General features: G+C 48.3%; 11 protein-coding genes across 14 annotated transcripts; 4 read left to right on the top strand and 7 right to left on the bottom strand.

Annotated features, from left to right (window-relative positions):
* Positions 1-142,175: 142,175 nt before the first annotated feature.
* Positions 142,176-222,111, bottom strand: UVRAG (UV radiation resistance associated). 4 transcript variants are annotated; one of them, XM_065729900.1, is made up of 16 exons: positions 220,868-221,075; positions 209,703-209,820; positions 208,678-208,712; positions 206,682-206,843; positions 205,563-205,637; positions 202,053-202,138; positions 191,139-191,244; positions 189,148-189,274; positions 188,321-188,405; positions 187,778-187,865; positions 187,160-187,220; positions 185,399-185,564; positions 170,362-170,440; positions 153,917-154,008; positions 146,819-146,865; positions 144,223-144,308 (listed from the first exon to the last, which is right to left on the bottom strand). In XM_065729900.1, exons 1-15 carry the CDS (start codon positions 220,946-220,948, stop codon positions 146,835-146,837), a joined length of 1,392 nt encoding a protein of 463 aa, XP_065585972.1. In that variant the 5' UTR covers positions 220,949-221,075; the 3' UTR covers positions 144,223-144,308; positions 146,819-146,834. The 4 variants fall into 4 exon arrangements, with proteins under 4 accessions (XP_065585974.1, XP_065585971.1, XP_065585972.1 ...); XM_065729902.1 differs by lacking the exons at positions 146,819-146,865; positions 220,868-221,075 and adding an exon at positions 221,974-222,111 and having other exon boundaries at positions 142,176-144,308; XM_065729899.1 differs by lacking the exon at positions 146,819-146,865 and having other exon boundaries at positions 142,176-144,308.
* Positions 222,112-227,061: 4,950 nt separating this feature from the next.
* LOC136044792 (erythroblast NAD(P)(+)--arginine ADP-ribosyltransferase-like) lies at positions 227,062-228,230 on the bottom strand. The gene is made up of 3 exons (XM_065730320.1): positions 227,444-228,230; positions 227,260-227,298; positions 227,062-227,144 (listed from the first exon to the last, which is right to left on the bottom strand). The coding sequence occupies exons 1-3, from the start codon at positions 228,228-228,230 to the stop codon at positions 227,062-227,064; spliced, it is 909 nt and encodes a 302-aa protein (XP_065586392.1).
* A 1,488-nt stretch (positions 228,231-229,718) lies between these two features.
* IL18BP (interleukin 18 binding protein) lies at positions 229,719-230,814 on the bottom strand. The gene is made up of 5 exons (XM_065730317.1): positions 230,728-230,814; positions 230,570-230,617; positions 230,395-230,460; positions 230,026-230,149; positions 229,719-229,930 (listed from the first exon to the last, which is right to left on the bottom strand). Exons 1-5 carry the CDS (start codon positions 230,750-230,752, stop codon positions 229,741-229,743), a joined length of 453 nt encoding a protein of 150 aa, XP_065586389.1. The 5' UTR covers positions 230,753-230,814; the 3' UTR covers positions 229,719-229,740.
* A 1,010-nt stretch (positions 230,815-231,824) lies between these two features.
* RNF121 (ring finger protein 121) lies at positions 231,825-237,804 on the bottom strand. The gene is made up of 9 exons (XM_065730319.1): positions 237,741-237,804; positions 236,224-236,261; positions 235,512-235,653; positions 235,102-235,256; positions 234,728-234,835; positions 234,145-234,265; positions 233,204-233,337; positions 232,260-232,361; positions 231,825-231,947 (listed from the first exon to the last, which is right to left on the bottom strand). Exons 1-9 carry the CDS (start codon positions 237,795-237,797, stop codon positions 231,827-231,829), a joined length of 978 nt encoding a protein of 325 aa, XP_065586391.1. The 5' UTR covers positions 237,798-237,804; the 3' UTR covers positions 231,825-231,826.
* An 846-nt stretch (positions 237,805-238,650) lies between these two features.
* XNDC1N (XRCC1 N-terminal domain containing 1, N-terminal like) lies at positions 238,651-240,852 on the top strand. The gene is made up of 9 exons (XM_065730372.1): positions 238,651-238,735; positions 238,840-238,978; positions 239,127-239,282; positions 239,382-239,521; positions 239,593-239,675; positions 239,872-239,982; positions 240,293-240,319; positions 240,465-240,583; positions 240,671-240,852. Exons 1-9 carry the CDS (start codon positions 238,691-238,693, stop codon positions 240,841-240,843), a joined length of 993 nt encoding a protein of 330 aa, XP_065586444.1. The 5' UTR covers positions 238,651-238,690; the 3' UTR covers positions 240,844-240,852.
* Positions 240,853-241,334: 482 nt separating this feature from the next.
* On the bottom strand, positions 241,335-255,161 carry NUMA1 (nuclear mitotic apparatus protein 1). The gene is made up of 25 exons (XM_065729898.1): positions 255,142-255,161; positions 253,120-253,192; positions 252,730-252,818; positions 251,768-251,847; positions 251,515-251,597; positions 251,241-251,321; positions 251,064-251,148; positions 250,728-250,848; positions 250,459-250,616; positions 249,972-250,089; positions 249,268-249,385; positions 248,875-249,015; positions 248,666-248,788; positions 245,067-248,471; positions 244,582-244,623; positions 243,925-243,993; positions 243,744-243,854; positions 243,431-243,649; positions 243,203-243,360; positions 242,895-243,123; positions 242,338-242,820; positions 242,026-242,241; positions 241,758-241,859; positions 241,500-241,667; positions 241,335-241,421 (listed from the first exon to the last, which is right to left on the bottom strand). Exons 2-25 carry the CDS (start codon positions 253,159-253,161, stop codon positions 241,386-241,388), a joined length of 6,477 nt encoding a protein of 2,158 aa, XP_065585970.1. The 5' UTR covers positions 253,162-253,192; positions 255,142-255,161; the 3' UTR covers positions 241,335-241,385.
* Positions 255,162-257,607: 2,446 nt separating this feature from the next.
* Positions 257,608-259,406, bottom strand: LAMTOR1 (late endosomal/lysosomal adaptor, MAPK and MTOR activator 1). The gene is made up of 5 exons (XM_065730316.1): positions 259,356-259,406; positions 258,512-258,657; positions 258,100-258,177; positions 257,847-257,973; positions 257,608-257,756 (listed from the first exon to the last, which is right to left on the bottom strand). Exons 1-5 carry the CDS (start codon positions 259,395-259,397, stop codon positions 257,664-257,666), a joined length of 486 nt encoding a protein of 161 aa, XP_065586388.1. The 5' UTR covers positions 259,398-259,406; the 3' UTR covers positions 257,608-257,663.
* A 1,514-nt stretch (positions 259,407-260,920) lies between these two features.
* LOC136044841 (transmembrane O-methyltransferase homolog) lies at positions 260,921-261,871 on the top strand. The gene is made up of 3 exons (XM_065730371.1): positions 260,921-261,182; positions 261,289-261,485; positions 261,551-261,871. Exons 1-3 carry the CDS (start codon positions 260,921-260,923, stop codon positions 261,869-261,871), a joined length of 780 nt encoding a protein of 259 aa, XP_065586443.1.
* Positions 261,872-262,278: 407 nt separating this feature from the next.
* On the bottom strand, positions 262,279-263,774 carry ANAPC15 (anaphase promoting complex subunit 15). The gene is made up of 4 exons (XM_065729897.1): positions 263,644-263,774; positions 262,855-262,914; positions 262,496-262,633; positions 262,279-262,345 (listed from the first exon to the last, which is right to left on the bottom strand). The coding sequence occupies exons 1-4, from the start codon at positions 263,761-263,763 to the stop codon at positions 262,298-262,300; spliced, it is 366 nt and encodes a 121-aa protein (XP_065585969.1). The 5' UTR covers positions 263,764-263,774; the 3' UTR covers positions 262,279-262,297.
* Positions 263,775-264,949: 1,175 nt separating this feature from the next.
* LOC136044563 (folate receptor alpha-like) lies at positions 264,950-267,168 on the top strand. The gene is made up of 4 exons (XM_065729896.1): positions 264,950-265,078; positions 265,438-265,626; positions 266,548-266,683; positions 266,796-267,168. The coding sequence occupies exons 1-4, from the start codon at positions 264,950-264,952 to the stop codon at positions 267,071-267,073; spliced, it is 732 nt and encodes a 243-aa protein (XP_065585968.1). The 3' UTR covers positions 267,074-267,168.
* INPPL1 (inositol polyphosphate phosphatase like 1) lies at positions 267,168-279,964 on the top strand (the record flags this gene model as incomplete). Its single annotated transcript, XM_065730370.1, is given in 37 exon segments — positions 267,168-267,194; positions 268,532-268,911; positions 271,708-271,771; positions 272,131-272,175; positions 272,177-272,276; positions 272,353-272,464; positions 272,534-272,668; positions 272,859-272,899; positions 272,902-272,948; positions 273,120-273,209; positions 273,295-273,393; positions 273,470-273,620; positions 273,709-273,815; positions 274,288-274,390; positions 274,487-274,623; positions 274,625-274,684; positions 274,887-275,004; positions 275,125-275,221; positions 275,318-275,456; positions 275,528-275,561; positions 275,564-275,626; positions 275,728-275,822; positions 275,906-275,951; positions 275,954-276,002; positions 276,585-276,673; positions 276,783-276,896; positions 276,997-277,085; positions 277,183-277,270; positions 277,378-277,533; positions 277,641-277,733; positions 277,925-278,066; positions 278,196-278,278; positions 278,281-278,581; positions 278,583-278,812; positions 279,423-279,529; positions 279,531-279,580; positions 279,821-279,964. Coding segments are annotated over 37 exon segments (4,025 nt in total), but the record flags the coding sequence as incomplete, so codon positions are not given.
* Between the last annotated feature and the right edge of the window lie 3,990 nt (positions 279,965-283,954).

The following is a 283,954-nucleotide window of genomic DNA, read 5'->3' as shown; positions in this document are numbered from 1 at the left end:
TTCAAGAAGCAGATTTCAAGACTCTGAAACAGGGGTCTAAGTTTCTGAATCAAATGGCTCTAATTAATGTGAATACCTCTGTCAGCTGATGCTATAGTTCCCTCTCTCCTAACATGGCCTGCTAGATCCTAACAGCTGGTGGTGTTTGGCTCAGCTCCACACCCTACCACACAGCTCTGTTGATTTACACTAGCTGGAAAAATACAGCTGATATATTCCTATAAATATTATTATTTCAAAATATTGCAATATTACCCCTGAGGGAAAAGGGCAAGCTATCTTGAAAAGTATTATACTGGTGGCTTTGCAGCATTTATTCATTTGAAGAAATATCCGTGATTTAATAAAACAATTTATATTTAATGCTATTTCCAAATCCGAGGATTTAAACCTTGCACGCATCCAGCTGGCTTTCTATTTTTTGATGAATCCTTCCCACATCCTCACCCTCTTCCATTTTTATATCATTTAGATTGCTCCCCAAAGGTGAGCAAATGGCATTCATTATAGAAAACTTCCACCCAATCCTTTATTTCAGTCTGCATAATGGAAAGTATTTTAGAGTCTTAGGATCATTAAGGTTGGAAAATACCTCTAAGATCATCAAGCCCAACCACCAACTCATCAAAATGTCAGCACTGACCACACTCGGGCAGGCAGCCCATCAGAGTTCCATGTGCTGCTACAAAAGTCCTTGGTGAGAGGAGAGATAGGGGTAAGGAGGGACAAATCTGAATCTAATGAATGGTGCCTTTGTCAGGAAGGTGATACAAGAGCCCTCAAAGGACTGTGATCCCTGAAGGCAACCAGCAGCATCCTCCCAGAGCATGTGCTGCCTGGGCTGGGTACCAGCCTGGGAAATGCTGGGAGGATGCTCTGGAAGTACAAATGGATGAGAGTAGTGGGAGGATAACTCAGCCCTGGGCTTTTCCTTCTCCTTCACCATCTGTTTGCAAAAGCATTTCTAATGGGATCATCTAGTTCATCAAGGAAAATTCAAGCAAGAAGCAGAATTAGAGAATCATAGAATGGTTTGAGTTGGAAGAGGCATTTAAAGTTCATCTGGTCCAGCTCCCCCACAGTGCAAAGCGACCACCACGGCTCCATCATGTGCTCAGAGCCCTTTCCAGTGTGACCTTGGGTGTCTGCAGGGATGGAGCACCCACTACCTTGCTGGGCAACCTGTGCCACTGCCTCACTACTTTTGTTGTAAAATCTTCTTCCTAATATACAATCTAAATCTTTATTCTTTTAGTTTGAAACCATTTCCCCTTGTCTATCAATGAAACCATCCTGCACTGTCTGAAGTCATTTTTTCCCCCAACCAAAATCCTTCTCCTTATTACACACTTTACAACCACCCATGATATCTTATCCCAAATACCCTCACCCCATCATGAAGATTTGCCTTCCTTGTCGTGAAACACTACTGTGTTGCCCCCAAGAGCAGAGCAGACTCAGACTTTGTCGTTTACATGTGTCTGATGGAGTAGAAAACAAGATTTGGGAGAGGGAGAGAAAGAACAGGAAACTTGAAATCCACCTGAGATTAATGATTTTAACATGTACAACATGTTTTGTTTTGCTTTGTTTTCCCCTCAGGAGCAGTTTCTTCAGTCAGACAGTGTTTGATTAAATATCTCAGCAGAGTTATGGTTTATTCATCTAGAACAAAAGTTTCCCCCCTGTTCAGGGACACAGCATTAGCTTTGTTTTCTAATTATAAGAGCAACAATAATAATAAAAATAATAACAACAGTATGCATTGTGGATCATTTTAGCTTGGTTTTGTTTTTCTTTGTTGAAAGTAAGTGAACTGCGTTTTGTCAGTCTTGTAAATATGAAATGAGTAATTTTAAAGATCATTTCTTTGTTGCAGGGAGGTTTTTGCTCCTTTAAGTGGAATTTTTCAATGTTTTCACTCAAACCTCATGGCCTAATAACGTCTCCTAAAAATAATAGAACAGAAGAAGAGAGTGTAACTTAATTGCATGACTCCAGGAGCAAACGCATGAGGGGAAATGCTGCTAATGCTGCGTCCCTCCTGCACGTGGGGAGGAACCTGGAGCATGAAATCTGCCATGGGCTGTGTTCTGAGGAGTCTTTCCATCCACACAACACAGCCACAACCTGAATGAGGACAGCTAAACACGTGCATAAGTGTTCCTCTGGATTGAGGCCAAAGTGCTGAAAACCTCAGAGGATGGAAGGGCAGTTATCGATATCTGAGATCTCTCTAAGTGGTAACTGCTGACAAACATGGGCTTTTTTTAAATGGAGAGATCCATTTCTTCCAGATTTCCTAGGGCTAATGCTGGGCCTCAAATTCACCCAATCTGGAATGGGAGCTGTAGCTTTGCTCAGTGGTGATGAACGGTGAAGATGGACTGGAGTTAAGACAAGAAAATAAAAGCATGCAACATCATCTCCATAGGTCTGAGGGAAGGCAGAATAAACTGAAAGGGAGCGAGAAATATGAAGAATTAGAAAAGCTCTGCAGTTGTGGGAACAGTGATGGGGACATCAGCAGGGTAGGAATCAAGAACTACAAGTGGAAGTTGGCCTCTTCTACCAGGTAACAGGAATGAGATGATGATGAGAGGTAATGGATGAGAGGTAATGGCCTCAGGTTACACCACGGGAGGTTAAGGTTGGATCTGAGGAACAACTTCTTCTCAGAAGGAGTGGTAACACATTGGAACAGGCTGCCCAGTGAGGTGGTAGAGTCACTGCCCCTGGAGGTGTTCAAGAAACATGTAGATGTTGCACTTAAGGCCATGGTTTAGTGGTCAATACTGGTGGCAGATGTACAGATGGACTGGATGATCTTAGTGGACTTTTCCAATCTTAACTACTCTATGATTCACAATTTCTTATCAGTGGTGACAACTCATATTTGCTGTAATCTGCATGCTCTGTGGGTGTGCAAGAGTTCAGCTTCAGCCTCCTCAAGTATCTGCTGCATCCTCTAAATTCATACTGAATTTCAGAGGATAAAGAGGTTTAAATCCACCATTCTATGAAACATCCATTGTAGTGGGCATGGTGGTGATGGTTTGATGGTTGGATTAAAGGACCTTTGAGGTCTTTTCCAAGCTTAATGATTCTATGAACTCTTAGCCTAAATCTAATCTAATAACTTAAAAAGTTGTTTAAGATGAGCTGCCATAATCTGGGTTATTATGGAAGACGTTAATAGCGGCAACTCAATCAAAATAGAAAATCTCTAGGTACATCTCAAAGCAATTTCCCTCAGGTCTGGGAGGCTGAGCGAAAAAAGGAGGACCCAAACCCACTCTGATGCTTGCAGACACCGTAAACATGCACCACCTGTGGCTCCTTTCCACTCCACTACCTGTTCAATATGCAATTAATTTTACAAAGTGCTGCATATGTCAACCAGGGCCAAGGTCAGGAAGGAAAACAGTTTCCTTTTCTAAACTCCAAACAGACCAACTGCTCTGTCCAGAGCTGCTCTCCTCATCTGGCGTGGATAGATTAAAATACCACCTCCCTGCTCACCTCTGCAGGTGCTTCCTTCCTTGCTGCAGGCAGCATGTGAGTTACAGGGAGCACAAGCTGGAAGTATCCCCATGTTTGGAAATGCAAATAAACCCTCCCCCACCCCCCACATATATCCACGCTTGAGGAGTAGCCCTTGGCCTGACATAAAAGCATCAAGCTGACAGCTGCAAAGAATTGCTTGATTTAAGGCAGTCACAACTCCCCAGCTTGCCCTGACCCCTGTGCATAACTCTTCCTCTGCTGAACATAGGGCTCCTCTCAGCAGGCAGCAGGGAAGCATCTGGTACCATTAGAGGCTTTGCAGAGGACTGCAGGAGGCACCTTGACCCCACAGGAGACCTCTGCTCACCTGGGCTGGAGGAGGAAAGCCCAGGGGACACCACAGGGCAATTTGAAAGAGTTTTGATGTCCAGCCAATTGAATTGTACTCCTAAATATGGTGATGTTCAAGTGCAGTTTCAGATAACTCTGATCCCAAGGGCTCTGAGAGGTCCGCTGTGGGCCAACAAACTGAGTGACACTCAAAAATGAGCTCTACAAAGCCATCTGTAAGTAAGCACTCATGCATCAGGATGATTCTGCCTCATACAAGTCAGGCCAGACCTCCAGGACACAGAATATAGAATCATAGAATCATAAAGGTTGGAAAATACCTCTAAGATCCCCAAGTCCAACCCCATCTCATCCTCCATAACCATATAACCCATGCCCTCAAACCATATCCCTCAGTGCCACATCTCGAGAGTTCTTGAACCTCTCTAGGGATGATGACTCCAGTACTTCCCTGAGCAACTTGTGCCAGTGTATTACCACTCTTACAGAGAATAATTTTTTTTCATATCCAAATGGTTGGAGGTACCTCCAGTTCAATCTGGTCCAGCTCCTTCCCCAGCAGGTACACTCAGAGCAGAATGCCCAGCCATCCTCAGCTCTCTGTGCTGTCAATAAAGAGAGATTTTAGAGTGCTATAGATCCGAGTGTGCCTCCAACCAAGGGATCAGGACAAGATGAATGGTGCCCACTGGAAGTTAATGTGACCCTTCTCATACAGACACCCAGAGAGCAGATGTTGGAAGTCAGACGAGATCTATCCTTCTCTTGATGCTCAGGTCCTTTTGTTTTGATATTTGCCTTTATATAAACCAAATAAATTAGATGTTAAGCTTCACTGAACAACTAGAACCAGAGCATGATCCATATGACTCGTGTGCCCAGGATGATTACAGCTAACATCTGTTATTTACATAAATTGCTGGAGTACACTTCCAAATAAAACAACACAATGGACAATACCAAGTGTCATAAACATCTAAACGTAACTGGTTAGATTCACTTTTTCCTCTTCTCTCCATTAGAGGGAACATTTTCATCTTGGGACTTTCAGATAATTCCAAGGAAACAAAATAAGTTATTTTTCACAGAGCACACAAAGAAAACGAAGCCATCCAAGTGCTCTGTCCACTTTGGGGTTAAAACCAAATGTCAGGCTCAGGGCCTCTGAACATGACCCATATTGTTAACTGCTATGGTATGAAGTAACATTTGTTTCGCCCCAGCCATTAAAGAGACTATTTCAGATAATAAAATGTAAACAGAGAAACTTCAAAGGACAAAATGAATGCCATCGAGTAACTGTGTTTTACATGGAACTGAACTGCTAGTAGTGGATTTCTCCCTAAAAAGAGGAAAAAAAAAGCTTTCCATTACTCTATGTAGTCTTGAGAACAGCTTAAGTGTCCTGATTTATCTTTAGGAGACTTAGATAAGCTGAGAGATCTTCCTGCATAGAAATCCACTGATCTTCTCAATGGCATCCTTCTCACAATGATCCCCGTCAGTCTAATGAGGCTGACCTTATTTCTTGCTGCTTACACCTTGGCAATTCTTTTGGAAAATGCTCTGATTGGTGAGTATGTTGGACAAAGTATGTGAGAATAAAGGAATCACAGCAAATAAACTGGAATACTCCAAAGCCAAACATCCAGCACCCAGGGGAAGGCTCTCTGAAATGCCTTTTAGGCACTTAAATTCAATAGTGAGACTCAAGGGCCTTAGTGTCTACTATATCCCCTTGCCTTTTATTCTTTTTCAATCCAGATCAATTTTTTATTCCTAAAACTACAGCTGATACAAGTGCGTGTTCAGGGTAGATGTAAATGAACGTGTCTAGGGGCCAACCAACATTTTCATTAAATAAGAATTTCACCTTCTTCCACTGATCTTGAATTAATAGAATCATTACAGTAGGAAAAGACCTCTAAGATCGCCACGTTCAATTGTCAGCCCACCCCCAACATACCCACTAACCACATCCCTCAGTACCACATCTCTACAAATCCCAGCCAGGTTTTCCTTGCCAGATGCCAAGGTTTACAGGGTGCTCTCCTACAGAGGGAGTTTTGAAAGTCATCTGGTGGAACTTCAGGTGTCTGCAATGAGGACTTCCACATCTGAACCACCCTGGCACCACCTTGCTGGTGGACTGGGGCAAGGAAGAGACAAACTGGTTGCATACCTTCCATTATACTGCTTTGTTACCCTGGTTTTTGGCAGAAATATATGTGCTTTATCTGGTTTGCCTATAGACTAATTCTGGATTATAAATGAATCCAAGACTGGTTCTGTTGGGTTTCATAATAAGGTTGTTCCCATCTCTTCAGCAGAGGTAAGGAAATAGAGCTATGATATGTTAGAAATCCCATGGCGGTGGGTTTATATTTGTCATCAACCTGCAACTAGGATTGACACAGGAAAGAAGATTAAGGAAATAAAACCTGAAAAAGAACATCTTCATGTGGATTTTTGTTAAAAGGTCCAAAGTTTTCAACTAGGATTTTTTATGGCAGGGCGAAGTACATTTTCAGACTCAGCTTCTTAATGGGTTACATCTGCTTAATGTAATTTTGCATCTGAACTGTGTGTCTTGTCAGATTCAAGCACAGTCAGAGCTGCACTCAGCTCTTTATGTATACTCACTTTCCCTGGAATCAGATAAACTCAGCCCAATAAATTAGTTTTACTGCTCTCAGTATCACCCTGTTATCATTGTGAGTGATTTAGTCTGGGCTTCCCAAACTTTGCTGTTCTTTCCCAATGAAAGGAACTGAACTCTCAAAGTCAGAATATCCCTTTCTCTTCCCTTTTCCTTTCCCCTTTCCCTTTCTTTTTCCCTTCTTTTTTTTTTCTTTCTTTTCCCACCTTCTGTCTCTCTTCATTAAAAAACCAAAAAACTTTATATAATAATTCATAGTTAAACTTCTAAAAGTATGGCTTTTTTAGCTCAGAGGGAAATTATGTAATTAGGAAATCATGATCTGGTTCTCAGCTGGTATAGATCAGCAGCAGTGATTTATACCAGCTGAACATATGAATTTTGGTGTTTGGTAGCAGAATTTAGTGGGCTTGCCTTGTAAAGTGCATTGGACTGTGTATTATATTAGCTACAGGAACATTTTGTGAAAATATACTTACATTTGATGCCATCTTTTTTTCATATCCTTTATATCCCCATGCTGTCTTCATGATTAAACAAGAGGAAAGATGGACTTGTCATTGCAGAGTAGGCCAGGAACTGGGTGATAATGATCCGAGCTCCCTCTTACATTGCTGGCAAGCTACTTGAAGCTGAAGGAATATCCTATTTGAGGTACTGACAGCTCAGAGCCCACTGTGCTTTACAGGGCTCTAAGGGACCCTCAGAGGTAACTGGGGTTATGACAGATGCAACATTACAGGTTGGATGCTCAGGGTGGAAGGAGAAAATACTTCTCCACTCCACATTTTTTGTTGGGAAGGACGGTGCAAGGAGAAAAGGGGAAAAGGATTTGCAGTGTTTTTTGTTGGGTTTTTTTTGGAAATGCATTTCATTTTCTCAGGAAGACCAACAGATCTGTTCCTAGGGCAAGTAGTTTGAAGGAGTGGCAACCAATATATGGACCTCTGATTAGAGGGATCTGAGATCCTGGAGAACATCTTCTGCTTCTCTCATAAAGTTAGCTATATCTGACTAAAATACAAGTGGTATTATCTCCTTTTCACAAAGAAAAGGAGATAACATTTGGGAATAGCAATGAGCTAAATTGTTTAATAAGCTTGACCAGAGATTGATGATTGGAGAAGTGGCAAGATCTGGTAAGCTGGAAGGACTACAGTTCAAGCCACTATGTTTAAGAATACAAGTCTTTTGGGACCTCCATTCTTCACAAATGGCTGTAAGTCTGTCTTCTGTTCCTTCTGACACTCCTGATCTCAGTGGCTACTTCAGTGAACTTTAGCAGGGGGATTGAGATGTCAAGAGCTTCAAAGACAGGAGCTATCCCATGGGCTTAGATATGCCATCTCTGTTGCTGATTTAGTTCATCTTGCAGTCCCTCTCTAATCATGATTAGAAATTGTCATTTGTGGACTTCTTTTATCCTTGCCCAAAATTGCCGAAAGATGTTCTAAGACAGCACACTGCCACCCTAAATTATAAATTATTTATGATATACTTAAAGGAAAAACGATGTAACTGTAGTTCTTGCAGAATTAGGTAAATTTATTTTGTAATAGTAAACTCAAACTCTTCAAGCTCTTTTTCTTTTTCAATTTTGGCTGAAGTGTCATTGAAACATGCTAAATTATGAGCATTATGGGTCAAGGAAAGGCATTTGTAAAACACCGATTAATTTTCCTGTTCTCCTTTGAGTTCAGTTATAAGCAGAACTTCTTGAGAACTGCTTGAGAGTGGAAAACTGTATTAACCTTCAAATCTGGAGTCTCAGCTACAGCTGAACTTTCTGTTTGGATTTTGACCAAGCTGCTGGGCTTAGATCCCAGTGCTGGAGCTACCAGATGGACCATGTTATTCTCACTTGCAGAACCCTATCAGACAAACTGTTTCAAGCAGAACAGGTCTGCTGCTTGTGGAAGGTGTGAGGTACTAATGAGACATTGTGTTCCTGCTGTGGGTGCCATGACTCTTATGGTACCTGTCCCAGCTTTCATTGGATTTCTTCCTTACATTCCTTGGATCAGAAGTGTGGGGAAGGGTCTGATGGAGTTGCAACCCTGCTAGTGGATGGGGTAAGGCCAGGTGGACGTGCCTACGTGAGGACAACTAGCTTCTCAGCATCACAGCAGACTGAAAGCTTCATGGAGAAATCTCAGCCCAGCCAACAGGCACTGCCAAAGGGAGAGACGTGTTGGAAATCACACTTCTTTTTTGGACTTAAGCATCTATGCACAGCCCCAAGATACTTGCATCTTTGGCTTTATTTGACAAGTAAATAAAAGAAGCTGGAGCTTGTTCACTTGTCCCCGTGGCCAGTGGCACAGCAGAATTTACAAACAAATGACTTTTATCCCCCTACCAGATGACTTCAATCATTTTGACTTCTGTCAGTGGCTCTCGTCCCCTGCTAAGGCAGCCACACCTGGGTGTTTTACTCCACACTGGTGAAACCTCACCTGGAGTACTGCATCCAGATTTGTAGTACTCAGGACAGGAGAGACATGGATGTGTTGGAGCACATCAAGAGGAGGACCACAAAAATTATATAAGGGATGGAACACCTCTCTGATGAGGACAGGCTGAGAGAGCTGAGACTGTGCATTCTGGAGAAGAGAAGGCTTTGAGGACACCTGAGAGCAGCCTTCCAGTATCTAAAGCAGGGCTGAAAGAAAGAAAGGGACAGACTCTTCAGCGGGGTCTGTTGTGATAGGACAGGGGGAAATGCTTTCAAGCTAAAAGAAGGGAGATTTAGATTGGATATAAGGAAGAAGTTTTTTACAATAAAGGTGGTAAGGCACTGGCACAAGCCACTCTGAGAGGTGGTGGATGCCCCATCCCTGGAGACATTCAAAGTCAGGCTGGATGGGGCTCTGAGCAACCTGATCAAGCTGTGGGTGTCCCCATTCATTGCAGAGAAGTTATACCAGATGGTCTTTAAAGGTCCTTTCCAATTCAAATGATTCTGTGTTTCTGCATTGTCTGGATTTAACAGCTGGTGTGGGCCTCAAATATGATGGGAAGTCGGTCAAGATTTGAGCAGTCTGGAAGAAACCGCTGTAGCCATGCTCTGGTTGTAGCTACATAGACATAGTCTTTAAGGCTTTATGTCTTTTGTAACCCTTTAGTTTCCCTTTCCTGAAGGTGTGCCTTCTTCACTTAAGCTTTTGACACCTTTTCATTTCCACAGCAGAGAGTCCTCAAATTCATTTCTCTGTTAGATGAAGAGTTGCTTCCTTGCTGGTTGTGAGCCTGGCTCATAGCAGCTTCATTTGCTGTCCTCAGTCTTTCTGCAAGAGCAGGTTCTTGTTCTGAAAGAGATACCTCTTCATCCATCCTGAATGTCCACCCAGGACATTCTCTTGTTCTTATGTAGCTACTATAATCCTTGTAATCATCAAGGATGTGTAACAGATGTATAACAGAAGCAGGAGTATATCCTATTATAGCCAACTGTCAAGCAGCACGTAGGTTGTTGGCCTATGTTTTGTCCCTCCTCAGAGACAAGTTCTTCATGAGTGTAATTTCTTCAATGTGAGGAGCAGGAGTCACTTTGATGTCTGTACAGGGATAGCCATTTTAAGACTGTGCCCAATTTGCTTTTTTTTCTTGTCCCAGTGCATTCCAGGGGATTTCATACCTGAAGGAGAAGTGATTCTGGATCACAATGCCTTGAAGTGTCTGTGGAGAGATAAACTTTATTTTTTCAGGTTAAAAAAACCCAACAAAAAACAGTTACAAAGACAGCACGTTTCTGACCACAAAAAATGAATCATATTCATCCTCACTGGTGACACTAGGTCAAATTTTGCTTTACTCATTTATCTTCTTGCTTAGTGAATTAGAGACTGATGGATGAGAGTGAGAAAGAAGTGGGTTCTACAGTACCTTCAGGTTCTCCTGGGCTATTGTTCAGGAGGTGGGAGTTGGCATCTTATCATCATACCAGGTAAGTAGTGATAGAATGAGAGGGAATGGCCTCACGTTACACAAGAGGAGGTTCAGGTTAGTTATTAGGACAAACTTCTTCATAGAAGGAGAGGTAACAAGTTGGAACTGGCTGCCCAGGGAGGTGGTGGAGTCACCATCCCTGGAGGTGTACAAGTAACATGTAGATGTGGTACTTGGTAGTAAATGGACAGCTGGAGTAGATGATCAAGGTCCTTTCCAACCTGAACAATTCTATGAAGATCATCTAGTTCCAACCCCCTGTTATAGCCAGGAACACCTCATTCTAGACCAGGTTGCTCAGAGACCTTAGAGGTCTTTTCCAACTGTAACGATTCTGTGACTGCTTTTCCATTACAGCCCATTGCAGACAAGAAGAGAGGATGCAGGACCTGGCAATCCCTGAAGACCCATGCCAGGCTGGGAACAACGGTTAGGACTCAGCTTGTATGCAGGTGAATCATTTTTCAGGGGTACAAACAGAGGTCAAAAAACCCCCTCCTGCCATAACTCCCAGCAAGACAGAAGAACAAGACACTAACTTGGGAAGACTGCTGTTTTCCCCATTTCTCAGTTATGGCAGTATACCTCCATACCTTCCTTATAGTTATTTCCCCTTTATGAAATCCCTTTATGTGCTGTTAAGATAGAGGAGCATGCAATTAAAACTACAGACCAATCCCAAAATGTCTCAGGAGCTGGTGGCTTCCCTGTCTCCTCAGCTCAGCTAGCTATGAACACTGGTAGTTCAAGCACGTGATGGCATAGACACCCACTTCATCATTGCTTTGCATATGTGAGGAAGAATCTGCAAAGGGGATCAGGAGCACTGGCTGGCTCAGGGCAGAGTTCATTGTATGGCCTGTGTGGGGTTTGTAAGGATATGAAGTCAATGACCTGGGTGTAGAGAGGAGTGGGAAATCAGGAGTCTTATATGACTGCTCCTTTGTGTGCATGAAAAGGCAGGTAGGAGGTTTAAGAGTGGGCTGGAAGGACACTGGGACACTCTGCTGGGAACCACAGAGAAAAGAAAGTGTAACAATCAAGGAAAAGAAGGGAATGAAGTCACTGATTGCTTCTCAAGGCTGTATTTTAAAATGTCACCTGATTGGTTTTCAAGCCAGAAAGGTTTCGGGTCCAGTGGATTTCCAGTAATGATGGTAAAATAAGGAGGAGCATTGAAAGGAATCTGTAAACTTTGTATTTCTTTCCCAGTTTTTTAAAGCTCATGAAAAGGACTTTTGTCCTTCCTGGCTTGAAATCAAACTTGAGAGTAAAACTTGTCTATGTTCATCAAGAGAAAAGATTTATTTTTTTTCTCAGCAAGATTTCCAATACTTGAATTTGTAACATAGGAGGCTTTTTTTAGGAAGAAACGTTTCTCAGAGTCTGTGCAAAAATTCATGTTTCACACATTTTCCCCATGTTGAAACAGTCTTTTTGTGGGCAGAGTCATCATAGCCACAAGTTTCCAGCCCCAGGTTGAATGGGACGTTTACAGTGAAAATACAATGCTATCACATCAGTCATTTGAAGACAGTACTGCAAAATGCATGGCCACCTTCCAGCTGATATGTGCTCCATCAGCTAAAACAACACAACCATAGGCCAAGGGCTCTTCTGGGTCTCCTCTTCTCCAGCCACATCTATCACAACCCATAAGAAGTATAGCAGCATGTTCACTGTTTTCCCATTGAATCATATAATTCTATCAGGAACCATCATGGGACACCCAGTGTAGCCTTTATACCACAACACAGTGCATAGAATGAATTAGGAGTCATCCCAGCTCATCCATAAGTAAAGAGCACCCTGTCCCTACTAGCATTGCAGCAAACGCTGGGACTGCCTACTTAAATTCCTTGTTAAAGAACTTGTAGTCAAGGCTGTGGTTCTTACAAAGGTTTTTCAAAAGAAAGAGACATGACTTCATCATGCTAGCAAGTGTTAGGGAAGGAATCATGCACCAGGATCCCAGAGGCATTCAGGAATCCAAAATGTGCAGAGCCAGTAAGGGACAGGATTGCTGGAATAACAAAAGTTGCATTACTATAGCCTAGCAGTTTGATCCAACACTAGTCCTGAAGGTTCACCTGCAAGACAAGCAGAAAACCACCAGCTCTTACACAGACCAGAAAGCAGATGGAGTCAGCTCTTATGTGCTTAGCACAGAATGGTTGCAAGGGATTTAGTGAATCCAGTTTAATTTCCATGTGTCTTCTGATGACATTTGTATTGAAGTCATTATGATAGCATGGGCTTTTCCAGATGTGACAGTAAACGTGTGCAGGCACACTTTTAATCATCTGCAGGGCTAAAAAGACATTTTATGATCTAGATGGACAAGGCTGTTTAATGTCTGAGGAAAAAAAATAATGGCAAAGAGCTGTCTAACAAGCCTTTTTCTGAGCGATTGCTAGCCAGGCTAATGTGTATATGGTCATAAACCAGCTGGTACATTTGAGATGTATTAGCCAACTTTTGCATAACATATGCAAGAAGATCCTGAAAAGGTATAACTGATATGTGACTATGTTGTACAAAACTATTAAAAGTAACATGGAAGACTTTTTGAGGCTCTGTAAGAAAGTGACCCATGTCACTAGCATGGGCATGGTATAAACCATGAAATGCACAGCTTTTTGGTGTGACATTTGCTGATGACATTTTATCTGTATTTATCTGTATATAAGGTCTTTACTTTTGGACTGGGTATAAGGAAAAGGTTGTATACAATAAGGGTAGGGAAGCACTGGCACAGGTTGGTCAGAGGGGTGGTGGATGCCCCATCCCTGGGGACATTCAAGGTCAGGATGAATGGGGCCTTGAACACCTGATGGAGCTTTGGGTGTCTCTGTTCATTGCAGGGAAGTTGGACTATTCTATTATTTCCAACTCTCACATTTCTACTTCTTTCTCAGCCTAAGGATCATTTCAATACAACAACAACGTGACTGACAGCTCGAAGAGACAGGGCCTAGCCCATTTTTATTGACATGAGACCAGTAGATGTTTTTGTGTAGTCTTAGTAGCACTGAGTCTGCCACTCCTATGTAGAATTACACTTTTGCTTGTAATAATGTTGTTTGGGAACCGTGTTGCCTGCATAAAATGATCTGTGTAAGGGGAAACCAGAAGACACTACGGGCTTCTTAATTGCTTGTCCTTGTACTCAGAGGTGGGCAACATTTCTGCTGTTGCATTTGGTAAAGCCAAACTGGGCAACAATCTATTTTCAGATTGTATGATAATGCCCTAGCAGTTCCTATAAGAAGGTCGAAATTAGAATCGTGTAATCATAAAATGGTCTGAGTTGGAAGGGATCTCAAAGATCGCCTAGTTCCAACCCCTCAAGTTCTCTGAAACGTGTTTCAGAATCTCAAGGAATACCTTCAATGCGAGCGAGGTCCAAGTGTAAGCATGAGCCCTGGCCGGCCACACCACCTCATTGTTAGCTCCCTCCCAAGGACTGCTCTTTGGGAGAGGAGAGCCGAGGTGTTTGGACACAAGCCACGCTGTGACACTTGGCCTCTGGGCCAGCAAACAGGCCCTGGTCGGCTTTATTTAGTAGAGGAGGTGTTGCTGATGAGACTGCACCACTTTTGGCTCCCTCTGCCCTGCACAGTCCTTCATCGCCGTCCCGGCAGGCTTTGCACCTCCAAACACCCTCACAAGTCTTTATGCCACGTCTCAGAGCTCATAACACCTCCCCTCACTTTCTTACTATAAAAACATCGCTCTGGCAGGCTGCAGTGCGGCCCACTTAATATTTCAAACACTTTGAACTGAACCCCCTATCCCTCCTCCAACAATTACTATGAACTAGGACCATGGGGCATCGCATAGGGCCCAGAGTAGGCCCAAGGCCAAATGCCATGTGCTATGGACCCAGCAGTCTGCTGGCAGGCCTGAGTTGTGTGCAGTAATACAAACCAGGCCACGCAAACAGACTTCAAGGTCGGATCTCAGCACAGCCTTCCCTTGTTGCAACAGTACAGGGAAATTCACTGTGGATTTAGGGGAGCCATGCCCTTAAAAGGGAAAAGGATCTTTGTCAATGCGGGTACTGGGAGCACTTTGTCAGACACACATTCTTCCGACTGGATATAAGGAAAAAGATGCCTACAATAACAGAAAAGGTTGCCCAGAGAAGTGATAGAAGTCCCTAGAAACATTCAAGGTCAGGCTGGACAGGACTGACGGAGATGTAGGTGTCCCTGTACGTTGCAGAGGAGTTGGATCAGGTGGCCTTTAAAGGTCCCTTCCAACTCAGACGATTCTATGATGCTGTGACTGGCAACCCTGCTCACCTTCATGAGATGGAAATCGTGCCTCAGTGAAATCTTGCTTTGACAAGACACATGGCAATAGTTAAAACCCAACAGGTCTCCATAAATACTCAGTTATGTCAGCAGCATGACAGAGCCTTTAATAGTTTTATCAAATGCAATTTGAGTCACAATAGCCAAATGTGACGTCATTCATGTCATAGCTTACCATAAAGAAACACTCAACTTCTGCCTGCCTTGCACAAAGAATACACACTGAGATAGTTCCTGTATCTCAGCCAATGTGTGGAAATATGTTCAGCTGCCTCAACTAGATTGCGTGTTTGAGCCCTGGTATTCAGCTGCTCATGGACAAAGAGTTGCATTCCAGTGGACAAGCACTGGAACAGGCTGCCTAGGGAGGTTTTGAAGCCACCATCCCTGGAAGTGCTCAAGAAACGTGTAGATGTGGCACTGAGGGACGTAGTTTAGTGGGCAATATTGGTGGTAGGCAGATGCCTGGACTTGATCTTAGAGGTCTTTTCCAATCTTAATGATTCTGTGCTTCTATGACCTCCACAAAGGGGCAGCAGATGTGGACTGCGCTATGGGAAAGAAAATCCTGCTTGTCCTTAATCCAGAAAGCATGGGTTCAGCATTCCAGGCATATCTTGACATTGCTTCAAATATTACAGCAAACCTCTAGGTCCCCACTCAGCATGAGCACGGATACATTGCTATATGTACAAAAAAGACCTTGTGCCAAAATACTTGTGAACTAAATCTGTTTGATAGCCTGGATGTGTTCTGTGGGAATAGGAGTGGCTTGATCGTGTGGGACTACGTAGATAGGTGCCTCAGGCATAAACTAGTGTGAAATTACAGAATTATTGAGGTTGTAAGGGACCTCTAGATATCATCAAGTCCAACCCACTGCTAAAGCAGGTTCCCTACAGTAGGATGCATAGGTAGGCATCAAGATGGGTCTTGAATCTCATCTAAAGAGAAGAAGACCCCAGAACCCATCAGGGCAGCCTGTTCCAGCAATCTGTCACTCTCACAATAAAGAAGTTCTTCCTTATGTTAGTATTGAACTTCCTGTGTTCCAGTTTTTGCCCGTTGCCCCTTGTTCTATTGCTGCAGAAAAGCATGGACACTGTTTAGACTCTGTGTGATCAATGAGCAAGCGACTGAAGGGTCACTACAGAAAAAAACAAACGGACTTAGACTTGCAGAATTTGCATCTTTTTATGCGATGACCTTGCTATTGGCCTGGAAAAGCTAGTTAATGGAGATGTGAGATCCAGCAGAGCACCTCTCAAGCGGTCAACCTTGTGAGCCCTCACTTCCATTCCTGGGGTTAAGGAGACACTGCTCTCCCTTTTCAGTAGGTGCACAGGGAAGATTCCTGAAACCTTACACCTCTCTCATCTCAAAAGAAATAGCTCTCCCCACATTTCATTTTCATCTACCATTATGAAAAGCTGCTCTGAAGATCTCAAGTCAAGTAGGACAAGGAAGGCAGGCTTGCCAACATAAATACCAGTTCAGATAGCACCCTGCAAAGGATAGAGGTGATGTGCCTCTGTCCAACAATGTGAAGATCTTGTTAGGTCTTCAGAGATGAAATAGAAAGGAAAGCATGCCTCAGTGAGCCTGGAGAAAGGAGAAGCTCCTTCACCACCCACCTCATTGTCGACAAGAAGATTACAGGAGACAGCTATGGCTTCTGTAAGGTGGACATAACTGTATTTTCTGACTCCAGGCAGTGAAGGATTGGCAGTTTTTCATTTCTGTCAAACCAAGCTGGTTTTGAACTAGCAACCAAAACATATCACAGCTGACTCACAGGCCCCTGAATGCCTCTCTTCTGTCAAGCACTCAGCTCTTAGAGGCCACTGGTGTTATTGCTACAATAAACATCAGTGTTAGCTCTGTATATGCCAGGTATGTTGTACTTTACAAGTGCCACACATATTCCCAGCCTTTAGGAATTTCCCCAAATCCTATCCATTCAAAAAAGATCCCACAGCTGCTTCCCCCTGCAAAAATCCAGCTGCATCTTCTATTGTGCTTTTACTGAGATTATCTGAAGATTTTCTTCCAGTTTAACAAAGCTGCAGCTTATATTATCTTGACCTCTGAAGCATGAAGAGAAAGAAAAAAATGACAGGGCGCAATATCTCCTTTAGCAATTATTCCATCAGGACAAGCCAAGCTACTGAAAGGGAAATCCCTGCACAAATTAAGGAATATAAGGATATTTCTTTCATTCTAAGAGGCATTCTCAACAGATCCAGGGCTTGTTTCCAAAATCATGGCTGCATTCCAGCATCAGAGAAACTTTATTATGCAAATATTGACCAGTGTTGAAGGAAACAGCAACGAAAGACTGTCAGAGGTGACAGAAGTTATTGCACTTTGGCTATAACATCTAAAGGCAAATTTGGGGAGTATAGTTTCACTGGTGAGCCAGCTTTTGCAAGTAGAGGGTAGCAGTGGATGGCCTGTGTTTCTTTTTTTTCTTTACTTTGTTCTGCATTTTAATTAGGGAAATTTCAGCCCTGGAAATGATGATGGAAACCTTAGTGAATGCATAGAATCCTGCTATTGTCCAGGACCTAGTTGTGTAACGATCCAAACAATGATCCAACATGCAGACCAAAACTAATAAAGACCTACCTTGCAGGAATATGAGAGGAACATTATGCATTATGGAATGGCCCCAGGAATGAGAGTGCTGGATGGAAGAATATTGGAAAAAGATGGGAACTCCACCTCCAGTGAAGCTGATGGAAAAATCAAAAAGAGGCCCAGGGATGATGGGGCAGGAACTCAGTAATGATATACAAGTTGTAAGGTTTGAGGCAGAAGTCAGGGGTCACACCAATGAGAGTTTAAGTTACACGTTGGTGAGGGAGAGCCAAGAAATCTAAATATTTGCAGCTTATGTGCAGAGGGGTTGCAGGAGACATGAGGATATAGGAGAACCGTGCAGGCTCTGTAAGTGTGAGCCAGGGCAACATCTTGCCCTTACAATGACTTCATCTGCCTCAACAGCAGAACTGAATTAAAACTCCACGAGCTGGGAGAAATAATTAAAAAGTCATCTCCATTCAGAATCCATTTCTTGTCCTTTAAAGTGTGATGGTGTAAGATGAACTGCATCAGACCAGGTCATAGATGCTGTCCCATGCCCAGATGTAATTAGACAGGAGTATTTGTGAAGTGTTTCAAAAGGCAAGCTTTTCATTCATTTGCAGTAGCTTCTTATCTTCTGACAGTAGTCTAAGATGGAATTTTATTGTATTCAAATGCAAATACAGCAGTACCACATTTCATCCTTGGGAATTCTTGAAGAATATAAAGGAGAATTTGGCCCTGATATGGTTATTTTAGCTGATAGTCTTTTTTTCTGCTGTTAGAAATGCCACCTGTAAGCCATGTCTACCCCAGTAGTACATTGACATCCCAATGGCAGTGTACAATATATTTTTGTATTGAAAAATGACTTCTCCCATTTTCATTCATGCTCTTCTCATCTCACATATAGCCAATAGCGTGAACAGTGTGGAAAATGAGCTGGGGCTGTGAGGTCTAGAGAAGAGAAGGCTCCAGGGAGACCTAAGAGTTGTCAGGCTCTCTAGCAGGATCTCCTGTGACAGAACAAGGGGAAATGATTTCAGACTAAAAGAAGGGAGATTTAGATTGGATATAAGGAAGAGGTTTTTTTACAATAGGGGTGGTGAGACACTGGCACAAGCTGCTCCTGGAGACATTCAAAGTCAGGCTGGACGGGGCTCTGAGCAACCTGATCAAGCTGTGGGTGTCCCCGTTCATTGAAGAGAAGTTATACCAGATGGTTTTTAAAGGTCCTTTCCAATTCAAATGATTCTGTGTTTCTGCATTGTCTGGATTTAGCAGCTGGTGTGGGCCTCAAATATGATGGGAAGTCGGTCAAGATTTGAGCAGTCTGGAAGAAACCGCTGTAGCCATATTCTGGTTGTAGCTACGTAGACATAGCCTTTAAGGCTTGATGTCTTTTGAAACCCTTTCATTTCAAGGCTGTGCTGAGATCTGGCCTTGAAGACTGTTTGCATGGCCTGGTTTGTATTACCACATACAGCTCAGGCCTGCCAGCAGACTGCTGGGTCCATAGCACGTGGCATTTGGTCTTGGGGCTCTGAGCAACCTGATCAAGCTGTGGGTGTCTCTGTGCCTTGAAGGAGAGTTAGACCAGAGGTCTGTTCCAACTCAAATGATCCTATGATTCTATGAAAACAGGATATAAATCCCATCTTAGATTTGGCATGTGAGTCAGAGGCTAAGGATGAGCATTGTTTCTGAATTCTGGCATCAAGGCAAAAGTTGCTGTCCTGCACACTCACCTCAGTAGATCATTTTCAGTAACTGGGTATATTGGATGAACTGTCCTCTTTAGTTTAGACTTATTCCATTGTCTATAGAAACTGGATAGATAGATGCTGCTCCAAAAGATTACTAATTTATCATAATAATCATTAAGCTGGTCCAAAAGTTTAGAGTGGTCATGGGCTTTCCATGACCCTCATGCTCGGTGTGTATGCGTGGGATGAAATGAGCATTCAACCACATGATGCCACCTTGATTTACATGTGATATTGCCTGTAGGATTTGACATGTGGGAGTGGCATCATGTTTGTCATCCCTGCCCAAAAGCCCTTTTAAGGTGTGAACAAGTAGTTCGTCCCCATAAACTCCTGGTTCAAGGCTGCTAGACCTCCAGAGCCAGCAAGAGGACACAACATGCCAGTCCATATCCCTATGGCTCTCTTTTTCCTACTCCACGTTATTTATTCAAGATAAACATGGGCTTCTATTTATTTGTTTGTTTAGGCTAATTTGATCTGGCTCTGAGGAGGACTGTATGACCCCATTGCTTCTATGACTCTCTGCAGCCAAAGAAGACAGGATCTAGAGCAGAAAAGAAAAAGGGGATATGGATTGCTTCTTCCTATGTACCAGGCACAGAGTGGTCCTGGGAGGTTTAGGACTAAGAACATCACACACATGTGCTCAAAAAATAAAAAAAGATGAAGAGGAATTTAGACTTGTTACAGCCTTTTCCTTGCTAGTCCTGTCTGGCAGAGCCTGAGTTTGGAAATACCAGTGCCTTTTCTTGTCACTCTCAGCTATAATTTATTATTTTTTTAAATCAATAAATATCCCTCCACTCCTCCATCTGGAGGATTCCTCCTTCATCCCACCACTGCCAAGCTGATCAGAGCCACCTATGCAATGCCATTTGATCCAGAACATATTTCAATCTTGGCCCATTCTCAGCCTCATAAATTCCTGACATGATTCGGGAGGCGTTTCTGTTGGAAATAACTCTCCACTCTGCTGTCGTATTTATAGAGATTGCTGCTGCCTCTGATCTGAGGCCAAACATTAGGAATAATTGCAGCAGGAGGCAGGACAGAGCTCGACATATTGTTTGTCTGGATTGTTTTAATTTTGAGGTCATGGAAGTACCCCCAGTTGCTGATGTTTGGAGCACAAAAAAAATCATTGTTCAGGAATTTTCTATTTTTTTTTTCTTTTTATTGCTTTTCTTAGAGGCAAAGAGGGAATCATTATACTTGCTGCTCAGGACAGGGAGGTGAATGAGATGTTGGTGACTTATTAATTCAGGAATCCTGTCTCTGCAGATTAGAGCAGAGGTTCCCACTTTTTTTCTAAATTATTTTACTTTCTGCTTGTTGAAACAGAGCCACATGGCTCTGCATACACATGTGTGTGTCTATGTGTACATGACAGGAGGGAAGGGGGTGTGGAGCCCTAGGTGGGCCCCAGAAGCATCAGACACAGGGCTGCATCGATCAGGGCTGAAGCTGCACATGGACAAGGTGCTAATGCTGGCAGATTGGAAGGAGCCACACATCCAGCTAAGCAATGGCCAACACTCAAAGCGTGAAGCCTTTGGCCATGTGGCTTAGAGCTGAGCAGGAAAGCAGCAGGGTGTGCATGCCAGGAGCTTTCAGACGTGCTGTGTCTGAGCTGGGGTAGCTGCATTTGGAAGCAAGAGACACATGCACATGCCGGGAGCCTGAGCTGAGGCCTGTTGAAGTTGATGGAAAAATATTTTTCACTTCAGTAGGCTTTGGATGATGCTCGAGGTGCAGCTTAAAGGGAGGATGGGAAAAAGGATAAAGTCTTCACAGCACATCACTTCCTTCAATGAGTCTGCAATGAGGGGGCCCCAAATCTGCAAGCATGTCCCCAGGAAGATGGAATTTATAGGGAAAAGATAAAGGAATAGGGATTGCTTCTTCCTATGTATCAGGCACAAACTGGTCTAGGGAGGTCAAAATTCAGATAATTTAAGATTCAGCTGGAACTAAGACAGTTACAAATACCCTATTCACAAAAAATGTTCAGAGACAATGTGGGTCCATTGGTAGATGAGGGAGAAAACCTAATGATGGATGGATGACATGGAAAAGGCTGAGGAACTCAGTCTTTCCAAAAAAAAAAAAAAAAGGCCACTTCACAGAAAGACTGCAGGACAGGTGAAATTCTTGCTCCTAAAAAGTGATACTCGGCATCCTTTCCTACATTATTATATGGGGAAAACTCATTGAGACACAGTAAGAACTGCAGATCTAACAGCGGGAAAAAAAAGATGGATTCATTGTGTTTGTGCTGGCACAGGAGCTGTCACGGACAAGGCTATAATGGAAAGCTATCACAAAATGAGGAATTACACTACTATTTTCAGTCTCATCATGTCTCTGTCACGGTAGCAGCCCATCTTCAAGGAGCTAACCACCACAGCTGTGGCTAGACGTTGTGTCAACCTGGGCAATTTCTCTCACAAAAACCTCATCACAACAAGACATTTGTACATTTTTTACTTCGTATTTTCCAAGTGCATACAAATTTGTTGAAACAGGATGATGCCTAAGAAATCATTCCAAATCAGTCAGGGCCCAAACTGAAAATGGGGTGAGTTTGGCTCAAGGGGTAGGAGGTTGCAGCTATGGGGCTCCTGGCACTGCGAAACCTCACTTTACATGGTAGACTGAGGGATAAACACCTCCTACCGCTGTCTGACCACCAGTTGATGCCTAATTATCAGCGAAATCACTGAGGTGCAGTGAGCTGGTGAAGTGGGACTTCACTGCAGAGAAGCACCAGGATCATCTTCACCTTCCACTGCTGTGCTTTCCACCTAGCATTACTCACTTGAGGGGTTTTGCTTTGCCCTAAGATTGATGCCTTCATTAGAGTGCTCAAAGACCTGCTTAATTACCCCCTTTTCTCCGTAGATTTGAGAAGATCTACTGCAACCTACTGTAGGGTACCTGTTTGAGGAGGGAGGTTGGATTTCATGATCCCCAGAGGTCCTTTCTGGCCCCTACAATCCTGTGATTCTGTGACAAGGGGAGAACCAACCTGGGCCATGGTGTTTCAAGCCTATTCCCATTTCTATTCAACTGAGCTGGTCTATTACAAAGAAAGGTTGAAAGACCTGAGTTTGTTGATCTTGGAGAAGGATCTGGGGAGACCTCATTGCAGTCTTCCAGTACTTGAAGAGGGATTATAAGCAGGGGGGGATTGACTTCTATATTGTCTAGTAGTGATAGGACAAGAGGGAATGGCTTTAAACTAAAAGAAGGAAAATTTAGGTTAGATGTTTGGAAGAAATTCTTCACTCAGAAAGTAGCAAGGCCCTGGCACAGGCTGCCCAGATATCCTTGGGTGCCCCATATCTGGAGGTGCTCAAGGCTAGGTTGGATGGGGCCCTGGGCAGCCTGAGCTGGTGGGGCCAACCAGCCCATGGCAGGGGTTGGAACTGGATGATGTTTAAGGTCACTTCCAATCCAAGCCATTCTATGATTCTATGATTTTCTCACACAAATGTAAATATGGGCTAAGAGCTGCCACAAGAGGAGAAAATCATCCATGCTTCTAGCAAGAGCTATAATCATATTATCGCAACACAAGGGAATAATAAAGGGCTCTACTCAGAGAAAATACTGTAAGAGCCAACAGCTGGGAGCTGAAGCCAAAAAAACGTTGGTTATGAGCAAGTGAGCCTTGTAAATTGAAGGGGGAGGTTGACAGCCTGGAGCAATCTATCAAGAAATGGTTAAAGGGTTGGCCAATCATTAGGGTGCCTTCAGGAAAAGATACTTTAAACAAATCCAGGTCACTGGGCTCAGTCCAGTTACGAGGTGAAAGTGCCTGGTCTATGCTAGGCAGGAGATCAAATTGAGGGTTCAGTGGATTTTTACCACACTTTAATCTCTGCACAGGGAGATGCCAGGAAGCACACGTACATTTCTCAAGCTGATAGAGAAAATGGAAATGAAGTCACCTCAAATTGCTTCTTGGTTTGTCAGTGATGTGCATTTGTATTTTACATCCAGCAACATGCAAAATAGTTCAGACAAGGTCAGAGGTAGAAAACATATAAGGAAAAAAGTGCAATGGGATCAGCTTGGTAGGGGCAAGAAAGTATCTGCCTGTCTGGATGCTGGCATGGAGGTATCTTTGCCTCCATTATGTTTCTATCAGTCCAGCAGCAACATCCAGCAATGCCATTGCCTCAGATGTTGAGTCTACAGCCTCAATCAAAAGTGCACAGAACCAAAGGTGAATGGAATATAGATGTTTTTTAAGGTCCTGGAACTGAACAAGGACAGAACTGAAACATTCAGGCTTGTTCATTCCTTCCTGGGCTACTGCATCTTTTCAGAGGTGGAACAGAGAGCCTACTAGATCTCTGGGCTAAGCCAGTGCAGCTTTTCTTACACTACTACATGGAGAGAGAAAAAAAGGATGGATTCATTGTGTTTTGCACTCAAGGGGCTGAGACAGACAAGATTGTGAAGTAAGGTTATCACAAAATGGATATTTACACTATTATTTTGAGTCCATGACTCTGTCATTCCAGTAGCACCTTTCTACGGAGCTGACAACCTTAACCCATAGGACATTATGTCAACCTGGAGGTTTTTGCCACAGTTAATTCATAATAAATACTCTCCAAGAGAAGTAACTCTGACATGTTAATAAGCTCAACATTGCCTTGGATCTTTTGAATGACCACTGATGTGTTTCAGCCTCCCTCAAAATCTGACGCCGGTCACATGCATATCTTTTGTTTAAAAGATTAAGAATAATAGCAAAAGAGAGAATGCAAAAATAGACAAAGAAGAAAACTGGGACAGATGCCAGGAGACCTGATGCTAATCAGCTCCAGATAATGTTAAAGCTCAGTATCACACTCCCTGGGGACTGCACCCAAGACACTGCGCCAGGAGGATGTCAGTGCTGGGATTCCTGAACTGACGGGGAAAGGGAATCTGCAAATATTTGGTCTGTTAGAAAGACTAGTCCAATTAGTGAATGGTAGATCAAAGCCTGAATGATTCTGAAGCATGTAAGGGTTTGGGCAGGGCTTACCCAAGTCACCAAAGGGTCGTCATTTACTTAGAACAATTAGTATCTGACAAATGCATGCATCTCTGGGCACTTAAACCAGAAATTTCTAAAGTGAGGCTAACAGTCATGGGATGGATCCCCTTTAATGTGGGTTCCTGCATCCCCAGAAAGCTGAAGGAGCCTGAGCTGAGTTCATTGCTTCTCATCCCCTGGAAAATTGCATATTCATAAACAAAAAGCGCTGCCGTTATCTGAAAAAAAGAAGGAGCCTTTGTCACAGAAGACAAAGTGTCATCACACAGCTGTGTTATTGCTAGTTTCAGGCTGTCTGGTGGTCCTAATATGGTTTTGGTTAATGTTTACACCACTAGTCATTGACAAGCAAGGACTTTTTTGGGAATAAAAGAAAAGGGACAGAAGAGCCCCACATGAACACTGAAGTGAAAAGAGTCATGTCAACAGACATGGTTGTGGGAAGGACATTGTTCTTATCCACCTTCATTTTTCCACACTGCTGCTATTATTTACTCTTTGAACGACAGCAGGAGAAACTCACAGGTCAAAACAGCAGATAACAAAAGAGATGAATAGCAACTGGCAAGGTAGAATTTAAGATACAACATTGGATGTGGATACTCCTAGTGGAGAATAAAAGGATCCAGGGAGACCTCACTGTGGCTTTCTAGTACTCAAGAAGAGCTTATAAACAGTAGGGAGTTTGACTTGTTGTATGGCCTGATAACGATAGGACAAATGGGAATGACTTTAAACTAAAATGATTTAGTTTAGATATTAGAAGAAATTATTTACTCAGTGGGTGGTGTAGCCCTGTCACTGCTGCCCAGAGGAGCTGTGGATGTCCCATTCCTGGAGGCATTCAAGGCAATTGGTGGGGTAGGCTGATCTACTGTGGGGCAAGCAGCCCATGACAGGGGGTTGGAACTATATGATCTTTAAGGTCTCCTCTTGCCTAGGGCATTCTCTGACTTTATTATTCTATTGCAAGAGATGGAGACCGATAGGATGAACCAAGGTTTGGACATGCCCCAGGCTCTCACATAGTCCTATTCTGGTTGCTCTACATAGGTGAGGTGAACCTGTGTTTCTATTACCTTGTGCCTTGTATCCTTCATCTGGATGGATAAGGGATAATAGGAGATGAGGGAGAGCAACTCTTTGTGGTGTAGCTCCAGGAATTAGCTTCAGGACTAGATCTGACAGATCTCTAGGGTGTAACATCCAAAGTGGCAATGCTTTGTATCACCTGGGATTATGGCCTAACTATAGACTTCTGCAGGTGGCCACAGCCAAATTCTCCCATCTTTCAGCTCTCAAAAGGTGTTGTCTTAAACACTGATAGGGGCAAGGAAAGGACAGTAGAAGTAACTTTACTTCTTGTGGCTACATGATGAGTAAAATTTGGGTGCATGTTCTCATGGGTCCTCTCAGAACAACCCTCTGACTTTAAAAGCAGGAAATTCATATGCCTTGTTTCAGAAAAACAGAAACATAGAATGGCTTGGGTTGGAAGGGACCTCAAAGATCATCTAGATCCAATCCCCTGCCATGAGCAAGATTGCCAGCCACTAAATCAGGCTGCCCAGGTCTCCTTCCAACCTGGTCTTGAGCACCTCCAGGGATGGGAAAATCCACAACTTCAATTCACTGGATCACCAGTGGATCCTTTATGTCACATGACGTTTTAAAAACTTGGGCTCCGTATAGTTGCCCAAACAGCACTTGCTCTGCAGAGTTCAACCAGACAAAACCAGCAAGCAAAGGAGGACTATTGAAGCACTCTGTTTTACCCCAAATCAGCAAATAAGCAATAGGCAGAAAATAAGGCTGTCTTCTTTCCATTAATATCAAACTAGGTTTTGCAGCTTATCTGTTTTGTGACCAAGGTTTTATTGGTTCTTGATGCCCTCAGGCACATTTTGTCTGTATGAAGAGAGAAAGTAATTTCTGAAAGCATAATTTAGATTTTGAGTCGTTGGATTATGTGGGTTTAGTCAAATGAGATGGACAGGGCCAAACTGGAAAAACAAAAAGGCTGGTGATTTAGGGTTCTTTGAGTTTCAGAAGTCAAAACTCCTCCTTTACATCTGGTGGAAGCCAAGGTAACTCAAATGAACATTCAGAACAATAACTCTAAGTTTTAAGCCCTTGGCCTCCTTGCCTCCCAGGTAGAGAATGCACATTCCTATAGAGGAGAGCTTTCTGAACATGATGTTTATTCATGGAGTGTAATACTCATGCCAAGCAATGAGCAGTTTCTTCAGGTCTCTTCACCAATGCAGAGTTATGGTGTTTATGAATGAGTGATCTTCTAAAGGGAAAATTTGATGTGAATTATTCAACAGGTAAGCCACAAATATATTTCATGTTCCATTGCTTCGAAACAAGCAGACAGATCTGATTGATTTGACATCCTTTCTGGTCCATGAACATGACAGACCAGAAGGGTAAGAGAAGGGATTTTTTTTCAGTGCCATGCGTCCTTTTAATGCTTTGCAGATGAGCTTTTTCCTAGTGCACCTCATCCTCTGAGTGAATGAGTAAATAAAGTTACGTACCAAGACAGAGACTGACAAAACAGACAAACAAATGCATTTGCTAGTAACAAAAGCTGGTTCAATAGTTGGATTATTTTTCAACACCAGCTTCCAATAATCTGTACTTGGTGCAAAGAAACTCTGTCCTTTCTCTCCAAACTTAAAACACCACCGAGAAATTACTCCCAGACCATACTTCTTTCCTCTGCTTTTGTTCCACAACTCCCTCTATTTACCCTTAAGCAAATCTTCAGAATCAGATGCCAGTGTTGAAGCAGAAATAGAGAGATTCAATACTGAGACCTCAACACTTCCTTTTACATCACAATCCTCCCCTACTGACCATTTCCCAAAATGAGGGATCCTTCCATTCTCTGAAATGCTTTAAACATATCCACATCATCGTATTACCCTCTCTTTTCCGTGTGTTGTGGTTTTGGTTGGTGGGGTTTTTTGGTTTTTTGTTTTGGTTTGGTTTTGCTTTTGTTTTTTGTTTGTTTTTTGTTTTTTTTTTTGAAGCAGAAAATGAAATGTGCAAAGAGTTAATAATAATAAACCTATATAACCCTATTTCAAATTGTCACACCCCTTTAATATCTTCATTTATGCTCTATTATTCTACGATTCTACACTTCTATTGTTTGCCAGCTTCACCTCAGCACTTTTTGGAGGAAGACTGGCTAAATATTGGTTTTGAAGAATTATGGGACTGAATTTTGGGTGGTTTCTTGACCTCATCCTATTGTTTGGCTACCAAATGTGTAGGCAATGTGGGGTCCATAAGCAGCCACAGAGTAATGAATGACCCGGATGAGGTCTATCTGTGGGCTAGTCCAAAGACCTCACTCCCAGACTACTTTTAAACTCCTATGCACATCTTGCAGTGAACTGGAGCTGACCTTTGTTTCAGAACAGGAAAATATCCAGAATGTATTTCTTCTGGGGGTATGTGATGTTTTGCATATATTCCAGTATCTGCTGCTAGCTCATGGCCCATGTTCCTTCTGTGTCCCTCTGGTCAAGTCTCCATGGATAATTAATCTCTTACATCTGTCTCTGTAGTTTGCATTTGCAATGGGCAAATATACTTAGGTCTTCAAAGAAATGCTTTCTTTTATATGTCCTTTACTTTTCAGCACATAGAACACTCATATTTTGTTCCAAGGAAATAGTCCAGTCCTGAAAAAACAAAAAAGAAATAAAAAATAGAAACACCTGGGAAGGTATTTTACAAGATCTCTAGCTTGTTAGAAAGCTAAGATGTGGACTTGGCTGTATTCCTTCCCATCTTGTGTTGTGTTTTGTTTTTCCACTTCTTTTGCTTCTTTCATGCTGTGCAAGTATTTGGACATTGCTCCTTGAATCAGAGCGTCATGCTGGTCTTCAATGGAAGTATTTCTCCCCTAGAGAATAGCTTGCCAAGAGTTGTCTTTGCTTCCTTCAGTCCAGTCTTAGCAAATAAAACTGCTGGTTCAGCTCTGCTGTATGGTCATGGTCAGAGTGCAACATGCTGGGACAGGAACTCTCTTCCTGGGTAAATCATACGAAGTTACAGCAAGTCAAACAGGGTGCCTGCTGAAATGCTTCTTCACTTTATTGCATTTCATCTGACAGTTCATCTGCCTCCCCTTGGTCTGAACACTTGTCTGCAGCGATGAGGTAGTTTGTGTGGTTTGTGATGAAAAGGTCCCTTCCTAGTTTGTTCCAAAATGTACCGGGGATGCTGTATGTTTTCGTTGTCTCTGTTTGTTGCTTGGCCAGAATTTCTTTGTTTGTATAACATCTGCTCACCAGACCTCAGATATCCTTGATCACATTTGGCCAGTGTGAAGCACTTCTAGCTTTTGGGTGTGTCCTCAAGAGTGCATCCATTCCCAAAAATCACGGTGTTGTGATTCAGCTGTATCCAGCCCACCTATCCCATGCGACTGGGCCGTTCCTCTATTTCCAGCTGGTAGAGTGGCTCTCTGTCTTCTTTTTAATTGAATGTGTGCATCCTGTCTATATCTAGTGTACTTTATGTCTGTTCTGAACTTCCTCTGACATAGGTGGGAGTTCACTTCCTTTGTTTACACTCACAGATTTTGGTAGAGAGTTGTGAGAGTATTAAGGTGGATGATTTACAGTTTTGGAAAACTGGAGATGGCTGTGAAGAATTGCTCTCCTCTTTACCCAAGAATTCACTAAAGGAGATGTCTTTACTCCCTCCTTCACTCCCCAACCCCATTACATTCCTACTTCTGACCTCTTATACCCTATCTTCTACTTAGGACCTCCAGTATCCACCTCGACCTTTTTGCTTCACTCCTTCACTATTTTCTTCACACATAGATTTTTATCTCTCTAGATCTTATTTTGCCTAACCCAAGATAGTTAAATGAGGTGCTGAAGATAAGAGCATTCTCAACTCAATGTAACCAGTGGAAACAGATTGAGAAGGCATTATAGTACACTTCTTGGTATGGTGGTGATGAGTTAACTGATGGTTGGAGATGATAATCTTAGTGGACTTTCCAACCTTTATGATTCTGTGCTTCTTTTTTCTGGAAGCACATCTTTCCCATTACCACAAAGGAGAATGTTTGGGGACTCCACTGTTACATGCTTTGCTTAGGTGCTTAGTATTGCCCAGGACCAATCCTGTCCATAGGCTGCATAGAATCATAGAACCACAGAATGGTTTGAGTTGGAAGGACCGTTATAGTCCATGCAGTTCCCACCCCCTGCAATGGAGAGGGACACCTCCCAGAGCCCAGTGCCCAATGCCCCATCCAACTCGGCCTCGGGCACTGCAAGGGATGGAGCACACACAGCCTCTCTGGGCAGCCTGTGCCAAGGCCTCACCACCCTCTGAGTAAAAAGTTTCTTCCTAACACCTAACCTAATTCCCCCTCTTTTTAAAGCTGTTACCCTTTGTTCTGTCACTATATCTGTGACCAGATGTTCCTTTCCACTTTTCCTGCAACCCCTTCAGATATAGGAAGGCTGCAATAAAGTCTCCACAGAACCTTTCTTTCTCCAGGCTGAATACCTCCAGCTCTCAGCCTTTCTCTATAGCACAAGTGCTCCATCCTCCGAGCATCCTCACGGCCTCCTCTGGACCTGCTCCAGCAGCTCCAATTGCAGTGCCTGTAAACCTGACTCTGGATGCAGAGCTCAGGGTAACTTCTTCCAATGTCTCTGGAGCAGTGTCCACAGTTTTTTCATCTGTCATCCATATATCAGATAGCCACTTCTGTCCAAGTACTACCTGCTGGGGAGCAATAATAAAATCTGCACTGGTTAGAGGAAACCCTGACAGCTGCTAAGTCTGGTGAGCCTTCTCATTCAGGCTCCTGCATCTTTCATTTCTATTGCAAATTCTGTATTATTTGGCATTGGTCTGATCTATTGTTTCTCCAGGTTTTTGACCTCTGCCACCCATCTTTCACAGATAACTTTTTCTGCAGGCTGCTAGTGATTTTGGAGAGCAATTAGTGTTTATTTGGGTCTTCCAATGAGTTGTGGATGTGTACAGATGAGGGGTGAGCACATGAAAGCTGCTACCTACTGCAGCTTGTAATGCAGTAGTTTTTGTTTAGCTTCATTTTTTTGAATCATTGCAATGCCAGAGTAAAAAGCATGAAGGGTTTGATCATATCACAGAATCACAGAATGGCTTGTGTTGGAAGGAACCTCAGAGATTATCCAGTTCCAACCCACCTCCACAGGCAGGGTTGCTGTTGCCAACCACTAAATTAGGCACTAAACTGAAGCAAGGAATGACTGTAAATTAGAGCTGAGGAACAATTTCTCTCTGATTTTTGTTCCTCTTCGCAGTTGTCTATGCTTTGAATTTCCTAGTTTCTCTCCTAGGTCACAAAGTAAGTGGAAAAAACTCTGAACCCAAGCACATATGCAGCCTCTTTTTTTACTCCTTATGCCTCAAACACAGACCCATTCCATGAAACACTTCCCCCAAGCCAAGCTGCCTGCACACCCAGACATTGTCTGACCATCAGTGTGCAACAGCAGCCTGACAGGGGAAAACACACACCATAACCCTCCAGCAGTGATTTCCCTTCACTTGCCTTCCTGCATCCATGTGAGTGGAAATCCAACTTACAGACCCACTTGTAGCAGTTTGGAGGGGAGGAGGGGAAGCAGCTGCCCCCCTTGGTCTGGCTCTACCCGAACAGAGACCAAGCTGGTCGCTGAGCTGCACTCACAGGACTGCAGCTCATCGCTTCATCTAAGGCAGAAACAAAAGATGAGAGCAAGAAAATCTCTTCCTCCTTTTTCTTCTCCCCTGCTGTTAGTATGTCTTTTCCATTTAGAGATCATCACTTATTACGTGCATGAGCAGTGCACAAGGGACCTGTGCTCTCCTCTTCTTAAACTTCTTAAATACAAAGGAAATAAAAGGAACCATTACCCAGTGCCTAGGGCTGTGTTTGCATGCCTCATCACCTTCAAAGGTCTGACTGATAGCTTGCATTTGGAGTGGAATCCCTTTCTCCTTTGCAATACTTCTCTTTATGGGATAGTACTTTATTGCTTTCTCTACAAGTGTTTCATTTACAAACTCCATTAATGAACCACTAGGGGTAGCCAAATGTGTTTGGTTGCACGCAGAACCCTGAGAGAGGATTATGGAGCAAGTTCACTGCAAACAGCCTCGGTTTGCTCACTAATAGGGCAGGCTAACTAATCCTCCTTCCTGCTTTGACAGATGGGCTCTCAAGACTGGGACCTCCACGAGTTCAGGTCCTCAGGACCTGGAAGGACATCAGAAGCTCTGGAGCTGAGAAATCTGTGTAACAACATGACCCCATCCAGCCCCAGCACGAGTCTGGCAAGGTAAATCAATGATGCTTGCCTCATGACTGTCACACATTTTGGCACAAAAGCCACCAGTGTATCACTGGGGGATCAAGTATGCACTGGGGAATACTGGGAATGAGAAATATCTCCCAGAGTTTAAGTGAAAGTTCTAGGAGAATGAACTGCAGAAAGCACTGGCGTTGCCAGCTCTCATGTCAGCTTTCCCTCTTGTGAGATGGTGGCGTAGGAAGAAGAGATGGAGCTTTATATAGCTCATTGTTTTCCATCTTTACCCTATTTCAGGCTCTCCTTACTGTACTATTTATGTACAGTCATTAACTGCTGTAAGGAAACAGCACTACCATAACATCAGTGGGGAAACTTCATAAACTTAATGATTTCCCGAGGTCAAGCAAGCAGCCCAAGAGATGTACAAAAGTCCTCCTGCCTTCTGCTTCAGTGCCTTAGGTGGGCTGTTTTCCCCCACATTTCACTCCATGGACAAACATAGAGAAAATGAAGCTATATTAGAAACAAGAATGATACCTTATTTGCCAGAAAACCAGACCCCTTGCAGGTAGCTGTGATGTGATGAGCACACCCAGGGGAAGGCCACAGAAATTATCCTAGGGATGGACCACATCTCCTCTGAGGACAGGATGAGAATGGTGGGGCTGTTTATCCTGGAGAAGAGAAGGGTCCAGGGTGACCTGATAGAGGCCTTCCAGTACCTAAAGTGGGGCTATAAGAAAGAAGGGAACAGACTCTGTAGCAGAATCTGTTGTGACCAGACAAGGGGAAATGGTTTCCAACGAAAAGAGCAGAAATTTAGACTGGATATGAGGAAGATGTTTCTTTCAATAAGGGTAGTGAATCACTGGCACAGATCTCCCAGAGAGATGGTGAATGCTCCTTCACTGGAGACACTTGAGGTCAGGCTGGACAGGGCTCTGAGTACCCGATGGAGCTTTGTGTGTCCCTGTTCACTGCAAGGAAATCGCATTAGGGGACCTTTAACTGTCCTTTCAACTCGAATGATTCTATGATTTTATTCCTGCTACAAACTCAGAGCTGAATACTATCCCTTGATACACCCCTGTTACTTCCAGGTCTGCAGGAACACCACATGGTAGATAATTCTTTCCTAATCTTCCATTTCCAGGCCTTTTATGTTCCTGATGAGTTGTCTTTCCCAATCACTTCAAAACATGACTTTGGCACTTCTGGGTGCTTGATGAACTCTTCATTTAGCTTCTTGGTTTTGAGCCATTACCGTGAGTAGGCCTACCATGAAGATTCTAATGCTTCTTTTGTTTGGATGGTCTTAAAGCTTTATGGTCGCTCTTCCAGCCACAATGGCTTTAGTTGGATGACCAGCCAGAAGTTTCTAAAGCTTTTCTTAGCCACCACAAGGATGGTCATCTCTGGAATAACATAACAGGACTCTATCAGAGTTGTATATCTCTGTGAGAGATGACTATTTCTGAGGTGGTCGTTGCTGGTCATGGAAATAGCTGTGTCATTGGGTCACTTCAGAAGCACGGCACACTGCGCACTGCAAAACTGAACACAGGATTGCACACAGAGCTTTACACTTGGACACACGTATCTCCTCCAGAAACATGTGCTGCTGATCAGTACAGCAAGGGAGCAACACTCTCCTGATTAAGCTGGCTGATGGTAACATGAGCAGTACAACCTGGCTATCGGAATGCTCGTCATTTACCTTTTGACACACTGCCTTTCTCTGTTCCCAGCCTCTGGATATGTGAGACGTGTTTTGGATCCAAGTCTAAGTCCAGACCTTGGAGGAGGTGTGTGACAGTTCAGATTTCAACCTGCGCCTACCTCAAATGCAAACACTTTTTAATAAAACAGAAATCTCCAGATGCATCCAAACAGCTGAAAGCCATCAGTAAGGATAGTGCCATTTCAGCTCTTTCAGAGGAACTTCTACTCTCCTCTTACAATTATTTTCTACCTCCCCAGTCCCCATCTTGCCATCTGCTGTAACCGAATCATTGCTTTGCATCTTGTTCATGCCCTCCACCTGACACAGCCCATTCCCTCTTTCCAATAAAGGTAGAAACAAAGGAGATGTTCTGCACACAGTAATCTCATTTCAAACTCATCCCATGCTGGGGGCCCCGTGCATACCACGCTATCCATCTGATGATGGAGCCCACATGGGAACCTTAGATAATGGATTACAGTGGAAGGCACATATTTTTAAGTGTGTTGAAGATATCTGGTAGTTTTTTAAGAAGCAAGAGAGAGAAAGAATTAAAAAACAAAACTAAACAAGGAATTTAAGGGAGAGAAATAAACCCAAAAGCAGCAAGGTCTTTTTGGACAGAAGATGAGGAAAGTTCTCTGACATACTGTATTGCTTACCCCATCCCAGAAGAAGAGGTGAATGATAAAAGTATCCTTAAAGCTGAATTCCCACAGCTGAGGGCAAGGAGGCCAACAGGTAATATGGTAAATATTGCACATGGTTTAAATTATCATTGGTACTAGAACAATTCATCATCAGCCTCCATGCTGAAGATGGAGATAGCTGTTACTCCTGAGGACTGAGAGACTTAAAGAATGAATCATTTGCTGCTGTCTTTTCTCTGACCTCCACAGCTTAAGGTCTTGCTGCAAAATGACAGGTCAGGTGTTCTGAACTCAGTAACCAAAATAATAGCCTGGGATTCAAAGGTAATCATCATCATTGGTGTGTGATGGCTGATGTAGAGCCCCCTGTGGCATGAGGAGCAACTTATCTGTGCCTTTATTCACATAGTGTCATAGAGGAGAAAGGGATGGAGATGTCCCAGGGATGGAGATGTTTCTGGAGGTGACCTTCCAGAGGCTGGTGGCAATAGTATATCTGACCCTAATGGCTGGTAGTTGAGGATTCTTCACTTGACTCCACTGAAATTCTGCCTTTTATGGTGCTTATCACAGTTGTGGTGTTTAGGAAGTGATATGAGCTTCCCTCCTGGCAATGGACACAGCAGCCTTCTTCACATCCCTGCATAGTCTTCCAGAAGCCCTTAAAACTGAGCAGAATCTGTGGTGCACTCTGCTTAAGGTCACAACTAAACAACAATTTAAACCAGGGCCTTTGAAAGCAGATAGGAATAATCTTCCTCTTGCCCTCCAAATCAATGCATACCTTTCCCTGCTAAAATCAGTAGACTGTTGACTCATTTGGGAATGGTTGTATGAGTCAGGGCAACACTGTCCAGTGCCACAACACTTTCTTTCAGATTAACACCAAGAGTAGGAGCCAGCCTGCTTCTGGTAAACCACTCATTCTCTCTACAGGCCCTGGGTCTATCCTACAAGCCAGGATCATACCTTGCTCAGCCCCTGCCAAGGCACAGCCATTCTCATGGGTCTGGGACCCACCCACCCTCTTCCTGGCAAAACATCTCACTGTACAGATACCCCAGCATTCCTTCCACTGATTTTTTTTCCAAACAAAATCTCCCCACCCATAAATCTGCAGACTCGTTTCTCTTATCCAGCTCCACCAACCTGTGCCTCTTTGCACCCCGAAGTAAAATCCTACTTATTGAATACGAAGTATGTGCGCGTGCAGGTTGGGATTGTCACTGTAATTTCAGTGTATGTTCTCCTCTGGGGCTGCAGAAGTAATAAGTCACTTCCCTCAGTGTGGAGCCTGGCTAGTTGTAGAAATCACTGTTGGCTCCTCATGTTACACCATGCTTTCTTTAGGCATTTTCAAGCTGTGTGAATAACAATAGCAGGTTGCTCTCACAAATACGTTCTTTCCCAGCTAGCAGTGCTGCTCAGGGCCCACTTAGCTCCTTGTCCACAGAAGAGGGACACATCTTTAGCCACACCATGAAAAGACAGATGAAAAATGTGGTATTCTGTCTCTCTTGTGCTGAAGAAATAGAGTTGCAATGATGTTCTGAAGCCAAGCAGGGGCGATCAGCCATCACTCCTTAGCTGACTCACTTTGGCCATGAACGTGGACATCCTTTGGTGGTTACTCCTTGTATTTGTTCCCATTTTGCAATACAAAATGCTGGTTCCACCTGTCTCCCAAGGTGTCAGCTAATACCTTTCTTTGGACAAGAATGTGCACGGAGTTAATTGAGCATGTATCTGCTGCTTGATGGTTACAAGTTTTGACTGCAGAAGCTGGGTGGTCTTTGGCATTTTGGTGGTCAAAACAGCAAAGTCCATTGAATGTTACAGAGAAAGAATCATAGAATGGTTTGAGTTGGTTGACATTTGAAGGTCATCTGATCCAGTTCTCCTGCAATGAACAGAAACACCTACAGCTCCATCAGGTGTTCAGAGCCCCGTCCAGCCTGACCTTGAATGTCTCCAAGGATGGGGCATCCATCACCTCTCTGGGTAAATATATAGCAGAACTACTATTTCTCACGTGGCCTTATTTTCTTTTATTTTATTTCAAATATCTCCATTTTGTTTGCATTAGTTTTATCTCATTTAAATTTTGCCAGGTCTGCTTATGATTTCAGCCAGCATTGGTCACAATCGCTCAGTGTGGAGCATCACAGCCCTTTTGAGGTCGAGGTACTGTCAGCTTTCCTCAGCTGATAATTCAGCCTAAGGACAATAAATCTGCTATGGGAAAGATTGGAAAAAAACCTCATCTCCCAGTGGGGCCCAAGGCCCGGCCCAGCAGCCCAGGCAACCAGACTGGAACCCAGGAGGCATCCTCAGATTAAAGACAGTACTTCTGTGCTGTGAGATATCAGAGCACTGACACCAGGACCAGAGCAGGGCTGGTTCTGAGGGACATGCAAAAACTACCTGGATGGGGTGCTGGGCACCATGCTCTTAGTGTCCCCGCTGGAGCAGTGTTGGACCAGATGGACCCAGAGGTGCCTCCAGCCTCAGACATTCTGTATGCTATAATAAAACCAAGTTCTGTCTGTAAGTAGGCATTAGAGCACATGGTCATATTGTATAAGAAAGAAAGATGGAAGAACAGCCTACCATAGTCTCTTCCATCAACACCAAAATGTGCCACCGGTACCTACTGGAGATCTACCCCATGTTTATCATAGAATCATTAAGGTTAGAAAAGACCTTTATGATCAAGTCCAACCACTGACTCATCTCTGCCCATTATGTCCCCAAGTTCTGCATCTCCACAGTTCTTGAACACCTCCAGCAATGGTGACCAGCTCCTGTCCCCCCCCTCCCTTTACACCATAGAATAATTGAATCATTAACGTTGGAAAAGACCTCTAAGATCATTGATCATCTAGTCCAACAATCGACCCATCATCCATGACCACTGCATCACATCCTTCATCGTCACACTACCTTTCTTCTTGAACGCCTTCAGGGAGGATGACTTCACCACCTCCCTAGAAGAAATTTTTCTGAATATTCAACCTGAACCTCCTCTGCAAGCTGGGGCCATCACCTCTCATCTTATCACTGTTACCCAGGAGAAAAATATTGTATATTGGTTGTAGAGAGTTCTATCAGGTCACCTCTGAGGCAGACAGGGAAAATGGAAGCAAGACAATGCCCACAAGACACCCGGGGTTACAGGGTGGTCACTGGTCTCTGCCTTAGCTTGTTAGCTTCATCCCAAACCCTCCACTTCTCTGCCAGAGTTATCAGGGCCCAGGTTTATGGACATAAAATGAGTAGAAATCAGGTGCCTAAACAAGAAGTTAGGCATAGAAATGCCTCTGTAGATTTGGCCATGTGAGTTTGGACAATAAATATCTGAAAAGTCCCATCCCCTCTTGAGAGCCTTGTCGTGCTTATGTTCTTCAAGTCTTTGGTAAAGTTACCAGCTGAACAGCAGCTCCTGGTTATCAGGGCAAGGAGCATGCCCCATAAATCAGCTGCTTAATGAGATACAGAGAGATTATCTGTCTCCACTTGATGACTAGTGGGATTCTTGCTATTTAACATATCTTTTTAGTCCTGATGCAAAGTCTACAAGGCAAAGAAAGGCTTGCAGTAATTATCTAGAAAGTGAGGAGTAAGCAGGAGGGATAGCAAGTTTTTATGTCCATAGCTGTGAGGTTATTTTTTGCTGTTTTTCTTTTCCCTCATTCTGTGTGCTCTGAAGTCAGAAGGGTAGACTGCGGCCCTGGTAATCTCTGAATGTCAGAATGTTTCAGCAGGGTTTCAATAGGGAATATTTTTCCCTTAAATACATGTGACTGCCAGTAAGGACTGCAGTGTTGCCTTTTGGAGCAGACCCAAAGCTGAGATCTTGTTCTTTGAGGCTGTACAGACCTTGTGCCCTTTTTCTTTTTTGACTTTCAGTGCTTCAAATCTTCTGGTGAATTCCAGCTCTGCAGGTACAGAAGACATGAGCAGATAATCCTGAATAGCTGCATCAAGTAAAGACACCCCTACCCTAAGCTTTCTTTTCTACCTTTCCTCATCACCATATGTATTCCTAATCCATTTCAGTGCAAAGTCAAACCTCTGTTTTTCCTGCCCTACATGTGTAGGGTGCTTTTGCCCAGGAATTTTCATGAAGTACTGGCACCAGAACCAGTGTGGGGCTGGGGAGTGCTCCCTGGGGAGCTTTAAAAGCCACCTGAGCATGGGACTGGGCACCGTGCTCTGGATGTCTCCCTGTTGGGGCAGCATTTGGCCAGGGGGATCCAGAAGTGCCCCCAGCCTCAGCTATTTATCAACCCCTACACATCTTCATCCCTCTCATATTTTCTCATTTCCATGGAAATGCTGAATCCCTGTGCATATTGGTGACCAGGAGCCCAGCTCACCTCTCTAACTTGCATTCCTTGATCCATTCAGCTGGAGAACATGAAATGTGTTACCTTCCCTCTCATTATCCAGCGTTCCAACACCTTCAAAACATGGATCTTGACAAAACAAGATTTCAAGCATAATTTTTACTTAAGTCACTTGGCTTCCTCCATTGCCCTCCAGCTGCATTCCTGAGATTTAATTATTCTTCTTTCTCCTTCCATTTGAATTGTGTGTATTTTGCCAGAGGGTAAGGTACTGGCAGCTTATCACCAGATGATGTTACCTTTCAACTCTCTCCGTTCAGACCTTAGGAAAGAGCACCCCTCCCATGGCCAGCCATGACCTCTCTTGCCCTGTATGGAAATTGCTACCAATCCACCACCAGAACACAAACACACCAGATGTTGTTGCGATCAAGAGGTATTCTGGTCCAAAGCCCCTTTTTATTGCTATTATGATTATATTAGAAACTACCAAAATTTATGGGTTGGAGCTTGGCAGGCCAGCCTATTCTCCAACTTTAACCTCCTCTCCTCTGATGCTTTTATTGTTGGAAAAAAATCAGTGCTGTGTTTGCAGAATGAGGGGAAAACAAAAGAACTAATGAGCAAACCATTTGCCAGCTTGTAGGATTACTTGTCCAAAAGTGTTTCCCTTAGAGTCAACAGCAAAAGTCCCACAAAATCCAATGAGAAGACTGTCTCTGAAGAAGTGGACAAAACAAAGATTTCTGAAAACAAAACAAAACAAAACAGACTTTTTATTTTCCTGAACTAACAGGCTTTTTAAGTCTGAGACCAAACACAGTTCTTTTCAGGGTGGTCATTCTTGTTCCTCTCCATTCTGATGTACTACGTTCATCTACTAGTGAGACCTTGAGGATGGTTTCTTTGTGGCCTCATTACCACCACCGTGGCCTTCTTCTCCCCATCTACTCAAAGTGTTTGCAAACAGATAATTATCCCCTGAGCATCTTGTGGGAGAGCCATCACTTTTGGATGAGAAAATAAGGTTTCCATTCATGTGACGATATTGCTAGTTGCTTAACAAGGAGTCAGAGCTTACTGGACCATAAACTAGTATTCTGCAGGTGCAGATGACCTGGGGTAATTCCTCTGATTAGTAGCCCATCAGTCTCCCCATCCTTGAAGACATTCAAAGCCAAGCTGGACCAGGCTCTGAGCACCCAAGTGAGCTGTGAGTGCCCCTGTTCATTGCAGGGAAGTTGGACCAGATGATCTGTAAGTATCCCTTCCAACTCAAATGATCCTATGATCTGGAAACTCCTGGATCTGGGGAAGAAAGGAATGGATCCAGAGTAGTAGTACTGATAGATCCTTGGGAATTGCTCAGATTTGGCCTACGCCTGTCTAACTGTTTTGGAGTATGCTCTCTCACTGCATGTTGATGTTTTAAAGAGAGGAGAACCAAAGCTTTATGAAATTTGATGTGGATTGGAAAGACACTCTAGTTAATTTAAAAGAGGGACAGACTGTGGGATGTTCACTGCATCTCTAGGGGAAACACTTGTGAAGAGTCATCCTGAACCCAGGTTCCACAGTGATGAATCCCAGCATACCCTGGACCCCAGCTCCTGCTGGCCCTCTGCTTCCACTACTGATAACAACACTGATAACATAATCACCATATAACTTTTAATTTGCCCAGAACTTCTCACTGTACTAAAGGCAGTAATGAGACTTCAGGATAGAGCAATTTAGGTTAGATGTTAGGGGGAAATTCTTCACCCAGAGAGTAGTGAAGCTCAGGCACAGGCTGCCCAGAGAAGCTGTGGATGCCTCATCCCTGGAGATGCTCAAGCCCAGGCTGGATGGGTCCCTGGGCAGCCTGAGCTGGTGGGAGGCAACCAGCCCACAGAAGGGAGATGGAGCAGGGTGAGCATTAAGGTCCCTCCCAAACCAGGTCATTTTATGATGCTATGAGAGCCAAGATGGCTATGACCACATGGTCGCTGCCTGGCATGTTTCAACTCCCTTGATACATCTCCCAAAACAGCACATACGCCCATCCTTTTTCCACCCTTCTTCCCCTGCCTTACCAGACTACAAAGGACTCTCTCGATATAAAAGCTGTTCCACCTTTCGGGGTATTATCTTATTTTTCCTTTAGAAGCCAAACAGGCAAACTCCCAATCACCACCACTTTGCTTTCCACAGCTCTCCTTTGCCTTGCAGTCATTTAGCCAAGCCAGGTATTCCAGGAGAAACCGCTCATCAGAAATGCGACATAAAGTGGAAGTGACCCCTGACACCAGCTTAAAATTAGACTCGATGAGCCTACAATCAGGAAACTACTCCCCCAGCCCCCTTTAAAATGTAACAAATGAAAAACATTTGGTTGCTATTACCGGTGATTATGATAAGCTATGTTAAAATATGAAGTGGGGGAATTTATCTTTATTTCCTGGGATAGCATTGATGAAAAATATGCTGCTCCATCTTGATTTTCAATCACTCGAATGAGCTCTGTCGTGCATTTATCTTTATTTGGCTTGATGTGTGTAAGTGATCTGGGGAGGGAGGGAGGGCAGGGAGAGGGAGGGCAGCATCAGCAATTTAATCTGATGCAGATAAGTTTATTAGTTGCCTTCAGATCTGTTCCTGACTGAACATAAGGAACAAGGCTGCATGTCAGATATCCCACTGTACTCCTTCAGGGAAAAGACACAGCTTCCATTGCGGCGTAACACTCAGCGAATGGTTTACGTCAACATTTGTTAAGGTTAAGGTAATCATCCTCTGCAGAGCCTGGGGTCTGGGTGAGTCCCTGCCCATCAGGACTTTCTGTCTGCAGAATGAAAGCAGACTTGGCCAAGAAGTGGAGTTAAGGCCAGCAAAGAGTCTCTCTGCCTCCCTCTTTCCTGTAGGTGAGATTAAAACAGTTTCTCTTACATATTTTGCATCGAATTCATAGAAACATAGAATCATAAATGTGGGGAAAGACCTCTATGATCATCTAGTACAACTGGCCACCTACAAATAATATTGTCCTCTAGACCATGTCCCTCAGTGCCACATCCCCACAGCTCTTGAACACCTCCAGGGTCAGATACTCCACCAACTCCCCGAGCAGCCTGAGCCAACGTGTTACCACTCCTTCTGAGAAGGTTTTCCTAATATCCAACCTGAACCTCCCCTGGTGCAATTTGAGGCCATTCCCCCTCATTCTATCAAGTTAGAATTAGATGGCTTCAGATTCTGGTAAGATGTGACATGATTTTTTAATTATTGTTTTGTTTGGCAAAGTTTGCTGTTGCACAAAATATTTGTGCTACGCTGAATTGTGATGCCACCTCTCAGTGCTGCACTGGGAAACCAGAGAAGACCTGGTAGAGGTTCACCTATGGAAAAGATGAAACAGTAGAAGTTCACCTATGGATAGCACAAAGTTACTTAAAGCAGAAGGAAGCGAGTTCACACTGCCATCCTGCCCTTGAAATCAGGGGATTGCATAGACTTAATTTATATATATACACATATACATACACACACACACATATATATAGATTTCTGATTCAGAACTGCTCTTTTGAAGCACTCTGGAGTGAGCATTTTTCAGCTGGTGCAAACTACTCGTGCTGTAGTCCTTAGGGCTAGATTGAGTTTCACCAACTGAGAACCTGACCAAGAGCTTTTGGGATTCTGTGGCTGAAAAACCCCAAACCACCAGAAGAATATTGCATCTCAGGGCAATTAGCACTCATTGAGCTGTCCTGAAAAATCAGCTCTTTCTACCAACACTCACTGTCTGTTTTATAAAGAGCTGAACTGAAATGAAGATGTTTCTCCTGGAGGAAAGCATGAGCCAGGGGAAGAACAAATCGGTTGGACATTTCTCACTCTTATGTTTCAGGAATACAAGAAATCTGCTTGGTTTTCTTTAGTGGGTTTCACATATATATATATATATATATATTTTTTTTTTCATTTAAAAGGAAAAAAAACCCACCCTCTCACAGACTACAGCTAGATTTAACAGATGTTTGCTCATTTACGACCAAGTCCTGGTTGCAAGATGGGGCAACTCGTCTGGTTCTTGAATGAAAGCAGCTATATTACTTTGCTGCAAAGGCTGGGGAAGAGGAAACATTAGAAATAACAACAGGTGAGACCTGACAGAAGAGACATAATGGCTTGTTTTGCAGAAAGCGTCAGAAACCATTTACTGCCCGTGTCTCTGAGCAGAAAGGAAACCTCTCTGAAGCAGGAATGATTTCTCTCTTGTTTCTTATTTTTATGGGAGGTGTTTGTGTTTCCCCCGTTGGATGTTTGCCCTGTTTGTGGCAGTGCTGTGCAGAAGCTCTTCCTCATGGGATCTGCTTTGTCTGATGTTTGTGTAGATTCCTGCTCCTGTGTGCAAATGAAGGGATAGCAGGATGCCTTGCATGAGAATACCTTGAGGGAAGGTATCTCTAAGCACTGATGGAGGAGGTGGTGGACCTGGGTTGAAAGTTGCACTTGGTGATCTTAGTGCACTTTTTCAACCATAACGATTCTATGACTCTATGAAGAGGTGTTTTGAAGTCATAAAATAGAGTCATAGACTCATTTGAGTTGGAAGAGACCTTTAAAGATATCTAGTCCAACTCCTCTGGAATGGGCAGCCCAGGGAGGTGGTGGAGTCACTGTCTCTGTAAGTATTCAAGAGCCATGGGTATGTGGCGCTGAGGGACATGGTCTAGTGGGCAGTGTTAGTGGTAGGTGGCCAGTTGGACTAGATGATCTTAGAGGTCTTTTTCACCCCTAATGGTTCTATGATAACAAATGGTCCCATGGCAGGGATGAATGCACGTAGTTGCATTTTAGGGTGAGATGTTAGGAAAGCAGCAATCTGGTATCAAGACTGCTGCTCTTGATTATGTCAGTTGTCCAGTCAAAGCCACTTCAAGAATTAAGTACCTGCACACAATGGGGGAAGGTTTAGGTTTCAGGGAAGAGCACAGAACCTGGAGCCCCAGCCCTGAGGGAGAAGCAGCAGAGGCCAAAGGGGATAAGAGTGGGGATTCATGCACAGCTCTCTGCTCATTTTGAGGTCTCTCCAGTTGAGCTGTTAATATCTCTTACAGCAGTAAAGCCTCCACAGATGGATTAACATGCTGCCTATGCCCTTTTTCTGTAGTTTACTTTTTCTCACCATCTGCACTTGGAGACACACGTGCACATTTGACTGCCTCCTCTAAAAATAACCAAACCCCACCAAACTCAGCACACAGAATTTTTCCCATCCTCTGGTAGATTCAGGGCTCTGGCTGGATGCAGGAATTTACATTTGGCAGCATGTTCTCTCATCTCAGCTATCCTTGCTAATTTCATTGTGATATTTGATGTATAAGTCATGGTGTTCATTTTTTCTTTCTACTTGTTAGAGCATTTTTAAAAGGTTGCACATGTACCAAGTGCTTATCAGCAAGATCTAACCACATGGACACGATCCATGAGGACAGACTGGGATTTAGGTCGGGGTGTTGCAAGCTCTGAGAGCATCATCTCCAGCAACATCTACTTGGCACTAGCTTTGCAGCCCAGTGGCCAGAGCTGGAGCCCAGGTGCATGAAGGATGATGACACTACACATAACAGGATATCACTGAATTGTAGAATATCCCTACTTGAAAGGGACCCATAAGGATCATCCAGTCCAGCACCTTCCCGCCCCGTGCCCAACCCCATGGGGATGGAAGTTGGGAATTTCCCTTTCTGTGCCCATCAGCCATGCATGGGACCTTTCATGGTGGCAATAAAACAGCACTGTGAGGCTTGTGTTTATTTAAAATTCAAAGATTGGTGCTTTGGTATTCCCCACTTCAGGACTGCAGCCTGTTCTGACCACTTATCCTCCTGGAGATAAACTGTTTCCAAAAGTGCCCTCAATCAGTCTGCCCCAGTGGAGCACCTCATAGCTCCCACTCATCCCGCAGAGTTGCACATTTGGGTTCCAATTCTTGTTTTCACTCAGGCTTAAGAAGACTTAAATAAGGTCCTTTAAATAAGGACCCCAAATCCCTTATTCACCCATATACTTTTTCTATTTCAACGTGGATCACCAGAACCAGCTGGAAGCAGAGACCAGATAAATGCAGAAGGCTGATGTGTAAAGGCACGTTTCCTTTTTCACAAGAAGCATAAAATACCCTTCTGACTGTTTATCTAAAGACGTGATGAGTTCTTAATCACATCAAGCCCCTAAATCAAGATTGAATGCCTTTCTAAAAATAAGATCTTAGCTAAAGAACTAGTTGTAGGGTCAGTGCAGGAACTGCTGCTTTAAGTGCCTCTGTCTGCACTAACAACACAACAGATTAGATGGTGGCTGCTATCTCTTCTAGATATTTGATTTTTGAGTATGCAGACATAGCTAGGAGAAAAGATCAAGGCACCACGTGAATATGATTTAGAAAGAGACAAAATGCATTTCTCATGCTCATAGAGTCGTTGTGCTTGGGAAAGACCACTAATATCATCTAGTCCAGCCATCAACCCATCACCACCATGCCCACTAAACCATATCCCTAACCATGCCTAAAGGCAATCTTTGGTAGAAATCCCAAAATGCTTTTTTGTGTGATTTTGTTTGCTTTCCAAAGAGGATTTATGGATGAGAAAGAAAAGTAGACTGCACTTTTAGCACTTTGCACTCTCTAAACAATTATATGTTGCTGCTCTTTGAGTATTACAAACACAGGGACATGTACTTGAGTTATCAACTCAGGGTGGTGAGGCCCTGGCACAGGCTGCCCAAAGAAATTGTGGATGCCTCATCCTTGGAGGTCACCAAGGCTGCAGATGGGGACATGGGCAGCCTGATCTGGTGGGTGGCAACCAATCCATGGTAGGGGGTTGAAACTGGATGTGTTTTAAGGTCCTTTCCATCCCAAACCATCCTATGAGTCTATGATTCTTTGATTCTATTATTCCATGGTAAACAGCATTAACCACATTGTTGTTACCCAAATGTATACCCATTATGGTACCCACTTCATCAGTTTTTGAGATCAGATGCTCAGAGATCAATAAGCTTCAAGACAACTACACCCATCACTCATTGCAGAGATTATAGGTGTAGAGGCACAGATCACCACAATTTGCTATCCAAGAGCAATGGCAGTGCAGACATTGCTATTTCTCACGCATTCTTCAGTCCTTTTCTGTGTGTTGAAAGCATTATGCTCCTCTGCCTTCAGCTATTAGTTGATTAATTGGTCTGTTCGGTGTCTGGTATGGAAGGAAGAGGAGGAAGCCTCAAAGAGCGGTGAAGTGCTGGAACAGGTTGCCCAGAGAAGCTGTGAATGATCCATTCCTAAAGGTATTCAAGGCCAGGTTGGATGGGGCCCTGAGCAACCTGGTCTGGTGGTGAGCAGCCAGTTGATAGCATGGGGTTGGGTCTAGATGATCTTTAAGGTTCCCTCCAACCAGAGCCATTCTGTGATTAAAAGGGAATCCTAAGGGAGCCATTTCAACCTCTGATCTGAATAACTTCACTGTGCTTCATGTGGAGCTGGTAAAGGATAAATATTTGTCCCTGCACACCCTGCTATACTTATGCCATTTGTAGTTGGAAAGGTTTTAATACTGAAGCACCTGTAGAATTGCACCATGAAAGATGAAAATCAGGATCTACTCTGCCTACAGCGCGGCAACCACTTTCTTAAAATAATCAGTAAATGCACCAACCTCCTCCACCTCCACTGAAATCTTGGCATGACTTTCCAGGCGTGTCTGGTCCTCGAGGCAGAGCAGATCTTTCGGATGGCTTTTATCTGGGCAGCACCGAGCCACAGTACAAGGCTGATACAATGCAGGCTTGTGTAATGCTGCCAGCAGCAGGGCCAGATGCCCAAGCCCTCTTCATGAGGACAGAGACACATTTGTATAGTCACCAATCTTGGGCAGCTGTAAACAGAGGAGAATGGTTCACTTCTTGGCTCATCGCTCAGGGAGATGAAAGGAAAATACTGTTTGCTTGCTACAGCATTGCTCTTGAGTATTACTTAAGCAAGGAAAGAGGATTGAAGGGAGGGAGAAATGAGCAAGGCTGAGATTTTCAGCTCTGAGATATTTATACCTTCTCCTGGATGGCTTTTACGGGTTGGATGACTGGTGGGTTCCTCTGGGAGAAACACGTGGTCAAAGAGGAGGAACTGTAGATTAACTGCCTTGGAAGGCTCTACTTGTGATGCAGATGGGCTGAGGAGAAGCTCTGTGATTCTCAATACCCGAAAATCTCCGATATGGGCAGATGCCTATGCCAGTACAAAACAGGAGGCAGATCCAGAGTCCTATTGATATACAAAGAATATCTGGGAAACAGGCACTGAGAGAGACCTATGCCACACATGGAGACCTGTGTCCAATTCTGGTCCCCTCAACTCTGATAAGATTAAAAAAAAAATACTCCAAATGAGGGCCACAAAGATGATCAAAGGGTTGGAGAACCTTCTCTACGAGGAAGGCTCCTCTTGTGATATGATAAGGGGAAAGGGTTCTCAGAGGGAAGAGTTACATTGGATATTTGGGTTTTTTTTTTTATAATTAGAGTAGTGAAGAACAAGCACAGGTTTCCCAGAGTCGTGGTGAGTGTCCCATCCCTGGACTCTGAGTACCCAATCAAATTGTGGGTGTCCCTTTTCATTGTGGGGGAGTTGGACCAGATGACCTTTAAGGGTTCCTTCCAACTCGGGCGTTTCTATGTTTCTATGAAATATGTACGGTTTTATGTCTTTTTACCCTGCAGAAAAATTTGGAGGGACTCATTACTATATTCCAGTACTCAAAGGATGGCTACAAAGAGGTTGGAGTATCTCTGTTTACAATGAATCAGATGGAGAGGACAAGAAGTAGTGGGTACAAGATGCACCAGAAGAGACTTCATCTTGACATAAGTGTCATGAAGGGATGGAGGGACACAGTTACTGGGCATGGTGGGGGTGGGCTGGGGTTAGACTTGGGTATTGTAGTGGTATTTTCCAATCTCAATGACTGTATGATTCCTGCAAGGCACTTAGAAGTGGGTTCACAAAGGGAATTGCCCTTAGCAGTGACTTGGGCCAGAGAACTAAGTTCCTCCATAAGGGAACATAGTTGAGGTCCATCCTGCCTTGTTGGTGACTTACTCCATATGTTACCCCTGAAATAGACAGATTTCCTCTTTCCAGCTCTCCAGAATATACTGGGGCTGTGTAGTGAATTAAGTGACTGAACCCATCCCTCAACCACACCATCAGCACTCAAATTACACAGATATTTAATGCACTGCTTCAGAAGTGACAGTTATCTGTTGTGCCATTGAAGAAGCCACCATAGGTAGTGGAAACCTGATTTCTTTTCATGATTACAGCTCTGTTATGTACATCACACTGATAGAGTAACATCTCAGAAAGAATGATTACCCCGTGTGGGTAATGAACGCGTTATAGCTCTGACCCCATGACTGCCTTTGAAACTTACTGATTGAAGCTAATTCTTTACCAGGCCCAGTCATTATGCTTTTATTTGTCTTTCCTGGAACGTGCAAACTGAACTGTTTGACTTTACATGAGACATGAGTATTTTAATAGGAGAACCTGGTTAATATTATCACATTTTTCAAGTCCTGTGCGCACCTAGGCAAGATCATTTCTAACAGATGACACATGACTCTTTGCAATGAAGATGGATATCTCTTAGGCAGGACGAACCTGAGCAGAAATATCTCATTTGAGTTGATGAGGTAAACAAAATAGAAGAAAATACTGCTTGGAAAAGGCAAAATCAAAAATTAACAAGCGTACAATCACTGAGACCTTCCTGTCATCCATATACAAGCCCAAATCCTGGCATCAGGGAAGACACATACAAGGTAAAGTATGGAGTGGCCTGACTGTAAGGACCTGCATGGAGTTTCCTCTGTGTTAGGGAGTCCACACACCTGGGTTGAGAATCCTCAATTTCTGGGAGAAAATGCAAGATGAATGCTGTGAGGAAGCACAAAAAATAAAGGTGCACTCATGGAAAAGTCATTGAAATGAGACACCCCATCAGCTCTGAGACCTGAAGCATCATACAGAAACATGCAAGTGTCAGCACTATCTTGGCACTATTAGTGCCAAATCTGGTTCAGACTTTGGCACATGATGCTTCCCAGCTCCCAGACTTTGCATCACACAGTATGGACCTGAGGTCTTTGCAAGGACCCTGACTCACAAAAGAAAAAAGGACTCATGCCTAAATGAGAATTAACAATACCATGAAAGTATAATGCTTTCTGCAGTTTGCACTTTGCCTACATAGCACCAGCAGCAGCTAGCTAGGTACATAGTAGTTCTGAATTGTAGACACCAGCTGAGAATCTGGCCCTGAGAATTAAAAAAAAAAGTTTTGTTTTGTTTTGTTTTGTTTTGTTTTGTTTTAAAAAGAGATGCTGGCAAAGCCACTTAATGTTCACAGGCTGAAGGATGGGTTTTGTGAAAGCTTCACACCAACAAATCAGCCCAAGGCATAGAAAATGTCAAGTTGAATTGCTGAAGTGTGACAAAGTCACATGCAACTCAAAAGAGGTTTGTAATAGAAAGGCAGAACTAACTATACACTATGTGTTATGCTTCATTGCCAAGGAACAGTCCCAGAGACCTCTAAATTCAAGTGCTCCAGGGCTGTAGGGAGCTGTCACATGAAGGAGGGCAATGGTCTGGCTCCTCATCTTGAAGCATTGTGTGTGTGATGGATAGGGCAGTGCTTAAAGGTAAAGGATGGTGGATTTTTTCAGACTAAGTGCTCTTGCACTTACTAAAATCTTTTCTGAGACATGCAAACTTCTTGGGGTCCCAAAGCTCTGCTAGAATTCCTTCAAGTGAAGTCTTTCTGATTTCCTTGCATTGCCTCAATTGTAAGTATCTTGGCCCAGCTTATTTTCAGGTTACATTTGAAACCAGAAACATAAAAATCTGTGAAGCTACCAAGATGGTCAAAGACCCAGAGTGTGAGAGCTACAAGGCAAGTTTGAGGGAGCTGGGCTAGTTCACAGGGAATCTAAGAGCAGCTGCCAACTACTGGAGGAGTAATATAGATGGGCAAAGCTGAATCATTTTCTGTAGTGGCAAACAATACATGAAGCAGTAGATTATACACTTTCTAATGTTCATCTGTAGGAGAAATGACAAGTCAGGCACTGCTGTAGCCTTGGAAACCAAGGGCAAGGAGGTCATGGGCTGAGTCATGGACTGGCAGGGTGTTTTGAGCAAGAGGAGATCTGGAAACCAAATGCCTTGACATTTGGTTTTCGTTTTTTGGTGTGTGTGTGAGGATGCAGGATTCCAGAAGGACCTCTGTGATGAAGAAACTTCCTAAGCTCGATGAAACACACTGTTGTTGTAAGAGAGGAGGTGAGAAGTTCTGATGTTCTCTTGCCCAGTTGCGGTGGCAGTATGTCAGGACAGTGCTTTGGTTGGGTGACTTTCACCCAACATAATCACCCCAAGGCAACAACCAGCCAAAAATGCTTCCAGTCCAAACATTCTCAATCTAGACATAGCACAGGATGATTAACAGGACTCCACCAGTAGGACATGGTGTGGGGATGGTCTGAAGCCTTAGACATTACATCATGGAGTCACAGAGTTACCGCGTGCCGTTTCTCCTCCTAGATGACTCCTGCAAAACATCCCAGGTGAAGCTCTCACCACAGCCTTAACATGGAGCTTTGAATATATTTGGCATGAGTCCTCATGCTGCAACACCAGATAAAATAACTGGACTTCTTTTTGTTATTATCTCCCCAATCCAGCCACAATAAATTACTCCAGTGGGCTGGTTCGGTTTTCATTTAATATCCACACAGTTGTTCAGCTTGGCTGATGGACTCAACCCCTCCTGTGATGTTTTGTCAGATTTTCACCCAGATGGGAGCCTCCTTCTCTTAAGAAACCTGTGCAAACAAAAATGAGGTTGCCTTTTATCTCCCACTTCTTTTGTGCTTTTTAATGACTGGGCCTAGAAGTCGTTGCAAAATTTCTGTAGGGCACATGGAAAAGAGATGGGAATCACAGGCTAAATATTATAGTGGAACAATATCTTGATTCCAGATTTTCCAGAAAATGTCTTCAAATTCTTTTAAATCATCCTGGCCTTCATACCTTTGATAGGCAAGCAGGAAAGGCAAGGTAACTTTGAATACCATACTGAGGTGCAGGAGACTTACTGTAAATAATTGCCCAACCCACACAGAGATCCAGGGCACACATCTAGCCTTCCTATTTGGTTCTTCTCAGCTGCTTCTTAGATTCCACCACATTACTGACAATCATGCAGAAATGATGAATCATGAAGCTGTAGGCTCATGAATTCTGAGACTGGGTTAGAAATCACGAGAATTAATTTATTCTGGATTCCTACCTTTTGACTCCTTGCTTTTGGCACAATTAGGCATACACAGGACTTGTGTTCTAGCATTTTCAACATGCATGAAGGCTAAAATAGACTCTTTTTTTCCCTTTTTTTTTTTTTGTTTTTCTTTCCTAGAAGAAGGAGAAATGAATGCTCAGATACTCAGCTTCTGCAACTAGGACTTCAAGAAAAAGAATAAATATCATGATAGACCAGGCTCTGAGCAACCTCCTGAAGCTATAAGTGTTCATTACAGGGGAGTTGGACTAGTTGGCCTTTAACGGTCCCTTCCAACTCAAACAATTCAATGTGCACAACAAAGTGATGAGAGTTGGCAGTGGTCTGGATTTCACGTTTCAAAAGTCCTTGTTCAGCTCTCATTACCTTATACTATCTAACATGACACATGGCTCTGTCAGAAGGGAAAGGAAAGCTAAATATGAAGGTCCTTTCCCTCACCGTAAGCATCTTCTTATTGAGTTACTGGGCAGACTGGTTTTCTAGTGTCTTCTTCTCTTCCTTGGTTTGGGGTGTTGGAGAGCTCTGGATCAGAACCATTTGGAGAACAGTAGATGAGTGATCGTAGCTCACATTCCTACTCGAGTGAGGTGCGCCCAAGTTGCCCTTGCTGCTCCAGATCTCCTAATAATTTGTACCTTTTTGTGGTAGGATTTTCTCATCATTTTGAAAGAACGGATACTGCTGGGCTCTGGGCTGAAGTGCATCATCTGAGTTAAATGAAACAATACTCCACAAATGAACAAGTCATGATCTCATGATAGAGCACAGCGAGATTTCCACCAGATGAGATGACTCTGCTACACCAAAGGCCCAGAGCCACTCAGTATTATCTTGCCTTCACTTCCATGAGTGCATTTGACTTCAGTGGAAATCAAGAGCTGAAATACCTTCCTGGAGATGGGCCAGAATGGCTATTTTATCATTATCCCCTCTGCCTCTCCCTGCAGAACTATAGAATTTCTGGGGGTCCAAGGGGGAAACAACACATTTTTTTGTCACTGATAAAAAAGGAAATTATTTTAACTGGACATAGAGAAGAAGAAAACTCTTTTCTCCCTGTGGTAACAATAAAAAGTCCTCAGCCATTTTTTCACTGATACTGCAATATCAACCAACCAATGTTGGGGCTCCATGGGTTCATAAACAGACACCATTTGGCATCATGCATGTTCCATGGATCTCTTCCAGGCTTTTGCTACCACAAAGAGACGGATCCCAGGTCCAGCTGCAAGAATGGTGATTACAGAAACTATTTCCTAAAAGAGAATATATATTTTACACCTTCTTTGCTATAGCTTAACAGATCAACTATTTCCCCCACCCAGTTCGTTTGCATTGCTGATCATACATGCCTCTTACCAGCTGGTACATGAGTAGCTGATCAATGTACACTCTTGTTACTTGAACTAATGTTTCTTTATGCAGTGAGGGTCCCTAATATGTTGCATGTGGTTTCCATTTGGGGCTTTTTGGGATCTTTTCCAGGAAGTTTCAGGTCATTACCTCAAACCTTCCTCAGCTGAAAAAGGATTGAGGTAATAACCCACAATATCCTGGAGGAGAGAAGAAAAAAAAATAAGAAAGTAAGAAAAGGAGAGAGAGAGAGAAAGAAAAAATTCTATAGAAGCACTGAAGACAAGAGAATGAAAATTGCATGCAGGATGTGTAGAAGGAATGTAGCCTTTGGCCCTCCAGCAAAGGTGCCATAAAATGTGCTGTATTGAAGCAATATGTCAAAATGCAAAATCTTCTGCAGGGAAAGCAAGCCATGCAAAATTGAAACCGTTGAGACTGGTGCAAAGTGGTGGGCCTGATCCCCATCCTCTGATCAACTTTCACCTCACAGAGCTGAGCACTAATTAGTTAAGAGGCTCAATTGGAATAATATCTGGCTTCTTAGGATGAAAGAGAAGCAGAAAGTGCTGCATGCTAAGAAATGCCTGAGGTGGCTCAAAAAGATCATAAGGAATTGCCACCAAGGGAAGGTCATTTTTAACTTTAAGTGCAACTTATCAAACTCTACTCTCTGTCTCAACCAATGCTATACTTCATTCTTCTAATTTTGTCACTCATTTTTCCTCTCCTCTTCTGAAAATTGCCATTTATGCCCACCCTGTGTTTTCTGGTTTGGAGCCAGATATCCACCGACCGAGCTAACTCACCCCAGGTATCTGCCAAGGGTTTTCAGTGCCTACAGCCCTTTTCAAGGAGGAGAAAAGAGAGAGGGGCTGTATTTATAGCCCCAACATGGGTAGATTACTTTAAAAGTAGACTTTAGCAAAGTACTGAGCATTCCCTGCTTCTTCTGTCTTCTCCTGGGACTAGAGATGCTCAGCAGTTTTAATTATCATGGTGGGTGCCTCCAATGCTCTGGGTACTTAGTGAAGCTTTAACTGAAAAACATCTGCACTTTTAAGGGAGTTCTGAAACCATCTATCCAAGATAATAAAGATTGGAGCATCCCCAAATGGGAAATCTTTGGTGGTGCTCTAGGTGAAAAATGAAATTTCAAAGCAGATTTAGAAGCAGCTGGAACTACTGTCTGCCAAATGATGGATGGAGCTATTCTCTTTTGTTGCTTTGTTTTCTAGTTGCTAGCACGCTGCAGTGAAAGTGATTTCCATTACTTTAATGGATGGGCTCAGCTGGCTGGGTACTGAGGGACATGACAGGAGATGTAAATATTCTTCAAGTCATCTACAGTGTTCATTACAGCATTAGAACAACATTGTGCCAATAGGTAGAAGTGGGGAGCAGGTTTTGCCCTGCAGGTCTATGGTTTCCAAAATTTCAAAATGACTCTGGGTAGCTACATCTGGAGAGTTTTCAGAGAACTTATATTCAGGTGTTCAATAACCTCTTATTGCCTACCCCCTCTGTACTCTGCTCCTTCACTTTAGCAACTCATTTAGCCAAAATTTAGCTTGAAACCCTTTTTCTCTGCTCTTGTAAAGCAAAACTTCCTGTGCAGTCCAACATCATTGTCTTTTCTGTGGCTCTGAAGTGACAGGATGGAGTAGTTCAGTTACATGGGACCTACAGAGAACATCAAGTCCAACTGCCTGACCACTTCAGGGCTAACCGTAAGTTAAAACATCCTATTGATGGCATTATCCAAATTCTTCTTTGAACACTGATGGGAGTGGGACACTGGCCAACGTTCTAGAAGCCTGCTCCAGTGTTTGACCAAATTCACGGTGAAGAAATTTCTCCTGTTGTTCTCTGATTCCCCCAGCACAACTTTGTGTTTTTTCTGCATGTCCTGCCATTGGTTCCCAGGGAGAAGAGCCTCACACCTCCCTCTGCACTTCCCCTCCATAGGAAACTGTAGAAGCAATGAGGTTCACTCTGAGCCTCCTATTCTCCAGGCTAGACAACCCAAGTGTCCCCAGTGCTCCAAAACACTAGGGATCTTCACAGTGCTAAGATTTTGCAGAGAATACTTTTTCTTCTGCAATCCTAGTCTAGGCTCCATCTTCACAGCTAACGTGTTTTATTTAAGTCCAGAAATAACTGACACAGTTTTTGTGTACATCAAGGACAATATGTTGGGTGACCTGAGGCGAAAGACGATGTTGTTTATCCAAGGACAGCATGCATTGCATTTCTCTTCCACTTCTCACTCCTTCTCTATTTCAAGACTCTGGTGTCATCACCTGCCAACACTATCCAGCACAGCCATTCCAAAAAACCATGAGCCCATCCTAGGAAGTCATGAAATCAACAGAAGATTCTGGAAGTGTTTCTGAGACAAGACACGTTCTGATTTTCTTTCACCCTCTGGTTTCTACAGAGCATCAACTGACTGCATACTGTGATTTTGTACCTCTGCCTTTATGAACGCTTGGACACTCTGTTCTGTTTGAATGACAAGTGACTCCCACAGGTTGCATCGATGGCACTTCTGGAAAATACATTTACTGACAGAAATCTGTCTTTGCTCCTCATTCTGGGGGTTGGAACTAGATGATCTTTGAGATCCCTCCCAACCGAAGCCATTCTATGATTTTAAGGCTCCTATTCCCAGAAATGAATGTCTGAGTTCTCTTTAAATGCAAGATGATACTGCAGGAAACATCTCCACTTGCTCCTCTTGGACTTAAGAAACAGTACATAAGAGGACTAAATTCACAAAATTAATCTGAAAACAAATAAAATAATGTACTGTACTTTGTAGTTCTGTAAAGAGAATATTTTGGGGGTGTGGAATATTCTGTATTTTGGAGGGAAAAAAAAATTCGGATGTGTGCTGGGCACTTGTAGGAAAAAATAAAAGGAAAGGCCTTTTTTGGATTCAGGATCCTTTCAGCGATCATAATCAAATCCACACATTTGGAATAATATCCCAAACCAGAAATCCACTGAAGAGCCTGCAGACAGGCCAGGTTTACATTAATAAACAGTCTTAGATCATAGTGTAAGTCCAGGAGGGACTATTAGCTCATCTGACCTGTGTATTGCAGGCTATTTTATGATACCCAGTTACCTGTATTTTAAGCTCAGTAACTTGTGTTTGACTGCAGCTCATCCTAAGAAAATAAATTTGTCAGTTTTCAAGGATGTGAGATATCTTCCAGTTCCTTTGGTGTTTTCTTCCCAGAGCTAACCTCACTTACTTCCACACGTCCATGCTTTCTAATTTGAATTTGTCATGCCTTATCTATGAGACATCTGCTCTCATTAGCTTTGCTCTTTCTCCACTGCGTGAGAGCCCCTGGCAACTTGTACTCTGATCCACACATTCCTTACATGGCAACCAAGGCACGTTGGTATTTGCCTCTTGATGGCTGAGCAGATTGAATGTTTAAGTCTATTTTTGTAAGTTCTTTCCCATTATCTTCAGCCATCAGTAAAAGTCAAGCATCCAGCTGATGTGAGTAGTCCAAGCTCATTTTTGGGTAAAGGAATTTCCTCCAGAGGGGTTGATTTTTGTCTGCTGTGTATGTCTATCACTACTTGTGTGGGACAAAGCGTTTGTCTGCTGTGTGACTGTTGAGATAAACCCCACTCCTGAAGACTGAAGAAATGCCCTGCAAGGCTGAAAAGGCAAACAGTGAAGAAAATGTTTCGTAGTGAGAGATTCAAGACATCGGTCTGCTCGATTAACTAGCACAACAAACACTCATGACCCTACAAAATTGGTGATGAAGAAAGAAAAGCTCAAATAAGTACATGCTTTGGGGAGATGACTTGCTCACCAATGCTCTTCACGTTTCTCAGACAGAAAGGAACGAATCTGTACAAGTGTTACACAACCTTTTGCTTTCCTACTGAATACTGTGCCACAAAAGGTACTTCAAAGTGGTTAGGTATCTGAATAATGCCCAAAGAAAGTACCATGAAGATTTGTACTCATTCTGTTGATATTCAGCAGAAAAGGGGAATACATGGGTTTTCCCAATCCAAGATCCTGGAAACCATGCCTGTTAGAGTTTCCCCAGTATGTGATTCTCAAGGACTATCATTTGTTGGTCTTTTCCACCCATACTCAGACCTTTGTGAAGAGGCAACTAAAACCCATTCAGGATCTTCCCACATTGAGAGAACCTGTCCATCTGCCATCTTAAAACATTCTTAAACAATGTGTTTCCCTCTGCGGTCTGTGTAGCACAGTGTTATTTCCTTTTTCATGTATTTCTGCTCTTTCCCTAGTGTATCTCTTTATTTGTTTATTGAATTATCCTTTGAACTTGCTTCTGCTTCTTTTCAGAGACCTTCAAATTACTCTTTCTATGCTAATCTTCACCTTCCTTTCAGGCCCCATATTGGCCTGTGCTGCCCTTCAATCCTACTGAGGTTCAACAACAATGAATTTAAATTGTAGACCTTTCCAACTATTTCTACTTTCCTGCAGTAAAACTCTTGGTACATTCTAAGATCACAATCAAGATTCCTCTGGGCGTTTTACATTCCCTCTGAGTTAGCTGAGCAGAGGTCAAGAACATTTCAGCATTGCCTTTTCCAACATTTCATTCCTCCCATGCCTTGCAAATCCAGTAACATTGTGATTTCTGTTTGCTTGAGATTCATTCCTCCTTTGGATCTTTCCTTTTGCTCTTATCTAAAGCTTTAAAGTACGTCTTGGCTGTTACTCTGGTGGCACCATGCACAATTGCTTCTACTTCTATGCGCACTTGCTAAAAATCAGCACCCTCTCTTGCTCTCTCCTGGGTCTCAGTTGATTTCAGCCATTTAACATACAGTCTTCCCTGATATTTTCTGTCATCCGAGTGCCATTTTCTTTTATGACTACAGACTCAAGGGAGACTAGAAATAGGCCATAAACCATCATTTTTGGCACTTTGGTTGTTCCTTCAGTCCAACTACTTGACAAACAGTAATTTAAGCTTCAGCATGAGTGTCCTGTCCACTTACATCGAGTTTGCTGCTATATGAGGTAACTCTCTTGTGGATATTTCAGCTCCATAACCTATGGACAGGAGCTGGCAAAAGCTATCTATATCTTTGAATACACTGCTGCACTGAGCAGAGGTCCCTGTTAGGAGGACCCTTCCATGAGAATGTTTTGCAAACATGGTCTGATCTGAAGACCACTGAATGCAGGAGTCGTACAGTAACTTATGACACTGATGCAACAGATTCTACACAGCACAATAACGGATGTAAGGTAGGTTGCACAGGTCTCTACCTGCGAATGTTTATTCACTTGCTGGTCCTTAACTTTCATTTCTGCAAGGAGAAGAGCACAACAGATAACAATTCTCCCCCAACCCAGCACTCTGCTCTTGATGGGTACCTGTTTTAAATGTTAGAATCAAATAATTGTTTGAGTTGAAGGGGACCTTTAAAGGCTGTCTGATCCAACACCTCTGCCATGAACGGGTGCATCTACAGCTCCATCAGGTTGCATTTAATTCCTTGTGACCATGTTTTGGATCCAAGTTTCCTCCATTTATCAGTTCATAGAACCCCTGGCTTCAACACAGACCTGATGAGATGTACTCAAAGGAGGACCACAAAAATGATCCAAGGGATGGAACACAGAATCATAGAATCAGCAACACTGGAAAAACCTCCAAGATCACTCAGTCCAACCATCCACTTATCACCAATATTTTCCATTAAACCATGTTTATTGGAAAATATTTCATTATGCTGAGGGTAGTGAAGCACCGGCACAGTGAGGTGGTGGATGCCCCATGGAGGCATTTGAAATCTTGCATGTCTAGCAACTGAATTCACAGCAAATTAAATTTAATTTCTCTGCACAAAATAGGAGTTAATTAAGGCAGAGACCCTCGATGTTCTTTTTTATTATTATTATTATTTTTAAAAATGGCAAGCAAACAAACAAGCCAACAAGACAACAAACCCAAGTAAAGAATTGTCTGGAATATCTAAAATGTGGGACCTTTCTCTACTCTTGAAAATAAAATTTCCAGCATGGAAAAATGAAATAGAAACAGAGGAATTCCTCTAACCTTAGCAAAAATATGTTCCTTTCTGCCAGTAAAAGCCATTCCTTTGCAACACCATTTGGATAATTTGCCTCTACATCTTGTTCATCTGTCACCTCATAGGCCTTAGATTTTTCTGTTTTCTTCACCGGTTTGTATATAAGAAAAAGTGTGGGGGGAGAAAAAAGGAGGCACACATTTTGGCAGGAATCCCTGCCTGGAATGAATATAAAACCTTGTTTTATTTAAGTGATCTGGTTGTGTGTGTGTGAGAGAGAGAGCGAGAGGAAGAAGGGAAACAAATAAAGATAGTTTTGAAAAAAGTGAGTGTGAAAGAAATTCCCCAGAGAGACAAATAAAGGACTTTTTTATTGCTAATAACACATGTTCTGGCATGTGCTTTGCACGTTGTTAACCCACCTTGAAACCGGTGAGTTTGGTTGTTGGTGGTTTCAGAGCTTTTGTTCTTCCATATTTTTATTATTATTAATTAATTTATTTCTAGTTTGGGGTTTGTTGCAGACAGAGGAAAAAATTCATTAAAAAAAGAATTAACCACCATATCAACACAATAGAAAAAAAGATCTTCATTCTTTCTCTTTACTTGGAAACTTTGAAGGACGAGAGATGGTTTCATTCCTTCATCTTGTTATATTACTAAATCTCCCCAATAGACTGGGATGCCTTTATGCTGGCTGGTGCATGTTGTCACCTTGGTGGTGGCTATTTGCTCGACCTGGGTGAGTCTGACTTCAAAGAGCAGAGCAGAAAGGAATTTCATGAAAAAGGGGAGAATTTCATGAAAAAGGAGAATAAAATTGCAAAGGATTTATAAATGAAAGGTCAAATGCATTCTGGCATTCACTATGCTCCCTACTCCTGTCCTCATGTCTACCAACTGATTATGTATAACATGCCAGTTTTAGAAAGGAATCTACATAAACCTATATGCTCCTGACTAAGGAAGGGTGAAAGCATGAAGCTAAATATTTTCCTCTATGTGATTTAAATGCTTGTGATCTATACGTAACATCCAAGCCTCTAACCAATGGTGACCCCAGGTGTAAAACCCAGCTCTCAGCCTGCTCTGACATCTTCTGACCATCTTCTTGTATAGGGTGCTCCTATACAATCTTTAAGGTGTCAGAGTGGGATCTGCATACACCCACCCACAGAGCAGCTCCTGTCCCCCCTCCTCCCTTTACACCAGGAATGAACATATCATAGAATAGTTGAATCATTCCTCTAAGATCATCGATCATCTAGTCCAACCATCAACCCATCATCCATGCCCACCACATCACATCCTTCATTGTCAAACTACCTTTCTTCTTGAACACCTTCAGGGACGATGACTCCACCACCTCCCTGGGCAGCCTGTCCAATGTATTACCTCTCTTTCTCAGAAGAAATTTTTCCTAATATTTAACCTGGACCTCCCATGGTAAAACGTGCAGCCATCGCCTTCCATCCTACCACTGTTACTTGGGAGCAGAGGCCACTCCTCACCTTGCCACAATCTCCTTTCAGGGGTTGTTGGGAGTCATAAAGTCTCTCCTGAGTCTCTTCTTCAGACTGAAATATCTCAGTTCCCCCAGTCCCCACCCAACTTGTGTTCCAGACTCTTCATAACTTCATTGATCTGAAGAAATGAGCCTTACATACTGAAGAAGAAATCTCACCTGGAGAGACCTGGTAGTCTGTTCTACCACATCTTCCCTAGGAATGAAATTCAGCCTAAGTGAGTACTGCAGTTGGTGTGCTCCAGGAGCCTCATATTCATGGCTCAGCATAGGGAGGCTCAGGTAAACATGAAGGAGTTTTCCATGCTTTTCTTACCCATGCCATTCCCCCTCAAGCCATTTTGAGTCTTACCCTATACTGCTTCAAACCCTTCAGCCCTACTTATCCCAGATCCATGGGGGATTTTCCTGTGCAGGAGCTGCCAAACCAGGATGGTGTCTCTGTGATGATGACAAGCATCTGGGAGAGAACTAAGGGAAGAGGGTGCCAAATTCTGTCTCTTGTGATTTGGATGAGAATCTGGCCTTCTCCCTAGCATTACCCAGAAATTTCTCTGGGAAGTGAAAGTAATAACAGAGGTTTAGACATGACCCTGTCCTCCCTTCCCCCAAAGGTGCCCAAGCACTCAACACTTTGCCATCTGATAGAGGTTGAAAACACAGAAATGTTGAACCCAGAGATGTACAGCACTCATATAGACCACTGAAGACATTGGCTGCATGGGGGATACTGACCTGGGTTCAGGTGCTGTATTTCTTATAGGTTCAGAGAAACTCTGTCCCCTAGCTGCGTCCAAGAAGACCCAAGAAATCCCACCATGCCAATGATGTGTGCCAAGGAAGAGCCATAGTGACCAATCCCTTAATGAGGCAGTGAACCAGAAGCATCAACTATATTCACTTCGATGTTCTTCTTTCTTTCATGGTCGCAAGACAGTTCTGCTCTGGGGACATCTCTGTCAGCAAGGGCTTTTGTTTCCTACTGATGGATGCATTTTTGTGAGCATTGTCTTTCACCCTGCTATCAAATACTATTTTGTAAAGCTAAAACAGGTTTAAGATTTTCTTCCCTGTTACCTGACCTACCACTGAAGAAGGGACTTTAGTTCATTGGCTTGTTCCGTGGCCATTCATCTGCAAGGGGATTTCTCACTAATTCCTATACTTTTTTATTCCCCCTAGCCTTTGGGGGCCTGAGTGATTGCTTATGGCATTTTGCCCACCAAGCTTTTTGCAACTGACTTTCTGGAGAGGCAAAATTCAGAGAGAAAATGACTTTTTCTCCATTACTCGGCAAGAAAAGCCAGAAACAATCAGTGGAGGAAGCTCAGCACATCTTGTCAGGCTGACTTTGCAGCCCCAGTGGAAACAGAACAGCTACTGTCTTGCTATGCCTTCATTTTCTCTCTCCAGCCAAAGGCAGACAATACGCAGGGCTTCTCAAGCTGACAAACAGCCAAACTGCTGCTTCTTCGGCTCTTGGAAATGTCTCTTGTTAAATCAAAGCCATAGGTTAGTCTTAAAAACAGTGAAATGATTCAAAAATCCCCATATACTCAGACCTATGGTTTGATGTGGCTTGATAAGAGGTGTGGCCCAGACACTTAATTATCAACCCTGATCTAGATCTGATCTGCCTCAGAACTGTGCTGTTTTGAAGTCTGGAAATCACTGCTTTCTGCCTCCTGCTAGCTCCTCCACACTGAGCAATACTTTTCTAAAATGCCTTGAAAGAAATTCTACTTTCCTATCACACAATCATCAAACCACAGGATAATAGAATGGCTTGGGTTGGGAGGGACCCTAAAGATCATCAAGCTACAGCCCCCTGCCATGGGCTGGTTGCTACCCACTAGATCAGGTTGCCCAGGGTCCAATCTGGCCTTGATCACCTCCAAAAATAGGGCATCCACAGCTTTTTGGGTTCCCGTAGCTTGTGCCAGTGCCTCTTCATCTGCTGCTGCTATAAAATTAAATGTGGTAACTCGAGTTGAGGCAAGACTGAATCAGGCCCTGGCCAACCTGATCTAGCTGTTCACGTCATATGGCAGGGGAGCTGGATTACAGGGCCTTTAAGAATCCAATGAAAAGAAGACTCAGAGGGGATTTGATCCACATCTATAAAACTCTAAGGAGTGGAGTGGGAGGCAAAGGGATGAGGCCGAACTCTTCTCTGCACAAATGTGTGGAGATAGGATGAGGGAAAATGGCCACAAACTGAAGCATAGGAAGTTCTGCACAAATGTGCATGGGAACTTCTTCCCAGTGCAGTGACGGAGCACTGGAGCTGCACACAGAGGTGGTGGAGTCTCCTTCTCTGGAGATGTTCAAGACCCACCTGGACGCCTACCTGTGCAACCTGGGCTGGGAGCTGCTTTGGCAGGGGGATCGGACTTGGTGATCTCTAGAGGTCCCTTCCAACCCCTGCAATTCTGTGATTCTGTGATGCTGTCCCTTCCAACTCGGGACATTCTATGACTCCAACTCCTTCTGCATTGCCATGATGACATTTCAAAATGACATCAGTCTCACAAAGACTTGCATTAGACCAGAGAGAGTTTTTTCTCTTTGTAGTTATGAGCTTTATCTTACAGCTCACTGCCTAAACTGTGTTTCCTTTTTGGCCCATAAATCTAAGCCAAAAATGCAGCCTGTCCATTTCGCATGGAACTCCTCACTATCAACCCATGAGAGAGGCAAACGATCATTTTTTACTAGGTAAGAAACTGAGGCAGAAAAAGTAATGAAAACTTGAAACAAACCCCTGGAAACGCTGTTGGGCAGTTGGTTCCTACACTGTTTCATTACAGAGGTGCCAAAACAAATGAAACCTGCTGGTTGCTCCATTCCTTTGAAGTTCGAGCCATGTCATTTTTGTGGCCCTACTTCTTCAGCTGTTGGCTTTGAACATTTTTGCTTCATTGACACATCCATGGCTGGTCAGGGAATTGCTGAAGCTAGAAGGAGTTCCTGCCTCCTAGCACAGTGGTTTGAAGATCAGAGCATGATGCATCTATACTCCAGTATATTCACACCTCCCTCCCAGCTGTCCCTTCTTGCAAGCCAACAGGAACCGCCTGTAAATCTCAGCTTTGCATCTGGCCACATCCACCTGGCTGACACCCATCAGCCTGGAGCACCGACTCCCACACACAGTGGAAAGACAACTTTCCCAACCATCTTCAGCAAAGACACTGGTGAAAGCGAAATGGAATACGAAGCAGATGCTGATCATAACCTCATTCCCCCAGACAACATTATCTCAGCTCACAGCCAGTAGCTTTTATTTGTTGGTGATGCTCTGGCCCTCTTCTCTTTTCTTTCATTTTCCCTGTAGATCCATAATCGTTTCTTGTCCCTGTTTCTTCTTAGATGGAAGCCAGTTACCTGCCTTCAGAGGCAAAAAATATTTCCACCCTCACCTTTCCCTATTCCTGCTTCTCATCTGCAGTGATCCTCAGGCAGTCTGGCTACTGTGCATTCTTATTTCACTGAGGTAACAGTGGCACTTCTTAGCACAGTCACCATTTAAAATGGACAACATTCTGAAGAACAGAATTGTGGAAATCTAGAAACTCATGTAGAAAATACAGGGGAAAAATTAGAGTGATATGTCAGTACCTTCATTTCTTTGTGATGAACTTGGCAAGTTTATTAGACTCACCTACCTGTGCTCTTGAGCTTTTTTTCCTTCCTTTCTTCATGCCTCCCAGGTATAGATATCACCTCATAAACATCTCACCCTGCTGCAGGTTTTATTTTGATATAGCAAACCCGCTGGAACACACACGTGACCTCACACCTCCGTTTCTGCAGGGATATTCAGGCATTCACATTTCCATGCAGATCGAAGCAGGCATCAGTCTATCACTTAAGGAAGTTCACCAGATACTCTCTCAGCAGTAACCTACCTCATCACCATGTATCTTCCACAGATGAGTTGCTAGCTTCCATTCTTCTGGAAGCAGCTGCTGAGATGTTAAGAGTTTCCTTCTGACGTTTGGTAGATGACAATCCATCAGTTGGGCTTACAGTGCCTCCAGTTCTCTCAGGTCTTGTTCTTTGCCTATGTGGTTTCAAGGCATCGAGGTATCTACCATTCTCTGATCCAAACCCGAGATGGCCCTTCTAATACCAAGAGAAAAAGGATGTCTCTTTGCTGTCCCCGGCCAGTGATTTGGTGAAAGACAAAATGATTTTCCCTAGTCTGGAAAGGTCTTTGAGAGTTATCTGCAAGTTCTGGAGCTCTTCTTTCTAAAGACCATGTACACTTCCATGGAGTATTCTATCCATGAGAGTGTGGCATGGTGAAGAGAGGGAGGTTGACTAGGTAAAATGAAACTCGATATTGTAATATGAAGTTGGATATTAGGAAAAAGAATCTTCAAAAGAGTGGTGAGGCATTGGAACAGGCTGTCCATGGAAGTGATGGAGTCACTGTTCCTGGAGGTGTTCAAGAACCATGGAGATGTGGCACTGAGGGATTTGGTTAGTGGGCATGACGGGATGGGTTTGAGTTGGGCTTGGTAAGCTCAGAGGTCTTTTCCAACCTGAATGATTCTATGACCAATTCTGCCATACAAGTGTCATTCTGGACCAGTTCAAGGTGTAGAGGTGATAGGTTTGTATTATCTGCAGAATGAAGGATGCTGCAGTGCCCACGGACATCACTTTTTACTGACTTCTTCAGGTCACTGTTGGACACCAGGGTCAGGGTTGAAAACTTTTATCTCATCAGGCAGTTATCAGTCAATACCAATACTGAGGGAGTGGTGCTGGAAGGAGGAGTTTTCAGCCTGATGTTCTTGCAGGGAAACTGAGGCCTGAGGTAGAAGGGTACTCCATAGAATCATATAATGTCCTGGGCTAAAAAGAATCTCAAAGATCATCTAATTTCAACCCCCCTGCCGTGGGCAGGGTCACCAACCACCAGAGCAGGCTGCCCAGAGCCACATCCAGCCTTGCCTGGAATGCCTACAGGGATGGGACATCCACAACCTTTCTGGGCAACCTGTTCCAGTGCATTACCACCCTCTGAGTGAAAAACTTCCTCCTAACATGTAATCTAAATCCTCCCTGTCTTAGTTTAAAACTATTCCCCCTTGTCCTATCACTATCAACCCATGTTAACCGTTGTTACCATCTTCTGCCTGTATTATCGTGATACATCTATTGAACAGACAATATTCCTCTTGACACTGGATTTTTTTGTTTTATCTCTAAATTCAGTGTCAAGGGACACTTTGAAGCAGTGGGGTCATGTCTTGCAGGTAACAGCCACAGGCGTTAATTGAGGAAGGACAGCAGTGCTGGGAGGTCACCTGCTGCTGTCCCCTCCAGGCCAACTCTTGTGCTCAGAGCTTCACTTGAGCTACCAGACCTCTTCACCTTCCAAAATTACTGATGACTTGCTATTTCTGCAATTGATTTGCTGATATTTTCTCTTGCTCCAGACAACAAGAACAAATGACAGGAGGAAGCATGTTCAGCCCAGGATATGTGTATGGCTCTGAGTCTGTTTCCACCAGTTTGTCCCTCAGGAATAGAGAAGTGCAGAGAAGGCCACCTGGAAAAAGCTAAAATGCTCCCTGGAGAACTTCTCCTGCCTGACCAAGTTTCTTCATTATTTATTTTTTGCCTTGTTTTTGTCATTAAATGTGCAGTCTCACCGCACACTTGCTCTCCCATAGCTGATCCTTTCCTCCAGAGCCACATTATGCTGCTGTTAGAGAATCCGTCCCAGTGCTCTGTTTATGTTCCTCCTTTCTCAGGCTCTAAAGCAGGAGAGATGCTGGGGGGAGGTTTCCCATCAAAATACCCTCTGTCAGAAGCACTTCGCATGTAACTTCTCTGACAGAAATCAGGGCTGGAGGAATGTCATTGAAGTCAATCCTTTTGTTTGGCAGGGGAAATCCAATAAATTCTCTGGCAGCTGTTTGTTTGAAACACCAGCCACTCTCTCTGCCCTGTTCAAGGCCAATAGCAATTTCTTCATTTTACACCTTGTGTTTCTTCCACATAATGGAGTCTTAGAACTGCAAGGGTTGGAAAGAGTCTCAGATATGGGAGAAAAACTACAGTGAACAAAGCAACAAACAAAAATCCATTGGAATGTACTTAATGGACCCAAATTATTTATTTTCTGAGAAAAAAGAAATGATTTCATGGGACATGGTTTTGTGGGCTTGCTGGTGATGATTGAACTTGACGATCTTAGTGGTCTTTTCCAACCTTCCAATCTACAAAAAGATGTTACCAGTTAAATTGGTGCTGACCCTTGTAAGTAACGAGGTTGATACTTAAAAGCTTAGTTGTAATGAGGGCACATCAGGGTTGGCAGAGACAGGTGCCTCGGTGTTTGCCGAGGGTCTGTGCCACTGATAATGCGTCATTTGTCTTTTGAAAACTACATGAACAGCAGCCACATGGACCAGAAAAGCTGTGGTATAGCAAGGGATTAATTGCAAGCAACAAGCCAGGACTGCAGATTTCCACTGCTCTGAGTACAGAAACACAACACGTGAATGCCAGCCCTAACTGCACTCACGGGCTGTCAGCATGCACAAAACAACCCCCTCCCTTCTGCAGAACGTTTCATTCTTTAATTACATGACAACAGAAGTGACATACGCCTATTGTTTGATGTTAAGATCCCAACCATGCCAAATGCATTTGTTCCAAGATGTTAACTACTTCTGTGCTATAGTCAGTTTTGTTTTGGTTTGGTTTTTTTTTTGCCAGCTCCTCTTTGCACCTGGAGCATTTTTTCATCAGCATTTTGAGACTTTAATTTTGCAGAGTTTTGAAATTTTCCAAAGGGCTGACCTCACAACAAAATTATCTTTAAAACAGATACTTCTTAGACTATTGATTCCAGCACAGAAAAATTAATACATGTTTCAAGTGGAATATTCCCCGTGTCCTTTTCCAATGTTTGTTTTACATTTATCAACAAGGGAAACACTGCCAGTGTTAGAATGCTTGGTTTCTATTTCCTTTCACTTCCATTTACATTCAACTTCCAAGTAGTTTTCTAGTTTCCTGTAGGCTGGTTTACTAAGAGCACAACCATAAGCTCTGAAATTTCTAACAGCGAAGAAAGAGCCACTGAGATGAATTAAAAAATACAATAAGGTTATTTCTATGTGCCTGGTTTTCCTAAGGCCGGGTTGACTTCAGATAGTTCAGAAACCCCTCAGCCATTCAGCAAGAACATGACACCACCACAATGCTGAAAAGCAGCAGTTCTGCACTCCTCCTGCCATGGATGCCTTCCCCATTCCCCTCCTCACCAGTTCCCTGGAGTCAGCACAGCCAATTGTGTAGTTGCATGGAATGAAATTCTTGTAAAATAGCTCAGGAAGAGAAGTTCTCATTTCAGTTCTGCTCAGTTGCCTGACCTGGTGCAACACTCAGAACTGCTTGTTCTGGGGCAGCAGAAAGGAGGTGGCGAGGTGATTATGTGAATCTGAGGTACCTATTTTTCCACGGTGGTGACAGCTCATGATGGTTCATTATGTTCATTGTAAGTGTAGCCTTAGGACCCTCCAGCATAGGAAGGACTCTACAGTCCTTGTTCTTCAGAACAGCCCAGAGACACAAAGTACCAGGTGATGATAGCTCCATGCAGACCTTGTGACAGTTCATAGGTTCATAGGTTCATAAGGTTGGAAAGGACCTACAAGATCATCTAGTCCAACCATCCTCCTATCACTATCCCTACCCAACTACTACTAAATCAAATGCCCAAAGTTATTCCATGGGCAGAGATCAAAGTGAGACACCTTTAAAATCGAAGTATCATTAAGGTTGGAAAAGACCTCCGAGATCCTCAGCTCCAACCCCCCAACCCACCCCCACCGTGCCCACTGACCATGTCCCTCATTGCCACATCCACAGCTCTGGAGCACGTCCAGGAACAGTGACTCCACCACCTCCAAGGGCAGTCTGTGCCAGTGTATTGTCACCCTTTTGGAGAAGAAATCTTTTTAATATCCAACCCGAACCTCCCCTGGTGCAACGTGAAGCCATTCCCTCTCCTCTTATCACTGTTACCTGGGATTAGATTCTGACCCTCACCTCTCCACAGTCTCCTTTCAGGAGGTTGAACCAAAATTCCTTGTATGGGATTCATTCTGCTTTCTTGAGATGCTTGAAGGAGGCAGGCAGCTGCTCAAGGCTTCTTTTGGAGTCACTGGGAAGAGAGATATTTCCAGAATGACATCTGGTCCCAGCTCCTCTTTGCACAGTGACTACAGAGACCAAGAGCTCACAGACTTCCTACAAAGTAGAACTGTAGAATCATTAAGGTTGGAAAAGACCTCTAAAATGATCTTGTCCAATTATTCACCTACCACCCATACTGCCCACTGAACCATGTGCCTCAGTGCCACATCTACACATTTCTTGAACACCTAGAAATGAGTGTGATTTACCTCTAGATATAGTGTAATTATCCTAAGAAGGAGTTGCACCTGCCCAGCCCCAGGAAGGGTCTTCTTCCTCCAAATCATTTATGCTTATGGGTTTGCTACATGAAAGGAAAGACTCATCTGGCACAAAGGTGCTGTAAACAAGTAAATACAAACATAAACACGTACAGGAAAACCACATCAACAGAAAATGGCACACTATGTCTCTGCAGACAGCAAGCTCAGAATGACCCTGTGATGATTCATAGCAGTCACATCCCTCCCTTGCCCCACTGCCCCCACAATTTGCCAGAGCCCCAGTGGTCATTATTCACTGCAAATTACACAGCTGGATAAACTCAGTGATCAGACAGGCCTTTCCTATTTCTAATGGGAATCCCGCCTGAACTCCGGCCTTCCTGGGGAGCCCTGGGAGAAATTAGCTGATTAAAAAAGGTCCAGGGGGAGCTGCAAATGGGAAGAGTTTTATAATTCTGAAATGCACTTGGCAATGCAGCGTGTTAGTGAGTTATCACAAGACACTGCAGTGAACAAAATATTTCCTTAAGGCATCTCCTTCCTCCAGGTCATTGTCTGTCCTGGCTTTTATATACCCTGAGCTCTTCAGGCAGTGTCCCAGGGAAGGTCAGGCTGGGTTAACACAACGTACTTTTGCCTCTGTGTTTGTTTTACTTTGTTTTAATGTGTGCTGCCCCCTCTCTGCTCGGTCTTTTTCCCTTTCAGTGCAAGGAATGCTCTTAACTCCTAATATATTAAAGCTAAGATCTGGCATGTTTCGCCAGCAAACGCGCTCACTGTCACTCTGGGGGAATTCATCATGGTGAAATCCATCTTACTTGTCTTTCCAGCCCCGCGTCTGCAGACATCTCCATCTGAGCTGCAAGCCCTGCACTCCCCAGACATTAGAGTCAAGAGAGGAAAACAGGCACTTCTGAGGAGCCATTCATCTCAGCCTCATGTAGACGTTTCTATTAGCTCAGAATCATGCTCTGTTTCTCTTCACTGACTATAAAGGCAGCCTGGGGTGACTGGCTCCCATGGCGGCCTCCATCATGTAGAGGTAAGATTCATTTTGTTCTGTAGAATTCAGCCACCCAGCTTTAAGTCAGAGCTTTGACTTTGGAGATTCAATTGTTTTGTTTGTTTGTGTTTGAAAATATCAACTACAGAAGGGCTCTAGTAAGGGTGAGCCATCCTGCTGTAGTTTTGATAAACCTTGACAGCATCACATCCCATTGGCTTCTGCTTCGGTCACTCATATCAAGTGCAGAAGTGCTGATGGGCCAAGGAGAAGTCATGTTGCAGGTGACTCCTGCAGAATGCTGCCACATCACTCAAGCAGTTCCAGCCATGCACAGGCACGGGACAGACTCTCCTTCACGACTTGCTCATGCTGGGGACTCAGTGTCCTCTGCTGAGTGTGACCTATCATTAGCTTGGTGATGACAAAAGTGCAAATGCTGGCAACCTAAGCCACAGATCCCGTGGACTATTAACGTATCTCCAGTGGCCAGCACAAACCAAATGGAAGAATGAAAGAAGACACAGGCAGCATGAAATCCGCAGACACGGATCGCTAAACCAAAACACCACCACGCTGCTAACACAGATGTCAAAACAAAGCACGAGCTCTGGGATTCATCTTTTGCCAGTTCAGTGCAAACAACTTGGCTCACAGAAATTAAGCAAGGAAGTCTAGCTTCAAACACAGTCAGAGAATGAGGGGGAATGTGGATGACATCCAGCTCTTTTGAACTTGGTTGATACTGACAGAGAGGGACTGATGGTCACCGATGAGCTGTGGAGGACAGTGGCACTTCTCTGTTCATTGTAGGGGAGCTGGATAACATGGTCTTTAAAAGTCACTTCCAACTCAAGAGCTCTTAGCTTACAGAGTCTCATGCAAGGAGACACAGTTAAACACAAACTTCTAGCTACCAAAGCATAAGGATCATAGAGCAAAATCCAAGTTGATGTATCCAGTGGGATTAATTATTTAGTGTTTGGCTCCATCTTAGCTGGGCTGTTCACTGGGTTACTTTCTGGCTCACAGTTGAGTTGACATCTATCCAAACTTGTCGTTTATCCAGACCTGCTGCACACAGTCACTGCACAGAGATTAAAAAAAAAGGTGCTCTAGGACTGTGTCTTCACCCACTAACTACAGTCAAGTATTGGTCACCCAAAGTTAACCACAAAATCTTTCCTGGAGTGACGCTGAATATCCTGTGCAGACGATGGTCTGCAGGGTGGTGACTGAGGACAATATCAGCTAAAGATATTTTCCAGAACCAGTTTGCATTCAGATGATCCTGCCAAAATCACTGTATGGCAGCTCAGATAACAGACAGCCTCTCTTTCCAATAGAAGAAAGCCCTTTTTCTTTGCCAGTGAAACTGTGAGACAGATATTTCATCAGCTCAGATCTACTGGCTGCAGTTCAGTCAATCTACTCTGGTTCTCCAGGGTAAAATAACAACCCCTCTGGGTAGAGTGTGTTGCTGGTTATTACTTCTTTGTTCCCATTACTTTTGACTATTCGATCTTCCTGTTCTTCCTTCTTCTCCTGACATTCTTCTGGGTCTTCTCACTTATCAGAGATCACAAATGTCCTCTGATATAATCACAACCTCGGTCCAGAAAAGGTTCTTGCTTTGCAAATAGAAAGAAGGAGGAAGGCCCCAGAGGTTGATATCTAACACAGGTGTACAATTGCATGGGTGCCTCCAACCTCAGCCATTAGGTGATTCTGTGGATATGTATTTGGCTGTCTTAGTCACTCCCTCTTAAGCTCTCTTAAGACTCTTTCCATATGGAACTTTGCCTGTCAAGGAATGAAAGGCAAGCCTGGATATATCTAGTTGGAGGGAACTGCAGCACGGATCTTGCTGTGTCCTTCTTGATAATAATTTTTCAATCCTGTTTCTAAAGGTCTAATGTCTTTCCTTCTGCTTGCTAGTGATAGACACAGCTCTGGAGAACCTCAGTAGGATTTCATTCTGTTGGTATGTCAATGATTTCAACTCCGGAGTGATCATGTTGGCTTTTGAAATGATGCAAGCACAGTCCTTTGGTTAAAGAGCTGACCTGGCTCATGCATCAAGCTGATTGTGAGATCCTTGACCCCTTCCTTCACCGTTGCCTCATAAAAACATAGCACAAGATACATTTTCTTTCTTCTAGGTTTTCAGATGCCGTTGGATTTGCAATCATGCTTAGGATCAGTAAGAAAAGCAGATTTTTCTTGGCACTGTGGCACTGCGGGACATGATTTAGTTAGCATGGTGGTGATGGGCTGACAGCTGAACTGGATGATCTTAGTAGTCTTTTCCAACCTTAATGATTGTGTGATTTTCTTTTCATGCTAGTTATAACAGCAGCAAGCTGAATTGAAGTCCAGAATCATTAGCTCAACTCTCCTTGACACTATATAAGAAATCAATACTGCAAAAAGGAGCTGGCTGTTACGGTGCTGAAAGTGCTCAGGCTCCACTGGAACAACCACCAGAGAATTTGGCTCAAGAAAAATTCTTGCACATGAAGGCTTCTGAGCAATCCTTTCTCACTGCACTGTAGGAGTGGTTCATCCATTGAAGCCAATTGTGAGGCAAGCCATCAGTAGGATTCCTTTTTTTACCACAGATTATGCACAAACTCAGTGCCTCATCTAGTCTCAAAACCAGAGAAACAAGATGGACGGTGAGCAGAGACTTCATCCACTCAGTTCTTTGTTCTGGGCTCATCTCCATGCCTTATATCCAACAGATGTTTTCAGACGTGGTATTGCAAGACATGATTCAGAGTTTATATCCTCTGCAGACAAGTCAGTTATTGTTCTCGTAGCAGCAGATGTCTGAATCAGTTCAAGTGAGTTCCTGGGTGACTGTGTCTTTCGTCTCTGTTCACCTGTCTTCTGCTTTTCCTCCCCTCTGCACATCAGCTTGGAATTATCTTATGATGGGGACCGCCTTCAGCAGGAGTCTGTACAGAGCTCGGCCCATTTATAGACAGATCTCTGCTTGGGACTGTTCTGTGCTACTGCGACACACACAGTAAACTCTTTATTAATAAGTAGATAAGAAGCTCCTTAGGTCTTAGGTCACCTGTACTGTATTCCAGTTTGGGAATTATCCCACAGGTGAGCTCCTTTTCCAACCACATATGTTCCCACCAGCAACTCCCGCAGTCACTTACACATGAAAATAATATTAGGAAAACATTTAGTGTAAGCTTTAGCTTAATTTAGTAGAATTTAGCAGCTGGAAATTACAAGGAGGAGCCAGCACCTTGCAAAGAGCCAGCACTCTGCAGACCACCAGCAAGTGCTCCACAGACCTCAGTTTGGAAAGTGATGAGACAGATGGAAGTCATTATTTTGTTTTGAACAAAATACCATCTGGGGCCAACATTTGCTGTCTGTTACTTCTGAGTGAATCCAGAGAAACTCCATCATGTTCCTTAATAATCAGTTCTGGGACCGATCTTATTAAATATTTTCCTTAATGAACTTGGCAGAAAAAAAAGCAGGCGCCTGGTCATGAGATCTGCTGATGACACAAACTTGAGTGACTGTGTTGCTATTGCAGAGAAGGATATGAATATGATATGGGAAGAGCTGGGGATGACCCTTAAGGAAAGCTGAGTGTGAGAAATGGGTGTGTTTTGTCAGTAACAAAGAGTAAGAGACTACACTTAGAGATTAAGGTAGAAAAAAAATCAATTGGAGGTGATGGTAATTAAAAAAAGAGGACTTGAAGCAGTCTATTTCATAGAATCATAGAATGGTGTAGGTTGGAAGGGACCTTAAAGATCATCAGGCTCCAACACCCTACCTTGGGTTAGTTGCTACCCACCAGATTGGGCTGCCCAGGGCTCCATCCAGCCAGGCCTTGAGCACCTCCAGGGAAGGGGCACCCACAGCTTCTCTATTTGAACACAGCATCCTTGAGAAGAACAAGTGTAGATGTCATGTATCTCAGGTAAGATGTTTCCAGTAGAGATAGGGAAGTGTTAATACCATTGCAGAGAGAGTAGCTGAGACATTACCTGAATAACTATAAAGTTTTGGTCACTCTGATTCAAGAAAGATGAACTGAAAGTTGAAGAAGTGCATCTCTAGAAAGGCAGCTAAAGAGCTATTTTTGTGCAGTGGAGGAAAACGAGCAGAATCATAGGCTACATCTGTACTAGTTTATTGAAAATTCCCGGTGGGGTCCACCAGGAAGGAATTAACCATGTCCAGGGTGGTTATCTGTATTCCGCCAACAGAGCAGTCCCTGATCCCTGCTGACTACAGGAACATCCCATTTGGCACCAGCTGAGATTTTGCCATTGTTGTTAGAGGAAATGCTATACTAGAGGAGATTAACTCCACTCCAGAAATTTTTTGAGGAGCAAATTCAGGAGCAAAATTTGAAGGCATTCATGGACCACAGTGGCCAGCATTTCCTTCTAAATGTAGGCTGTCCATCAAAATATATGTCACGTGTTGTCTGACTCACTGGTGAGCTCAAGCCCTTAACAAACATGACAGACAGATATCGAAGAGCCCCTCCCAAAAGAGGGCTTTGTGCATCTCTGCCTTCAACATGATGATATTATCCCAGTATTCCAGCACTGACCATCTTCATGCTCAGTGTTACGCTGGTATAATCATAGAGAACCATTTTCTCAAAGAACTCTGGGTTTATACTGTGCTCAGAATTACTACCTGAAAACTGGTTCTTTAGCTAGCAAGTATGATGCCAGTTCTCATTTGAGGACTTCTGTCCATGCATTTTTCATTGGTCTTTTCCTTTACACATGTATTAAAAGTACAAATCATTTTTGAAGGGTGTGAAATGTAGCAGCTTTACACTGCTCAGAAGAGATACTTCGGTTTTACTGCAAACTTAATATAGAAAGTTTGGAGCAACTGTTGGAGTTACAAGCAGAATAAATAAACCAGTCAAGTGTCTCTGGTTGTCCAAATTTTGAATTACACAGCAAAAACAGCTAAAGCACAGTGCCATGCGAGAGAAGGATCCCCTGACAATGGGAATTGATGTAATCTATGGAGCTACAATAGCAATAATCATCTTCCTCATACTGTTTCAGTGAGCACTAACAATGAAGTGCTGATATTTTTTTTCACGATGCATTGACTTTTACAAAAGAGCATGAATTTCTTCATCAATATTGGGGATATTGCATTGATTTTAGAGAAATGGCTCTTTATACCTATAAAGAACGTGAACCAGAAATTAAAATTGTAATAACTAACTCCAAAACATGTTTTCCTGCTCAGGAATTCCTTGTCAAGTTAATACAAAGACAAAAGGGAAAACTGACTCAAGTTCATAAATATCCTTTGAGAATTACAATGCTTGCACATTGCATATCTGCACAGCTCAGATATATTCCTCCAGTGCATGGCTCTACTCCTGATGAGCAGCTACAGCCAGATGGATGGCCAGAGGAGAAATGTCATTTAGTCCATGGAGATCAACCAGCTCCAATCCAGATCAGACAGCTCAGTTGTCTTCCCAATGGTGAAAAGTGTATTTTTCCTTTGCAACTTCTGGCATGGATCGTCGAGCCGATAGAACCAGAAAGATACTGAATTTCAGTTGGGACACACAAGCTGCTAATTGAATCTCCACTTCCTACTGCTGGCTGTGCAGGGTGTAGTGTTTATTCACAACACAAATTGATGAGACAGAACAGACTTCCATGAGAGGTGATCTTCTAACTCATGACTGACTGCCCTGCAACAGTAATTAAGGGCCCCAGGAAGAACGAGAGCCATCGTAGTAGGTACTGTATGGACAGACACACAACTTCTCCCCCCTGCACATACATTTTATATGGCTGCAGGGGACACAACCCACCTGTACACAGATATGTGTGTGTCCTGAGACCATCCTGGTTGCTTTTCTCAGAGCTATTCTGCCTCAGTTGCACTCATTTTGACTTCACTGATGATGTACATGTTAAAAGTCCTTATAAGACTATGGAAAGAAGGAAAATTGACCACTACATTTCTCTCCAAGTTGTGCAGCACGATTGTCCTTCCTCTTTTGTAGCAGTGAGTCTTCCTCATTTCAACCTTGCAGCATCAGGCAAGTTTTCAGCTTGATCCAATCAATATACTGACTTTTTTTGCAAGTGTTCCCAGTTTATAATTGAGGGAGGGAGAGAAAAGAAGCAATGATGATTAGCATATGCACCATGTGCCCCAGCATGGGAAACAGCTGGGATGGTGTGTTCAGTGGTACAACTTCTCAGTGCAACATGTGCTTCGTCTGTCTCTATATACAAGTTTCTTTCTTCTGTTCAATTCTCTTTGCTTTGATGATTTTGTTTTCTTGTTTTCTTGCCAATATTGCTTGAGATGTAGAGTTTCCAGCTCTACTGCTCCTGGGCAGTCCTGCCATATGAGCTGCTCAGCATTATCAGTGTCTGGGTAATGAAGAAATTTTGCTTTGAGGTTATGCAGCCATATGGGCTGCCTGAAGACAAGAAGCTTTATTTCCAGCTCCAGAGCAGATTCACAGCATGACTTCTGAGAGGCCAAGGGTGCCACAGATAAATTTAGCTCTTTTCTGCATGTCAAGGTTTCTAGTTCCTCCAAGCTTAAGAAACTGAGTCAATGGGACTCTGGAAGATCTGATGGTCTACTGAACGATGGTGACACAAGTCTTAGATTTGCAAATGCACAGAAGGAGGGTTGAAGATCCTATGATGTGAATCTGGAATTACCAAGGTTTGGCTTGGGCCAGTCTTCGTATCACAGAACCATGGAATCACTACAGTTGTAAATGACTACCAAGATTTCCTAGTCTAATCATCAACCCATAACTGCTGTAAGTCTTCCTGAACTCTTAGATTTCCTGTAATGAAACAAAAATACTGCTGCTTCTGCACTTTCATTTTCTGGACAATCAACTACCATGAGATTTCCCAAGCTGCTCTCTCTGTCTTTTTATCTTTGGGAAGCCTATGTGTCACGCTGGGTGAAAGCAATACTGATTCTGGGGCAATCAACATGACTGGATTGGTCACATCTCTGGGATGTGAAAGCTGCAAGAGCTCCTCATAGTTCAGAGCCCTTCCAAAGCACCTGTGAGTGGGAATGACACAGTGATGTTTGAGTATTTAGGTGAGATGTCTTCAGGTCTACTTTGTATGACAAAGAGGAAGGCTCAGCATATACATAATTCCCACTAATTAAAAATATTTCTCATGCTGTGCCAACGTAACCTCTCTGAGAACAAGCTTTGTGACTCTCATTTCCTGGGTCACCATTCTTTTAATTCCACATTCACCACATGGAAACCCAAGTGAGAATTTGTGGTTCTCATTCAACGGAGTTGGGACTACACAGAAATTCTTGATACCTCGATTCTACCTTGCAAAATCTGTCTCCATATTTGGCTGCCCCAGCAATGGAACAAGAAGGCCAGTGCCAAGAGAATACATCATTCCCACAACACATGGAGGCCAACAAGCCTGCAAGGCTGAACTGAAAAGTTCAGAGCTTTAAGCTTGGACCAAGACACCGTGCTGAGGTTGTACAGTGCTGGCTGGATGGCTAGGGATGCAGTAACAAGGAATCATGACGTGAGCCATCATCTAGTGATCTCCAGACAGTCACAGAGATGCAGAATTACCTCCTCCGTACCAAGAATCATTATTTCTGCATGGTATTTTTAGACTGTAAATATCCAGGAGATTGTTAGAAGCAGGTAGACTGTTCTGCATTCCTACAGTCCCACAGAGGTTAGCTAAGAAATGAGTTTGTCAGGCAAGACTGAGTGACCTGGATAGAGTGCAGAGAGTTTGCTTTACATCTATATAGGACATTGCCTTCTTTTCTGTGTTCTCCAATCTCCTGTGCTTTTTAAGTCTTTAAAAAAGATTAACATAAATGAATAAATAAATAAAACTGTGATATCTATACAATTAAACATCAACAATGTCAGTAGCAGCACCTCAGGACCAGTCTGGAAAAGCTTTCCTTCTCCTATGAGATTCATCCTCCTGCTGTATATTACCCAGCATATGTTCCAACAGTTCTTCAGAAGCAGGTTCAGGCTTTCTGGTGCAAGGGCTCCTATCCAAACCAAATATACTGAGTGCAAGAGGCAAGCAGATGAGTGCCAGAGGGCTATGGTCTTTCCCACATGTTCATTTGGGCAGTTCAGACACACTTCTTAAAAAAACACAATCCCCAGAGACATGGCTCTCTCTGCAAGGGAATGTACTTGTTAAGCTGGGGAAACAAATAAGCCTTCTTCTCAGAAATGAAACAGCACTTAGAGGAAGAGGCAGTGGCCACTAAGGTGGTTGAGGTAAAAGCATATCCATAAATATCCATAAATGTCCGTGAATATGCTGGAACCACCACCACGTGGTAGCATGTGACGCATGCATTGTGATTCAGCTGTGAAGGTATTGAAGCATGGATTTCCAGATGAGAAGAGGAGGGGAAATGCTAGGATTTGGGAGGGTTGTTATACTCAGTGGAGAAGAGAAGACAATAGATCATAGAATCATTTGAATTGGAAGGGATCATTAAAGATCATCTAGCCCAGGTCCTCTACAATGAACAGGGACATCTACAACTCTATCAGGTGCTCAGAACTGAACTTTGAATGTCTCTTGTGATGGGGCATCCACTCCCCCTATGGGCATCCTGTGCCAGTGCCTCACAACCCTTACCATAAAGAACTCCAAATATCCCCTCCTTTAGTCTGAAACTATTTTCCCTTGTCCTGTCACCACAGCCCCTGTTAAAGAGTCTGTCTTCTTCTTTCCTATAATCCCCGTTAGATACTAAAAGGCCAATAATAGGACTCTTCTCCAGGCTGCACAGCCCCAGCTCTCTCAGCCTGTCCTCATAGAGGAGGTGTACCATCCCTGAGATCATTTTTGTGGACCTTCTCTGGATGCATTCAAACGGGTCCATGTCTCTCCTGAACTCAGCACTCCACATCTGGATATACTACTCCAGGGGAGTTCTCAAAGTGCAGAGCAGAGGGGCAGAATCACCTCCCTCTCCTTGCTGGCTACGATGCTTTAGATGCAGCCCAGGATACAGTTGGCTTTCTGGGTTGGAAGATAGGGAGGCATTAAGTGTCAGTCATGAATTTGGAAGACAGTAGTACGGATAAAGGGGGATAAAAAAACATAACTGGAGATAGAATGTCAGGCAGGTCATTAGGAAATGAGTTTTTAGGGGTTATGTTAACATATATATATATGTATATCAAAAATTACAGAATCTGCATCAAATTATTTACTGGGGATTGTCACAGCCTAAAGTGCTGCCAATGGCACAGAAACTCTCTAGAAGCATCCCGTATCTGCAGCCCACATGATGCAGGATTTATGGATCCACACTGATAGCCACAGATGTCTGGCTCCATGAAATGAGCTAGTGACCATTTTCCAACCCTGAGTATACTGGCACGTGTCTCATTTACCTGCAGCTGAACTCTCTTGCTTTCTATCTCAGGTAACTAGGCATTGTTTCTCTCCTGAGCCTGAGACTTCCTACTGGCTTGAGAGTCACATCCAGGATCTCTTCAATCTCCTTGCAAAACCACAGATTAATTAGTCTGTCCTAGAGCTTGACACCCTGTTCTCCCACAGGGACATGGCCCTACTGGACTGCAGCTGAACTCCTCCAGGATGCATGACAGACGCCGCACACATGATCCTGCCAAGATAGCCTTTGTGAATGGTCTCTGAAAGCACTATTACTCTGGTTGCCTCCCTGCTGGCTTACAATACTTCACTCACTAGCACAGGACAAACAGACAGCAGCTCCTGTAAGCCAGGAAGACGGAGTCACTCACCAGCCTTTGAGCTGAGCATTAAACATCTGGCTGTTGATGCGAGAATGAATAAGCTAGAGGGCTGATGGGAACCAGATTGTTTGCACTCTGTCCAAAAATTCCTTTGCAAGCTTCCAGTGTCGACTTTTGGCTTATCTTTCACACATAGGCTCTCTGGGCACTTTCTGGGAAACCAGGAGAAATATGGATTCACACCAGTTGAGAAGCAGGATTTGTCACGCTCATTGTGCTAGGCTTCGTCTGAGCAGACAGGTTTGGGCTTGATTAAGGACACACTCCTCCGTGCCATTGAAATGAAGCAAGGCACTCTCCCAAGCTCCAAATCAAGCAGAGCATGAAGAGAAGGGAAAAAAGGGCACATGAAAAGGGCCCTGCTTTCTCCAGGCCTGGGGAGATAGTACAGAGTGGATGGAAGAGAGAGGGAGACAGAGTTTGGCTTGAGTCGTGTTGGAAACTCCTGCACGTTCCTGTCATTGTGCCTTGTTTGCCATGGTCAAAGCCTGGCAATCAGCATTTGCATCCACTCTGTCCACTGTTTGACCAGACCTTGAGGATTAGTGCAGAGCCTGGCCATTAGATTACCACTGAATCTTGTTCCCTCTCTGATTGCAAAGCAGTCTTTTCTTCAAAGCCTTCTTCATCAAAAACAAATGAATAAAATAAGTCCTTGCCAAGCAGGAGGGAATAGCAGGTCTGCCATCATCTCCACCCTCCAGCACCTTGCTCTTGGCCCTGTTGAACCTCATTAGGTTCACATGGGTCTGCTGTTCAGGCCTGTCCATGTCCCTCTGGATGCCATCCCTTCTACTGTGTCAACAGCACCACTCAACTCGGTGTCATCAGCAGACTGCTGAGGATGCACTGAATACCATCATCTATGTCATTGAAAAAGGTGTTGAAAAGCACCAGACCCAAGACAGATTCCTGGGGGACACTGTTCACGACCAGCCCTCACCTGGACATACAACATCCAACCAATTCTTTATCCACCCAGTAGTCCAGCCTTCAAGTCCGTATCTCTCCAAATCAGAGGTAAGGATGTGGTGCAGAACCATGCCAAAGGCCTTGCACAAGTCCAGATAGATGGCATCAGCTACCCTCCCTTTGTCCACCAATGCTATAATTTAAATCCTGAGTAGCCAAGATAAGAAACTGAGAGTTCCTTTGTAGCAAGATCAATTCAAATCAGACATTAAGAAAAACTGAGTCCTGCAGAGAGCAAACTCCAGAATCAGCTGATTGTGGTCTCTGTAGTCTCCAACACTGCAAGCTTTTAAGGAGAATCTCTTTAAGTGTATAGAGTCAATATTAAGCTCTGCTGGGAATGGCAAAGACACAGTTATTTCTTAGACTAGAAAGATAAAGCATGTGGTCCTCCAGGGTGTCTTTCAATTTTATTTCTTGATAGTTTCACAAAATTTCCTTTGGGGATAGCACAAAGTCTTACCAGTCTCCATAAAACAGTGCACTTCTTCCCAGTGCACTTCTGGGAAGTCCAGCTGGATTTGAAGGAATGGGAATTATCTTTGCTGTTTTCTGAGGAGCATCTCTAGGCCACGTTCAGGACCAGATGTACCCTCTGTTCAGGCAGTCCTGACACAAAAGCAACTTTTGTGCATTCAGAGGCCTCAGTGATGAGCTCAAAGAATACAGTCCACAGAGCCCAGCATGACATTAGGAGCACTGCAGGACAACAACAGACATTTTCTGCCTCCCAGTGCTGAGGAAATGGCATGATTCTGCCAATTCTGACCCCTAGCACAGGGAAAGAATTGAGGTCCTATACCACTCCTCGCAGAGTCCTTTTGAAATTGTTAACAGACTAGCCAGGAAGAAAGAAAAATTATTGTGCCATAATTTGAAGCATGAAAGAAGATGATGGAAACAGAGGGACCCCTGAAGTCCTCTGATCAAAATGTTGCTGCCACAGGTACCCTGCCATATGTTCCCATTCACACCTTCAATATTATTAAAACTCTTTTCCAGAACTGCATTCCTCTGATGCCTCAAAGCCATCTGCTGATTTTTCCACTTCAAAAGTAGCCATGGCCCAATTTGCATCCATTTACATTTGTGCCTAAAATATTTCAGAGACCTGAAGCTTAAAGAGCTCCTCTCCCTCCTGTATGTGCACTGTGCACAGCATAGAAAGATCTTCCCTCCTGTCCATCTTCATATGGAGATTTTATTCTCCACTGTACTCAAGAAAGCCAGGTTTGGTGCCTAAAACAAAAGAAGAAATCTAGGTCTGTGCATCTGTAGGTTATTGTTGACAAAACTGGCAGTAGCTAGTAACATGATGTCATTCAAAAATAGCTCATTTTCTTATTAGTACAATTATAAAACTTCCATCTCCTTCCTTCCTGCTCATACACCCTCTCTACTCTAAGCTGAAGGCAAAGATTTTTGTAATTAAACTGCCAAACCCTAACAACTCAAGAGAAATCAAATCTGGCATATGAAGTGTCTTCATTTACCCTGTCTTTCAATGGCCTATTACATGTTGGACATACAAACACACATTGTCGCCAGGAATGCCTTCTTTAGTGTGACTTTGAGTAGAGGAAGCTGGAAAATTCTTTTGGATGGTGAGGTTGAGGAGACACAATGTGAGAAATGTAGATGCTGAAAGGCAGAAAGAACTGTCAAGTCAAACGAAGGTGGCTTCTGGAGACGTCATCTAATAACTTAAATTCATACTACGCTTTATATCCTGAAGTGTTTTAAGATGAGGGCTGTGATTGCTCATTTTCTTTCGTAATTCAGTTGGGGAAGGAGACAGTAGCCAAGCCACATCAGTAACAGCAGTTTTCAGGAAGGAATGTGAGTACGGAGTGAAATTTAGTGAAAGGCAACCCAATCTTGAGAAGGTAAATGGGGTGGGATTTGTCTCACTTGTGTTTGGATGTCTGCAGTGTGTATGTCTCCAGCTAAGCAGGGCGCCCTGAGCTCTCATTTGAGTCGAGAGAAAGAAGGGGTCACATATATCACACAGATCATTTAATCTGTTTTAGCTATCTATTTGAGTTGAGATGAATCACATCCTGCGTGTTTCTGCTTCCCTCCCTTGAATGCAGAGTCCAAATGAATAACTATTTTCAACATAAACATATAGAGTGGGATTTATCTCATGTGTTATGTGTTTACAAAGTGCATATTTTCCTCTGAGACAGAAATGCAGCCTTCCACTCAAGTCAATTGAACCCATGGTACAAAATCTAGTCAATGCAGACAATGGAGTTTGGAGTGCAACACAAACAGATACCGATTATATACACGTTATCTATTATTTCATCGAATCATACGATCACAGAGTCATTTGAGTTGGAAGGGACCCTTAAAGGCCATCTGGTCTCACTTCCCCACAACGAATAGGGACACTCACAGCTCCATCATGTGCTCAGAGCTCCATCCAGCCTGATCTTGGATGTTTCCACTTATTTGGGTGAGGGTGATGGAGCACCGGCACAGGCTGCCCAGAGAGGTGGTGGAGTCTCCTTCTCTGGAGAAGTTCAAGACCTACCTGGATGCCTACCTGTGCAACCTGGTCTAGAGAGGGGTTGCCTTGGCAGGGGGGGTTGGACTGGATGAACTCTAGAAGCCTCTTCCAACCCCTGCACTTCTGTGATTCTGTGATTTACTTAACGCACTTAAATTATTGATGCTCTTCATTCACTGTGCTGACTTGATCTTCACTATCAGAAAAGCCTGAACACTCAGCTGCAGGATGAATATCTATTCTAAGAACACTTGCACTTGAGATTATTCCCATTCCTAAGGTTAGGTGAGATGGGCACGCCAGCACCTCCTACATCTCATACTGTGTTTAATGATCACGGTTGGGCAAATACTCATTTTTCCATCCTAAGGTGAAATTGGTGTCTCATACAACATTGCCAAGTGTCACAGTGGGCTCCCTTTGTTATACTGCAGCTGATGAGAAGTGGTTCCAGGTTCCTGCAGAGTTTCAAATTTCCTTGGAGATTTGATGTACTAACACTGATGTCAGAAAACCTGGCACCAGCAGAGAAAGAGATATTTGGAAAGTGCACAGTTTTGGCAAGAGTTCTGTGAGCCCTGATGGCCAGACAATGGCTTTGAATGATGGCAAAGTGTCTTTATAGTCTTAACTGGTGGGGGTCCCAGCTGAGGTGTGGTAGTTGCGTGTCTGGGGAGTGAATTACCAAGTTATAAAGGTTTGTTTGAGATGCCTTATCTGAATGTGAGGAGCTCAGTGTGGAACATGCATCTCTCCATGCCACAAACACCAAGGGTTTGAATAACAGGTTGGAGGGATTTCAGCACAAACTCCTGGGCCATTCTCTCTTAAGGCACTGCCGTGTTGCTTCGCATCCATATCCTTCCACCAGAAAGCCAGAAAATACCTTCTGCTAATCCAAAACCTCAGGAACAATTCATGGAGCTGACAGATTAGACCTGACAACCTAGCAGGTTTGATTGGATCATGGAAATATCCACTGAAAGCCACATGAGCACATCTGATTTGGCAATAAAAAAAAAAGAAGGAAAAAAAAAAAAGAGCATTTGCTACACATAAACAGAAAAAGGTGCTTTGTTTTATACCCTGAGTGGGGTGTTGCAGTTTATATCAGATAGACAGAAAACATATGTGAATCATCATGTAGATTATATTTATATTGCCTAATACTCAGGTTTGTTTGGTTGGCATTAACAACAACCCGTGGCTTCCTTTCTTATAATGCTGGTTTACTTCAATAAAATCTTGCATTCACATCATCTCAGCAAAGCATTCTCCTGAGGTGGAGTCAAGGGCAGAGAGGGAAACCTCTGTGAAATTCATTTCAAATGTTCTCCCTTACTTGTGCAGTCCCTATGAGTTTCCTTCTCATTTTAAATAGACATTTAAGCCAATTCAAGATACCCACTTATTGCTCTTGCAAAAGAAAAAATAATAATAATAATAAAAATGCAAGGGAGAATCTGAGAAACACTTGCCTTATTTTTTCCAGATCCATTACCAAGATGTACTCGCTATGTCATTGTATTTGTACTGAGAGCTGATAATGAATGCCAGCATGTAGATTTTGGATCCAAAGGTGTTTCAAGGTCACTAAAAAGATTGACTTTGTCCTTGATTGTGGTGATAACTGTAAAACCATAGAATCAAAGAAAGGCTTGGGTTGGAAGAGACCTTGAAGATCATCCAACTCCAGTCTATTGGATTTGCCATCCCCCAGATCAGGTTGCCCATCCAACCTGGCCTTCAGCAACTCCAGGCCTGGGACATCCATGACTTCTGTGGGCAATGCTTGATGCAGTGAGAAGGATGACAACTGGGAGAGAATGAGGAAAAGGAGATAGAAGGGAGGAGGCTTTGGGGACTTGGAAATGATTGAACTTGAGATTGGTTTTAGGTGTTTGAGATGCTTCACATGAGGGTGGTTGCACTCACCTGCCAATCATTGATAAATCATTGGTGACAGCAGAGGTCCCTTAGCTGCAAATACAGGGCTAGTGGGGTGAATTTTCTTGCAAAATGAAAAGAGCCAGGTGAAATGGAGGGCAGGAATCTCCCCTATCACAGACACGGTTAGACTTCATAACACAACATGCAGCTTTTTTGCAGGGCTCAGTCTCAAAAAAAGATTCATTATGCTTATAATAAACAGCTCCTGACTCTGAGCAGTTCCTGAACAATTCAAAGCGTAATGGGCTTTCTGCTGGGAAGGCTGAAGTTCATTCACAGAAAGTGAAAAGAGAACCCGTGGCAATCTTTCAAAGCACTCAAGCACTGCTCTACAAGATGAAGGTCGAATCTTGGGGATGTTACAGTCTTTCACTGCCAGGTATTACCATAAAATCACGAAAGACACGTCTGGAGGATATAAGTTTCATCCAGCCCATTTCCCTGGAGCAGGGCAGGTTCAGCACTCCCTCATACCAGGCTGCTGGTTAGCTAACAGAAAAAAAAATGTGGAGATACGGCACTTAGGAACACATTTAAATGGGCATGGTGGAGATGGTTTGATGGTTGGATTTGAAGACCTTCGAGGTCTATTCAAACTTTAATGTTCCTATGATTCTAATGCCCTGGCAATTGCAGCCTTTCTCTGAGAGTGCTGAAGAACAATCATCCACTTATGGCAGGGGGAGATGGAGGCACAGGAGGATTAAAGAGGTCTTTTCCCAGATAGATTCACTTACCCAAGAGAAGGGATGGAAAGTATGGAGACTGCTGGTAGTTTCAGTGTCTACTTTTATCCGTTCTTCTCTCAGATCAGGAATAACTGTGGTTTTCTTCATTTTCTACCAAAGATATTGTTTGTACTCAACAGTGCAATGGGGTTGTTTCCTAAAGCAAGGCCTGGTCCTTCACCCTCTTGCTCAGAGCCATGGGAAGCAAAAGCAATTACTTTTGATCTCTCAAGCCCAATCAATCCCCATTGCTTCTCTTCAGTTACGCAGATGTCAAAGCATCTGTGACAGGAGCAGAAAATGGACTTTGCATTATGTCCAGCTGTTAGGCAAATCATGGAGCAGAAAGACTACGTTTGGGATCTTTTTCCTTTTCAGTGCTGTCAGTCAGATGGAACAGCAAGTCCCTAAAATAGTTATGGATAACCATTAATAGGAGAAGACTTTGAAAATGTTCCTTGTTTATACATTTGCTGGAGGGTCTAAATCCTGGTAGAGCTTAGAAAAATCCACCGTTTTCACTAAGCTTTCAACTCTGCTTGGGCAAAATCTCTGCAGATCAGGATAATAAATACATGTCATGCCACATGTATACACATTTTCTTCCAAGGCTGTTTTTAATTTCTCCTTTCAGGCATGTGTTGCCCCAATGGTTGCCTTTGTTGGCTCTATAAGAACCAGCTTCAGCACGTCTCTGAACATTTTCCAAACAGAACGCTCATTCATGTCCTCAGCTCTGAGATGAGTAACAGTCTGCAGCCGTGTACCTCAGGAGCCATAAAGCAGAGTGGACTGGATTAGAAAAGTTCCTGTCCCCCTTCCCACAATTTTTTTTTTTTTAATTCATGCTGATGATATTCTGGAGGAACACAGGGTCTGAAAGCAATGCCAACAGTAGGACCCTGGAGAGCCAAGTCCTCACATCTCTGAATTTGGCAGCCTCAGCCTTGTCTGATTGTTACTTCTGCTGCAGAAACTTTTCACTGCCCATATCACAAGCTGAGTCCATAGTGCATTTGAAACACTCCACAAATCACTAAAGCAGTCTCTCAAAAAGAGGGTAGTAGAGTAACCTAGCAGATAGCAGGACTGCTCATCTCATCCATCCTGTCTTCGTTTGTAGGACAACTCTCAGAAATGCTGCATGACCTCCTAGCCATCCCATGCAGGCTGCTGATGATGGATGTTTCCTTTGGCTAACGTTGACTTCCATTCAAATGTCTGGTCCAAAGAATCATTAAGCTTGGGAAAGACCTCCAAGACCATCCAGTCAACCACCTGCCACCAATATTGCCCATTAAACCACGTCCTTCAGTGACACATCTCCACGGTTCTTGAACACCTCCAGGGATGGTAACCCCACCACCTCCCTGGGCAGACCATTCCAGGGCTTGATCACCCTTTTGGAGAAGTTTTTCCTAATATCCAACCTGAACCTCCCCTGGCACAACACGAGGCCATTCCCCCTCATCCCATTACTGTTGCTCATGGGAACAGCACCATCACCACCCCATCACAATCTCCTTTCAGGCATTAAGCAACTCAAAAATGTCCCCAGGTTTGCACGGTGCCCATGCCCTGGAAATCTACTGAAGAAGAAGCTGAGACTACTGAACACTTTGCAATAATTTCCCCTAGCCACCAATTCAAAGCCCTGGAAAAAAAGTTTCTTCTCATGGTACAAGTCAGACAGAAGTGATCCTCTCTTCATAAGGCGAAACACTCATGGACAGCAAGTGTAGCCGTGATGCTTCTGACTTCAGCCAACTTTCTAGAAACACATCTTTACTGTGCGGGTGACTGAGCAACAAGAGACTAAGAGAGGTGCTGGATGGTCCTAATGGAGATCTCCAAAAGATGGTGGATATGGCACAAGGCACCCTGCTCTGTGTGTTTCTGCTTGGGCAGGATTGGGCCGGAAGGACACACAGAGGGGCTCCAACCTCAGCCATTCTGTTACTCTGTGGTCCTGTGACATTTGGACATGTTTTGCCATCAGTTCAAGCAGATAGCTTTGCTGTCACCTCACAGCTTGCTCTGCCAAATCTTTTGGCCACCCCAAAAGTGGCCAAGCTATTTCCTAAACATGTTAGGGAAGCGATCAGAGGAAATCTTATTCACTGTAATTTGTTTTTGCCTTCAGATCTTGGCTGGGTTTTTCCTTACAACAATAAACTGGTGTCCCCTTCTCCCTGTTTTTTTTTGTTTTTGTTTTTTTTTTTGTGTGTGTGTGTGTGCGTTTTTTTGTTTTTTTGGTGTTTTTTTTTTTTTCCTAAATGATATCACAGCAATAAAGCACTCTGGAGTGAATTTTACCAGACCATTCATACACAGCATGAGTGGGTGAAGGCAGAGGCCACACTTCAGTACCACCCCCAGGCACATATTAATGGGGCCCATAAAACACACCCTGTTGCGTCTTCTGGCTTAATTGTCAAATGGTTTCCAGATTTAAAGCCCCTAAGTAGAATCTTTTAGAAGATCTACATTCATTAGGAAACATCAAAAGCAACAGTAAACATAGGAAATGGGGGTTGCCATTTTGAACTCATGGAGACATATATCAGTCAACGGAGTTGCTAACTTTTTCTTTCTTATTGTCCCAACCTGATTAAAAGGAAGAAAAATAAAAAGGAAAGAAAAAAATAAATATATAGTAGCCAGAAACTGAATACATCAAAAATTAATTCTTTTTTTCCCCAGATGATGGTCTGCCTACGCTTTCATGGCCCTCTCATGGCTAGTTCTCTGCCTACTTTTGAGTTACAAGAATGTATAAGAAAGCAGAAAGAAAATGGAATCATGATGATTTAAGAGCGCTGGCCATGACTTGAAAAAAGGAAGGACAACTCTGGGTACCTCAAAGTTTTGGAGTGCCCATCCTGAGGTAATTTGAACTTGTTTCAAACTCTACATCATTAACTCTATCCCTTAATCATGTCTCAAAGGTGCTACAAGTCTTGGCTCCATTTTACGTTGTTTCAGCCTCCTTTTCCTTGAATACAAGCCATGGTGCAGTAACTTTGTACGGATGGCTCTTTGATCATCATTGCCTACTGCAGAGTTTCTTGAAGCTTTTCTCATGGCATCTGGTACTGATCATGGTTCAGACACACAACAGCAAACTCACTGGAGCCCAGATTTGGTGTGGGGTGGTCTGGAATCAGAGATCAGAACTGCTATTTGGTACTAAGCAATCCCACACCCCTGAGAATGACCATCAGACCTCAACCCTGAAAATACCCTCATTTTCTTCTAATTCCTAGCTTGGCAAGAGACACCAGGAGGGAAAGAAGAAAAAAAGAAAGGACAGTTTCCTGCATCATCACTGAGCATGGAATAGCTGGAAATCACATCTACTAGATTGTCTATGTGACCTTCAGTGGAACCGTGAATCCTCTGTGTTTCTTGTTTCCACATTTCTCCTTCATTCTTCCCCTCAGACATTAGGTAAGTCTATGTAGGCAATAAAAGCGTTGTAGGGGTTCCTCAGTCTTGGGAATAGAAACCAAGGGGAAAGAATATCTGTACTTTAACGGTATATACAGTATCTCTACATTCATAGATCACCTGCAGAGGTCCATCATCACATGGAGGTACTTTGATATTATTTGTGTTGTTCTCAAGATGACTAGGTCAGTCTACTATCATTTTGCTAATAGACATGTTTGAAAATAGCCAGAAGACTTGCACTCTGGAATTCACTGTCTCTCCCTGTGGACAATAAAGAGGGTTTACTGTGAGTAGTTCAGACTGCAAACTACCCTCTGCACATTGAAACTTGGACGACAATAACATTATCCTTTTTCTCTGCTCAAGTTCTTCCCACATCCACTGCAATTCCTAAAGAATTATGCATGATATCATTGTATGTAAACAAGGTTGATAACACTTTCTTTCTCCCTCTCTCTGCCTGTTTTATCAGGGTCTGTCAGTGCTGGAGATTCTCCTGGTTGTTTTTCCGAGTGTACCACCTTGCACATCTCAGCCTAAACCTATTCCTCTTCTAAGACAATTCCTTGGCAAATGATGGTGGAACACAGTCCTTATTATGCACATGGGCACCTTAGCCCGCCTTCTTCCATCTTTAAATCACAAAGGAGGTTTGAGATAACAATGAAAATTAAAAATAGAGCACAGTGTCTTCAAGTTCAAGCCTGAGAGCAGCACAGAGCAACTGGGAAGATCCTCAGCTGTTCTCCTAGATCTCAAGGAGGAAAGCTGGAAATATATGCTCCAGCCTTGGCCATAATTTTGTCTTCGAGACGTGTATATCACAACACTACACAACTGGCTTTACCACAGCATCATGCCAGCAATGCCAAAGCACAAAGGCAGTTCTTTTGGGGAACATTGTAAAGGGCATGTGAGTGATGCAGGAACATCTGCAGAAGGCTTTTTTCTGTCCCTCTGCCATCCACCTGAGCTGGGAAAAACTCATCTTTTCAGTCCTGAGAGAGTGGTATCTTTCTCAAGCATGAAATACGGTGCAGATTAACAGGAAAAACCAAGTCACAGACACATAAAAAAAGAGGGCTGGAAGGATGAGGAGAGGTCATCAAGGCCTCTTCTTTCCCTCCAGGCAGGATCAGCTCTTTCTAAGCCATTTCTGACAGATGTTTGTCTAATGTGTTTTTAAAGACCTCAATTGGTTCAAGAATCACAGCCTCCCCAGGCAATCTACCCTAGTGCTTAACTGGCTTTATGGTTAGCAACTTGCCTCTCAAGTTTAGCTGAGCTCTCCCAGGGCTTGGTTTAAGACCATGACTTCATGCCTTGTTCCCTGAGGATACAGAGAAGAGCTTAGTCCCTTCCTCTTTACAGCCTTTTTTTATGTAGTCTAAGACTGCTGCAGGGAACCCTGGATAATCCCTTCTTACTGCCTTTTTGATGTCCAAGCTGTTGGCTAACTTCAGCTGTGAGATGAGCTCCCATGTATTCCTGTAGGTTTCACGCTCACTTATGATGTGGCTAAATTCAGTCTTTCCACTGTCTTGCTCCTGGCCTGTGATGGTGAGACAATAGCTGTTAGGTCTCTACTCAGCACAAAGGTTGCAGGGAAGACCTGTTTTTTGTGGACTTTTGACAGCAGGGCCCTATGCTTGTGGAAGGCTTCTGCAAGTACATCAGTGCAGGTGGTCCCCTTGAGTGGGTGATGTTTGCTCTTGGCTCTACAGTGCCAGTCTATGACAGTAGTAATACCACCCATACCTCTCTAGAGTCTGTGTTGGCTTCAGTGGGGGTTCATGATTCCTGAATCTTGAAGCTTTACTCTAAATTATTCTGAACCAATGCCCTGTAATAAAAGGTCCTTGCTGTATGCAGCCATGACATAAATAAAGATCAAGCTTTAACATGGTCTATTCCTGTACATATCACTGCCCATTGGTTCATAAGGTCACTTTAAGGTCCCACCAGGGACCTCAGCAGCCAAGTGGGTTTCATTTCATACATGCCAGCTATGTACATTATGAGAATGCTGCCCTCCAGCTAGGCTACCAAACCTGTTTAAAGTCTTCTCCACTAGAGAGTTATTAATATGAGGTATGAACATGACGCACCAGAAGGCTGTGCTGACATTCACTGAGACCTGGAGGACAGACTGGAGAGCTAGTGGAGAGGAACATGACGGGGCTTAATAAGAGCAAGTGCTCCAACGAGAGTCCTACACCTGGGCAGGAATAACTGCAAGCATCAGTACAGGTTATATGAAACACCCTAAAAAATGTAAGCTTGTTTGCCCATAGCCAGGTCTCCTATGATGAAAGACTGAGCAAGTAAAAGCTCAAGGAATCCCATTACATTTTATGCTGGAAAAACAGCTAAGCCTTGCTAGCAGGTCCTGAAGACAGATAATAATATATGAGATGGGTTGAGGCCAACAGCTGCTCCCGTTCCTCCTCTGTGAGGGTAGTCAGAAGGAGACATTTCCGACAAATTATAAATGACTTTCTGTAGCTGTCATCTTTCAGAGCAGTCATGGAGTATTGTCTCACAACGAACATAACCCTTTTTTTTCCCCCCCTTCACCCCCACCTCTCTATCAAGTTCTTTATGAGTTTCATAGCCTTCCGTTATCAGCCCACATTGCCAGGCAGGAGGCTTCCCTCCAGCTCCCAGACTGTTTTTTCACTTCAAAAGCCAGCAGGGAGTGGGAAGCACAGCAGAGGCCACATTCCTGCCATTTATTTGCCTCGCAGCCTGGTTGCCTGACTTTGTTTACCCTGCTAGAGGTACTGGCAGCTGCTCCAAGACCTCATCTTGCACTTGTGCATACAAAGTGGCTCAAGAAGAGAAAACAAGAGTGTATTGTACTCAGGAAAGGTCACTATCACTTCCAAGGTGATGTAGGGTTTCACTTGCACCTCTCTGTAGCAGGATTTGAAAGCCTGCCCCAGCTATCCTTGGTTACAGCTGTATTGCTATTCAGTCTGGGCTGATCTGAGGATGAAGGCCAGCGTCCCTGCAAAGTGTGTTGGGAATGGGAAATTCCTGAGGTTCTGACAAAAGAGATCCAGATATAAACCTGTGACAAAGGGACGCTGCTAGGATAACCGATACTGCATTGTTCCATTACAACTACTTTCCAACTGCCATTGGTTTTCTTATGCTTCTTTCTATTTTATAGTGGGTGGATGTTTTGTTCCTGCTCCTACTGAAACCAACCACATTCCAAGATGCCCATTCCATGGGATTGGATTAATAAATATTAAGCAATTACTATCTGTGCTGAGTAGACACATCAGCCTGTATACAAAGACATAGCTCATGTGGGGCTCTGTGAACAGGAGCTCTACCCAGCTAAGGCCAAGAGTCCAGCTGCCCTGGCCCTAAAATAGGACACAATTCACTACAGAGCTTCTGGAGTCAACATCTATTTCTATACTAGTTCATTAAATTGTTATAGATTTTTTCCGGGCATGGAAACATGTTCACCTGTGGCTCAGGATTCAAAAGAAGCCAAGATCCATTCCACATAGATGATTTGAATTAAGCTGCCTAGATTTGGAAGATAGTCAATTTTAAAAGCATGGATGCATGCTCTTCCTTCCAGATGGTCTTAGAGTCACTGAACAGTCTTGGACATACTTTATTTGGGTGGATATAACATTGAGTCCAGTTCTTTTTATTTCTGTCAATACAATCTTTCTCATAAATACATTTGAGCTCGAGAGTTCAAGATTTCCATGAAAAGAGTGGTCAGCTGCTAAGGTCCCTGTAAACTCCTTGATAGTCCTTTGAGTCTTTTAGTAGAAAGAAATTCATATAAGTTAGTTTAGTATAAATTATAAGGAAATGTAGAAGTTAGAGCAAGAAAACTTACATGTAGAGAGATTTTTACTTTTCTGCAGTAAACCTAATGTCAACAGTTTATGCTATTTAGCATTGTTTTAACCTCATTGTGGTGGTCAAAACTGATGTCTGCTTTCTCACTTGTCTGCTTTCTACTAGACTTTAGGTATTTTGGTAAAATAGATCAAAATATACATGGATAAATAAATAAATAAGGGAAACACCGCCAACCCTTAGAAATCCCTTTGACACAGGGCTCATCCCCATTTTGATGTGGGGCTGATGGTTTCACTTTGGAACAACATGAACTCTATCAGAGGTTGGATTTTCAGACTTAGCCCTACATTTTCAAAAGACTTTTGTTAAAGTCTCCTGAGACAGTCATCACTATGTAAATGTCCCAGTCATGACTCAAGGTCACACTGTGCTTGATGAGGCTCCAGATTTACTAAAGCTACAATCTTTACCTTGAAGAGGTTTTACAAAATGTCACTGAAGAGGAGGAGGATACACAGAAAAAAATTAGCAGCCCACTACCATTATTAGTTTCATTACCTAATTCTCTCTTCTGAAAACTGCTGTCATGAGTGGTGATATGGATGTCTTTGTATATACATGTCACTGTGTTACAGCTGTGTCCTTAGAGGTGAGATTCACGTGTCCAAAGTGCACATGGATGCTTGAGCCTCACCAGGTTCTTGGCTGCATCTTCTGCTCTCACTCAGACTCTTTCCTTCTACTCATCCCTTGCCAAAACCGTGGTACCCGATGGCTGCCAAACACGCTATAGAAACATCTGCCTGCCAGAAAAGCATCTGCAGGGAGTCTGCTGCTGCTACTTCTCCATGGATGCTGACAGCCTTCAAAGCTTGGAAGAGCTGCTTGACTCCTCATGTAGTCTTCCACTCTGCACCCTTTCCACTGCAGTGCCTTCCACGGCCATTGAATCATAGAACCACTGAGTGTCACAAGTTGGAAGGACACCAAAAAGATCACCAAGTCCAACTCCTGGCTCCACACAGGACCACTCAAAATTCAAATCCTGTGTCTGAAAGTGTGGCCAAAATGCCTCTTGAATTCCAGCAATTTGGTGCTGTGACCACTGTCCTGAAGAGCCTATATCAGCCACCCTCTCAGAGAAGAACATTTTCCCAACCTGACTCTCCCTTGAGGCAGTTTCATTCTCTTAATGTAATTTTTCCAGCAGGACCCACCCATTTTCAGTCTCCTGTATGAATTCACATGCCACTCATTTCTCCATATCCACTAAAGAAACACCTCAACGTTTCCCATTTCCTTTGGCTCATCTTCAGGGCTCAATGGACAAAGCTCCCATGTGCTGCAGGGGGAGAACATATCAAACTGCTATACAAAAAGGCTGTATGGAAACATACTATTATAAAAAAAGAATTTCAATTCCTGGGATTTTGTTGGTGACTTACATTACTCAAATCTTGAAGATTTAGGTCAAAACTATCAGTTTACCCAGGTTTTGTATTCCAGTGGTAACAATTACCTCTCCCCACTCATTTTATATCTACATAAAATCTCCGTAGGCCTCAGCCTATCCTTGTGATGCTTGACACAGTGGCACCCTTACCTTGCTTATACCTTAGTTTTTATTGCAGTAAACATAATGCATGTTTAAAGCACATTTTGTCAGTCAAAATCACCTTTACACAGAACCCCTTGGCATGGACTTCTCGTACCTCTACCTCTGTCTACAAGAGTGCCTTGGAGTCAAAGTATTACAGTGCTGTAGCAGAACAGTAAATGAACAAAGCTGCAAACATTCTCTCTTCTCTAACAAAGAGGACCTATTTAGCAGACTCAGGAAAAAATCCTCTTTTCTTGCAGCAGTCTGGTCCTGTACAGGAGGAGCAAAGCTGCAAATCTCTAGCATAACTCAACAGCAGCACACGTATTCAGGGAGCAGTTTGATAGGCTCACTGGCACAATCACATCCTTCCCAGAACTATTTTTTTTTTTAATTTATTCTAAGCCAAGACAAAAAGAAACTCTGTTCCTGCAATGGCTGTCAAGAAGCAGGAGGTAGGGGATGTGTGTAACATGTGTTTTGCAGTAGGACATCTTACTGCAGACCCATCCATCACTGTCCATCCCCACGCTGGGCCCTGGCTGCAGGTCATCACTGGAGTCCCAGATCCACAACACTTTCAGAAGCAATCAAAGGGTGAGATTGGGAACAGTGTAAGCTTTCCTGGCTGGGATTACAGACCAGCTGGAGCATGTAACCCCTCTCTTTGAGGAGTAGGTTCATTTTAACTGCCCTGCCTGCCTCACACCCTGAGCAGTAATTCTCATTGAACTTGATGATCTCAGAGGTGTTTTCCAACCCAAATAATCCTGTGATTTTTGCACAAAAGAAGAACATCAGTGCAACTTCCAGCCAAAAAGCCTGCAGCAAACTGGTGTTGAGTAAGGCTTACCCTCAGCAGGAGCTGTCCTAACACAGGACATAGAATGAGATAGCTTCCAAACTCTAAACAAGGTCATTAAGTATCTCAGACTGCCCAGACAGCATTCAGAAAGAAATTACAGCAGAAAAATTCCATTGGGACCTATTAACATGAGCACACACTGCTTTTGCCTTATGACATCTCATCTGCTGGTGCTTCCTGTTGGGCAGTCATGGTGCCAGGCAGGAGGATGCCAAATGCTGATTCTCTATAGCTGGAACTGGGTGGGAAGAGGTGGCTCTCTGGTCTGGGTGTAGGGCTCCTGAGTTTGCAAGAGGCAGAAAGAAATCCCTCTCACGGTTTCACCTTTAAGATTTAGGTTGAATATAAGGAAAAAGTTTTTTACAGTGAGGGTAGTGAAGCACTGGAACAAATTGTCCAGAGTTGTGGGAGATGCCTTGTACTTGGAGACATTAAAGGTCAGACTGGATGGGTCACTGAGCATCCAACTGTGCAGTGAGCGGCCCTGTTCATTGCAGGGGATTGGACCAGTTGGCTTTTAAGAGTCCCTTCAAACAATTCTGTGACCCTATAACCTTCTCCTGAGGACCTTGAAAGATCTCTACAGGCTGCAGTAGGATACAGGCTGGCAGCCAAGACAAAACTTCCAAGAAGCAAAAGGGAGTAGGAAAGAAAGCCCCATCAACACCTGGTGGGGTTAGCAATGGTCCATGGGATGCAGCAGGGGCAGCAGGGGCAGCCTGTGAAGATGTATCCTTCCTTTGTTCCAGCAGAGGGGAGTGTTTTGGGCACATGGTAATAGAAAAGACTTAGGTCTTTTCTATTTTTTTCTATCTTTTCTATAGACCCATGGTCTATAGCTACCATAGCAAGCAGGTACTGCAGAGCCTTTCACAGATCAAATGCAAGCTATTGAAAGATTTTGGCCTCCCCAGCTAGAAAGAACCATACTCCATTACCCTCTCTTCTCTACTTTCCTCCAGAAAAAACCTACAATTTTCTCCTGCATTAAACTTCTTTGCTTCTTCCCCTGCCTCACTGGCTGAGGTGAAAGGCTTGGCCATGCACTGGAGTTGTCACAGTTCCTTGTAAGCACTCCATGTATTACGAGGACTGACTCCCACAAAGGCTTTGCTCTCAAGATCCATGACAGTGTATTCCAGCACCATCTTGTTGCTTCCATTTATCCTGACACAGAGCTGAAGCAGAAGTGAAGATCCATGTCTCCTATCTGCAGAATTCGAGGAAACTTCCCTCAGTGCCCTTGTTTACCATCCTCCTTGTGGATGAGTTACAGCACAACGGAAAGAAAGCATCAGCATCCTCCCTACCTGCTTTGGTGAACAGCAGGAAACTCACGTGTAAGGAATACGAAGGAAGAAATATGCATGTACTGAAGCAGAACATGTCGCAGTGTTTAGACGTTAAAGGCAGGCAACAAAGTGGGACGTGGCATGAATCACAGCTGTGGCTTGCCTGAAGGATAGGGTACCCTGCGTGGGGCAGCTGGTGCTGATTATCTGGAGGAGTTCTCCTTTTTTTAATTCCTCTCGTTATAATTGGATCCAGTAATTCATCCTCAGCGTGGACTGTGTGTCTGTTCTCTCTGGAATATCCCAGGGAGGGGTTAGTAATCCATCACAGGGAGATAGCGAGCTATTCCTCTTTGTTTTCTCCCAGGTGACTTCAGCACAGGCCAATGTATTCCTACCACCTGTGGCACACAGAGACAATGTCCTGGTGCACTCAATCCCCAAGAAGAGGCACCAGCAAAACCAGTGTTTCTAATTATATAAAATGGAAGATAAGCAGATTGACAAGCAGGGAGAAAATGCCAGGAGTGGAGGTCTCACAAATGCCTCGCAATGGAAAAAAAAAAGCATCTAATAATATGATGGCAGTTTACACAGTGAAATAAATCACATATCATAAAATGAACTGTCTGCCTTAAACTCTAACTCAAATAACTGTTCATCTTTCTTTCCATTAGTAATTTCACATTAAAAAGCTTTGCAAAACCACACATCCCAGTCAAAACACAGGGATGTCTAGCATCAAGTAGCCCAGGCATTCAGAGCAAGAAGAATCAATCATAGAATCATTCAGGTGGAAAGACCACAAATATCATCCAGTCCAACCACCAACCCATCACCACCATACCACTAACCATGTCCCCAAGTACCACATTTACCCTTTTCTTTAACACCTCCAGGGCAGTGACTCCACCACCTCCCTGGGCAGCCTGTTCCAATGCCTGACTACTCTTTCAGGGAAGAAATTTTTTCCTAATAATTTCCTGAAGTGAAATATTTCACAGGCCATTTGAAATTATGTTCTGGGAATGCAGTGAACAGCATCAAGCCAAGAGATTTAATTTTACTGGGTGACAAAACAAGCGGTGCAGTGATTCTGAATGCTGACTGAATACACTTTGCATCAAATGTAAAGAGCTTGGAAAGTTATTCATAAGCAAAAAGGCACCTTCACATGTTTCGTTGACTGGAATGTACTGCAGGTTACTGCTCAATTCCAAGTTAGATGGATTCTTAACCGAAAGCAACATGACTAAACTTCTTAAAAGATCAATCTCTGTAAGACCTTCAAGGCAAGAGCTCCAAATCAGCTGAAAATTCTTTTTATCTTCTTCAAAAGAAAAATGGAAGATTCACCACCCCTGGAGGTTTTCAAGGAAAGAGTGGATGTGGCACGGACAGACATGGTCAGTGGGCATGGTGGGGATGGGTGGATGGTTGGACTTGGGTCTCTTAGTGGTCTTTCCAACCTTAATAATTCGATGATTCTATAATTTTATGAAAATATGTTAAAATAAAGGGTGTAGAAATCATCCTATCTTCAGCTCAGCCTCAGTCATCCTAACCAGCTCAGTCTGCCGTAACAACACAAGAATAGATGTGCTGGGCTGGGTCCACCTAACTTGGTATCTAGCACTGACAAAAGCAGAGAGTAAGGCAAGTATACGCTTGCACTTCCAGCTCCTGGTAATCCCTTTTTTTTTTTTTCAAGATATTTTCTCATACTGCAGATTAGTGTCCGGGGGCTATAGCCCTACTAATGCACTGGGTACAAATCTTTGGGAGGAAAATGGCTAAAAATCACTTGGGGCTGTTAGGAGCATCCCATCTCTTCTCACCTGCCTCCTCGGCTCATTCATCTCTGCAGCCCTGCTCCCAGGTGTTGACAAAGTTGGCATGTCCAGCCACAGTAGCTGTTCACCAATGGTTGCTAATACCTCAGCAACCCGTGCCCTGTGGTTAGAAATGATCGCAGGGCTCTGTAGTTCATAAAAATTCCGAGATTATTAGTTTAAGAACAAGTCTAGTCTTTCCATGTCAGTACGTTATAGACCCCCGGCTAGGCATTTTAAATCCAGGACTATGAGAGAATGTTGTAAAGTCTCCAGCCCACAAGCCTGTTTTTTTCCTCGAGAAAGAGGAAAATTAATAAGACAACCTAGAGAATGGGAATAAATCCAGGAGACAAAGCTAAAGAATGAGAGAGGGAAAAAAAAAAAGTGTAAAAAAGCCAGAGGGAAAAAGATGGAGGCTGATAAATGGGTCTGTAGAAAGGCACATTGAAGCTTTGTTTACAGTCTCATGGTACCAAAGCATTCAGCATTAATAGCCTTCGACACCTTGTAAACTCAGCAAAACTAATTTCGCAGAAAAGAAGTGCTTTCCCAGAACTCTCCTCTGCTGCTTAGCACACATTTTCAAGGCCTGACATGTCCCCTTTCATCGTGGCAACAGTAAGCAGAGTAAGAAGGCTTGCCAGGATGCCTAGGGTAATGCCCCATGTACTCTTGAAAAGACAAAACACAACAACAACCCCATCAGATCTTTAATGAACCCACGTGCCCCCTTACATACTACTGGGACAATGGGCAAACTCGTACACTTGTGAGGTAGCCAGTCATTATCATCCCAGTTGGATGGATAACGAAGCTGAGTAGGGTAGTCCAGGGTCACACAGAAAGCTAGCATCAAAGCTGGGACAAAAGTGAGGGCTCCATCTCATGATAATAACAGAGCCCATCCCAAAGCATGGAATAAACTGCATTGTGCTCCTTTACCACCATATTCATGCAGCTTAACAGGCAGACTCATGCTGGTGCACCCCAAATCAAGTACCCTTGGTAGGGTCAGATTGACCAAATGTGTAGTGTTTGACCACATTCATGGTCCAAGGACCATGGACAAAACACTTATGGGCAATTCTGATGATGCCCATAGGCCTTTGGAGGCAAATAGTGGTGGCTGAGCACAGCAAGTGACTCTTATTCCCTCTGTAAGAAGGTGAATGGTAGCATGCACCCACCTTGGTCCCTCCTGTACTCAAAAGCTCAGCCAGCTATCAGTCAGTGGCTTACACAAAAGCAGTCTAGGCTTGAGACACCACACAGCCTCAACAAGAACAGCTGTTAAGTTGATCTGTACCCCAAAATCTATGTTCATCACGTGTCAAGCCTTAGAAGCACCCATATATTTTAGCATCCCCATGGGAATAAACTATATATGGGTCAACTTCGCCCTTATGTGTTGCTCCCCTAAAGAACAAAAGCATCATTCCCCTCACGAGTGATCATGGATATTAACAAAGGACAAAGGAAAGGGACTTCAGCAGTTCAATCCGTGCTGATCCTGAGGGTGGGTGTGCACCAAGTTGAAGCACAAGGCATTTTGGATGTGCAGATGATGATAGGCCTATGCAGAACAGCAAAGGCAGAGAAAGGAGTAGGAATCACTTTTACTCCAAGTTCTTAGTTAGGAAGTGACCTTTTTCCCCCCACATAAAACTTTTTACATGAAATTTCTCGACGTTATCTGTGATAATTTTTTGGTTGAGAATTTATCCGCTCATTCATGAAAGTTTCCACTCATCCTGCTCCAATGAGTATTTGTCTATACTTTATGAAACACCAAGAAAAAGAGAAAAAGTAAAGCTACCCTGGATTAGCAGGAATGGTGACCTTCTGAACTGAGGGAAGCTGAAATGAGGGTCCCATTAGAAGCTGGTAAAGAAGGGGGAAGGGGGGAAGGGGGAAGGGGGGAAGGAGGGAAGGGGGAAGGGGGAAGTGGGAAGGGAAGGGAAGGGAAGGGAAGGGAAGGGAAGGGAAGGGAAGGGAAGGGAAGGGAAGGGAAGGGAAGGGAAGGGAAGGGAAGGGAAGGGAAGGGAAGGGAAGGGAAGGGAAGGGAAGGGAAGGGAAGGGAAGGGAAGGGAAGGGAAGGGAAGGGAAGGGAAGGGAAGGGAAGGGAAGGGAAGGGAAGGGAAGGGAAGGGAAGGGAAGGGAAGGGAAGGGAAGGGAAGGGAAGGGAAGGGAAGGGAAGGGAGAGTGCAAACAAATAAACCATGTTGAATTTGAGGGGACGCTTCAGGCATGGTTGAATTTTCTGATGAAAAACTAATGGAGTAAAATCCAGGTCTTCACACTGCAGACTCAGCATTTTTTAGCACCTCCCTCTCCAGACAATGGGACAAAGTCACTGGGCATTTGGTTTAAGAAGGCGCTGCCCTCAAAGTGCCCTCTTCCAAAGGAAGAGGGACTGGATCCAGGAAGCTATCAGGAGAACCAGTTTATGTGCACTTGTCAGCCTCCAGTTACAAGTCATTCTCTTCTTCTACCATGTGTAACATGAGCTGGGGCTCCCCAAAGATTACCTGACAGCTGTAACAGCCAGGCTGGGAGCATGACCTGGCCATGCCACCTCTGCCACATACACCCTCCTTTCAGTTCTGTCACCCACAGTGGATCTCACATTGCTGATCTATGTCTCGGAAGATGTAATTTTTTTTTTCCCCTAGTCCCCACTGAAGTGTGAAGCTGGTGACTTTCTGACCCTTTCCATAGCACAGTGAGTGTCAAGGCTAAAATCAAATCCCATCCCCTCCAATGAAAACAAAGGAGGCAAAGTGCATAGTTCTCCCATCCCCATCTCTCTGGGGTCACAGGCAGAGACTGTAACCTTCCCTTGTCTCCATCCCTGCAACATCACAATAGGCTCTGCTCTGCAACAAACTTGAATTGGCAGGCAGCCGATGCACCAACTCCTTGGTTAAAAGGTTTCTGCACAAACCAGATCAGTCAAGTCCTTTTCCAAGATGATCACTGATGCTTTTGGTTTCACCAGCACCACTGGTGAAAAACCAAACTAGGAAGCAGAAAACTCTGCAGGGCTCTTCCCTTCAATCGGAGGCCTTCATCTAAATACTCATGCAACTAAATACTTCAGCATCGCTGAAATGTTGGCCCAGGCTCAAGAGTATTCTTGATATTTCTTCTCAAAAACAGTGGCCAGGCACTGGCACAGGCTGCCCAGGGAAGTGGTGGAGTTACCATCACTGGAGGTGTTCCAGAACCATGGAGATGTGGCACTGAGGGACATAGTCAGTGGGCAAGGTGGGGATGGGCTGATGGTTGGACTAGATGATCTCAGTGATCCTTTCCAACCTTAATGATTCTATGATTCTGCGGTTCATACAATTTTTCTGTTAGCTGTATATTCACTAAGCAATGTCTTTGCAGTCGTCACGTGGACAGTGAGCAACATAAGACCCATGGGAGATAATTCATCCGATGCATTTGCAACAGTGCAGTGCAATCCACCTCAATTCACTATTGCTATGCCAGTGTAGGATGGGATTGCATATCTAAGAGAAGTTAGCTAGAGAGAAGAGCGCAGGAAGTGAGAGATCATGAAATCATAGAACTGCTTGAATTGGAAGGGACCTTCAGAGGTCACCTGGTCCCTGCAATGAACAGGGACACCCACAGCTCCATCAGTGCTCAGAGTCTCATCCATTCTGACCTTGGGTGTCTCTAGGGATGGGGCATCCCCACCTCGCTGGGCAATCTGTGCCAGTTCCTTACCACCCTTATCGTAACAGATATCTTTCTTGTATCCAATCTACACTTTCCCTCTTGTAATTTGAATCCATTTCTCCTTGTCCTATCATGATAAGGTGGAAGTTAAATAACATTTGGCTTGCAAAATCCCAGCAGAGTAGGGAAGGTTTGAAGTCCTTCTAAGATGCTTTTCCATCTCAACAGGAGTCCCAGTGTTGGTTCAGTGTCACAAGACCATGAGGCTTGCGTGAAAACTGTAAAGAACTCTAAGAAGGTTAAACCACCTAATCTGCTCCCAGTAATGCTGTAAGCATGAATCTATTACAGGATACACACTTCCACTGTTTCACTCCAACACAGATGATATATGTTTGGGTTTGGTCTTTTTTTTGGGGGGGGGGAGGGACAATATGGGAAACAGAGATTTCCAGTCTTCTGAGAATTGGCTGGGAAGGTATCCAAAAGCATCTGCTGTGTTAACAGAGGGTGAAGGAGGATGCTTGGGGTGATTTTGCCTTGCAGAGCTGGTTGAGCAAGACTTCCACAGGGCTGTATTGTTTAAGGGCAGTGTGACGGGCTTGTGGCTTCTCTCACCTGCCTAAGTCCTGGCATCCAGCTTGGCAAAGTCAAGGCTGATTCACTCACAGAAGATTTGAGACAAAAACACACAAGATTCAGCTATAGATGTTTGTTACATGTGACAGGAATGTGAACTGATGAGAAACACATGAGAAGCACAACAGGAATGAGCCTCATCCATGGCTGTTCTTACGGTCAAGAACTAACATTTCTGAGAAAATGTGTGTATGGTATTGAATTTGAGTGCAGAGTCAGACTGTGAACTGGTGACATTCTGCTGGAGCCGGTCTCCCACCTCACCCCAGATGAATTGGCCCAACCACTATTATCTATTATTAGTTAAGAAGGAGAAAATGGCTAATATTTGTTAGGTGGGAAAGGTGGTAATGACCTGATGGTCTGACTAGATGATCTTAGTGGTCTTCTCCAACATTGCTTATTCTGCGATCCTAGATGCTCCAAACCTGCAGCCTTTGGAGTTGCAACAGTGCAGAGAGGGGATTTGATCTCAGAAAGGTTTCATCAGTCTTCCTTTAGATTTCCAGAAGCCTGCAGCTGCCTTTGGACTGACAACTTTTGGCCATGGAGCAGATAAATGTCACTGACTCTAAACAAGCATTCTTCTAATTTCCTTCCCTGCAGGGTCCATGTCATGTCTGAGCAATGTCAGCTCAGAATCAGGACAAATCAGATAGATCGGGTATTACCATCTCCACACACAGAGATACGTAATCAACCAGTAATCGTCCATCTCAGAATCTACATTTTACATCAATTCACAGAGCTAAAATACCCTCCTGAAGCCTATCTCTCATTTTGATGATTTCCTGCATGCTTTGAAAGATCACCTCTAAGATCACCAGTCCACCCCAACCTACTCCTTCCATGATCCCTAACCACATCCATCAGTCTCCACAGTTCTGGAACCACCTCCCTGGGCAGCCTATCTCAATGCATTACCACTCTTGCAGAGTAGAAATACTCCCTAATATCCAACCTGAATCTCCCCTGGCACAACCTGAAGCCAACACTTCTCATCCTATCACTGTTACCTGGGAGGACAACCCCCAGTGGTCTTAGCTCTGCTGTGGTAAATTTGCCCAGGTGATGACGTCAACCCATCAGGTGAAAAAACAATCAAAACGACCTAGAAACATGTCAACTTCCCATCAGATCCTTGACAAAATCCTACTGTCTCTTGAAAACATTTGGATTTCAGCTGTGGGTTTGTTAGTTCTCAGTAGATCTGTGGAGGTATTGTCCCGGCAGGAGGTATGGATAAAGCTGAGACAAAAAGAAACTTCCAACAATCTCCTGTAAACAGGGTGGGGGGGTGGGGTAGGGTGGGAAATCTAAGGATTTAAAGAGAACTAATTGTTATTGGACCTAAAGCAGGTCTTTTATCTAAAATCCCACGTACCTTGGGGGCCTTCGTCTAAAAAATGTCCCAATTTTTTTCTTTTTTTTTTTCCATTGATTTAACCAGTTTGAAGCCTACAAGACAAAGACTTGAGGCACTAATAACTGTGGCTGATTTCTGCCTGGATTTGCTTCAGTCCTCTGCCTCTTCATGCTAACCAGCAAAACGAAAATAATTAATAACACTCAAAATCCCCCACATTCAGCGTGAAGTGCCATTGTTTCTTTCGCATTCCTCGTGCTGATTCTGCAGGGCCTCAACCCAGCAAAGCAATTAAATACATGTGTGACACTGACAGCCTGACTAGCAGCATTGGCTCTAAAGAGATCCAGGCTAGTATTTCATCCAAAAAGGTGCTGGGCTATTCATTGAGAAGCTGAACGGACATCTTGAACAGGTTCTGCTTTGAGTATGAACACCCGTGATGATGTTTTATGTGAGCTTACATATGCGCAAAGTTGGACATGATAATCTAGCCCTGAAGGCTTGGACATGCCTCCAAAATAGCTTCAAGGAGGGTATCAGATGATACAAAAAGGGTTGTGGGTTCTTCTGTAAGGCATTCATAGAGTGTACCTGTGCTGGAATTGTTCCCCAGCATGACAGATCCCTGCCCCAAAGGGTTTTGTTTTTAGGATGCTTTTGGCATCATTTTGGGCTGGACCAGTGGACTGCTTTATGGACACCTTCCAGGAACAGTTCAGGAGGTCATAGCACAAGGCAGTGACTGTCTGGGTCTGTTGTGACAGGACAAGGGGAAATGGTTTTGAACTAAAAGAGGGGAAATATAGACTAGATATATGGAGAAAATTTCTTATGGTAAGGGTGGCAAGGCACTGGCACAGGTTGCCCAGGGAAGTGGTGGATTCTCCATTCAAAGTCAGGCTGGATGGGGCTCTGAGCACCTGACGAAGCTGTGGGTGTCCCTGTGCATTGCAGGGAGTGGGACCAGGAGGCTTTGAAGGGTCCCTTCCAATTCAAACCATTCTATGGTTCTATGAATCCCAACAGGCAGTTTGGGTACAGTGACGCAGTTTTAGACAAGAAGGAACAACTGGATGGACAGAATTCCCTCCTTGCTGCTTCGCTTTGAGGCTAGAGCTCACGTCTAACCTCCCAGTCAGACCCAGTGACTGAATCACTCTCTTACCCCACCCGTTACCCAGTGGGAATTTATCTTGTGGCAGAGATGTTTATAAACCTTCACCCATCTGGAAGTCATTATCTCCAAATAAAGTTTATTTGAAGAAATCGTATTAAATGATTACATGTTATTTTTACCTCAGCCTAGAAAGCAAACTGCTGTACCATTGCTGAGAGGGTCTCTTTGGTCCAGATTTGTTTTAATATTTTATCTAGACTATCAGCATCAGGGTATGGCAGCTAATTTGGCTGTTTTGCTGTAGTCGTCTGGTGGTCAGACATAATTTATTAAGAGTTTGACTCTTTATTTAGGTTTATTTGTTACTGTTTCTCTTCTCCATCTTCTGTTAGGACTGTCTGTTGCCCATCTAAGTTGTCTCTTTATTTACTTTCTGCGTTTTGCAGCAAAAATGCAAAACGCATACTGAAGTCAAGAAAGGAGAGAGAAGAAAGAAGATAAAAAATATCCCAGATCGGTTGCCAAAATGTTGTCACTCGTGTTGTGTACAGGGAAAAAGCTGGACAAGAGAGTTGCAGGGCTGACTGCACTCCCAGTCAAAAAGAAAACAAGAAAAAAGCCATGAAGGACCAGAGAAGAGCAATAACCACCAGCAAATGCATAGAGTTGCAATCCAGAGGTGAACTTCATGGATCGTGCAATCTTACTGCAGATCTTCAAGCAACTCGTGATCAAACAAGGGGATGCCTTTCAAAAGGGAAAAACAACTGTTTGATTTAAGTAAGATAGCTAGGAGAGAGTCAGATCAACCCCTAGGTCTGCCTAATTCTGGCAAATTGCCTCACACGTACCACTCCTGCAGCCTGCCCTCTCCCACCCATCTGCACAACCCAACCCTTGTACAGCAAGCTCTTTTTCTCTGCTCTTGATAAACACGACCTCATCCCACTGATATCCATCCAGCCTGAGTATTGCTTTGATCACATCCTTTGCTCCCCAGGCAGCTCTCTTTGGATTCTCCCATCTGTGCAGCATCTGCCCTAAGCCTCTTCCTTTTGGTTTCAAAGCCTGTCATCTCTCAGTCAGCATCAGGCGTCCTCCGATGCCAGGTTTTGCATCTGCTGCCCTTTCCACATTTCTCAAAACCATTCCTCTTTCTTGGCCAGAGCCCGAATTCATCACAGCACGTGAGCAACTCAAGCTCAAGCAACAGCAGTTCTCAAGTGCTTTGACATCTGGGGCCAGTAGGATCCCTCCAGGTTGAATCTCGAGATAAAAGTGAGAGCTTTTGGGGCTCCTGCAGCAAAGGGGCACCATAAGTGGGTGTGAACATGAGGTTCAAGGCATGAAGAAGTTGTGAAGCAGCTGACCTACTGATATTTAGAAGTAGTTTCATACTGCAAGACATTTAACATAGTTCCTTTCTATGTATCATCATTCCTTACCATAAATCTGTGCAACTATAGATGCTTCATGTTGGGCTTTTTTAAGGTTATAAGACTTTATTTTCTCTTTTTTCTTGCATATGATAAATTTCCCCCTAAAATCATGTCATGGACCAGGAACAGTGATGTGGCTTTGCCCAGGACCATCTCCCTGTGCTGTGTTTGCACCACAACTGACACAAAGGACAACATCTGCCATATATATACAAGAGCAGGCTACACATTTTTGCTGTCACATCCTGTGGCCACATTTCCACCATTCTGCAGTGGTTTCTTAACTCCTTCATTCAATCCCTTCAGCAAGCAGGATAAATGTCAGCCAGATCCTGTGATTTGTATACGTTCAAAGTTTCCAAGCCCATCCTTATCAGTTTAATTTTTCCTCTTTATTTTTCTTGCTAATGACATATTTGGAAAGGAATTCCATATTCTGGCAGGTTTAGAGGCATTTATTAATTACATCCTGTTCTTTGTTTATTAATGAGCCTAGGTTCTCATTTTCCCTTGTTATAATTGTAGAGGGCTTTTATTTCCCTTAGCCCTTGCACGCTTAACATTAGCTCATAAATGTTTCCTTTCTTATGCCCAGAGATTTTCACTATTAGTTTAATTGACTGATGGCTCATCTTAAGTAGGGAACTGACTCATTGTGTGCTGGAGCTGTCAGCAAGTCGACTAATTGATAATCCATGCACTGAGGGCTAGCCCAACATGGCCTGGGAGAGAGAAAAGACTTGAAGTTGTGTTTCTCCTATATATTTGCACAGTACCTAGCACAATGCAGGCCAGAGCTGCCCCAAAGGTTGCTAGGTGTAACCATAATAGAAGGAAAAATAAACGGTGGGGACGTATGAAAAGGATGGGGAAAGGTCTCCACCCAAAGTACAGCCTAGCTGCTTCCATTTTCCAGGTTTTCAGGCAACCTGTTTTCCATACTGATAGCACAAATTCAAATGGAAATCACAGTTGTTGTTGAGAAAATGAGTTTCTTAATAAAAGGAAATAAAATCATTGATGAAAATATCAGAATATCAGTCATTACTGTTGGGATGGTAGCCACTGGGAAAGTGGTGCTCATTGCATGGGGGCTAGGGTAGATGACCTTTAAAGGTCTCTTCCACGTGGGACAAAGCCACAGGAATTTTGATTCGGGTCCATCAGTGAGGCAGGATGGGGCTGCACGAGGGTAGAAAGCCTCAGCTCAAAGCAGCTCCTCATCCACCTCACCATAAGGAGGACAACTCCCAAGTTAGATCTTGCATTAGGGGCCATCCATACTAAGGTGGGCTCTGTCTTCTTCAAGAAGAGCTGAGTAAATGCAACTTGGTCAGTCGAGAGCTGGTTTACAGTACTGGGGACACAATGAAAATGGGGAGAGAAATGGTGGATCTGGCTGATTTTTCCCCTCCATCCTTCCCATGACCCCTCTGGCCTTCTCCAGATGTGTCATGTCTTATTCACTGACCTTCAGTCAATGAGCGCATCAGAGCCTTCTACTGTCAAGATGGAGCAACCCAAGGAAGTCCCTTGTGCAGCCCAGAAAGTGCTCTCACTTCACCACAGGAGCTGGGACAGTGCCTGCCTTTTCTGAGCATCCAGCATGTCAAAGGAGACAGCTCAGGAGTCTGCTCTTCTGCCCGCTTTTCTCTCCCTTGGCTATGAGCTTCCTCCTTCAGTCTATCCCTTTGATTTATTGTACTTAAGCACTTCTGAGCACCTGGAAAGTGTTTTTGTCCCATTAATTTCGACTTGGAAGTTTCAGTGCTTCCCAGAAGAAAAATAAATCACTCAGGCTGGGAAAACGTGCCCCACACAACCTCCTCCCTTGTCTGGATCTCCTTCTCCTGCCTTCCACTTTCTTTTCCCTCCTACTGTTCCCTTCCTCCTCCTCTGAGAGGGAAGAGAGGGTGATAAATGTGCCACACAAGGAATGAACTTTTCATACCAGGAGCAAGGAGGTAATCCTATCTGCCCAAACATTGTCTCGCTGAGCACCTAAATCAAGCTCTCTGCACCCAGCACATTTTCCATTGGTGCAGATGAAGCCTGTGGTCCCAGGAGATGGGACACGTGGTTGGAGACACCAAAATACCATGCAGGAATCTGCCTCTGCTTCTGAAATATTCAGTCCTCAGAAGTTAGAAACACCAGTAGGTGGTCAGCATTGGGTTGAAATCACATTTCCTTTAAGGTTTCCCTAGTCTCCTCTTCACAGAATCGTTCAGGTTGGAAAGACCACTGAGATCATCTTGTCCAACCATTGATCCACCATCACCGTATCACTAAATCACATCAGCCCGTGCTCTTCTAACCCAAAGGTCTCAAGTCTCTCTTCTCTGTAGTATTACCTCCCCTATCTCCCCAGCTTTATATCTTGACCCCCTGGCTTGATAACTTCCTCCTCACAAGGAAGCAGCCTGTGGTAGCACACCCTGGTCTTACAGGATAGAGAACAAACCCCACATCAGGCCTTGTCCCATTTTATCAGGCCCTAAAGCATCTGTACTGTTGGTTTCTGTGTTCAAGCCCATGCCCCAATCCCCCAAAAACATTGACCCCATGTGAAAATCACACTATGTGAGCTAAACACTTGATATCTTCTTCCAGGATCACTTCTGCTCTACACTGGGGCCACTCTTCCTTTGTGTTAGGATATTTACTAAAGTCCTGATGATTAATATCCTCCTTTCCCTCACCACTTGGACAACTCACTCAAATTCCTTCCAGTGATGAGCACATGATGGATGGATTTGATACACTTGGCACTAAAGGAACTGCATTGAACCATATGTCTAATCATGACTTTTCTCTTTTTTTACTCTTTTTTTTTTCTTTCTTTTTCTAAATTACATTCATTTTAAGGATAGCCTCAAACCTCCAAATGCAGACCTGGTGTACGGTTTTCCACAATTCACTTTTCCTCCTTTCAGTACAGGAAATACAAGGGGTGAACCACTCATGAGTTCACTTTATGATTGTATTATATGACCTTTCTTTTTTTTCCCCTGGAAATTAGATTTATGTGGCCATTCGGCCTGTCATCTATCTGTCCCCCATAGACTTTGTCCACCTGTTGATTTTTAAACTCTCTTTGACAGAAAGCTGAATGTCTTCAAAGAAATTATGTTCCTAATTTTTATGTTAAAATGAAGATCCAGAGGAATGACTGATGTCAGTTTGAATAACTAATTTGCTCTTAATAATTTTTATTCCATTAACTGATTTTTATATGGCGAGTCTCCTGTATAACAAATCAAAAGAGAGGAAATGTGCTAGAAAAACGAGAGAATTCTGGAGGTGTAACAGAAAACAACAGAATACCTGAAAATAAATCAGTTTGGTGAGCAGTCAGCATTCAGACATAAATCTATAAATAACAGACTGTTCCTGTTGCCAGTCTTTGTTGTCCCAGTTTCTATGCAGATCTTAAACAGCTGAAATTCTGCAAGAAAGGTGATTCCCTCTGGTATTTCTGGCCTAGAAATATCTGAGTAGAAATTATTAGAAATTTATACCATCTTGGAATCGTTAAGGTTAGAAATACCTCCACGATCTCCAAGTCCAACCCTAACCCATCCCCATGTTCCTCCACATCCCTCAGTGCCACATCTCCATGGTTCTGGAACACCTCCAGGGATGGTGACCCCACCACCTCCCTGGGCAGCCTGTGCCACTGCATCACCGCTCCTTTGGAGGATACATTTTTGGTAATACCCAATTCCAAATTCTGCCAGGAAGTAGATCTGTACATGTTTTCCAGTTGTTTTGCTGCTATCTCTAGGCCCAGCATGGAGGCCAGAGCAACCAGTGCCACCTTGTGCGTTCAGAATGACCATCCCACCTAGAGGTGACGTCTATCCAGAAATGTAGGACACATTCCTCTAGGCTGTGGGTGTGAATTTCTTGTTGACATGACTAGGAGCATATCTAGGACATAACTGTTCTCAACTTAGACTCTGTCAGCAATTTAAATGAATTGCCTCACCAAGTGTCTCTGTCTTACACTAAATATAAAAGTTATGAAAGAATGAAAGTAAGACAAAAAGAAAATCATTCTATAAAGAAAACTGTAAAAAAAAATTCATTTTCTCTACTCCCTGCTGCCCTTTAGAACTTACAGCACAGCATTCAAGAGCATTAGACAGATGACTCTTCCAATTCCAAAAGTGCAGCTCAACAGAACTTCATTTTAAAGGATTTACTGAGGTAAAACCAGTGAAAAAGCAGGTGGATGTGTTTTAAAAAGCAAAATAACCATGGCTGTTCTACCTGTAATGCTGTGAAGTTAATATAGATAATCTTTGGATGCTGGGAGATATTGGAAGAGCAGTATGTTGCATGTCAGCACGGGTGCTATAGTGGCACTACTTCCACGCTACATTGCTAAGGAGATCCACTTGGGAAAGCACAATAAATAACACAACTACTTAATAGTTCTGCAGTGCCTTTCATCCAAATATCTCCAAACACTACACAAACATTCATTAGAACCGTCGCTAACCCCGGGTAAAGCCACACTATCTTTACTATGTGGCAGATAAGAAAACTGAGGTTATGCTATTTCCATGATCTTGTGACAGAGGCCAGAGGAAAAGCCAAGAGTCCTTCCACCCGTTGCCCTTTGCTCCATGCAAATGATGGAAAAAATGTAAATGGAGAGATTAGTCTCTAGTACGTCCATACTCAAAGGACACTTCCAAAGTGACTTTCTTTGTTCCCCTGGCGGGAACAATGTAGAGAGAAAAATGGAAGATAATAGGAGAAAATTCAAAGAAACTGTATACTGGGAGCACAGTCTGCTCAATACGTGATATATTTAGAAATGATTAGATAATTGTAATCTTGAAGGCAACCCAAAGGGATGTGCCCTTTGGCTCCACTTGTTTGGATGGCTCAGACTGTGGAGGAATGACCTTCCTTGCTTTATAGAAGGGAAAAATATATCTATGCAGGAAGCTTGGAGTGTTCTCCTCACGCCTTCTTGCTAGAGTTCATTTCAGTAATTTAGAAATATTCTCAAGTTGCATATTAGGGAAAAATTCTTCTCAAAAAGAGTGGTCAGGCACTGGAATAGGCTGCCCATGGAGGTGGTAGGGTTGCTGTCCCTGGAGGTGTCCAAGAACCACGGAGATGTGGCACTGAGGGATGCGGTTGGTGGGAATGGTGGGGGTGGGTTGGGATTGGACCTGGGGATCTTAGAGGTCTTTTCCAACCTTAATGATTCCATGAAAGCATCCTAGACAGCCCCACAGTGACAGTGGATATGAACTCACATCCACAGGACACCAATGTCATCCCATGTCAGAAGCTGGAGACCACGGAGGACACTCTAGGACATCAGCTTGCAATAGAAGTCCGTTAAGCAGATTAGATGAACCCTTGAAGCCTGAACTGTAGCCTGGAGTCTGCTGTAGCACAACAAGAGGAGGAGCAGGTCTGAATCGTGGATTATCTTACCCAGCTGTTTGCTTGGGATGAATAAATCAACGTGAGGTTGATCTCAGAAAGAGTGGTCAGGCATTAGAATAGGCTGCTCAGAGAGGTGGAGGAGTCACTGTCCCCAGGGGGGTTTAAGGAAAAGGTAGATATAGGACTACAGCGTTACAGTGGGCAATATTTGTGGTAGGTGGATGGTTGGACTAGATGACCTTAAAGGTCTTTTCCAACCTTAATAACTGTGAATCTATGATCCTCTCCACGGACTTTAACAGGTGTCTAGATAATGAACTCAGGTGTCAACCATTATTCTGAATACCTATATTTGGGCAGACAGGTCCTAACATTCACAGAAGAGAAGGGACTAGAGTTAGTCTGTGAATGCATCTCTGAGAGTGGTGCTGCTCCCTTGGCTTTGACAGGGATCACCAGGTGCTGAGTTAAACTCTTTCCAGATCCCAGGAAGAGGTTCATCCACTGCCTTTTTCTAGGAGCCATACATTTCCAAGAGAGGAAAGAGCTGTGAACACTGGTCTTTTTGCTTCAGAGCATGCTAGTCCTCCTCTCCCAATCCAATAAAATAATGAAACAGTCTGTTAAGTGTAAATCACTGGGTTTTTAAATGCAAAAATGAGGAATTCAGATTGTTTTGTTTTCCGACCTACAGCTAGTAACACATAACCCCTGCTCTCCCTTTGCAGCTCTAAAGAGTTGATGTTAGTGTAACACAAGATGCTCAGGAAATGATTCCTCACAAATGTTATGATGGGACTGACACGTGGCAATTCATGTGAAGTGATACACAGACTGAACAACAAATTATCCTGCTGGGTCCCAGCCTCAAAAATGAGTCCTCTTCTCCCAGCACACTTAGACCTGGTCTACTCTTCAGCGTGGGTCCTTCAGGGACTGTGAATGGAAGGATGGAGGTGCAAGAACAGACAGTCCTCTTCTGGAGATGCAATGATCCATTACCACTTGCTCTAAATCAAGCATTAAAAAAACAGTTGGACAGTTGATGGCCTCTTTGGCTGAAGAAGCTTTGCGCAGAGGATACAAAGAGTTGAGGGAGGACTGTGATTGTTTGTGTAGAGCTGAAGATTTATTTGGGAGTCAAAAGGGGCTTCCCTCCATCCCCTTTACTAAATAGTGTGGAATTTCAGCTTTCCCTGTATTCACCCCCCAGGAAAGCACTGCTCAGTGGAGCTGGACAGCCCATAAGAGCCTGACTGACAATTTTACGCTCAGTTCAGACATAAAAGAAACATCAGAGCTCCAGAATCTCTTAAAAATGGACACCTGCTTTAATGATATCCGTGTCCAAGTCCAGGGGAGCTTTATGGGATTGTCTCCCACTGAGTAACAACTGCAGCACCAAAACTCCCCCCAAACAAAGGATATCAGTTCTTCCAAGACCAGCTATAAACCGGAGGTCTTGTCCAACTTCTTTTTATGTTTATAAAAATAAAGGAAGGAAGAAATTTCCAAAAGCCCATCTGGTTGTCTCCTTCCTCCTCTTGGGGAAGATTCCCACCCCTGGAGTTTATTCTTGTTCTCTGGAACCAGGTTTTGGATTTGGCAGCTCAACGGATCACGTCCAGCACAGTGGACTCCTCCACACAGCTCCAGAGCAGACAGCTTGGGAGCTACCAAAGGGTCCCATCATGCTGAATCACAGTCCAACCAGACCCTCTGTCTCCTACACTGGGTCAAGGACAGTCCCCAGCTGCAGAAGGATCGAGAAGTTACACTGCTCCCAGTGGTCCATGCAGAGAGGAGTCCTCTCCTTCTACTCCAGACTACATTGACACCCCCAGGTAGCTACCCAAACCTACCTGGGAGAGCCATGGCATTATGGAGAATCTTCCAATTTCCATCCGAACTGAGACACCTTGCTTTTACCCCAGGATCACCGTGGTTGTGTTCCAGCAGGCACTCCAGGCAGGATCAAGCTGCTGGTGCTGTCAAGAGGCGTAAAAAGCTGTGGTCCCTCACCCCATGGCTCAGGCATTCTTCTGGTGTCTTTGAGCTTTAAGATTACCTCCCATGGGAGCCCTCCAAAACCAGAGCATTTGTGCAGCAGGCTTCTCCAAGAGCACGTTTTCTCCAGAGGCGTAAGGCACGTTCTGCTGATGTGTGAACCTTCAGAAACCAGCAGTGTCACAGCCTCCCTTATCCTTGTCCTGTGACACATTATGGTTGCTGTTTGGTGGTTCAGGACAGTAAAGAGTGAATGCTCTGTGTACTGGGGCCCCGCTGAAAAGCTCTCTGTGAAAGCAAAGGACCGAATTCTGCGAGGCACCTTTCCAAGTTTCGATCTCCAGCCCTGAGTTTCTCTGCCTCCATCTGCATTGCAAGGGTCAAATTCCTTCTCAAAGCACCCACCGCTATCAGAGGGTCTTCCCTGGCTAAGCCTAACCCAAAGGAAAGGCAAAGACCACCCCAAGACAACCCTTGCTAACAATACATCGCTTCATACACTTACAGAGCACCAGAACAACCCCAGCTTTCCCTTGCAATCCATTTTTACTGTGTCATACGGACAAGGTCTCTGCTAAGGAAATAATTAGGCACCAGCACGAAGGCAGATTCTTCACATTTCAAGAGTCTACATGCAAAGACTCCAGATCTGAAAGGGAGATGGGACTAATCCCCCACCCCACAGAGACATGCCATTTACAATTCTTTCTCAGACCATAAGCAGAAGCTCACGGTTCTCTGCTATGGCAGAACACAGTCCTACAATGCTCCTTTGAAGTATCTGCTATTTACTGCCTTATTTTGGTGGAGTATGGGAGCTGCAGATAATATTGAGGTCCACGCTACCTCAGCAATCTGTGGATGCATGAAAAGAGGATGCATTGGAAGGTTTATGGTATCAAATATATATCGAGGACGAAAGGCAAGAGCAATCTTGATGAGCAAATTGCCCTTCACCAATTTCCAGTTAATCCAACAGAAAATCAGCCATTTCCAGAGCTCTCGAGTTTCAAGATATTTTGTGTAAAAGTCAAGAAGTGAAAGAGAGATAACGTGTGTCCCCACTGAGAGAAAGCAGATATATGGTTGGAGATTGGAAAAACAACTTCCCAAAAGAATGATTGGGCACTGAAATGGGCTGCCCAGGGTGGGTGGTGGACTCCCCAACCCCAAGGGTGTTCAAGAACTGTGGAGATGTGGCACTGAGGGACACGTTAGTGGGCAATAATGGTGGTAGGTGGATGGTTGGACCTGATGACATCGGAGGTCTTTTCCAACCTTAATGATCCTATGATTCTAAGGTTTCTGTCTTCGCTAAGATCTGCAAAGGAGACACTATGATTTCAACCACAGCGAGGTTCACAGCTGGTAAACACCAGAGCCTCCAAACAGACAACAGAAATCCTTTGAAATCAGAGTGTTTGCTACCAACTACACGCAGAACTGCAGTCTTTGCAGGGACCATGAGTCCCCATTGCTAATTGTAATGGACTGAGCAAGCCCTGTCTCCTCACCAAAGGGCATTACATATATATCTTACCTTCTCTTGATCTTCTGCTTCCCCTTCAGAAACCTAGCACATTTCCATCTCACCCCATGCACACATCCTTCCTCCTACCCACCATCCCTCTGCTTGACCTCATCTTCATTGCTGGAGTCTGGCAGGACAAAGACGGAGTGAATTCACACTTGTATCTCCTGCTGCTTGTTATGATGGCCTGGCGTATTTCTCCTGCTGGAGAGTTCATTTAAATTCTTACATTTCCAGCCAAGCCTTTGTAGATGAGTGAATCCATCTGCCTCGTTCTGTTTTTCCCCTTGGTGTGCTCCGAGCTTTCCTTGTCCTGTCCCAGCCATGGTGTCCAAGTCATGCCTGCCTCACGGAGGGACAGGAAAGATTTGTGTCATGTATGTCTACAAGGTTACATTCTCCAACCTTTGGGTTTCCACATATCTTATTCCAAGGCTTTTGGCTTCCTCTCTCCTATCTCACAGTATTTTTAACTCTGTAACCTTCACTCTGCAAATACACTATCTGCTGATCCATCAGAAGAAACATCCCCATACCATTGATGGCTGGGAGATAAAAAGGACTCATGCAGGAGGAAACTCAGGGGACACAAACTAATACTACTTTTCGGTTGGATGTTGTCTGTTTGTAGCAAACATTCATAAATAATCTGCTTCCAAGACCAGTGTGAAAAATGAATCAAAAAGAGCTGCTATCCCCAGGTCTGTCTTCATGCACGGCTTGTGCCCTCCAAGCTCTATTTCTCTGTATTCCCTTAGCCCATATCTCCAACACATTTCCATCATGTGGAGGAAATTAGGGAGAAGATGAGGTAGGATGAAAAAACAAGTGGAAATCTTGGGGGGAAAAAAAAAAACCAACAAAGCAGATCGATAGGTAGATGGCAAGATTGAATTGAATCATCTTGCTGGTGGAGCTTTTGCTTATGTAAAGAGATATCAGCTCCTTCTGAAAGCCACATGAAAAGCATACTACCAGCACAGCTGCCATCCTCCACATGGGAGAAAAGCATCAGAAACCTTCTCCACTGGTGGGGTGCTTCCATTGGGTGACCATGACTTTTTTGTGCCTAAGATGCAAGAGATGTTAATTATTCCTCATACTGAGCTGAAAAAATGGCCACTTACACAACCACAGTCTTTTCCTGCCATTGCCAAAGAGCTGCTCTTGATAGTCTTAACCTCACACTTTCTCATTGGCTGCAAACCAGAAATGTCCATCCTTCCAACAGCAGTGCATTTCTTTTTCTCCTTTTGTAGCTGTCTAGCACTACATCCAGCCTTGGTTAATGCACTCTAATCAGCATGAACAATTGAAAGAGTCCAAGCACGGGGATGAGTTTCAGTCAGTTTTACCTCTGGAGGTGAGAAAACCCATCAGTGTCAGAATGGATGGAGGAGCACACAAACAACCTGGAAAAAAATGGAACACAGGCACTGCTCAGCCCTCAAGCAGGATCTCACCAAGATCTTCACAGGACGTAAAACCAGTGGAAGTATTTTCTGAGCCTCCCTGTTAAATTCATGTCAAGATTGATGAGTTGAGGCCACTCAGGAGGAAAACATATTGGGGGACCTCTCACAAGAGGGAGAAGGACATTCTTTCCAGAGACAAAACAGACATACTGTTTTGTGTAAAAGTCAAGAAGTGAAAGAGAGATAACGTTCTGCCCCCGGGCATGGGCAGGGAGAACCACAGGCTGCTTTGACCATCACTTCCCACATCCAACAGAGAATACAGAATCAGAGAATCACTAAGGTTGGAAGAGACAGCTGAGATCATCTAGTCCAACCTCAGCCCACCCCACCCATGCCCACAGACCACATCCCTCAGTGCCACATCTCTGTGGTTCTGAAACACCTCCAGGGACAGTGACTCCACCACCTCCCTGGGCAGTCTGTGCCAGTGCATTAGCGTTCCTTCAAAGAAGAAATGTTTCCTAACACCCAACCTGAATCACTCCTGACACAACTCTAAGCCATCACCTCTCAACCTATTGATGTTACCCAGGAGCAGAGGCCAACCCCAACCTCAACACAACCTCCTTACAGGCAGTTATAGAGAGCCATAAGGTTCCCCCCGAGCTCCTCCACTCCAGACTGAACCATCCCAGTTCCCTCAGCCATTCCCTGTAAGATTTGTGTCCCAGACCCTGAGATACATATATTTTGGCAAAAAAAAACAAAAAAAAAGCAAAAAACACGCGACCTCCTGGAAAGCCACTGAGACACCCAAGCAATGCTCCTTCCTGGGATGAGTACTCGCTGTGCTGGTGGAAACCATCCTTGTGCTGACTGCAGGCAAAGCCGAAACACATAACAGCAGGCTCTGTGGGGAAGCACCAATTTATCAATCTAACAGGACTGGAAATTCCTTGTCGGCAGAATCTGTTGGCTCTCAAACATGTGCACTGCAGCCTGAGGAATGAACAACGAACATGATATCTCTTTTATGTCTGCCACGGCAGCCAGCCTTATAAAAATAATAATAATAATAATTCAAAAAACCTGCCTGGTGGCTTCACACCAGCCTTCCTAGATATAAAGCATCAAGGGAAAACATTACAAGGCTTTTGTGCAATTTACCCTTGGAATACCCATATCTTGCCTCAGTTTATTTCAGGGATTATTGGTCACATCTCTGAGGCGTTGTAATGTTTGAACAGCAAGCTGTATCAACCCTGGGAGCCATTCCCATCAGGGTGCAGCTGAAGGACACTAGTCCCTTATAATCATGCTTCCCAGAATTCGGTTTTCTGGTGCTAGCAAGAGTTGTGCTCACCCCTCAACACTTTTGTATGGGAACTGTTGAATCGCAGCTTGAGCCACTGATTGACCACCTGAGGTGAGCGCTGAGCAGAGGTGAAGGCAATTCACCTGTGTGACCAAAAGGGGTGAGTCTGACTCCACCACTCCTAGACCCCATGTAAGGTCTGACCAGCCCTGGGGAGGTAACTCTTGTTGGAGATCACTCCTTTGGAGTTTCATACTGTGAGCATAGGACACAGGTGAGCATTTTCCTTTATTTCAGTTGTCTCTTTCCATCACGATAATCTCTCTAACTGTACCATCTGTAAAATATCTCAGTTATAATACTATTTGGTATTATTCACTCTGTTAACTGAATAGCATTCTTCCACTGAACATTGGTGAGATTTGTGCCTTTTGCTTGCTTGCTCAGGCTCACAGAACTTATTAGAAATTCATTCTCTGTGGCCAACAGCCTCAATGGTTTGTGAAGAGCTAGACAGACACAGGCGTGTGCTAAATGTGATCATGTAAATTGTGCTTTCTTAGGGAGCCAAGTGAAAAGCAAACCAGATGACTTCAACCCGGAACGCCCTTCAAAAAGGAACCCTTGTGAAGGTGATGGCTGTGATGAGAATTAAGCTAGTGCAAGGAGAAACAGGCTGTGAGGATAGTTGTGGCTCTTGGGTGAATTAAAATAAACAGTGATGCAAATAGGGATGATATCAGCCACAAGGACTGCAGAGCCCCAGCCAAAGCATTTGCATGCTGAGAGAGGAGTTTGAATTCAGATGAAGATTGCTACTGGTAGTCCAGGGTAAATTGCTCTGTGTATATCTGGCAGCAATAGGACCCCCAGTCTGCAGCAGAGCTGATAACACACTAGGGAGGGTCGACAGGACTTTATGGATGAGAAGAAACCAAAGCATCTTTTCTCTGTTGAGACCCCCATGGGATCTATGCGAGCAATACAGTTCAGTTACACCACGCGGGGTCAGACGGCGAATGAGAGAGCAGTCAAAGCACTAGAACTGGCCACAACAAGGTCAGGACCAGGAGAGATGGCACTGGGTGCTATTAAATTAAGCCTTATCTGAGGACCACTTCTTATCTGAGGTCCTCTTGGTGCTCTGCATTGTGAACTTAATGTAGACACAAGAGGTTGCGTTCACCTAGGATCCAACTGGGGGTTCCACTTCACCCCAGGGGGGGGATGGGGAAAGCAAGAGAGAGGGCTACAAACCCCACTGGAAACCATTTGGGTGTCTCCAGAGATCACAGAATCATGTAGGTTGGAAAAGACCACTCAGATCCCTAAGTCCAACCCATCCCCACCATGCCCACTGACCCTGTCCCTCAGTGCCACATCTCCAGGGTTCTCAAACCCCTGCAGAGATGGGGAAACCACCACTTTCCTGGGCAGCTGACCTCTGCGAAATGGCAGCATGAAAGAGGTTGGGAAACAGTAGCTCCACAGCCCAGGTTGAAGAGGGGTCAGCTGCAGGCACTTGCCATATTGAAAAAGGATTTGTAGGTGAAGGCAAGGCTAGCTGGAGAGCTTTCCCTCTGGAACCACTTGAGGAATGAACGTAATTGCCTGAACATTTAAGAAAACAGAGATCCATCTTTCTGTGCAAGCAAGCCTGCTGCTGGGAGGGGAAAGCTGGGTGAAGTAGCAGGATAAATACTGGGACTTTGTAAAGCAGAGATAAATCCACCAGAAATGAGGAAGTAAAGTAAGCCAGAGAGCTTTGGGAAGCTCTCTCACTGTTTCCTTGATGTGGAAATGAACAGTACATCCCCTGATGAGAAAGGGTAGTGGGGATAGTAGATGGATGGCAAATGCTCCAAACAGTAGCATCCATCTCTCATAATAAGGCAGCAAAACTGCTCTCATTTCCTGTAATCTGATAACCCACCAGAGAAAGGGGGAAAATGCCTTTAAATGGTGATTATAATTCCCTTCATGGTGTTTCCTGATAAAGTGGCCCCCTAGCATAGTGTTATTATCAATCATGACTACTACAGTAGCACCCTGAGGCAAGCATGGAGATCAGCACCTTCAGGAGAAGAGACCCTTCTGGTCCTGAAGGAACTGCAGGGTGCAATGAGCTGCATGAGGCCTCCTGAGGCCCAAATCATCGACCCTGGAGGTGTTCAAGGAACATCTAGATGTTGTGTTGAGGGATGTGGTTAAGTGAAGACTACTGGTGATAGGGGGGAAGGTTGGACTAAATGATCTTGTAGGTCTTTTTCAACCTTGGTAATTCTCTGATTCTATGATCTGAGGGTAGTGGGATTATGTGAGTATCATGCAACCAAAGCAGTGCTGGCTGGTGGGGAGGTCCCTTGATCTGGCTCAAAACCAGATCACCACCAGTTGCTGGGCAAGAAGAGCAGCTCTGGTTTGTATGGGCGTAACAACTTGGTTGAACTCAGTGATCTTTTCCAACCTAAATGGTTCTAGGATTCTGTGATCCTAAAGTGAAGGCAAGGATCTGAAAAACGTGAGCATCAAAGCTGTTCGTGAGATTATCCAGCAACATACATCAAGGTGTGCTGCAGACAGTAGACATGCCTTTGACCAGTCCAGGCTCTGGTGTACTGGCATTTCCTCTCATCATTTCTCCACCTGGGCACTTCATGTCACTTTTGGTTCTTCCCTTTTACTGCTAATGAGTGGAAGCAATAATGATTCTTGGGACTTCGTGTTTTTGCCTGCATCAGCATGACAGTTGCAGTGCTACTTCACCACCACAATGCCTGCAAAATGCTGTGGATGTTATTAGCTTGATTGGCATTTGTATTTCAGAAATATCTAAGAGCATAGAGCTTGGTCAAGCGTGAGATGCTGTAAATCTACATGATTTAAAAGATAATCCTTCCTCAAATGAGCACCGTATGATATGAGCAGGTGACTGGGATGCAATTCCTGTCCTGTAGGACTGATTTCAGATATTCCCCTTGCCTCCATAGTGCTTCCAGTCTACAGTTCTCAGAGGGCACCATCACTTGACCTTCTCTTCTTCATCCTCTCCAACCAGAGGAAGGTCCTCAGTTGGGGAAAATGTACAATCACAAGAGCACAAAAGAAGATGATACCCCGTCTCTACCGATCAACATAAATCAGAAATGAAGATGAGCCATTGAGGCTTTGGTGTTGCATGGCAAAGCCAAGTGACAGAGGCAGCAACTCTTCCACCTGGGACACTTTGATCCCTGGCCAGAAGTGCAGCAGTTGTCCCAAGGTAGCATTCACCTTCCTGCCTAACTCCTATGCCTGAGATGGACTACTAGATACGAGTCCCACTCCTGCTCTGCTTTCCATCTTTTTACCATGGTGTGTTCCTGTGAAGAACTATCTAGTCCAGCCACAAATCTCTCTTCTGTGGAGCAAGAGAAGTAGTAGAGGAAGCTGGACAAGGGAAGACATCGTGGGTGCTCCAAAGTAATCATTAGTGCAAATAAAATCCTATGTGCCTTCTTAAAACAACAAGGATGTGAAGGAGAATGGTCCATAAAATTCCCCTTTTGCAGCTCCTATTGCTGAGACACAGCTCTACTCAGGCTCCTGATTAATTAGGTACTTAATGAGTGACTACTTCAGACAGTGTGCAGGAACAGCTCATACAGTGAGCAGCACTGAATCACAGCCCTCAGAGCAGGCAGAACAAAAGCCCCTGCTTCACTGAGATCTCGTTATTAAATCATCTCTTGTAGAGGGAATGTTGTTTCGAGTCAGCTCATGGTTTCAGGGACACGGGTTGCCCTAGTCTGCTTTCTGCTCCACAGCTGAGAACACTTCATTCCTGGCAGGTCTACGTGAAGCAAAGGAAACTCCAAATTGCTGCGAGCGGTGTGATTCTGAGGGCCAGGCTCACACCCACCACCTTGCTGTCAGCCCGAAACCCTTCCTGGCTCACTCTGGACCCCCAAAGTATTCTTCCTTCCTGAGTCCACCACTGCCAGCTCCAACCTGTGCAGCCCACCCTGCAATCCAGGTGCTGGAGGGATTGTTTGTTGAGCTGTGCTGAGCTTGGAGACCTCACGGAGATACCACCCATCCTCTCAATGTGTCTGGGCTACAAAACACGTGTAGGATTGGATTTAAGAAAGAAGTTTTTTATCAGGGTGATGAGGCACTGGCACAGACTGCTCGAAGTGGTGGCGGATGCCCCATCCCTGGAGACACTCAAGGTCAGGCTGGATTGGGCTCTGAGCACCTGACACCTGTAGGTGTCCCTGTCCATTGCAGGGGGACCACATGGCTTCTCAGGGTCCCTTCCAACTCAAACAATTCTGTGATTCCATAAATCACAACCCCAGTGACACTAAGGATTTCCCCAGAATGATAACTAATGACATCTGCTCTGTTTGCCACGAGAGGGCACTTTTACATTAATTCTCACATCCCTGGCTCCAGTCCTCCTGAGTACAATAGGTAACAGTGGGATTCAGTGCCCAACTCATTTTGGGCATTTCTTTTTTAAGAATGGGGCAATATCCTGAGCACATCATTATGGGGAGTTTGCACAATGGGATGTGGGTGCAGATGGGTGTCTTGGTCTATTCGCTCTACAAGGAGAAAAATAATATTACAGAATCATAGAATAGGTTGAAAAGGACCTTAAAGTCCATCTCATTCCCACCCCCTCCATGGTAAAGGGTGCCATTGTCAAAGAAAATTTCTCCAAAGGAAAAAGTTCTGTAGGGAAGATTATGCAGAAGCCTTTCAGTTCAGATGAAGCAGACACCTGCTTTCCAACTTCTTTAGGAAAGGCTCTATGCGTTGGCATTTTGGACAGAGAAATGAATTAGCACTTTGGAAAATGGACGTATCTGCTGCAGACACGAGTTGCTACTCTGCGAACACCTCCCTGGCTGGACTCCGCAGGATAGAGTCCAGGCTGCTGACTTGGAGCTGATTGAAACCCTTTCCCCCATCCCACCCCCCTGCTTCCATCATGCAGTGTAGATGTGGAAAACTGCAAACCTTGAGAATATGCATAGCTCTGAAATTACCGCTATTCATCATGTCCAATTGGCTCTTGGAGAAATCCCAACCGGTCAAGGAGTTCTGCAGCATAACAATAGGTGATTATCTTTTGTTCCAAATCATTTTGTCAGGACAGCCTCTGCTAGACTGAGATTTCCATTTGGTTTCAAGGAACAGTACAGAAGATCCAAGCAGTGAGAGTGATCTTTGTTTCTCGAGGGAAAGCGCTGCATGTTTGGGCAAGAAATCAGCTATGCCTTTTCAGGCATTTAGCAGACACAATCACTATCTTGTGTTTCGGATTAAGTATGTATCTCTCTCTGTCTAAGTGCCTCTTTAACTGAGTTCTATAGCTCTGCTCCAGAAGGACCAGGTGAAAGAAGTGAGCGAGTGAATTAGGTCAGCCCTGGGAAAGAGAGAGCCTTTCTTCAGTCATCTTCACCCTTTCTCACCTCATCTTAGTTTCATCTTAAGAATCCAACCGTAGATACGAGACATAACATTTTGAAACACCATCAACGTGGTGAGAAAGGCCAATGGAACACTGAGCAAGCACAGAAAAATCTCACAGAAGTGCGAGGGGGATAAGAGATTGGAGAAAATACAACTTGTGAGGAAAGATTCGTGGGGCAGTGATTCTTCAGCCATTGGGAAGAAGACCATGATGGGAATGTGATAATTGCCTTGTGATAATTTACAACAAAACAAATGTAGGTTGGCTTTGAAGGAAACCTACTAACTTGATGGAAGAGAGGTGCTGTGGAAGTCTGGACTCGCATCTGCTGTGGGTGTTTAGGAACTGACAGCATGGTCCACGGTGCAGACAGTTGGACTAGATGCTCTTGTGAGCTTTCTTCTATCTCAAAGCTTTTTCCACGGCCAAGATTATGAAATCTCACAGGTCCTGTTTAATAAATGTGCCCAAAAAAGGAGTCAGTGCAAGTCCAACACACAACCATACCCATCGATGGGAAGGAGAGTAGCACTCCTCTTTGAAACCAGCACCCAGTGGCCAGAGCCATCTATCACACACACCGCCTAGCCCCCAGCACCGCTGTTTGACAAGGGTTGGTTATGGTTAAAGAGGAAGAAGCTGGCCACAGGGACAACAGGTTGGCCATGGGGATCGTGAATCAGACCCCATCCTCCATCACACAATTTTAAAGCCTTTGCACAAGCAGCCTACATGAGTTTGTCCTCGCTGACGGAATTCCAGTAGACAGAACAGAGTAAAGATTGCTTTGTTTCATTTGCAAGACAGAATCATGGTTCACGCCTTTAAATCACAACTTCAGAAGCACCTCGGGCTCCCAGGAACTTCATTGTTGCTGCTGGCCTTCTTGATTACAGCAAAACTTGCACACACTGCATCCGTACAAAGACACGCACAGCAACGAAGACCCAGTCACACTTCTCTCAGCCTCTCTGGAGAGGCATTAATCAGGAGGAAGCCTATAGAATCAGAGAACTGCAGAACTGTTTGGGTTGGAAGGGATCTCTAAATGCCATCTGGTGCAACTCCCCTGCGATGCACAGGGACACCCACAGCTCCATCAGGTGCTCAGAGCCCCGTCCAGCCTGACCTTGGGTGTCCCTGTCCTCCTTCATCACCCTGTTACCTCCAAGCACCCCGCTCTCCAGCAAGTCATGGCTTTGAGTGACAGTGCTATTTGCAGCAATCAGCTCTTGCTCAAGAGCCAGGAAGCGCACGGCTGAGGAGGTCAATTAACAAGAAAACAGCTCGATAGCATTCCCACTTTGTGGAACTCATGTTTTGCATCTGTTCCCCTTTCCCTTGTGTGGAAAAAATGTGTGGCAATGACTCTCGGAGACAAGGAATGACATGTGGATCTCCGGCACCTTCCTGTTGGATTCTTTCGGTGAAGGAGTTTGACCCTTCCCAAGGAGGAGGTTCATGCCTCCACTGGGTGTGCATGATGGGAGGAGAACATCTGCACCAGGACAGCTTCCTTGCACGCAAGAACCACCCACAGCGTGTTCTTCTCCCACCTTGTTCCTCTGACCACGGACCCCCCGTGTCCATCTGGGGCCGTGGCTGCTGCAGGCATGTGTTTGTTGCACAAGATTCGTCCCCATCACTCATTTCACAGACACAAACGACTCCCTCTGCTCATAAAACTCAGGTCCCAGCATGCTTGCGACGTGATGATCTGAGAACAGAAGGGTTGCAAATGCTCGGGGGAAGCCTGGCTTTATAACCCAGGTAGCACTCGGGAGGTGGTGTGCACGGTGCGGGTGAAGGATGCTCAGTGCTGAGGGTTCAGTGCTGATGGCTGAAAGCAGCACCCGAGGAACCTCCTCTCCCTGATGCACCGGGCACCGTCCTTGGATGCCAGGGAAACCCAGCAAATCCCAGCTCTGGGAGAAATCCTGTTTTGGCAAACCAGAGGGTTTTCCCCGACATCTAGTGGCCGGCGTAGACACGGAGTGAGATAACACAGCAGGAGAAAACAAGCCCTGCTATTACCAGGAAGATTAATTACAAGTGCAATAATAGCCAGGCCTTCTGATGAAATATTTTACAGTATATTGCCCTCAGGAGAGTGACTCTTTTCACTGATTTATTTTAACCTTCACATTACGCAGATACGTTATAGACGTCTTCAGAGATGCCCTGGTGTTATTTGCCTCCTGACAGCAAATAATAAACTCTTTCTCAGCTCTATAACATTTCCAAGGAAGCCCTTGACGTGACTAGAAAAATATTGAGGACAATTAAGTCACATGGCACTCACAGCCCCGTGGGAACGGCCTTGAGCTCTGCTCCAGGACTCAGATAGCATGAGAAAACCTGGTTCAAACGGAGTAGCAAGAGTCTAGGAGGCAGTAATTATTAAAGATCTCCTGGTTAAAAATGCTCTGGGGTCCCTCTATTATTTTAATAATGGTCCGAGCCAACTTCAGTGCTTCCAGAGGAAAAGAATGAGAGGGGTCTGTTAGCACCAAGGAGGCAGGGCTCATGGAGAGGGGAGCTGGGGGGTGGGGAGGGGCTGACTGCTGCTAACGTTGCTTATTGGGGAGCAAGGGGGTGTTGCTCACACTGCCTCAGGGATCCAGGTAGATTTGGTCTCTCATTTCTAACCCAGCTTCCAGTCTGAACACTGCAGTGGCACGAGCAGAGGTTGTTGCAAGCAGGACACCATCACGGGCTCACCCACTGCCTTCTTACAGATGCCAGCCCTTTGGTATCTGTAAGGTGCCAGCATCAGTGCTCCTGCCACTCTTGTTCCCACCAGCCCGACAGAAACCTGCTCTTTGAATCATAGAATGACGAAGGTTAGAAAAGACCACCAAGATCAAGTTTAGAGGGGGTTGGGGGGGGAGGGGGGACAGTGAGCCCATCCATGATGAGGACTGAGGTTCCCACAGCAGCAACTTGGATCAGGGCCCTCTGAGGTGCTGCTTCTCCTTAATTTTAGAGTGGTGGTGGAATGGCCATCCCTGGAGGTGTTCAAGAGCCGTGGAGATGTGACACTGAGGGCACACGACTGTGCGGTCATGGTGGGATGAGCTGACCATAGGACTTGATGATCTCAGTGATCTTTTCCAATTTTAACGACTCTTTCATCCCAAAGGGAAAGACTTAATGACTTCTCCACGTAGAGGTTGCAGCATCGGACCTCAAGCCCCCTTTACCAACACTACAGTCCTGAAGGAAAAGCAAGCTTGCGCAGGGCTGCGATGCCTTTTTGCCTCCCTTGCTCCCGCAGTGCTGGAACAGATCCCTGCAAAACCACTTTGGCTGGAGAGCTGTTGTCAGGTCATTCTGAAAAGTTTGCAACACTTTGCAAATTGTTCTTGCTGGAGGTTGTACAATAACAGTGCCATTACTCAAAAAAAAGAAAAAACATCCAAGCGTATTATGTTAGACGCAGGTCAGATCTCCCCACTCACTATATTCCAGGAAAGGAAAAAAAGAAGAAAAAAAAAGAGGAAAAGAAATTGTTCAACACAAGCTGGAGATGACAATGAAAAATTTACCCTTTACTGTGTATATTTTTATGGAGAAAGGTTATCTATCCATCCATCATCACATGCAAGTACAGGAAAGAGCCTGTGAGTATTTAGTTATTTATATCTTGCATGTGTAGTTAAAGAGAAATAATGCTAGTATAGAGAGATGGCTGTATCTCCTCCCTCCTCCTCTCTCTTTAGGTGATTGCAAAAACATCATACATAAATGGAAGGTGCTCATCTTACAGATTCAATCATCTATATTAGCATGAAATGAATGGCAGTGTCTGGTTGTCTCCGATGATGAGAAGGGGAGTTGGAAGCAATTAGTTCGGGTGCAAAAACCTCTCCCAGATCAAACCCATCTGTATGTCTTGTTTTCCTCATCTGTAAAGCAGAGATGATAAACTTTTGCCTCCGAAGTAGTTGGAGATGCAGAGGGAAAAGGTATTTGAGATGTCAGGATGTTATCTAAGAAACAGCAACAAAATTAACAGCAAAATCGGTAATGAAGAGAGCTCGATTTGTCACTGAGCTGATGTTTCATGGAATTCCTTACCTTGTGGCAGTCCCTGAGTTTGGGATCAGATGTAAAACTTGCTTCAGGGCTGCAAAAAGCCCAGACTGCCTTCTGTTTGGAACAGCCACATTCTCCCTATGGTTCAAACTGGGTCCTTCAAAACATGTTTTGGGCCGTTAGAGTTGGGGCAGTACGGTTGGGTCGCGGTTGGACTCGAAGACCTTTAAGGACTGAGTGATTCTATGGTCCTATGTTGTTTTTCTGTCAGAAGTCAGTAAGTTCCAAGTGAAATATTACTAAAGAAAAAAAAAGGTGGCTATTCCTAAAAGACGTTCTTTAGATTTTGAAAAGCAACTTGTGTGTCTTGGGTTGGAAAAGACCTCTAAGACCCCCGAGTCCAACCCCAACCCATCCCACCATGACAGTGCCACATCTCCATGGTTCTGGAACACCTCTGGGGTTGGTGACTCCACCACCTCCCTGGGCAGCCTGTGCCAATGCATCACCCTTTCAGAGCAGAAATGTTTCACAACATCCAACCTAATCAGCATTGACCATATTTCCCAGCATTTTGGAGGGCTGATTGCAAGAAATACTCAAACCAACATGCAAAATAGAACTGTTTTGTTTTTTCATTCTTCATTTACTTTTCCCTTTCTTTCTTGCCCTTCTGTATGAACTCCCCACCAGCAATGAGCAAAACAAGGACTCAAGAGAGACGTTCCCAGAGCGGGTGTTTCTCTTGCACATGTCCACCCAGCATCTCCAGCCCATGGGTAGCAGCTGCCTTCTCAAGGCCACTGAAACCCAGTTTTCTGAGTCTGGAGGATGGGGACAGGGCTCTGCAAGAGGAGGGGGATGCTCAGAAAAAAACAGATCCTGATGCCTCCTGCTGGAAAAAGTCTCAGCCCCTGCAGAGCTGTTAGCTTTGGCTGCCAGAGATGGAAAATATAAGGAGTCAGGGCTTAGATACGTCCCACATGGTTGGGTTCAGGAAAACAGGTGGTTGTGTGTACATCTGTCCCGGAGCTGAGAAAGTCATCCTTCCCTGTGCCATACCCTAAGCATGAGCAGAATGAAGGGAGCTGTGATGGTGGTTGGGTTCCTCCTGAAGACGCCGTGAGCTCCCACAAAACCCACGATGGCTCTGACAGACCCCTTCCAACATAAAGGGAAGGGGCAGCCTGCAGGTGCTCCTGCCCACCTACCTCGTGTCCACGCTCTGTGGCAGCTGCTGTGCACTTCCAGCATTTTTACACCGATGTGAGGGGCTCAGTGAGTGCACAGCGCTGGGTTTGGTGAGGTTTCACCACCTCCCTGGGTCAGAATCACGCCTGGGTCTTTAGGGGCAATTCTAATGTTTCCACAAGGCTTCAACAACATTGACTTCCTTCCAATCAGGTTTTCCCTCTCCACTGATCAATCTTCTCTGCCTTTTATACTTTTCCAGGACCCGCAGCCTCATAAAACTCCATGGGAGAACATTTCTGCCCGCTCGGCACGGGCAGGAAATTCCTGACGTTTTTCACTTCTTCAGCCCAAAGAGGTGTTCACCAGCTCCATGCTCTGCCAGCACCATCCCAGAGGGGTCCTGGAGCCAAGAGGTGATGCAGAAAAGAGGTCGAACTCTTTCTTTTGACTGGCACTGGAAAGGCGACCCGGGTGCAACGCGATGGTTCTGCTGTGTCTCAGTTGTGTAGTGAAAGCTGGCAAACACCCCAGCCTGCTCCTAAGGTTAGCAGCAGCCGTCGTGCATGCATTTATCTGAGTCTGGGACATAACACAGCTTTGCTTCCTTGCAATTGATCGAATGTCAGCACCCACTTCACTCCCTGCTTGGATAGCTCTGATGGATACTGACCACAATGGTCACAAGATAGGACAGGCTGCACAGAGAAACCTGGAGGCACTCAAGGCAAGGCTGGATGTGGCTCTGGGCAGCCTGCTCTAGTGGTTGGCAACCCTGCCCATGGCATGGGGGTGAAACTAGATGATCTTTGAGGTCCTTTTCAACCCAGGCCATTCTATGACTCTATGATCCTATGAACTGCACCCCTCTGCTCCGTGGATTCATTCTCTAGCAAAGCATTGAGGTAAAATGGATGCATACCTTGCCACCAGCTTTTGGGAGCAGAGATCACCTTTGAATCAGAGCTACAAGCAGTAGCAATAAAAACAAAATAAAGATCTGTTTATGCTTAGGCTGAGGATCTTGCCTGAATCCTTAGGAGATTTATGTAAGAAATCATGGCCAACCATCAAGGACATAAAACAAATGAATGAGAACCCCCAAATCAAGGAAATTATCTCATTATCTCCACAGGTCTGTGGAGAGGATACTCCACTTTCTGGACCTCTGGATGTGTTTCAGCTTGTGTGCTCACCTCAGCCCTTCCAGACAGGTTTACTCTGCACACAAGTGATAATATACATCCCAAAGATTACAGAGCAGTTCCAAGCACTTCTAGCTCTTGTGCCACTCAGACTGAAAAATCAGAAGCATCGCTGCTGTTGGAAACTGTATGCACTATCAAGCCCTGTTCCCTAAATTTTCCTGTCCATTGCCTATCCATTTTCCATTGGGCTGGAGGAACCCTCTGAGTTGTGAAGGTACAACACAATCCTGGAGAAAGAGCAAGAAGAAATTCCGTAAGGGAAGTGTTACTTGTGGGCCTGGTCATGGGCACAGCTCTGCGGGAACGCTCCTCCCACACTGCTGCTGTTTGGAGTGGTGGGCACTGCAATGCACAAGGATGGGAGGCAAAAACCATCATTTGTTTTCAGCCAACGAAGATGAGTCTGCTTTGCTTTGGTGACTTCACAAGTAATTATTCCTGTATGTTTTAGCAAGAGGACTCCTTCCCAGCTTCCCACTCTGGCTTCCCATTGCTGTGCACAGCTGAGCCTGAAGGGGACAACTGTTCCTCTCTCCTCTCTCATTTGGGAACCAGTCCTAAGCAAGCTAAGCCAGGACTCTTGCTGCTTTGCTGCCTCCCTGGTGCCACCCAGCCCAGCACAAAGCTCAAGTTAAGGCTCCCAGTTAATCCAGGCAGGCACCGTCCCGACTCTGCCGCTGGACTTTCCTGGCAGGCAGGGAGTGAGGGGCAGCCAGGGAAGGAAATTTTCTAAGCATAAAAACCCACGGCGTCTTCAGCCTTGAAAAAATGTCAAGGCGCACGCAGTTGACCCAAACTATTTATAAATGGAGACCCAATGGAAAGGCGATGGAGCTGAACCAACCTGCAGTTTCCATCCCATCCCTCTCCCTGCAGCCCGTCTCCCCAGCAGTGTGGCACCAGCTAACGTCCTCAGCTCCAACATTTCCAGCTCACAATATATCCCAAGTGCAGCTCTCAGAGGAAAAGTGGGTCCTGGATTTCCTACGGTGTGTGGAGGGTGGTCCTCAAGGTGGGCATACATACAAGGAGGAAGCCCAGGCTGGAATAACTCAATGCTTCAAAGGGCTCCAAATGAGCCTGCAGCGTGCCCGGGTGGTCAAGAAGCATTGCCAAAAGCATCCTGACTTGTGTCAGAAATACAGAGGCCAGCAGGATTTGGGGAGTGGGTTGGTTCATTGTTCATGGCACCGGCAGCCCAGCACTGCCCTTCCAGAATTGGTTTCTCCTCTTCAGGCAGGGGAAGAGGAGGAAGATAAAGGACACAGAGGCAGAAGGAGGAAGAAGGAATAATCTGGAGTTGTACAAGCTCCTGAAATGTGGAATTTTAAGACCCAGGTCTATCCCAAGCCATCAGAGATAGTGCAGACTGGGAAGGCCTAAGCCTGCAGGTTTGGCAGGGCTCTGTTCTCTTCTTTTTCCAGAGCATACTTTGCAGGACTCTCCCACCTATGGATCCAAATGCCACACCAGCTCCTGCTCCCCTATGGGCAAGCTGAACCTGGCCACCACGAGCCCATCTCCTTCCAGAGGACACCACCACGAGCCCATAGGAAAAGCAATCATCTGTCTCATCATAACAAAAAGCAGTCAAGAGAAACAAGCAGTAGATCACATAGAAATGTTTCTCAAGCCCCATAATTGGTAATTTTCTTTGCAGAGCTCATGCCTGATCCTCCACAGGAGGTCCCATGCTTCAGGAGGAAGCATTAGCAGATTTTTTTCTCGGGCCATTGCAAGTGATAATCCTGCTTCGATCACGTTCTCCGCACAGGAACCATATAGGATGCTGCACTTCCAGCAACTAGCAAATTAATTGGGTTTAAGATGTGTAAAATTTAAAAACCACCAGGGAGGGAGGAAAGAACAGCAAACTCTTCCTGAGCTTTTTACTGAACTCTCAGGGAATGAGGGATACGTGCGATGCAGATGAACAAAAACACTGAGTTGGAAAAGGAGCTCAGGAGACCACCCTAGGTGGCTGAGGAAGGATCACATTGGAATGGGGCATCCTGCAGGGACAGCACAACACGGGGATGGGATGGAGAACAGCTCTCATGGAAAAGGCCTGGGCCAACAAAGGCCAAAGCTTTGGTAAACAGTGGCCAACAGGAATGAGCACAGCAGTGCCAGCAAGCATGGCGCTGGATGTTGGGGCATGGAGGGGATACTGAGAGCTGAGGGTGCAGCTGGAGTGAAGGCAAGGGGGGATTTTATTGCTGTTGCAGCTCTGTGCTCAGCTAGGGATCTCTTTGGATGTGCCCAAGGATAGGAAGAGAGAACAGGGGAAATCCCCATCACAAAATGGGGATTTTTGCCATGAAGGCAGTCAAACCCTGGAACAAGGGGTCCAGCTGTGGGACCTCCATCCACGGAGAGATTTGACAAAGCCTCAACCAGTCCCAAAGCAGTCCTTCCAGTCCCAGTTCCTCTGTATGACCTTGCATTTCCTCAGTCTCTCCAGTAGCAGGGATTATGGTCTCCTTGGACTTCTCTACTATTTCCTACTTCAACAGTTCTGAATTTATATTTCTTTCTAACGTACGCCAAGTGGAAATACACCGCGTGTACCTTCTTGTCACATTGAGGTGGTGATGAAGCATGAGGCCCTTCCTGCTGCACTGTGTCCTCACTGCCACCTCTCTTTTCTAAGCTAAAGGAGCTCCCAAGCTCTGGTTGGAGCTAGTTTCCAAACCCACTGTTGTTTACAGGACGCTCCTGTACACCCGCAGCCTTCTCACTGCACAGAACCCAAAACCAGGCACTACTGACCAGTCAAGCTTTCCCAACACCAGGTGGAAGGTTGGCTATTAAGAAAAATTTCTTCTCAGAAAGAGTGGTGAAGCACTGGCACGGGCTGCCCAGGGAGGTGGTAAAGTCACCATCCCTGGAGGTGTTCCAGAACCATGGGCCAGTGGGTACGGTGGGATGGGTTGGGGTTGGACTTGGGGATCTTGAAGGTATTTCCATCCTTAATGAGTCTAGGATTTTATGATAAGAATTATCACCCAAGTCTGATGCATCCCATCCAATGGTAGTGCTTTGCAGCAGATGTAACAGCATCACCTTGTGACCCAGTTGTGATCAGTGGGAACCACCCAGCTCATCTCCTGCTACGCAGTTCCCAAGAGGAGCCACTTCACTCTTCCCTTTGGGACACAGCAAAGTTTACCACTCATCCTTACTTTCAAAACAGCTTCAAATTCTTCGGATAGGAAGGAGCTCTGGTTTTACAGGGTATCAGTTTCATCGAGGGAAGGAGGTGGATTCAGAAGAGATGTTGAACGTGTGTCAGATGGGCATGGATAAGCCCTGGGCCAAGTTCTCACTTCATCATCGCAGCTGATTAACCAGGTCAAGGGCCTGAGCAGCAACCCCACTGTGTTGCAACTCTCATACAGACACAAGAAGTTTTAGAGATACATCTCACTGATGGCAGGAACGGGGATATCTAAACTCATTACATTGGTCATGGCTGCTCACGGGCTGTTTTGGTAATGCACAGAGTGAAATTTTCTCCTGCTCTTTAGAAAGCGGGATAAGAGGCAAGAGTTCAGGTTCCAAAAAACACTCAGATAAAGGATCGTGGATTTCTCTACTGCTCCTTAATGAGCTCCTCCTGAGAGCAGCACTGAGCCCCTGACTGGGAGCCGTGCAGGGCAGGGGCCTCCACCTCCACCCCTGAGCACGAGGAAGGATAAAGCACCACTGCACAAAATACAGCTCCGCTTTGGCTCCGAAAACGTTTTGGCATAACTTGCTAACTTGAATTTTATCTGCAAACGTTTTCAGCCCTATACCGCAGGGAATCCTGATTTTCTGAGACTTACCAACAGGAAATCCCTGAGCCGGAGGGTTTAGCTGTAATGAACTTATTGTATATTCAAGCACTGAATGTCAATTTGGATTACGATGTCAAAAATAAGCACTGAGAGCATGCAACCGTACCCTGGGGTCACCTGTCAGGAACTCCAGACTGAAATTGGCCAGATATAGACCAGAACAGCACTGATTTATTTTTTTCCCTGTGAAAATACAACAGTGAGGACTGAAAAAACCTACTGCATCCTGGAGATGAGCCTCCTCCTCCTGTCCTCAGTGCCTTCCTCCACTTCATGTGGGGTTTCCTTGGCTGGGGATGCTCTGTTAGAGGCTGCCCTAAGAGCCCAGGACCTGTCAGATGTGTTGGGAGATTAAATCCTGCTATCAGCACGCATCTAAGTCACCGCCACTTGTGTCATTTTGGGACCCCAAAGCAGAGATCAGGAGCCCCATCCTCCCACACACTCAGGTGAAGATAGCTCACGCTCCCCGGCCTCAGGATGATGGCACACAGGAATCCATTTGGAGTATGGGATGCAAGAGAAGCGATGAACAGGGGATAATTAATAATTAATATCCCTCTATAGGCACGTAGGCCCCTGTTCAGGGAGTTCAGGCAACCTGTCTCTTCTTCATCCCCACCTTTATTCCCATCTTCAGCCCCATTTTTGTCCCTGTCGTCACAGAATGGTTTGGGTTGGAAGCTTAAAGCCCACCCAGTCCCAGTCCCCTGCCACTTTGTCTATTAATCACACTACTCACTCTTTCTATGTTCTCTCTTGTTAATGGCACCACTTTCCCTGAGATTTCCCCCTAAACCCTTCCCATGGAGACCCTGGTTATGGTTATGGTTATCTGGATGGAGAAGCAACCGGAATTCAAGAAACCAAATTTGGTTTCTCCAACCAAGAGACAGGAGATCAGAGCCTCCAAAGCAAACTTCCTCTGTAAAGTAAGCAACTCCATTTCCACTCTCCCCCCTGTAACTCTAACCAGCTTGTTGTGAGGCTGGCAGGGAGATAAGACCTTCATTTGCTTGAAGAAAGAAGGAAACATTGAGTTTCCCCTCCCTTGTACATATACACTCATCTGGGAGATAGCAGCACAGCTATCAAGATGAGGAATGGGGTTTGCAGCCTCTTCTCCTCTCTGGAACTGTTCAGATGTGAAAGTCAGGAATGTTGGATGAGACTAAAACCACCAGCGTGTTCATACTGGTTTTCTCTGGAAGAAATGGGTTGAAAAGCTTTGGGTCACCCTCGCCCTGGCAGGTAGGGTTGGGTTGCCGGGATTTGCTTTACTTGTTTGCTTCCTACCAAAAATCATAGTGGAGGTTGAGGTTGCTTCCTGCAGAGACGCTCAAGCCAAAAATAAATAAATCGAAATCCCTAAAACTAAAATAAAGCATGAAAAATCATTGAATGATGAAGTGGTTGGGTCGGAAGGGACCCTTAAAGATCACCTCGTTCGAAACGCTGCTCTGCTGGTCAACAGTTGGATGTAGCGTGAGGCTGCAATGCTTCTCATTGCTGCTGGAAGTCCTTCTGCACACAGCCCTGGCCATCATCCACGTCCTCCAGCACTGATATCTGGCTAACATCAGGCAGTGAGGATTAAAGCTTCCCACTCAGGCCATCTGCAGTTCCCAGGCTAGCTGACAGCACCTTGGACTTCTCACCCACGACAAATCCTAGCGTGGTGTAGCACGAGGCATCCGAACGGCTCACCTTGTCACACCGCACGCTGTTGACAAAGTTATCACTGTCCAAACAATGCAGAGCTCAGCCAGCGGGGTTCCTCACCCACTCCAACAGGAGAGCACTTCCTGCTGGCCCAGGCAAAGGTTACTGAGGGATGCACACAGAGCAGAGACTGCTGCTGCAGGTCATAGAGTCACGGAGTCATTTCAGTCGGAACTCAGAGGCCATTTGGTCCAACAATCCTGCAATGAACAGGGGCACCACAGCTCCACCAGGTGCTCAGAGCCACATCCATCCCAACCATGGATGTTTCCAGGGATGGGGCATCCACCACCTCTGGGAAACCAGGCTGTGGGGCTGTGCTTGCTCCCTAACAGTGTTTGAGGTCTCTGAAAGGTGCTCTGTATCTGGCAGGCGAAGAGAACGAAAGCTGAAGGCTGGATGTTGAAAATGGACTGCTGTACAGATGACGAAAAGGTGCAGTACGAATGTGCCCAAAGTCAACTGGGAATTAAACGCTGAGATGTTGTGTCTGCAAAGAGGAGTTTCTGGCTGTTTGAGTGAGCGCCCCGAGCTCTCCTCACTTCTTCCTTTGCAATCTGCTGTGCTAGGGAGGATTTCTATGCTTTTCTTCAATACTGCAGCTGAAGTGGCAAATACACTGAGAAATTTAGATAAAACTCATGGCCAATATAGTGTAACGTGTCAGATAAGAACTGAAAACTCACCCCAGCCCGAGACTCGCACAATTCTGGCAAACGCAAGAGGGAAGTGGGAACATGGACCCATTGCGTGGGCCTTAAGCACGCTTTGAATGGAAGATCAGTGCCTCCTGCTCTCTCTTTACATGGTGATCTTGAAGCACAGAATCAAGGTTGGAAAAGACCTCCAAGATCACCATGTCCAACCATCCACCTACCACTGATATTGCACACCAAACCATGCCCAGGAAGCTCGTCACAACTCCTCCAGCAGCTGCCCTGTGTTAATAGCAGCTCTTCATGACCACAATATCTGTTTAGCTCGAGCACCAAGCCCATGGTTTCAGCAGAACAAGCTGAGATCTTGCTGAAAGCTTGTGGTTTTGTGTAAATTTGGGTAGAGAAACAGCCTGGTGTGACTGTTTCTAAGCAGCCACGAGGATTGCAATGAGTTGCGTTGCACATGCACCATAAACACCCACTCCACACCAGTGGGGCTGGCAGGGGAAATGGCAGAGGAGGTGGAAATCAGTGGTGGAGAAGCCCTCCAGAACGCAGAGAGCACACTCTCCCTGTGAAAGCCTTCAGATAGCGTGAAGGAAATTAAACATTTAATTCATTTCTTTCCCAAAGGGGCCAAGTTTGAGGGGTTATCTGGTCTGTTGGGTTTTTGTTGTTTTCTTCTTTGTTTTGGTGGTCTTTTGTTTTTGTTTTTTTCAATTATAACTGAGAAACAGAAAACTGTTTCAGAGATGCTCACCTCTCCTACAACCTAACGCTACTTTAAAGGAGGGCTGGAGGAAGTCACTCTCTTTTTGCTTTTGTCCTCCCTCTGAAGGTTTCCAGCCCAAACACACAGCGTGCAGCAGGGAAGGAACAGCCAACCACCAGGGAAGAATCACATTCCTGCTTCTTAGACCAAGTATTTTGGGGGCCAGAATCCTGCCTCTCTGCAGCACCTCTGCCTGCTGGAAGGGGCTGGATTTCAGCATTTGAAAGGAGCCCCAAAGCACTTCTGGAGCTGAGTAAAGCAGTTATCAACTGCCGCTCTAAAAGCTCTGACCCTGGGTTGTAGCTGCCAAATGTCTTTAAAAACCATGTGTGTCCGATTTCAGCTGGACGTGGGATGGGCACTGAGCTGTGGGCAGGAGTACAGTGGTCCTTCTGAGAGAATCCCCATCTCCTTTCAGACCAGGCATCAAGACACGGCAGAATGGTGAGACAGAGATGAACTTGGTTTCTTGCCACAGCTCCAAGCACGGGTTTAAAGGTTTGTGAAAGGAAGGAAGAACTCAGTGAGATAACCACAGCACTGAGATGTTATCAGAACATCTGCATTGCGTCCCTCACTCGCCCCATTTTCCCTTGAGGAACCATTCCCTCTCGATCCCACATAGTACACACCATATAAAATAGACACACATACGGTTCCTCTTTCTACCAGGGCACTCGCGTCTCCAATTACAGCACGGAGGATGTATCGGGTTGCAGGGAAATTTCACTACTGTGATAATTTCACAGGGAGAAGAAGATTAATAGGAGAATATAATTCCCAAAGCCAGCAGCCATGCTCCACGCAGCGCTCGCCGTGTCAGACAAAACCACAGGTGACAACCCCAACACAACCAGGGCTCTGATTTGGGACCAGAGCCTGGAAGCAGTCTCCCAAAGGCAAGACCAGAGGAGTGAGAGCTGGGAAGAAGGAGCAGAGACATTCCTGAGCCTCAACAAGGAAAGGCAAAGGCAGCATGGTGGTGATGGCTTGATGGTCCAACCGGAGGTCTCTCTCAACTTTAATGACTCCACGATTCCTCCATTAGGAAATACCCTGCAAGAAAACAAGACTTTCTTCTGAAAAACACCTCATGCTTGCAGCACATTTCAGTCCCAGCTGGAAATAGAAACGCTGGGGACTCCAGGCAACAAAGCCAACTGGAGGGATATCCCTTCCCAAATGGAGAAGCCAACGGAGACGCACAAGCTGAGAGGCAGAGCTGGGATTAAACTCCACGTTGTGACTTTCCATAGGAAGGGAGGAAGACGAAGACAGAATTCTTCCCACCAGCTGGATTCCTTCTCTCTCCTGCTGCCCATCCCATTCCCGGGTCCAACGCCAACACCCTGAGCAAAAGTCTACGTGCCAACCTGACAGGTTTTCCATCCACAGCAATTGCACGTTCAAGCTTAATGGGTTTTCATGCAGATGTAATTTAATTAACTGACTGCCCAATTACATCCTATATGAGATTTTTTAGGCAGCTGAGACCGCTGCACATTCACAGAGCTGTTCCTGCCAGCAGTAATGTGCTTCAGGAGGAGCTGCCCATGAGGAGTTCTCTGTGATTTCGTGTTAACACCTGAGACAAGACCATGAAACTTAGTCTGCAAATACTTAAATTTTTAAACAGAGATGCAAAAAACCCACAATATTAGAAGTGAGACAAAGCTGGCTTGAGCAAGTTGATGTCAGCTCACCTTTCAAGCACGCCTGACCCTGGGTGTTTCCAGGGATGGGGCACCACCACCTCTTTGGACAACCCATGCTGGCACCTCCCCTCCCGTATCATAAACACTTTTTCCTTATATCCAGTCTAAATCTCCCCTCCTTTAGTTTAAAACCTTTTCCCCTCGTCCCATCACAACAGGAAGAGTCTGCCTTCCCTCTTTCTCACAGCCCCCCCTTTAGATACTGAAAAGCTGTGAAGTCATCAGTGTTCAGTGACATTCATTTGAGAGCGTTATCCCCCTGACACAGCGGGATGAAGGCCTTGCTGGCACCAAGCTAACAGCACCAACCCCTCTGGCACTGCCTCTTGGCCCCGCACGCAGAGCGTGGGCCACTGCTGGCAGGTGGACCTGAAGGAAAGCCAGCACTGCTGCCAGAAGGCCAAAAACCCAATAATTACAGCAAGTGTTAGATTTATACCCCATCTCACCTCTCCCCAGCCAAGGAAACTGCAGTTAGCTTTGCCTAAAGAAACAGGCTGAGCTCGTTTCGGGTAGTGCAATCAATGTGGGCACGCAGCATCAGCCTGAGGAGCTCTGCTCTGCAGCTGGGGCACAAAACATCCTTCCCTTCCCACGAGAGCCACTGGGCTGCCCAACAAAGCTGAAAACACAGCTTACATTCTCCTCCACTCGTAGTTTTGGGAGAGAATTTCTCCTGTGCAGGAGCAGAAAGCGTCTGCTTACAGGAGTGGGGAAAGGAGTGCTGGTCCACACGGGGTTCCTGCAGCCAGTTTTTGGCTCAACAGAGCTGTGTCAATGGGTCCTTTGTAATACCTGAGTACCAGAAAGTAATTTTGATTTATTTTTTTGATGGATTTTTTTTTTTGTTGAGCGGTGGTTTGGTTCTATTCAACGAAGCCAGGGTAAGCCAGAAATAGATTATTTTTTCCTGTTGTAACAAAGACAGCCCAGGCCGGACCCAGCACTACATGCACATCAAGGAATGGTACCCAGAGCACGAACTGAAATAAGGTTTTAACAGAACAGCTTTAAAAATGTAACCTATCAAAGTTAGACTGAACAGAGTCCAATAGATTAAACCCAGGTGAGTCAATGAAATACATACAGAACAGATGCCATCTACATCAGAGCTGACACCTGACAACTAATCCCTTAAAGAGGAAAAAATGGAAGACAGTGTTGCTTTGTACCATACACAGAACAGGCTCATAGCAAAGAAATCAGCAACGAAACCCCTCAGAAGGTGATTTACTGGCAAGCTACAGCCCTTCCTCACCTGGGGACAGAAGGACTAGGGGAAGAGGTGCTCTCCACCCATCTTTGTCCATTTGGAAAGTGGCAAACTGAAGGAGCCCCACGTTTGCCCAGAACAAGTCTGCCCTCTCCAGTGACACCTCTAGCAGCACCTTTCAATACAAACCTTTTCCACTCGTAGCTTATTATTCACTTTAATGCAACTTCAGTTCAATACAGCTGTTCAAAACAGCTTGAGGTAAATTTTCTCTCCTGTATCTTCCCACTTCAGCTTCAGCACCACGCAGTTGACGTCTTGGCATTTTGCTCCCTGACGACAGACAGATTGGGTGGGAGAAAAATGATTTAAAATTAAGGATAATCAACACAAAACCTGTTGTGTGGGTGAAGCCCGGGCTCCTCACAGCTCTTCTCACTGCACCGCTTCGCACCAGCAACCTCACATTGTGGATGGTCTCCCGTGGCTCACACAGCAGTCTCCTGCTCAATGGGAAGGCAAGGTTTTTAGGCAGATGCATGCTGCTGATCAGCTGGGATCACACAAGGTGCTGGATGAGCAGCAGTGCCCCTCCAAGTGAGGCAGCACAGCCCTTCCACCATCAGGAAAGCTCCACAAAGCCAGCTGCCCCCCCAGCCCCACTGCTGGCCGGAGCTGTTTTTCCATCTGCGTGCCATCTTTTTGGACAGAGCACAATAACAACAGCAGTACCACCTTGAGTGACACGGAGCCAACGAGGCAGCAAGCTCTTCCAGCAAACCTCCTCACCCAAACATTCATGTCTGGATCAATAAGTGCTTGATGAACTACAAGCTGCAGGACCTGGGGGGCCGGGGAGGACACGCTGCTTCAACTGGGGCTTGTAAAGAAAGCAAACACAAAGAAATGGTTAAAGAAGGCACACAACTTTTGAGTGATACTAATCAGTTTTATTTTATAAATACAGATGAGCTTTCCCGCAATTACCAAGATAGCTTTAATGTGTCATTGACTATGGGATAATTCGTTTTTGCTTATTTTAAATACCTGGTCAAGCAAGGATAAGCCAATGCCATTGTGCTCGCTATAAAAATAGAGTGGGATACGATCTTCCAAAACTAATATTCTCAAAAAATCTTAGGAATTCCTAGTGAGGGGGAAAAGATTGCAACGAAATGCTTTCTCCACTTGAAGACATTTGCAGACATTTAACAGCGTCACAGCTGTGCAGGAACTGAAAGGTTCCTGACAGTTTAAAGTACACTGTGATGTATCTTCTCACCTTCCAAATTACTATTTGATTCCTTCCCACTATGCTATTTTCAAAGCCGTTTACAGGGGAAGAAAATAAAGTCACAAAAAGGAGCTGCAGCCTGTACAATCCTCCCATCCTCCACAGCAAAGACGTTGGTCGATGCCTTAATTACCCCTACAACGCCGTCTTCCCCTTCATACTTTCTATATAAAAGTGATAAAAATGGTAAACAAGCCTGGTGTCTATGAAAGATCCATCCACAGAAAGCCCAGAAAAGCTCTGACACAGATGCAGAAATCAACTGTTGTGTTCGACACATTAACAATCCCAGGGCTCCAACGGGAACAGCGACGCAAAAGAAATTAACTTCATTTGGTTGGGTGCCACCTGAGAAAGTGTGCAACTGAGGAACAAAACCTGAAGTCCCACTGCTGCCCTACAAACCTAATTACATGTCACCTAATTGCTCCGAGACGCCCCGTGTTTGCCTATGAAACTTCACAACGACTCTTTGGGTCGCTCTGAAAAGTCACCACCGTACACAAACTCCTGTCAATGTGACTAAGGAAAATTAGTGCAACGACAATCTGCTCTGTGCTACTTCGACTGTGCCAGAATTTCACCCCTCGGTGTGCCCGACTGACTCAACAGCACTGAATTCTGGCTGAAACTGAACTGCTAACAGAAGGTGGTAAGGAACAATTAGAGGACAGAGGATCTCCTGCCCACCTCAAGAAGGAAACGTTGTGCCAGCTTTGGGTATTCAATTTTCGCTCCCAATACTCCCAAGTACAGTGGACATTCTCTACCTAATTTTTCTCCAAGATGATGGCAGTGCTTTAAGCCTTTATGAACATTTTTCACAAGGTTTCAACATATGAGCTTATTCAGGGGAGACGAGGCTCATGAATGCGTCCAAATTCATACCTGAGCTTGCAACTGGAGTCATGCTCAATGCCTTACAAAAACAAAGTCCCTGCTTCTGAGAGCTTCCACCTTACTGAGACAGACCAACAAAATGAATCAGCAGAAAGGCTCAATCCAACAACTCAACAGTGGACACAACTCAATCTGACATCTCAACGGTGGACACAACCCAATCTGACGATTCAATGGTAGGCAAAATCCAATCTGATATCTCAATGCTGGACACAACCCAATCTGACATGTCGATGGTGGACACAACCCAATTCAACAACTCAGTAGCAGGCATAACCCAATCTAACAACTCAGTGGTAGGCACAACTGTTAAAGGTAACAGAAGAAATGTGAATATAGTTTCAAATGCAGTCATTAAAGTGTTACCTGGAAAATGTATGTCCTAGAACGGTGCTATTGCGTATATTGGTTCTCATGTACACATCTTGCTTTGACAACAGATAGTTGAGATTATGCATATCCACGTTTTAAGAATTTAGACTAGCCTTATGGTGATGTTAGGAAAGAGAGTAGGTCACTGGTTCAAAGGAAAGCATGGACCGGGGAGGAAAACAGAAAAGCCAGGCACGATGAAGCTATACATTTTTGATATTTGAGAGCTCATGACTGAGCCTGAATTCTTGGATATACAATATAGAAAGCAAAAGCAACAGAATCCAAACTCAAATACCAGGAATCACAAAGTGGGCTGCTAATTGCTACCCTGTTAGCTACCTGAACACGTGTGCCAGGGGTGAGTGGGCCAACAACGAAGCTCCAGCCAACACCGGAAGGCTCCTTAACACACATATGGTCCAGTTAAAGGGATATTAGTTTAGGTGAATTATGCCAAGTGCCTCCCTTCTACAGAGGCTGGAGTGATTCCACAAGTTATCCTAATTCCAAGTGCTGTGCACTCGTTAGGTTTCCACTGATTAGCTTGGAGATAACGTGTGAAGTGAAATGGAGAACGAGATTCTTCTAACGAACCTTAGAGGTGCTCAGGTCCTCAAGGTAGGAACCAGTAGGAACTCTGAGCATGGACGAAAGGAGGAAACATGAAGGTGATGAATCAGGCACAGGGAAAACACAGGTGCTTGGCTCTCTGGCAAGTGCACACCACCAGCTGAAGGCCCACCAGTGCAAACTTCCATGACTGCACAGCACAGCCAAGAGAACGATGTCCGACTATCGCTAATTCACGGCATTTCTGTCACACCAACTGCATTGCTCAAGAAAGCACAGGAGTACAGAAGAGAATATAAAGAGGGCTTATGATAATTGTGTTTTTAAATTAACTCCTTATTTCTTTTTCCTTCTGAAAAGATTAAGGTAAGTTTAATTCTAAAAAATAATTAATAACAAATATTCATAGGGGGGCCTGATCAGCACTTGAAGGTTGTTTTTTTTTTTCTCCAGGAAAGCACTTACAAATGGACTCCACTGCCTAAAAAAAAAAACCAAAACACAAAACCCAACAGATTATAAATACCAGGCATAAGAGGACCGGAAGCAGAATCAAAATTTACCTGGGCTGTGAATATACCATGATCCTGTGTTATCGTGCTCAGTAACAAGTCCATTTGTTCTAACACCAGTGGAATAGCTTTAGCTTTTTATATATATATATACATATATATATATATAATTAATATAAAGAATAAGTGCAATTTTATCTCTATTCCAGATCACTGTGTCCACCTCACGTGTCTGCTATCAAATCCCTGCCCCAGCTCACTTGTCCGAGCTTTTACGCGGCCTGCGGAAGCTGGACATGTTTTCATTCAGTGCATAGATCCTCCGAGAGAACTCCTCAAACTCCCCTAGGACCTGTTCATCACACTCCACCGCCACGGCGTGCTCCACCGGGATGGAGTTAAAGTCTTCTAGCTGATCTCCCGTGCTGAACCCTGTCGCTTCCATCCCCATTATTTCCTCCGCTTGCTCCACAGTGCAGCAAAGGACGGGGCCGAGCGATGGCTGAAAGCCACAAGGCTGCTCGCTGCTTGCCGTGCTGGAACACTCACCGGGCAGCAGCGCCCCATTTATTGCACTAGTATGTCCTAGGAAAGACCCCTGCTGGTCTTGGGTATTGTTTAGGCTCCCGTTTTCTCCATTTAAACTGCCACACAAGTCCTCTCCTTTCTTATTTCCTCTTGAGGAGTCCACGGAGGTATCGAGGGAAGAAGATATCGATCCAGGCTTTTTATCCAATTCTCCCACGTGGGCTGCAATGGCTACAGGCTGCGTCAAAGCGGAGTTGTAACTAGGAGGAGGGGTTTTGTACTGCAGTCTCTCGTTCCCCGTGCTGGCCCGTTTTCGGAGTCCTTTATCTGGAGAAGGAAACCCACCGGAAAAGCCAACATCCAATCTGCCGAAGCTAGAGCTCTGCCTCTTTGGAACTGGAATTGCACTGGATGTATGGTGTCGATCACTATAAAAGAAGAAAAGGATAAATCACAGCTGTCAGGCACGTTCACGAGCAGTACAGATGTTTCACCAAAGGCTGAAGCAATTATTTTATCACAACTCCGAGCTCTGTCTGGCCAACCGCTCGTATCCTAAAGCGCTAAAAACCCCACAAGTGTTTAACGCCATATGAACTGCAGAAGACACCCCAGAGGACAGCTTTACTGAAAGCCAGCAAGATTGTGAGGGGAACATTTACAATTCTCCACGATTTGAAGAGTCAATCACCCCAGAAACCACCACGTTATGTTAATTCGGACTGTTAACACCATTTTATAGGAGCAGGCTGCGCTTTATGAATTATTACTGTTGACCGTGTATTTATGTATTTATGGCCTGTGCTGGGCCATCATAAACTCTTCAAAAGCAAGCAATAAGGGCTGAATCCTCTACAAGAGACTTCTTCCAGCAGTGGACGTTACTGACAGCTGCACAAAGGAGGAAAGCCACAGTAACTCTGCTATTTGCAGATGATTATTTTTGCCAGATGGTTTGCTCCGTCGTGCCAACCGTTCCAAGCCTTTCTGGACAAGTGTCAGCACCAGTTTCTTGAGGAACGTGGAATAATCAAGCTTAATTTACCAGTTCAGTTTGACTGTTAATGCTGTTCCACTTACACTGTCTCAAGGTCTGTAATTTGGAACATCCGCTTTACGCCATCTGAGGCGTGTTACGCGAGCTTTCCTTCATAGGTTTAATCCTTATCCAAACATAACCAACATCCTATATGCAAATAGCATTCTGTACCTTAACTTAAGCAACCAGCCCATTTTCCTTCCTTTTTACACACTCTGTTTTTTCTGATCCCCTGAATACACACACAACCGAGTCTGAACTGCTGTCAGTACGAGTCTACGTCATTAGCTCCATTCAAAAGACACTCTCTCCTCCCATTCAAGGCCTGATACACTTTGGGGTTTGTCTTGTAGGGAAGAAATCTTGTAACAGCACTCACAAACAGCCCCCAGCATGGATCCTTTTCCATCGTATTTTTGGTTTCTCCATTTTGTGTAAACAGGATAAGCTAGATCGCCTCCAGTCAAAAATAAACACCCCCATGGGAAGGCAGTGTGCAGTTCTGCTGCTCTTTCATTTCCTATCCCATCTTGCCTCCTCCCTGGCTGCCCCTTAATACACACACTGGGTTTGCTTTGCTCCTCTAACAACCCCAGTCACCTTAAGGAAAAGCTGCTTGCCGGAATCTACGGTCGCAGACAGCGGTGTGGAGAGATAGGCACCACACATGCAGCCAGCAGCAAAGCCAGCAACCTTCTCCTTAAATTTCAGCTGCTGTTCAACCCCTTTAAGGCAAACCAAAGAGCATTAGAAGCTCTGTTCTTACAGGTTCAGAGCATCCTCAGTGGAGGTGACAAGTCAGAAAGCAGCGTGTGCCACAGATGCTCTCAAGCGCTGCATACGCGGTCCCAGAGGTCACATCCTTTAGTCCCCTCCTGACCAGAGACTTTCATTTTAAATAACTCAGGGGATATTAAGTTTTAATATTGGATTTTAAATATCTCAGCCAACCCCTGTACAATCAACCGTTTTATTTTCAAAATGACGCAATATGACAAAAATCTGAGTCAGGACAGTTGAAAACTATCTTTAGGCAATGTGCACTGCAGATGTACTTCAGGGATGGTCTGCACTCCCCTCCCCTTCCTCCACTTTGGTCCTTCCGGCCTTGAATCAGACAATAAAGGAGGATTTATTTGGTATCAGTTATTTCATTAGATTCTGTTTATCTCAGGACTTTCTTCCTCATATTTCCTCCTTTGGACTCGGTCACAAAACCAAGCCCAAAGTATGAACTGGGACCAGTTTGGCTGCTAAGAGGAGCCCAAACCTGTCACAATCCTCATGAGGTACACAGAAGAGCCTGAAAGAGCAAGAGCTTCAGCACTACAAAGGTTAGGACAAGCCTTGCTCTAATGAAAGCTTGTGTGCACCTCCACTACGAGACTTGAGAGGAAATAGCTCTAAGCTAGGTGCAAAAGCTGCAGTATAAGAGTTCGCATCCTTTACGTAGCGAAGGAAGGTTTTGATATCAAGTTATCAGATCTGCAAGAGCTGCTATGACAGTGAGGACAGTCCCTATGCTCCAGGGACAACGACAAGAAGGGTTTACAAGAAGTTCTGCCATTTTTCTGGATCTTATTTGACTACCTACAGGAAGGCTTCAAGAGATCAAAATCTAACCCTGGAAGAACTTCAAGCTCTACACTGCATGGTGAATTTAAGCACAGAGGAGAGTTTCTAGAAATAGTCTTCTACTCCTTGCACAGTATTTCAGCAATAAAAGCTCTTGTCTGGAATGCAAGCAGTCAGAAAAGGGTCCAGAGAAGACACAAGAAAAGCACAGTGTCCTCCACGTTTGGAGCAGGTCCTCCTGCTGAACGTGATTAGACTCTTTGAAGGACAAAGACATGTCCACAAAGAGCTTGGCATAAGACTAATTAGCAAGCCCCAAATTACCTTCAGTAAGAGTTGATCAGTCCAACTTAGGTACAACAGTACGTTTGCTATGAAGGTGAAGAAAGAGCAGAGGTGTAAGTGCCTGAGTACAACAGACATGGAAAACTGTGGTGTCTAAGTAGCTCGAGAGAAGCAGCTTTTATAAATTGTTCTGGTGGGCACATAAACTTGAGTTCCTCCTATAAAGAAACATATCCAAACTCCTTTGTAGATGTTGGCTTTGCAGGAAAAAGAGCGAGATGTTGATTAGTCTGCAGGACCAGAAGAGCTTTTAAAGTGCTTGTTATGACAAGGCCATTCAAGTGAACATGTTATGTTATGAACAATACCTCCTCAGTCCAGCAGCCAAATGAAAAAAAAAGTCTTCTCCTAGTAAGTTGAACTGGCAGAATGATGTACACTAAGTGAACTAACAGCCTAAACATAGCAGCAACGCAGAGCTAATCTCCCTCATTTACAAAATAACCTTCCAGTTCTTGAGCAGAGTACATAAGGGTGGCCCCACAGGGCAATAAAGCAGGAATCATCTTCATTTATCACACAAGCGTTCAAACTAATGAATTAAAACATGAAGCACTTGCAGCCAGGCTCCTTTAACTGCATACGGTTAAATGGGCCTCACTTCAGCCTGTAAGACTGGGTTTTAATCTGCTGGAGACATATGCAGGCAGATTGCTGAAACCATTCCTTGCTGCCAATAAATATGAATGGGATGGGCTTAGCTTCAGTCAGGAATAAATACAAGGATAACAGCCTAAAGCTGAGAGAGCAGGAATGAGGTCAACAGAACGGCTTAACTGCTTATCAAATATTAGCTACGGCATTTAGATAAAAATAAATAGACATGAAGGCCTTTGGAGATCAGCTATCCAAGAGTTCACTGCCTACCTTCCTTCCACAGTCACTGGTGGGGAAAAAAATAGAGCATGCAGTGGAGAGGAAGGTGGGTAACACCATACCGGTGCCTTTGGTGATCAAGGGGACTGTCTCCCCCTCAAGATGCCTCTTCTTGGTCACAAACTGAGCAACCCAATGAATGGGTCTCTGTACCCAAAAGCTGTGGATGCTCCATCCCTGAAGGTCAGGCTGGATGGGACCCCAGGTAGCTGGACCTCATTTAGTGGCTGGCATCCCCACCTGCAGCAGGGGGCTGGAACTACTGATCTTTGAAGTCCCTTCCAACCCAAGGCATTCTATGGTTCTATGAACAAACATCAGACTGCAGGCAACTGAAATAGAAACTACATGGCTCTTAGCTACAGTGGATTAAGCAGTTAAGCCAAGGGATCTTCTCCTGCTCCCTCACCTTCTCCCAGGTGAGAATGTGGAGTCAAACCACGGTTTCAGATCAAAAGCAATGCTTTCAGAGAAGCACAGACGCACGAGGTTGCTATTAATCTCCCATGAAAACAAGCAGTTGATGGAGGAACTCTATTCTACTCGTATTTCCCTTGAGCAACAGCTGTATGGTTACCAAAACTCACAGCACAGCATCAAGGCAAAGCCATGAGAAATAGGTGCTTTATCAGCTTCACAGCTCGTGGAATTAATAAGAAAAAGCATGTCGCATGGAAAACCAACTTCCAACTGCCCATAAACTGTAGAGACTGCAAGGTATCCTCACTAGCCAAACAAGTTTTTGCAGGAGTGCAGCCCTTTACTCTGAGCTACAGCCTTGACCTGAATCACTAGGGGTGAGCTGGTTCAGCTTCCTGACACAAGGACCTGGTCGATCTCCTGAGGCAGCAAACAGATGTGGACACCTGCCCAGAAGGAGTAGGAAAACCTGGCCTGATGAACTGTCATCGGGTCTTAATGGCGTTTAGTCATCCAGTTGGATCAGACTGGAACAAGTTACATAGAGGAGTACGTCAAATGGCTCTTAGGAAGCAGAACTTCTAAATTAAAAACAAAAATGGAAGAGAAATTGTGATTTATTGGCTCCCATAGATAAGAGAATTACATCATCATCAATTTCAGTGCTTCAATTGCATCCAAATCTAGAACACCAATTTACACACACTCTAACTTCAGCTACAAGTTTTATTGGCAGAAAAACCACAAAGTGTTTGTTTTCTCCCCCCAGAATACTCATTTTTTACTCTTCAATCATTAGTCCGTTCAGGCAGACCTGCAGTGCAAGACATGGACTCCATGCTGCAAAAACCAAAGGCAGAGCAATTGAAACAGCAGACAACCATTTCTGGAGTTGTTGTTTTTTTTTTCCTAGAGAACAGATTACAACTGGAATCCGTTTGTGGTTTTGATAAAGAGTTTCTTCGGTCAGATTCTGTTATGATTATTTAATCTGCCTGCAACGGGCACAGAGAAACTGTAAAGCATTATGAGACAGAATACAATTTGCAGGCTCAAATATGTACCTTTCCCCTTCCCACAAAACGTTTCCTCTGAGGAACATTACTGGATCACAGCTGGTCAAAATACTAAATCTTGATTGTCTGGCCCAAAACCAAAATCCACAGCTACAGCTCTTTGGTATGAGAACGCTTAAAAAAAAAATAAAATAACTTAAACACCATTTGATCTTCTTTTTTTCTTTCCCCTCGTTGCAAACTATGACCTCATGGCAGCAAGAAGGCTAAATGGAGGTGTTTAAGTTGGTTTATAGCCATCTGAAATGTTTGAAGCTCCACGAGCAGCCCTGAGCCAATATCATGTCAACCGTGCTACAAAGCAATAATAGTTTCTCACCTTCTCTGAGATTACTGGTTAAGCAACACACAATAGTGACAGGGCTGCAAAGGGAGGCTGCCAGTATGAAGCTGAGGTGAAACAGTGTCTTTTGGCAGCTATGGAATTCTGACACGTGCTTTTGAAATTCAAGAAAAAAATCTTCATAAATTAAGCTACCAGAGCTTCCTCTGCTCTACCATGAAGACAACTGGAGGCCTACCTGTGCAACCTGGGCTGGGAGCTGCTCTGGCAGGGGGGTTGGACTCAATGATCTCTGGAGGTCCCTTCCAACCCCTACAGTTCTGTGATTCTGTGGGGTGTTAGCTTCCTCTTGCATCTAGAACCAAGACATACCCCTGAAACTCAAACGTAACGACTGAGCCTTGGCGTGCAAGAGATTCTTGAGTGCAGCTTTTAAACGAGGGCTCCAAAGGACACCTCCCTGACTACAGGCAGGAATGTCCAAAGGAAATTTCTGGAAGCCAGTGAGACTCTGTGCCTGAGAAACCCGAAACACGGAGAAGTATTCCGAAAAGGAAGCAAAGATTTTGGACAACACAACTGGGAGAACATAAATCAACCAAAACTTTGGTTCCTTCACCTTCAGAAAGTGAGACAACGCTCAGATCTGGTACCAGGAAAATAAGGTTTTGCTGTGGTGTAGCCTGTGTAACAGCATGGGCAGAAGCAGCAGCTCTGTCCTGGCTTTATCTGCATATAATGCAATAATATTAAACAGTAATATTGTGCAGTTGGGGAAAGGGAGAAGAAAAGTAAACAGAGTGGAATATAGGTGCCAGGAGAGAGATGAAGAGGGAAGCAGAGCTTGCAGACCTGCAAGCTTGATGCAACAAATCATGCGAGCTGTGACATGAAAACATGTATTAATTATTTAAGTGTCATGCTTGAGAAACAAGACAAATCTCACCAGGCAGAAGGATCCAGCAGCAATTAAACCTCGATCCAACCCTGCAGACCTACAATGGAGGCAAGGGCTGGTCCGGGCTCCAGGCAGAACTATGCAGCTCATCAGAGCCCGAAGCAGAGACTCTAAAGATAACTGCCAAATTTCCTCTGATAGCAGTATGAAATACTGGTCTCTTCCATCAAAGTTGTAAAAAATAAAAATTAGACATCATTCCCACATCTGGAGGAGGAGTAATGAAACTATTTTGTACTCAGACCTAAACTGATCCCTCTCAGAGAGCGAGGTTAAGCTTGAATTAAACAACTACAGATTTTGGTTCCCCAGTTTATCTATGGGATTCAATTCCAGGCTGCAAAATAAAACAGATGCCTCTAGAGAAAAGCAAAAACTATGAGCAGGTCCTGCTCAAAGATAAACTAAGTGCAGCATAAGTGTTGGTGTTTACCAGCTGTGATTGACAGCAGTTCAGCAAAAGCTACAGTGTTAAGAAAGCAGCTGAACAATGAGAAACCAAACCCAATCAGTGTAAAGGAAGGTGTGAGTAAGAAAAACTCATCACTAGCTCACGTGCTCCTGCCCTCATCCCACACATGAAGGATAACCTGGAAATACCTGGCCGACTACAGTCTGCAGCACACAGCATCAGATTACTCACCTACTGAATCCTGAAAACAAAAAAAAATCCCTTCCAATCTTCATTTTAACATCTGGTGGCCTTTCTGCTTGCTTAAATATATGTAAGCAGATATTATTCACAGGACAGCAGGCATCTGTACTCTGCTACGTATGTGCTCAACTTCAGTGCCTGGCCATGGAAGTCTCAGACAGCTTTCCCTTGAGCTAGACTCCCTGTGAAGGCTCATTTCCATTTCCATTATTAGGAAGCACTAAGGAGCCTTGTTTAGAATCATTAGCCTTAAGAAAAAGTTAAACTAACAGCTATGCATGCAAGTCGTGGAGGTGAGAAGGAAATGAGGCATAGACATTCACGTGGGGGCAAGGAGGGAATGTGATACTCCCGGAGAACGATGCTTAATATTCCTACATGTTTTGAAATATTATCCAGTGCAAAAATGTGTTTTGTCTTGCTAATGAGTGCATATTGCCTAACAGTAAAGAAAAAGCCTGACAACACGAAGGCAAAACCTCTAACCAATACCTAAAGCTGTCATGATCAGTCCTTCATGGCTAATGCACACCAGAGGGGAAGAGCAGAGGTATACACCTTGAAACTTTCATCACTGAACGTGACCCACAGCCCTCTCATCTCTGCTTATTCAATGGGACACCAGCTGCCTGCACCCACCCCACCCTGCAGATGAGGTCAGGCATTACAGAAGCCGTGCATTTTTTGTATCCCTTTGGTATATATCCTATTTTATAGCCCCTCGTTTTCTTATTTGTTTAGGTGACCACACATCATCTTTGGGTTTTGACATCACAGGGATACCACACCAACTGACAGCAATGTTTTCCTGACCATTAAAGCTTTTCTTCCCACGCCTCAGGATGAGAAAAGAAGGGGGTTACGATCACAGAGAATATCGAGCTGCACGAGAACCACAGCATCCTTTTCTCAGGGCCTGCTCGCTGGCTGAGCTGGATTTCCATCAGGCAACACTCGTACTGCTCTGCTCAAAGATGATACTTCTCCTCCTCCCGTATTTGTTTTCCTTTGCCAAAATTATCCTCCCTGTCAGAGGGAAAGATTTGCTCGCTTTGATCAGCATTTCTAAGCAAGGGCTGAAGGAAAGATAAAAGCAAAGCACAGCACGGAAATAAGGGCTGGAAAGTGCTCTGGTGCAGCAATGTCCCACTGGACTTTATTCACTGTTACTAAAAGCAGAATTCTTGTCCCAGGGGTCTGATACTGAGCCACGTTACTCCAAGGCACATAACTCTACCCAAAGCCTGCTCCTACCATTTTCAACTGGAGCAGCAACGAAAAGCTCTCTTATTTTTTCCCCCTTCCTTTTTTGTATTAAAAGGTGTGTGATCACAGGCTGCCTTTATAACTGTTCTCCTTCCCATGTTCTGTGTATGGGAGGAAAAAAGACAGACTCAGTCTACTAGAAGGCAGCAACCATCACTTCTGAACAAGTAAAACCCTTTTGAAGTTTCAGCAGTGTATATACCAAACAGAGTTTGCTCACTGCTCCAGGGAATTCAGATACAATATGAACAGCCCTAGAAAGCTTTAACTTGACTGTTAAAGATCAGCCAGAGTCACAATGGTGTCATTTAAACCACATTTTTTGGTTTTGAGAAGAATCTCAGAAGCCACATACCAGCTCCAAGCTATCTATATTTGCCTATCAGTGCTTAGTAGTTCATTATCCCGTTAGGAACATCTCTTCCACCTCAATTTAGCATTAACTGTGACAAAAGAGATCATTTCTTCAATCTTTCTTCAGTCAGCTGAAGCAGTGTTGAGTCCACAACCATCACCAGGGCAGCACCAACTGATCTGGCAGCAAACCCTGGCGGGGTTACCTCTAACTGGATGATGTTTTCAACACCATGCAGCATCTGGAATATCTGCAAAGAGCAACGTAATGACACGAGGGACCATCCACCACTTCCCCAACCTTGGGGTAGAGGTGAATAAATAACTCCTCAAACTGAACAGTGCAACGTTTGGATGGGATTCAGACATTTGAAGAATGAAGATGGGAATGTAGGACAACATTGCCTTAAAGCTAAGACACTGCACAAACATACATAATTCAGAAGATCACATACAGTATGAAGCACATAATGCCTGCAGGAATGCACTAATGAATGGCCTTTGACATCTGCTGAAGGATATCTCTGTAGTTTCAAGGAAACAGCTCCTGCAAGGTAACCCTACAGTAGTCCAGTGTTGTAACAGAGCAGACTGGTTTCTGCGACTATCCGTGTAGAGAATGGATTCTGGATCCTCCACAGCAAATCAGAGTAGGAGCAATTAGCACCTCCCTGGAAGGCTGTCCTACCTTCAGTTACCAGTTAATGAAGCCTCCCATTTAGCAACAACAGCTATTCTCGTTAGCAGCCATTACGCTCATCTTGGCGGTCTCTTCCAACCTTAATGATTCTGTGATTATAGTTCACAGCCTCCCACACAGCTCACGTGTATTATACTTAAAAGCAAATTGGAAAGCAGACACTGGGCAGGCTTTCAGACCTGTTCTGCTTAAGGTCTGCCACGCTCCTGGACTGTCACAACATGTAAGGGCTGGCAGCAGATGCACGTTATACACAGCCTTAAAAGAATGATTAATTCACTGCCCCCTTTGGTATAAACACCGCATCTTAAATAATACTTTCCCTCCTACACACTGAAAGACTATCACATGAACAACATTCGAAAAGCAGAAAGGAAAAGCCCATGAGATGATGAAGAGCTGTTTGTTTGTGAAGAACAACTTTGCAGTTAATTTCCCCTTTTTGCAGCACTCATCTCCTTTTAATTCCTGAAAAATAAAGCTACTTACCATCTAACCATGAGCCCGAGCTCCATGAAGTTTTTCAGGTTAGGAAGGGTTTGCCTTAGATCTGGAGTACTCAGCCCATGTTGATATCTAAGCTGCAAGAACAGGAAAAGATAAAATTATTAGTGAGGTTTTCCAACCCCTGCGTTCCAATGGATATCATAATGTGCTCTGTTGGTTCACCCGCTTTCCAAATAACCTGTAGGATAATCAAGCATTTCCAGGACATTTATTACCCTTCAGGAAATACTCCATTTAAGACTCATAACCTCACATGAGCAAAAAACCCACCCAAGAACAGGGGCAAACCCATCAGTCAGTACAACTGTTAAACCTCATTACACTCCTTCCGTTTCCTATCTGTAACAGGAGAGCAGCTTAATACAGACAGCCATGAGGTGGGCAGCCCAAATTTCAACACAACGTCCCACATTCACCAACCCCCAGAATGTATTTCTGTGCAAGTGCCATCCGTCATCCTGAGCCTATCAGCGCACGCTGGAACCGGTCGTGGAATTATAACTAGTACAAACACATGCTGTCCAACAGCTGAACTAAATCTGTGTTCTTTTAATGGTTTATATCAATATTTAAAACATATTCATAACTGAACCCAGCGTTCAAAGACAGTGCCACGTAGCTTAGTGAACAGGTCCTAACATCAGCTTGCTTTAGCTCAAGCATTATGGGTACGAACAGAAACCACGCTGACTCGACACCAAGTGCAACTTGTTTTTACCCTCAGGTTACCAAATGAAATACATACAAGATAACCTCCAGTGCTGACCGCTCACTGCCATGACATTCTATGATTTATGTCATCCCCAAACTAACAATATCTTTGAAAAGAGCAAGTGGAAGGAGGAAAACCACGTTAGAACCAGAGAATCACAAGGTTGGGAAGGACCTACTAAATCATCTTGTCCAACCGTCCACCCATTGCCATCATTACCACAAGCTGCTGAACCATACCTCGGATGACTCAATGCCCTCATCCAGGTCATCAATAAAGACATTAAACAAGATGGGCCCCAGTACCAACCCTTGGGAGACACCACTTGAAATGGGTCACCAGCTGAACTTAACTCCGTTCACCACTACCTGCTGGGCACGGCCCTCAAGTCAGCTCCTTACCCAAAGGAGGGTACACCTGTCCAGGCCACAGGCAGTCAGCCCAACCAGGAGAATACCATGAGAGGCCGTGTCAAAGGCTTTGCTGAAGTCTAGGTAGACTGCAACAGCCTTTCCCTCATCTACCAGTCTGCTCACCCAGTCATATGAGGACGTAAGGTTGGTCAAGCACAAACTGCCTTTCATGAACCTGTGCTGGCTGGGCCTGATCCCCCAGATGCCACACATGTGCCACATGAACTCACCCAAGATCTTATAAAGTTTGAATCCCGAAACTAAAGGGATATATTGCCCTGCAAATCCTCCCTGAGCTGGTTCCAGTGTATGCAACACCCCTGAATTCCAGTACCATTGAGAAAGGGCACTGGGAGGAAGCAGTGCCGACTCAACACGGAGCTGTCAATGGGCACTACATTGAAACCCTCTGGCAGTTCCACCTCTGCCACTCACACACAGCAGCTGCCCCGGTGTGACACTCACAAAGCCCAGCAATGAAACACATAACAACCCCACTACATTTATCCTAGTGTATTTTTTGAGCTACAAACCTGTTTCTGCCATACCTGAAGGCGGGGGGCGGGCAAGCAGCACCCAAGTTGGAAGCATTGCTGACCTGAACCAAGAGCCTGTGTGATCCCTCCCAAACAAAGCACCAAACAGGTTTTCCACAGGAAAACAAAGAACTCTTGAAATTGAGAATGATTTCTACGCCCATCTGTGTTTTAGAAAGAAAAAGTGCTTTGGAAGCAGCGCACTGTACAACAGGAGACCATTTATTACGTGGTTTATTATTTCCACACGGGCACGGCCAAGTCATATGGTGGGCTTGGGTTCACATTTTCTGCTACAGTGACAGAGCCTGGATTAAGACAACCATACAGTATGAATTACTAAACGATCACCACATTCTCCTGATGGGATTAGAGTGGGTTTGGTTAACCTAAGAACAAGCCTGAGGCAAAAGAAAGAAAAAAATTAATTAAAAGCATGACATTTGTTGCTCCTACCACAATCCAATTTTAATAGAATACTCATTTTTATAGCCACCCTTCAACTCTAAGGTTTCATAGCACAAGAACTGGATTAGGGGATCTCTCTCATCCCGACAGCCAAGATCATAGGAACGCATATGGGAGTCGCACTTGTTTCAAAGCACGTACGGAAACGTTGCTTCAGCTAAAAGCATTGTTAGATCACAAATGGATGAGATGCATAGCAAGGAAAGTCGGGAGGAGAGTTCTGTGAAGCCTCTAAAAAGAAAATAAAAAAACAGGGTGGATTTTACTTTATAAATTACATTCTATCTGCAGCAAACGAGCAGCAAGCTGGCTGCACGCTGCTTTGACCTCCTAAAACAGAGCTCTACTTTCAGCTGTTGCTGTTGAACATCATCTCCACCCATCCCACCCCGAGGAACCAAGCACCGTTTGCAAGAGCAGCATTTTATTTCAGGAGGAGATTGTTCCTTCAGGATATAACAGGCCCAGCCATCCAAACCTGAGTGAACAAGCACCCAAAATTTGAGTTCACTTCTATGGCTGTGGATGCTCCGTGGGGCTCTATGTAAATCATTCCTGATGTTCTAATTGCCACTTCCTGACTTCTACTCAGCTCCTGTAAACAGCTTCATGTCCTCCAGTGCTACGTGACTGAACAAACACGCATAGTAAACATGGATTGGGAAAGAATGCTTCAGACATCAGGCACTTCAGAGAGCAGTCTGAGTCTCCTCCTTGACCATGACCAGTTATTATCAACATTTATCCCAAAGAAGCAAGAGGAAGCAAATGAGATGCATCATACTTTATGAGCAGAGGGCTCAAGGGTGCTCATACTGAAGGAAATTAGAATATGAGATTTCTTAAGCTGCACAGAAATCTCTTCCACTCATCTCAGAATAAGAAAGCCTTGATATTTCCAAAGCTTTCTTACTTTGGCTTCAGGGATAACTGACATCACTCCAGGATGGCTATGAGAGATAAAAAGGAGTAAGACTGAATGGTGAAAAGACACTTCCCTACAATATCTTTGAAAACAAATCCAAATTCAGCCACTGGAATCTCTTCTTTTGGAAAAGATCGCTATCCTCTAGAAACCCCAGGTTGATAAACTTGTTCTCAGAGCACAAGGCAGATTCGAAGTGTTACTGGAGCAAAGCATCTGTCCCTCAGCAGTGGGCCATTTCCGAGCTGCTTCAGGCTTCATATCTTCAAACCACCACTGCTACCCAAGCATTTACCAGGTAATTAATTTTTGTCAGCAAGACATCTAAGAATCGTAGAATCTTTAAGGTTGGAAAAGACCTCTGAGACCCCAAAGTCCAATCCCAACCCACCCTCCCCGTGCCCACTGACCACATTGCTCAGTGCCACATCTCCATGGTCCTGGAGCACCTCCACCACCTCCCTGTCAACCTGTGCCAATACATCACCACTCTTTTGAGAAGAAATTCTCCCTAATATCCACTGCTGGCTCACATTCAGCCAAGGATCAACCAATACCTCCAGGTCCATTTCTTCGAGACACTGCCCCACACCTGCAGCATTACCTGGGGTTGCTGTGGCACTTGGTCTTGTTGACCTTCATCCCATTGATCCAGCCTGTCCAGAGCTCTCTGTAGGGCCTTCCTACCCCTTAACACTTCCTCCCAGCTTGGTGTCATCTGGAAACTTACTGAGGATGCTCTCAGTGCCCTCATCCAGGTCATCAATACAATAAAGGTATGGCCCCAATACCAACCCTTGGAGAACACCACTGGTGACCAGACACCGATCAGATGCAACTCCACTCCACGTCACCATGCCAGACTACAGAAAAGGTTATCATCCTTTTAAAGATCACAGCAAATCCAATATACAATATTGTTTTATCTGATCACAACAAGCATGGCTGTCTCACTTAGTAAGAACTAAAACACAAACCTGCATGGATTCAGCTATTCTCTTACACGCTCCATAAGTAGCACAAGAAGTACTACACATTTGCAGTTAAACTGGCTTAAAAAGAAACCACTTTGCGACCTTCCTATTGCTGTGTAATACCAGGTTGTATACCCAAGATTGAAATTAGGGCTTTTCCCACTAAGCAGCTGCCTCTTATGGAAAAGAATGCTATTCTGAAGTTACGTGCAAAGAAGAACAGCCCGTTTCCTATACTAATTCCTGCAAGAACACTTAATGATTAGTGGTACACAAGCAGATGTACTTACTTCCAACCAGAAACCACAGAGTATCTGCTCTGGAATACTCTTTTTTGGGAGCCCCAAATGACTCCAATTCTGAACTCATCTGTTCATCATTTACCACATTGTTTCCCCAGCCATATTCATCTTGTTCTAAGACACGTGGGAGCAGTCTTCTAGCTCAGACTATGTTAATAAAGTTCAAAACACCAATCCCTTCCATACTTGGTATGCAGAACAGTCAGTCTGCACTGAAACCTCCAGCACTTCCTTTAGTCTCAGACGGTGAGACTGCAGGTCAACCCCAGAGCATGCTCTCGTAGTACCATGTGCATCCACACCACGGGGGGGACCCACGCCACTGCTACACTATGCACGTGCTACTTTGAGTTACTCTCAGTTCAGTGAGGAAGGGTTTTCTTTCTCGATAGCATCAGGAGTTTTAAAAGGACATCTGCTCCGCAAATGTGAACGCACACAAACAAAAATAGAAGCGAGATTGTCCTCTCAATCAAGTTTGCAGTGTTGGGGGGAAGCCAGGCATTTACATAAGGTTTTCAGAGGTTGTCAAACGCTGGGACACAGATATAAAAAGCAAGTTTTAATAAAATGACATAGTTAATTGTTTTACAAGATCCTGGATGACTTTTCAGAGTACGAAGGAGCACTGGCTGGGATTCAGATGACTAAGCACTGCAACAATGAAAACAGAAAGTGTTGCTATAATGCCTGTTGCTATATAAACAACCTTGGGGGATCGGTGAAATAATGCCTGCTGCTATATAAACAGCTGTGTGTGTTTATACCTTTTGGGGAAATTATAAAATTGGAGATTATTTGCACTCTCAACATGTTACTTGCCTTTGTTTCATTAAGCCTAGCTAGTTCACAGAATCACCAAGGTTGGAAAAGACTTACAAGATTGTCCAAGTCCAACCACCCAGTTGATCCAGCTCTGAACAGCTATGCACAGCAAAAGCCTAAGGTCATAATATTAGTGAAGGGCATCACGGTATACCTCAGAAGTAAGCAATTAAATGTGAAAAATCAACAGGAATTTCAAAAGACTGCCAATATCAGTCACAGCTCGGAAGCGAATTCAACCAAGGCTTCCCCACCAATAATCTTGGGAAGCTCTGAGATGACAGCAAACCTCCAGTTCTCCTCAACTCTGCTTTTAGATGGAACAAAAGGGGACCGTCATCGGAAACGACCCTCCAAGAGGCACTCAGATACAGAGCTATTCTCATGGAAATGACTTTATAGCAATATGCCAACACCTGCCCTCTTCTCCCAGGAGGGTTTCGGAGCTGCTCTGAAGTCCACCTTGAAAAGCAGACATTTCTTCTGCCATTCCTCTAAGAGTACTAAACTCACAAGAAAAATAAGTGACATCAACAACCTTGAGAATCCATGTAGTTTCATTAACCCACGGAGCACAAGCTTTTAAATTCACAAAGCTGGCCCAGAGTATGTTAAAAAAAAACCTTCAGGAAAATCATCTTGAACTCCCACCGTTATTGATATAGCAATAACAAATGAGGCACACAAACAGCAATCAAAGCAGTAACAGGACAACAGCTGTGCCTCATGCTGGCCCTACAAAGGCTGCTTACAGTCACACTCATAGCATGCTTACCCTAAAACAGGCTGATCTCATCCCAGCCACGACGCAGAGGCTGCTATCAAGAAGATATTCACCTCTTCTCTTACTTTTATCTGTAACAGTGGCAACTAATAATCAAAATCACAGAATCGTTCAGGTTGGAAATGACCTTTACAATCCTGAAGTCCACTCCCAGTTCACCCTCACCATGTCTTAGGTTCATAGGTACATTAGGTTGGAAAGGACCTACAAGATCATCTAGTCCAACCATCCTCCTAACACCATCCCTACCCACTGAACTACTAAATCAAATCCCTTAGCAATCCCCTTGTGTCGCATCTCCATGGATCATGAACCCCTTCAAGGATGGTGACCCCACCACCTCCCCGGGCACTTCCAGGGCCCGACCACTCACTGTTACATCACTGCTCCCAGTTGGACAGTGCTGCATTCTGGAAACACTGATGCTATGCTGAAGTGTCTGCACACATGAGGTTCGTATGGAGCTCTAATTCATTCAGTTCAACCTGCACCGAATTCACGTCCTGACTTTCTCCTCACCACTGGCTCTTGCTATCCCATAAAGCTGCCTTCATCTCTTCTCACCCTTAAGGAAGAACTCCTTTATTGTCAGAGTGACAGAGCACAGGAGCAGGCTGCCCAGTGTACACTGATGCTGAGCAAGTTGTTGTGGGGGGAATTTTACATTTATGAGAGTTTTTCTCATTTTTAAAACCAAAGGCTGATAATAGGCAATATTTAACAGTGGATTCTGGTTTCACGGCAATAGTGTTTATTGGAGGCAGACCACAAGAAAACAAGGAAATTGGAGTACGTGTCGGAGTACATGCAGAACACACTGCAGAACTAAAGCATCTAGATGAGCCAAAAGTTGTGTTTCCTCCTGCATTCCCTCACTTGTACTAGTGAAGCCCTTCCTGACAGTAAACACAATACCTCTCCAGAGAAGTCTCGAGCATTAAGCCTTCATGGTTCAAGTCCAGTGTCCCAGTAAGGATATGGGAAACCATAGTCAAAGGCAGGCTGGGGGGGAAACAGCCACTTACATAAGTGAACCATTCCCATAAAACGTGCTGGTTGTTATAAATGTGGTGGGCTTGTTATAAGAACAACATACATGGGCCCCCTTGCCCATAAAGATGCCTCTCATACACCAGGATCATTTCACAGAAAAAAAAAACACTAAAAAAAAAGCAATTTAGAAGATAGAGCAGTTACTGGCCTCAAAGAAGGCTTCCTCCCTTCCCCAGTGAAGCACTCCAGTAACTAAAACCATGTTCACTATTCAGCTGTAATCTCACTCCATTATGGCTTAATGAGATGAAACTACACAGCGTAGCCTCTCCAGGTTCAGGTCAGAGCTTGTTAAAACTCAGTATCACAAAGCGATGCTTATCTAATTAGGTGATGTGGGCACACATTTCCTATGACTTCATGTAGTCTGCATTAGAAATCATTACACCAGGCAGAGAACAAAAGCCAAGAGAGAAGTAAATAATGCCCTGCACCTACATCCTAACCACTGCATGAGAACATCTCAAGTTTGCTGTTAAACCCATAGACACCAGAAGGGCACTAGCTCCAAGAGCACACAGGTAGGTACAGAGAAATCACCTACCTTGTTCAGGCTGGAAAACAGTGACCACAGCACAAGCTGCGTGGGCTCACCAGGGCTACTGCAGCAGTGCAGACAATGGCTGAGCATCTGCACAAGCCTGCGAACACCTCTGCTAGAGATGAGGTTTGCCCACCTGAGAACAGTCAGGGTGCCAAACAAGTTTTTGGAAATCTGCACGTGGTCCTAGTTCCTTCAATATTTATGTGTTAGCTTTATGCATTGATAAATCCACTCCAGGAATGGTTTTCTCATTTGGCATTGGGTTCCTGTTACTTGGTATCTTAAGAAGCCGCAGGAAAGGAATCTGGAGAATTAGTTCTATGTGCATGACCAGTGAGCTCCATTAAGTGGTCCGTGTGCAGTGACAGAAGGGTGGATCTCTAGCTCAAGCTCTTAACTCTTGGTTGTTCTGAATTGTTGACTGTTCTGTGCTGTGTTAGTAAAGTCCTTAGTAAAAGGATAAAACAGTTTTTGTCAGTTTATCTACAGCACTGATCCATACACGTGGAACTCGATCCTTGAAGTGAAAATGTTCTTGTACCCAGACAGCATTACTCAAAGAGCAGGAGATTCCATAGAGAAATAACTGAGCCCATCACAGAGATCAAGCACAGAACCTTTGGAGATTCTCAGCTTTCTCTCCCACGTTTCACCAAAGCTGAAATGCTTCCCAGAGGATCATTTTTTTAGGTGCCACCATCAGTAGGTTGACCTGTGCAAGACTTGTTTTATTCCAGAACAACGCGTTCTTCCACAAGCACTGAATGGCTTTAAGTCACACCAGCACTGAAAGCCAATTCTTATAGGAGACGGTGTATTTTAAACTTAAAAGCTGAGGTCAAGGTCATGAAATCAAAATCTATTAGGCAACAACCTTCCTAAGAACAACCAGGAGCTTATATTGATTAGACTGAGTCAGGGTTTGTTTTGTTTTTCTACGTACACAATATAAACTCGAGGGATATTTGCATGAATTACATGCCAGACCAGCAGAGAAAGGAGCAGTATTTCATTTGGTATTTCATGTCTCTTGGAAAAGAAATCCTCTCAAGCCCTGGATTTCTAAGCATTCTGGACTGATCAAAAATGATACGAGCCAATGGAAATCAGACACACTTATTCCTTTTGTCAGAAAACGACTCGCCCTGAACTTCAACCACAGTATACACCAAGTCTGAAAGGCATTTATGGATGATTAAGCAGCTGTCGTACCCAAAGCTTTCAAAACAGGATTTGTGCCCTGATGTGCCAAATCCTATCCAGGAAGGTCAGACCCCTGCCTCACAGAGCACAAAGCATTCATACTGAGCAACAGGAGAACACAGGGTGAGGGTGGATGGGAAATGAAAACAAAAAAGAAGCTGCACACAGCTTGTCCTTTGCTTGTTAATGACAAGTGAGAGCAATTTTTATTCATTAAAGCTAGTCAGGTTTCAGGAAAGGATAACTCAGTGCCTGTGTGCTTTAACATGAGTTGTTTTTCCTCATGAAGAAGTGGCAACAGGGCAGAAAGCAAGAAGGCTCCTGAAGGAATGGACAGGCTCACAAATAAAGTCCATGAGTTCCATAGGTGCTAATGCTTTGCATCTGAAAGTCAAGCTTTGTCTCCAGAGCACACTCCCTACTCACCAGGAAAAATTACAGACTCCTTCCTACACTAATGCATAGTGCCATGGCTTGATATTTCCCACTTCCCCATCATTTCCAATTGCAAAAAGCAATCCCTACATCAACTACAAAGCAGTTTAAGTTGGCAACAGCCTCAGCGCGTGTCAGTTTAACTGTATCAGGAATCCATTTTCCTTTTGATTGCTAAATCTTGGTTCTATTTTAAACACACACCCGTTCTTTTAGAGACTTTAGCAGGCTGAAGAGGGAGCATGCAGAGATGATGACAGCTGTGCAGGACACCAACGACCTAACACAGAGCACAGTCAGTGAGGGGCTAGTCCCCAGAGCTCTTTTGGGGCTCAGCAGGTGGTCCCAGCTCCACCACTGCACCCAACCTCACCACCTCAGAGTGAAGGAGCACTGGCAAAGCCTGCCCAGAGAAGTGGTGGAGTCTCCTTCTCTGGAGACATTCAAGACTCACCTGGATGTCTACCTGTGCAACCTGGGCTAGGGAGCTGGTGTGGCAGTGGGGTTGGACTCGATCTCTAGAGGTCCTTTCCAACCTCTACAATTCAGTGATTGTGATCTCCGTACAAGCAGAGCCTTCAGCACTGCAGGTGCTGTGATCAGGGCAAGCAGGCGAGCCAAGGGCTGCTCCTCCTTCACTGATCAACCCAGACTGCCTCCAGGCAAGGACAGGCAGGCTGCCATCTCAATGAAAGGGTGACTGCTGTTACAGCTCAGCCAGTCTCATTTCAACCCATTTTACCTTGGCATGGGTGATAGGAAAGGAAAAAAAGAAAGCTTTCCAACAAGTTTGCAAAAAAACATACATAAATTCCCCAATTCTAAATGATCTGGCTGGGTATCAGCCCGCTGCTGCCCTAGGAGACTTTCAGGAATGAAACCCCTCCTAAAAGCTTTTGGCTCTGTGCAGCTGGAGAGGGTACCTGTGGTTTTTCAGGTGCAGCCCCCTTCCTCTTCACATTAAAATGAATGCTTGGCACTTGACAAGATGAGGACTCTGCTCCGGATTCAACCTGTGCTCTTTCAGGAACACTTTTCCCTACGCAGTTAAATTGGCCACAGATTCAGACAGAGGATTCTTTCTGAACTGTACATTTTATGACCTTAGTTTAGGGGCCTCATAAAAGATGCAGTATGCAAGTCACAGTATTCTGCACTCGAAGGGTCATAACCACTGCATCTACACCGATACCCACAGAACTCTTTAAGACACTTCTGCTCGGCAGTGTTTACTGCCAAAACAAATTTCTGCTCCTAACATTTCTGCTGTTCAACTTCCCATGGAAAAGTTTAATAGTTTCTATTATGAAGCTGATTTTCTCCCACGTTAGATAGGCCAGCTGAGCCAGCAGCTAGGCATCTTGCCTCATTTCATTTCTAAGAGCTGATCTGCAGTGCACTTTCTTACATGTGGCAGTAGCATGTAGGCACTCAACTATTATTTCATGCAGCTATTAGAAAGATAACCACTTGGGCTGCCACTAAAATACATCCAGACAGATTTTGCTTTTACTCCAAGCTTCTGGGCACATTCTTTACCCCATGCATTAGATGAGCTACACAAATAACATTCCCAGGACAGCAGGAATAGCTGTGCAACTTCTCTACCAAGTCACGCGATACCTGTAAACGTTGCCTGCCACCAAGTGGGCACAAAGGCTCTGGACACACAGAAGGAAGATTAGACAGAGTTTCTTGCTTGGATTTCCAAAAATAAACAAATTTCCTTGGGAGATCTCACAAAAAGATTGGCCCTGTGATTCCTTTTCTTCTCAAATAGCCAAGTTCAGCTGTTGCTAATGATTGTCAGATGAAAGCAGAACTGTTTGCTGGCCAGGGCTCAGCAAATCATGCCAATGTGAATAGAAGTATCAGACTAACATCACTCAGTTGTCATCAGACAAAAATCAAGGCTGGATCAGAAGGGAAAGCCTGGCCTCGTGGGGTGGTGCTGACCACATACTCAAACACGATCAGAAGAAAACCTTAACTCACGCAGTGCAACGAATTCAGGCTTCACAAAACCTGTGGATGTGATGTCTGGGAAGAGACATTCTGACTGCAGATCTCTGACAAATGGCAGTGAAGAACCAGGATAAGACTGGACTCATTCACTTCTCCATTAGCCGTAGGGAAGCAAGGAGTTGTACAACAGCCCGAATTCATTTGGTTTGCTTTGCAAGACTGTTTTCAACAGCCAGCAGCCAAGGCAAGGGCAGAACGCCATCATTTCAAGTGCATGGCCACTGAAGGCAGATAGAGAGGGTGACCAAGATTAAAGCAGCAGCAAGGTTCAAATGGGAGCCTTAGTTTCTATAGCGAAGTGGGACTCAGGAGTTGATTTGCCTCCTGATCCTCTGCAGTTTTAATGTGAAGTCTATACCTCCTTTAGCAACTGAATTAAATAAAATAATAATAATTTGACACTTGGAGTTGCAAGAGAATTCACTGACCTGCTGACAACTCACTGACCTATTGGCAAGAAAATAGCTGCAGTAAATCTCCTTCCGACCAGGACCAGAAGAATCTAGCTCTATAACTTTAAAGTGTTTATTTCCCCTCCAAGCAATCTTGCAACTGGGTGAGGAATAAAATGTCTGGCATTTATCATGCAAGAGTGAAGCTCTTGAACACCCAGAGGAGCTGGTATTTTCACAAACAACACGGTAGACTCAAGCTCTCTTCAGTAACCATACTTTGTGTGAGCTAAAAGTAACAGGGAAGAAGAAGCCAAGTAATATCTTGTACACAACTGAGGATCAGCTTTTCTCCAGTAGTGACATCATGTGTGTTCATTAAGGACTCACCTCAAGAGGGATGGGTTGTCACTAAAATCACAGTAGGATCATCTCTTTGGATATAACTAGGAACCTACCATCAAAGTCAGCCCTGAGCAACCAAGGCTCCAGGAATGAAAGGGAACAGAAAAGCTGCCAGCAAGCAGCAGTGAAGCTTCTCTCTTCCTACAGGCCTGAGATTTCAAAATCAGACACTGCCCTCATACCCTATGCTCTATGATTAAAAGAGAAATAGAAATAACTGAGAGCAAAATACCAGAGCACCAAGACTACTGCTGAAGGACTTAAAACAGCTCAGCTGTCACAGCCCATGGCCAATATGAGCTGTGTGGCACACACACCATGTTCAAAGATGAGAACACTCCTCAGGAGATGCCACCTCGTCCATGCTGTGCGGTGTGTTGTGCTTAGCACACACAACAACCTCAGCTCTGAGCTGCTAAGATTTATCCCCTCAACGGGGTGATCTTCATGGCACGAACTCTACTGTGAAAAACCAATGCAAGAGTTGATATCATTTCCCTAACAAGGCTTCACGTTCTTCTGACACTCTGCAGACATCCGAAATATAGCTGGCCCCACAAGCTGCTATCTCCTGATATCTAATGCTTATGAATTTCATTTTATGAACCCATGAAATTCCCTGCCATCTTTAGCAACTGTATCCTGTTTCACCTCTGACAGTGCTCAGGAACAGCAGTGATGTCTATTAATGTCAGCAAAAAGAAATAACTCATTAACTTTCCTTTAAAAAAAACCTTCTTGTGTATGTTCATAACCACTCAAAGAGCTGAAATCACAACTGGAAATTCATGGGCTTACCTAATATTATCCCACATAAGAAGCTACTTCAAACACTGTGAGGGCTTCAACATTACGAACAGAAAACACTGAGATTGAAACAATTTGTGCTCACATACAGATGGAAGTTATTATGAACTCTCGGAATTAACACACATTGTTTTGACTTCGGAATGTAACAGCAAAGCAAGTTTCTCCAAATAAATGCTCTACCGAGGCTAGCTCTGAGCTGCTTCTAATTCCAGTTGAATTCTCCCGAGTGCAAGATGTGGTTTTCATTGTTATTATCCTGCTGTTTCACAAAACAGCACCACTTCATCTCCAGAAGAGAGTTTTAATTTCAGTGATTGCTGTTAATATCCACCCAACCTCGCTTCTTCCCCACTCATGCTTCTCCTTGCTCTGAGAACTCCAGATAATTGGGAAAGGAAAAAAAAAAACAATACCATACACAAGGAAACTTTTCTGAAACTGGGGAAGTTCATACAAACCCTTGCAAGAAGCTATTTGGGTCGATATGAGCACACCTTTGGGCCTTCGAAGGATTCCTCCTGGGCTCTGATGGCCTGGAGAACACCCCTTGCTGTCCATCCAATCTTTTTGGCATCATCCTCTTCACACAGCTCCACGAACTAGGTGTATCTGGAAGCTTTTCCCAAAGCAGCCTTAAGATATTCAAAGAGCAACTTAAATTCCAGTAAGGTACTCTAAGAGCTACCTACATCCACGTCCCTTTGGAGGCTGAGAAAGGATTCAAACAATCTCAGGTTTTAGATCAAGCCAGCTCTGAATACAGAACTTTTTATGATGTATTTCCATATATTATCTACCTGCTCTGCTAGATTTTTCACACTGCTTTCACAACGGTATTTCCTCTTGGCAGAACCATAAAAAGCAGCAACATTTGACAAAGAACATCAAAGAAAAGGCAACCGAATCGATTTATATTGACTTCAGTAACACTTTCATGATTAAATTAGTAGTAGAAGCCCTCCAAGAACTCCGATTTACTTTTATTACATATTTATAGTCAGCAACATACAACTCAACCAGTAACGTGCAACCCACCGGTGTAGTACAAACCACTTCAAACAGTTTGGCCACCAACTACTCCAGTTTGCACCCAATGACCCCATGCATACTGGGAAGCATTTTTACATACAAATACACACTCCAAGTCTTCATTTACTTTTATGAGTTTAAAAACGCGCCTGAGATTTTTAGAAGTCAACTGCAAAGACTTCTAAGGGAATGGGAATGAGTGACCACGAGTTCAACGGTTCACAGTCCTTTGGAAGCAGGACAAGAACAAAATCAGAATGAGTGATTTCAGTAGGCCCAACTCTGACAAGTCAAAAAGAAAAAAACAGGAAAAGCAGTGAAGTGGTGACAGTTCCTATTAAAATAAGAAAAAAGATACTACAGGCGCAAGTGCCAACTAACCCTGACTGCAGGAAATGGAAAGACTACCAACTTGGGCTCAGCAAAGAGTTCATGATTTCACCTAGGAAAGCCGCACAGAGCACTCGTACCATGCAACCCAATGGCAAAGTTCAGAATCACACAGGAAAACAGATGGGGTTGAAAAATCAAAGCAAGCAGCACTGCCACTCACAAGCTACAGAATGAAGTAATGTGTGTACGAAGCACAGGTTAAGGAAAACATTGATTTGATACTAATGGAGAGAGAAAGCTATCAAATCATTTGAAGGAAAGGGAGTTTTTAATCCATTTTTTCACTCTCGTCTTCCAATGAAAGTGTGAACAGATGGTTGCCATTATCAATGCCAGCAACAAAGAGTCACAGTCTAAGTTATATTAACAGCTTGGTTAAGTGAATTTCCAAGATTAGCAGGGCTTGATTAACTTCATCTTAAGCTATTTTAGCCTTTAAGTAATTTCAGAGCCATTGGAGGTTATCTTCCAAAATACACTAAGTATGGGCAAGATACCAGAAGTCTGGAAAATGGTAAATGCAATCCAAGCTCAAAAAACAATCCAAACAATAAGATCCAGAAGTGTTACTCTAATGCAAAGTTAGGAAGGGTTGGAAGAGAGAACTGTGAGGAGAAACCCAAACCAAACAAATAGAAATTAAGTATAAAAGAGATTTTTCAAGAATAAAAGCCTCAAGTCAGTCCTATTTCAAGTCTCACAAACATGTCAGAAACTGAGATGTCGCATTTCTGCTTGAATTTAAATAAACTTTTTTGTCACTTCGTGGTCCACAAGGGGCTGGGGAAACGGAACACTGGCAAAACACTCTACAGAATGAATCCAGAGCAAGTACTCCTTGAGTGTAATTAGCAGTTCACTGCCAAAAGGGGAAGTAGCAATAATGAAGCAGGGCTACATGCAGATCTGTGTGTTATCCCAGCCCTGCTCAGTGTTTCCATTAAGTGACCTAGAGAAACAGAGTAAGCTCACATGGAGATAGCACAAAGCTGAGACTGAGTTCTCACTGTTTCCTTCCTGATCTCCCAGTCACGTCACCACATCAGAGAAGCAATTACAAAGAGGTGCGGCCTTAAGGACACATTCTGGGGTACAGTATGTAAAATACACAAACTAAATGAGTCATCTGCATTTAGAATGGATTATCATCCTGCTGTACAGAACACGCTAAGCACTGCACTGAAGGACAAAGTTCACTGTGTTATTCTGACGTGAGTACAAACCTCACAATGAGCTGAGCAAAAACTGCAGACTTGAAAATTTCTCCCTTACTCAATGCTTTGAAGGCAACAGCTCAACACTGCATCCAGCTTTGGGAACGGAGCTTCAAGAAGGATTCAGATCAGATGGAGAACAGCAGACAAGAACTAGATGACATGCAGTTCGAAAGAACCAAGACAGTCAGATGAAAGTCAGGGAAGCTTTTAACAGCCAGGACAGAAAAGAAGAGGAATAGACTGCTTCAAACCCAAGCTTTCTTTCAGGAAATGTTCTATAAACAACGACCAGAGATGGCCTAAGTGCAGAGAACCTGCTCTAGGGCCAGACAGCAGCCTGAATGGCCCTACAGGTCCCTTTGGGGACCTGCTTTTGCTTTTTGAACATCTTCTGAATTCCATGCCAAGCACGAGGGCAGCAAGCATCAATACCATCTCAAAAAAAACAAAGTTCAACTTGTACAAGTCAAAAACAACTTATCACACATTTACGAAAGCAAGGTTAAAAAAAACAACATAAGAGCAAAGAAATAAGGATGATTATGGGATTTTTTTATAAAGTCATGCACTGGCAAGGCTTGAGGTTTTCCAGACTTGTGTTTTCTTATCAAACAAGTGTCAAGGTAGAACTCCAGTAAAAATAATAAAAATTAAAGGGCACAGCAATGAGAAAGAAACAAAGTGAGTATAACGAAAATAACAGAAGATACTTTCAGTTTTCAAAGCAGTGCACATACACATAATATTTACTATTTAAAAAGGTAAAAAGTCCTGACTGGCTGGCAAGCCCTCCTCTAAGCAGCAGAGGAGAAAGTCATGAACACAAAGTAGAAAGGAGGTGAAGTCAATGATTTGAAGAGCATCTCCAGTAGTTCATAGGTGTCCCCCATGGAGGACAACCCCACAGGACAGCAGAGTCTTGCCATGATGACACTAAGCAGATGGTAGATATTTAGCGAAAGAAAAATCTCAGTGTACCAACCTGTGCTATATTTTTGTTGAGAAGGTATACTCCATATTCAAACTGAAGCTTCTCTCCTCCTTTTGGGTACAAAGGAAATCTGATGAGGAAGAGAAGAAAAAAAAAAGCATTTAAGGTGATGTTATTCAGATTTAAAAGCCACGAACTCCATAATTAGAAAGGAAACGATCACAAGCTTCCCTTGCTAAGAAATCCTCTCCACACAGCATCATCAGTAACTTTTATACACCTATGGTCCTTCAAACAAAAACTCATGTCAAAATTAAGGCAACACAATTCATTAGCTTAAATATTTTGTGTTTAGAAGATGCTTTCTGATCCTGCCAGGGCTGCAATACCCCTCTCACAAAATAAAGCATGTTTAAAGAAGCATACATCGTAATATCAGACCCCGCTTTCCCATTTCTTTCAGCCATTTGCACCTGGTTAGCTCATTTCCAAACAAAATGAATCGCTTAAGAGAAGAGTTCTCCTCTGATTACGTTTTCATTTGGTGACACCCAGTACCTCTCTATGTTCTGGGAATCTCAATTTAAGTGAAGAGGTTCACTATTGCCACTACTCGTGACCCACCTTTCTGAGGACTGCCTTTGTGACTCTTCCTTACCACCAGAGGCTGAGGTCACCATGGCCAAGTCAGTAATTCTAGTACAATCTCCAGCTTACATTTACGGGAACTACACCACGAAACAAACTTCTGCCTTTCTAACAAACCCTATGCTCTGTGGCTCTTAATCAAGCTGCCGAGTATATTAACTTCACAAAGCCCACATTACATCAGAAAGCAAAGACCCTCTTAAACTTAAGATAACCAACACAGGAGATCGATATCTGCTTGAAACAACACACTCTCTAGAGGGGTGATTGTGCAAAGTGTATTTTATCATCCATCAGGTAGAAAATCTTTACTGCAGCCCCACAGAAGAGCACGCTTGCAACGTTTAAGGACAATTATATAGCACCACTAAAGCTAAAGGTTAACAGGTCACAACCACAGCAGATCAAATATTAAGATGTCAGCTTTGAGTTTTATGCTACTTTCAGACTCAGTAGGTCACCTCAAGTTGAGGAATATAAAAAGCTCCACGAACAGCATGCATCTAACTCACCTTGCTTAATAGATCTATAAATCCACCTCATTCCCCGTGCAAGAAAACAAAACCTTTAGAAATGACCACACGCTGCAAAAATTCCACCCCACGTTATCCTAAGTGTGAAACACAAATTGAAAGGAATCCATTTCAATATCTACAATTATGCTCACCCAAACGTAGCAGCATTTTAAGGATACCTTTACAATTAAGGGTATAAAACTCATTCGAGCTTGACAATAAAAGCACCACTAGGAACACAAGCCATGTCTCAGTATAGGATAGTATTTCATTAAGTCACTAGTAATAGGAACCACATATTCTGTTATTAGATACAGAGCTCTTCAATACACGTTGGATAGAAATAGAGAATAAAACTCTTTTACAGGGCTTGCTACCATCTCCCACACAGCTGAAATGGTAAAGATTAAGCTTTTCTGTTTATCAGGTTGGTCTTGGCATGGTTTTCTTTTTTTTTTTGGTTAATAATCACAATACTGTTCCCTAACTTCCACTAATAAACCCTGAAAGGATCTAAACTCCATACATCCTCATGTCAGCATCTATAACGTCGCAAGTTACATGAAAGCCTTGAAAAGCATCAGTGAATGCCTTTGCATATGCACATTTATGACATATAGGAAAATATTACCAACTTTGATGTCCCATTCTTTGTGCATTATCTCACTTGCCCATTAGGGCCAGTCACAAGCAATAACCTTAAGGGACAGGAACGATGACATTTCATATAGTGTTTCACCAAGCATAATCAAATGCAACTTTAACTGCTGGCTCCCAACGTGAAATGATTTTTGCCTCCTCAGAAAAGCATGACTGCAAGCTCAATCTCTTACTTTGGCACGCTGCATGTCAGCCTGCTGGGTAAGGTTTTAGTTATACTTGCTCAAAAATTACGCTTGAAGCTCACTCGTTTGGTGGGTTTCCCATCACAAAGCACTCAATAAAATGCAAAATGTGCCTGCCCATTCCACTCCAACATCTCCCTTCCTTGATTCCATTCCTGCTGATACATTTAAGGTGGTTGGGGGAAGTAGGGTGGGAAGACGAAATCACTAAGCTCCTTTAAAGCAGAACACAGATACTTGGTCTAAGAGAAATTCAAAGGAGTAAGTGGGATGTATCTACTGGAAAGAAGAAAGAGCAAGTCACAAATGCCTGTTGTGTAATCACTAGATGAGTCTGTTAGAGAGAAGTTACTGAGTAGTAGGGCAACTTGTCAACTTTAACAGATGAAACCATTCCCTGGCATAGAAGGTGTATTCTTTCTGCTTCTGCCCTAGGGTCCTCCTCAAGGTGATTTAAGAGGTTCCTGTAGATCAGAAGAAAGCAGAAGGACAATCCAGGAAGCTACCAGCTCAGCCCCGGGAAGGCGACGGAGAAAATAATCCTCAAGCATTTCCAAACATCATGAACAATGGATGAACAGCAATCTTGTGGAGTTCAGTACGAGGAAATACTGAATTCTGGAATGGGGGGAGGAATGTGCCCAGCCACCAGTACAGGATGGGTGGGAACCAATCAGCCACAAAGCAGCTTGGCCGTGGTGGATGCTCAGTTGAACTGTAGCTATTAACAAAGAAACAGATTTAGACAAAGAGGACCAACAGCACCTTGGGTTCAATTAGGACAAGCATCATCAGTGATGTGATCCCTCCCCTCTAACCAGCTGCTCTTGAGAGCACATCAGGAACGCAGGGTCCAGTCCTGGCTCCCAACACCAGGCAGACATGGATGTACTCCATCAAGTCCAGCAAAGGGTCACAAGGTGATCGAGACCTTTATCTTATTTAAATGCTTCATGCAAGCCTTGATTACTGTGGGAGAGAAACAAAGAGCCCAGAAAAAACTTGCATCAACTTAAATAGCTTCCTAGAAATATAGACAAGACAGCTTCTACTCTGTGCAGATCTTCACTCACATGAACTCTTGTAAAAACAGGTTGTGATTTGTCTTCCAACTATGGAGTATTACCCTTCATCAGTGAGCAGACTTCATAAAACACAGCCCTAATACAACCTGCTCTTACAGTGGATATTCTGTTTCTGCATACAGAGCACGATTACTCAGCTGACGTACGGCAGAAATAATTTTAACAGCGGCTCATAAAGACAAGAGAGTTTGAGAATGTGAACTTGGTGCAAGAAAAAAAAAAGCACAACTTTAGGGACTTTTAACACACTACCCCAATTTGGAGTCATCTCTACCTCATGTTTCCACTGCACTCAAAGCTATTCTCGTCAGCAATGATAAGAGCAGGGAAAAATCACAAGGACTAGTAATGATAAAGGGAACGAGTAGGCAGGCATCTGGAAAGGGAGCTTGGGGACCAATGACAACCATGCCAAAGATATGAATATCAAGAAAAGGGTCTCCCTCCAAATTCAGGTGGAGCACACTACATGAGAGCAAGCCAAATAGCACAGCTTTAAGCAGATGGTCAAGATGTGCCTTAAAGATCTAAGGCTGAGAATCTGTTTTTTGTTTTACCTTAAAAGCTTATCAATGGTTTGGTAGTTTCATGTTTTGCTCATTTAATCCTGTGACAAAAGTGAAGCTTCTATTCATTCCTTTGAGTTGTGCACGTTCTGTTTTATGACTCACTGTGACACAAGAGCTTTTGGGTCCCCTTTAACTGAGAACCAGCAAAAATATATATATAAAGTTCATAGCAGCTACAAGGTGCTTTTTATATCTGAGTAACTTCATTTCAGTAGAGCTTACAACAGTTGGCAACCAACATGCTTTCACTTTAGCTGTGCTCTACCTATCCTGGCAGGGGGTTGTCCCAGGAATAAGCACCTCCTCTCTACCTGAAATTCCAGGAAGCCAGCATTAATTGCTTTCCTTTAACCTGTTCCTATAAATCACTGGCTCCCAAAGCAGATGTGAGATGAGAAGAACACTTCTGCTTAAATCTGATCCAGGATATGACTTCCACTGGCACAGAAGTCATAAGGGAACAGGCTACTAAGAGCTAGTGAGGGCACTCCCCACTTCCATCAAGGGCATTTCATATTCAAATCAGATATTATCCTTAGCACTGAAACCTTCTGTTGAGCACCAGGTGCCACCTGACACTGAGCAGCTCTAAGGGCAAAGGAATGCTGCGTTCCTGAAGTACTTAAGGAAACTCAGTTTCAGTCTGTTTACACAGAGAGGTTTTGCTTACAGGCAGAGAGCAAGACAACTCAAAAGTAAGAGCAGGTCAAGGCTCAGCTCTGCTCATCTACACTGAGTAATAAGGAAGGGCCTCAAGTTGCACAGAGGGAGTTGGATGTTAGGGAAACTTTCTTCTTGGAAAGAGTGGTTAAGCACTGGCCCAGGCTGCCCAGGGAGGTGGTGGGGTCACCATCCCTGGAGGTGACCAAGAACAGAGGAGACATGGCACTGAGGGACACGGTGGGATGGGTTGGGGTTGGCGACCTTAAAGGTCTCTTCTAACCTGAATGATTCTATTGCCAAATATGCCCACCTGCTAAGAGATCTGAGTGACAAATCAAAGCCAGCTCTCAAGTATCAGAATACAGATTAGCACAAGACTAAAACCAAGAATGTCTCATTTCCTTCTCAACTGCCCACACAAACGAAATCCAACTAAAAGGAGTGGTTAAGTGTGTGTCAATAGGTGGTACTACTTCACATTGCAGACTCCATGCAAAGGTTTCTAGAGTACTAAGCCTCATTAAACCCTCCCAAAAGAGCTGTGAAAGGGAAGAACTGAAGCCAAGGTTACACATCTTGCTCACGGTAACTCTGATGGGGAACAGTAACCCCAAGTGAGACTTTCACATGAAAATGGATAGAAAGTCTACTTAATCCCAGTCAAAACTGCAAAACCAACACCTCAGCACGCCAATGGCAGACAACTTTGTGTTCTTCCAAGACCTTGCAGCGCTTAGAAGCTATAAAAAAAATCAAGTCAGTTTGAACTTCTACATGAAGAAATACATTATGGGTATTAAGCTTATAGGTACACACACACACCATTAAGCCTCTCATCACACTATGAGACATTTTCTACCCTGGTATTTAAAACAGAAGCATCTCTGGTGTAAAAAGCACGCTGCCACACTTCTCATTTCAGTTTCTAGGAGGTGTAATCTAACTACAGTAAAACACATTGTTCAACGGGGAGTATAGGCAGAGTCCTAAGTTGTCAGCTCTCATTTAGAAGTCTTCCTAGCCAAAAAGAAATTCAATACATACATTTCCAGTCAACACGGAAAGCTGGCTGCCATCATTTCCACTGCAGCTGGAGCATTAAGACGAAAGCAACCAAACAGATACAGCCACATAAAACCAAGGCAGATTATCATTTTCAGTTGAAGTTGTACTCTTTGTGTGCTGGGGTCAGTATGTGATGGGGAGATAGGAGCTTCAATGAATGCCTCTGCCAGCTGCACCTGCCCAGAGGTCTGAAACCATTTCTGCTTGAAGTGGATCCTATGCCATCCCTGCAGGAATGCAGTTCAGAAGCTCAGAAGCATCCCAGGAGACCACCAGCCATCCTTCCATGTTGTTGAAAGTGCCTGTTAATCCACAGGTTAAAGCATATTCTCTTTTACACATACAGCAAAAGGTACAAAAAAAGATTCTATTTTCCCTATCTCCAGGGTAAGTTCAAAAACTCTCAGCAGTGCTAACGTTTCCCTCTAAATGATCTTCATCTCCCCATCAGGTAGGAAGGTCTACACTACTTTCCAGGGTTCATTTCAGCCTTATTTTCTATGCAGAATGTTGGCTGCTACTACGTCTCCAGCCCAACCAACGTGTTCAAAAACCAAAAACCCATCACCAAGAGAAAAAGATGCTTTGAAGAGTGAAGATATCACACACAGGTATTGATCCTGGAAAACCTAAATGCTGATCAGTCTGGGTTGTGGATTTTAGGTATTATAGTTGGGTGGGTTTTTTTAAACAACTCGTAAACTGTCCTGGTTATTCTGCTCTAACCACTCTGAAGTTCCTTTTTTAGTTGATCTCAGTCAAACACTTCATCATCAAGATCTCAACTTCACATCCTCGTGTGTTACTGAGCTAATCCTTCGTTGTTCTACGCTGCAGCTTCAGATTCCGATGAACTCACAGTAAATCACAACAGGACTCCCGTTTCAGTCAGATGTTAGCTGTTAGGAAAGTTGAAAGAATCTTTATTCCATATATTTCTTTCAGACCTCAAGTATCTCTCATGAATTCAAGTCCAAAGACATTTTCAGTTGAGTTCTGTGATTTATGAACTCCTCTGTACCCGGAAAAAAACACATATGTACCAATATAATGGTGGCCAATTTTTATTGTCCAGAACCGCCTGTCTTTAATATAAACTATTTTTAAAGTTAAAGAAATTGCTTCATTTTTAACTGCTTTCACCTGCTTCTACTTTTGTATCACACCAGATGTTTCACATCTTTTATCCTTTCTTCTGTTCAGTCTTTCTGCCATATACCAAATTATATTAAAAGTCTCGAAGTTTAATCTCTGCTTCAGAGAGCTGTTTGGGGGAAGAAGCGAGCAAAATAAATGCAATGTGTAAAACCTTTAACTGTTTTCCCTTGACTGAAGCCTGGTACAGTTATCTTGTTTGGAACTGTGTTAAATAACATTAGTTTTCAAAATGATGCAAAAGCTTTTGGTAGCTTTGCAAAGTAAAGTAATGCTTAGGACACCAAACCAATGCCCCCCACCAAAGAGTGCTTGGATAAATACTAAGTTGTGGCTACTGTCAGAGATGGCACTCTCCAGAAAAGTAAGACTCTGAACAGCTGAAGGTAGGAGATGCATCTTAACTTGCTACAGCATGTTTCCCATTACTGAACACGTTCTGAACCTCCCCTTTCATAAGCAAAAATGCTCATAATGCTTCATAATGATGTTGCAGTTCTGCTGTCAGACATGGACAGGTAAGTCTTTTCTTCCACCTGATATCCACAACGACAAACCCTGATACAAGGCAAACCTGAATCAGGTTGGATATTAGGAACAACTTCTTCTCCAAAAGAGCAGTCAGGTGCTGGCACAGGCTGCCCAGGTTGGTGGTGGGCTCACTGTCCCTCAGGGTGACCCAGAACCACAGAGCTGTGGCACTGAGGGACACAGCAGGCATGCTGGGATGGGTGGGGTTGGACTTGTGGATCTTAGAGGTCTTTTCCAACATTTATATTCTGTGATTCCTGCTGATCCACTTCTGCAACAACAAAAAAAGCACTGTGTGCAACTAACCACAAAAATACTGATCACATCGCATAGGCGACACTCATCACCTCATTAGCTAACAGAAGATCAGAAATTCTGCCTAACAACCAGGTGAAGCCAATACCACTGTATTTTCACATCACCACATTTGCCATACCTTTCCACAAGGGCACCCACCGTGGCAGAACACAAAACTGATGTGGCTTCTCTTCCTTCACATCTCATTTCTGAGGATGGTAAGCAGAACGGATGCAGTGAGATGACTGTGCAGTCTATTGACTTGGCAGCACACAGCTGAAACCTGATTATTCACAATTAAAGAGATAATGAACTGATGGGATTTCTGTGACTGTAACAGTCACTACTGATGCAATAGCAGAGAGTCATCCATCAGATCGAGAGAACAACTGTGCCTCACACAGCTCTACCAAAAGAGCAGGGCAGTTTAGAAACCGATGAATTTCAAGCTCAAGTCCTTGGATGGAATACCCTATACAAGGAAGGAACTAAATCCAAATCCAGTTAAGATAAAGAGTTGAAAAAAAAGTTCTCATGTGGTATGGCTGAAGTATGAGGATTGTACAAGAAAAAGGTTTAAGTGTTTACTGAAGTTTAAGTTTCGACTTCACCCCCTTTTCGGGGGCAGGCAGGGGAAGGAGCAGGTTTCTCTTCAACCTCACCACATACTATTTGCTCATCATAAAGGAATGTTGTATCAAGAGGAAAAAGTGCTAGGGCTTTTCTCAACCAGAATAAACCTTCATAGAATCATCATAGAATGAATGGTCTGAGTTGAAAAGGACCTCCAAGATCATGTTGTTTCAACCTCCCTGCCATGGGCAGGGTCACCAACCACCAGAGCAGGCTGCCCAGAGCCACACCCAGCCTTGCCTCAAATGCATCCAGCAATGGGGCATCCACAGCCTCTCTGGGCAACCTGTTCCAGTGCATCACCGCCCTCTGAGTGAAAAACTTCCTCCTCACACCCAACCTCAATCTCCTCTGTCTTAAAACCATTCCCCCTTGTCCTATCACTATCAACTCATATAAACAGTTGATCCCCCTCCAGTTTATATGTTCCTTTCAAATACTGGAAGGTCTCACAGAGCCTTGTCCTCTCTAAGCTGAACAAGCCCAGTTCCCCCAACCTTTCCTCAGAGGAGAGGTGCTCCAGCCCTCTGATAATTTTAGTGGCACTCTTCTGGACCTAAGAGCTCTGTGTCTTCCTTGTGCTGGGGGCCCAGGCCTGGACACAGATGGGGCCTCATAAGAACTGAGTAGAGGGGGACAATCCCCTCCCTCTCCCTGCTGGCCACCCTTTTTTTGATGCAGCCCAGGATGTAGTTGGCCCTTCAGGCTGCAAGTGCACACTGCTGGTTCATGTCCAGCTTCTCATCCACCAGGACCCTTCAAGTACTTCTCCTCAGGGCTGTTCTCCAGGAGTCCTTCCTCCAGTCTGTAAAATCCTCCAGTCTGTAAAAGTACCTGGGATAAAACCTTGAAAGCCTTTAAGTGAGATGAGCAAGCAGGGCAACCACCATCCAGCCATCTCAGTCAGAACCACTACTACCCAGCACTCTTCAGATGAAGTATTAGGAGAGCTCATACAACTACAGAATAGCTTTGGTTGGAAGGGACCTCAAAGATCATCTAGTTCCAACCCCCCTGCCATGGGCAGGGTTGCCCACCACCAAATCAGGCACTAGATCAGGTTGCCCAGTGCCCCAAACCCCCCAGAACACCCAGCACTTACAACTTCTTATCACTCCAGCAGATGCCCCTCGTGCACAGCTTCACAACCCCCCTTCCTTCCAGATAAGCTACACTGAGGTTTGATCTGTTTCAGAGCAGACACTGGCACAAATCTTAAACAACATGCCCAGATAACTCTTGGTGGTAAGATCATAACTAAAACATCAGAGCACAAACCTGCCTTCACCACTCAGCTCCTCAGTGGCAGAGGTCACAGGCTGCCCTAGGAGGGACCAACAGTCTGCAAGGAACAGTTAATGACTGCCAGCAAACAGCAGGATTGGAAAAGTTTCCTTAAAGGAAAAAAAAATAAGGATTCCCCACCTGGTGAGTAAAGCTGAGCATCAAATGAAATGGGAGTCAAAGAAATTACCAGTAGACACTTTGTTTTGTTAGAGATGAGATTAAGACATGGATATGAATCATAAGCAAATGCAGATTTGATTTCTCTATGTTTTTTAGTCTCTACTTGAGGGAAAACAAATACTTGTAAAACAAACCTGATGACAAAAGCACAGACTGCCAAGGGAGCAAAGCACTTCCTCATTCACACTTGACACAACACAAAGATAATTAGTTTACTGGGAAAGAAAAATATATTACATATTGGCCATTCAGCTGTGTGAAACATTTGCAGAACGCCTATCTGAATAGCTCAGCAATGAGATAATCAGAAGCAGAAGCACTGCCATCTTTCTGTTAAGCAGTGTAACTGTCGTGACCCTGCTCTTGGAGGATGCATGATTGCTTCAATATGTATAGGCTGTATGGAGGAAAGGAAACCAAAGACCCAAGTCAGGAGAGTCTTGATAAGGTAGTCTAATTTATAAAAAGTAATAAACAAAGATAGCGTTCCACTAGTTCAGCAAATAAGGCTTTCACACACCTAAAAAGTGCAGCCAGCAACGCGTGGAACAAGCAAGGAGGGGTTTTTGTTGACTGTGCAGATCCCTGACACACTGCAGCTTGCACCCAGGGCTTGCTGCACTCCCTGTGATGGATATTACACTGCAAGGACCATCTGTAAGGACAGAGCAGACAGCCGTGCTATCAGGGCTCTAAATCTCCCTGCCACAGAGGGATCATTTTTAACTAGAGGACACTTTAAGCAGGTCAAGTCCCCGCTTCTTAAAAAATGAAGTAATGTTTTGAAAAATAATCTCATCAGGAGCACAGAGTTCTAATGGGAGTAAGGGAAGACCAGCACATCTTCACAGAAACATGTCTCAGCTGTGGATGTCTGGGGGCTGGGGGCTCATCTATTGCAGTAGACAAACTCTGCTTTCTCAGCCTGGCTAGCAGCACGTACAAGCTGTGAGCTCCCAGAGCCAGTGTTAATGTCATCTACGTTCATTAAAGAGCACCTGATGTAATTTATAATCTATGCCCTGTAACAGATGATGGCCCAACGAAGGCAAAAAGCACCATTTCAGTGATCAAGAATATAACAGCCCTGGACTCTAGCTAAATATCCTCAAGAATGTGGAACGCAGAAATACAGTTCAAGATAAGTTCATGGCAAAAAGCATTCTTTGAGCTATACAGTTGAACACTTAACACACACTCAATCTACCACAAAGAATCAATTCTGCTTTGACAGCTATTAGATTTCCCAACAAACCATCTCTCTCCATCTGATTCCAGTTTGCCAAGATCTCTCCCCCAGAGCTGCCATTTTATCAACCTCACTGAAGCACCAAGTGTGATTAAAGGTTTCTCTGTGGTGCTGGATGAAGTTGCATCAGCATGAAGTTATTCTTCACTTGCCTGTGTCACAGTGTTTCTGATGGCTGTGTTGCAAGTGGCTTATCTGCAGCTGGACACAGAGCAATAACCACCTCCTCTCCTTTTCAGCTTTCACATTCTCAGAAACAGGAGCAAGTCTGCAGCAGTGCAGAGCACTCTCAGGCTGAGCTCACTCAACGAGTGCTTTCCCAACACTCCAGGCATTGCCCACACGCCTGCTCAGCACGACTCTGCTCCTCTTGTTTGCAAATCCAGCTTTCCATGCTGAAGGGAAAAGCACCCCAGCTCACTGAGGAAGGTAACGTGGAAGTGCTGTTGATGCAGAACTGCTTTTGATGTCAGCTCTGCTTTGCTCAGGTCCAACAAAAAGAACTTCTTGCATCAGAACTTGCTGGCCACAACTGAGACTGCTCGACTTAGACCTGTATGAAACACACACAGTAAGCTGGAAGCTTGCTTCATTAGTGCAAACGAGCCTGTCTTAAATATAATCCCTGCCCACGGAATGAACTGCTCAAACACATGCACATTAAAAGCACACCTGGCCTAACTTCAATGTCTCTCAAGATTGGCCTCTTAAACCAATTAAAAGCATCCCAAAATAAGCTAAGAACCCCTGCAGGTTTGAATGTGATTCAGTCAACAAGCCATGCAAATAAATTAACATCCACACACTGAATGCAGTGCTGCAGTTCTTTGGCCACAAATAAGATCCTTAAGATAAACTCACTTGCAGCTTTACATCCTAGAGAAACACAGAAACATGCTGAAGATCTGACAGCCATCTGCACTTGATGTTTAATTCAGTCTGCCATTGCTATAAGATGGCCTCATCCCACTGAAAGGTGACTTGGCTCTAATTATTCGTACCTCTGCTGCCTACCAAGTGGATTAAGCAATGAAATGAAATCAGGCTCTAAGTGCAGTGAGGCCCTGGCTGCCCAGAGAGGCCATAGATATCCCATTTCTGGAGGCATTCAAGGCCAGGTCAGATGGGCCCTGGGCTGTTCTATGATACGTACCACTTCCACCCTTAATCTGGAGCAATTTCATCAAGAACTGAAAATGTAAATAGTTTGCACAGGTTTGTTTCAAAGCTAGCAAGGAATTCAACTGCTCGATAACTATATAGAAATTAAAGCTGCTGTTTGTTCAGAAAGAAACACTTCTCAACTTTTGGTTCTTCTGAACCTCAATTACAGTCACAATACAGCAGTGACACAACTTGGTCTTGTCCTAGGTAAAGGGCAGCACAGAAAAGAGTCACAGAATGATTTGAGTTGGAAGGGACCTTAAAGCCCACCCAGCTCCAACCCTCCCTGCCCCACCACACCAGGCCCCCAATCCATCCAGGCCTTGAGCACCTCCAGGGATGTGGCAGCCATAGCTCCTCTGCTATTCTGTGCTTAAAACTTGAACAAGAGCCATGTGAAGTTTCAACTACAAAATGCAGAGAACAAGTAGAGCCTTGAGTCAACATGGAAGCCAAAAGATCCTCAAACTGATGGCATAGCTACACTCCACTGAACTCAAACAAACAAGAAGCCTGATATCATTTGAAAAGATTCAGATAGCTTCCAGTGAGCAAAAAGCAGTATCCTCTTTGCAAGATGTTTAGCTTCTATCAGCATTTTTAGACAGAACCTGAGTCTAACTAGAAATATTATCACAATGGCAGCACCACCAACACAGGCAATTACTCAAAGCACATCTTACTCCAGACACAGCATTTCTTATTTTGCTGTAATCAGAACCTATGCCTTCTTTAAAACTCAGGGAGCAGGCTAACAGAAGCATTAAATACACCGCTTGACAGATGGCATCAGAACATGTCACCAGTAGTTTCACTTTTTAGCACGTTTATTAAAACAAGATGAAGTGCTAGGTCTCTATTCCACAAGAACAGTGCCAAGAACTTGAGGTAGCTTATTTAGCAAGGGTGTTTGCCACTGGAGGGAGGAAAGCACTGTAGTTTGAATTTGGGAGTTCTGTATTCAGCCCCTTATTTTGTGCATGCTTCAGTGCCAGTAACGAGAACCACAGAACACCTCGAGCTGGAAGGGACCCATAATGATCACTGAGCCCAACGGCAGCACACAAAAATCTTGTGGAAGTATTTAGTTAAGGAGCTAGGTTCATCCAGGTAAACAAAGCCTAAGCTGATGAAGCATTTCCCTAATATAGCTGACTTTCTGGAAGGTCTCAAAATACTTAACCAGCTTATTATAAGGACTTGAAGAAGCTGATAGAGAAACTTGAAAGATGAGTGATGTAACAGCTTTGGTATCATAGATTATTAAAAACAAACATGCACTTATGAAAGCGATAGTGAAAGCAGCTCTTCCCCTCAATGTCTGACTTCAGTAGCTTTCAATATGAAAGCTCCATAGTGGAAACTCCAAAGTGGAAAAAAAAGAGTGCTATAATAAAGATGAAGTACACAGAAAACCTCGCTGTACTTACTCAACAGTTTATATAGTTGGAAAAGCTGTTCAAGGGCAGGTCACTGAAATAAAGAAACTTAGTGCACATCAGTTGCCATGCTCCATTCAGTCAGCAGCAGGTGAGGAACATGACCCATTAGAGTGGAAGGAAAAGCACAAGTTAAGGCATTTGAGGTTTCTCATAGCAACTCAAGTCACCTGGGAGTCGGTAGGACTGGCTCTCCAATAGCTGGGAAGATCTCAGGCAGGAGCTAATCCTGAAACAATCTTGCAGAACACAGGTAAAAAGCCCAACAGGGATTCATATACTTAGCTGAACTTTCTCCTTTTTGGAAACTTATTGTGGAATACAGCACTGAGTCCTGAGGGTTTGGAAGGCTGGAGCCTAAAGGACTGAACCTTCCACTTCGTCTCAGACAACAGGAAATTGGTTTAATCTTCATACACCCACACACAGGCAAGCTCTACTCCTCAAATCTGTTTTCCAGACAGAAATGTTTCAGCTTGCTATGCTTCTGAATGGGATGCATGGGGGGGATTTACATATGCTTCGACAACTACACTTAATAGAACATTAATGTGTTTGTGTAAGTTATCCAGGAAATGTTTGGGTGAGTTGTTAAACTGGTATCAAAAATCATTTGCAGGACAACTACTGCAATCCATATTTTATCTTGTCAGAACAGTAAGGCCTCAGTGACAGCTTAAAGCAAATTACCTCTGCTGTCCTGCCAGAAGTCACTGAGCTTCAAAAGGAAATAAGAGGCTTCAAGAATCCCAACCCTCTCAACTATGCACAACATGGAAAGACCCTTCCATCCTGACAGAACTATTAGGAAACACTGCTACAATACTAAAATGCTTCAGTTGTATGCATCCAAAGAAAAGAAAAGGTTTGAGGCTTTGAATGAGGCAATAGAGACATCTATTCTCCACAAATGAGCTTCCTCCCAGCCATTTCCCTTCCTCCTTTTTCAAATGCTGCAAGTGGAAAAAAACCACAAGGACGTTACTGGTGCTGCAAACCTGACTTTGCAACTGTCAGAGAGGAGCAGCTGGCCTCCCACAGCTGGTCAGCATTGCATTCCTTTGAGTTGCAGGCTACAAAGCAAAGCTGAGGCAGCAAGTGTCACTGTTTTCACGCGGAAGCACACAGGTGCAGGGAGTGGGAAAACAGAGCACCAAAATGCAAGAGAAAGCATTCAGACAGTGGTTTTAAGGACAGCAAGATAGTCTTCTAGCTGAGGTACACAGCAAAAGACAATGACTACAGACCAGATGAAAACCTCTCCACTGAGCATTAAGTTGATTTATCAGTAGGAACAATCCACAATACTCTTTTCCTAACTCAGTGTTAAAGAAAGCTATTTAATTTGTTGTGTATCGAGCACTGCAGCAGCACTGGAAGCAGCCCTCACTGAAGGCTACTCCTGTTACGTGCAACTCATTCCTACAGCTGATAGGAAAACACAAAAAGGCAAGTTTTCACATCAGAAAACACAGCTTACCAACAAGACACTATGTAGATTTTTATATCATTATGAGATGCCTTATCAAGAGCACATGCCTGCCAACAGGCCCCAAATGACAAAGCTGGGCTAACTATTGTCAGACCACAGAATTTGGACATCAGAAATTCAGAAGTACTGTCACAGGGCTACTGAAGGCAGTTAACAACTTCAAAAATCAGTAACCCAGCTGAGCACGCGGGACTGCTCAAGCTCAGGTGCTTTTTTCTGTTGTCTGTCAGTTGCTGTGAAGAAAGCAGAAGTAGATCTGTGGCATACTCACTCTCGCTCCTTCTCTGTCAGTTTGTCGTTGATGTTATCTTTGATTGTAGACCTGGAGCCCTTGTGAATTATGGGATACCTGAGTGGCACTTGTAAGAAGTAGGATATCATTGAAACCAAATGAGCGGTGTAGCCCAGGGCAACAGCAATGCTTCCATCATCTTTTGCTGTGAATAATAATGAAAAGAACATTATTTAATCAACTGAATCTCAGCACACTCAGCACAAACTCATTCTCATTGCTCAGAGAACAATATAACTTATAGAACAGATGCAAGTGAAGCCAACAGCCCGCATTACAATTCCCTGCAGTTTGCCACTTGTCTTGTTTATTACATGGCTGATGGCATGTCCTCCTATCAATTTTACCCTTTCAGAGCTAAAAGCTTCTCTCCTCAAAGTCTGCCTGGGTCAGGAAGGGTGAAGAAGAGATGGGAAAAGTGAAAAAGAACCTCAAGACATAATTAAAGCCTTCTATTTGCTGTGTTTCTAGAGATGCAGCTGACATGTTGCCAAGGTCAGAGAAACACTGCATTCCTCCATCACTTCCCTCACTGGTGAGATCAGCTGGAAACACACTGACCCGGGGGTCTGAACTCTGTTGCCTGCTAAAACTTAGGTTAACCCACTGTTTTAGACCATCACTTTCAATCTGACATTTCAGGTTGTAACCAGAAAGCTTCACCCACTGGGAATTACACACAGGTCTCAGCAGTTCAGATTACAGCCTTCTCTAGAGTCCATACATTAGCCATGGAAGGGCTTTTCCCTTCTGTTTTCCTTTTTTATTATTCCTTTTCTTTATTTGCAAGGAAACACAGCAATACAAAGAACAGAACCATCCCCAGTGAAGCACACACGAGTCCTGGGCAATTAGCTAATGTAAGCCCCTCTTTAAGCTTTAAAGGATGCTAAGCACCTCCAACATCACACTGACCTCTAGAACAAGAGAGGACATGCAGCTACTAGACAGTTAGACAACTGCTTTCCAAATTTAACTCCTTATTTCATTAAATTGAATGCTTAGTTCTTCCTCCCAGTAACACAGTATTTCTAGAGACTTTGATATAAGGAGCAACTCCTTATAAAAGAGTCATTAAATCTCAGAGCACTGAGAACAGGCCAAAAGATGCAGAGCATTGCTTTCTCATGAATTACAGAACTGAGCTCATTGTACACAGCACAACCAGAAAAACAAATTAACATGTTAAAGACTACGCCTCTGTTACTCAGGCATTTAATACACCCACCAGTAGCACACATTAATTCTTACTGGCTTGAGTAATCGATGGAGGTTTTTGCCCCTGGCAGAGTGAACAAGCACTGGGAGCAAGAAATTCTCAAGGGAATTTTAAGGCAGTTCCAAATCCCAACCAACACCTGTTGATGGATGCACAGTCACCTGTATGACTGGGACACAGGCAGGTGTATGTGTTTGCTTCTGCAAAAACATGATGTAGAAAGCTACATCATGAAGAAGCTGGCTCGTAAAACACTCCCATACCGTGGCAGGAATCAGCATCAGGCAGCTTTAAAGTTGTACTTATGTGGATCACCATTTAAACTCAAAATACGGAGGTCTACGAGTCAACCCACCTTAGCACTAGCTAGGCATTAGGAACCAACACTGAGCAAGTTTTCTTGCAGTCCAGACCCTCCCCATCAAAAAACGTGAATCCTTCACCATGGCCATCAGTTTACTCAATTTTATTGAGTTCAGAAGCAGAATTAACTCTAAGAGCTACATGAAATATCCAGCTACCTTGAAAGTCTTCAGAATTAGGAAGCTTGACTCCGCAAACAAAGTAGTCCTTTTGATCATTCTGTAAGTTCAAAAATCAACAGTGCAAAGTGAGAATGGGACAATCACAGCCAGAAAACAGAAGCCTACACAAAACCCAGAGACAACAAAGCATATCTCGTAAACATAAACTAACAATTCAGTGAAACCAGACAGACTGAGAAAACCTTTTAGCCCACATTTCAAGTAATTCAGAAATTCTTCTTCTTGAAGTTTATCTTAATTCAGTGCAGGAAAAGGTTTAGGAGCTCTACACTTTGACATCTGGTTTCGTGCACTCCGTTAAGAGTTAAGCAAGCCTACTGCCAGGGTTGTATATAGGAAGTGGCAAGTATCCATTAAGTTACAGTTACAGACATTCTACTCTTAAAGAGTAGATTATTTGAGAGATGCTGGCAGAAGTCCTCTCTGTGTGAGGTTTACAGCCTCAGGACCAAATCCAAGAAAAAGCTGTAAAAAGCAGCACAAGTGAAGGGGAAGTTTCATCCTGAAGAAAAGAGGGGTTTGGTTTGCTCCAGGTACGACATGAACTTCCCACTTCTTACATCAAGCTCAGGTTTTAGGACATCCAAAACATACCAGATCGATAGGGTAGATATAGGATAGCTCTGAGAGCAACTGCTTGCATCGAATGGTCTGCTGGGCATTGGTCTTCAGGAAGAGTTCTCTTTGGGGGGAAAAGAACCCAAAATCATTAGCTTCTTCACAAGCTTTGAATAGAGATACCAGCACCCACCACCTTTCCCACATTTTTGCAAGTGTCATCCCTCCTCCCTCAGCAACATACTTCTATTAAGATAAATGATACGACACTAGCTTTTCATTACCAGCTGTCTCTCTTATAGAGATATTTTGACTATGACAATTAACTCTCACAAAGCAGTGCTTCACCAAAATTGGCAGGAAAGTTCTACTGTGCAACAAAGCATCTTTTCTGCTCTAGACTCTCTACTGTTCATTCTCACTTCTGCTCTCTAGAAACTGCAGCACCTCTTAAAAAGAGCATAAGAGTGACAGCAGGAAGAACTTGCACAATGGATGTCTCTTCTGATGCTTTCATCTCAAACCTGCACTTCCTTTCCAATTGCAGACAAGTGGAATAAAAACCATGGGTCCTTTTACCTCTTTGCAGTGCATTCTTTTCTTAATTCATGCAGGGATTCATTATGCTCTTGAAGCTTCTGGTACTCAGTCTCAAATGCATTTCCTACACAATAAGAGGAATTAGGAAACAAGAGCAATCAGTATCAAAGATTTTCTTAGTTATCGTCATTATCTACTCTTAATACTGTAAGTGTTGGCACTAAACCTCCATTTACTCCCAGGTGCCCACTTTCCACATCATGCAGCCAAACTGGGGAATCACAGTGTCCTTCTTCGTGTACTATACACCATTCACCAGCCAAGTGCAACCTACAAAGCCTCATTCTCTCTTAGGACTGTCCCCTTCACAGCCTCTATAGAAGCATAATTCAGTTAACATAGCTTAAGCAAAGCCAGAACTACACAAATAACAAAATTCATTTTCTGTAGTAACCAATTATTTTGGATTCTATGGGAAATTCAGAAAAAAAACCTCTCCAGTGAGGCCAGACCCAACAAGATCCACACAAACTGTTTCCAGGTAAGCTCTGCAGACACAACCACGTAGCATTTTACCATAGGACACTTTCAGTGTAAAACAAAATGCCAAAAAGAAAAAGCACTTCAACTTCTACTTACTGTGTAAGCTACTAAGGATGGCTTTTATCTTGTAGCACAATGGGATCCTAGTCACAGGTTCAAAACATCCCCTGTGACATTAAAATATACTTGCATAGTGCCACTGCTTACTGCACTACAGCACAGCTCTTCTAATTTCCTTCAGGAAATTTTAGCTGAGCACAGTTTTAAACCTCTGTTCAGGTTATGAACATTTGCAACAGAAGTGGTAACACCTGTACACTCACCTTTGTCATGTAAAGCTTTCCTTTCCTTATGTAACAAGGCTACTTCTTGACCAAGGGCCTTCCTTTGCCTTTCCAGTTCATTACGTAGCACCAGGATCTTCAACTGTAAACATTCACTCTCCTTTTTCTAGTGGAAGAAGAAGGAAATAGGTAAATCAGGAGTAAAATTAGTCTTTTTCAGTTTTTCCTCAAGTAGGTAAATCCATAAAAGAGGTGATAAGAAGAAACAGAATAAGACCAGCATCCACCAGAGCAGAAGGTGAGGCAATAGATTACCACATGTAACAGATTATGAGGGACTAAAATCATTTTACTGCTTTGGAAGGAGAAAAACTCAGCTGTGTTCTGGAGTGCTTGCTTGTCCTGCGGGATCCATCTCCTCTACTGTGTTCAGTGATGCAAACTGGCCCAGGGCAGAAATCAGAAGATGAAGGAGAGGCAGCAGGAAACTCCCCCAGGACAGGCACATGGATGCTAACAGCAGAGCACAGCAAAAATTCCCTGGCAAAGGGTTTGGTCACAGGAGGAAGATGAGTAATGAGGAGTCCACGCTAAAGCCAGGAGACGTTTGAGTCACAGTTTTAAATCCTGCAGTCCAGCCATCACCCTGGACAGAGCTGCTAACCCCAGGGGCAGCTGGGCAGTGCCACAAGCCAGCCCTGAGCACGTACCACCACACACTGCCACACTGCATAACTCAGCCAGCCTTCACTCCTTCCAAGCAACTACCAGAGATAACATGTCTTCAACACTAACTGCATAAGGAAGAGTCAGCACTTGCTGAACTCTCCCCTCTGCCTGTTTGCCTGTTACACACGTATGCTCAGCCTCTTGGTTCAAGGCTCCAGCAGGAAGCATGACTCAGTATTAAGGAATCACATGCATTTCTACAGAGGAATGGAATCCCAAGAAGAGTTTTGACTGTTAAAGGAAAAGTGGGTAATTATTTCCTTGCATTATATATCATTTCATTAAGAAGCTGCATCACGAGCACTACCGTTGTCATTTTTGCTTTTAATGCTCTTCATGTAATTCTGCTCATGTATTTACAAAGAAAAAGCTTTTGGAAAGAGGAACAAGGAGATCTATAACTGGAAAAAGAGATAAAGATGACTAAAAGCCTGTTAATAGCCAGGATACCAGCACAAGGCCAATAAGCTATAGGTTGGAGTCGCTCACAGATGTTACATTGCTCCTCAGGGAGTTGACTGCCTACAGCACAGCACTGCAGTTTTTTTCCCCCCTCATTTTCCCTACTTTGTCAAGCCCTTAACCCAGTTTGTCACCTTTTGAAATTAAGTACTCTCAAACCAAAAAATCCATCTTCTAAAGCTTACATCACAGAAGCTTGCCTTGCAAACCACTTGAGCACCAGCATGAACTTCCAAATGAAAGCCCTGAGAGCTATCCTGTTCTGCAGAATCGTTGCTCTGACCTGAGTCAAAAGACTGAACTGAGCAAAGCCTAAAACAGGTGCCAGGATATTTTTAAGGGGAAGGCAACAGGTCAGGAAACACAAGAGGCCAAAAGCTATAACAAGGTCCAAAAATTAACTTGAAATTAATGCATTGCTTTAGTGACAGTTTTTGCATGAATTCTTTTCACCCAAAGGGAGCAGGGTGCAAAAAGATGCAGATAGCAGACTCACCTCTTTCTAAATCCACCACAAAAACCTATCAAAAGTCACTTAAATAATTAAAGTTCAGTTTTCCTGATCAACTTCTTCTACTTCCTGTGCAATTCTTACACTTCCATAGCATAAAATGCATTATAAATACTACAGGTAAAACAGCATGAGCTGTCTGTAAATCTACCTGAGTAGCACACACAAACCTAAAATCCAATATATTTCTCAGGTAGGTTCCTTTTGAAATGGCAGGTTTATTTCACCCTCAAGTTTAAAAAAACAAATAAATAAAGGTTTTAGGTCAAGATACCAGCAAGGTGCTTCAGCAAGTCTGTGGAATAAGGCTTTAAGTAATGCAACTCACCAGTTCGTTGCTTGTAGATGTACATCTCAGCTTTTCTTCAATCTCCCTTCCTATTTTCTGAACAGTTACCTGAGTCTGTTTAATTGCACACTGGGCTCTGTGAAGTCTGCAAAGAGAAGAGAAACCACAGCTGCATTAAAGGCTTCTCACAGCTCCAAATGATGAATGTACCAGGCACGTCGAAACCAGCAGAGGTGAGAGGAATTCAGACTGCCAGCTCCTATTTTGTAAGGAAGATCGAAAGAGGAGTAACTTCCACACTGTATATACAAGTACTCAAAGCAAATCAGTGCAACCAAGTCACAGATTCAGTAGATGCAGATAATGCAAAGCTGTAGGTCAAAGAGCAATCCATAGGGTTCTCACGTAACAGTTACTAAGCTATACAGTTAATAAAGTGAAGATAGGAACGCACACAGGGCAGTTACCATGAGCATTGTTAGCTGCCAACTTTAAAGCAGTGTGAGCATCCTTTAGATTACACAGTTGTACCCAGGGCACGAGCACAAACCACTCTTTGGGATCTCCAGATCTGCTGTCATCAGACGACAGACCTACGAGTCATTAGCACCTTAAAACTAATGAGCACAGAGCAGAAATTAACATACTTCTTGGAGGAAATGAGAACTGGTCTGAAGACAGAATGTGTTATGCAAGCCCAGGTGCACTTTTTCCAATCAGGACTCTACAGTTGACTTCTCCTTTTGTTAGGATATTATTCATGCTGCTGGAGTCAGCACTTACCTGAGGTGTGTTCAGAACAGTGGGCAGCTACCCAAAGCATTAATCTTTGCCAGGCTATTCCAATACATGCTTTAATGACCACCTCTGCTCAGTCAAAATTGAAGACCTCTGTCTCTTTACAGGAACACTGAATTTTATTAAAGGAGCACTACACGTTTGCTGCGAGCCAAGGACCAAAGCATGACAGCACACAGAACAGGCTGCTCAGCTCCTTCCTAACACCTTCCAGATTTAGGAGCAATTTAGGTGCAGCTATTTAAAGCTTCAGGCTAACAGCTTCCAATGGCCTGCATGCGCTGAGACCAAGATCACCAGGCTACGAGCTTCCACCATGAGTTATCACTAAGCACTGCTTCTCACACCACCTTCCTTTAGCATCCCAAATTCACTTAACATCACACATTAGGAATTAGTTTAACCAGTGTGAGGACAACACCCAAACCAGTAAGCTCAGCAAACCAGCGCTCAGGAGCTGAAGCCTACAGCAGCAGATCACCCATGGGTTTGATCTCACATCCCTGCTGGAGACATAAGGCCTCTCACAAACACACATTTCCTACTGTGAACTGCCTTCCCACCTCCCCCAGCACACCTGGGCTTCACACAGCAGGGTCTGTTTCCTACCTGATAGTTTCCAGCCCACCCCTTCCTGACATTGGAAATTCTTACCCAGGGCTAAGACATAGATGAAAAAAGGAATAAGAGTGAAACACACCCTTCCCTTTCTCTCTCCTTCATCTGATTTTAACAGGAAGAACACTGTTAGAAGCTCAATGCCACACAGCCCTGCTGCCACAGCACTCACATAGCAACATCCCACAGCTGGGGAGTGGTTCACCCATCAAAGGAGCACTTAGGAAGCTAATAGATCATTAGAGGTGTGTTTACCACATTAATGCTCAGCTGAACAACCTGCAAGTTTTGTAACAGCCTTGAGTCCTACCCACATCCAAGCATGAGCAAACAGGCATCAAGACTGACTCTCAGACCAGTACATACCGTGGGATACTTCCATTTGCTGAATCTCTGTCTGCAAGAACATTCTCAGCCTAGAGACTGCTGCTCAAAACAGTTCAGCGATCATCTGGTTTTAATGTGAAATGGATTTGGTTTGAAGCCAAAGATCATCTTGTCTTTTCTTGCAAGATTAAGAGTTCCCATAGTTCAACCCTAAATGCTGCCACTTCCACTGAGTCAAGCAAGCCACTATCAGCAAGCCTTCATTCTCACTCCAGTTGCCCTGAGAGTTTCAGAATGGTAACAGTAAGGTCACAGTCACAACTGCAGTTGGGTCCTCTGAGATTAAATTTCATAAGGACTTCATCTCACAAAGGCAGCAACAGGCAGAACTCCCATCTCCCCAGTTAAAAGAGCCCCTGCTGCACCCACATGGAAACCTGTGGCCATCCAACTGCAGGAATACAAACTAAGAACACCACCATGGAGATTCCACCCATCGTTTCCACGTGCACAACACACTTCAGTGGTGTCAACGATGCCTGCACCAACGCACAGAGATCACCAAGGGCAGGCCATAAATCTGGATTAAGATTTAGATGTAATTAATGGAGATGAATTTCAATGCTAATAGACCACATATTGTTTCCATTTCTTGTCTGTACACATGGCCAAAGCTAGAGCCTAAAGTTAGCACAGTGTGTGCCTTGAGTGCAATCCAAATGGGTTTAGTAATTGAGGACTACAAGCCAAGTGATGGCAATAATCTATGCGATATCAGCCAACGTAGGATTCTTCCTAGATCATTTAAGTGATTTTTATTATTATTTATTATTAAAATTAGCACTTACACAGCACTTTAAGAGCTAATTCCGAGCTCTGAGAGGCTGTTGGCCTGCCACCAAATTCCCTTCGATGGTCGGCGAAGCCAAGAGAGTTACAGCAGAAACCCAAAAGTCTTAAAGAGAGCTCTCAGCCAACAGCGTCGTCATCCCGGCGTTCCTGCAGCACCTCGCAGCCATGGTCAGCCAGCAGCAGTCATAGGAACATAACTCTGATGGATTTACTGCTTTGCTTGGGGCCCTGAGAGCTGCTGTGCAACTGCCCAAGATCAGGTGAGTCGCACGCTGCTGCCTGGGAAAGCACTGAGATGAAAGCAGACATTAAAATTCCTCCCTGGGGAGGCCACCCCAATGAGGTTTGGAAGCAGAAATCTATGAAGCTGTTGTTCCACTTCCATTCTCGTATCACGAGCTTTCTGGGACTCTGCAGAAGATTAAGATGAAAGAAAGTACTCACTCTCTCCCTCTGGATTAAAGGGAAGAGGAATAGATACAAAAACAGTCACGTACTGTAACCTAAAGGCAACAAAGACTGCATCCCTAACTGAGCTAGAAAGAACCTGAAGGCAAACATTCAACGTCTGTCCTTGTTGCCTGCTGGTCAGTTTCATCAATGAGTTGATGAAATCTGGGCTAATCGGGGCACTCATAGAATGGTTTTGAGTTGGAAAGCACCCTTACAGGCCATCTGGTCCCAGCCCCTGCACTGGACAGGGACAGCCACAGCTCCAGCAGGTGCTCAGAGCCCCATCAGCCTGACCTTGAGCATCTTGAGGGACAGAGATGTTGTGTCCAGAGACACACGAGTGTTTCTTCACTGCCTTTCAAGCATCTCCTCTTCCCTCCAGAAGATAGCTCGTGGCTTTAAGACCCACAGCAATCCTAGCATGCAGTGTTCTGTCAATAAAAAGCTGAGTCATTTCACATCTTTGAGCATCTTTAAGGCTGGATTTGCTGTTCTGGCAATTAACTCAACCTGGGTACTAACTTGGGAAAAAAAAAGTGCCAAGTTTTGGACTTTCCCTTCACTCTGCTGTACCCTCCAAGTGAGATATTCTCTCGGTCACTAATTGTTCTGCTGATTTACTGCTTTACATAGCAACTCCATTCCTGGCAGAAAAAGAAATAAAAAGCTGGACTCTACTGACAGTTGTGCCTATGAAGCTAACGTATGTTTATGTTTACGTTAATGAAAAATCTCAGCTTTGCTCAACATTCAATACACAGTGTTGTAGCTCTACTGTACACTCCAAATATCTGTTTGCTTCTATCAGACATCTGGATTTTTCATGTATGGAACTTGAAGCCATAAATACATCAATTAATGACAGCAGTCACATACTACACTACTTCTCAAGAGAAACAATAGCCTGGAGTCTTATTTGCCAGAACAACATGCAGCCTCAGCTTAAACTGAGAATGACTACCTGGGATTGAGAAAACACAACAGACTGCTTCTGGCCATCAGCAAGATGTAGAAGCAAGACTTGCAGTAAAATACTCTAACTTATTCCTAAACAAAGCCAAGGCTTTCCTAATAAATAAAGAAATGGAGCACATACTTGTTTAAATCAGACCCAAGATTAGATTACAGGCAGTGCCAGCCAGCTATAGCTTATCTCTTACATAGCCCCTTAAACCGTCACTGTCTACATTTACTTTCCCACAAGAAAAAAAATCTAATTTATAATCATACACTCCCTTCCCCACTTTCCTTGGGAACTTACTCCTACAGTTTGTCAAAAGCAGATGGAGGACAAGGGAAGGCAGTAGGGAATAAAATGCAGGTCTGGCTCACTCATTCATGGCATTAAACCTCTACAATGCAGCACCGTAAGAACTCACATAAGATGCTCTCAAAGAGCAAGTACTTTCCATCATCCTCTCAAACGGTTTCAAGTTGACTTAGGTAGGTAGGACTCAAGTTTCTGAATACTCAAGGCCACGTGGATGCTGCAACAGAGGATGCTTTGAGCTATTTTGCAATTGGAGAGAGATCACCTCCACTACACTTGGGCTGTGGGCAGAAAAGGAGAAAGCGTTGAAGCAGAGCATGAACCACTTCCTCCAGTAATGCAGCCACAAAACCTGAGAGGCCTGCAGGCTTATTCTCATTCACAGATCTGATTCCAGCACTGGGATGGATTTAGGTTTTTATTGTTCAAAGAATAAATGGATTTGCAGCAAATAAAGATTATTTTTCCTTTATACTCATGCCTATTGATTTCTGTTCACAAAACCACTGTGGCCAGGGCAACAAGCCAGACTATATTCAACACGCTGCACAGAGCAGAATGGTAAACTGCATGCAAACACATTTTCTAAGAGTGCAAATAGGTAAAGATGACTCCTACCAGAAGGACAGTGACACTGGTAAAATCCTGCTGCCTTTTGCTGATATGTAACTTGCCAACCAACCTTAATAAAAGTCCCAGTTCTCACTCTGAGGCAGAGAGCAACCCTATGACTCGAGTTCACTGCACAACTGAAAAGGAAAATGCACACATTTAGGAATAATAGATGACGGGCTCTGCTCAAATAGAGAAAGAGCTGTCGTCCAGCTCATTATGTTCTTCCAGTTGCCATCCACAAGACCAACACTGTGTTTGCAACAGCTTAGCACAGGCCTTGTCCACTGCAGGGAGAAGTCACCTGAATACTGACCATCCAATTCTTCAAGCTGCACGTTGCTGGGTTGTTTTTTTTCCTGGAAGCCATCCAGTCAAAGTCTGTTGCCAAGAAGTAGTATACTATAGCTGAAGTAGAGGGAAGATGTACCATGAGACAAAGTGCAGAGGGAAGGTCTGAAATCGCACAGAAGTAACCTGCAGTTTCTCCATACAGGTACAGTGCTCTCAGAGCATACTCCCACTGAGAGATCTTTCACCCACTGCATTTGTTCTCAGTCACAGTGTAGTACAGACCCTCCCTGACATGGTTATTTTTGATGTACGTGCTCACTGAGGCTGATTTCCTGCTAACAATCTATCTTCCTTATAGCCATACCAAAATAAGGAAGAGTCCCAGCACAACTGTTCACAAAATCCTCTTTCTTTACAGGCTTTCACCCATCCATTAGAAAATCATTTAGGAACTGGTATGCCCTGCTTTTCACTGACTAATAAAGCTAAGAGGCTAAGTTATGACTTCTAATCTAACTCAATCTTGCTACGTTGATATGATCTTTCAAATGTCATCACAAGAAGCAGCGGAAGAGAGATTTCTGCACAGCTCTATGTAATCTCTCTCTCCTAAACAGCACTAAAAAATGAGTTTGATCAACATCCCTACCACAGCCACACTGAAAGCCTCCCTCTGTAGGGATGCTTTATGCCACGTGGTGTGCAGGGAAAGCTGAAGATAAGGCTAATAGCAGAGAAGACTACCAATCCTCCATTTAGGTTCAGAAGAATTCTCTTGGGCTTCGTGGACTGTTTCAACTTGCTATGAACCACGCTGCTCTCTTCCACAGATTCTGGCAAAAGTCAGGCTTGAAAACTGACTTTCCTGATGAAAGATTAGTCACAGTGTCTAGATAGCTTAGGAAAATGCCTGGGAACTGATTTGCCTCAAACTGTGATGCTACAGATGGAAATCCCTAACAAGCCTCTCAAAAAGCACAGATCTCCATTTCCACCTCCATCGCTGCTTCGCATCCCAGGAAGATGCTGCCCCACAACTCCAACCCACATCAGTTTTAAGCCAAGAGAAGATCACACTTGATAGGCTCGGCTCATCCATTTCAGCACTGATCATTACAGTGCACTCCAGAGGTCTGATTACAGTTCATATTTATTTATGCTGGCTTTAGGCCACCTGGGTGCTCATGTCCAAAGCCATGGGGATGCCTGCCTCATCTTGGCTGCCTACACAGTACAGAGAGCCAAGTCTTCCAGGTGGAAATCTTCCCCAGTTAGAAAACATCAAGACTGGCCATTGCAGAAAAACATTTAAGAAGGCTCTGGTCACAGCTACGACTTGGGATCCTTCTCTGAGAAGGGGGGGGAAGCTAAAAGCAGAAGACAATTCTCAAGGCATATTTTAAAAGACAAAAATCTTCCCTACACCCTCACATCTCTTCTTACCACACACCTACCAGTATCATAAAGGAACAGGTGCCCCATTTGGCTCATGTAATTCCATGGGAACTGCAGCTCCAGAGAAACTGCTCTCAGCTGCTTATGAGTTTCTCAACACTGAACTGCTTCAGCTCACTGCACGCACCATCTCTTGGTTCCTCATTTCAGGGATTAACTCCTGGAAGGATTCTGCTAGTTGTAACTGCTGCTAAAGGCAGAAGGAATTGATCCATTGGTTAAAAAGCTTCTTTTCTAAGCAAGGTAAGAGCTAAACTGATTTAATACAGCATCCCTGTATTTTGGTCTCTTAAGAGGGTTGATTTCACTCCAGTCTCCAAATTTCAAAGTGCTGATTAACACATAAGAACACAAACGTAGGTAAATTCATAATTTGTGAATTCTTCAAGTTATATTACCAACAGCAAATTCGAACCAAACCCTGCCACTTTAAGCACACCCCAGACCCACAACATTTTATGAAAAATAAGATGGAGAATACTGAAGACACCCTGTAACACATGACAAGTAGAAATATGAACTATCAACATGACCAGGTTCAATACTGCACAGCTGCTCATTTGATTCAGTCTGAGAAGAAAAGTGGTTCATACATGTTTCCTTACCTTTGGCCTAGACAGTAACAGTTGAGAGGCTGAGCTTTGGCCCCCCTCCAAGCAGTGTCTGGTCACTGCCTACCTCTGGTCCTTTAAGCTCAGTGAACCTGAGTAGCAGTCATTGCAACATGAAGAACAGCAGAGCTGTACAGGTGGTGTCATGGCCTGCTTTGGAAAACCAAGTTGTCTTGCTTGGGACCCAAATTTATTCTCTTATCAGCCGAAGTGGGAGAAGCTGTTTTGTTTAGTGAAAGCTTACATTCTCTCTGCAGTTGTTCTAGCTCTCCAGATTTAATCTGCTAGGTCAGCTCATGTCACAGGCACAGCAGAAGCCCTCAGAAGCCCTTTAACACCTAGTAGTTTTATTTAAAACAACATCAGCTAGGTTAGATGATATTATAGGAGTTATCCAGAGCTTCCCTTTTACTCACATCTCCAAGACTGATATGTACTAACATCAGCTTATTTTCTTTTTCATAGCAATTAAGGAAGTTCTGACACTACTATTTGTGCATTACAGAATCACAGAATTGTAGGGGTTGGAAGGGACCTCCAAAGATCATTGAGTCCAACCCCTCTGCCAAAGCAGGCTCCCTAGACCAGGTTGCACAGGTATCATACATAACTCAAGAGGATTTCATGCAATCACATATTTAGAGGCCCAAATGCTATCAGAAGCACAAGTGCTTTAAGTAAAATAGTGTGCAAAAACAATTGTAAGATACAAGGCACTACTTTTTTGTATTTAGGAACTGAAGATTAACACACAGGGCTAAGTCCCTTCCACAGCAATTGTCAGCATATCCCATCTTCCCAATACCACTTCATATGGAAAGGTCTATTCTCCAAAGTTTAAAGAAAAGAAAAAAAAGCTGAGTGAATAGTAAATCTAAATCTATTCCCTTTTGTACTGCAAACATGTCAAGAGCTCAATTAGAGACAAGTCCACAGTGTGATCTCAGATGGAGGTGGCCCATCCTAAGCGTTATGTGAAAGCCAAACCACATTACCATAGTCTCTTACTACCAGCTAAAGCATATTTAAAAAGCCTTAAGTGACCTCTGTTTAAGAAATATGACAACATGGCCGAGAGGAAAAAGAAGAAAACCTTCAACATTTCAGCCTTCCATTTGGGACAGTTCATTTCTGTTGGTAAGTCTTCCTAAAACAAATGGCTGTGAGACCATCTGCCACCTCCATGAGGTGTGAACAGCTTATCAGCTGCACCATGGCTGCCTGAGGATCTTGTCCCTGCACCAAAATGTGAAGGCTCACGAGCTCCAGAGGTGCTGAGCACTTCCTTGTGTAAAGCTAAGCTGTCTGAGCATTTAAACGTTTCCTCCTGCTTCATTAACTTGTAAATCCATGCAATTAAGCATCGCAGCACACAGGCATCCATTTAATCTAACACTCCAGTTTTTCTACTGTTCACACACTCCAGCATTTCTAATTGTTTTCTTTTTTAATCAACATAATTGGAGCCAAGCACGTGTTTTTCATTAAGGCCTATTCACTAGCTTCATAAGTTTCAGCTATTCATTTCAGCTGAAAACTATGAAATAACTATTTCTTCCCCCCCACCACCAAAAATTAAAAAAAAGAACAGTTTTGACAGCTGACAGAGACCAACCACAGAAGTTCTGCTCATCCTGAGGTTTTGTAGAGGAAGGACTGAAGTAAAACGTGGTCTCAGTCTTCATGCTGCACAGCTGAGCACCGTGGCTGTGCTACACTTGGTGGTAAAGTAGCAGCAGAACAACTCTGCCACAGACAGCATGACCTGCTCCCTTCTTTGAGAAACTAAAACAAAAGTCATTACAATCTGTTCTCCAGCTTCATAATCTGGCTAAAAAAAATGTGGGATTTACGTGACAAGATGCAAACCTTTACAGCACACTTCCCTATTCTCTTTATAGCCAACGGACAGAAGCAGGCAAGCAGCAATTCATTTCCTCTCACAGTACACGTCCTGTCAGATGAATCACTTATGCCTGCACCTCTCTTCTGGTTCTAAGAGGAACATGCTCTCACAAAAAACCATCTTTGGAAAGAGTACACAGGCTGGTTACTCGAGCCTGGACTCCTGGAGGAGGTGGCAAACCAGACTGCCTGGTAGGAGAAAAAGCACAGCTGTCAGGGACTAGAAGTTACTAGAAAGGAATAAATGCTGTCATCAGTCTTTTGGGCGAGGTGTCAGGGGTAAGCAGCAGTAGAGAAAGCATACCTGTAAGGAAACCTGACTTAATGCACAAGGAAGAGGAAGGATTCAGGACTACACAGACAACGTCACCTCAGTTCCCGGAGAACATTCCCACCTAGGAGGGAAGCAGGTTAGAACAGCACCCATGTGCAGCCACCAATTATGAATTTCAACTTCTTCTGCAGTAAGGCAATGCAGTATGTACTCCTTGATGAAGCATGCAGATACAAATCAGCAGCAGGGCTGCTGCCCATCACGTCCATGACCAGCTGGCTCTTCTTCTGGATTGTGAATCACAAGGAAGGAAAGATGCATGACCAGCACACATTTTCTTCTGTTTAACAAAGGTTTCATGTTAGATAGTATAAGAGTTTTCTTCCCATGGACTGTGCCTGAATGCAACCAGAACTTCCTAATGTACCCTCTGGCTGTTTTCCACCAAAAAAAAAAAAAAACAAGAGAAAAGTTTAGGGGGTAGTATTTAGTTTCAGTGTTTCAGAGAACCAAGAAACAGCACACAAATTTTAACAGGGCTTATAAAATAATGACTTCTGAACAAGTAACCCAGTTAACTTTTTCCTGCCACTTCCTTCCCTTCAGAATTAAGGCTACCACTTCCCGCAGACAACAGTGACACCTACTGCTAACAGAACCAAATGACACAGCTTCTACAACATAAAAACCAAGTGTTTTTCCCATAACTTCTGACAACACATTAAACATTTACTTCTAAAGGATCTCATTTGCCTGCTGTTATTGCTGCAGAACTGAAGTTCACAAACTGTCCTGTGAGATGCCTTTTAAATGCAGCTCAAATCCAACAGAAGTTTAATTTCCCCACAGCTAATATTCTTACTAAATCTGTAAGAAAAAAGATCTGAAAAAGGCCATTTTTGTAAACATTCACACCCATAGTTCATATTTTCCACAACCACAGAGGCAGTTAAGTCACCAATCAAATGCAGGCAGATATAGCACTGGCTCTATAACTAAACACTGAAATAATTGCACCCTAAGCAGCTACCTTCTGGATTACATGGGAGGATCATGCAAAACACAAGTTCAGTTCAGTAGTTCAATAGAAAAAAACAGTTGCACAGCTGTTTTGTTCCAACTACAGCAAGGTGCTTCTACTTCATTATTTAAAACAGTTCTCATATTGTTGAGGAAAACAAAGGGCTTTCCATACAAGCTCCCTACCAAAGAAGGGTCATGATTTCAATACTTGCAAGGTAATCCCACAGGCAAACTCTGCAGGTGGTTTGACACCAGCGTGCTCAAATGTCCCCCGTGAGCAGCAAAGAGAGCAAGAAGGACAGATGCATCAAGGCCCATCTCCTTGCCACCAGCAGTAAGCACATCCACACTGCCCAAGTGACTCCCCCATACATTCAAGTATGTTTAACATTTGGAAAGGCTTTTTCCACATGCACTGAAAAAGTTAAAATGGTTAGATAGAGAATTTTCAAAACCCTTACCTAAGCAGAGAGAAGACATCGTAGGAGTTACGAACACAGTTCTGATCCACCTGGAGAAGACTGTTCTTCAGGGTACCTGAGTGATCCTTAAGGCAAAGAAAGAACATTAAGTTAGAAATCAGAAATGCTTCCATCTAGACTTTAATAACACAACAGATAACCCTGAATTTAATGTATTTTAAATGCACAACGTTTACATACTGTTGGCAGAAGTTACTTAAGAAGGCAACAGCAGCAGTTCAAGCCTGGGCTACAGCTACACTTACCTATGAAGTGATAGGTCGTGAACATTTGTACCTGTTTTCAAAGATACAGGCTGGTTTCTGGAGGTTACAATAACCCCATGTCATTCTTATAGAGACCAACAGAGCCAGAATACTATCCAACAAACAATTCTTCACCCTGGAAAGGTCTGATACCAAACTTTCCCCTATCAGATCTAGCCACACAAGTTCTGTGAAACACCATGAACTCTCTGAACTGTTTCTTCATGTGACAAAGCAAACTGTAAGCAGGTCCTAGCAGCATTGCCAGAAACTTAGAAGGCTGCAGGAAAGAGATAATATTCATTTTAGTACATAATGTATGCTAAAATAAAAGGTGTATGCAGGTACACTGATATAAGCTGCAAGAATCCATATTTATATATTCTTTACCTGCCTCGACAGGCTGCACCCATACAAAAGATGTTGAAATGCAGAGTTGTGTCAACACCAACAAAGCTGCATGAGCCAAAGGCCATGCAGCAGGTGTTTCTTTCTGCCAAACCTAAGCTTCCACCTAAACTATCAGATCTGTGTGCTGCCTTATGCATCACACTGCAATAAAGGCACCCTAACAGCAGCCACCTCTGCTCCTCATTCCCATTCTCAAGACTTTTGCTCCTATACATTGAAATCCATTTACACCCCCAGAAAAAGACTCCAAAAGAAAGATAGCTTAATCCCTGAATCAATTCAGTGAAAAACTGGAAGTGTTTTATACCACAAACTTGATTTTGCTTCAAGAAACAACCACTTTCCAAAGTGAGGCACACTGTTATCCAGAGAACAAGTGAAGCTGCTTGGCTTCAGGTGGCAAAGAGCTCAGCCCAGTAGCATTTCAGTTTTCTTTTTCCCCCATATGACAACACGTTGAAAAGAAATGCTCAGCAAAACGGGGCTACACAAACCATTCTCCTCTGAGGTTATCTGCAGAACACAGTACAGTCACAGAACCCTTAGTGTTGGAAGGGACCTTTAAAGGCCACCTGGTCCAACTCCTCTGCAATGAACCAGGATGCCCACAGCTCCATCAGGTGCTCAGAGCCCTGTCCAGCCTGGCCTTAAACCCCAGGGATGGGGCACCCACCACTTCTCCGGGCAAAAGAAAGGTTTCAAACTCAATTACGGCCTTCAGAAGTGGAGATGTCTGCTTCTCTGCTGCAGTACACATCACAGGCACAGGAACATGTACTTACAACAAACACACGTAGGCTTTATTTCTGTAACATTGCTGAAATCAAGTTGCTCTTAGGGAAAAAAAGCAAAGTGGCAGGTGTAGCAGATAAGAAATCTATCAGTGCTGATGTAGGCTGGGCGTTGTAGAGAGATATGGGTTTTCAAAGGTCTGACTGCTTGATTGGTTAAAACAGAGCTGCAAGTCAGTATCCCTGAAGAATATAACTTACTCTTCCACCCCTCCCACCCCTGAGCACTGCTAATTTCTCCAGGTTACCTACAGCGTACTGACTAGCTCTGGTATTATTTCTTTAAGGAATCAACAGCAAGTTGGTCACTGAGTAAAAGCTGTCCTCACTTCTCTAAATGCACTTGTTGAAAAGATACCACTAAAAGAGCAAAGGGCAAGTCTTACAGGTCAGTAGGAACAAGCACCCAAGGGTTAAAAGAAATCTGAAAGCCAGAAAGGCAGGGAGGAAAACAGAGGAGAAAGATGGTTTTAGGAAGGCCACTACAGTACCAAGAATTTACATTGTTGAACCTGGGCAAAAAGCAGTACCAGACACAAGCACGTAGCCTCAGGAAAACAAAGAAGATTCAAGATGAGAGCTAAAGGATCTGGAAGACTTTAAATCCAGGCTGGCAGCTTCAAAATCTCCCCAGCTCACATGTATTTCTTATTCAAACATTGGTCCAGTTCAAGAACATCCAATAAAGAGTTTCTCTGCACAAATACAAGGGAGGATGAAACTAATAAAGGAGCAAGTGTGCCAGTGGTCCCACACCAGAACTGATGTTCTCTTATTCTGTTTCAGCAATAAATACTGTACTGTAACTGCCACATTCACCTCACATTTCTCTACCAGTGCAGTGCTACAGCTTCCTGCTTCCCCGATTTACAGCACAGGAGCTTCATACCGAGCAAGGATACTGAGCACAAAGATGTATTTTGAAGGTTACCTTAACAAGAAAGTGGGCTGGAAGGTTCTAAAGCAACAGCTGAAGCACATCACACAGTGAAGATGTAAATTTCCAGTGCTTTGAGTTCAAAGTTATTAATTTGGCTCATATGGACACTATGTTCTTGCTGTTTCATCACCAGGGATATATCAATTTGATCAGTAAGCTGCCAGCTTTAATCAAGAAAAACAGTAGTGGCAGAACTTAATGTTCCTATCCTACTTCAGACTGTTCTTCTGCAAGAGCTTCCAGACTCCCACCTCTTTTTAATCACAGACAAGTTGATGAGACAGAAGATGGCAACTTGCATCTTACGGACCAAGTCATGCTCAGCAGCACATCTATAACACACTTTGAAACAGAGTTGATAAGAAGTCTCCAGAATATTTTCTCCAAGATGTGTACCAACAGGACACTGCCAACTGCAGTGCCTTCGTGCAGGAGGCACAAATGCAGAATGGCATTTGGACACATCAGATGGCTTCAGACGTGCCAGTGCAAATGCACAAGAAGATAAAAATAGAAAAACACCCAGAAACCTTTCCTGTTTGTTGTCAGTGTTATCATATGCAGATGCCACAGAACAGTCACACACCTGACAAAAGGAATCCCTTCCTAATGGTTTCAGGTAGTGCAAGGTAATAATAGCTAATATAGCCACCAAAGTGAGGCCTGCTTCATATTTAGAATATCTAACATTAACTGGAAAACTACAGATTAACTGCTAAGAACAGAAACACTCCTTAGTTACACACAGCTTCTGAAAGCTACAGGAAGAGTCAGTGCCAATTAGTTTGGCTTGAACTGCAGACGAGTTAGGTACAGGAGGTACGTATTACACAAGACAGTTTGGTTGAGGAACTGACCAAAAGAAACCAGAATCTACAGAGCAGGGTGACAAAAGCTTTTAGCTCTTACAGTTAGAATAAACTGCAAGGAAGGACAACAGAAATAAAGAGAAAAATAAAGAGACAAAAATTAGTCTCAACAACCACATCATTTGCAAGGTGCTTTAAATTTGAATGACATGTCTGCCTTGAGGAACAGAGCATCAAAGCTTGTTTTCAGTCACCAGCACCGTCAGGCCTGAACATGCAAATCCCATCCTCACCTTCTGCTCGTATGAAGCCCCGTAATAACCATCATTGAGACCAAAAATAATCTCGTTTGGGTTTCTTGCATGTATCTATAAGAAAAGAAAACAGTTGATTTTAAGGTCAACCTACTTCACACTGCAGCTGAGCATAAGTTGCTCTATTTGATGATCAAATGCAGCTTTTCAGCACCTGTAAGCTCAGAAGCAGGAGAAACTTTAAAGCAAACTGAATTTAACCACAGAAAAAGCATTTGTTTCACAGCTTTCATAACAGTCGCTGAGTACGTTCAGCCATGAATCCTGGAATCAGAAATGCAAACCAGAATTTATCCGGCCCAAGGCAGCTGCTGCTTAAGGACTGGCTGCCCATCAGACTGCTGGTGCGAGGTGCTGAGTGCATCCTTCACTGTTTTCCATCCTCCTCCCCCTGATTTTTCATTTTGCTCTCACTTACTGAGTTGTCTTAATCCCAACCCACCCACAAGTTTTCCCTTGCTCTTGCTCTCCTGACCATTCCCAGCCTTCTGCTGAGCAGGGGAAGCTGGATGAGCAGCTGGTAGGTGCTGAGAGGCCAATGTGCCACGTGAACCTACAGCAGTCATACTCTATAAAATTTTCTTCCCAAGCTTTGAAACAACCCCATTTAAAATGACCAGTAAGAAACAAAATAATTAATCACAGAACTGTAGGGGTTGGAAGGGACTTCTTGAGATCATCCAGTCCAACCTCCAGTTCTCTAGGTCTGACACAGTACTCTTAGGACTGAGGATTTTTGATGTAGTGTTGTTATCAAGAGAATAAATGATTGTCTGTATGGCAGCTTCAATTATGAGCTATGCTAATTAACTATGTGTACAACCACACTGCTATTTCTGGGAATCAATTTCTGCACTGCAACTTGAAGCACCAAGCACGAGCAACATCACTCAGGAGGCTCAGTCAGCAGTGATAATTGAAAGTGCACAGCTACTCAGGATTCAAGGCTCTGAACTGAGCTAACACAAATCGAAGCAATGAAACTTCAAAGCGTGCTCTTCTAAGGTGCTCGTTTTGCTTCTTAATAATCTGTATTTGCTCATCTAGCTGTTACAATTCTTTAAACCAGAACCAGAGGAAAAGCTGTTTTTGCATTACCTGCTGTCCCAAGTACTTTAATCCATCCAGATTGACCTTCCATTCAATCAGAAGCTGGAAGTGCTCCTTCTTGCCACCCCAGATCCTCACAACGAAACACGAGACAGACGTATCGAGACGATCAGGCATTATTCCAAAGTCCAAACTCCTCCAGGTTGGATTCTGTTGGCATTCAAAGGGAGATAAGAACTGAAGCTGACAGCCCTAACTTTCTAAGCACGATATTGGAACGTAGCAGTCTATGTCAAACAAGGATTTTAACACATTTCATCATGAACCACAACCATTTCGGCTTTGAGCTGAAATCAGCAGGTTCTGCTCCTGCTTTTTTCTGTTTTCTAAAGCCAGCCCTTACATTAAGCACTGTATGCTGCAGAGCATTCAGTGAGCTCTGCTGCCTTCTATTAAAGTAACTGTTCAGTGCCTTTATTTATTGAGTTTAGCCAAAACAAAAACTCAAGAGTGCACGGAGCACTGTTTTCCACACTATAATTTAGCTTCTGAAAAACAAAGTGTAGTGTTCATTGCAAAAGTTGAACTGAAACTCTTACCTATTCCCCAGTAACTAAGTTGGTATAATTTACTTATAGGTTTGTTCACATTCTCCTCCTCCTCAACTGATGCTGATGGCAGCCCTCAAATGTTGCCACTGAGAGCTCCACTTCATTCTGAGTTCAGGCTTGCATCTCAGCAAGAAAGCAATGTATATGAAGCTGAATTCCACACACTTATTCCTCTAGAACTGATTTGCAAACACAAAGCACTCCAAGGACTGGCTCACTCTGATAACATCCCAGCTAAGGATTTAAAGAACCTTTTGTAAATGGTTTGGTTACAGCTTGGGCCAATTCAATCCAACACTGCTAGTGGCAACAGCCAGTTATCAACTTCTGGATTAAAACACAGGGCATCCAAATACAGAAATGGGAAAACTATTGGTAAACTCTCTCTTTTCCTTGACATCCTGGACTAAAAAAATGGTAACTCCTCCAAAGCAAAAGGAGAAGGCCTGTACACACCCTCACATGAAAGACTGAGCCTTCCATTCTGACACTTAAGCAGCCTGAAGCAGGCCAGTCATCACTAAGCTGCTATTGAACAAGTCAGAAGAAGAGGCATCTGAAAAGAGCAGAGGGACAAAGCTCTCCAGTGAACTTTATAGAAGGAATACAAACTTGGGCCCATTAACAGCCTTGCTGATGTAGACTGCTTTTCCTCATTCAGCAAGTTTCAAAGTATTTAAACCAGAATGCTGTAAGTGATATAGTCCCACCTTGCTGGTACAGACATTAACAAGTCAGTTTAGCAGGTTTCCTTGCCCAACACTTGCAACCTTCTACTCCCAGGCACATATTCCTTCCCAGTAGTAATAAACTCTTCAGTTCTGATCCATTTACAGATCTGAACTGGAGTTTGGAAACATGGCAGTTTCTAAACTTCAGTTTCTTAAAGCAACTAGTTCCTTGCATAAGTAATTGGCAAAAATTTAGCAGCAGCAGCCACTTCTGTTATTAACACTAGGGAAAACAAAAGCAAAGAGCTGAGCTGTAAACAGACCTTGGATATGATACTCACAGTTCTATGACAATGAAAGAAGTGTCTGAGACCAGTAGAAATACAGTTAACACTACTTGGCCAGTTTGGTGCTCTCAGCATTTATAATAGGTATCTGTTATAAATCTTAATCTGGACACTAAAGAGTTTTCACATCAAAGCAGTCCACCCTGGGAGGGTTTAGTCCCATTTGCAGAGGTACCACCTGATCTTTGTTCCACAGCTGTGAAAACAAACATGCAGATCTACTGCTCTGAACTCACTGTCCCAACTTCTGTGGAATGAACCTGAAAAGGAGGAGGAGAATGCAATGCTCCTGAAAGGAATAAAGAGTTTAAATAGGTATTTCAAAGTCATGGCACACAGCTGAGAAATTTGATTACTGTGGCAAATAGGTAGCATCTAAAGAAAAGGGTTTCTTTCACATGAAAAAAAAACTTACCAGAGAATTCTTGATCACTTCACTCTTATAAAACTCTAGGGAAAAAAGATAAGTGAAAAACACTTTTAGATTAGCTTGAACATCGATACAAATCTTCATATTTAAAAACAAAAAGTTACACTCCTGAAATACAAATGTTAATGGGTCTGGTCTGTCAGGAACTAATTCCAGACTTCAAAGTGCAACCAATAGTTTGTCATATTACATCTTCCTGGAAGAGTGCAGAACGGATGAACTGATTAGTCCCCTGAAGAGCAAGGCTGAGCAGTTCCACATGCTTAGAAAGAGAACCTCAGATGTCAAGAACCCTGGACTTAAATGGAGATAGGCAACAGCTGACACACAGCCCTTGGCTCTCCCAGCCAAAAGAAGAGCATGAAGTCTCTAAGCAGACAGGTGAAACACAGATTCTGTAGAAAACCCCTCAGCTTGCTAAAGTCAAAGGAAAAATCTTCAGCAAGACAGAACATTCTATTCCAGAGAGGAACACCCAGAGAGGTGGTGGAGTCTCCTTCACTGGAGGCACTCAAGACCTGACTGAACACCTAACAGTGCAGCCTGGGCTGGGAGCTGCTTTGGCAGGGGGGGTTGGACTCGATCTCTGGAGGTCCCTTCCAACCCGTACAGTTCTGTGATTCCAGATTCAAACCACCACCACAGAAGCAGGGTGAAGTTAAACATCCTTCAGACAGCAGCCTCAAAAAAGCAAAGGTTCAGCTACACTAGCTGAAGCTTCAGCTTCCCTGGGAAATCTTAAGTTCCTGGATTCCTTAAACTCAAAGCTATTGGCTGGGAGAAAGGAGAGCAACAAAAACAGGCCTATTTAAGAAACTCAACCAAAGCTGCCATCTGCTTTGCCTCCTTGCCTACTTCCTTCCAAAGGCTTTTATGAAGTTCAGGGAACTAAAGAGTTAGCAGAAACGATGCAAATAGTGGCAGCAGGCTGTCGAGGCAAGAAAGAAGAGAAAGTCACTGTCCTAAAGGAGTACTCAGTGGAAAAAAAGATGACAGGAAGCCTGGATTACCTTTGTATATCTTGGTGTTATCACACAGGTGGAGAGTGAAGTACGTGTCCAAGAGGCGAAAACCATTCTTATTGATGATGTTACGTGCAGCAATATTCCGAAGATGACGAAGCCGGCGCTAAAAAGGAAGAAAATAATCAATATTTTCAGCAGCTTAGATTGAGATGAAGCTCTCCTTATCATTATGTAAGCATTTCAATGACTTTCAAAGCCCTGCTGTCCAAAAAACATCAGAGACTTCACTTTTTTTGGCAGAGATCTGGTGTTAACATTAAGCTAGGTCAGCTAAGTCAACATAACCTGCCTGGACAAGCAGCAACTAGCCCCCATGAGCTCAGATTAAGCAACACTGATGCACAGAACAAGCTATTCTTCTCCATGTCCTGTATATAACTGTACATCCAAGACAAAATAGCAGACAAGGAGCTCCAACCACCACCCAATCCAAAGCAATAGCTGAACGAGGCTTCCTGGAGTCACAACAACCCTGGGAACTGTTGCAGTGCTCCTAAATAAAAAGGAAAACAAAAAAAAAAAAACATCCAGAAACAGGGAAAATTATCCTTCCTGAGTTACCATTAAGGAAACAAAACTGCTTTCAGTAGTTAAGTTACTGCTTGGTTTCACTTCTTATTTCAACTTGGAAAGCCAGTGCACGCATAACAGACTCGAGTGAACTCAGCACCCACATATATCAAGCTCTCATTCACCTTTAGGTACCACATTACCAACACTGTCTCACCTCCCTTCCCTAGAGATGTCAACCAACAGCTCCCATCCTTTTTGGCCCACTGCTCGTATGCAGCTTGTCCTGAAAGATCTTTAACGAACAGCCCAGTGGGAATCACCAGGTTTGGAATCACAACCTGATGCTTTAAAATTCTCAATCCCAGAGGAATGCACATCCAAAGGAAGGAGAACTAACACAGAAGGAATATTCAATTTCTGTTCATGTGGCAGACTCAGGATGGATGAGCTTCAGCCTCCTTTCTGCTAAGCTTATTTATGAGACTGTAAGAGGAGCCTGAGATGGGAACACAGAATGGTTCAGCATAGGATGAAAGACAGGATGCAAAGAAACATCACAGGACAGCCACTGCCTAGTGTGTGCAGGCAGTGCATAATAAAATAAATCCTTTACGCTGCTTAATTGCAAGACTATGCAATATCTGTTAGAAACTGGTACTGAGAATGTTGACAGAAAGAATATGCTTCATTTCAAACCTGTATGGACATCATCCATTATTTCATATCTCCTCCTCAAGCTGTGCGGTGTTCTGGGTGGTTTTACCAGATAACACCAATACCTGACAGCCTTTAAGAACAATGCCAAGGTTTCATGTGACAAACCTCAGCTTCAGCAGTACACAAGTCAACCATCCACCAAGCTCACTCCCCAGATCATTCTTTAAATAAAAAAATAAGGAAACTAAAGAGAACTAAAAGAGAGAACAGCTCATTTGACAAGCAGGGCAACTTTCTCCAGTTCCTTTTCAGATTACAAACTAATTGGGTGACAGGTTGAAGTAGTATGTTACAACAAATTTACCCTCAAGCAAAGTCAAGCAAGTTTTTCCTCTTTTATTTCATGAGCTAAGGTTTTGAAAGGAGCTCTAGGGCATCGTGACCTGCACTTGCATCTTAGGGACCACAGCCAAGTTCTTATCTCCATGTTTCGTGACTTCTTTGCACCCATTAAAGTCTGGAATGTAAAAAAACCTCAGGTCTCACTCATTCCAAACCAACTGGAAGGGAAACGCTTCCCTTAAGGCTGTGAGACCACAACACAGTTCATGAATGTGTGCTTAAATCTCCAGCTTGGCCATTGCTCTTCCTCCCTTCTGTCCCAGTCAGCCTACCTGGAAGGGACAAGCTTCCAATTATACAGACCATTTCCTTCTTCATGCTCTTAAGTATGAGATAATATCAAGAAGAGATGTGGACCCTGAAAATAAACCACCTACTTGCCTGCCACATCTTCAGTGTGGATGTTATTCTGATTTCCTCAGAGCTCCACAGCAGCAGCATCCAGAGCTCATTAACCTCACTCAGACAAAGATAATTAAAGCCGTAGCCAGGAGAACAGCTACAGAAGCAAATCCAACAGACCGTTCAACCAGGCACCGAAACTCTTTGTGAGGGCCTTGCAGCTGCTGTGTTTGGCTGGGTTAGTTTCACCAGACAGGTTCCTCAGCATGGTGCACAGCGTGGCTGAATGCTGAAGTGAAACCACCAGCTCCAAACACGTGCAGGGCCACGTTCAGCCCAGCATTTCTGCAAGGAAAGGCAAAAGCAGTTCGTGGTCAGGTATCAGCCCCCTTCCCAATGCAGAAGCCACTCCTCATAGAGAAGTAACCCATTACACTTCACCCCAAATATAACAGCTGCAAATAAGCCCGAGTTCTTTCATTTCCTTTTTTTCCTCAGGTGAAGTAGGAAGAAAGCTGTCACTTCTCATAAGAGATAGGTTTAGTTATGTATTTATAAACAGTACCAAAACTCTTCAACACAAGAAGGTAACACCTACAGCTGAGGTGCTCTGCAATCAGAGCAGCCATTCCATAAAGCCTGGTTTAGAAAACCAGGTGCTAAGAAAGAAAGAAATACATCTGATAAGTGCTTTGGCAACCCTATGAGTCACATAACTTACAACAGGCCAGCTGTGCCCACGAGCTGATCGCTGAGGATTTGCTTTCCTCAAAATAAAAAGATATGCCAAATATGCAGATATCATTTCACTTCCAAAGAAGATGAATGAAGCAGTGAAACTACGTGGTAGGCATGTTATCACTGAACTGCCAGTCTAAGTTGTAACTGTGTAAAAGCAATTGATGTGTAACATCTCTACAACGACTTACGTGAAAGAAAACTCTTTGTATTTCCACCTACCTTGAAAATAAGTAGGCACAAACCAGGGAAAGAGATCCACTCATTTCCCCTTAGAAGAAATCCTGCTCCTATTTAAAAAAAAAACAACACTGTGAAAGGCAAAGGTAGAGGTGCTGCCTCTCCCTGAACCATTCAGAGAACAGTGCTTACCTGTAACAGCCTAAAGCATTCCTGGCATTTTGGAAGTATTTGCTCAAGGTCACATCATGGGCAGTAAAAACAAGAACTGAGAGTTCTGACTCCTGCTCTATCTTAACCACTTTATTATTCTCTTACAGGAATCAGATGATCCCATAAAGAATGTAAATATGTCCAAGCTGGATGAGAATGCAGGCAGAGAACCTTCTGTCTTTGCCACTCATCTGCCTCACTGTGAGCTCAAGCACTGGCCTAGAAGTCTAGATCACTAATATGGGCAGCAGCTGAATGCATTCATCTCTCTGACTCATTAAAATCAACTTGCAGAGATGTGAAGGAGCACCCAAGCTAAAGCAAGGCAAGCAGCTCAGTTACTCCCACTAAAATGTTATATACCCATGGCTGGACTGGAAGAAGTCTTCATTCCACTCAGCCCATTTTGAGGTGACATCCCATACAACACATATCATCCAAATTCATGAAAGTCTCTCACGTTCAGCAAAGAACAGCAGCTGGGGAGGGGAAGAACAAAAAGAAAAGCACGTCCTTGCCTTCCCATAGAGCATAAATACAAGAGCAAAACCAGCATAACGAGGCTGGGAAACCTTCCTGTACAAGCAAAGCCTCAGTGGACAGAAGTGACTTTAAAAACCCACAGGTGCCAAAAGCAACTCAGCACTCAGGGTTCTCCCAGCAGCCAGCTTTCCTGAAAAGCAATCTGTTTTTCTCCAAGAGCACGTACTGCACACAGCATTTCAACGTGGGCTACAACTTCAGCACCCATTCTAGCCCACTCAGCCAACAACAGGGCGAACGATCACAAGAGCTTTTAACCTTAACACCAAGATACAGACTTCTTTCTGGATATCCCATGAGTCCTTTCCAGGCCAGGGTCAGGTCTGAGCTCTGCACAAGCTGGTACAGGCCCTGGTTTTACTCAGCTTTCCCGGTCTCCTGGCTTGTTTGATGACCACAGTGACTCTGAAAGAATGTAAGCAAAATCCCTCCAGCTATTTCAGCATTAAAGCAGGGGGCAAAGGTTAGTTAGCAACACAAATGTGACTACAGCAATTCCAGGTCTTTCCAACTTGACAGAACTGTGCTTGCAAAATCTGGGTCTCTGAATGCTTGTGCAGCTCTCAGCACTCAGGTGTTGGCTGTTTAGTGTAAAAAAGGGTAGAAAATACCAAGTCCTAAAGCCTATTAAAACAGAAACGTGACTTCAGTCCTTACAACGGCATCCTCTTCTTACTTTAATTGACTGAAGACAAATGACAAGACAGCAGCAGTTTAGGAACTTATTTGCCCTTTTAAGCAAATCACTGCCTTCTGGCAACAGCTTAAAAATGTGCTGTAGGAACCTAACTGCACTTCAGCATGCTTCTCTCACATTCCTTAAGAAACAATTGAAGGAAAATAACTATTTATATATATAAACAGTGTACTTTAGTTGACAGTTCCTTAAATGAAGGTGCTTCCTTTCTTTTATACTCACACACACCTAGAAGGCTTTTCGAATGAATTTAGTTGGAAAATACACCTCTGAAGCTTTCACCTGAACATGCTACAGCTCAATAAAGGCTTCCAGGGATTCATTCTCTGCCACAGCTCCTCCTATTTCTGCACTGAGAGACTCAACAAGGGCAGCCAGCACATCAAAGGCATCGGCCAAAGGACACTGCATCTTCTGTAACTGAAGTAGGGAGAAAGCAAAGGAGGAAGAATAAGCAAAGCCTTTGTATGAGAGACAGCCAGAGAAAAATTGTACTTGGAGCATGAAAGGGTCCTTCATCTGAACTGGGAACTAAAGGATAGCATCTTCTGAAGTCAGTGTTACGTTCAACAAAATATGTCAGTCTATGGCACAACCCACTCCTCTACAACTAATTTAAACAGCAGCAGTAGTATGAAACAAAAACCAATTAAGTTAACTAGTCACAGAATGGCTACACATTACTTTTGGAAGGTAACTAAGCCCCGTGGTCCCTCCTCTCTTTGCAGCCTCTCTTACAAGCAAGGCCATAAAGAACCTCCCTCACTAAATAGCTGACATCATGCTGGGGAGCATCTCAGAAACCAAAGTTCTCTCTCAACGAGGCAAAGCAGCATCTATTCAGCAAGAGGAAAAAAAGCTTTGCACTCCAAAATCTCATAGAGAGAATCTGCATTACTTTCTTAGAGCTCAGAACCAAGGCGACAGCAAAAAACAAAAACAGTATCTGGGGTTAGCTCTGAGCATTCATGCTCTTCACTCGTCCTCTGCATCTTCAACTTTCTTTTCACAGCCAAAACTGATCCGTGCTCACCAATGCAGGAAGACTGAAAAAGGCCTAAGAGGTCTTTAGCAAAAACACCTGAGCAGCAGCTAGAAACCCCATCCATCCTTACTGTCACTTGCCTGAGTTTGTATAGGCATATTTACTTCCTTGCAAGATGAGAGACCAAACCCATAACTGCTTCTCTGATGAAACATGGAAATCCTACAAAGAGGTGGAAGAGAGGTGCAAGCCCCAGCTCATTAACAACAAACACTGCAGCAGACAGCTCAGAGGAGCCTCTTAAGCCTCTTACTGTCACCTTGGGCAACACAGCATTAGTCCACGTTAGCTGTGGGAACAACCCCAGCAAACCAAACAAGCAATGGAAAACAAGGTGACGTCCAGAAGGGCGACCCCAGGAAAAGTGCTGCATGGAATAAAGTGCCAACAAAACCAAAGCAAAGGCACTTCTGACCTCCAAGATCCATTTGATTTTACGTATGTGCCATTATTACACAAGCAAACCATACATGCTGATTAATAATAATGTGAAACATTGTCATCCAATAAGATCACAAGCATTACTAACCAAGAGCAGAGTGGTAAGTCTCCCTTCCTAGAAGTGGAATGAGTCTTCAGTCACCATCACAACCTTTCCTTCATTCAGTTAAGGACATCACCTCAACACCCTCCATCCCTAATATATCCCAAATAAAGCATCAGGATCCATTTACTACAGCTTTCTGACAGAATGAGCTCTCTAAGGTATTTAGAGATCATTCCAACAAGGAAATGCACTTGCATTCCTTAAGGAGTACAATGTAGAAAGCAAAAACTGATCACCAGATTAACAGCCAAGCTTTTGGGCTGCACGTACTGTCACTGCAATTATTCCCCCCACCCCCAACTATTTCCCTTCCCATCAGTCTCCTACAAACCCTACCCCTCCATGCAGCTGGGGGAAGCAGAGCATACACGACCACATCACCTGTACAGTGTTTTGATGGAGGAGTTCTTCAAACACTGACATGGGAGCAGAGACAGAGCACACCCAAAGAGAAGTGAAAGTGGCATTTGGAGACAACGCTTTCCATCCACCACTCATATCTCCCCCAGCTTGCTTCGTAGGAAAGAGGAAGTAAAACACTGGAGAGGCAGATTTGTTCTCATATTGCTCAGTGGAATATGTAACAATAGCTGTATAAAGCTGCTTCCAAAAACAAGAGGTTTTCTGTACACTCTTTCAGCTGAAAAACTGGTAGATGTGTGGCTGTAAGCCCACGGAGCAAGCTCCCTGCTTCTCCCACATCAAACCCCTCTCCAACCCCCTCGCCAACTCACCTCCAATCACTCCCTCCTGCTGCGTTATCACACACACAGGAGTCACACACAGCTCTAAAGAAACTCATCCAGAAGTTTCAAACTTGACTTCCAGTCCACCCACATTCCTCCCTCGTTCCTTTGCTCACTTTGAGCACAGCAAATATGGCAACGTGCATCTGAGGTAGTTCACGACATCAGACTGCCACTTCAACTGCTGAAAGTATGAAGTACGACTGAAATCCAGAAGGACTTTCAATTGAGATGTCAGCTTACCCCCCCAAAAAAAGTTTCTTTTCTTCTGCTACACAGCTCACTTCACTCCTGACTTCCAATCCCTTAACTCCTGGGTTCAAACATGGTTAGGACAGGGATAACTAACTGCTTGAGCAATATGGGGGTGACAGAAAACACACTCTGACCGCACAATAGTTTCACCCAGCTGCTGGAAACCCCAACATGCACCTCATGAAGGCAGCCTGCATCCAGTCTGACAAGTCCACATCAGCACTGGGTACAACCAAAGGGGATGCTCTGCACTTTGCTGGAGTTTGGGGTGCAAGGAAGCCCCACGTGGCTCACCACTGAACCAGCTCCCAGCTCAGGCCTCAGTCCTATGGCTACATGCACTGAACTGCTCTCAGACTCAAGCTTGATTGCTCAAGCAATTAATACCCACTCAACTCTAAATGAATCCCAGTCTGGAAGGAAACAGAGGGCAGAGAACATCCTTGCAAAGTTCTGCTGTGTTGGCTCTGCCTCACACACCTGCTTTGTGGCTGAACACTCTGCTGCTCCATCCCCCAGAAACTGTCACCATCTGACAACAGAGGTCTCTGAGCTGAAAGACAAAAGATACTGGGTTACCTGGAATACAGCCTGACAACGTTCACGGCTGTGCAGCAACCAAAGCTCATGCTTTCCCTTCTCACCACCACGTCCACATTCAGCACAATATATCCAGCTGCCCCATACCCACATCCAAATTGAGCAACTTCTAAAGTGGTACTCCATCCAAGACAAAGAAGCACTCAGCTGCCACATAGAACATAGCACTCACCTATTACATCAGAAGCCACACCGTGTTTGTGCTTGCTCTCCTCCCCCCCCCCCCAAAATTCATCTTTATCACAGTAACATAGCAGGGGACTATTTGATCATTTTCTATCATTATTTCTGAGATATGGTCCACCCAAAACCAACTATACCTACAGATTACTCATGTGCTGATTAGCCAGCGAGGTAAGAGAGAAAGGACACAGACCTGACTTGAAACACAGACTGGAAACCACTTTGTGTAATTAACAACAGCCCCTTCAGTATGTATTTAATGCACACACAGGTTTTTTTTCCCCCTTAGAACCCCCAGATCATTCACCACCAACGTGCACCAGCACAGTTAGTGTACAACAGTCCACACAGATCAGGACTGCAGGGCTTCAATCACTATCTCACAGATCATCACAAGCTTTGGTCTGACGTTGGAACTGATAAGAAAAGTTTACCAATTTTATCCTGAAGGAGAAGTTTAAGTGCTGGAAGCCCAAGAAGACTGGCCCTCCTGTCTCTGAGCAGCCACACATGATAGCTGTTTAGGCCAGCAATTAGTGCAGTAACACACAGTGAATCATTTGACTGCAGTGTGACTGGCCATTCTGTGTTAAGACTGCATTTTTTTAAACCAAAATCTTCCATCTAGATTATAAAGTTTGAAAGGTTTGGGTCCCCCACCCCCATTCCTTTGAACTGCACACAGCAAGAGGATTGAAAAGTCACTGATTTGTAGAAGCTCGAAACAAACAAGTTACCATGACACTCCAGGCTTTCTTGCATCGGGAAGAGATAATGTTAAAGAATCTCTGCTTTGAAGTGCATTTGTTTCAAGATAATGTTTTAAGTTGTTACACTCACCCCTCCAAGAGAAAGCATAACAGCAAAGAGACATCCTGGAGCAATTACCTAGGGACACCAACTGGAATTGCTTAGGTCTAACCAGATGCATTTCTTCACAGCTCTATCCTCTGCCTCTCCTGCTTAAAGCATAGAAAACAGCAGCAAAACACATTCTTAACTCAGATCATCCTCCAGCAGGTTAAAGAACACTGGAGTCACAACAAAGCTATGGTCAGGCCAGCAGAAGAGTGTGGACACAGCTCTGCACTCCTGCAACTGCTTCAGTAGCAGCTGCTTCGTCCCCTAATCAACTCACAGCTAAACACAGGCTAAGAGCAAGCCCACCCCTTCAGAGCCAGCATTCACCTCAAGTTCACAGATCTGAGAACGTGTTCTTCAGGGAGATTTATAGCAGTGACTCGCATCTTCCTGCTGTCCTTACAACTCCAAAAACGCAGCACTGGGTGTTCTGGAGAGCACTGCCTGCTAAAACAAACCACCGGACTGAGCACTGAGCCAGCAGGTAGCAAACAATTCCCACATGCTACACAGCACCGTACTCAGATCAGACACATTTACGCATTATCCAGGCAGTGCAATAAACTGGAATGACTCCTCCATTCCTTTTCTCCTTTCTGCAGTGAAACATCTGCAGGATGATAGCCCCTTGGAGGTAAAGCACTGTGCAACTCAGCAACGGGCTTCCACGCTCAGATACTGCAGTGAACAGATGATTTGCTCCCAGCATCTCAGGCTGCAGTTGCAGAGCTCCTTGATTTGATGGCAGGCACTGACACAGCACACAGATACACTCTCTGCATTTGCAGAGCACGCAGCAAAACTTCAGACTTTGCCTCACACTTCCACTTGTGACAATTAACATTTCCACACAGGCACCCCACGTAAACCAAATATTTACCTGACAGGAACAGCCTGTAATTGAAGATGGAGTTTCTGTTCCTACAAAGCTCTCTGCTCCCAGAGAAAACAAAACAAAACAATACAAATAGACTGTTTTGGTCTCACTTTCACCAATGAAACGCCGTGACTAATAACTCAGGCTTTTCCCCGCAGCATTTGCCTGGTTCTTGCACAAGCTTGGGAAAGAAGAAAACCAAAAGATTTAGCAGGGAGAAGGCTGTATGTGATCTCCCGAACAACTCCCAGCACCCTGTAAACCTCATCCAAAAACAAAACCAATCTTCATCTTCATGAACACAGAACAGGACCTTGCTTCACAGCCAGTGCCTGCTCTGTGGCCAGCAGCCACCTACCTCCACTGTCCCCTCTCACCCGAGTGCTACACAGTGCTCACCCAAGGAGCACTCACAGCCTCATTTCGAGCTGACACCTATTGATTTTCCTCCCTCACTACTTCATTTTAACACCTGGAAGCACAAAGCTGAAGCCATTCAGATCACGTGCCTGCTCCTTTACAGCACTGACAGCACAGAGGCACTGAACCCAAACTTCCAAGTGCCGTGCAGTATTTCTAAGGGAGAGCAAAGGCATGCATGTCATTATTCCCCTCCCAGCACCACTGTTTAAGCCGACAGGAACCATATAATGAAAGTCACAGACTGATACAGATTGCTAAACCCTTCTGCAGAAGGCTACCTCACTTAACCCTGCATCTAAAGCTCTCCAAAATTATATCACTGGTGTAAGCAGGACGGTTGCCCAGTAAACCAAAAGCCAAATATCAACAAACAGGAAAAACAGCTCGCTGAAGGAAGGATGTGACGGGGAGGGAACATTTCACTGCTTTTTGGATATATCCTTTAGCTCTGCTTACCTTCCTCCTTACTAAGAGGCACCCCACTGCTCCAGCCCCTCAGCCACTCCAAAATAAAAGCCAGTTTACCTAGGTGTTACCCACATTTCAAGTCCCAGCACCTGTTTGCACTCAGCATCTCAACAAAGAAAACACCCTCAGCTCTCCGGCACAGGCACAGATCCCATGCAAAGGGGACTCATCCTCCCACATCCCCCAGCAGCTCAAGGGAAAGGCACTCAAAATCCCACAACTCAGGAACCCCTCTGTGTCAGATCGCACCTTCAGGGCACCCCCATCCCACTTGGACTCCTCATTCTGAGGAGCCCCCATCTCTTCACATCGAGGGGTCAGGCAGATAACCCCCTTCCCTTTCATCTCGAGGCATCACACAATTCATAAGAGCACCCCTTCACCAAAAGGACCCCCATGCCTCAGGAAGCTCCCCATCACCTCAAGGGAACAACACAGAACTCAGAATTCCCCTTCACCTCAAGGGAACCCCACCCCTCACAGAAGATGCCCACTCACCTGAAGGGAACTCCATGCCCCAACCCCCACCCCCTTTCACCTCAAGGGAACCCTATCCTTCACAGGAGGCCCCCCCTCACCCCAAGGGAACCCCATCCCCTCAGGGGAGCTCCCCTTCATCTCCAAAGATCCTATAACCCATAGGAGCCCCCCACTTTGCATCAAGGGAACCCCTACACCTCAAAGAGCCCGCCCTTCACCTCAAGGGAACCCCCTACACCTCAGAGGGCCTTCCCTTCACCTCACGGGACCTCCAAGACTCAGGAATCCCCCTTTCACCCCACGGCTGCCCCGACTGCACCTCAAGGGAACCCACCCTCCGCCTGAATGAACCTTCCTCTCTCCCCTCCCCCCCTCCCTACCTGCTGCGAGGGCAGCTCCACATGCAAGGCCCTGGTGGCGGAGCTCGGGTGTAGGGCGGCGGGGCCGGCGGCCGAGCTCATCCTCACGGCAGAGAAACAGCCGGGCAGAGCCTGAGCATGAGCCCGCCGGGCCGCCCCGCCGCCGCCGCCGCCGGGCACCCAGGGGTTAATGGCGGCAGCAGCACCGAGCTGGGCCGCTCGCTACGGAGCCATATTACCGCAGTGCTGAGGGGCGGGCGAGGAGAGGCGGGAGCTCGAGGCCTGAGCTCCCGCTCATTGGTCAGCGCTCCTGCAAGGCTGGAGACCGGGAGAACCCTCGAGCTGTGATAGGCTGAAAGCCACGTCAATCAGCACCTCATTCCCCGCCTCTGTCAAACCGTTGGAACGGGACCCGGAGCCGATTGGCGCGCCGACTTCCGGTAGGCGGGACGGCGCCGCAAGGAGCGGCTGCTGATTGGGGGGAGGCGGCTTTGATGGACGTCGCTCGCTCTCCGTCACGTGGTGGAGGGAGCTGTTTATATCACGTGGTGAGACGAAAATATTTTGCTGTCGCGAAGCGGGTGGGAGGGGGGGAGTGGTCGCCATGGCAACGGGGAGCGGCCTAGGGCCTACAGTAGGCGTCGGGGGGGGGGGGGAGGGCACGTCACACATGACGCCAGCCCACCCCACCCCACGAACATTCCATGTTGTCCCACCCACCCCGCGTGACCCCACGTTGCCCCACAACATGCCGCCCTATTCTGCATTGTGCTAACCCATACCCCACCCCACAATACATTGCCAGCCCACCCTACAACACACCAACCCCCCCCCCACATTGCACTGATCCACCTTACGTCATGGCAACCCACCCCAGAGCACGCCAACCCACCCCACATGACACTGACCCATCCTACACCCTACCAATTCACCCCACATTGTGCCGACCCACCCCACAGCACACCAACCCACCTCATATGACTTTGACCCATCCCGCATCGTGCCAATACTAACACGAACACACCAAAGCATGATGCAGCCCTCTCCGCAGCACCCACCTCGATCCCATTCCACCCACACAACCTCCATCCCAAGCAGGACGTCCACCCCATACCACGTCCACCTACCACACAGCACTGAGAGCGCCAGTCCTGTCCCCGTGCTCTACTGGGACCACCAGTCCCCACGGTGCCCTGCAGCACCGGGAACACTTGCCCACTGTAGGTAGCCACGCTGGAAACACTCATCCCCATCGTTTCACCGGGAGACCGGGATTGCCACCGCACCGCTCCGCCAGGAACGCCTGTCCCACCACCCCCAGCAGCAGCACTGGGAACGCCTGTCCCCAGCACACCGCCACACTGGAAATGCCAGTTCCCACCAGCCCAAGGGCTGAAGCACTGGAAACTCCTGTCCTCTCCTCCACGTGGCCCCATATGGCCTCCAGCTGGGCCACGGGTGCTGGTGAGGGTGTCCTCATCAGGGTGACCTTCCCTGTTGGAGTGTGTCTTCATTCACCTCTATGTATTGTGCAGTATTCATGCTACGCTGGCATACGTTGTACCAATGTTGTACTAAGCGTGCATGGTGAACCCATTAAGTCCCATTGGTTGGACTCGATGATCTCTAGAGATCCCTTCCAACCCCTACGATTCTGTGATTTAAAAAAATCAAAGAAATAACAAAAAATGAAGTGGGAAGCCATGTTTCCTAGAGCTCGATGCCCATCCGTGCAGAAGTCGTGCTCTTCCATCCTCCACCAATCCTCGCAGCTATTCCTCATGCTCTACCATTTCCCAAAGTACCTCTTAGGATTGAAAAACAGAGACAACAATCTCCATCCCCTCAATAATGGGTGAGGGAACTCTTCCCAAACCTTTGATCCCGTGTCTGGGTGCTCCGATAATCGCCGATACCTCCAGCTGAAGTTTCAAACGCCATGAGCCCAGAGTTGGGTTTGACTTCTGGACGTGGGTGTCCCCAACGAGGAGAGTAATTGTTGAGATCAGGAGGTTTAAACGTGGTAATTTGGGACCTGTTGTATCAGTGTTGTTCACCTCCTGGCTTCTGGTTCATTACAGCGCGTGTGCTCGTTGCTTTTGAAATTACCCCCTTCACTTCAAAAGGTCGAAACTTGGTTTCTGGGATGAAATCTGGTTTGGTTATATTGGTTTGGGGGGGGGGGGTTGCTTGTTTGTTCATTTAGTTGGTTGGGTTTTTTGCCCTAGTTTTTAGTCCAGAGGTGTGGAAATAAAAACACAGCATTTGGGACGATGAAATTGTTCGTGAAATCAAAAAAACCTTCTTGAAATAGTGACTTTGCTTAGGAAATAATACCACTTCCTTGCACGTGCCCTGTATGTGGACACTGCTTTTAATTTGCTGCTTCACCTGCTCTGAGAGATCTCACCCTTAATTCAGTCCCCAGAGGAAAAATTCAGATATGACTCCAGATCAGCAAATCCCACGTTAATTTATTAATGATTATTTTAAAGGTCCCTGCAGATTTCCAGCTCATGCTAGCTGGGGGTTGGGCCTCATTTTGCACACTGTTTCTAGGGAAAAAAAACAGGAGTAAGGTTTCCATTTCAGGTTTGATTTCCATCGGCTTTGACAGGGTGAGTCCAACGCTTCCCTCATTCACGTCATTTCAACATGAAAGAGTGTAATCCGGAGACGTTTAATAACATGGATGGGGGCTGAGCACGAGCGAAGTAATCATCCCTTTGGGGCTTAAAGTAATGGCTTTGCTAATTAATAAGGTTTGGGTGGATTATTTTAACCAAGCATTTGCAAGCTGAACCTGGGGAGGGTGGTGACTTCTTTTCGGCACGGTGGGATGGGTTGGGGTTGGACTTGGGTCTTTTCCAACCTTAACCATTCCACAATGCTATGATTCTAAGTGTAGTTTGAAGCCTTCTCTGTCACATATGGACCACGGGTCACTACCAAGATTATTCTGTAGAATTTTTGCATGTTTTGGTGTGGGAAAAGAAGCAATGGCCTTGTGGCCAACTCTAATTTCCACCTCTGCCTTAGGCTGAGTCAAACATGCTTTTTTTTTTTTTATGCTGCTGTGGGGTATTAGCTCGTTGCAAAACCACTCAAGTGAGCAAATATATTTCACTGACAGATGAAAGGACTACAAGTGTAGGGCTAGATGCTTAACTTCTGTGAGGTACTTGAAGAAGTGGGAAAAGCTTCAGCTTTGCCGCTGAAGGCCTATTAAATAACATAATTTATAGCCACAGATGTGGGGTTAGAAGAGCTCCTCTGGCTTTGCGTTTGGAAACATCACGCTCCAGCAGTGCTTGCTAACATGAGAGATGGGGCTTGGGGATCTGTCCCATCCTGTAAAGTACTGTTCTACACGAACGTACTCAGAACAAAAAAACCACTGAAAATGTGCAAAGGTGTGTGCTTGAGTCAAAACAAATTAAAAACCGGGGGGTGGGGGGGGTTGACTAATTTGCAAGTAAATTGCCATCATTTACACTTCACAATCACTGTCAGTTCCATCGTCAGTTCTGTTAATTGCTTTTATTAACCCGTGGAGTGTTCCAGTGCCGATAAACCCTATGTCAAGTGGATTTCGTTGCACTTCTGGCACACAACTGAGCTATTCCAGCCACACGGTGTGCACAAACAATGTTCTCTTTCAGTAAAAGAAATCCTTAAGTCAGCTCAAAACCCTGGGATGGTTTCCATGCTGGGTGTGGAAGGGGATTCCCAATGTTTGGGAGTGTAGAGTACCTACCATCCTCAAGGAAAACACGCTTCTTTCCTCAACTTTTTCTCACCAACTTGTGATGAAGTCAATCCATTCCAACCCTCCTCTAACTATCCTAGATAGCTCTTCTTTGGTAACAAATCCATATTTATATTCCTTTACAAAGGAAGAGAGCCTCCTGGAAAAGCCACTTGGGATTATGGCCGTGAGCCCACAGCAGGGACGCACCTGTGTTAAACCCACGAGTTTTTTGGCTTCTCAGGAGCTGTGTGTGAGGTTAGGGTGAAGGATGCTTGTGTCTTGCTTAACGAGGTCTTGGCGAGGTGTTGTTTTGCCCTCTGAACGTTGTTGCAGCGTCGCTGGAATATGTAAAAGCAAAAACTCCAGGCAAAGCCATTAAACGCGCTCCAGGATAGAAGGCGCTGACTGGATCTACATGGCAGAGGTTGGCAAACCCTGCCTGGGGCAGAAGGGTTGGAAATGTGCTCTTCAAGGTGTCTTCCGACCAACCCATTCCTTGATGCTATGGCTCTATGTTTTAAGGTTTCTCTGATTCCATGACCCCATGATTCATCGATTCCATAATGCTATTATTCTATTTTCCAATGATTCCAGGACTCCACGATTCAGTGTTTCCATGATCTCATGATTCCATGATTCTATAATTCTATGATCCCATGACTGCTGAACGTGCATGATAAGTTAACAGAGATTGCTAAACGAGCCTATGTCACCTCGTAAGCCATTGATGTGTCAAGAACTGAAAGTCAAAACAGGAAGAAATTTAAAAAATAAAAATAAAAGTAAGAATTTCAACGTGGGATAAGGAATAACATTTCCTATGGCTTTTCCCCTGGGGTTTTCAGTTGGCCACATGGGAAGGCTCCATCTGTGCTCACCGAGCTGTATGTTTGGGAGCACATCCAGACAGAGATGTTACAGGTCTTACCTTACGTAATGTGTTCATCCCCTTGGGGACAATCCTCTGCCCTGAAACTCCCCATCCTAACACTTGTGCTCTGGTGCTGTTGGTGTTGCTAAACCTGTCTACATTTTCTGTGCTGGTTTTAATTCATAGAGGGTGGAAAAGAAGTCAGAAACACTGCTACAGGTTCATGCATTGTGCTGAAGCCTCCGGTTGCTTACAAGCATGTCACAAAAAGCTCAAATGCTATTCTCCTCTGGGATCATTATTCTTGCATAGAAAGTTCTAGTGCATCTGGCTTCACAGGAAGACAAGAGATTGGTTTGGAGAGGGGTCCGCAGGGTGGTGGTCATGGCACTGTGTTTGTTGAAGCTCAAGAAGAGCGTGGACAATGCCCTCAGTCATATGGTCTGATATTTGGGCGGCCCTGTATGGAGCCAGGAGTTGGGCTTGATCGTTGTGGGTCCCTTCCAACTTGGGTTATTCAGTGACTTTGTGATGAGACCTCATTGCAGACTATAAACAGGAGGGAGTCTGCCCCTGCTGGCCCCCAGCAGCAGCCCTTACCCTTCACGAGCTCAGTTGTAGGTGCTGTTCTTCTCCTGGGAACAGAGCTGGATGAAGGTTCTGCTTTTGTCATAGGTGAAGTCGGTGACCTGAGCGTACTCAAAGTGAATGAGGACATCTGATTGCTCTAACATTCTGATCTGACATTATCTCAGCCCTCCAGATCCTGCACTGAGCATCAGAAGGACCGCTGTGGTTTTACCTTCCTCTCCAAGATGCTGCACGTCCCCCTGAGCCAGACCCTGTGGGAATCCCAGCCCCATCTCTGCCATCAGGAACACCCACTTCACAGCACAACAAGATGGACCACTTCGACCAGCTCACCTCCCCCTCCCTGTAGAAGAAGGTCTCTGAGTCTTCAGGCTGGGACACCTTCTTCTCAGTGAAGCCCATCACAGGCTTCTCCTTCCACCCTGATGAGAACAACATCCTCATCCCACCCGCTGAGAGCTCTGAGGTCATCCATTTCACCATAAAAAATAAAGGAAAAACCTTCATCCGCCTCCACTTCCAGCAGAAAAACAGCTGGAGAGCTCAAGAAGGGGACGGGCTGCCAGCAGGGCTCCCATGGAGGGAACATCTCCGTCCTTGGGGAACTCGGGGAAGTTTTAGATCATGGGGAGTGTGAGGAACATAGAGCTCTGCAAAGCCATGGGGGTGTGCAGGGGAAAGGGGAAGAGCAGAATCATGGTAGGGGGGAGTGTAGAGAGCTGCTCTGCACCCTGCTATCCAGATCCCATGGGCTCTGCTCCAGGGAGGGGGGCAAGGGGAGCCTGGTCGTGCCCCACAGCTTGGTGCTTAGGGGTGACCTCGCTGTGGAGGTGAGCACGGCAGGACCTGCAAGCAGAGATGTCCTCAGCCTTCGGTGGGTGTCACAGCAGTAGGCACAAGCTTTGGTGAAAAACTCAAGCAGTATCTGATGCCACCAGGCCAGGTGGGAATGTCACGGAGAGGTGTCCGGCTCTGGGCGACGGTGGCAGTGCCGTGTGTGGCTCAGGGGTATCCCACAGCTGCCAGGGCTGCAGCTGCCACGAGGAGCCCCCAGAGCTGCGGGGGTTCCCCGGGGCTGATCCTGCCTGGGGAGGGACACGGGGACAGGCAGAAAAATGGCCATGAGGGGCTGCAAGCATAGGGCTGCAAGCATAGAGCCCAGCCCGGGCCGGGGGCTGCGGGGCCGGGGGCTGCTCTTACCTGCACTGAAAGCACACGGCCGCTCCTTGCACCTTTTCTCTGCAAAGAGAAGAGAGCTGCCAGGCTGCAGCCACAAGTCCCCCATCAGCCAAGCTCCCCACCTCCCCAGGACCCCAACCTGCACCCCCTCCCCACGCTCCACGGCCCTCAGTGCCCCCCGATCCCATCCTGGAGCATCCCTTACCCTTCACGAACTCGCAGTTGTAGGTGCTGTTGTTCCCCTGGGAGCGGAGCTGGATGAAGGATCTGCCCTCGTCGTAGGTGACGTTGGTGACCTTGAAGTGCTCGAAGGGTGGGATGAGAACTTCATCCTCACCGGGGAAGGTGGAGAACTCCTTGATGGGGACGCCGTAGCACGTCTCCACCGAGAAGAAAGTGTCCTGGCCAAAAGATTCGGCGACCTTCTTCCGGAGGGAGGAGGAGGTGAAGTGGCCGAAGCGGACCGTGCTGCCTCGCTGTGCCGTGAAGCGCGTGCCCTTGACCCCGCGGTAGACGTGGAAGCATCGCTGGGGTTGGGATTCCCGCAGGGTGAGCAGGGCCCGGCTCAGGAGGAAGTGCAGCGTCTTGAAGGGGAAGGAGCGCAGGTAGTGCTGCCGGGAGACGCCGTCCCCTCGCGTGGCCGCGTTGAACTCGTGGTACAGGTTCCCCTCCGTGGTGTAGGCCAGCATGGCCGTGGCCTGATCCCGTCCCAGCGCCGGCGGGCGGGCGGCACGGCCCCAGCGATTCCGCCACTCCATGGCCGCGTTTCTCCAACCGTCGGCGTAGACGGCGTTGGCAAACTCGGTGCGGTTCAGCTCTTCCAGCTCAGCCTCCATCATGCGGCTGCAGCCCCGGTACTGGTCATCGAAGGTGTTGTAGGCCATGTCCATCGCCAGCTCCTTGACGGGACCGAGGTCTCGCTTGCTGCTGGCGGCCGACACGCCGGTCAAGGTGCTGAGCAGCAGCACCCAGCCCAGGGCCACGTGCCCCATGTGTTTGAGGACCCAGGTGCCCCTCTGCTGGTTCCCCCAGCAGCTCAGAGCAGCAGCAAGCTTTGCCCCAGCTCCACACAACGTGTGCCCCGTGACACACGAACACGGCTGCTCTGGCTTTTTATAGCAACCCTGGCCTGCTCCCCTGGGTTATTTATAATTGCATTTACAGCCTCTTGGGATATCCATTGCTGCTGAGTTGTTGCAAATGGCTGCACGCACAACATCAGGAAATACCCTTTACTCAATTGCCCTCGCTTCAGACTACACGTGCCACCAACCACCCTGGGCCTCGAAAAGCAAGGCGAGTGGTGATGAAGCTCCCTAGAAAGAGCTGCACCGAGAGCAGCAGGCACTGGGACACTTTCTCATGGTGCCATGTGGTATGGGATATCCATACCTGAGGCCAGCTGTCCCAGCTGCATCCCTCCCCTCTCCTTGTGCCCCCAGTGTTGTGAAAGCACGAGATGCTGAAAACTGAAACATCCCCAGCTCTGAGCAGTGCTGCTCAGCAGCAGCACAGGGCTATGGGGAAGTGTGCACAGCCCGGTGTGCTCGGGATCATCCCCCTGCTCCCTGTGCCCTCTCCCTCCCTCCGCCACCGCCCTTCACACTGTCCCTCTCCCTTTCCCGTAAGCAAAAGTGAAAGGCACCGGGAATGTCCCCACGCTGACACTGACAGTGACACGGGGGGAGTGCAGCCATGGGTTGTGCTGTTACCCAGCAGCAGCTCAACCCCTTTCCTCATCACTCCCTCTGTGAGGGTGGGGCAAAGAACTGGGAACAAAAGGAGAAAAGGAGCAGAGCTCACCGCACACCTCTGGTTGCTCCCACCATTGTAAGCACGTGGCGTTTGCCACGGTGAGTTGGTGGGATGTGATGTGATCCACCTCCAGCCCTCCCCACTCAACACCACCGCCGCCCTCTGACCACCACCGTCCATCCGATCCCTCATCCGCCCTTCAAACCCACTCCTCTCCAACGCAGAGATGAGGATGAGGTGGGGGGGCCACGCACAAAGCCCAGGTAGGAACCAGCAGATGGGCGTCGGGCTCCTTGAGCACATGGATCTGCTCCCAGGGGATCAACAGCACCTACAACTGCGAGTTCGTGAAGGGAAGGGATGCTCCAGGATGGGATCGGGGGGACGGGGTGCAGGTTGGGGTCCTGGGGAGGTGGGGAGCTTGGCTGATGGGGAACCCCTGCAGCTCTGGGGGCTCCTCCTGGCAGTGGCAGCCAGGGCAGTCTTGGGAGACCCCTGAGCTCTGCACCATCCCGCTGCCTTTGCATGGACAGGAGGGCAGGAACGGGGAAACTGCGGACGCCGTTTTTTGTTGGAGGACAGCCCGTGGTTCCTCCAGAAAATAAAAGCATCGCTTTTATTGCTTTGATTTACTGCAGCCCCCAGCCCGGCACACGGGGCTCATCAGGCAGGCACCAGGAGCACCCCCCCACCCCCCCAAACGCAGCACGCCGTGGGGCTCACACCCGTCACGACTTCCGCTCGGTCTCAGCCCATTCCCCCACTGTCATTTTTTGGGATGACTATTGGGGGGAGGGGGGCCCATTTCAGCTCCCTGATGTCCATGCCGGTGGGGCTGAGCAGGACGCAGGTGAAGTTGGTGTTCAGGTCCTGGAAGCTGAAAGAGGAGAAGTGCAGATCCCGGCGGAGGGTGACCAGAGAACCCTGTGCTTCTTCTCTGTGGGAAAAAAGGGTTCCGTCTGCACCGTGCCCCCCCCCCCCCCACGCTCACTACTGGGGGGTCTGGGGGTGCCCTGGGGCTGAGTTACTCACTGCACTGCCCCTTCGCACATGTGGGGCTGCAGCTGCTCCACGAAGGAGCCGTTCCCCAACCAGTACAGCAGCGTCAGCTCCGGGAGAGCGCTCTCAGCCTCGCAGGAGACGCTCACGGTGCTGCCTGGAGGGGGGGGGGGGGGGGAGATGGGCTCACACCTTTGGGGGGAGAGGGGGCGCAGCCGTTCCGTGGGAACTCCCCCACTTCACCCATCACACCCCCCCACGGGAACGGCCGCATCCCGACCGCCCCCTGTAGCCCTCAGCCATAGCGGGGTGCAGCTGACACCCCCTTTCCCACCCACCACCTCCAAAGATTGGGGGGGGGGGGAGGGGGGGAGCTCAGAAGAGCCGTCCGTAGTCACTCACCCATCTGGGGGGGCTGCGCCGGTGTCCTCAGCCGGGTGATGCGGGGGGGCTGCAGAGCCACGGCCGCTGCGGGATGAGGAGGAGGTGGGGAAGGTTGGGGGGGCCGGGAGCCGCCCCCAGACCCTACATACCCCCCCATCACCCCCCCCATCACCCCCCAGTCCCTTCCCCTTACCTGCGAAAGCGCAGCAGAGCAGGGGCAGCACCAGGCGTGCGGGGGTCACTGCGGGCACAGATGGGGCTGAGCACCGCACTGCGGCCCCCCGACCCCCCCATCCCCACCCCCCCACGGTCACACCCCGGCCCCACATCCCCGGAGCTCCGTGCCCGTACCGTCGGGGCTGGGGCACGGAGCCATCGCGCGGCAGCGCTCGGGACGGCTCCGCTTTATGGGCCGGGAGCCGTGAGTCACCGCGCTGCCCTTCCTTCTCCCTTTCCCGTAAAGAGAGAGGAGAGTGGGACGTCCCCACGGCCGCGACACCGCGATCCCCCACGGGGGATGACAGCGTGGGGAACCCCCGCTCCCCCCTCCTCCCCCCCTCCTCCTCCTCCTCCATCCCCGGTACATCCGAACACGGAGAAATCCCTGGGAGCCCTTTTGTTTTCGGTGACGTTTTATTTCCCACCGACAGTTCCCGGCGGTCCCATCGACCGCGTCCTCCTCTTCTTCATCTCCCCCCCCCCCCACGACACAGACCGAGACCGGGGGGGGGGTCCACGCAGTGGGGGAAGCAGAGCTGCACTGTCAGCCCCTCCGTCCCGTCCTTCCTCCCACTGCCACAGAGCCGATGAAGTGGAGGCGCCCATGGGTGCCCCCGTGTACTGCACCCCCCCTCCTATCCTGGGGTGCGGGGGGGGGTCCCACTGTCCAGGACGGCACTCCGGATGCAGGAGCACGTAGAAAAGATGATGTACAAAAGGCCGCGGGGTCGGCTCCTTCCTCCTCCGGTGCCGAAGGCGGTGGGGATGGGTCCGTTTCGGGGTCAGCCACGCGTCCCTCCGTGCCGGGCCCCGTGCGAGGGCTCGGCCTTTCCTCAGAGCAGAATAGATGTGCCTGGAGGTGAGCTCCAGTCCTTCCCAGAGCCGGCAAAATCCCAGTTACCCCCCCCCCCCCCCCAAAACCAGCAGTGGGATTGGGAGGATCCATCCCTGGGACGATCCGTCTCTTCGTCAGCAATAGAAACTTTCAACTTGCTTTTCCTTTGTGTTAAATATTCTCATTAAAAGAATCGCTTCTTAAAAAAAAACAAAAACAAAAAAAAGAAATGCAGTCCGGGTCCCTGAAGGGCCGAGGGCCGAATCCTCACCACCATCACCACCACCACCGCTGCGCTGCCTCCCCTCCCCCCACCCCCACCCCCAACTCCACCCCAAAAATAACATGGGGCGGCCGAAGCCACGCGCTCGCGGGGACGGACGGATGCGGCCGCCCTCACTCCAGGCCCAGGATGTAGTTGATGCCCTGCACCAGGCCGATGATGACGGGCTGCCAGGCCACCAGGTAGCGCAGCCAGTCCAGCAGCTGCCCGTACATGACGTGCGGCCGCTCCCAGCTGCGTGGAGATGAGTTAAGGGGGCACAAATGCTGTCTTAAAAGTCGGTGGGTTTCAGCCCCGGAAGCGCTCACCGTTCAGGTTGGGAGAGAGGTGGGACAGTGGGAGGTGTCCCTTCAAGGTCCCCTCCGACCCAGATGGTTTTTTGCATGTGAAGCCGCTCAGCAGCGCAGCCTGACAGCAGGGGCACCAATTGGATGACTGCCACGGTCCCAACCCGACCCACTCTTAGGACTCTGTGCCTCCCACGGGGGGCTGGGAGCCAAACCTGCACCGCCACAGCTCAGCTGCTCCCGCACGGGGGAAGGATACGGGTTGCTGAACATCCTCTTGAGGTCCACCTTCTCTTTGCAGTACGGACACGTCTGCTTCTTCCCGACGATGCACCATCCACGGATGCAGAACTCGTGGAAGCTGGAGAGCAGTGGTTAAGGGGCAGAGCAGGGGACTGAGCACGGGGCAAACGGGGCCGTGGCAGCCCGGGAGGAAGCAGCCCTACACACAGGGAAGCGTCCACGCTGGGTGAGGACAGTGGCGTTGCCAAACCTTCCCTAGAAGGCCCAGCAGAGGAAGCACTGTGAGACCCCACTGAGCAGCGTGGGGAGGGCAGGAGGTGGCAGTGGGGCACGGGGAACTCATGGCGGGGGGGAAGGTTTTCACATCCTGAGAGCACCTCTGCAAATCACGCGTGCATCACACGGCCCAGCTGCAGCAGCTCACCAGTTCCTTTAATGGTTCTCCTACGATCCCCGCCGCCGGGTGCTGTCAGAGCAGCAGAAGGATTTGCCCAAATGCAAACAAAAGTCACAGGAACGTGTGACACAGACATAACCAGAACGGGGAAAGCCAACACTCATCCACACGGCCTGCCCCTCAGGGTCCCCACACCTCTCGTGCAGCCACAAGCACAACCCCACGGCCGTGAGCACTCCCTGCAGCACCCCCAGGCACCAAGCTGTGCTGGGAAAGCACCTGGCTGCAGACAATGGGACAGCACATCCCTATCCCCACAGCCCTGAGTCAGAGCCAGAAGATAAAAAACAACCCAACTCATCAGCGGAGCTTCCACTTTTGGAACGGATGGCCCAGCTGCGGGTGCTGGAAACCCCACTCAGGGCAGAGAAGTTGTCTGTTTCTGTGCCACATCACCGAGCACGCAGCTGCAACGTGAGCAGAGCAGCCCAGGACGCCCTGGGCAGGGAAAGCTGTGGGGCTCATATGCAGCACAGCACGAGGGCTGGGGAGGAGAAGGATACACGTGGTTGCAGGAGAGCCTGTAAGTGTTCTCGATGATCCCCTCCTCGTTGACGTCCACGAAGATCTGCTGGCCGCAGACGGCGCAGACGCTGTCGGAGAGGTGCTTGGTGGGCATCCCCGAGGCGCTGTAGAACTGAGCATTGACAGAGCAGGGCGTCAGGGAGGGCTGAGCTCCTGGGGCTGAAAGACCTTTTTACACATCCGTCTGTGGGAGATCTACAGCAGTTCTCCATCTGCCTGGAGCTGGCGAGCTCAGCACTGGGCGCAGTGCTCCAGGTGTGATTTCCCAGGCTGAGCTGAGGGCAGGAGCACCTCTGTGTCCTGTTGGCCACGCTCTGTGCTATGCACCCCATGGTTCCATTGGCCTTCTTGGCCACCAGAGCACACTGCTGCCTCATGGTCAGCCTGGGGTCAACCGTTGGCCAACTGTTGGACAACCAAGACACCACTAGCTTTCTTGGCCACCAGGACACACCGCTGCCTAATGGTCAACTGTTGGCCAACTAGGACACCATTGGCCTTCTTGGCCACCAGGACACACTGCTGCCTCATGGTCAACTGCTGGCCAACCATTGGCCAACCAGGATACCATTGGCCTTCTTGGCCACAGGGACACGCTGCTGCCTCATGGTCAGCCTGTGGTCAACTGTTGGCCAACCGTTGGCCAACCAAGTCTCCGTTGGCCTTCTTGGCCACCAGGACACACCGCTGCCTCATGGTCAACCGTTGGCCAACCGTTGGCCAACTAGGACACTATTGGCCTTCTTGGCCACCGGGACACACCGCTGCTTAATGGTCAACCGTTGGCCAACCGTTGGCCAACTAGGACACCATTGGCCTTCTTGGCCACCAGCTGCTGCCTCATGGTCAGCCTGTTGGCCACCAGGACCCCCAGGTCCTTCTCTACAGAGCCACAGTGCCCAGGGCAGCCCTCACTCACCCCAATGGTGGAGGCCATGTAGTCCGCACACATCTCTGCAAAATCTCGCTCCAGGACCCCATAGTAAAGACCATAGAAGAGAAGAGAGATGCCAAAGTCCATCGCGTCTTCTGGCTTGATTCTACAACAAATGACATCAACAGCTTTGCTGCAGTGGCTAAGGTTAGGCACATCTACGCCGAATACACCCCCACTCAACACTCCCACATCCCTGCTGGCTGCTGCCAGGTCTGCTCGTTATTCAAGAAGGAATTAACCTCTCTGAAATGAAAGCTGGCTTGGGATAAGGCCCTCTGCTACCACCAGGCTGGCTGCTTGCTGCAGCTTTATCAGAGGAACAAAGAAAATCCCACCGCTGCCCCCACGTTGCACAGGCACAGAGCAGGAGGGAGCTGCCAGCAGTTGGAAGCACAGCTCTCCAGCGACCTCAGCCATCAGCACCTCACCACGACTCCACCAGTGGGGAGAGGACACCCAGAAGTCTCTCTGGCCTCCTGCCCCATTCAGCAGTCGGCTTTGATTCACCCCCCCCGTGGTTTGTCACATCCCTACCCCGGCACTCGGACCCAAAAGATTCACTCACCTGAATAATAAATTAAGACCAAACAGTGTAAACATCACAGCCATGTACCCCACGATTCCAGTGGCGTAGCTCATCTTGTAGATTAGCAGAAACCACTTATAAACCAGCCTGCAAAAAATTCAAAACGAGAAGCTGACGACTTTGTTTCCCCTGGACACAGGGAACCACACCACGTGCCTGACGCTTTAATTTTCCACATTCTGCATTTCAAGTCCCCGTGGCGTCACAGGTTGGGAATTTCATTCAGGCTACAGATCTGCCTCTGCCACGGCAGCTCTTGGACTTCCAAAGGAGAAGTGAATTGTGAAACCCAAAAGGGCTCCTTGTAGGGCTCACCCTGGGGCTGAGCTTCCCCCAGAGCTGTGTGCGCTCACCTGGGTGTCGTCTGCACCAGGGGTTTCCGAGTGGCCCTGAAGGTGACGAAAGCTGTGACCGCTGAGAAGAGCACCCAGATCACCAGGAACCGCCACCAGTACAGTTTTATTGTGAAGTACAGAGGCACTACCCACATCTGGAAGAGGGTGACCATCTGCAAGGACAGAGGAGAGGCGTGTAAGGCCGGCTCACAGCGCCTGTGGCTCTTGCAGAGGACAACAGGTTGGGTTTACATCTCACAGAGGATGACAGACCACGCGTGGAAACATTCACTACAGTAAGAAAGCCACGAGGTTCGTTTCCCCGCTCCCTTTCTGCATCTCCATTAACACAGCACACGAAGTCAGCTCCTTCCTCGGCCTGGCACTGAAGCACTACATCAAACCCAAGGCTCCTGGCTGACACTCACGTTGTAGGAGCGTGGATGCCTCTGCTTCCACTGAACCAGCAGGAGCTGTGCCACCACCAGCGTGGCGATGAGGATGAGGACCATTTCGGCGTGCATGGCCTCGTGGCCGCGGTGCTTGGCGTGCATCAGCGCGTGTTCCACCCTGAGGCAAGAGGGAGAAGGCAGATCAAGAGCACGCAGGCACAGAGCAGGCCAAGGGCACGGCGGGGCTGCAAAAAGGGAGAAGAGCACCTCTACATGCTGCTCCTCAGAGCTCACCGTCCAGCCAGCCTGCCCCAGCTGCAGCCTGGGCAAACCCCGCAACAAGTGAACGGCCACAGAGCGGCTCTCTGCTGACACCTATGGTTTCCTGCAGGCAGTGGTGCCTGGCCGCAAGCCAGAGCAGAATTTGGATGTGGAACAGCCTGACATCGTGGCCTTAAGGCCGAAAAGATGGTTATGAGAAAAAAAAAATCCCAGCCCAACGTGCAGAGCCAATTCTCTGATCTTCAGGAATTCTCAAGAAGTTGATAATGAGACCAGACAAGCCCCAGTGGGCTTCTCAGCAAGCATCTGCCTGAAACTGGTTTGGCCAAGAGGAGAGGTGGGATAAGCAGCGAGCACTCCGAAGGACAAGCGTTAGCACTGCCTTCTTAATGAGGCTCCTGCTCCCCTCCAGCAAAAAGGGAAGGCTGACAGCATCCTCACAGCTCTGCTCCCAACACACACTCACCTCCATCTCTCTTCTGGGGACAGGTGTGAAAGGTCGACCTAAGGAGACAAAAAAAGTGTTGGGGCAGCAATGCCAGCCCTGAGGGCTTGGCTTCTTTGCTTTCTTTATTTCCCTGCAGGCAGCAGCAAATGCAGCAGCTCTTCCCTGACACCACAGGGACGCTGCTGAAATACGAGGAGGAAACTTCCAAGCCCGGCACTTGGAAGGGAGGGACCTCTGGCTCTGCCTTCCACTTTCCTCCCAGAGCTTTCAGCCTTTGCCTTAAAACCAAAGCACTCTCCAGCACCAGGTCAGCTCCCTGCACGGGTGAGAAGCCCTGAGGGGACCCGTAAAAAGTCACAGCAAGGACTCTGCTATCAGGCTCCCGGGACACGTGCACAAGGGCACAGCTCCAACCTTTGTCCCCACGCTCCTGCTGTGTCCCCAGGGCCGTGCCACACAGCTCTGGGCTCAGGTGCTGCGCTTCCTTCCCGTTCCCTAATTGTCCTAATTATCCCCAGGCAGGAAAAGGCACAGGCCACAGTGAGATGCCTGCAGCAGGATCACATCCCCAAGCAACACCCCCAGGAGATGCAGTCTCCGGGTGCTGAGAGGTGCTGCACTGCTCAGCGGGTGCTGGATGCAGATCTGTGAGAAGCCAGAGCTCTCCTCTGTGCTTTCTGGCCTGCTGAAAGAGCAGTGGGCCAGCGCTCTGCCTCTAACAAGCTGTGCAGCCTGCTGTCAGCAGAGCAATCACTCTGAGAAGCAAGCAGATGGAAACAGCACGCTCAGCTCGAGTTGGACTCCACGATCCTCCTGGGTCCCCTCCAATTTGGGATGCTCTGGGATTCTAACTCCACGCAAGCCAGAGGCTCTAAAGAAATCACAGCCTCTTGCTGACATGTATGGGATCCTGACGGCCCCGATCCTGCCAAATCTCACCCCAAACTGACCCAGTGCTCCCGACATTCAGAGAACCCCCTCCCCCTGGGGAAGGGCCACAACCACATGCAGCAGCAGCACCGGGAGCTGTTGGCTCTGCAGCACCGAAGAGCTCTCTGCCAGAGACAGAACAGGAATCTCCCTTCTGAGGACCACAGATCCGGGAAAGCAGACCCCTGGGGGTCACTGCACAGAGCGTGGCCAGCAGGGCACGGACCGTTGGGGCTCCTCAGCTCTGGAGGTGGGAGCACAGCCGGAGCACTGCTCCGCAGCTCCTGGCAGACTGGGAACCGCTGGGGAGAGCACAGTGAGGCTGTGGAGATGGTGGAGCAGCCCCGGGTGGGCGCAGGCTCAGCACCCCGGGGCTGTGCAGCTCGGGGAGAGAAGGACGAGAGGGGACCTGACGGATGCTGCTCGCTATCTATAGGGCGGGAGTCAGGTGGACGGGGCCGGGCGCTGTTCAGCAGCACTCAGACCCCTCCAGGGCCACCCCACAGCCCCCGGCCCCCGCCGTTCCCCTCAGTCCTCCCACCCTCCAGGCCCCGCTTTGCCCCCGTGACCTCCCCCGGCCCTCGCGTCCCCCTCCGAGCTCCCACCTCCTCCGCCTCCCGCTCTCCGGGGCCGCCAACCTCCACCTCCAGCACGGCCGCCATCTTGCAGCCCCCCCCCCCCAACCCCGAAAAGCCGCCAGCTTCTTCCGCCGCCCTCCTCCAATCACCGCCCACCTCTCCCGCCTTGCGTCCAATCAGCGGCGAGAGGGGGCGGGACGGCTGTCAGAAACGCCGCTTCGCGCTGTCAGCGCCGGGGAGCGTCGCGCATTTCCGCTCCCGGAGAGAAACGCGCGGCCGCGACCGTCAGCACGGCGCCCTCCCGTTTCCCCACAGGGAACGCACAACGCGGACGGTCCCTGCCCCGAGCGGCGGTGACGCGGCGCTGCCGGAGGACTCCACATCCCATGGCGCACTGCGGCGGCGCCCGAGCGGAAACCGGAACCGGAAACTGGCTGTGTTGGCCTAGGGGAGGAAACGGGAATCGAGGCGTTAGGAGGAACCGGAACTAGGCCGCGGGGTCAGAGGTTAAGGGTCAGCGGTCGTGCAGTTAGGCGGGAGATTCAGGTGGGAGCGGTGCGGTTCTGGCAATGGAGGGGCACTGCGTGGGGCTGCGTGTGGGGTGGGCCCGAGGAACTTGGGTGTGAGTAGGGCACGGAGGGCTGAGGGTGGGAATGAGGGGCGTTTGGGATGGAATAGGTGGGGCTGCAGTGCAGTGGGGTGGAACTGGGAAGCTGTGGGGCGCAGCTGTGGGGCTGGGTGTGGGCGTGGGGAGGGGGAAATGGGGCGCACTGTGTGTTGAGTGGAGCTGGGAGGCAGCGCTGGGGGTGCTGGGAGCACTGGGAGGATATTGGAGGCAGTACTGGGGCTGAGCAATAGGCTGGGGCCGGGAGCACTGGGGAGGCAGTACTGGGGGGCCTGGGATCTCTGTGGCACTGGGGGGCACTGCTCCCCCCCACAGCCACCTTTTCCCATTCAACCCCAGTGGACGGAACCCGATGGCTCCGGTGAAGATCAGCCACATCGTGTCCTTCTCCTCCCAGGTCTGTGCCCTCGGGGTGAGACGGGAGGTGCGGAGCTCTGTGTGTCGCTCCCTCCCTGGGTGCAGCCACGAGGGCACAGGGCTGAGCTGTTCCCCATCCCGCAGGACCCCCGGTACCCGGTGGAGAACCTCCTGTGCCCCGATGGCCGCCGGCCGTGGCTCAGCTGCCCCCAGGAGCGCAGCCGACAGCTGAGAGTGGAGCTGCAGCTGGAGAGAGCCGTCCCCATCGGCTACATCGACATCGGTATGAGGATGGGGGCTCAAGCTGTGGGGTGGGGACGAGCATCCTCCTTTTGCCCCTTCTGTGGGGGCTGCGGTTGGTGCTCGTGGTGGGTAGGGATCGTGTGAGATACGCACAGGGGCTGAATTTTGTTCCCCGGGCCTTCCTTCAGGGAACTGGGGCTGCGCCTTCCTGCAGATTGAGGTGGGCCGCTCCTCGTGGCCTCTGGACCGCCCCTTCCTCACGCTGGTGCCCAGCGTTGCGCTGATGACGCCGGCCGACTCCAAGCTGGACCGCAACCGCTGCGGCGTCCGCATGTTTAAAGAAGGTAAAGGCGAACCCACCCGCTGCGAGAGGCCGAGCTGAGAGGTTGTGTGGGGCTGCCCCACAGCCCCGTGCTCCCCCCCCCCCCCCAATAACCCCACAGCGGATTTCCTGGCGGTGGGACAGAAGTGGGACCGCCTGCGGCTCACCTGCAGCCAACCCTTCCGTCCCCACGGGCAGTTTGGGCTCTGCTTCATCCGCGTGCGCACCCCGCTGGACCCCGAGCTGTGCCCCCCGGCTGTGGTAGGTGCCATGGGGTCAGAGCTCCTCCTCCAGCCACGGAGCAGAGGTTGGGATGTTGTCTCATCCCGCAGGAGCACGCTGAGCCCACGGGCAGCCCCCAGCGCTCCAACCCTGCCTCCTTTTGTCGGATTTTCTCTGCAGGAACACGCCCGTGAGTAGCCCTGGGCAGGTGTGTGGGGCTGAGTGCTGGATGTGGGGTGTGTGGGGTGAGCTTGGGGTGCTCTAAGTAAGGATTTGCAGGGATCTGGGCTAGCTCTGAGCTCTGTGCCCTCATACCTCCCCCTGTGAGAGAGGTGTCCCCCGCCCTGGGGGGCTCAGAGCAGTGGGGCTGATGTCTGTCTGCCCCCCAGGAGCTCACAGGAGGAGGAGCAGCTGAAGATCCGCCTGCAGCAGCTGGAGCCCAGCACTGCATCCCACACCCGGAGCCCCACGCTCCTCAGCCGCCCGGCACGCATGGTGCTGTCAGCAGCACAGAGCCGTGCCATGAGACCCCTGCCCTGCATCGGTGCCCCGGGGAGCAGCAGCACAAACCAGAGCCAGCCTGCAGCACGGGGTGAGTGTGCGAGCTGTGCCTTCCCCCAGGTGTCCTGCTGAGAGCTCGGGTGAAGGGATCTGTGGTCCTGACTCCTTGCAGCGAGTGTTCACCTGGCCGGGTTAGGAGAAAACAGTGGGGGTGATGTATTAAGGAAGGATCTCTTCTTGCTCTCCTGTAGGGCCAGCACTGGAGGTCCCAGCAGCCCCCAAGCGTGCCCGCAGGCAGCCAGGCAGCAGGCAGAGAGCTCGCAGCACTGTGGGCAGGTAATGGATCTCTGCATCACTCCTGCCTTCACCCGCTGATTTTGCTGCTCTGAGCCTTTCAGAGCTTCTCCCTTCCCCGGGCCTGATCCAGCAGCATCCTCTCCTGCTTCCGTACACACCCTCACCCCACCACCCCTCCTCCCAGGTCCACGCTGCCTCTCTCCAGCAATCCCAGGGCAGGAGGGAGAGCTGGAAAACGGGGCCACGATGCAAGCAGAGTGGAGAGCAGCGGAGGGGAGACAGCTCTGTGCCCCATCTGCTCAGGTGGGTGCTCGGAGAGGTGGGCGTGGAGCAGCAGTGGGAGCTCAGCCCCACGCTCTGGCACAACCCCTTCTCCCCTTGGCCCCCCAGGCTCCTTCAGCTCAGCACTGCTCCCTGCTCATGCCTCCCTCTGCGGTGAGGAGGACTCTGACTGCGAGCTGGAGCTGCTTCCCTCTGCCAGCAGCCCGGTGCAGTGCCCCATCTGTGGGCTCTGCTTCGGTGCAGCAGAGGTGGAGCAGCACTGCAGCACCTGTGGGGAGTGAGGGACCCCCACCCAGCGCTGATCTGCGGAGACTCAGCCCCACTGCGCCGTGGGGCAGGGACTGGGCGCGCTGCAGCTGGCGGTTTGAGTTCAATCCATCCCCAAGTGAGGGGCTGGAGGAGGAAGCTGCATCGCTGCTGGTGCTGCGGAGTGAGCGGAGTGAACTTGGACCAGTAAGGGCAGGTGGAGCAGTCACCTCCATCCCAGTGACGCAGCGTTGGGGGCAGGGGGTGACCCGGGGTCGGTGGTGGGTGTAGTTTTAGGGCAGGCAGTGGCTCCCAGGGGTGGGAGAAGCACCTTGAGTGTGGCACTGGTGGAAGGGGGTTGGCCACGCTCCCGCCCGTAGGAATGGAACTCCCAACAGCGGGAGAAAAATACAATTTATTTACAAGTAGAAACACTTTAAAAAGGTCTCCTCTCCCCTCCCGGAGGGCAGCAGGCAGCCGGGGTCCCTTCCTTCCCTCTGCCCTCAACCCCACAGCGGTCCCAAGTCCCTTGGGGGGGGGGGGTCAGGGGAGAGGTGAGGAGACAGGCTGGGAAACCTCAGAACTTGGTGTCCTTCAGCGCTCTGCGGCTGGCCTGCAAGAGACAGCGGGGTGAGGGACGGCCACCCTGCAAGGAAAGGGGGTCAGGGAGTGCCCCCCCGGCCCTGCCCACCTTGCCCTTGGGGGACTTGGCGGAGGCGATGCGGGGCGAGCGCCGCGCGGTGCCGCGGGGGGAGTTCTTGGGGGTGGTTTTCCTGTTGGCCGCGCGGCGCAGCAGGCTGTTCCCCAGCTTCTTGGGGGTGTTGAGGATGCTGAAGGCCATGGACTGGCGCCTCTCGGGCTGGGAGGGAGAGGAAGGACGGGGAGGAGCTCGGGGTGGGATCCCAGTCCCCTTTTCCCCAGAGCTCGGTGTCCCGTGGGAGCTGCCCACCTGCTTGCTGGGCGCCTGCTGCTCGCTGCGCCGGCCCACGTGGGAGCTGCGCCGTTCCCGGGGGGTCTGGGGGCGTGGGAAGCAGCTCACAGGCTTCTTGGACTGGAAAAGAGGATCAGAGGGCGAATTCAGCCAGGGACGACAGGGATGTGGGAGCACAGTGAGGCAGAGCTGGGGCACGGAAAGGCGGAAGGGCTCAGAGCTGCCCCGGGGGGGGGTCTGTGTCACAACCCTACACGGGTTGGGGGGGGGGGGGTTCCCTGCTCACCTCGGGGGTGTCGGGGCCCTGGTGGGACTCATCCGAGAGCCGTTTGCGCTGCTGCCGGGTGGTGATGCCCCCGGCCCAGCCCGCTCCCAGCGTGCCACGACGGGCGGCCGTGCCCTCTGCGATCTGCGAGGGCTGCATGCTGGCACGCCGCAGCGTCTCTGTCGGGTCGCCCGTCTTCATCTCCTCATCCGTGATGGTGCCCAGCGCGTCGGAGGGCTGCGAGAAAGGGGGGGGGGTGGGGGGGGGGGGGTGAAAAGCGTCGTCGAGCTGTGTGTACTCCCAAGTGTGTCGGGCTCCCCCTGCTGCCCTTACCCGGCTCTCCAGCGGGTAGCACGTCTTCAGGTGCGGCGGGCAGGCGCGGTTGCGCTGCTGCAGCTCTGCGATGCGGTTCCAATCGTCCAGCGGCTCCGGTTCGTCCTGGCACGTCCCGAGGTAGACGCTGCTGCGGCCTGAAGGCAAAACGGTGAGAGGTGAGGAGGGGGCAGCCCCACGTTCAGCCCCACGCGGAGCTTCCCCCCCAGCCCGCCCCGCGCTGCTCTCACCCAGGCTGGAGCGCCGCAGAGCGCTGCGCGTGGCCGGCCGGTACCCGGGGAGGCTGAGCAGCGTGGCGTGGCCCCGTGGCTCCTGCGGGGAGGAGGTGTCCAGCTTGGCCAGGGAGTCCTGCGAGGAGAAGCTGGCCAGGGAACGTGCTGAACGCAGCCGGGACCGCGCCGGGGCGGCTTTCTGGGGCTGCTCGGAGAGGATGCTGCTGAAGGACGCGTCCGCGCCGCTTGGCTCCTCCGTCGCCGTCTCCTTCTGGCAGAAGGAAGAGGGGAAGGGTGAGGAGAGGCCGCAGACCCCCAGCCCAGGATGCAGCCTGCTCAGCTCACCTTGGTCATGGTGATGTTGATGATCTGTGTGGTGCGGCGGCGCGCCGAGCGCGTCCTGCAGCCCGACTCCAGCGAGACGTCACCCAGGGAACCGGTGCTGCTCTCCAGCTTGGGCTGCGTGCGGCCGGCGATGGGTGTGAAGTAGAGGCTCTCCAAGGACTCCACCTTCCGTGGCAGCCGCTGGGATGCACGTGGCTCCGCGACGGCCGACTGCGAGCGGGTGGTTTTCCTGCGGGACGGGGCACGAGGGCTGAGCGTGGGGCTGGGGGTGGAGCGGGGCTGGGGGGTGAAGCGGGGCGGTGTGGCACCTGGTGGAGTTGAGGGGCTGCCCGTCGTCCAGGCTGAGGTCCAGGCTGTCGGTGCTGAGGTCGGAGGGGTTTTGGTGGAAGCTCTCCGGTTCCTTCAGCGTGGCCGTGGGCGCCGGGAACTTGCCGAGCTCCCGCAGCTGCTGCTCGGCCAATTCCAGCTGCGGGGAGGCGGGGGGAGGTGGGCCTACTGTGGCAGCGAGGAAGAGGAAGGAGGAAGACGATGCCTACCTGCGCCTCCAGGCTGCGGACCTGCCCGCTCAGCTCCGTGCAGCTCAGCTCGGCCTCCTTGGCGTGCAGAGCGCTCTGCTGCAGCTCCTTGGCCAAGCGCTCCGACTCCGTCCTCAGCTCCGCGTTCTCCTTCTGCAGCCGCTCCATGGCCTTCAGCTTCTCAGCCAGGTCCTGGTTCTGCTGCTTCTTTGCGTCGTAGTGGGTTTTCGCCTTTTCCATCTGGGAAGGAGCAGGAGAAACAACATCAGCAGCCCGTCCAGGTCCCCCGTGGGGCACAGGGATGGCTCAGCCCGCAGCAGCAGCAGCAGCACACCTGGGCTTTGTAGTGCTCGGCTGCCTGCTCCTTCTGTGCCAGCTGCTCCTGCAGCTCTGCCAGCCTCTCCTGCTGGCGCGTGGCCTCGCTCTCCAGCTCTCCTTCCAGCACCTGCATGGAAAAGAAATAATCAGAACCCCCCCCCCAAACCCAACTCCGTAGCAGAGCTCCATCCACCCACCTTAACCCTCTGCTGCTGGCTCCGCGTGGCCTTCTCGTGCTGCACCAGCTTCTTGTTCAGCTCCTCCACCTGGCAGGGCACAGCTTGGTCACCCGAGGGCAGAGAGTAGCAAAGGGAATCCCCCCCCAAAGTCCTCCCCGGGCCGTCCCCTCGCACACCCGTGGCTGAAGCAGCTGTCTCCAGCGCCAACTGTCTGCAGTGGGATCGAGCAGCAGGAGGGGGCTCAGCCCCAAACGGTTTTGCTGTGCCAAAGTTCAGTGCCATCACCTCCCCAGGGACGAGGGGACACCCTGCAGCACACCTCAAGGCTGGGGACAGGGGTGGGGGCTTTGTCCCCCGACAATGCAGGGCAGGGGCTGGGGGTGACCCCATGAGGAGCAGCCCCACGTTGGCTCCGGCAGCTCCCCAGAGGTTGGCTCTGAGATTGGTGCTGCGTTACATAAAGGAAAAAAAAAGGCACAACGCAACGAGCCCTCACAGTGAGGGGGAGGTGGGTCCCCGTTCCTCCTCCCCATTGGGGCGGACGTGCGAGCCCAGCAACCTGGAGCTGGGGACACCCTGCTGCCACCGGAGGGTGAGGAGGCAGCAGCTCTGCTGGCAGGTGGCCGGAGCCACGCGCTGTCACCGTTTAAGCAGCCGACACTCGGTGTGCATTACCTGCTTTGCCTGTTCCTTCTGAAATACCTCTAGCTGCTCCACCTGCAGCAAGCAAAAAGGAAGGGGTGAATTCGCAGCATGCGCAGGGCTCTGCCCCCTGCAGGTATGCCCCCCCCCCCCCTCCAGCTCCCACCCTGAGGAGCCCAGGTTTGTGGGGCTGCAAAGAAACCCAGGCTTTCCCTGTGCCCTAATGAATGTGGGCCCCAAGATAACCCCCCAGCTGAGGAACAGGGATGGGGTGGGAGCAAAGACACCTGGGGTGGGTGAAGCTGGGCCGTAAGGCAGCCCCTGGTGTAGCAATAGGGATGAGGTGGGAGCAGGACCCCGGCTCCGAGGGCTTTTGGGAAGCTCATGGGCAACCAGCTCACCTGGGCTGTCCCAGCACACGAGGGGCACGGAGCCCACGTGCCCACAGCCCCGTCCCCAGCGCTCCACCCCAAAGCCCACGTCGTGCACCCGCACTGCAGAGCTCTGCCAGCCCCTACCTGCGCCATCAGCTTCTGCCTCTCCTCCTGGAACTTCTGCCTCTCCTCCAGCACCTTCCCCTTGGTGTTTTCATACTTATTGCTCATGGCCTCCAGCTTCCTGGCCGCCTCCTCAGCCTCCTGCCTGCTCTTCTCCGCCTCCAGCCTCACTCTCTCCAGCTCCCGCGCGTGCTTCTCCCTCTCCTGCCCCAGCTCTGCGTCCAGGCGCTGCTGCCCGCGGCTCGTGCTCTCACTCAGCACACGGTTCTCCTCTGCCAGCTGGCTGTTGGCAGCCTGCAGGGCCACCAGCCGCTCCCCAGAGCTCGCCACCTCCTTCTGCAGCCGCTGCAGGGCGCGCTCCTGCTCGGCCGCTCTGTCGCGCAGCGTGGGCAGCTCGGCCGCCTCCAGCCTGGCCCGGGCCAGCTCTGCTTGCAGTGCACTGCTGGCCTTTGCTCTCTGCTCCAGGTCTTCACGGTGCTTGCTCTCCAGCGAGGCGCGCTCGGCTTGCAGCTGCTGGCACAGGTGTTTCAGCGGCACCACCTCCCCGGCCAACGCCTGGGCACTGCCCAGCTCCTGCTGCAGGGAGGACAGGAGCTGCTCCTTCTGGAAGAACTTGTCCTGGCAGACCTTCACCTCCTGCCTCAGCTCCTCCTCGCGCTCGCTCTGGCAGTGGCGGTCCCTCTTCAGCGCCTCGATGGTCATCCGCTGCTTCTCCATCTCCTCCTGGCACCGCTGCACCTCCACCTTCATCAGCGAGCAGCGCTCGGCCGCCCGCGACGCGGCCGTGGCCATCTCAGTCTGCAGCACCCGCAGCCTCTCCTCCAGCTTCTTGCTCTTCTCCGACTCGGCCACGATCAGGCGCTTCAGCTCCTTGCTCTCGCCCTCCTTCTCGGTCAGCTGTCGGTGCAGGATGGACACCTCTTGCTCCAGGCTGCCCAGCAGGCTGTTCTTCCTCTCCAGCTCCTGGATGCACTGCGACAGCTGCTCCTTCCAGCCCTCCTCCAGGTGGCCCTTCTCCTGCGCCGCAGCGCGCAGGGACGCCAGCTCCTTCTCGGCAGCGGCCACAGCCGTTTTGCTCTGGGCCAGCTCCTTGCTCCTGTCCTGCAGCTCCTTCCTCAGGCTCTCCACAGTGCTGTCCTGCAGGGCCTGGGCTGAGCGTGAGGCCTCCAGCAGCCTCTGCAGCTCCGCCGCCGCCTCGCGGTGCTGCGCTGCTTCCCTCTGTGATGCCTCCAGCTCCGCCTGCTGCTGCTGGGACGCGGCGGCCCGGCCTTCAGCCACGGCTTTCTCCAGCCCTGCGATGGTGTCCTGCTGCTCCCGGCACTTCTGCTCCAGCCTCTCCACTTCCACGCTCAGCACCTGGGCCTCCTTCAGCTTCTCCTGGTAGAGGTCCTGGCTGGAGCCAGACTCCTGCTCTCGGTGGCGGATCTTCTCCTCCAGGTTTTTGAGGGACACCTCCTTGGCATACACAGCCTTGATGCTGCCCATCTCTGCGTCCCGGCTCCGCGCGGCCTCCAGGAAGCCCTGCAGCTCGCTGTCCATCTTGGACGCCCTCTCCTTCACCGCCTCCACCGAGGCGAGCTCCCCTTTCAGCTTGCTGACCGTCTTCTGCAGGTCCCTCAGCTCCTCACCCCGCGAGACGTTCTTCACCCGCAGCTCGTCCAGCTCGCCCTCCTTCTCCTCGATCAGCTCCAGGGATCTGGCGAGCTGCTGCTGGTGCGCCGAGCGCTCCACCTGCTGCTCGTTGATGGAGCTCTGCAGCTGCACCTCCAGCTCCACCTTGCGTGCCTTCTCAGCAGCGCAATCTGCCCTGGCGTCCTCCAGCTCCTTCTGCAGGCGCCTCGCCTCCTCCTCATGCTGTGCCAGCTCCCGCCCGTGCTCCCGTGCCGCCTCCTCCAGCGCCATGCTCAGCCGTGCCACCTCGCCGGCCCCCTGCATGGCCACGGCTTGCAGCTCCTGCGACTTCAGCCTCTCCTCTGACAGCTCCTTGGAGACGGCCTCGAGCGCTTCGCTCGCCTTCCGCACCTCCGCCTCCAACTTTGCCACGCGCTCGGCGCTCGCCAGCTTCTCCTGCTCCTTGACTTCCCTCTCCTTAGCGCTGGCCAGCTCGGCCTGGAGGGCGGCCAGCTGCTCCTGCTGCTCGCCAGCCATGCGTGCCACGCGGGCCTCCAGCTCTGCCACCCTCTCCTGCTCGCTCTGCAGCCGCTGGCAGGCCTGCCTGTGCTCCCGGCTCAGCTCCTGCAGCCTCTTCTCCAGCCTGCCGCGCTCTCCTTCCTCCCCCTTGGCTGCCTCGGCCAGCTGCCGCTGCAGGGCTGCCGTCTCCTCCTGGTGCTCCTCCACCACCTGCTGCAGCCGTGCCTCCAGTGCCCGCCTCCTGGCCATCTCCTCACCTCGCTCCTGCAGGGCCTGCTCGCCTCGCTGTGCCAGCTGCTGCTTCTCTGCCTCCAGCTCCGCGATCCGAGCCAAGTTCCCCTCCAGGCTCTCGGCCGCCCTCCTCTTCTCGTCCTCCAGGATGCCCTCGGTATTGCGCACCGACTCCTCCAGGAAGAGCAGCCTCTCCTGCAGGCGTGTGTTCTCCTTGGCCGCCTTCTCCTTGTCGGCCAGCTTCTGCTGGCTCTCCTTCAGCTTGCCCTCCAGCTCCCGCAGCTGGGCTCGCAGCATCTCGGCGTTCCCCACTTGGGCTGAGCTCTCCTGGCACTCTGCACTGAGATCGAGGACGCGGGCTTGCAGCTCTTGGACCTTCTGTTTCAACTCAGCCTTCTCCCGCTGCTCTTCCACAGACGAAGCTTGGCTGGCCGCCTGCAGGCTCTGCAGCTGGCTGCTCAGGGCCGCCAGCTGCTCTTCCTTGGCTTGCTGCAAGTGCTGCAGCTGCTGCAGGGCTGCATCCCTCTCCTGAGTGGCTTTCTCGCACTCAGCCCCGAGCTGCCTGGCTTTGCCCTCTGCTTCATGCGTGACCCGCACCAGCTCCTCCTCGCTGCACTTGAGGCTGGCTCCCAGCTGCTCCACACGTTGGCTCAGCTCGCTCACAGCCTCCTGCGAGGCCACGTCCCGGCGCCGCAGCTCCTCGGCCTGTGCCCGCTCCTGCTCCACCTTCAGCTGCAGCCCGGCCGCCTCCTGCTCCCGCTGCTGCAGGAATCCGCTCAGCTTGCCCACCTCCGCTGTCAGCGCGTCCGCCTGGGCCGTGAGGCGAGCCTCCTGCGCCCGCAGCTCCTGCTCCAGCTTCTCCTTGGCCAGGCGCAGCTCAGAGACGGAGCTCTGCAGGTTGGAGATGAGGGTGCTGAGCTGCAGCTTCTCTGCCTCGAAGCGGTCGCGCTCCGCCTGCAGGGCTGCGTCCCGCTGGCTCTTCTCCTCCTCCAGCCGCAGGACGGAGGCCTGGAGCTCGATGCCTTTAGTGGTGAGGCTGGACACCTCCTGCTTGAGCTCTTCCAGCTGGTGGAGGGGAAAGGAAGGAGGGAAACCATAACAAAAACATCCCCAGACGTCACTTGAGCAGCACGCAACAATTTCACGAGAGCTCTGTCCCCTCGCTGCTGCATGCAGGGGCACAGCAGGGTGGGCTGCTGGGCAGTGCTGTGGCTGGAAGAGCTTTGAGCTCGCCCTCACCACAAACGACCTGTCCATACCTTTAGCACGTCGCCCATGACCTCTCCCTTCTCCTGCGTGCTGCAGTCCCCCAGCTTGGCCAGCTGGTCTTCCAGCAGGGAGATCTTCCCCTGGAGGATCTCAACTTTCTCTTCCAGGCATTTCTGCGGACACAGAGAAGGGACGGATCAGGGCAGGAGGAGGGGGACACCTGCTGCTCTCAGGGGACTCCCATCCCCAGTTCCCTCACCTTCTCCTGCAGCACAGCCCTCAGCTCGCCCTCCAGCTGTGCCTGCTTCGCTTGGGACTGTGTCAGCGCAGCGTTGTGTTCCTCAGAGAGCTCATTCAGGGCATCCTGCAGCTGCACCAGGTGGCTGGCAATCTCCCGCAGCTGTGAGGGAAGCAGGACAGCCAGCTCAGCACAGAAACTTTGGGGAACATCCCAAATCCGGGTGCTTGCAGGGCTTCATCAGCCACACCACATCCAAGGTGCTGAACGCCAGCGACGTTTACAGACCGCAGAGGGCAAACTCAAAAGGCAGCCTGTGCCCACAGCCAACGCAGCCTTCGTTTTTAAGGCTGATGCTGCCCTTGCAAGGAGCGCTGCCACCGAGATGCAAAACTGAAGAGTGCAGCCCTGTACCTTGAAGGAGAGGTCCCCGTTCTCCTCGGAGAGCTGGTTGATCTTGCGGTCCATCTGGCCCTTCTCTGTCTTCAGATCCTGGCACTGCTTCAGGGCCTCGTGCAAGCGCACCAGCAAGCTGTGGGAGAGCAGTGGCACACCTCAGCAAGAGCAAGGGAGGAGGGGGGCACTGCTGGGGACACCAGGGTATGGGGGCATCTCTGTGTGGTGCTGAGGAAGAACCATAAGCTCGCTCTAAGTGGGGTCCTGACAACACATGAGGCAGAGCAGGGCCGGGGCAGCTGGTGTCTGAGCTCTGTGCGGCCCTGACTTCTCTAAACCAGAGCTGCAGGACTCAGTTAGAACCTCTGCAACGTAAAACCAACCACTGAAACAGAAATCCCAGCTCCCAGGCTGGAGGCAGGTGTCCTTCACCATTACACACATCACTGGAAATGGGACAGGGCAGAGAGCGGGACGCAGCACGGCAGTGACAATTCTAGCCCGGCTCAGGTCTGATCCAACCAACAAAAAAGGGATGGGAGCTCAAAGACATGCTCCCAGGAGTTAAAAGTTCTAGGCCAAAAGCAGCTTCTGGGCTCGCTCAGCTGCAGCCCATCGTGAGCTTGGTGGCTGTGCTGGCCTCCAGAAATGAAAACCTTTAGGAAACAGCATCCGACAGCACTCTGAAAGCTTTGAGGGACACAGTAACCCGCGGGCTGTACCTCTCATTCCTCTCCCTCAGCTCCTCCACCTCCTTGGGCTCCAGCTGGTCTGCAGCTTGCTTCTCGTTGAGCAGAGCCAAGCGGTCGATGCGGTGCTGCATCATGGTGATCTGAGCCTCTGGGGAGCATGGAGAGGAGGGCATGTCACCACTCCCTGCTGACAGGTCGAGCCCCCAGCACAGACTGGGACACCCGATCCTCTGCCTAGGGGAAAGCTAGGGCACGAGCAGCCAGGCTGGGCAGCACTGGCAATGCTCAGGCAGCTCTGGTTGCCCAGGATTTATTAAAAGAGCGAAAAAAAGGGAAGGAGGAACTGGAGCAAGGCAGGGCCAACCCCAACGTGAGCTGCAAGCTGTGCTCATCTGGGCTCCAGCAGGACACGAACTCAGTCCTAGTGGGGTCAAAGCCATCACAGAAAGCCCCAAACCCACAGTTTCCAGCCCTGGAGACCCCTCCCTGTGCCCGGGACACCCCACCAGGCACCGACCCTTCTCGGTGATGAGTCTGCGGTTCTCTGCCAGCTCCATCTCCAGCTCGTCACGGTTCTCCCTCTCAATGGCCAGCTGCTTCTTCAGCCGCCGCAGCTGGAACTGGGGGGTCTGCAGGACGTCCCCCACGGGCGAGGCTGGTGCTCCAGGGAGAATGCTGCAGGAGAAACGCTGCTTAGCATCAGAGCCCCAGAGCCCAGCCCTCTGCAGCCCACCCCGGGACACCTCCAGGTGACTCCCAAAAACGTGCCAGGGGACGAGGACGTACTTGTTCATGCTGGAGGAGGAGGCGATCTTCTGCAGCTCCAGGAAGCGCACCTGTGGGTGGGAGAGCCCCGGCGAGCGCTCCTCGGAGCTGCTGCTGGATGCTCCAGGTGAGGAAAGCGGTGCTGGGAGGCAAAGAGCACAGTTCAGGTTTTGGTTTCGTACCAGGAGGAAGGAATCAGGAGGGAGAAGGCTCAGGTCCGAAGCCCCAAGTGCACAGGAACCACGGATCCCCACCGGGACGGATCCTTCCCCATTCCTCCCTGCACAGCCCACCTGGCAGCTCCCCCAGCCCCTGGGAACTGCTGGCAGCCAGCACCAGGCTCGAGCCAGCACTCACCTCTGCGCTGCAGGAACGCCTCCAGGTTCTCACTCAGGCTCTCCTCGTGGTCCAACACAAACTTGAGCACGGTGGCCAGCTCCACCTGCAGGACAGGAGCCGTGAAGCTGGGACTCCAGCTGAGCCCCGGGATGGAGATATGGGTGCGCACCCGAGCCCGGGACCCCAGGGCATTACCTGGATCTGGTAATCGAACTCGTTCCAGTCCCGAGGGCTCTTGCTGCTCATGGAGCTGTGGTACAGGAGCAGCACGGCTACCTGGAAGCAGGCAGTGTGTCAGGGGCAGCCAGGCAGCACCAGGCACACACCAACACTCCTCGAGGCACAGCCACCATCCTGGAGCCACCGTCAGCCCCCAGGGACACTGCGGTCCCTCCAGGGGGGACCCCACACTTCCTCGTGGCAGAGGGGACGTGTGACGGGCCAGCAGACCCGCGTGGCACAGAGGTACCTTGGCCAACTCCAGCTCTTCTCCCTCCAGCAGTTTCTCTGCCGACACCAGGTTCCCCGTGGCCGATTTGTGCTTGCAGAGCTCTGCAATGAAAAAAGGAGGTTTCCAAACACACAAACAAGGAGGAGGAGGAGGGGAAGGAGGAGACAGAGCTTGCTGCTGGGACACAGCTCCCCTGGGTACCCCAGGGATGTGTGCCTGCAGGCACAGGGTGCAGGATGGGAGCGGGGCCGCTGCCGTGCTGGGCTCTTACTCTGCAGGAAGCCACAGATGAAGGCAGCTCGCTCCGCCAGGGGCTGCTCCAGGACAGACTCCCCCTCCTCGGTCCTGTGGCTGCAAGAGAGCACAGGCAGCACTGAGAGGTGGAACAAAGGCAGCTTTCACAGCCCAGAGGCGGCTCGTGGGCTTTCCCCGAGCAAAGCAAGCAGCAATCCCTGCTGGTGGCAGCCCCGATAAATACAGGGGGGGGGGGAGTCAGGGTTTCCAGCCCCTCTGGGATCATCACACCACGCTGCACGCTTTGCTCCGGGGCTCGATTCAGAGCAGGGCAGATCACAGAGGGGAGGAAAGCTGCTGGGTTTAAGGAAGGAACTGCAGCTGGCCGCCGTGGCTCTCATCCAACACTTCTGCTCAGCACAGCCAACGCAAACACAGACCACGTGCTCAGCCCCAGAACACCACAGCCAGGGGGGATTCGGTGCAGGGATTGGCTGTGGGGTGAGCACACGGGGCCCTGAGCCCGACTAATCCCAACCAGAGAGGTGAAGCAGCTCCGACTAAATATATCCCGGTGCACGGCTCCTTCCTCCCCGCCCCGCTCCCAGCAGCTCCTGTTACACCACGCAGGGGATAATTATAGCAAGGACTGAGCTCCTCGGGACCGGAGTACGGCACCGATTACACGCGGGGTTTAATCACCCTCGTGATCCCAAGATCGGAGTCCTGCTCCTCCCAGCCCCAAAAGCAGTCCCTGTGCCCTGCTGGGTCAGTGGGGAGGGGTCTGTGCCCTGCTGGGTCAGTGGGGAGGGGTCTGTGCCCACTCCATGGGCACTCCTCATGGGCACAAAGCTTCCTCCTCAGGACCCCCTTCCCCCCCAAAAAGGACACAGCTCAGGAGAAGCACCCGCACCACTTCCTTCTCCCAGAGCTCGGGGAGGGAGAGCAGCAAAGGAGGGGAGGGGGAGGGGGGGGGGTAATCACACCCCCACTGCTCACATTTTATTGATGATCTGGATGAAAACACGGCAGTCCTGCAGCTGGGACAGATCGCCGAGCGGCTCCGCGCACACCTTCGTGCTGTTCACCTGGAAACAGGACAGGGAAAGGGGGGGAGGGGAGCTCAGGAAGCAGCACCCGATAACGGGGGGGGGGGGGGAAAGGGGGGGGGATGCACCCATGCTGCAACCTGGATCCCAAGGATCCTGGATCCCAAGTGGGACCGTGGCACTCAGCTCCAGGACTCCCAGACCCGCTGCACCCCGAAGGCTTTGTGGCAGCTCCCGGTGCTTTCCCGACACAAACCAGCCCCCTACATCCACCCCCCCTGCCCCACACAGTGCTTTTCTTGCCCCCCCCGCCCCCCCCAGCACCATCACGGTGTGTTACCCAAGCGAGGAGCGCGTTGGCTCTGCCGGTGTGGAGCGGCATCGCTGCGAGGCTGCCAGGGTAACACCCGGACCTGGAAACGCCGACCAAAGGGAAAAATTAAAAGCAATTAAAGAACCAAACGTCGCCATTGTGCTAGCACAGACAGGACACGGCCCCTCCTGCCCCCCACCCCCACCCCTGCAGCCCGGTGGTACCGAGGGGAGCAGCCAACATCTTTGTTTTTGGGATGGAGAGGGACGGCACAGCGCACGGAGGGGTCGGTCCCCACAGCGTATGGGGACAGCAGCACGATGCTCCCAGCCCCACGTCGCCAGGGCAGGAGGCACAGAGCAGCATTGTAGTCGGGTGACCTACATTCCCCAGGAACGTGGGGCTCAGGAGGGGGGGGGACACGCTGCCAAAGCACAGCAGTGCCCGGGCACCTCGCAGTGCGCAACGGGGACGGCACGGGGCACCCCAGAGCTGAGCTTCTGGGGGACAGCGTGAGCTCTCCATCTGTTCCTCCTTTCCGAGCCGGGAGCAGAGACTCCACCCCATGAGATCCCAAAGCCAGGAGGCCCCAGAGAGGATGTGTTCAGCCCTCACGTGGCCGTGGGGCAGATCCCAGCTCCCCCCCCCCCCCCCCATTCTCTCTCCCTTACAACCCAACACCTGGGGCAGCACAGGGGATGGCGACAGAGGCTCTGAGCCCTGGGGTGCTGTCCCCCTCCTGGCCCCCCCCCCAGCCCAGCCCTGTCCCACTCTGTCACCCTGCTCCCTGTCCCCAGCCCTCCGCTATCTCCAGGCAGCAGCACTCTCCCCTCTCCTATCGGGGGGGCCCAGCATCCTTCCCCCCCCCTCTCTCCCCCCCTCCCAGGGCTCAGTCACGGATGGAAACAGCACAGTACAAAGCACGTCCCTGTCCCTCTGCTCCCAGCACTGCTCCTCGGGACACAGCAGTGGCATAGGGGTCCCCTCTGCGGCCAGGAAGCCCCCCCACCCCAGCCCCACTCAGTGCCACTGCCATGCACCCACGGGACGGCCTCCAGTCGTTCCCCCCCCCCCCCCCCCCCATGGTGACCTTTGCCTCCTCTGTCCCCAGTGCCACCCTGACAACCCCGCCCCAGGGGCTGGAAATAACCCACGTGGGGAGGGGGACCCCAAGGGCTGCTGTCCCACCCCGGGGGAAGGCAGAACCTAGAGAGGCTCTGGTTGCGTCCAGTGGCACTGGGGGGGGGCGGGGGGGGGGGGACACTGGGGCTCAGTGTCAGCAGCAGGATGGTGGGAGAGCACCGTGCCCCCGTTTCCCCGTGTTCTGAGCTATGGCACTCCCACCTCTTCCTCCTCCTCCTCCTCCTCCTCCTCCTCCACCATTGGCAGCACCAACCCAGACCCAAACCCGCGGGAAGGAGCAAAGGGAAAAAACCCAACACTTCCCCCCTCCCCCCCCCCCCCCACTTTGTTTCCTCTCTTAGGAACAACAGGAGGGGAGCCCCAAAACGCCCCAGCAGTGCCACCCCCGTGGGAAAACGTAACCCCCCCCCCCCCCAACAACGCCTGCTCCGTCACAACACGGCGTTACGCAAGGCAGCACCCTCCTCCGGGCACAGCATCGCGGGGGGAGGACAGACCCCGAGCCCCCCCAAGTGAGCACCCAGAGTCGCTCCCAGGCCCCATACACCCCCCTCCATGGGGCAGCGGGGTTCCCACCCAGCAGGAAGGGGGGGGACGGGAGGGGGGGGCTGTGCACGGAGCTCCCGGATGTTGGCGAGCGCAACTCAGCGCAGCACCGAGAGCGGGGGGCTGCGGGGTGGGGGCTGCAAGCCAAGGGCTGCCCCCTTCTCCTCCTCCTCCCCCCCCCACCCCCCCCGTGCCTCCTCCTCCTTTCCTTCCTCTCCCCTTCCTCCTCCTCCTCCTCCTCCCCGCCGCAAACAAACACGGAAGGCGCACTGAAGTCTTTGTTGGGCTCTTACCCGGAGCGCTGCGGCCGTGCTCTGTGGTTTTTCCCCCCCCCCCAAAAAAAAAAAACAAAAACAAAACCCCAAACCAGCGTCAATCCTCCATCCGCATCCCCATCCCAAGCCCGGGTCCGGCAGCAGCAGTTTGGGGGGGGGAGTGGGGACACCGAGGAACCTGCACAAAGAAAAGTTGTTGGGTCCGCGCTGGGGCTGCTCCAGGAGATGGTTTCCCTTCCTGGCCCAACGCCGCCCCACGTCACGGCCGCTGCGCGCGTTAAAGGCACACGGCCCCGAAACGCCGTGCGGGGAAGGGCCCTCCACACACACACACAAACACGTGCCCACAGCCCACAGCCGGACCCCGTAGCTCGACCCCAGAGCCAGGATGCAGATGGTTGGGTCTCGGATCCCGCAACCCAGAGCGCTCGCGACGGAAATCGAGCTCGGGTTCTGAACCCAGAGGCAGAGGACAGGCCCACATCCCAGACCTGGACCAAAGACCCCAAAGCCAGATCTGAACCCAAGGCCCTAGACCCCAGCCCTGACCCCAGACCCCACACCCAGACCCCAATCCCAGTTCCAGACCCTGACCCAAGGCCCCAGGCCTCAGACCCCAAACCCTAACCCTGACCCTGACCCCAATCCCAGATCCCACATCCCAGGCCCACACCCTGGTTCCAGACCCTGACCCAAGGCTCCAGGCCCCAGACCACAGCCTGACCCCAGATCCCAATCCCACATCTCAGCTCCAGATGCTGACCCAAGGCCCCAGGCCTCAGACCCCAGACCACAAACCCTAACCCAAGGCCCCAGACACTACACACCCTGACCCCACATCCCAGTTCCAGACCCTGACCCAAAGCTCAAGACCCCAGACCACAGCCTGACCCCAGACCCCAATCCCAGACCCTGACCCAAAGCCCTAGACCCCCATCCCACACCCTGACCCCACATCCCAGCTCCAGATGCTGACCCAAGGCCCCAGGCTTCAGACCCCAAACCCTAACCCTGACCACAGACCCCAATCTCAGACCCCACATCCCAGACCCTAACCCCGAGCCCAGACCCTGAGCCCACAGCCCAGGCCCCAAACCCTCGGCCGCAGGCCCAGATCCAGCCCCCAGATCCCAACTGCAGATCCTACACCCGACGCTCTAGGCCCCAGACCCGTGCCCCACACCCAGTGCCCACACCCCACGCCGACCCCAGACTGAGACCCCAAATCCCGTACCCCGTGCTCAGCCCCCGGACCCCTACCTCAAGCTCCGCCCCTCGGTTTAGGCCACGCCCCCTCCGTTTAGACCCCCGCCCACCACCGCCGCCGAGATTCAAACGCCCCCTGCCACCCGCCGCCATTGGCTGGCTCCGCGGTGACGTGGCGTCTTGTGATTGGCCGCCGCGCCGCCGGGTCGAGGGCGCGCGCCAAAATCTCGGACGCCGCCGTTCAAGATCTCGCGAGAATCGCGGGGCACGCTGGGAGCGGTGGTGTGTTTGGGGGGCGTTGCCGGGGCAACGGGATGGGCTGGAGGAGGGGGGGGGGTGCCATAGCGATTGCTGTGGGGCTGCAGCCCTATGGATGTCCACGTGGGGATGGGGGGTAACCACACCCCCCCAGACCCCACTGACCATTGCTGCGCCCCACTGCCAGGCGGACCCCCACCCCACGGCGATGCCAGCCCGCCTGCTGCACCCAGAGCTCGCCCCCCCCACCCCCCCTTGACTCCTTCCACCTTCCTTTGGGGCACAGCCTTTTGCAGCCCCACGTGGCACTGCTGTCCCATGCAGGTTGGGACACTCTCGGGCTCTCTTCTGGGCTTGGTTTACCCCAAAAATTTAGGGCACGGCCGCTTCCTGGAGCCACCAGGACAACCACACCACCATCTCCTGGTGGCTGTGCTGAGTCAGAGATGAGGGACTCATGGTGGGGGGTCTTTGTGGCAGCAGCCCCCCGTGCTCGGGCAGCACGAGGAGCCAGAAACCAGCTGGGATGTCTTCAGGGGCAGAGCAAACCCCAAACAGAGCACAGCTCCAAACGGGAGCACGTCCACTCCACCCCCCTCGTTAAAAAGAAGAAAAGCAAGCAGGTGAGGAGGGACGAACCCACAGCCACGCACCCCCCCTCTAACACCCCCCCCCCCCCCCGTGCTGCCCAGCTCTCCTGCGACCCAGTGGAACAGAGGGGAGGCAGACACGGGCTGGATGCATTTATCTGTGGTGGCAGAAAAAATCATCCTTAAAACGACCCCAAAAAGAAAACCATAACAATGAGGGGGATCCCACAGGAGCGTCTCCTCCGGGAGCACCCAGCTCCAGCCCAACCTTTCTTAGTTGGGGGGGGAGGGGGGAAGAGGGGGACCAGACCCCCAGCTATGAGGACTCAGCCCCCTCCCCACCCCTCCATGCACACAGTGGGGTGAAAGCCACAGGGGCACTGCCAGTGGGGTGCGAGCGACCGCCGTGGTGTTGTGGGTGATGAGTAGGAAACGGGGTGTATGTACAAGTTCTGTGCCACGGGGACGGGGAGGAGGGGGAAAATAAAACAAAAGAAAATAAACAATCAGAGCCAACAAAACCCAAAACCGGTGGAGCTGTGCTGAGGAGGGCTCAGGGGATGCCAAACTGTACAACCAGTTCTTCTTTCGCATCCACGCGGATCTGTGAGAGAGCGCTGAAGGCGTAGGCAGCTATCCGAGATACCTGGGGGGGGGGGGGGAGGGGAAGGGGTCAGCTCCCAGTTGCAGCACTGGGAACGCTGGGATGTGGTCGAGGGCCGCCCTCGCTCCTCACCTGCTGCAGGTCTGCGAAGGGGACGGGCTCGCTGGCCAGCACCTGGTGGGGCTGGTTGGTGAGGGACGGCAGCAGCGGGAGCTTCTTCCAGTGCGTCAGGCTGTTGCTCAGCATGGCCAGGCGTGTGCTGGGAGGGGAGGGGGGGGGGGGGAAGATGTGGCCACCTCCAGATGGGAGCGGGGTGTGCTGGAGGGGGAGCACCCCCCACACATACACACACCCCTAGGAGGGGCTGCGTGGGGCGCGGACCCACCTGTACTGCCGGGCTCTGTCCATGTACTCGTGCTGCTCCATCCCCTGTGAGTCCGCTGCTGACACGTCGATGATGTTACTGCGGAGACACGGGGGGGGGGGTTGGCTATTAGGGAACAGCTCTCCTCCTTTAAGTGGTGATGCATTGGCACGGGCTGCCCAGGGAGCAGCAGAGTCAGCATCCCTGGAGGGGTTCGGTACAGGGGCACCGAGGAACGCCGTCATTGGGCTGAGGATCCCGGAGGTGCTTTCCAACCCTAACGATCCCATGGTTCTGTGACACACAACCTCAGGCCTCACAGAGCTGGAAAACACCTCCCAGCTCACCCAGAACCAACCGGACCCACTGAGCACTAATCCTCAGCACCACATCCTGACAGCCCTTCAGCATCTCTCCCCCCCCAGGGCCTTACATGGCCGTCTTGGCGAGGATGGAGGACAGCATGGCCTGCTCATCGGTGCGGGCTGAGGGCAGGCTGTGGCAGCTCTGCTCTGCCCCATTCAGCACCTTGTTGGGAGGGCTGGCTGCCGGCTCCAGCAGCCGCTTCGTCTCTTCTTCCTGAGGGGAAGAGGCAGAGAAGGGTGAGAGGAGGGGGGTGGGCTCTGGTTCCTCACAGCAGCTCCCAGGGCCCTCTGCCCACCCCGCGCATTCAGCCCCCGAGGGGAAGCTGCTTGGGGTCCTCAGACCCTTCCCCACCTCCACAACCCCCCCCCCATCCCAACACACTGGGTGCTCTCCAACAGCTGCACGTCCTTCTTATGCTGTGGCACTCAAACCTGCACCCACTGCTCCAGGCCCACACAGCATCACCCCCCCCAGGACCCCCATAATACCACAACAGTACCCCATAGGCCAACACAGCCACCCTTCCCAGACCCCCATAATACCACACAGGCCCCCACAGGCCAACACAGCACCCCCAGAACCCCATAATATTACACAGACCCCCAGAGGCTCACACAGCCCCTCCCCAGACCCACACAACACCCCATAGGCAACAACCCTCCCCCCCCCCCAGCCCCCCATAGTCCCCTCCAGACCCTCATAGGTCACACAGACCCACCCCCAGACTCACACAATACCCCACAGGCCAACACAGCCCCCCTCCAGACCCCCCACAGTTCCCCCCCAGACCTCCATAACATTACACAGACCCCCATAGGCCAACACAGCCCCCTCGCACCCTCCCCAGACCCACCCCCCAGACCCACACAGTAGCCCATAGGCCAACACAGTCCCCCCCCCCAAGACCCCACCTGGTCGGAGGCCTCGGCCTCGGAGCTATAGCAGCAGCCCATGACGCGCCGCCGCCGCTACGGGGTCCGGCAGGGGCCGCACCGCCCCGGTCACGTGAGGGAGGAGCTACGGCCACACCCCTCTCACCGCTGCTTCCTCTTCCGGTCTCCCCCCCCTCCCGCGTCACGTGGCGGGGGCGAGCCAATAGCAAGAGAAGAACTCCGCTCTCCGCCACCCCCCCCCACCCCCCGGGCAGAGCTTCAGGGCGGCGCCGTCACGTGAGAGAGAGCCAATCAGCGAACAGCGCGCGGCCCCGCCTTAGGGCTGGGAGGGGGGAGGGATCACGTGGGCGGGGCAGTGGGGCGCGCCCAGTGCTCCCAGTACGCCGTGCCAGGGCTGGCTGGGATCCACTCCGCGCTGGGGAGGGGCGGGTTGGCACGGCCGCAAAGCGCGCTGATGGGGCCCAGGGGGAATAAAACGGCGCTGAACGCGTTGTTCGTTGGACTGGCAGCCCTTGAGAGCAGAGTCCCTTCCCCATCTCTACTCCATTTCCATTCTTATCCCTATCCCATCCGAACCCCAACCTCATCCCATCTCCATCCTTTTCTCTACTCCACCACCCCATCCCATCTGAATCTCTGCTCCATCCCTACCCCATCCTTGACTCTACCCCATCACTGCTCTATCCTCATTCCCACCCCACCCCCATCCCTACCGCATTCTTATCTCTACTCCATCCCTTCCCCACCCCATCATCTCCACTCCTTCCCCATCCTATTTGAATCTCTATACCATCCCCACCTCATCCTTATCTCTACTCCATTCTAATCCCTACACCATCTTACCCCATCCCCATCTCTACACCATTCCCATCCCATCCCCAACCCATCCTTGTCTCAACTCCATCCCATCCCTTCCCCATTCTTAACTCTACCCCATCCCTATCCCAACCCCATCCCTTCCCTATCCTTATCTCTTCCCCATCCCCACCCCATCCTTACCCCATCTCAACTCCATCCCATCCCTTTCCCGACCCATTCCTATCCCAACCCCATCTCTACTCCATCCCATCCTTTCCCTATACTTACTTCTTCCCTATCCCCACTCCATTCCCATCCCCATCTGTACCCCATCTCTACTCCATCCCATCTCTCCCCTTCCCTGTTCTTCTCTCTTCCCCATCTCTACCCCATTCCCATCCCCACCCCATCCTTATCTCTACTCCATCCCATCCGAGTCCCTGCCCCACCCCCACCCCGTAACCCATCCCCACTCAACCCGGTAACCGGAGCCGGTGCAGTCTGTGTCTAAGGTGTCACCATCAATAATTGAGCACAGAGCAGAGCCCGGCTGGAGTCTTGGGGACGCACTGAGCACCAAAAGAGGTCGGGGCCACACTCGCAGCCGGGAATCCCCCACAAGCCTCAAGGTTTGGGGTGAGGAGGGGGACGGGGCGCGCGGTGCAGGCTTTGGGGTGGGGGGGTCTTCGGGGTGCAGGAGGCGGCAGGGCCGGGCTGCGTGCGTGCACGCATCCATCCGGCCACAACCACAGCCCTCCGGAACTCACGCAGCGCGCTGCCCCACCATGGTGTCCCCCGCCATCGCCCTGGCCTTCCTCCCCTTCCTCATCACGCTGCTGATCCGCTACCGGCACTACGTGGCGCTGCTGTACCGCGCCGTGCTGCTGGGCTGGCTGCAGGACCGCCTCACCGGCGTGCCCCGCGAGCAGCGCGCCTTCCAGTACGTGCTGGCACACTCCATCCCGGGGGACCCCCGCCACATCCTGCACACCTTCGACCAGTGGAGCTACCACTGCGAGCACCTCAGCTGCGTCGGGCCCCTCAAAGGTGAGCGCGCAGCTCCGGGGGTGGGAACGGCACCGCGGCGGCTGTGGGGAATCCCACTCGCGGCCCTCCAGGGCGCTGAAGGGGGGGGGGGGCCGGGTCCTGGCAGGGAAGATCGTGGAGCGGCTGCTGTGCGAGCGGGCGCCGCGCACCGTGCTGGAGCTGGGCACCTACTGCGGCTACGGCACCGTGCTGATGGCCGCAGCGCTGCGCCCGGGCTCACGTCTCTACACGGTGGAGCCGAACCCGCAGCACGCCGCCGTGGCCGAGAAGGTGATCCGCCTGGCAGGCTTCGACGAGCACACGGTGAGCTGCAGGCCGGCGGCACGGCGCCCACCGGAGGCCGAAGAGCTGAGGGTGGTCCCGTGCAGGTGGAGCTGATCGTGGGGCCCTCGGAGGAGGTGATCCCGCGGCTGAGGGCGCGGCACGGGCTGCACAGCGTCGACTTCGTCTTCATGGATCACTGGAAGCGCTGCTACCTGCGGGATCTGCAGCTGCTGGAGGGGAACGGCTTGCTGGCCGACGGTGCCACGGTGTTGGCCGACAACGTGGTGTTCCCCGGAGCGCCGCACTTCCTGCAGTACGCCAAGACGTGCGGCAAGTACCGCTGCAAGGTGCACCGCGCCAGCCTGGAGTACTGCCACGCCATCCCCGACGGCATCGCCGAGCTGCGCTACGCCGCGGCTCGCTGAGCGGCCACGGGGCCCTGCCCTGGGGGGGAGCACAGCTCCCGGGCCTTAAACGACCCCCAAAGGAAACATGGGGCTGCTGTGGTTTGTGGCAAGCTGGAGCGGGGAGGGATTAAGGGGGGGGTGCTGCGGGCGGAGCTGGGTGGGGAGAGCTGTGCTCAGGGCTCGGTGGGGACACGAGGCTGTGTCCTCGCAGATGTTGAGGGCTGGTTCTTAAAAACAGAAAAAGGAGTTTATTAGAGAAGATGCTCCGCTCCCGTTGTGTCCCCGCGCTGCCCAGCGCTCCTGGCCCCGCCGCTGGGCAGCTCTGTGCTGTGCCCGTGTGGGATGTGGTGGCTGCTGGAGGAGCTCCCCCCAGGACGGTCCCAAGCAGAGAAACGGGAGCTCAATCCACGCCTCACGTCACGCCTGGCCCCAGCTCCGCAGGGATCAGATCATCCACTGGTCCTGGTCCTGCTCTGCCCCTTCCATGTCCACCTGGAAAAAAGAAATGCTGGGAGGTTTCTGCCCCTGCTTCACCCAGCTGTGACTGCCCAGCGTCCACACGTGGTGGGCTTTGGGGTCCCTTGCCACCCAAACTATTCTGGGATTAGACGTGGGGCAGGGACGTAGCCCAGCTCCCCTTACCTCATTGATCTCCCCGTCATCGGGAGACTCGTTGTAATCGTTCATCTCGTCCATATCCTGCATGTCCTCATCGTCCTCGGAGTCCTCTTCGCTGTCTTCATCGTCCTCATCGTCCTCCTCCTCCTCCTCATCGTAGTGCTGCGGGTGTCACAGCGGCACCGTTGTGTCCCAACGTGCACACCACAGCCACCCCACGACCTGCTGCCACAGCTCCATCCCCATTCAGGCCAGAGGACACAGCCCCACGAGCCCCCAACCCCACACAGCCACGTGCTGCCCCAAAACTCCCTTCCCTTCTCTCCCCCCCGTGGGGACAGTGCCAGGTCGGGTGACAGATGTCCCACAGCGTTGTCACGCACCTCAGAGGCCGGCTTCCCGATGGGCACCAGGTTGTTGTCCTTCTCTGCAATGCTCTGGAGCTGGGGAGGAAGGCAAGAGGGGTTCAGCAGCCCCACTGGGGGGTACCTGCCCCCTCTGCGTGTACACCTCTGTAGTGTCACACCCTCCCCCATTCCATCTATGTGCCCCAGGGGGTATCTGCCACCCCCATCCCCCACCCATCTGGGACTCCATTGGGGTATCTGCCCCTCCAGGGGGTATTTGGTGCCCCCACTCCTGGTGATGAGCTGTGAGGAGTGGGACTCCCGGGATTCCTCTGCATGCAGCAGTGGGGGGGGTGGGGGGGAGAAGGACACATCGGCCCACACAGAGGAGCTGACAGGGGGCTGGAGCCCCTTGGGGTCAGGGCACAGAGCACACATCCTCGTGTGGGGACAGCGATGCGAGGAAGGGGGGCGGCCACAAGTGCCCACAGGCAATGAGCTGCCACTCTTCGTAAGGAACTCCTTACTCCGGGGAGGTGGCACAGCTCAATTAGCGCAGCCCTCAATTAACGCATCTCTACCCCGGGGGGGGGGGGGGTCTGAGCTTCTCCCGGGAGCTCGAGAATCCTCAATTGCCCGAGCAGTTTTAATTGGACTCAGATAACCCGACCGCCGCTCCTCGGTAATCCAACCCACGCCCGCTCCCGTGATTCCCGTGGGCGCACACAGGGATCGGGCGGGACCCCAAAACCCACACAGCCCTTCCCCCACCCCCCCCCACACAGAGGGGCTGCGGCCCTGCGCCGGGCCTCGCACCCACCGCACCCAGGCCTGGTGCTGCTGCTCCTGCTGCTGCAGCTCGGTCTCGTCCACGCACGGCCGGTCCAGGTTGAACCACAGCGGCTCGGTCAGGCGCGGCAGCAACGACGGGAACAGCGTGGACATAACGGCCACCGGGCCCCGCCGCCGAGGCCGACCCGGAAGTACTACTGTGAAAGGGGGAGGCTGCGCTGCAGGACTGCGCATGCGTGGAGGATGAGGGCGGAATGGGGCCCGTTGGGGGGCGGGGCTGCGTCAGGCCACGCCCATTAACTGACAGAGGAATGCTCAATTGGGGGGCGCTCTCTGTGGGGGCGTGGTCCAAGCTTGATCGACAGTTGGGAGCACCAATAGCACTTGAGGCACGCGGGGCATCTGCCTCCCCAATGAATATCTCCCCCCCCCCGGGCATTTGTGACCCCAGTGGGGTCAGTCTGTCCCTCCAGGGGCGTTTGGGACCCCCAGAGGTACTTCACCCCTAAGGACATCTGCCCCCCCCCCCCCATGGCATTTGGGACCCCAGTGGGGGGTATCTGCCCCCCTCCCAGGGGCTTCTGAGGTCCCCAGGCTTATCTGCTCCCCTTTCCCATAGTATGTGTCCCCCCCAGGGGGCACTCTGACCCCACTGGGGGGCCCCACCAGGGCATTTGGAGCCCCCAAGTGTATGAGACACTTCTGTAGGGCTATCTGCCCTCCCCCATAACATCTCTGACCCCCAGGGTTATCTGCCCCCCCCCCATCCCTTCCCCACCCACCTGGGACAGCTGGGACCCCACTGGGGATATTTCCCCCTACAGTGCCCCCACCCCTGGGGTGAGCTGCGAGGAGTGTGGTTTTGGGTTTTTTTTTGGGGGGGGGGTGTTGGGGTTGTGGGTTATGAGGACCCCCAGGGTTCCCACGCAAGCAAAGATGTGGGCTGGGAGGGGTTGGGGGGGTGTGGGGGGGAGGACACATCGTGCCCCACGTGCCAGCACCGATCCGTGACCAGCGGGCAAGGGTTGCACCGAGCTGCCACCGAGAGGAAGCCACGGGTGAGCGCCAGCGTCCCTATTGCACCCCACTGGTCACCAGTGTCCCCCACACACCCTGATGTCCCCATCCCCCTCCCCCCCCAGTCCCCGCTTGTCCCCAGTGACCCCACAGCTCCCCACGAACCCGGTGTCCTCACCCACGGGGACACCCGTCACGTGCAGCACGGGAACTTTGCCCCCGGCGGTGCTGAGCACGTGGGAACGGGGACATCGGTGCCACCCCGCTAATCCCCGGTGTCACCGCCCGCCCTCAGTGCCCGCCGGTCCCCGTCCCCTGCAGGATGGTGTCCCCGTGGGCTGTGCTGGTGCTGCTGGCGCTGAGCTCGGCGCAGGAAACGCTGCTCAACATCTGCATGGACGCGCAGCACCACAAATCCCAGCCGGGCCCCGAGGGACTGCTCTACGGGCAGGTGAGCCCTGGGTGCCACCACCCCATGGTGTCCCCTCATCCCCTTAACGTCACCCTTGGGTAACACCACCCCATGGTGCCCCTGAGTCCCCTCCCTGCCACCCTTGGGTGCCAACACCCCAAGATGCCACCACCCCATAGTGTCCCCTCATCCCCTCAATGCCACCCTTGGCTGCCACCACCCCATAGTGTCCCCACATCCCCTCAATGCCACCCTTGGCTGCCACCACCCCATAGTGTCCCCACATCCCCTCAATGCCACCCTTGGCTGCCGCCACCCCACGATACCCCTGTCCCATGGAAGTCCCCTCATCCCCCGCGTGCCACCCTTGGGTGCCACCCCGTCCGGCGTCCCCGCAGTGCGCCCTATGGAAGGACAACGCGTGCTGCACGGCCAACACCAGTATGGAGGCACACCGGGACCAGTCGTACCTGTACAACTTCAACTGGGATCACTGCGGGGCCATGGCGCAGCGCTGCAAGCGTCACTTCGTCCAGGACACGTGTCTGTACGAGTGCTCCCCCAACCTGGGGCCGTGGATCGACCAGGTGTGGGACGGGGCCGCGGGGTGGCCGATGGGGATTGGGGTTTGGGGTGAGGGGGGGGTTGAAGGGTGGGGGTGGGTTTGGGGCGGGGGGGAAGGGGTGGAGGAATGGGGTTTGAGAGGGGTGGGGGGTGTTTGGGGGTGTGGGATGTGTGGGGTGGGTGGGTTTGCGGTTGAGGGGGCTTTGGGGTGGGATTTGGGGTTGAGGGTGGCGTGAGGGGGTTTTGGGGTGGGATTTTGGGGTGGCTTTGGGGTTGAGGGTGAGGTAAGGGGCTTTAGGGTGGGATTTTGGGGTGGCTTTGGGGTCGAGGGTGGGGTGAGGGGGTTTTGGGGTGGGATTTTGAGGTGTCTTTGGGGTCGAGGGTGGGGTGAGGGGGTTTTGGGGTGGGATTTGGGTGGCTTTGGGGTCGAGGGTGGCGTGAGGGGGTTTTGGGGTGGGCTTCAGAGTGGCTCTGGGGTTGAGGATGGGGTGAGGGGGTTCTGGGGTGAGATTTGGGGTGGCTTTGGGTTTGATGATGGGGTGAGTGGGGGGTAGGGGGTGGGATTTTGGGGTGGGGCTTGAGGTGTGGGCTTTGGGGTAGGATTTGGGGTGGCTTTGGGGTTGAGGGGTGTGAGAGGGCTTTTGGGGATAGGGGTTGGGTTGGATGGACTTTGGGGTGGCTTTGGGTTTGGGGATGGGTTGAGGATGCTTTAGGGAGGGATTTGGGGCGGGGTTTGAGGTGTGGGCTTTGGGGTGGGATTTGGGGTTGGAATTTGGGTGGGTTTTGAGGTGTGCGCTTTGGGGGCGAGCTTTGGGGTGAGGTGCTTCGAGGAGCGAGCTTCGCAGAGCATCTTTTGAGCAGACACACGTCGGAGACGGGTTTTGGGGGGGGGTGGGGGTGAGGTTTTGGGGTGAGCTGTGGGGTCAGCTTTGGGGGCCCTACAGACGGACTCGAGCTGGCGCCGCGAGCGCATCCTCCACGTGCCGCTGTGCCGGGAGGACTGCGAGCAGTGGTGGGAGGACTGCCAGGACTCCTCCACCTGCAAGGTCAACTGGCACAAGGGCTGGAACTGGAGCACAGGTACCCCCACCCTACACCCCACAAACAGCCGCGCCGCGGCGTCCCACCGTCCCCAAAACCCACCCGTGTCCCCCTCCTCCCCCCCTTCCCCTCCCCCACCCTCCCCTCCCAGGCACCAACCAGTGCCCGCACGGTGCCATGTGCCAGAAGTTCAAGTACGTCTTCCCCACGCCCGCCGACCTCTGCGAGAAGGTGTGGTCCCAATCCTACAAATACACCACGGAGCGCCGGGGCAGCGGGCGCTGCATCCAGATGTGGTTCGACCCCACAGAGGGCAACCCCAACGTGGCCGTGGCACAGTACTACGCCCTCGGCCCCGCTGCCACCCCACAGCTCGCACCCCTCACCCTGCTGGCCCCCACCCTGCTGGGGGTCGCGCTGTGGGGCTGAGGGGATGGGGTTACGCTGTAGGGCACGGCCCACGGTCCCAAAGCCGCTGTGCCCCTGGATGGGGATGGGGAATAAAAGGTCGGAGCTGCCCCGGATGGGGGTGTGGGTCTCTGCTTGTGGGGTGAGGGGGGCTCTTGGGTTCTGGTCACCATTGAGGTGTTCATACACTACTTCGTGGCCCTGTGGTTGTAGGATGTGTCCCTATGGGATCACACCTCAGGTCCCCATAGGTCGTATCCTACAACTCAATGTGTCACCCTATGGTCACATCCTACAGCCCAATGGGTCTCCGTGGGTCACACCCTACATCCTCAAAGGTCACATCCTGAAGCTGCGCCCAACCGTGCCGTGCTGAGCTGCGCCACGTGAAACCGTGTGTCAGCACGTGCTGTGCTGAGCCGTGCTGAACCAGGCCATGCTGAGCTGTGCTGAGCCGTGCTGAACCAGGCCATGCTGAGCTGTGCTGAGCCGTGCTGAACCAGGCCATGCTGAGCTGAGCTGAGCCGTGCTGAACCAGGCCATGCTGAGCTGTGCCGAGCCATGCTGAACCAGGCCATGCTGAGCTGTGCCGAGCCGTGCTGAACCAGGCCATGCTGAGCTGAGCTGAGCCGTGCTGAACCAGGCCATGCTGAGCTGTGCCGAGCCGTGCTGAACCAGGCCATGCTGAGCTGTGCTGAGCCGTGCTGAACCAGGCCATGCTGAGCTGTGCTGAGCCGTGCTGAACCAGGCCATGCTGAGCTGTGCTGAGCCGTGCTGAACCAGACCATGCTGAGCTGAGCTGTGCCATGCTGAACCAGGCCATGCTGAGCTGAGCTGTGCCATGCTGAACCAGGCCATGCTGAGCTGTGCCGAGCCGTGCTGAACCAGGCCATGCTGAGCTGAGCTGTGCCATGCTGAACCAGGCCATGCTGAGCTGAGCTGTGCCATTCCATACTGAGCCATGCCAAGCTGTCCTGAGATGAGCTGAACGTTTCCATACTGAGCCGTGCCAAACCATGCTGAGCTGAGCTGAACTGTGCCATACCGAGCTGGGCTGAGCCGTGCTGAACTGAACTGTGCCATTCCAAACTGAGCTGTGCCAAGCCATGCTGAGATGAGCTGAACTGTGCCATACCGAGCTGGGCTGAGCCGTGCTGAACTGAACTGTGCCATTCCAAACTGAGCTGTGCCAAGCCATGCTGAGATGAGCTGAATTGTGCCATGCTGAGCCACTCTATACTGAACTGAGCTGAACTGTGCCATGCTGAGCCACACCAAGCCGTGCTGAGCTGAGCCGAACTGTGCCATACTGAGCTGAGCTGTGCCGAGCCAAACGGAGCCATTCCATACCGAGCCGCGCTGAGCCGTGCTGAACTGAGCTGAGCCGTGCCGCGCTGAGCTGAGCCAAGCCGCGCTGAGCCGTGCCACTCCATTCCACCCTAATCCGTGCTGAGCCGTGCCACTCCATTCCACCCCGAGCCGATCCGTGTCACCCCACTCCACGCCGCCCCATCCCGAGCCGTGCCGATCCGCGCCCGATCGCTCCTCCCCGCCCCGCCCCGCGCCCTTTGCCCGGGGCCGCCCGGACCCCCCTTCTCCCCCCCCCCCCCCCTTTCCCTCCCCCCCACCCCCCCCAACCCTCTCTCCGCCCCCCGCCCCTCCCAGCCCCCGCCCCGCAGCCGCACGCCCATCCCGCAGCATGGCGGGCGCGGGGGGTCCGGGGGGTCGGCACCGCCGTGGTACCACCGGGACCTGAGCCGGGCGGCGGCCGAGGAACTGCTGGCGCGGGCGGGGCGGGACGGCGGCTTCCTGGTGCGGGACAGCGAGAGCGTGCCCGGGGCCTACGCCTTGTGTCTGCTGTGAGTGCGGGGGGGAGGGGGGGGGAGAGTGGGACTTGGGGTGTCGGGAAGGGGGGGGATGTCAGGATCTGGGGGAGAGTGGCACTGCGTGACGTTGGGAGCCGGGGAGGATAGTATGGGGGGGTGGCACTTGGGGGGGGGGGGAGGTATTGATAATTGGGAGAGAGTGGCACTGGGGGGGTGGCAGTGAGGGAGAGTGGGAATTGGGGGGAGAATGGCATTGTGGGGGGGGGGGGTAGCAGGGAGAGTGGGAATTGGGGGGAGAGGGCACTGGTGGGGGTGGCAGCGGGGGATATTGAGAACTGGGGGAGAATGGCACTGGGGGGGCAGTGGGAGATAGTGGGAATTGGGGGGGGGGAATGCACTGGGGAGGGTGCAGCGGGAGATAGTGGGAATTGGGGGAAAATGGGTGGTACTTGGAGGGGAGATATTGGGGATTGGGGGAGAATGGCACTGGGGGGGGGGGGCAGCGAGGGATATGGGACCAGGGAGGAGTATGGCGCTGGGTGGCACTGGGAGCTGGGGGGAGGATGGTAGTGGGGGAAGAAATGACATGGGGGGGGGACTGGAGAGAGTCTGAGGGGAGTGTCACCGGGGGCGTGGGGGATTGGAAGGAGAAATGGTGCTAGGGCTGGGGGGGGAATGGGAATGGGGACAGTGGGATGTTGGGGGGCAGGGAGGGGCAGCGGGGTCACTAGGGCTGCAGATGGAAGCACTGGGGGGGGGGGAACGCTGAGAGTGGAGACTGGAAGTGGCCCTGGTGGGGATGGGGGGGCAGGGGGTCACCAGTGGGGCCTGGCATTGGGGCGGGGGTCCGTCCCCACTGTCCCTGCCCCACGGCACAGCCCGGGGCCGGCGCCTTGCTGTGGTTTTGGGGCGGGCGGTGCCGCGTGGCAATGAGGGCACCTTGAAAGGAACCTCATCCGCTCCCTGCGGGCCACGAGCTCGTTAGGGTAACGAGGGGTAACGAGGGAGAACCGGCTTGCCCTGGCCCTGGGGCCCTAACATGCACTTACCTCCGTGGCACACGGTCCCAGCCCAGGCTGAACCCACGGGGGGGGGTGGGGGGGTTGTCCCACATAGTTGTTCTCCTGCCCGTGTGGCCCCGGTCCCGAATCCGGTGGGTGGCACGGGATGGGGGGGAGTGGGGACTGCTGTGCCCCAAGTGCGTGGCAGTCATCTGCTGCAGGGCTGGCAGTGGGGCCGTGACACCCCAGTGGTTGTCAGTGGGGCTGCATTGTCCCCACGGCAGTCACTGGGCCCATAGTGGGGCCGGCAGTGGGGCCATGACACTCCCGCGTCTGTCAGTGGGGTCACAGTGTCCCCACGTCTGTCAGTGGGGCTGTGGTGACCCATTGGCGGTCACTGGGCCCATAGTGGGGCCGGCAGTGGGGCTGTGACCCCCCACGTCTGTCAGTGGGGCCGTGAGGTCCCCGTGCCCCCCACCAGTGCCCCCCAGGGCCGTGCCCGCCGTCAGGCCCAGGCTGCAGGCAGGGCTCGGGGCCTGCTAGGCCGCGGCCTAAAAATAGTGCCATGGGGGGGGGAGGAGGAGGAGGAGGAGGAGGAGGAGGAGGACGAGGAGGAGGAAGGGGAACGTGGGATCCCGCAGCACTGCTTCCTGTCCCCTTCCTCCCGCCCTCCGCTGTTGGCTTTTGGGGACGGCCACCGAGGTGGGGGGGGCTGCGTTGGGTGCCGTGGGGTGGCCACGTTTGGTGATTGACAGTGTCACGGGTGGGATCGGGGGGGTCGGCACCCCGGTGAACACAGAAGGCATTTGGGGCACTCAGGTGGGGGCTCTTTGTATGGCTGTAAGGGTGACCCCCCTCCTCCACCCCCCCCACACCCCACTCCAGGATTCCCCAGTGCTGGGGGTCCCCTCTGCCCCCCTCCCCCCCTCCTCTCCCCTCCCCAGTCCTTCTGGGGGTACCCCACAGAGTCCACCTCAGCAGTGGGGACTCCTTCTACAACCCCAGTTTGCCGCTGCCCTTTTGGGGTACCCCACGGAGCCCCCCTGGTTGTTCCCCTCCTATTTTCTAGCTTTGCCCCCTCCCTATTTGGGATTCCCCCCCCTCATTGGGTTTCCTTTGATGAAGATCATTCTCTGCGGTTCAGAGCTCCCCATAGCGACTCTCGTGATCCCCCCCAAATATGGGGCTGTCTGTACGCCCTCCCCCCATCCCTCCCTGACCCCATGGTTCCCCCTGTAACCCCCCTCCCCCTTTAAGGACCCCTCCGTGCTGCCCGTGACCCCTGTGAGGTCCCATGGCCTGGGGGGGGGGTGGGGGTCACCATCCCGGGGGTGACCTCAGGCAGGGGTTCCCTCCCCACACCCGTCCCCATCCCTATGGGGTTTTATTTTGGTGCCCTATTTCGGTGCCAGCCATATTTATAGATTTCCTTCCGGGAGCGTGGGACGGGCGGGTGGTGGCCACTGTCACAGTGACACCGAGGACACGGGGAGCCGAGCTGACCCCCTTCCTCTCCCCCCACCCCCCAACACCCCGGGGGGTCACCCTCCCACCCCCCCACGGGTGGGCAGGACCCTAAGGACGGGGTGGTGGGCATGTGAGGTCCCGGTGTCACCCGCTGCCATCGCGTCCCTGGTTCCTGTACGCTTCCCTTGGAAAACAAATTGCTTCCTCTGCAGCTCCCTGCCCACGGCCAGCGGGGTCGGGGCAGTGTGGGGCACGGGGGACAGCGGGATCGGGGCGGTGTGGGGCACGGGGGTGCTCTGCTCTGCCCGGCTTTGGGGGAGGTGGTGGCCGTGCCCCCCACCTGCTGCTCGGCCCCACGCAGGTTCCAGAAGCACGTGCACACCTACCGCATCCTGCCCGACGAGGAGGACTTCCTGGCTGTGCAGGTGGGGACACCTGGGGATGTCCCAAGGCCACCGTCCTGGGGGGGGTCCGGACGGTGTGGTCACCCCATCCCCTTTCCAGGGACACCCCATGGTCACTGATCTGGGGGGGCTCGGCAGCGTGGTCACCCATCCCCGCCCTGGGGACAGCAGGGGACACCCCATATCCACCGCGTCCGTCCCCGCGCTGTGAGCGTGTCCGCGCTCCGCGCCGTGTATTTTTAGAGCAACAGAAGCCCCTATGTGCTGTGAGCAGACAGGAAAGAGCCGGGCCCGGCGGGGAGGAGGCTGGCTGTCAGCTGGCTGCGTGCTCCCTGCTCCGTGCCAGCTGTCCCCTGCTGACGGTGCCCGTGTCCCCGCAGACGTCGCAGGGCGTGCAGGTGAGGCGCTTCAAGACGCTGAGCGAGGCTGATCGCGCTGTACCTGCAGCCCAACCAGGGCCTGGTGTGCACCCTGCTCTTCCCTGTCGAGAGGGAGAAGGAGAGCGTGGAGGATAGGGACTACTCGGGTAAGTGTCCCACCTTGTTGGGGGGGGGGGGGGTCTGTGGGGACGGTGCCGTGACGCCCGCCCTGCTGCCTTGCAGACGGCGAGGACGAGAAGCCTCCGCTCCCCCCGCGCTCCAGCACCAGCAGCATCTCGGGGTCCTCCGTGGGGCTCAGCCCCGGCAGCCCGGCACCCGATGGGGTGGCAGAGAGGTGAGGGTTGTCCCCTTGTCCCCGCTGTGTCCCCCAGCGTGTCCCTCACCCCCTGTCCCTTGGCTGCAGCAACGGCCTGGCCAGCATCTCCCACGAGTACCTGAAGGGCAGCTATGCTCTGGACCTGGAGGCCGTCAAGGCGGGGGCAAGCAGCCTGCCCCACCTCAACAGGACCCTCGTCACCTCCTGCAAGCGGCTGCACAGGTGATGCGTGGGGTCCTGGTGCACGTTGTGATGCTCAGAGATGGTGCGTGGGGTCTCGGTGCGTGCTGCGATGCTCAGAGCACCCTCGGTCATGGGGTCCTGGTGTTGGATCCTGGTGCACGATGCTCGGAGCATCCCTGCGGGTTGGTGCACGGTGTCGACCTGCTGACGCCTCACCCTCGCCCTGCAGTGAAGTGGACAAGGTGCTGGCAGGGCTGGAGATCCTCTCCAAGTGTTCGAGCAGCAGAGCTCCCCCACGGTGTCCAAGATCCTCCAGCAGGTGAGAGGTGGGGGGACGGAGTGTCGCTGCCCCCCGTGCTTAGGGATGGGACCCACTGTAGCTCTGAGCATGGGGAATTTGGGATGCTCAGGCGAGCTGCCCTTCCTATGGGGCTGGGTTTGGGGGTCCCCATCCCATGACTCCGGGTGGTGGTGGGGGTTGGGTTTCCAGACAGCGCCGCAGGGCGGAGAGCAGGAGCTGGAGAGCCTGGTGCTGAAGCTGTCCGTGCTGAAGGATTTCCTCTCCAGCATCGAGAAGAAGGTGAGCACCGTGGGGGGAAGGGGGGCACAGCAGTGTCATGGGGACGGCCGTGGGGTGGGGTGACAGCCACGCTCGGTTTCCCCAGGCTCTGAAAGCACTGCAGGAGATGAGCTCAGCCAGCCCGGCCGCGCCGGCGCAGCCCACATGCCCGTAAAGCCAGAGCATCCCCGTGCAGACCTTCGAGGTGAGTCCCACGGGGACGTCCCCACCCCCACCCCCGAGCCCACCCCCGTGACCGCAGCGGGGACGCGTGGCCGCAGGTGAAGCTGGACGTCACCCTGGGGGACCTGACCAAGATCGGCAAGTCGCAGAAGTACACGCTGAGCGTGGACGTGGAGGGCGGCAAGCTGGTGGTGCTGAAGAAGCAGAGGGACGCGCAGGAGGACTGGAACACCTTCACCCACGACAAGAGTGAGTGTGGAGGGTCCGAGCACCACGGGTGGCTTCAGTGGCCCCCCCGAGAGCTCTGATTTTTATCCCCCCCCCTCCCGCTCTGCAGTCCGGCAGCTGATCAAGTCGCAGCGCGTGCAGAACAAGTTGGGCATCGTCTTTGAGAAGGAGAAGGACCGGACGCAGCGCAAGGACTTCGTGTTCGTCAGCGCCCGGGTGAGTGCTGCGGGGGTGCTTCGTTAACGGGGCTGTAATTAGCAGAACACACAGTGCAGTGGGGTGGTAGGAAGGGGTTATAATGAGAAAGGTTGTCACGGTGAAAGGGGCGTAATCAAAAATAGATGGAATTCTCACCCGTGTCCCGAGCTCTCAGTGGAAAAACTCCAAAGGAGCGATCTCCAGAAAGACATCCTTCCCCAGTGGTGGGCAGCCCTTAAATGGCGTCTGGGGGAGGTGGAGCCGGGCTCTAACTTCTGGTCACACTGTGAATGAGGTCTATGGGAGGTGGTTTCAGGCTCCACCTCTTCTGGTCACACGGGTGCATTGCCTTCAGCTGTGCTCCCATGGCTGACTCAGTGATCTGTCGTTGGTTCAGGCCATGATCCAGCAGTTCCCGTACAGGGGGCAGCAGGAAGGGGGGGACCCATTTTTTGGAGGGGGGGCTCATCCTATTTCCTCCCCCTCCCAGAAGCGGGAGGCATTCTGCCAGCTGCTGCAGCTGATGAAGAACAAACACTCGCACCAGGACGAGCCCGACATGATCTCCATCTTCATCGGCACCTGGAACATGGGTGAGCAGTGGGGGCAGAGCGCGTGGACCCCGTGTCGTCCCCCCCCCTCAACTCAATAACAGCACTTCTGACCGCTCCCCCCCACCCTCCCCGCAGGCAGCGTGCCCCCACCCAAGAGCATCACGTCGTGGTTCACCTCCAGGGGGCTGGGCAAGGCGCTGGACGAGGTGACAGCCAGCATCCCGCACGACATCTACGTCTTTGGCACCCAGGAGAACTCGGTGGGCGATAAGGGAGTGGGTGGACTTCCTGCGTGCCGTGCTCAAGGACTACACCGACACCGAGTACCGCCCGGTAGGTCGAGAGCACCCCGCTCCTGGGGGGGCTGTGGGGTGGGCACGGCCGCTGGGGGGGCAACCTGGGCACGAGTGCTGCGGGGTGGGTGCAGCCACAGGGGGGGCACGGTTGGCACTGGGGGCAGTGGGTGCAGCTTTTGGGGCTCCAGGAGCCGTCCCCGTGCCCCGGTGTGCTGTGAGCTGCGGTGCCTCCCCCTCAGGTGGCCATGCAGTCGCTGTGGAACATCAAAGTGGTGGTGCTGGTGAAACCAGAGCACGAGAACCGCATCAGCCACGTCAGCACCTCCTGTGTGAAGACGGGCATCGCCAACACGCTGGGTAGGGGCCGGGCACGGCCCATCCATTGCCTTCCTCCCTGTCCCCCCCCATGTCCTGTCCCCCTGTCCTCCCACCACCACGGTGTCCCCATCCCCGTCCTCTGTGTCCCCCCCCCCCAAGGGAACAAAGGAGCCGTGGGCGTCTCCTTCATGTTCAATGGCACCTCCTTCGGCTTCGTCAACTGCCACCTCACCTCAGGCAACGAGAAGACGGCCAGGTGGGCACCCACAGCACGGGGACAGTGTGGGGACAGCACGGGCTTGGGAGGGGGTGACAGCAATGTCCCCTCCCCCCCACCCCCCCCTCCGTACAGGAGGAACCAGAACTACCTGGACATCCTGCGCCTGCTCTCGCTGGGCGACAAGCAGCTGAGCTCCTTCGACATCTCGCTGCGCTTCACCCACCTCTTCTGGTTCGGGGACCTCAACTACCGCCTGGACATGGACATCCAGGTGGGCGGGGCTCGATTTGGGGTGCCCCACCCCCCACCGCCGGTGCCGACCCCGCGTTCTGTACCCCGCAGGAGATCCTGAACTACATCAGCCGCAAGGAGTTTGAGCGCTGCTCAAGGTGGATCAGCTCAACCTGGAGAAGGAGAAGCACAAAGTGTTCCTGCGCTTCGGTGAGGGCACACGCTGCTGGGGGGGGCGGGGGGGGGGCGGCTCTGGGTGCTGACCTGACATCCCCCCCCCCCCCCCAACCCCTCAATATTCCCTGTGGCAGGAGAGGAGGAGATCACCTTCCCCCCCACGTACCGCTACGAGCGCGGCTCGCGGGACACCTACGTCTGGCACAAGCAGAAACCCACGGGGGGTACTGTGCTGGGGGAGGGTGGGGGGGGCACCCACGTGGGCCCTGTGTGACCCCCCCACCCCACTCCACCCCACCCATCCCCCTGCAGGTCCGCACCAACGTCCCGTCCTGGTGCGACCGCATCCTCTGGAAGTCGTACCTGAGACCCACGTCAACTGCAACGCCTACGGTGAGGGACAGCCCTGGTCACCTGGGGGGCACTGGGGACGGATTAGGGGCGGGATGGGTTAGGGTTGGAGACAGGTTGGGGGTGGGATGGGGGAAGGCTGGGATGGGGACGGGTTGGGGACAAGATGGGTGGGGTTAGGGCTGGGGATGGGCAGGATGGGGCAGGTTTGGGGACAGGATGGGTATGGGTTGGTACAAGTTGGGGACAGGATGGAGGTGGGTTGGAGGCCGGTTGGGGACAGATTGTGGATCAGTTGGGGACAGGTTGGGGACAAGTTGGGGACAGGATGGGTTGAAGATAGGTTGGAGTCAGGGTGGGGATGGGTTGGGGACAGGTTGGGTTGGAGACAAGTTAGGGACAGGTTGGAGATGGATTGGGGATGGGTTGGGGACAGGATGGGTTGAAGACAAGTTGAGGATGGGTTGGGGACAGGATGGGGAGAGGTTGGGTTGGAGTGGGGACAGGCTGGGTTGAAGACGGGTTGGGGACGGGCTGAGGACAAATTGGGGGACAGGCTGAGGACAAATTGGGGACAGGCTGAGGACAAATTGGGGACAGGCTGAGGACAGGCAGCCCGAGCTGTCCCCATGTGCCACAGCTGCACCGACGACATCACAACCAGCGACCACTCACCTGTCTTCGGCTCCTTCGAGGTCGGCGTCACGTCCCAGTTCGTCTCCAAGAAAGGTGCGGCCGTCCCCGCGCCCCACGGGTGACCCTGAGCCCTGTGTGTGTGTGTGGGGGGGGGGGGGACGGGACACGAGGGACGCCCCACTGCCACCCCCCTGCCCCACAGGGCTGTCCAAGTCATCGGACCAGGCGTACATCGAGTTCGAGAGCATCGAGGCCATCGTGAAGACGGCGAGCCGCACCAAGTTCTTCATTGAGTTCTACTCCACCTGCCTGGAGGGTGAGTGCTGGGGGGGGGGGATTGCAGGTATGGGGGGGGGATTGCAGATATGGGGGGGGGCTTTGGGGATGCAGTGCCACCGTGGTGTCCCCTGGTGCAGAATTCAAGAAGAGCTGTGAGAACGACAGCCAGAGCAGCGACAACATCAACTTCCTCAAGGTGCAGTGGTCGTCGCGGCAGCTGCCCACGGTGAGGGGCCCACACCCGGGGCTGGGATTGTTTGGGGGGGGGCGGGAGGGGGGGGGGGGGGGCTGTAACCCCTTCCCACGCTGCGTGTGCCCCCCAGCTGAAGCCCATCCTCTCCGAGATCGAGTACCTGCAGGACCAGCACCTGCTGCTCACCGTCAAGTCCCTGGATGGCTACGAGTCCTACGGTGCGTGCGTGCCCACACGTCCCCCCCATGCCGCGCCAACCTCATATCCCCCCCCGCCCCCCAACCCTGACCGTGTCCCCCCCCCTCCCCTCTCCCCCCCCCCCCAGGGGAGTGTGTCATCGCCCTCAAGTCGATGATTGGCAGCACGGCGCAGCAGTTCCTCACCTACCTGTCCCACCGAGGCGAGGAGACGGGCAACATCCGCGGCTCCATGAAGGTGCGCGTCCCTGCGGAGCGCCTGGGCACCCGCGAGAGGCTCTACGGTGAGACCCGGGACCCCCAGCCCCACCCTGTGCCCCCCCAGCCCCTCCCTGTGCCCCCCATCTCGTTGCTGAGCTCACCTTCCCCCCCCCCATCCCCTCCTTTGCAGAGTGGATCAGTGTGGATAAGGACGAGGCGGCCGCGGGCAAAGGGAGGGCACCGCTGAGTGCCAGAGCGCAGCAGGAGTGTGCCAAGTGAGCGGGTGGGGGGGGGGCAGGGGGGTGGGGGGGGGAGGGTGGGGGGGGGTCTGTGGACTGACTGCTGTTGTGGTGTGTTGATGCTGGGAGAGGACCGGTGGGACGGTGCGTGGGTCTCAGTGCATGTTACGATGCTCAGCCCAGCACTGCAGCCCCCAGCCCCACGCTGCTCTCTTTTCCCCCCCCCCCCACTCAGGTCGGTGGGGGAGGAAGCCCACGGGGGCTGAACCTCCTGCAGCCCCCCCCATCCAAACCCCCGAGGACCCCGAGAAGGGCGGCACGGCCTCAGCCCCCCGCCCGCCCGCCCCACATCGCGGCACCTCTCGGGATGAAGCCCGGTGAGCGCGGGGCCGTGGGGGTGGGATGGAGGTTTTGGGGTGGGGAGGGGGGGGTCACCCCGCAGCCCCCCCCTCCCCCTGAGCTCACCCCCCCTCCCCCTGAGCTCACCCACCCCTTTGTGCCCGCAGCTCCAAGCCGGAAGCGGGGGGGGAACCGACGGGGGCACCGTTGAAGAACAGCTTCAACAACCCCGCGTACTACGTCCTCGAGGGGGTCCTCACCAGCTGCTGGCCCCCGAGCCCCCCCCCCCCGGCAAACCCCCCGTCCCCAAGGGCAAAGCCGTCCCCCCCGAGCGCCGCCGGCCACCCCTCTGCCGGCCCCCCCCTGCCGTGCCACGAGGACAGCTCCTCCGACGAGGACCCCAACCCGTAGCGCTGCCCCCCCCCGACTTCCCCCCTCCTCCGCTGCCCCGCGAGCTGGAAGGGGCCGAGACCCCCAGGGAGCTGCTTGGGGGGGGGGGGGTCAGCTGCGAGCCCCCCCCGCCCAAACCTCACCCCAGGCCTCCCCCGGTTGCCCAGCTTCGGGCTGGAGGTCCCCGGGGGGGGGGGGCTGCGGGATGACCGCTCGTGCTCCGTGCTGCAGATGGCCAAAACGCTGAGCGAGGTGGAGTACGGCCGCTGGGGGAGGGGGGCGGGGGGGCGCGGGGGGCAGGGGCAAGCTGGAGCTGGCCCCCCCCACCCCGCTGCTGCCTGCACCCCGACTACAGCCCGCCCCATCGCCTTCACCTCCCACTGCATCCGGGAGAGCATCACAGGAGGATACAGCTGAGGAGGTGGGGAGGGGGGGTGGGATCGGGGGGGGGGGAAGGACTGGGATGGGGGAGAGAATGAGGGGGAGAAGGGGGGGGGTGAAGGAGTGGGGTGGGGGGGGGAAGAACGGGGTGGGGAGTGGGGTGGGATTTGGAGGGGGAATGGGATTGGGGGGGGATGGGGAGTGGGGTGAGATGGTGAGGTGGGGGAATAGGGATTGGGAAAAGGGATGGAGATGGATTGGGATTGGGATTGGAACGGGAGATGGGGACCTGGGAATGTGAGAAGGGATGGGCACGGAATGGGGTGGGGGTGGTGCAAAGGGATTGGAACGGGGACTGGGAGATGGATGGAGGGGGATGGGAGATAGGGGATTGGGGGCGGGAGGGGGGGATGAAGGTGGAGGAGCGGGGTGGGATGGGATGGAGGATGGGGAGTGGGGTTGGGAATGGAGACTGGGAGATGGGGGGGGGGATAGGGACTGGAGAAGGAACGGAGGTGGGAATTGGGGATGGGATGGGAGAAAGGGATGGAGGTGGGGGGAAGGGGACGGGGGCAAAGGGACTGGGGAGGAGGGGAGGGCCCCCCAGCTCCGGTGCCCCCCAGCTCCGTGCCCCCCCCCCCGGCTGCAGGTGCTGTGCCCCGTGGGCCGCGGCGCGGGCGTCGGTGAGTCCAGCGTGGGCGCGTGGCTGCGGGCGATGGGGCTGCAGCGGGTACGAGGAGGGGCTGCTGCACAACGGATGGGACGACATGGAGTTCCTCAGGTTGGGGGGCACAGCGCTCGGGGGGGGGGGGGCCCTGTGGGGCTGTGATGGGGGGCGGGGGGATCTCTGCGGGGCTATGGGGCCAGGGGGTCCTCCTGGGGACACAGGGACCCCACTGGGCTGTGGGGGACAGGGGACCCTCGTGGCTCTGACCCCCGATGTTGTGTCCCCCCCCCCGATGTTGTGTCCCCCCCCCGATGTTGTGTCCCCCCCCCCCCGATGTTGTGTCCCCCCCGGCAGTGACATCACGGAGGAGGACCTGGAGGAAGCGGGCGTCCTGGACCCCAAACACAAGCGGGCGCTCCTGGACAGCTGCAGCTGCGGAAGTGACCCCCCCCCCCCCCCAACCCCAAAAACAGCCCCGGCCCCCCCACGGGTTGTGGGGTGAGAGCGGGGTGCTGGGGGGGTGTGTGGGGGGGGGGATAGGGGGTCGTGTAGGGGGGTGGGTGGTGGTTTGTGGTCAGAGAATTTCATGGGGGGGGGGGGAGCTCTGAGTTGTGGGGGTTCCCCCCCCCAAACCCCCCCCCCGATGTTTAAGTTATTTCTTATTTATTGATGGAGGGGTCCCCCCCACTTTGGGGGGGGGGGGAAGGTTATGTCATAGCCCAGTGCCTACTGCTGCCCAAGTGCCTATGGGGTGGGGGGGGGGGGAGGGCAGAGCCCCCCCCCTCTCATGGTCATTGCCCCCCCCTCCCCCATCCCCTCGGGGGTGTCCCACCCCATAGGATGCCCCATAGGAGCATCCCTGTGCCTTCCCCCCCCATACACACAGTGCCTTGGGGTGTCCCCACGCGGTACTCCCCCCCCCCCCCCCATATCCCTCAGTAAGTGCCCTTGTGCCCCCCCCCCACACACACACAGCCCCCCAACCCGGAGGGGGGGCAGGAAGCCCCCATTTCCCCCCCCCCTAGAGATGAAGGATGCCCCATTGCCTGCCCCCTAATGCAGTGGGGGGGGGGGGGTTCCCGGGGGTGGGTCGCCCCCCCCATCCCGAGGCGTTTTCTTCAATAATTAAGTTTTATTTGATTAGTATCATTTCGCAAACGGGTTCAATAAATTACCGACCGGTGCCAAAATAATAATTAATTCATGATAATAATTAATAATAATAATAATTAAAAAAAAAAACGTTATTAAAAAAAAAAAAAAGAACCCACAGAAGGACCCCCCCCCCCCTCCCCCCAGAAATAATAATATTAATAATTATAATATTAATCATAAGCCATCAAACCTCCTCCAGCACCCGGGGGGGGGGGGGGGGGGGCTGTGTGGGGGGGTCCCAGTAGCACACGGACTCACACCCACACTGTGGGGGGCAGGGAAGGCAGCCCCCCATCACCCCCCCCCCACCCCAAAACCCCCAGAGACCCCAACCCCTAAAGTGCTTCCTCTGTGCCACGGTCGGGGGGGGGGGGGGGACATCAGCACCGTGGGACCGCCCCCACCCCCCACCCTTTTCCCCCTCCCCCCCTTTAGAAGCTGTGGGCACAGGGGGGGGCTCCTGGGGGGCACGTGCACACCCCCCCATCCCCCATGGCCCCACAACCCGTAGCACTGCATCACCCCTATGGGGCACACGGCTGTCCCCATATGGCACCATGCAGTGTCCTGGGGGGGGGATCCATAGAGCCCCCCAGCAATGGGGCACGGGACGGAGCTCTATGGGGGCAGAGCTCTATAGGGACAGAGCTCTATGGGGTCGGAGCTCTATAGGGACAGAGCTCTATGGGGGCAGAGCTCTATGGGGGCAGAGCTCTATGGGGGCAGAGCTCTATAGGGACGGAGCTCTATGGGGGCAGAGCTCTATAGGGACAGAGCTCTATGGGGGCAGAGCTCTATGGGGGCAGAGCTCTATAGGGACGGAGCTCTATGGGGGCAGAGCTCTATAGGGACAGAGCTCTATGGGGCAGAGCTCTATGGGTGCAGAGCTCAATGGGGACGGAGCTCTATGGGGGCAGAGCTCAATGGGGACGGAGCTCTATGGGGGCAGAGCTCTATGGGGTCGGAGCTCTATGGGGTCGGAGCCTTTTGGGGACGGCACTTTTCCGAGGTTTGCATTTGGGACGATGGCACTTTTCGGGCACGAGCTGTGTGGCAACGGGAGCCACGATCTGTGGGGTCCCACAGGGGGCAACATGGGGCCGTATGGTGCGGGGCTTTGGGGGCGGGTTGGGGGGGGGGGGGGGGGCAGGTTATGGGGCGGGGTGGGGGGGGGGTCCGCCGCACGGCCGCTCAGAAGAGGTTCGGCTTTGAGGCCGTTGGGTTTCCGATGGAAAGAGGACAGCACTCCGGAGAAGGGGTCCGGGCACGGCCTCGCTCGGCTGCCACGCCTTCAGCAGCTCGGCCCGCCCCCCCGGCCCCCCACCCCCGCCCACCCCGCAGCTTTCGGGGTCTGCCCCGCTCCCCCCAGGCCCTGCCCCACACCGGGGCTGGGGCTCAGGCTGCCCCCGGGGCTGCCCATGGCGGGGGGCAGGGAGGCGGTGCTGTCGGGTGTGGGGCTGCAGTTGGACTCCTTGGGAGTCGTCGTCCTCCTCCGAGCAGCGCTGGCTCCGACTTTTTGGGGTTGGGGGTGGGGGCGGTGCCCCCCCCTCCGCCTTTAGCGTTGGGCCGCGCGCTCCTGCTTGCGGAACTTGGCCCGGCGGTTCTGGAACCACACCTGGGGGATGGGGGGATGGGATGGGATGGGATGGGATGGGGATGGGATTGGGAAGGGGGATGGGGATGGGATTGGGATTGGGATTGGAATGGATGGGATGGGGATTGCGATGGGATGGGAATTGGGATTGGATTGGGAGGGAGATGGGGATGGGATTGGGATTGGGAAGGGGATGGGATGGGATGGGGATTGCGATGGGGATGGGATTGGGATGGAATGGGATTGAGATTGGATGGGATTGGAATGGGATGGGATTGGGAGGGAGATGGGGATGGGATGGGGATGGGATGGGATTGGGATTAGATTGGGATTGGGAAGGGGATGGGATGGGATTGGGATGGGAAGGGGATGGGATGGGGATGGGATTGGGATGGGGATGGGATAGGGATGGGATGGGATTGGGATAGGGATGGGATGGATTGGGATGGGGATTGGGATGGGATGGGGATGGGGATGGGATTGGGATTGGGATGGATGGATTGGGATGGGGATGGGGATTGGGATTGGGATTGGGATGGGATGGGATTGGGATGGGGATGGGATTGGGATTGGGAAGGGGATGGGATGGGATGGGGATGGGATTGGGATTGGGATGGGATGAGATTGGGAGGAGATGAGGATGGGATTGGGATTGGGATTGGGATTGGGAAGGGGATGGGATTGGGGATTGGATGGGATTGGATTGGGATTGGGAAGGGGATGGGATGGGATTGGGATTGGGATTGGGATGGTATTGGGATTGGGGATTGGAGGGAGATGGGGATGGGGTGGGATGGGATTGGGATGCAATGGGATGGGAGGGAGATGGGGATGGGATAGGGATGGGATGGGATTGGATTGGGATTAGGATAGGGAGGGAGATGGGATGGGATAGAGAGGGAGATTGGGATGGGATACGGAGGGAGATAGGGATGGGATGGGATTGGGATTGGATAGGGAGGGAGATGGAGATGGGATGGGATGGAGTCGGGGTTGGGGTTTGGATTGGATGGGAGTTGGGTTAGGGTTAGGGTTGGGATAGGGTTGGGATTGGGAAGGGGAAGGGGATGGGATGGGATGGAGTTGGTTGGGGTTTGGATTGGGATTGGGATTGGGATTGAGATGGAGTTGGGTTAGGGTTTGGGATGGGGATGGGGAAGGGATTGGGATGAGGATGGGATTGGGATGGGGTTGGGTTTGGGATGGGGATTGGGGTGCAATGAGATTGGAATGGGATGGGATGGGATAGGATGAGATGGGATGGGATGGGGAAGAGATTGGAATTGGGATTGGGATTTATATTGGAATGGGATGGGGAAGCGATTGGGATTGGGATGGGGGTGCAATGGATTGGGATTGTGAATGGGATGGGATGGGGGATTGGAATTAGGATTGGGATGGGATTGGGATGCAATGGGATTGGGATGGGGAAGCAATTGGAATTGGGATTGGGATGGGGTTGGGATTGGGAAGAGGATGGGGGAAGGGGATTGGAATGGAGTTGGGATGGGATTGGGATTAGGATTGGATGTGAAGGGATGGAATGAAATGATGAAGATGGGGATGAGGATCGGATAGGGTGGGGGTGAGTGTAGATGGGATGAGATTGGGAAGGGGATGGGGATTGCAATGGGATTGGGATGGGGATGAAGATAGGATGGGGATGGAGTGTAGATGGAATGGGATTGGGATGGGGTGGGATGGGATGGGAATGAGATAAGGACGAAGAAAGGATGAGG

The sequence above is a fragment of the Cyrtonyx montezumae genome, unplaced genomic scaffold, assembly GCF_038088225.1.
Source record: "Cyrtonyx montezumae isolate F1298 unplaced genomic scaffold, pur_monq_1.0 scaffold_12, whole genome shotgun sequence".
NCBI lineage: Eukaryota > Metazoa > Chordata > Aves > Galliformes > Odontophoridae > Cyrtonyx > Cyrtonyx montezumae.
The sequence above is the reverse complement of the archived record's forward strand: the minus strand, read 5'-3'. Positions and strand labels throughout refer to the sequence as shown.

Excerpts from the sequence above, each read along its gene's own strand:
- RNF121 (XM_065730319.1), bottom strand. The coding sequence starts at position 237,797 with ATGGCGGCCGTGCTGGAGGTGGAGGTTGGCGGCCCCGGAGAGCGGGAG. Across the intron at positions 236,262-237,740 it reads GAGAGCGGGAGGCGGAGGAG|GTCGACCTTTCACACCTGTC; the intron begins GTGGGAGCTCGG and ends TTGTCTCCTTAG. Across the intron at positions 235,257-235,511 it reads GGCATCCACGCTCCTACAAC|ATGGTCACCCTCTTCCAGAT; the intron begins GTGAGTGTCAGC and ends CTGTCCTTGCAG.
- ANAPC15 (XM_065729897.1), bottom strand. The coding sequence starts at position 263,763 with ATGTCCACGCTGTTCCCGTCGTTGCTGCCGCGCCTGACCGAGCCGCTG. Across the intron at positions 262,915-263,643 it reads AGCAGCAGCACCAGGCCTGG|CTCCAGAGCATTGCAGAGAA; the intron begins GTGCGGTGGGTG and ends CTTCCTCCCCAG. Across the intron at positions 262,634-262,854 it reads TCGGGAAGCCGGCCTCTGAG|CACTACGATGAGGAGGAGGA; the intron begins GTGCGTGACAAC and ends TGACACCCGCAG.
- LOC136044563 (XM_065729896.1), top strand. The coding sequence starts at position 264,950 with ATGGTGTCCCCGTGGGCTGTGCTGGTGCTGCTGGCGCTGAGCTCGGCG. Across the intron at positions 265,079-265,437 it reads AGGGACTGCTCTACGGGCAG|TGCGCCCTATGGAAGGACAA; the intron begins GTGAGCCCTGGG and ends GCGTCCCCGCAG. Across the intron at positions 265,627-266,547 it reads TGGGGCCGTGGATCGACCAG|ACGGACTCGAGCTGGCGCCG; the intron begins GTGTGGGACGGG and ends GGGGCCCTACAG.
- NUMA1 (XM_065729898.1), bottom strand. The coding sequence starts at position 253,161 with ATGCCGCTCCACACCGGCAGAGCCAACGCGCTCCTCGCTTGG. Across the intron at positions 250,849-251,063 it reads GGCGTTCCTGCAGCGCAGAG|CACCGCTTTCCTCACCTGGA; the intron begins GTGAGTGCTGGC and ends TTTGCCTCCCAG. Across the intron at positions 248,472-248,665 it reads TCATGGGCGACGTGCTAAAG|CTGGAAGAGCTCAAGCAGGA; the intron begins GTATGGACAGGT and ends CCCCTCCACCAG.
- IL18BP (XM_065730317.1), bottom strand. The coding sequence starts at position 230,752 with ATGGCTCCGTGCCCCAGCCCCGACG. Across the intron at positions 230,461-230,569 it reads GCTCTGCTGCGCTTTCGCAG|CGGCCGTGGCTCTGCAGCCC; the intron begins GTAAGGGGAAGG and ends CTCATCCCGCAG. Across the intron at positions 229,931-230,025 it reads ATGTGCGAAGGGGCAGTGCA|AGAAGAAGCACAGGGTTCTC; the intron begins GTGAGTAACTCA and ends TTTTTCCCACAG.
- XNDC1N (XM_065730372.1), top strand. The coding sequence starts at position 238,691 with ATGGCTCCGGTGAAGATCAGCCACATCGTGTCCTTCTCCTCCCAG. Across the intron at positions 239,522-239,592 it reads AGCTGTGCCCCCCGGCTGTG|GAGCACGCTGAGCCCACGGG; the intron begins GTAGGTGCCATG and ends CTCATCCCGCAG. Across the intron at positions 239,983-240,292 it reads CGCCCGGCACGCATGGTGCT|GCAGAGAGCTCGCAGCACTG; the intron begins GTCAGCAGCACA and ends GCCAGGCAGCAG.
- LOC136044841 (XM_065730371.1), top strand. The coding sequence starts at position 260,921 with ATGGTGTCCCCCGCCATCGCCCTGGCCTTCCTCCCCTTCCTCATCACG. Across the intron at positions 261,183-261,288 it reads CTGCGTCGGGCCCCTCAAAG|GGAAGATCGTGGAGCGGCTG; the intron begins GTGAGCGCGCAG and ends GGGTCCTGGCAG. Across the intron at positions 261,486-261,550 it reads CAGGCTTCGACGAGCACACG|GTGGAGCTGATCGTGGGGCC; the intron begins GTGAGCTGCAGG and ends GGTCCCGTGCAG.
- LAMTOR1 (XM_065730316.1), bottom strand. The coding sequence starts at position 259,397 with ATGGGCTGCTGCTATAGCTCCGAGGCCGAGGCCTCCGACCAG. Across the intron at positions 258,658-259,355 it reads AGGCCGAGGCCTCCGACCAG|GAAGAAGAGACGAAGCGGCT; the intron begins GTGGGGTCTTGG and ends TCTTCCCCTCAG. Across the intron at positions 257,757-257,846 it reads CCTTCGCAGACCTGCAGCAG|GTATCTCGGATAGCTGCCTA; the intron begins GTGAGGAGCGAG and ends CCCCCCCCCCAG.
- LOC136044792 (XM_065730320.1), bottom strand. The coding sequence starts at position 228,230 with ATGGGGCACGTGGCCCTGGGCTGGGTGCTGCTGCTCAGCACCTTGACC. Across the intron at positions 227,299-227,443 it reads CAACTGCGAGTTCGTGAAGG|AGAAAAGGTGCAAGGAGCGG; the intron begins GTAAGGGATGCT and ends TTCTCTTTGCAG. Across the intron at positions 227,145-227,259 it reads GCCGTGTGCTTTCAGTGCAG|GCAGGATCAGCCCCGGGGAA; the intron begins GTAAGAGCAGCC and ends GTCCCTCCCCAG.
- UVRAG (XM_065729902.1), bottom strand. The coding sequence starts at position 222,099 with ATGGGGATGAGTGTTTCCAGCGTGGCTACCTACAGTGGGCAAGTGTTC. Across the intron at positions 188,406-189,147 it reads GAAAGCTTTACATGACAAAG|GAAATGCATTTGAGACTGAG; the intron begins GTGAGTGTACAG and ends CTTATTGTGTAG. Across the intron at positions 185,565-187,159 it reads TAATTCTGAAGACTTTCAAG|CAAAAGATGATGGAAGCATT; the intron begins GTAGCTGGATAT and ends TATTATTCACAG.